General features: G+C 46.7%; 9 protein-coding genes and 2 non-coding genes across 15 annotated transcripts in view; 7 read left to right on the top strand and 4 right to left on the bottom strand.

Moving 5' to 3' along the window:
- Positions 1–2,134, top strand: part of LOC144107988 (uncharacterized) — a 4,125-nt gene extending 1,991 nt beyond the window's left edge. The window contains exon 3 of the mRNA XM_077641243.1: positions 1,838–2,134. Coding sequence (XP_077497369.1) covers positions 1,838–1,977 — 140 coding nt within the window. The 3' untranslated portion in view covers positions 1,978–2,134. The remainder of the gene's footprint in view (positions 1–1,837) is intronic.
- A 12,812-nt stretch (positions 2,135–14,946) lies between these two features.
- Positions 14,947–28,349, top strand: LOC144108831 (uncharacterized). 3 transcript variants are annotated; one of them, XM_077642018.1, is made up of 8 exons: positions 14,950–15,115; positions 17,942–18,157; positions 19,202–19,347; positions 20,651–20,753; positions 21,510–21,667; positions 23,250–23,299; positions 25,892–25,930; positions 27,881–28,349. In XM_077642018.1, the coding sequence occupies exons 1-7, from the start codon at positions 15,058–15,060 to the stop codon at positions 25,902–25,904; spliced, it is 744 nt and encodes a 247-aa protein (XP_077498144.1). In that variant the 5' UTR covers positions 14,950–15,057; the 3' UTR covers positions 25,905–25,930; positions 27,881–28,349. The 3 variants fall into 3 exon arrangements, with proteins under 3 accessions (XP_077498142.1, XP_077498144.1, XP_077498143.1); XM_077642017.1 differs by having other exon boundaries at positions 14,952–15,115; positions 27,549–28,349; XM_077642016.1 differs by lacking the exon at positions 25,892–25,930 and having other exon boundaries at positions 14,947–15,115; positions 27,549–28,349.
- A 3,275-nt stretch (positions 28,350–31,624) lies between these two features.
- Positions 31,625–55,899, bottom strand: LOC144107619 (uncharacterized). The gene is made up of 8 exons (XM_077640720.1): positions 55,628–55,899; positions 51,371–51,571; positions 49,744–49,886; positions 48,034–48,127; positions 46,396–46,550; positions 43,842–43,893; positions 42,347–42,383; positions 31,625–39,808 (listed from the first exon to the last, which is right to left on the bottom strand). The coding sequence occupies exons 1-8, from the start codon at positions 55,728–55,730 to the stop codon at positions 39,658–39,660; spliced, it is 936 nt and encodes a 311-aa protein (XP_077496846.1). The 5' UTR covers positions 55,731–55,899; the 3' UTR covers positions 31,625–39,657.
- A 15,733-nt stretch (positions 55,900–71,632) lies between these two features.
- LOC144108025 (uncharacterized) lies at positions 71,633–93,652 on the top strand. Its single transcript, XM_077641294.1, has 8 exons — positions 71,633–71,781; positions 76,760–76,975; positions 78,758–78,903; positions 82,706–82,811; positions 83,626–83,783; positions 86,079–86,136; positions 88,268–88,306; positions 90,128–93,652. The coding sequence occupies exons 1-8, from the start codon at positions 71,706–71,708 to the stop codon at positions 90,946–90,948; spliced, it is 1,620 nt and encodes a 539-aa protein (XP_077497420.1). The 5' UTR covers positions 71,633–71,705; the 3' UTR covers positions 90,949–93,652.
- An 8,817-nt stretch (positions 93,653–102,469) lies between these two features.
- Positions 102,470–132,286, top strand: LOC144107169 (uncharacterized). The gene is made up of 17 exons (XM_077640164.1): positions 102,470–102,671; positions 112,122–112,337; positions 113,038–113,183; positions 114,377–114,482; positions 116,586–116,743; positions 117,590–117,709; positions 117,869–117,966; positions 119,281–119,416; positions 122,177–122,275; positions 123,536–123,595; positions 126,191–126,317; positions 127,862–127,977; positions 129,182–129,254; positions 129,895–129,995; positions 131,060–131,102; positions 131,471–131,506; positions 131,991–132,286. The coding sequence occupies exons 1-17, from the start codon at positions 102,614–102,616 to the stop codon at positions 132,134–132,136; spliced, it is 1,839 nt and encodes a 612-aa protein (XP_077496290.1). The 5' UTR covers positions 102,470–102,613; the 3' UTR covers positions 132,137–132,286.
- A 2,675-nt stretch (positions 132,287–134,961) lies between these two features.
- Positions 134,962–195,088, bottom strand: LOC144107168 (sodium-dependent proline transporter-like). Of its 3 annotated transcripts, none has more exons than XM_077640162.1 (15): positions 193,997–195,088; positions 156,152–156,310; positions 154,677–154,808; positions 153,269–153,444; positions 152,096–152,307; positions 150,292–150,424; positions 146,275–146,409; positions 144,766–144,869; positions 143,903–144,027; positions 142,838–142,950; positions 141,725–141,853; positions 140,494–140,593; positions 139,574–139,674; positions 138,921–139,079; positions 134,962–137,761 (listed from the first exon to the last, which is right to left on the bottom strand). In XM_077640162.1, the coding sequence occupies exons 1-15, from the start codon at positions 194,031–194,033 to the stop codon at positions 137,615–137,617; spliced, it is 1,962 nt and encodes a 653-aa protein (XP_077496288.1). In that variant the 5' UTR covers positions 194,034–195,088; the 3' UTR covers positions 134,962–137,614. The 3 variants fall into 3 exon arrangements, with proteins under 3 accessions (XP_077496288.1, XP_077496287.1, XP_077496289.1); XM_077640161.1 differs by lacking the exon at positions 193,997–195,088 and adding an exon at positions 175,682–176,007; XM_077640163.1 differs by lacking the exon at positions 193,997–195,088 and adding an exon at positions 162,458–162,497.
- A 3,479-nt stretch (positions 195,089–198,567) lies between these two features.
- On the top strand, positions 198,568–198,640 carry TRNAA-AGC (transfer RNA alanine (anticodon AGC)). The gene has a single exon. It is a non-coding gene; the product is annotated as a tRNA-Ala (tRNA).
- A 427-nt stretch (positions 198,641–199,067) lies between these two features.
- On the bottom strand, positions 199,068–199,139 carry TRNAD-GUC (transfer RNA aspartic acid (anticodon GUC)). The gene has a single exon. It is a non-coding gene; the product is annotated as a tRNA-Asp (tRNA).
- A 7,293-nt stretch (positions 199,140–206,432) lies between these two features.
- LOC144108048 (uncharacterized) lies at positions 206,433–210,645 on the bottom strand. Its single transcript, XM_077641328.1, has 5 exons — positions 210,612–210,645; positions 209,623–209,791; positions 208,772–208,833; positions 208,201–208,418; positions 206,433–207,927 (listed from the first exon to the last, which is right to left on the bottom strand). The coding sequence occupies exons 1-5, from the start codon at positions 210,643–210,645 to the stop codon at positions 207,805–207,807; spliced, it is 606 nt and encodes a 201-aa protein (XP_077497454.1). The 3' UTR covers positions 206,433–207,804.
- A 772-nt stretch (positions 210,646–211,417) lies between these two features.
- On the top strand, positions 211,418–234,349 carry LOC144107898 (salivary peroxidase/catechol oxidase-like). The gene is made up of 15 exons (XM_077641130.1): positions 211,418–211,505; positions 213,136–213,321; positions 215,771–215,984; positions 217,247–217,482; positions 220,194–220,388; positions 220,456–220,590; positions 222,657–222,758; positions 223,357–223,467; positions 225,593–225,728; positions 228,094–228,303; positions 228,686–228,823; positions 230,364–230,588; positions 231,123–231,292; positions 231,722–231,818; positions 234,210–234,349. The coding sequence occupies exons 2-15, from the start codon at positions 213,138–213,140 to the stop codon at positions 234,280–234,282; spliced, it is 2,226 nt and encodes a 741-aa protein (XP_077497256.1). The 5' UTR covers positions 211,418–211,505; positions 213,136–213,137; the 3' UTR covers positions 234,283–234,349.
- Positions 234,350–237,556: 3,207 nt separating this feature from the next.
- Positions 237,557–238,225, top strand: part of LOC144106604 (salivary peroxidase/catechol oxidase-like) — a 24,506-nt gene continuing 23,837 nt past the window's right edge. Inside the window, exon 1 of the mRNA XM_077639451.1 lies at positions 237,557–237,606. The gene's annotated coding sequence lies outside the window, so the exon portion shown is untranslated. The remainder of the gene's footprint in view (positions 237,607–238,225) is intronic.

Below are 238,225 nucleotides of genomic sequence, written 5' to 3'. Positions count from 1 at the left end.
AACATAGACCCTCCCGTGAATGGGTGGGTACTGTTACGGATTTACAGAAATGCATGACACATATCTCTAAAACATCCAAAGCATGCTTCGACTAACATCCTGAGAAAGCTTCTGGGTTTACAATATTGACCAGATGGCAACATAACGTACTGTTGCCAGCTAATACCGGTGAAGTCTGCGTGGCTCGTGTCTGTGTTAAAGTCCGTAACATTTCCTTTTTTAAAAACGCAAGGAAACTTCAGACTTTTACACTTGCATTTTCTCACAAGAAATTTGCACAGAAATGAATGAGTTTTGCGTAAATACAGTTAAGTGTTTTTATTCGCAGTACTGGTTTTGTACGTGTACAATGGTTGGAGTTTGCTGACCAGGTTTCCGCGTGTTGCACACACAAGTTCGTCAATTTTTGGGAGTGTGAAGTTATATACAACATGCGTATGACCAAAGCGGCATCGCAATGGGGCAATCAGGGCCTGTAAGTCAAATAGGCTTCTAGCGATTGGAATCCTGCTCTTACCCAATAGTCATTCCCTATTTCTGAACTTAAGACTACAATTTAAAAACCCAGTGAGAAAAATGTGTCGCACTTCTGTAGCCTGAATATGCCGGGCAAGGGCCCAAGGCGGCCCTCTCCTCTCCCTCAACGAGATCCCTTCTCACAAAATTTGGTTTGGTTTCGTTTGGTTTCTGGGGGTTTAACGTCCCGAAGCGACTCAGGCCATGAGGGACACCGTAGTGAAGGGCTCCGTAAATGTCGGCCGCCTGGGGTTCTTTAACGTGCACTGACAGCGCCACAGTACACGGGTCTCTAGTATTTCGCCTCCATCGAAATTCGAACGCCGCGGCCGGGATCGAACCCGCGTCTTTTAGGTCAGCAGGCGGAGCGTCATAACCACTGAGCCACCGCGGCGGCCCTTCTCACAAGGCTCGGAAGTAAGGGCGACTGTTTGAAAATGATGAAACGTGTACATAATGTCCATCTAAAGGATGGAGAAATATTTTGCTCTACTCTAGACGACAGGGCATAGGCGATAACTTTACGCGCGTTTTGTCGAGGTTAAGCAAGCAAACGTAGGCAAAGCTAAACAATGCCTATGTGGCGAGGCGCCATCAAACAATACTGCAGCCGGTGAATTCATGGCCTTGTTTGCGTTCGCACTAATATGCCATAGTTGGCTTTTTGCAGCTCAGAGTTTCAGACGAAAACTGTGCTACCTTTCTGCCTTACCAGCCATTTGCTGTGGTGGCTCAGTGGCTATGGCGTTGCTCTGCTGAGCATGAGTTGGGCGAGATCGAGTCGCTGCCGAGGGGGCGCAGTTTGATGAAGGGGAATTCAAGATACGCTTGTGTGCTGTAAGGTGCCAGTGGCCGGTAAAGAACCCCAGGTTATTTGAATTAATGTAGAGCTGTCCACTATGACGATTCAATTTCTTTGTTTGTCTTTAATTCCTTCCATTCAAGAGGGTTCTTGTGTCCATTCTGATTGGGTTTATTTTCTGGGCTTTTTCTCTCCTCACCACGGATTAATGTTTTTATTATTATCACCGCTGGTTGGTATTCTTAAACATTTACTTCACAATGACGCGCTAACACGCAGCCCCGTCAGCCCTTAAAGATGGAGTGCACAAAAAACTAGAAATGCATATTTAAAGTCACGGTTTGATTACAATATAAACAACCCGTATTTGGAAGCCATTGTATGCAAGGCCGACATGTGTATTGTGTGTGATTTTGGTGCACTGGATTGGCTACTATATGCACCACCTATAGCGAAGCGCTGAATTCGACTTATTCCCCAGTATTCCCTGTCGTTCGCACGCACATCTATTCATTCCAGGTGACGAAGGACCCGTCAAGGTGACCAAGGAAATACCGGAGTCAGAGAAGCACGACCCGTGCATCCCACTGTCATTTCACAGGGTTGATGGACGCGTGCACTTCGATCCGCACTCGATCATCGGCTTCAAAAGGGGATAAGACGCACGTGCCTTGCTCTGTGTGCGTCGCAAGGGCAATTTTAGCGCATATTGAATTAAAGGCCATTCGACTCAATGGAGTTCACCCGACGGCACCTTTAAAACGAACAGTCGCGTTTGTCGTAATGCCGTGTACTATGTCTCTCTCTCTCTCTCTCTCTCTCTCTCTCTCTCTCTATATATATATATATATATATATATATATATATATATATATATATATATATATATATATATATATATATATATATATATATATATATATATATATATATATATATCAAAAGTGATTTCTGGCAGCTGATTTGGTCAATATAATATAAAATCACCAAAAATTGAAGAAACATAACAGGATTTAATTCACGATGTTTCGGCTGGAGGACCAGCCTTTTTCGAGTGTAGTGCTGGTCCTCCAGCCGAAACGTCGTGAATTAAATCCTGTTATGTTTCTTCAATTTCTGGTGATTTTATATATATATATATATATATATATATATATATATATATATATATATATATATATATATATATATATATATATATATATATATATATATATATATATGTCCACCACAATGGACGAGGGTGGCGCTGGTGAACACTCTCAAGGTTCGCTTACACGCAAAACATAAATACCCACGAAAGCCGCAGATTGGACAGCCGTCGCCGTACCTCAGTTGGTAAGAGCACCGGACGCGATATTCGGAGGTCCTGGTTTCGGATCCCACCGGCGGCGTGGTTGTTTTTTCTGCTGCTTTATAAGTAATTTTCTTTAAAAAAAGAGCTAATTGATTGGCACTAGATACGAAAAAAATAGAAACATTCCCCTATGCACCTCGGTTTCGGTGACTGTTGGCTTCCTTAATATGTTTGTCAGAAACGAGCCCCTCACTTCATTTGCCTTGTATATATGCACAATAAACCTTTAAAACGAACAGTCGCGTTTGTCGTAATACTGTACTTACACTTGTAAACTGGCGCATTGGAACCCCTACAGAATACTATATATATATATATATATATATATATATATATATATATATATATATATATATATATATATATATATATATATATATATATATATATATATATATATATATATATATATATATATATATATATATATATATATATATACAACGCGCGAGCGCTCGTTTTGTCCAGTCCTTCTTTGTCCCTGTTTTTTGCGCTTGTACATGATCGATTAATATGTCGCTCAAAGAAACTTCCTTAGCAAGCAGCAGAAAAAACAACCATGCCTCCGGTGGGATCCGAAACCACGGCATCCGAATATCGCGGACGGCCGTCGCCGTAGCTCAGTTGGTAGAGCACTGGACCCGATATTCGGAGGTCGTGAGTTCGGATCCCACCGGTGGCATGGTTGTTTTTCGGCTGCTTGCTAAGGAAGTTTGTTTAACGGACAGATTAATCGAAGTATTATTCTCGCACTGATCAGCAAAAATTTTAAAAACTTAAACATTCCCCTAGACACCTTGGTTTCGGTGACCTAAGTAAACTTTACTGTGTACTGACTTCTACTACTGCTACAATTTAATCATGCAGTCTAATTCAGGTTGCGATTACTACAGCTGTGATGATTTGAATTCCGGGATGAGGTCAACTGAAACTTTTTTTTCGGCTATGCATGTAAATGTTCGGAGCATGCGTAACAAGGGTGACTCCATTACCCTCCTTCTTTCGTCACTGCGCACAAAGTTAGATGTTTTGTTTTCTGAAACCTGGCTCTCCGCACAGGATGAGTCTATCTTGATGGTTATAAGTACAATGGTTTGACGAGGCCCCATGGAAGATGCGGCGGTCTTGCAATTTATGTGAAAGACTGCTACACGCCTACTGTAATTGAAGAGTTTTGATCATAACTCCCCATTATGGGTGCCTTCCTATATCCTTGTCACACGTTATTATTGTTGCAATGTACCGACCACCCACTTAAGCAGACTTTTTTCAATTTCTGGAGTGCCTGCTTGATATCTAGCTTCTATTAATCTTCCTTTCATACTTATGGGCGATGTGAATAAAAATTTAATGGCTACAGATTCCATTGCATGCGAATTTAAGAGCATCTTGTCATGTTATGCTTGCTTCAACTATATTGCTTTGCCTACAAGGATGACTACGGAGACAGCCACTCTGCTAGATGTATGCATAAGCAATAAGATGTCCTTAGAGCCCCTATCTGGTGCGCTAGCTGCCGATATTAGCGACCACCTGCCTGTATTGTTTTATTCCTGTTAAACTAAACAAGAGAACTCTAAAAAAAGCTATACACAATTGCAGAGACATCAATAACTCCAGCCTTCTTAGATTTAAAACTCTAATTGATAGTACAACTTGGGATATCAGCACAACTTATGATGAAAATGAGGCCAATGCCGCATTCCTCAAGCTCCTTCTCGTGTGTTATAACCATGCCTTCCCTCTTCGTGCAAGAAAGTTTAATCGAAAGAAGTATAGAAAGCCCTGGATGACAAAATCACTTTACCAACGCATTCGGATGCGGAATAACATGTACCATGCTTTTATTAAGAGCCGTGACATAGCTCTACTAAAAGAATTTAAGAAGTTTAGAAATACACTTAATACCGATCTTAAGGCCGCCAAGACTAACTACTACATCGAGTGGTTTTCAGAAGTCAAAAATGATCAGGAAAAAGTCTGGAAAGAAATAAATAATCTATTCAATAAAAACGTGGTTCGCGAGTTGAATGAAATCATAACTTCAGATGGTACGCTCAGTGGTTCGAGCTTGGCAAAAGCAATGAACGAGTTTTTCGTGACAGTAGGCACCCCAACAACAGATAAATCCGAACTTAGCAGTGACTACCAGATTCCTATTACACCATTACTTAATTCTGTAGTGTTTGCGCCAACAACTACAAATTAAGTGGAAGCAATAATCAATAACATTAGGAATAACGTATCGCCTGGGTATGACCACGTAGCAGCTGTTCCGTGAAAGTACGTCTCTTCATCTATATCTGGCGTGTTGGCTCACATTATAAATCTTATGTTTGAAACGGGAGTGTTCCCAGACGACTTAAAGATTGCTCTTGTGTGTCGAATCTATAAAGGCGGTGACAGGAATGAAATCGGCAACTATAGGCCTATTTCTGTATTACCTGTATTATCAAAAGTATTTGAGGGTGCGATTAACAGCAGACTGCAGAACTTCGACAAACATAACGTTATAGCTTCTACACAGTACGGCTTCTTAAGGAAGAGGTCCACTGAACAAGCACTGCTCAAAATTAAAGACAAAATTATCGATACTGTTGAGGAGCAAAGATACAGCTTGTGGTGTTTGACTTGGGGAGATAAGTACGTTCTCCCCACTCAATCTCGGCTGACACGGTTCAAAGCCGCCCGGACCCCACCCCGTGGTCGCGTACGCTACCGAGCGCTCGCCGACCACGGCGGGCCTTGCTCTGGGGGAGCAAAGGAACGACACATTGGCTGACACAAACAGGCATTTATTGCTAGAGAAACAATAACGCCAGCTAGCAACAAGGTACGCTAATGAATCGAGGACGTCCGGCTCACCAGCAAGGTTCCGAGCGAATGTTCGCCCGCGCTAGGGCAAGGGATATATCCTCCGAAGGCCGGACGGGACGAGTACGGGAGCCTGTCTCCCCGTCGCTTCCTCGCCCCGCCGGCGAAGAGCGGAGCCGCGAGCGACACGTCCGCCCGCGCCGACGATCCCAGCCGAAGCCCCCATCTCCCGCGGGCAGGCTTCAGCAGTCTCCCGCGCAGCGACGCTGGCGCCCTCTCTTTCCAGTTAATGTAACTGACAAGGGAATGCGTTCATCCTCTGGGTGAGACTGCTGCTGCACGGTGCCTCGCGCGAAAGCGAACACAGGGGGCTGCAGGGCAGGTCCTCACAAGCTTGGGTTTGTTTCTTGATTTTCGCAATGCATTTTACTGCGTACAGCATACCATTCTGCTCAATAAATTACATGTCTACGGTATGCGCGGAATAACCCTGGATCTCCTCACAAGCTATTTAGAAAACCCCTTAGAGTATGTTTGAATAAATGAGAATTGCTCCGACAGGCTAGCCATAACCCAAGGTGTTCCGCGAGGTTCCATATTAGGACCTTTGTTATTCTTAGTTTAGATTAATGATATATCCCAAATATTAAATTCACTTGATCTTGTAATGTACGCAGACGACACGAACCTTTTTTTCACTGCCCCTTCATTGCCTGCCCTGGAAAGTATGACCAACATTTCCCTAACTAGATTACATATGTAGTTGCATGCAAATAGTCTGACCCTAAACCTGAAGAAAACTACCTATATTATATTTAGGCCCATTAACGTTGCTGAACGCTATTCAGTCAATATTCATTACGGGAACACAATAATTGATAGAGTCAGCAGTCTCATATTCCTCGGTGTCTGGTTTTCCGAAACTCTTTCTTGAAATATTCACGTTACTAATCTTATATCTGATCTATATGAAACAGTTGGTCGCCTTTAAAAAATCTCCCGTCTCCTACCAAAATGGTTGAAGTTTTCTATGTAATATGCACTTTTTTATTCCAAATTATCTTACTGTTGTGTCGTCTGGGGCACTACGACTAAAAGCAATTACAATAAACTGATACTTGTACAAAGGAAGGCATTACGAGCAATCGAAGGGTATCACGGTCATCCTCAATATTTGGCTACAGCACCACTCTTTCTCAAACACAGCTTGCACAAAGCGGATCAGGTATATTTTTATTGTTTGTTGCAACACATCAACAAAAACCGGTTGTATAATAGCATTCCAGAAAGTTGCTCATCACAGTATAGCCTCCGAGCACATAGGAAACTAGTCCCTAGGACCCGTACCAACTACGGGAAATAGCAAATGATCTATCAAGCACCTACCGCCCTAAATAATTTTTCGGGTGGTCTTGATTCTAGTGTTTCTCTCAAACATTTTAACGCAATAATAAAGCGCTTCTTAATGCAAAATTACATGTTAAATCCTTAAACTTTTGTGCAGCGACGTTCTGACACAATCTTAGCTTACCTATTAAATACAGCCCCTTTTTTGTGCCTGAACAGTACTATTACAATTGAAAAGTCCTGTGTATTTCACCTATTTGTTTTCTGTGCGCACGCGAATCCTGGTTTTATGTCATATTTGTTGTTCCGCCATGATCACGTTTCATGCAATGTGCGAGCCTGCTTCTCTTTGCTCTGTTCTGTAAAACGTTGAATGTTTGTTTGATTTGTAACATGTTCATTTTTTTAATCTCTGCACTGTACTGCAAACTGTACAAGGAAGCTGAGGCCTCGTGAGGCACTCACTACAGGCCTTTTGTCTTAGCTTGCTTGTTCTTCGTAAGGAAGAAATAAAGTTTTTGAAGTTTGATATATGCATATAAAAGGAGATTTCTTGGCAGCTGATTATCAATATGAGAAAAAGTCACCAGAAATTTAAGAAAAAAACATAAGCGAATTGAATCCTGTTATGGTTTTCAATTTGTGGTAATTTCTACATATATATATATAGCTATTAGCCTATATATATATATATATATATATATATATATATATATATATATATATATATATATATATATATATATATATATAGCTATTAGCAGACAAGGCAAATGAAATCAGGTGCTCGTTTGACAAACATATTAAGGAAGCCAACAGTCACCGAAACCAAGGTGCAGAGGGGAATGTTTTCTTTTTTTATTTTCTAATTCCAATCAATTGGTTTCAAAGACAATTATTTATAAACCAGCAGAAAGAACAACCATGCCGCCGGTGTATATATATATATATATATATATATATATATATATATATATATATATATATATATATATATATATATATATATATATATATATATATATATATATATATATATATATATATATATATATATATATATATATATATATTGTTGCCGCGTACGCCGGGGCAGAGCGCTGCGCCCAAAGTCGAGGAAGCGCAGGGCGAGCGCCGAGAAGGGGAGGGAGCAAAGAATCGTCACCGCTGGTCGGGGCTTCTTCATGTCTCCTGAGGCCCCGTGTGGTTCTCGGTAGGCGCGCCCGTTTGCCTTTAATATATACATAGAACATGAGCCTTTACTGGCGCTTCCATTTAGCACCAGGCTTCATCAGAGTTGTAGATGATTCTTCAAGCCCAGTATTTAAGGGATTGGAGTCGTCTGCAGTGCAGCGTAGTTAAAACAATAAAAGAACATTGAAAAAGAGAAAAAGAAAGTGGTGCAAAAATGGCACTTATGCGTGGGCGGTGGGCGATGACTCATAGCCCAGAAGTGCCCGCACTCGGAGCACAGCACTGAACAATGTGTGCGTGCGTGCGTTCCGACATTTCGTCGAAAAAGAAATAACGATTAAAAAGCTTGGACGATGCTTAGCCTACCTTTAGGAGCAGAATACATCAATTGGCGGTTGTTCAAACGCAGCCACCAGTATCGCTGCAAACAAGACAGCTCTGCCACGCTTGCCGCTCGTGCCATAGCGGCTGCGGCAGCAGGCATTTTTTTTCAGATAAACAGCAGCGCAAGATTCATGAAACATCCTTGGACGGAAATTAGCGAGAGGGATGCCCTGAGCAAGACATCACGAAGATGAACGATAAGAATGGCGGACTTTGAACCCGACTACCTCGACATGGAACCAGCGCGTTTGAGGCGCGTGAGGACTCGAGCGCGGCGAACAACATGCATTGAGAGGACATGAGTCACAAGACTACCCACATGAATGCCGAATAATACGAAACAATGCCCCACAACAGTTTCTCAACACAGCATTTTCTATAGTCTGCCTCATCCCAATAAAGTTTGAGCGTCATCACACAGGTCCTGCTGTACAAACTGCTTATTTCAAAAGCACCTCCCCAACCGGATGTCAGAGCATAGTTGCAGCCGTTCTTCGCAGCACGCTTAGAAAAGTCGTCCTGTGCAGTTTTTTTTTTAATGGAATGAATACCACAGTCACTCGTGTTCTCTTTCTCTGTGTTGGCAATCGATTGCACGATAGAAAGGAAAAGGTCATTTGTCTGGCTATTTCGGTCTTATCGATATTCTACAAGTGCTGGCCGTTCAAAACATTGTGACCGCTTTAACGCAAGCTGATCCGTACCCTCTGCACGTGTAGCTTGTACGTCGTTCTGCTTCAACTACAGAATTTGGCGTCCCTTTGCGCGTGGAGTGATCCGTGACCATTTTATTTAGGACTATAAATTATGTTTTAAGCTTTGCAGACTCTCTCAAGGTTGCCTCATGTATCCGAGCTTCCACTGTGCACGTATGCCCATCGTGGACATGCCGGCGCAACTCCGACATGTTGTCCTCCTTCTGCACGCAGCGTTGACGCCCACGCCTCTTACATTTGCGGCATTGTAAAAGTTATACATAGCAAATATGGGAGGACACGATGCCTCACGAGTTCTACCTTTACATGCGGGAGAATTTCTCCCCTTCAGACATGACCTTCACACACCTCGACCGTCCAAAGTGGTGAATGCTATAGTTATGCGCACACTAGATTACAGCAACTTCGGTAAGTCACCATTTAATGTCCTGGTCGACGTAGGAGATCGCTGCTGGCATTGTACTTCCACCGGCGAAAAATGGGCCTCTCATATACTGCCGAAACTCGATAGGAACCTCAGGGTGTCAAAGGTTGCCCAGTTCGACACATCAACAGAAAGGACATTATCCATGCGGTGGATGCGGACCTCCTTGACTTGCCCAGGAACCATCTATTCAGGAGAGGCTGCAAGTTTGTCTGTCGAAGGAATCCAAGTCTGATGCTGTCGCGACACCCTCAATAGGTGTACGAAAATTCTCGCCCACTGGAACTAGTATATGCTGGAACGCTCGGTGACTTCAGGCCTGCATACGCGCTGTGGAACATCTCTTTTTGGGAGTCGTTTCACGACCTTGGTGTGTCCACTATCGTACTCCACGTCTTCCGAGACGGAGAAGGTGTAGATGTCCCCGCGAGCTCAGAGGGGAGAGATTGTTTTTCTCCTCTCCGGCTTGAAGTTCTGGGACTGCTACCCGTTCCAGACATCCGAGGCAAAAGGAGCCACCCGCCGTCGTATCAGACGATGAGCAAGGAAATCAAGGACAAAGCAGTCGAGCAAGGAAACGAGAGGAACGCACGGAGGGCTAACAACGCCGCCAGTCTAGAGCCACTAAAGGCGAAATCAGAAAAATCGAGCGTATAAAACTTTTCACTGTTTACACCTTGATTGAGCGCGAGTGAGCCTTGGAGTGTGAAGCGCATGCGCAGAAGATGCCTCTATGAAATCCGCAAATCAGAACGCTGCTGGCATAGCACAGAGGAAATATGACTGTGCTCAAAAAGGCAAATGTGACAATATCTATAGTGTCTCGTCGTTTGGATGCATTATGCACAATTGTCTCCTATGGGCACTGAAGACGCTTCCTTCCCACTGCGGATATTATAACCCATTATGTTTTTTGAATTAACAAGAAGGAATGCGAAAATTATTCCTCTCCTTTTAGTCCGCTTATTTAAAGTGCAGGTAATCAGAGGAACACTGAAAATGTCGCCCGAGCAGTCAAGCATGCGCATGCATGGCGAAATTTGCGCGACCAAAGCGAAGTGCACATGTCACTGTTCCCCTGCCTCTGCACCAGGGAGAAATTTTTTATCGCTGATAAGTGCGACAGCGCAAATCGCCCGATCGCCTTTTGAAAGTCCCGTAGCCAACAGTAACGCGCATGCGCAAGCAGATAACCCGCGGGGAAAAATGCAACCGTCAGACCACCGTTCTTCTTTCGTTGGTGCTAGCCGCGAAAATTATTTTCGCCGCAGTGCAAGCGGCAGTGCTCCTTGAAAAGACTTTGTGCCCATTGCCGTTGGTTTGGTGCCGCCTTCACCTTCGAGCGGAGACTCGTAGAAGCCGTTGCACTCACGACCGACAGACGTCTGCCGAGGAATACACCTCCGAGACAGGCCGTCGGCATCGGAGGTGAGTGCGGGGCAAAGCCTCGCGGCGAGGGTGACGTGTCCGTGAAACCTGCTCTGGGCTGTTAGAGTAAATTGAAGGTCCACTCGCGCGGTTTTCTGGGAACATTGAATAATAATCAGCAAGCAACATGCTGCGCATAGAGGCGAGGTTTCATGGACCATCGCCATTGGGTTTCTGGTCCGTGTCGGAAGCACGGTGAGCTATAGGATTCGCGACGCATATAGCTTTAGGCTTAGCTCACAATAGGCAGGTCAGCTGTAGGTATTCAGCCAACGAGGAAACTGCATATATGCACCGCTTTGCTCTCTGCCTCTAGGGGGTTTCGACGGGCGAGCCCACTGCCGTTTGCGCCACTGAACAAAAACCCATTCCGGACGGTGTTGCGACGAATCCACCATGTCGTCCCGGACCCTAACTCTCGGGGGCTGATATGCTCTTGAGTGACATGTGGTTTGTGGCCGTACACGGCGCTCGGAAATTCTCGCCAGCCTCGACCAGCAACTTCGAAGAACGGACGTTGCCTACGGTCTGCAGCACATTGTGTTTACGCGCCAGCCAATGTCGCCAGCCAAGAAGCAGAGTTAAACATAGCAGCGCACTCAGAATCAGTGAAAACTGTGCCTGACTCATCTGTGACGGTTATTTCTGGTGCGTGATGCGGATTGATAACTTGCCAGAACTTTCTGGGGTTATTAGTTAGCATATTCGGCAAGTCCGAGTGAAAAAAGGTATGCTTGGCATTAGAAATAGCGGCGAGATACGATCTTCCAGCTTCGCGATATTTTACCCATGCGCTACGCGTCCCCTGAGTCTTGGCAAGGGAATTGGCAAGGAAAGGTCGTCCCCGAGGAAGCATACGATTGACTATTACTACGGGCACGACGAACAGAGCTGCATTCCAAAGCATAATCACAATGTGCTCGGAGCCTACGCAAACAGCCCTCGCCTGCTTAACCCTTCCATGGTGTGGCGCTCCAGTGCGCTATGTTCTATAATTATCTCTATCCTCCCCTCGCTCTCTGTCTGCATTTGATGCGATGCAACTGCTCTAAGCATTTGATGAGATGGAACAAACTGTGCTTAGCAAGCAGGCGATAAGGAGGTGAAGCATCTAGGTCGTCAGAGGCGTGTAAACTAGAGGCGCAATACCTCAAATCGCCCAACGGCACTGCTTATCCAACACCATACTTGCATCATGGCCCTGGTTTCCTGCTTACTTACTTTTCAACCTTTGAGTGTAAGTTGCATGCAAGAGCCGCCTATCTATGCTTTGCATGCCAAGAAAAGTGGCCTATTTAGGTGCGAACCGAATTGCGAAAACTGAATTCCACTTACTTTTATCGTTTTTTTTTTCGGTTTAAACCGAAATGTCCAATCCCTACTTATAATTTTCCAATTTTCAAAATTTTTTGCCCGAGAATGTTGCACATGGAACTTCGTCGGCATGCCCTTATCATAATCATCAGCTGTTAGTAGTGAATTATGCATATAAAACTGCGAAGGCTTTCTTGCGAGCCATTCAGTGAGTGTTTCGAGTTCAGAAGAGATAGGCAATGAAAATCATAATTGAACTAAGCTAAGAGGCAATAACTTTCTCCTCTGTAGATTATCCATTTCATTAACACTGCTGTTTAATAGATAGAGCGTATATTCAACATTCCCATCGACTGTATGCCCGTGGCGGTTTGCAGTACACTGGAAAGTTTCAATAAAATATTACAACACATTTAATGTCATCATTCTCTAGCAACTTTGGCTGGACAATTTCGGTGAATCCAAATATGATTCTCGGCTGAGCGTTGCTAATATCAAATCCTCCACTGGTCTAACCCCCCTGTCATCACGACGTAAGATAGCAAGACTTTGCCTTTTTCACAAACTTTATAATTTCCCGCAATTACGCGAGAGCCTTATTCTGCCCCCCTTGAGATCCTCCCGACGTTTGTTTAATTGCAGCAGTGTTCAGCGTATTCATGGTACCACTAAAGCTTTCAATAATTCATTTCTGCCAACTGTTATATCCGGGTGGAATGTACTCCCTGACGATATTGTCAAAGAAACCAACTCAGTAAAATTTAAACACTTATTGACTGCCTATTTCTCTCCTCAATTCTTGTAGAATGCCTTTTATTTACCTATTTATTGTCTTGGTAAATTCAATGCGTTTACTGTGTTTATTTGTGCTTGCCATTTATATTTGTGTTCTATCTTTGTGACCCGTTATACCATTTGTCGCCCCCCTTATGTAATGCCCCATTGGGGCCTTGAAGAGAAAATAAATGATGATGATGATGAATATGAAAAAAAAACTACGCAGCAATCAACAGCTGAATGCAGATTGGTTATTAAAATACGATACAATACAATAGGCAAAATTAAAAACAACGAATGACTTTCTCGGCTAATGCATTCTGTCTACGGCAGCTTTGCAGCGGAAGTCCGCCGCTCCCCGCACTGTCGCTAAGAGAAACATTGAAAATGCGTTTCGTCATATGCTGCCGACGTGAGGGGGCTTGTGACGCATCCGGTTTCCATCTCGAAGGTTTTTCCTAGTCCCCAACTAAGGGCTTGCTGCAAGGCTTGTCTGCTCCGCCGAGCGAAGCACTTCGGGTGTGGCGGCCGCTGATTGTGGGACGGCAGTGTGTACACACGGGCGTACTCTCGCTTGGACATGATTTCGAAGACAGTCCTCGTGAAATTGCGAGAGGCGTTGCAACGGCAGAAGGTGATCGCAAATCAGTGTTTGTGGGCAATGCAGAAGAGCATGGACGTAGAATGTGCCAAAACTTTTCTATGTACCTGTGGTAGTAAAAGTTGGAATGAAGTCAGAGCAAACCAAAACTACGTTGCCTCTGTTTTGTAGTGCTTGTGACGTTTAATTTGCCTGTGATATCTGGCGCGTAGAGCTGCTAGACTTATCACAAGCTTTCACTGCGGTTGCCATTAAACGGTGGTAAGGGAGAACGGTCATCACGACGGATGCATCACTACGGTTTTCAGTTTCGCATCAGAGCAGTGTTCTCATGCTTAAGCGCTATGAAATTTTTATGTTTTTAATCTTAAGACATTTACTTGAACGCAGCAGATATTACAACGCCATCTTTCATCTGGTAATTCTTCTAGCTTGTCCATATTCTTCCTTATGTCACCTAATTATTGTGCTATTTCCTGTACTTCCTGTTATTAAGTAGGCAGCATTAGATCAGTTTAAGGCATAAATTTCTCTCCAGACACGATCAAGCAACCTGAATGCCAACGTTGTCATATACTCCTGCTATGATAAACGCTCTAAAGTAACAGTAACCAAAATGACATCTGTGTCATCTGGGAGAAGATGATTGGAATCAGGCCCAAGTAAAGAACGTGCTGCATCAACAAAAACCGTCTGACGCAAATATAGACACATGTTTATACAAATTACAAAGAGCGTTACTGAGCAGGTGTCTCTATAGCCCGCCACCCTGTTGCTAAGGGTGTACCAACCGCCCAACAAGACGTTCAAGCATTGCATAACTTTTGGCGCTGAGTCTCCCCACTGTGTGAGTCATCCTCCTCGAGAGCAATATCGATAAGAAATATCTGCGTCGTTGAACGACAGCGCAACGAAGGCTTTTTTTTTTTTGGTCGTCGGGTGCCTACTGGACACAAAGTATAGAACGCAACGGAGTGAGGACTGATGTTCTAACTTGACGCTTTAACATTCTGAAATAGTATCACTCTTTTTGGCCCCCAGTTCTTCTGATTAAAAAAAACAGTAAACAAAATTTCAAGCGGCCCATATACTTTTGCAAGTGTCACGGTCTGACAATCTTCGCGGAGAGTACACAGTTCAGTGATAAGGAAAGCATGAATGAAGAGCTACAATAATATGTGCAAGAGTTCTAGTTGACGTGGCCAGCTTACGAGGAAAAGCGATAATCTCTGCGGCAACTATATCTTTCTGCCCACTCTCCTCAGGCGTTTGTCGGGCATACAAAAAAGAAAGGCCTCTTTTTTCCTAGTCGCTGGCTGAGTTGTCTCAGTTCGCCGAAGTGCAACATTCACTGGAAATCGCCGAAGGCGAGAGGACCGCAAAATGTACGCTGGCGTGGCTGTCAGCCTTGTTCTCGCCTGCCAGTACCTCACCGTGAGCGGTAAGTACAGGCTACTGTTAGGTTAGGTTAGACTGGTTCATTTGTTGCTGTCTCCAGCAAGCAATGGCGAAGAAGTTTGTTGCCATCTCTCACCGGCATGTCATGCTTTCTGAACAAACTATAAATGCCGCCTATCGGTGCCATTGCCGAACCTGCCGCGGTGGCTCAGTGACTGTGACGTTTGTGTGCAAAGCATAAAGTCACTGGCCCTATCCCGGCTGCGGTGGGCACTATGCGCGACGGAGTATAAATGCGAACAAGCAGAGCGCTAAGCTTTGTTCGGGCGGACTTAGTGCAGCATGTGTCGAGATTAATCGGGATAACCCCGCTCTAGCCATGTCCCATAGCCCGCAGCATGGCTTAGGCACGTAAAACTCCATACCCCACGCTCTTCGAAACGTGTTTTCAGCACTATTGCATGAATATCGCCTACATCGAAATTCGACCACCACGGCCGAGATCGAACCCGCGTCTTTCCGGTTTGCAGCTGAGCGCCGGAACCTTGAAGCTGAAACGTGCTGCTAATAAACAGCGCTTTACAAGCGGAACTGGCCCAATAATTTGAGCGATTTTCTTTCGCGATTCACGCAACCACCTCAATTGTCGACCTAATTTAATTCGGTAAAAAAAAATAAAATTCCGTGGCGTTGCACAAGAAAGCTGCAGAAGTTGCCTGGTAATGGCTGTGCTAATAAATTGATGCATGACTCCCTGCAAATGATAGTCTGGTGCGGAAGTGCTCAAAAAGCTGGTATTTCCAACAACATAGCCACAATATCGATACGCATATCGTATCGGTAATTCCTGTCTGTTAAAGAAATCTTCGCAGAGTTGTCGTGAGTGCATTGTGTGTTGTTTCCATTGTTCCATATGCCGAGCCACGCTTCTGCTGTTCCCATGCATTTTTCCTTTTGGTACCATTCTCTTTGTCGCGGGAACAACAAAATAGAAACACACGAAGACTCATCGTGTAAGACAAAAACCAGCTTAAGTCACAATAACAACTAGAATAGCCTTCCGGGAGCCAGAATATTGGTCAGCTGTTGAGGAATTCGTGGACTATTCAAGGAAAAAGTAAAAATAATGCAGAACATTTGCGGCTCAATACCGAAAGAACTGGTACGTGTCTCGGCGTAGTTTGCTTTTCCGGTTTTATTGAGGCCACCTAGAATTCTTTAACTAGCGCCGAAATCTTAGTACATAAGCTTACCTGTTAACCCGCTGCAGTGGCTGAGTGGTTAGAGCACTCGGCTACTGTTCCGGAGCACCCGGGTTCGAACCCGACCGCGGCGGCCGCGTCTCGATGGAGGCTAAACGCAAAAGGCGCCCGTGTGTTGTGCGATGCCAGTTCACGTTAAATATCCCCAGGCGGGCGAAATTATTCTGGAGCCCTCCACTACGGCACCTCTTTCTTCCTTTCTCCTTTCACTCTCTCCTTTATCTCTTCCCTTACAGCGAGATTTGGGTGTCCACCGAGATATGTGAGACAGATACTGCGTTATTTTCTTCCCCCCCCCCAAAAAAAAAAAAACATTTTTTATTTTCCAAACAGCGGCATGCATCCCTGGCACAAAAACACTCTGAACGAAGAACCCCTGCAAAAATCTTGTCGGCAGTATAGAGAAGTGCCGATTTATCTCATGTTGACGCGGCCGCGTGTCTTTCGAACATCAGGACTGCAATTTTGCTTGTTGTTAAAAAAAAACGAAACATTCCAGGGCGCTTTAAGACTGGCTTGCTCACTAAGTGTCGCATAGCAACTGTGTGTGAAAAGCTTCCTTGCTTGCGTGTAAGGGCCGTGTACGGTGTTTCGTACAGTCAGTGGAACATACACTGTCATTTTCCAATTTAAGGAACAAGCAGTGTTCATGCGAACAAGCTCATTCTTCTTCCAAGAATGGACGAAGCAGAAGAAATCTTTTTTTTAACGAAAAATATGGGGGAGCAGTTAATGCCACTGTAAATGACCTGCAGGATGAATTGTTCACCATACTGTTTCAAGCAGGTCTACTGCCTTATCTAATACGTCTCAATTCAAATGCTGTTCTCCTTTGCCGAACAAAAGCGGCTTTTCAGCCATCGTGTACTGCAGTAAAAGAAACCATTCTCTTCGATATTCTCTGGCATTTTTCGCAGCCTCAGTGAATGCGCTTAGTCGCTGAGACGAGTGACTAGGATATACACGAAAACTGCGAGCACATCCTTGAGATAGCAGCCGCTGCTTAAAACGTATACTTTGTTATGAAGCGGAATCGATGAATAAACTCCACGGGCTTATTGAAGCGAAAAGCCTCACTATGCTACGTAAAGCATTCTTCGGGTAGGCAGCACAACGACCTTGAAGGACCTTCAGCCCAACGAAGGGTAGCTGTGTATGACCATATGTGGTACATTTATGGTGTCGAGCCCTTGACCCCTGATCATGATCCATGGCCATTAGTGCACCTATGACATATGGTGACCTACGGGTTGACCTTTGACCTTAAGACCATTCGATGGGGTGATGTGAAGCCGAGTGATGACATCCGATGGGGGTTTCGCAAGGCCATGTGATACCACGTCATAGCCATGTGGTCGTGTGGACATATATAGGACGGCTGTAGCGAGCGTGTAGCGGAGGTGTCATGGACGAGCCTCAGACGCTTAGCAAGCGTGCTTGCTTTTTGCTGAATTCCAAGGCTGGCCAAGTTAAACCACTGCCAATTTTTTTAAACGCAAAATTCATGAGTTTGACAACAACCATGCAACAGCTACTTCACATCATACGCTTGAGAAGCAGCAAACTCCGCTGTACCCTCTGTGACAAGGCGTGTATCTTTTGCGCAGGTCTGCGTATACCGGCTACGCCGTCTCTGAGTTCCTACTTCAAGATGAATGTGATGTACAAGCCGTGGTTTGACGAGGGCCTTAGCTCATGCACGGTGGCGTACTCCAGCGAGAGCCATGCTCCGGGCAACCACTTGTATGTGTCCTGCCGGTTGCATGGCGTCAACACCACCAAACATTACGACTTCGGCAGAGACGTCCTTCACGTGTCTCAGGGTGAGCTATGAGCCAACCAGTTCTGTAGACGCGGAGCCGCGGCAGAGCAGAGGAAAAGGACACACCCAGAATTCAAACCCTCAAACAGAGCAGAGAAGAGAAATTGGCTGCGCCACGCTACTACATATGGCATATTCTTCGGAGTGATAATTTTTTGCCCACCATGGTTACTTTATGTGTCTTCCTCTGCGGCCCGCAACGTCCAGCATGAACTATCTGGATGCAATCATCACACTAGACAGATCTGATTAAAAGAACTTAGCTGGATTAGGTGCATTCGTGCGAAGTTAGGTGCAAAAAAATGCAGCTGTATTTGAGACAACTGATTGTTCACGATCTCTGAAATTGACTAGCATTCGCCTGCATTAGTGAACTAGTTTTGTCTGCTCGCTAATCAGCGAGAATTTGCAAGAGTACTCAATGTGCGGTGGTGCACCGAATAGAATTAAAGAAGGGTTCCTGGATGGGGACGAATTCGAACTTTACAGTCTCATTTGTTAATTTATTTACATATACTTCAGCCCCGGTGGTGCTACTGTAGGACTGGGAGGAAAAAAAGAGAGGGACAACATATTCAATAGTCAACAGCATTAAAATACAGGACAATAACTCAACAGACTAATTACCGATTTGTAACAATACTGAAGAATAAGTTTGATTCCAGCGAGCGTACATCACCGGGTAAAGAATTTCACCATTCGATAACACTAAAAAAAAAAAAAAACTCAATTTGAACACGTTCGTGCGTGCGTGAATAGGTGATACATACAATGGGTGGTAGCTCCTTGTAAATCTAGGTTTTGAAAATTGAGAATACTCAGGCAGTCAACCAAAGTGGATGAATGAACAATGCCATGAAAATGGTTTTGTTCAATCCTTGTCGCGGTGAGTACAAAGGAGGGAAAGACCTTCGCCGACAAACACGAACTGAGCACGATGAAAACTTTTTTTTCTATACTTCCCAGCAAATAACACTGCGATTGATGCAAGTTTTTTGTGGTTATCGCATTGATGCGACTCTGATGCTTTCCTGGTTGTCCGCAGGAGGCACAGCGCAGCCTCGGGTTACCAGAGGGATACCGGAAGCTGAGAAAGACGACCCGTATTTCCCTGTGACCTTTCGCACAGCTAGCGGGCGGAAGGTGTTTGACCAGCCTGATTCGCTGATCCGATTCACTGGAGACAACAAGGTGGGCTTAACTTCTTTTATCTTCCCAGCCTTTCATAACGCTGAGACAGAACATGTTATCCTTTTTTTTTGCCTTGTTCTGAGTCTGTTTCCTTTCTTGGTTTGGTTTGGTTTACGGGTGTTTAACGTCTCAAAGCGACTGAGGCTATGAGGGACGCCGTAGTGAAGGGCTCCGGAAATCTCGACTACCTTGGGTACTTTAACGTGCACTGAAATCGCACAGTACACGGGCCTCTATAATTTCGCCTCCATCGAAATTCGACCATCGCGGCCGGGTTCGAATCCGCATCTTACGGGTCAGCAGCCGTGTGCCATGACCACTGAGCCACCGCGGCGGCATGTGTTTTCTTCCTGTAAACACGCAAGGCTTCGCTGTATTTGAGGTATTTCTCATCATTTGTTTGTTTCTTGATGATTCCCGTTTATAATTTCCGTGATTACGTGGCCTGACAGGGCCCCTCTTAAATTCTGCACCGCCTCGTTTTCCAAATCAAAGTTGATAGTTCAGCGCTCGGTCCTTTCCTCATTCTTGGTCTTGTGCTTCGTTTTCGCGCTTAGTCCTGCAATCTTGGAAAATTCATGTCAGTCTCCTGAAGTTCATCCCAAGAAGTGTTCTCGCAGAGAAGCTAAATTTGCGGACTTTATAAAGGAAGTGACACCCTATACAGAGTTTCCTTTTTGTGTTCCTCGAATGCAGAACAAAGGAAGTGCACATGTAAGAGAAAAGAAAAAGGGCCCAGGCAAATCAAGCTTCTCGGAGCTTTTTCTTTTTCCGTCCTCTGCCTAGTGTCGTTTGAAATAAGAATTCGTTAGCACATTATGCGTACACCGACGCCAGTATTGTATATTGCGGAGTTGATGACCATGGCTATCATGCAGCTGCAAGCAGTTCATTAGTAGATGGTGTGCTAGTGGCAAAATTACTAACAGCGTACTCAGGCTTTCCTCAAAACTACACAGGTTTCGTGTAGTCGGAAATCTCCGTTTTTAGCCATGAGAAAAAAAAAACACTGCGAAGAGGCGGGAAGCTTCGGAAAGAAAGGCATTCGATGCACCATCTGGTCAATCAGTTCCGTTGCTATGCTAATATTTTGCATATGTATTGAAGGCAACTTTTTCGTAACCAGCATACATTTGCTTGAGAGCTCTGGTGATGAGTAAAGTAGCCAAAAGTAGGAAAATAAGTGTATTTTAAACGACGTCATGTTACATAACTACTTGACACTCAAAGAACTGAAGGGCAGTAGCCGGTTGCCGTATTCATCGCGGACTTGAAGCCCTCAATGCACATCCTTTTCGAACAGAGGCTGACGCAAAGAACCGGCAACGAAGAGGAATGGGAGACTGACGTGATTGTCGTTGCCAACGGAGAGACTTACCAGTGCACCAACAGCATCACCTGGAGCAGTGAGTACCAATGCGACATGTGGTTTGTGTGACGTCGGATTGGCCAGACATCAAAGTCTTTCTCCCTTTTTTTATGGATTATCTCTTCAAACGTTAGGTATCGAGAATTTGAATAAAATGTCGAAAACATGTAAGAAGCGATTTTACCTATGTTGTAGCATGGACAGCAGTGCGTAAGGAAAGTTAAGCAAATGAGTGACATCGATGCTCAACAACGTTTAAAAGTAACGATTCATACTGATGCTGTTTGGTGTAGCTTCGGGCTTTATGTTATAAGCATTACAATAGTTGCATTGCACACAACTATTTAAAAAAAGCAAGCGTAAAGTTTTGCTTTGTAGTTGATTTTCTGTACTGTTCTTAGACGAAACAAATGGTTTTCTAATTTCTTGTTTTCATGCAACTCTGCGTTTTAGCGCATGCTGCCCTACTTGACATGAGGGTTGGAAAACGTTGTTTGCGTTGTGGTAACTTTAAAGGCACTTTAAAGGGAAGATTCTGTTTCCTATTCTCTATATGATGCACGACGAACTTCAATTTACTTCCTGTTGCATTCAAGTACTTCAGTGCTTAAAACGCATGAATACACGGAATTGCCTGGCTGCATTCAAGCTCTGAAATGCTTTAGCGCCTATGAATGTAGGGGTTGCGCTGGCTGCATTCAAGCACTGAAGCGTGTAAGCAGCCCATCAGCATACGTACTAAAAGTGGTTCTATAAACAGATACAGCAACCTCACAGAGCTACACCCGTGCAGGAAACAGCGCAGTCTCTCCGTACTGTGACGACCAGCCTGCAAGCCGCGGTCCCTGTCCGCTCGTGCCTCTGGTCGGCCTGGTGTCGTGTGGGGAAGAAAAGATCATCCGCTACTCGGTTATCGACTACGTGGAGGAGTACGACCCCGCCATCTTCGAGGTCCGTGGGGGGGGGGGGGGGGGGGGGGGGTATACCAGTTGCAGTCAACCAGGACGTAAGGACCGTGGCTAGGCCGACGTTCTTGTGATTGCGACAAGCGCATTTACTGTTACCAATTATTATTATTATTATTATATTAAAGGAAATGGCGCAGTATCTGTCTCGTATATCGTTGGACACCTGAACCGTGCCGTAAGGGAAGAGATGAAGGAGGAAGTGAAAGAAGAAAGTAAGAAAGAGGTGCCGTAGTGGAGGGCTCCGGAATAATTTCGACCACCTGGTGATCTTTAACGTGCACTGACATCGCACAGCACATGGGCGCCTTTGCGTTTTTCCTCCATAAAAACGCAGCCGCCGCGGTCGGGTTCGAACCCGGGAACTCCGGATCAGTAGCCCGGCACCTTAACCACTGAGCCACCGCGGCGGGTAGGAACTGGCTTTTAGGTCACATTCCTGACTTGTTTTGGTAGCACGCGTTCCTGGATAGATCATGAAGACGGCTTTGGTTATATTGCCTCAATTAAGGCCGTATGAAAGGATTTGGCTTCTGCCAAATTCTGACGCGAAACTTAGCATACATTATTTTTTATCAAACATGAGTAGAACCTTCGGTGTTTACAAAGGCAAGAGAGGGACGACTAGTATAAAGTCTCTGTCATCGTCGATTATCCTTTGCATTCACTTTTGACAAGAACTGCAGATGTGCAGAATTATCGTGTCGGTGACCTCATTGCGAATGCTATTGCTTTCGGTCCGGACAAACATGAAACAATATCAGTGTTACATTTAAACCATTTTAGGACACATAGTTACAGGACACATAACAAATAATTTTCACTGAGATTAATGCCCTGCGTACAATGAATGATTGGATGTCTCTCTACGGCATAGGAAATTGTTCCAAATATGGAGTTTACTATTTGCATTGATTGTTGGAGGCTCCCCGAAGGAAATTTCATGAAATCTTCTATTTTCTTCACACAATCTCTTACAGATTGGGTACGCTGCGTCAAACTGCCACTTTACGGAGGTGTATATTATTTGCAGCACTTATAGATAATAGTAAAGCACGGCACTTTTAACACTACAGTGTGTTTTATACAGGGTTGTCGTGAGAAGTACGTCGGAGCACATGGTACGTTTGCGAAAGAGTTAAAGCAAGGAAAATATGTTAAAACTAGAAGGCCTTCACAAAATGTCTGACAAATGCAGCCACCTTATCAGCGAGTAACCGGGGTACAAATGTTCGTGGGGACCATGGCTGCACTGCGTCTCATAAGCGAGCCGTACTGTAAGATTTACAGTTGATTTCCACCATTTGTGATAATAATAAATTCACAAGTGTTATTACGCTACAGTGTATTTCGTCATTACTAGCAATTAATTGCAGCCGAAGAAGCTTAAGCTTCGTTGAAATCTCACCTTTTTTTGTGCTTACAAGCAAAACATCTCGATCGCCGAACCATCGTCGCGAGAGCACAGGTTTCAGATTCCACGCTTGGCTTTGTTCTTGAAATTCGCGCGAATATTTTCATATTAGATGATGTGGTGTTCTTAACCTTTTCATTTATTCTTGTTCTAGTACGGGCAACCAGACAACACGCAGAACGCAACTGGTGGTGTCTCAGCAAGGTAAGAAAATTTAGTACCTGCAAATTTTCTCAAAAAATGAAAAAAAATGAAATTAATATATATCTGCTTATCTGATGGGTGTGTGCCTGCTCCAATGTACCTTACTTTGCTGTTTAATATTTCCGCCTATCTTTAAGAAAATGATGTGTGGATATCTCCGGGCTCCTTCCTGCCAATTTCGGGGTTTTCCAAGATTGGCATTAAATACAGTTGGCCTAGGCATATATGGAAATGTACGCCACGCACTTCCCATTTCCGAAATTTATCGACAATACCATTTGTTGGGCGAGTTGGTGCTGACGATAATCCATAACAGCGCGATAGACGGGACACAGAAGAGAGGACACAACACAGAGCGCTCACTCACAACTAAAACGCTTATTGGCCGCCAGCCTGTATAAATACTGCCCTGGTGGCCGGGAAGAAAACAAGCACGCTTGACTTGCGTGACAATCAAAATCGCCAGTACATCAATCACGTGTCAACAGGTAAGAGATACGTGGGAGATATCACCGCTACAGCAGGCACAAAATTTGCATTCACAAGTTAGCATTCACAATCAAGGTAACGGTGTTCCTTATCTGACAGTGCTACAGAGGGAGTACTGATACATTGGTCTGAGGTCCTAGCTATCAGGTGGGCTTCTAATATTTCTCTAGCCAGCGATTCGCGGTTCTTTGCTATCACAGAGCATTCATTGTAGAGTGGAGTACAGGCTTCAGAGTCGTCATTGTCTTCCTCGTCTTCGTCATCTTCGCACTGTCTGCAATGTTTTGCTACGTGGCCTGTGGGGGCGACACGAGAGACATTGTATTCGTGCTCCTTCAATCTTTCGTTAACACATCGGCCAGTTTGGCCGATGTAACACTTACCACATGACGAAGGCAGATAATAATCAACTCCTTCCTGGCAAGGCACGAATTGTTTCGCGTGCCTTATCAAGCAGCTGTCTGGTATTCTTTCGACTGCATTTACTTTTCTGGCCAGACTAGACAGTCGCTTAGGCGCCGAGGAGACCACTTCAACGCCACCATGTTTCCCAATTCTTTTTAAGTTGTGCGAGACTTGCTGCAGATATGGTACCACGGCAATCCTTTTCTTTTCCTCTTGTCTTGCTTCACCTATCCTTTCAAATCCGAGCTTTATAATATATATAATTGGTCTTTTTGGGAAAGGAAATGGCGCAGTATCTGTCTCATATATCGTTGGACACCTGAACCGCGCCGTATGGGAAGGGATAAGGGAGGGAGTGAAAGAAGGAAGAAAGGTACCGTAGTGGAGGGCTCCGGAATAATTTCGACCACCTGGTGATCTTTAACGTGCACTGACATCGCACAGCACATGGGCGCCTTTGCGTTTTTCCTCCATAAAAACGCAGCCGCCGCGGTCGGGTTCGAACCCGGGAGCTCCGGATCTGTAGTCGAGCGCCCTAACCACTGAGCCACCGCGGCGGGTCAAAAAAGAAAAGGATTGCCCTGGTACCATATCTGCACCAAGTCTCGCGCAACTTGAAAAGAATTGAGAAACATGGTGGCGTTCAAGTGGTCTTCTCGGCGCCTAAGCGACTGTCTAGTCTGGCCAGAAAAGTAAATGCAGTCGAAAGAATACCAGACAGCTGCTTGATAAGGCACGCGAAACAATTCGTGCCTTGCCAGGAAGGAGTTGATTATTATCTGCCTTCGTCATGGGGCAAGTGTTACATCGGCCAAACTAGCCGATGTGTTAACGAAAGATTGAAGGAGCACGAATACAATGTCTCTCGTGTCGCCCCCACAGGCCACGTAGCAAAACATTGCAGACAGTGCGAAGATGACGAAGACGAGGAAGACAATGACGACTCTGAAGCCTGTACTCCACTCTACAATGAATGCTCTGTGATAGCAAAGAACCGCGAATCGCTGGCTAGAGAAATATTAGAAGCCCACCTGATAGCTAGCACCTCAGACCAATGTATCAGTACTCCCTCTGTAGCACTGTCAGGTAAGGAACACCGTTGCCTTGATTGTGAATGCTAACTTGTGAATGCAAATTTTGTGCCTGCTGTAGCGGTGATATCTCCCACGTATCTCTTACCTGTTGACATGTGATTGATGTACTGGCGATTTTGATTGCCACGCAAGTCAAGCGTGCTTGTTTTCTTCCCGGCCACCAGGGCAGTATTTATACTGGCTGGCGGCCAATAAACGTTTTAGTTGTGAGTTAGCGCTCTGTTTTGTGTCCTCTCTTCTCTGGCCCGTCTGTCGCGCTGTTATGGATTACCGAAATATAGCTTGCACTCACAGCGATGACCTAGCGATTTCAGCCTCCGCCTCGCATGCAGAAGGTTCGGGGTTCAATCTCCAGTGCCGCCGGATGCACACCGGTGATAGAATTTATACAAGATTTCCCTTTCCTTGGTAATTGGCTTCTCTTCGGTAAAAATGTTTGAAAATTTTGTCAACGACTCCGTCTTACGCAGTCAAAAAAAAATGCGTTTTTCCATGGCGCTGTGAGGTCAAAGCTGCCAGAAAAACTCATAACATCAAACGTACCTTGACGTCTTTTAGGCGAGTGTCTTAAATGTCACTAATTGGTTTGTTCAATCTTTCACAGCATTCTCTCATGAAGAGTAACGCCCGTGGGACTCTACACGTGAGTAAGGTTGCTTTAATATTTACCTTAAACGGCAATAAAAACAATTAATCGAAGCAAGTAACTACGCTAGACAAATAGGTATGTATTCGGGAACACTTACCGGGTTTATTTTGTACTAAAAGATGACTTCCTAGATATTGGAAAACAAGTTTGGGCATTTTTCCCAGGTGGTCGAAATTATTCCGGAGCCCTCCACTACGGCACCTCGTCTTCCTTTCTTCTTTCACTCCCTCCTTTATCCCTTCCCTTACGGCGTGGTTCAGGTGTCCAACGATATATGAGACAGATACTGCGCCATTTCCTTTCCCCAAAACCAATTAATATTATTATTATTTTTCCCAGATTCATAGCGTCTAGAAACAACGCAGCTCTTACGGAATTTCTACGAATTTATGCTCTTGGTAAACCGCGTGGAACTGCGAATGTCTCGACCAATTACAGGAGCCGATTGAAAACGATGCCAATCTTCCCGTTTCTCATTGGGCCGTTTATAACATTATCAGTAAGTACATGGCGCCGCCATATGATTAGCCATCAAGCTTAGTTTCTCAGCTTCCGTGCTTACGATGAGCTCACAGTTCTGAAAAGAGCACGAACTACTCTGATACACTGTGCTTGGCTTGAACTTTTGAATTTACTGGACACGAGAGATTCCCGCATCCTGGCGCAGTTACCGGAATTCCAAAGCGCGACGCTACACTTGCTAACTTTTGCGCAACTTTCTGGCTTATCCAATTTGTCTTCTCTTTTAAAAAAGGCATAGGTGCAGTCTTGGAACGCCACTCTCTTAATATAGTGGGCATCACAGTCACGTTCAGCGTGCCTTTACCACACTAACCAGCAAACAGAACACTCCGGCGAGGGTCTGAGCATTGTAGCGGTGAAATAACGATCTTTTACTTCTATACAGACCAGCATGGTGCAGAGAGCAGGTAGTAATTAACAATGTACTATCATGTGTTTTATCTTCTGGACACTTTCATATCACGACACTAATTAACTGGTTGAAGAGAAAACAAAAGCTTCCCTCACACTGCCAACGGTAATGAATTTTTTAACCCATGACAGCCTACGAGATTAGGACCTGACAAATGTGTTAATGAGGCTTCCATACACCGGTACCGCAAGGAGTTGGAGTTTCTTGGATTGACGAGATGATTATGGCTTTTGTCTTTGTGGTTGGTGCGCATGCGCTTTGTTGTCGAAAGAAGGAGGCGTTGGTGCAGTAAACCAGTTGTTAGTCAGCGCTTGTCTGGTGTGATTCTTCTCTCTTGTCCCGTCCTTTTTGCGCAGTTATTCATTGTTTCCAAAATGTTGTAGCAGCTAGCCCCTCAGAGCTGTCTTCTAGACAGCCGAAGGTTTGCTCGCCGCACTTAATTCTGCGAGTTCATGACAGCACGAAACTTGATGTTTTATACGAAAGCTTTTGTTAGAAAAGAAGTTTGGAGGTCGCTTAATCTTTTACCAGAACGAGAGCAGCCATGCCGGAGTAAGAACGAGAAGAGTAGCTTACGATAAAGTGTCCTTCCTCCGATGTGCAGCTCTATCGCGTTCATGAAACGTTTTTGTTCTTATAATACCGCTGCTCACTGCAGCACCATTTTTTCTATTGCAGCACGCTGTTCCTCGGACTCTGATTCTAATGGTGGGCCGGGCCCTCGTACAACGGTGGCGGTGGAACGGAGTTCCCGGGTTCGAACCCGACCGCGGCGGCCTCGTTTCGGTGGAGGCGAAACGCTAAGGCGCCCGTGTGCTGTGCGATGTCAGTGCACGTTACAGATCCCCAGGTGGTGGAAATTATTCCGGAGCCCTACGCTACGGCACCCCTTTCTTCTTTCGCTCCCTCTATCCCTTCCCTTACGGCGCGGTTCGGGTGTCCGCCGATACAGTGAGACAGATACTGCGCCATTTCCTTTCCTCAACACCAATTTTCAATTTATTTTCAAGGTGGCGGTGGAAGCGGAACATGAGCCAAGCTTTAATTCTGGTTGGGGCAAAAGACGTCGATGGCTACGAGCTCCAGCGAACAAGATTTTCTGTTCGACGCCCGCACTAGTAACAAGGCTAGTAATACCAATGCCATGCGCATCAGACAAAATGAAAGGCGTGCAGGCCTCGCCCCTTAGTTCCCGCTGTATGGCTGCGCATTCATCACAAATACTTTTTGTAATTTAATTTCCTCCAGTCTTTCTGGCCTAAGATATTTTGCACAGTTTCTTTTTACTTCATATTTTGTCTTGCTTCATTTTGTCTCGCATATTTTGTCTCGCTTCAGAAATGCAAACCGCAAGCTACCTCGCACACCGGCAGGGTTTTGTAAACAACATTTTCCCCATTTAGTGCTTTGCATTTTCGTGATTGGTGAATGCTGAATTTTCTACTGCATTGCGCCCCACGGCAATAAATTCGTTGAAATGATGTGTTTCTTTTCGTATTCTTGCTATAATTCATGCAAGTAAGTGTGTGGTGCTCGGTGAGCTATAAAATTTACAGAACAAGTTTTGTAAATTTGTCCGAAAAACTAAAGCCACATTTCGACAGTTTGGGTGAACGCTTCGCACTGACAGCGTATTTTTTTTAGAAAACCCAGCTGACCACACTTGTGTTCGCTTGATTCACATCCGAAACTTGGGAATCCAAAATAAGTAAGGAGGCAAGGCGCACAGAGAAAGATTGGAGGAAAAACATAAGAAACGAGTGAAAACACAGTTTGAGTGGAGCAGGCATTGAGTAGTGCTCATGATGCAGAGAGAGAGAGAGAGTGAAAGATAAGCACAAAACGCTGCCACAAAAACAAGGGTGCAGGTACAAGTGTTGAAGCGGAGTTACTCGCCAGTCTAATGTGTCAACCTCTGTGCTTCTGTGATCAGCTTTAATGAAGAAACAAACCTTCATTCATCCCACGTGTGCCGTAGAGCGTCTTTATATTTAACTTCTTTTATTAACATTTCTTGCAGTGGTAAGGAAGCTGCAAATAAAAATTGTGCTTTTGAGAAAAAAAACGCTTGAACCAAGAAATTGATATCTTTTTTTGTGGCATAGTTCAAGTTTTCCGTGAAAAGAGATTAGTCTAACACCGTTCCTTATTTGTGCTTTTGATCAATACAACAATGCTAGTACAGCCCGCGTCACCCTTGTGTACAGCGCTCGACCAGTGCGTGCGTGGTAAACAAAAACAAATTACAAAGCAGCCCCTGATTTCTGGGAGAAGTGCTCGTGTCTACTACGTTTGCGGGTCTATCTGGCTCTACTTCCGCACAGGTGTTGCCTCTGGACACTAGCGGCTGCTACAAGATCTGGATCTGTTCGTACGGAAGTGCACCTTCCGAGTGCTCTACACAGGGGTGACAAGATAGCTCGGAGGACAAGTGCATCAGCGCGCCGTACGTTATCTCTCGTCAGAAATATGAATTCCTGAAAGGAATGATTTTATTTTGACCTTTCCTTCTGATGCCTTTTTTTGCGCGAATAAATATCGTGCCAATTTGTGCCCAATCATGCGTACGGAATTTTTGTTTTCATTTTGTGTACGTGTGCTCTTGTCGTCCCCCTGCGATCGTTCCTTCATCTCGTTTGTGGCGTGTACTAAATATTTTATGGCGAAAACCTTACGTGGCCTATTAACAGCGAAACCCGGTGCCGTTGTTGGCGCCGAGGAAAAGTAGTCCACAAAATCAACAATGACGTCATCAGAAAAGAAAAAAATTGTGAAGGTGTGGGGAATTCTATCAACGACCTTCGGATTACAAGGCGAGCACGCAATCAATAGCCCGCAATTTTTTTTTTTCAAAATGCCACAAAACCACATTGGTTCTGGGCGAAATAAAGCTGATTATGGCTATGTTAATGAGGTGTGTCATGCAAGTAGTCTCAAGTGCTTTCCGTAATTTTTTCTGTGTGTTCAGACAGCGAGGTTACTCAGTGTTCATCAATTTGACATTGCCGAACCAACTACTATCGTCCCGGTTATAAATTAGTCGGCCCAGCAACTAAGCCACAAAGGAAGTAGCTCAGAACCAGGATGAATTCTACGCCTTTAGCTGTTCTAAGAGAGCAATTACTCTGATTACAAATTCGCTCCACCTTGGAGGATTCCCCAGACCATTTGACCAACACTGTTCCCACTTCGAGTTTTTGATCAATTCTCTCTCGCCCTACCATAAGCTTGTCGTCCCGGTAAATTCAGTTGGCAGCGCGACTGCTCCGGTGAAGCGGTGGTCCCGGGTTCGAACCCCGGACTAGGGCGCATTTTTATTTGAACTACGAAGTTTCTGAGAAAGCTGTATAGCTTTCCTCTGTAGCCGTACGGCTGGGCTTTGGTGGATGCCAATGAGTCATTACTCCCTTATTACAAATTTAGTCCACCTTGGGAGATTCCCCCAAACATTTGACCAACGCCTTTGACTGTTATAGCGATGTTCTACGCCTATGCATCAAGCGACCTCCATCAACATTGTGCGCCCTCATCGTACCCTGCAGGCTACATTCGTCGGCCAACTTCCTCGATCGCAATCACGTGATCGACCATTGCACATTGCCCGTACCTCGAGCTCCTCTATTTAGTTCGTCATCAGGTGGGGCGGACGGTCGCAATTGGACACCGTGCAATGTTGTGAAACATCTCGCAAGATGACAGTTTGAAACGACTGGATTGCATGACATCCAGCGCATCTGGGCATGCGCAATAGCAGCCAGTGCAGTTTTAAACACGCCTGCGGCGAAGCGGCAAACAGGTCCAGTTGTGGTAGGGCCATGGATTCAGAGGAAGAGCGGAGCGTCGTTCTGCCAGCGCCACAAACGTGTGGCGGCTTGCACAGAAGACGAAAGCTCTCGGGACGTTAGCTGCAATTGTACTGCATGACTAAATACTCAAATCCATGCCGACACATTTGTGGGATCATAAAGCCCTCGTTAGAACATTCCCAAAACAGGGAGACAATCGTTACGTCCATACGTGGCTACAGTATTCCAAGGAAATCCAGAAGCTGCCATGGTGTCCCAGCTAGTTACGATGCTCGGCTGGGGACTAGACGGGCTTGATGTTCTGTCTGTTCTCGGCCAGGTAGTTACGCGCAGTGACCGAACGCTCCGCCTCTGCTACCTTGGGCGATTAACAGCTGGACGCCACACTCTAGCTGTAGTCAGCATAGTGCTGTGCGCGTGTGTTTTTATCTTTTTATCATGAACTAATCACGTGCGCAACGTGTATATATTTATTATTGTGCAAATAGTTTTTGCGTACATTACCTCTCCCCCCTATCCTTTCTTCCTCTCTCCTCACCTCTTTCATTTCATTTCTCCATTCTCCCTGCTATCCTTTATTTGCACTACTTCAGCTCAGGTGCTTCGGTATCGATGACAGATGCCGAGAACATAAGAAATCTTTTCCTTACTTATTATTATTTTAATAAAACCACTTACTACTAGTGACCTGAAACACTCGGGTTCGATCCCGGCCGCGGCGGTCGAATTTCGACGGAAGCAACATTCTAGAGGCCCGTGAACTGTGCGATGTCAGTGCATGTTAAAGAACCCCAGGTGGTCAAAATTTCCGGAGCCCTTCACTACGGCGTCCCTGAGAGCCTGAGTCGCTTTGGGACGTTACATCCCCATAAATCAACAAAGCAATAAAGATTTGAATGCCGCTGTCTCCATTTGCCGATACGACCGCAGGAATCAAGAGTAACAGCGTCTAATGAAAATTGCGTGCACACATGCACCTTTATTGCTCGAAAGTACAGGTGGCCGTACAAGAACACTGCTACAAAAGTACAGGTAGTCTGCTCGCGGAAGCATAACAATACAAGCTACTTTCGGGGCCGATGGCCCCTACGCATAGTTTTGATGCTCACAAACCTTTTCAGAGCATGAAATTTACACAAAAAATTGATTTCCCTGCTTCCAGGAGACGGGGCCTTAATTTCAGGAGTCCACCGTTCCAGTTGCGTTTTTTTTTGCGATGTTTTTCTCGTGGGTTTAGTGCTATAGAAACTACCGTAGGCACCAGTAGTGTATTAATAACAAAGTGACGTACGTATACCGATTCACATAAAAAAAGTAAAATTATGTTAAACATCCCCAGGTGGTCGAAATTATTCCGGAGCCCTCCACTACGGCACCTCTTTCTTCCTTCCTTCTTTCGCTCCCTCTTTTATCCCTTCCCTTAGGGCGCGGTTCAGGTGTCCAACGATATATGAGACACATACTGCGCCATTTCGGTTCCCCAAAAACCATTTATGCGCATCATATAACTCAGTGAGGACAAGTGTCTGCAAAGATCTTCATTGCAACAGGAAACAGTATATTTGTATGATGACAAAATGAAACCATGGTTTTAAACACAATCTCGCTTCCTTGAAATAACAACCCTTTTTTATTTGGCATGGCACGCAGGCAGAACTTTTAACGTGCTTACATGAGACATTTCGTACGCAGTCCACTGGTGTGTTAGAAAGCCGGAAAGAGCATTTTTTTTCAATCTCACCTTTCTTCACAAGGTACAGTGCACAGAATAGACAGCAAAAAACCGTTTTAAAATTTCTACCAAGCACAGTAATATTATCGAGATTCTACATCATAGCCGCGCGGTGATTCCCCCTTTGATGACTGGCCCACGCGGAGAATTTGGAGATTTTCTTCTCGGATAAATGAGAACCGAAGTAAAATATGCCAGGGTCATTTTTACGCCGCAACGTTTCCGTATTAAACTGTATATAACTTATCGCGGTCGGTATTTTGTCCTTACATTTTCTTTCCTTCGCGGCCATATTACACGCAGCTCATTTCGAATGAGCTTGTTACGATACGCACACTTTCACAGTGTTAATTAACTGCTAAACTTTCCATGGAGATTATAGATTTCTCTTCTGTCGCCTGTTTAGTCCTGACACGTTAAATGAGCTTTCTTTGAAGTCTCCGAGATGACGGAAGCAAAAAAGGACTGCGTTTTTGGCGGTTCATGAAGGCTGGATTTATTGACAGATGGCAAATTGTCTCTCGAACAGCGACGCTTACGCGCGCCTTTTAACGTAAGCCGCGGCAAGGACACCGCCGGTGAAATGCAATGCTACTCATAAAATTCAGACAAAAAAATGATGCTTTTGTAAAGCATCCATAACGGGCCGGCCAGCAACGTAGAAAACGGTGCTACACTGTGGCAGAATGTTCTTCCATTCCAAGTTTACTTTATTCTGAAGTGTTTGGACTAGAAATGTATAAAATTCAATACGAGATGCGCTTCATAAATGCGAAGAGCAGTATTCATACCTAGGGAATGTAAAATTTTCCTATTGCTATGTTTCCGACTTCTCTTATGCCGTAAGCAAAAAAAAAATTGTTTATACGGCCTCTGGCCACATTTCTCATTCAACGACCATCAGGTTTCGCCCGTAAGCCTGTATAATATTGAACGGGACCTGCGATTACATTTACGAATGCATGTTACTAGTTCAGTTTGGGCATCTTCATTTAATTGTCGCGTTCATGCTGCCCCCGTATCAGAGAATGCTGCCTGAGTTTTGACGGAAAACATTTTCACAGGGGTCGCGCGTCAGTTTAATAGAAAAATGCACTGGTGGAAACACGGCTTGTTTGAACCACACATTCGGAGTTTCGCCGTCGAGGTGCAAGAGCACTCAGTATTTAACCGGGGTACTGGACAGGCATCATCAAAAGCGCCAAGTCGACAGGAGCTGCCAGCTTCATGTATTTTTTCTTTCCAGATACCCTCTCATTTCAGCAGCAAACTACGGAACACGACTCACAGGAAACCGTGTGAAGCATACAGTCCTCTACAGGTAAAATGGCCGACAACGTGACATACAAAGCAGACGTCGTATTGAAGAAGCTCTGGCAGCCCTTACAAAAAAATTTTTAGACGGTCTATAGACTGGCCATAACTTCTGTTGAAAAAGTCTACAGACGCTCTATAGACAAGCCCTAGAGAACAGTCAATAGGCAATACAAATCCTATAGACAGTTTGTAGACAGTCTATAAATTTATGGCCGTACACTTTTAGTAAAATTTTGTTTATGGACAGTCTATAAACTATGAATAGATAAAAAGAAATATCCATAGGAAGGCAATAGAGTCTATAGACAGTCTGTAGACTTCTTATAGACTACATTTATAAGAAACCAGAGCCGATGCTCACAATTTAAATGCCATTTCTGGTTGGAAAAAAATAATTGTCGAATATTTGGACCCTCATTCCCTTGAACCGCGTCGTCTCTTAAGTCGTATTGTTGCATTTCTGATCTTAATACAACAATGCGTCGTAATCTGCAACAAGTGTTTAGCTAAACCAATGTGCTTCGCAACCTGGTCACAGCAGTCGAACGAAAGCGTGACCATGTTTATCGAAGATATGGCGCGTCTCTTCAGTCGGGCTGACCCTGCCATGCCCGAGGCTACGAAGGTGCGCCACCTCATGCGTGGTGAGTGGTCCAGCCACCACCGGCACCACAGCCGGAGCCGTACACCATGAGCTACAGCGAAGCCCTGCGCAGACCTGCGCCAGTGCCACATGCATTCCGCCCTGCTGCCGAACCAACGCCGGGATACCTTCCACCCGTCGAGCTGCGTGACCCGCGCCCTGTTAGAAAAGCGGACGTGTGGCGCACACCCAACAACCGGCCACTATGCTACCACTGCGGGGAGCCTGGTCATGTCCTCCGCAACTGCCCATACCGGCGGATGGGATTAAAAGGATTTCCACCGAGCGCACCTCGACCACGCTATGGTGAGAGACCGCGAGACATTGAGCAGTACCTGGCCGATCATGTGCTGCCCTCACCGCCTCCACGACGTCAATCTAGGTCGCCGTCTCCAAGACGGGTTCCCAGTCATGCATCATCCGCTGGGCAACTCAGACGCACGCCCCCCCCGGCGGGAAAACTGAAGACGGCGGCCTCCGCGGGTAGGACCACCGCTGCCGCAGAGAGTGAACAGCCTCCATCCGACGGTTGTATGCGACGACCCGAACGCCGACGACCCCAGCCGCCGACCTCAAAGACGATCTCACCGCTGACCCCACTGACGACCGCGTCGACGGCCACACCGATGACCTCACCGACGACCCCATCGACGACGGCACCAAACACCTCACCGACGAGTTGTCAAAGAATTGTTTCCGCCGCCGAAATTCTTGTTGCCGCCGATGGCTAAGACGTGTCAGCACTCTTGGATACCGGAGCCGACTTTTCAGTCATGAGCAGCCACCTAGCCACGACCGTCAGAAAGGTTCTAACACCTTGGCATGGGTCGCAGATACGCACAGCTGGTTGCCATGTGGTGACGCCGGTTGGCGTCTGCACCTGCCGTATAAAGATCCGAGGTGCAACTTTCATTGGCTCCTTCGCCGTGCTACGAGAGTGTTCCAAAGAACTGATTCTCGGCGTGGACTTCCTTAAAGAGTATGGCGCGGTGGTCAACCTGCATGAGCAATTGGTGTCGTTTTCGACACAGCGAGCCGTTGCCACAGACCCCGAGCCGCACAGAGCAGCACTACGCATCTCTGACGACCACACAACGATACCGCCGAGAGCAAGCAAGTTTGTCGCAGTCAAGTGTGATACCAGCTTCGGTACTCGGGGCATTGCCGAAGCGAACATGTCGCTGCTACTGTCTCGGCAAGTTTGCGTTGCTCGCGCCCTTGTCGACCTTGTTCACGCGCGTACCGAGCTCTTAGTGACCAACTTTAGTAGCAAACTCCAACATTTGACGAAAAACATAGTAATTGCCCATTTTGAAGAACTTGGCGAGCATGCCGTACAATGTGCCTTATCCACAACGGACCCCGGAACAGCGGAACAGGACACGGCACCAGCCATTACGATCGACGTGAACCCTGACCTTCTGACCAATCAGAAACGCCGCGTGGAAAGCCTCATTGACTCTTTCCGCGACTGTTTTGCGTCAACCTCTAAGGTTCTTCAGACGCCAATAACTAAGCACCGCATTATCATCGATAGTGACCAGAAGCCACTATGTCAGCGTCCTTATCGTGTTTCGTCGAATGAACGTGATGCCATCTGCCGTCAAGTTGCCGAAATGCTCAGCGACGACGTCATACAACCATCGACGAGTCCCTGGGCATCACCTGTTGTTCTCGTCTCAAAGAAAGATGGCAGCCTACGGTTCTGCGTGGATTATGGACGTCTCAACAACGTTACCAAAAAGGATGTATATCCACTGCCGCGCACTGATGACTCATTAGATCCCCTCCGCCATGCTACCTACTTTTCGTCACTCGACCTGCGTAGCGGTTATTGGCAAATCGACGTCGATGAACGTGACCGAGAAAAGACCGCCTTCGTTACTCCTGACGGATTGTACGAATTTAAGGTGCTTCCTTTCGGCTTGTGTTCGGCCCCTGCAACGTTCCAACGTATGATGGACACCGTACTAACTGACCTGAAGTGGCAGTCCTGCTTTGTGTATCTCGACGACGTCGTGATTTTCTCCGACACGTTAGAGGAGCACCTGAAACGTTTGCGTACTGTTTTCGAGGCCATTAGTTCCGCAGGTTTGTCTCTGAAACCTGGAAAGTGCCACTTCGCATTTAGGGAGCTCAAGTTTCTTGGCCATATTGTGAGCGCTCAGGGCGTTAGCACTGACCCAGAAAAGACGGCCGCCGTTGCTGCATTTTCCCAGCCAACAGATAAACGAAGCTTGCGGCGTTTTCCGGGGCTTTGCGCCTATTATCGGAGGTTCGTTGAAAACTTCTCCAAGCTCGCAGAGCCGCTGACTCGCCTGACGAAAGACTCCGAACCCTTCTTCTGGGGCCAGAATCAGGAAACAGCTTTCACAGAACTTAAGGCCCGCTTACAATCTACGCCCATCCTTGGCTACGTCGACGAGAAAGCCGCCACGGAACTGCAAACAGATGCCAGCAATGTTGGCCTCGGTGCGGTGCTTGTGCAGTGGCAAGACGGTGTGGAACGCGTGCTCGCATACGCAAGTCGCACTTAGTCCCGTGCCGAAATGAATTATTCCACCACGGAAAAGGAGTGTCTCGCTGTTCTGTGGGCAATCACCAAATTTCGTCCCTACCCCTACGGCCACCCGTTTCGAGTCGTCAGCGATCATCACTCCTTGTGTTGGCTTGCGAACCCCAAAGATCCATCGGGGCGCCTTGCACGGTGGGGCCTTCGGTTGCAAGAGTTCGACGTCACTATAGTGTATAAATCGGGACAGCAACATAGCGATGCAGACTGTCTCTCCCGAGCTCCTCTTCCGTGCCCACCAGATGAGCCCGACGGCGATTCCGCTTTCCTCGGCTCTGTCACCACATCCGACCTTGCCCGCCACCAGAGGGCCGACTGCGAACTGCTGCCTCTAATCGAGTACCTCGAAGGAACCGCTCCGTCTCCGCCCAGACTCTTCTCTCGCGGACTTTCGTCGTTTTGCTTAATCGATGAAGTCCTCTAGAAGAAAAACTACGGCCCGACCGAAACTGCGTATCTCCTCGTTGCCCCAACCGCGCTTCGGCAGGAAGTTCTCGCTGCATGCCACGACGACCTTTCTTCTGGCCACCTTGGTTTTTCCAGAACATTGGGACGCCTCCGCCACAGGTACTACTGGCCTCGGCTTGCTGCGGTCGTCCAACGCTACGTTAGAACCTGTCGTGAGTGTCAACGACGGAAGATACCGCCGACAAAACCGGCCGGCCTTCTGAAGCCAATTGATGCACCGCAAATCCAATTTCAGCAAGTCGGCATGGACTTACTGGGCCCATTCCCAGTGTCCTCCATGGGTGACCGTTATGTCATTGTTGCCACGGACTACCTCAGCCGCTACTGTGAAACCAAGGCTCTTCCCCGTGGCACCGCGGCTGAAAGTTCACAGTTCTTTGTTTGCCACATTGTGCTTCGCCACGGCGCCTCCGCGGTTGTATTAACTGACCGGGAAACCGCGTTTACCTCGCCTCTTACACATGAGGTCCTGCGCCTCAGTGGCACCAGTCATAGAAAAACGACTGCTTACCATCCTCAAACGAATGGTCTGACTGAGAGGCTGAACAAGACCATTGCAGATATGTCTTACGTATGTCGACACTGACCATCGCAACTGGGACGAAATACTCCCTTACGTCACGTTTGTGTACAACACCGCCCTCCAAGAAACGACGCGCTTCACTCCCTTCCGCTTGGTGTATGGCCGGGACGCCCTGACCATGCTGGACGCCATGCTGCTCCCAGATTGTGCCCCTTCGTCTGTCACCGGCGCTGACCAATTCATTCGTCATGCAGAAGCTGCTCGCCAATTTGCTAGACAACGGATTCGACACCAGCAGCAAACTGACGCCCGGCGTTACAACCTCCGCCACAGGCAGGTGATTTACCAACCCGGCGAGCACGTCTGGGTATGCAGCCCTATACGTTTGCGCGGGCGCTTTGAAAAGCTTCTGCGCCGCTACTTCGGCCCCTGCGAAGTGATACGTCAACTCAGCGAGGTGAACTATGAAGTGGTCCCGCAAGGAGTCGTCCGCTCTTCTCGACCGCCCAAGTCTGAAGTCGTCCACGTGTCCCGCATGAAACCGTATTACGCCCGTTAGCCATTGTCGGAGTTCACATTCAATGCCGCCGCTACGCGCACCTTCGCACCTTCAGTGCCTCAATTCTGTTATTCCCCCTTGCCGGAGGCATCGAGGCGATGCCTCTTGAAAGGAGGGGGGCAATGCCACACTGCTCACATTCTGCGAGCGCCGCCATGCGGCCGAACGGCATGGTAGGGCTCGTGTGGAAGTGAAGAAGACGACGTTCCCGCTCGGACGAGCGCTGCTGGTCTTCTTGGCCTTCGGATTAAAAGCCCCCTTTTGTGCCGCCCTACGTTTGTCGGCGACAATATCTTGTAAGATTTCGCTACAATCAATACATCCACACATCTCCCATCGGCAGACTTGCATTGTTTTGCCATTACCGTTTTTGCTATCGACAAAAATTTCCCCATTGGTTTTCTAAGGCACTCTTAACTCCTTGATGAGAGCGATGGAAAACTTTAAAAGGAGGTTTTTCTTACACATCGAAATATAGACAATTACCGTCAGTGACTCTAGAACAGTACCTCACAATACTCCAGTATTCAAAATTTCCGTCTAAAAATGCTGGACATGATAAAAAATTGAAATGCGCTTAATTGTGTGCGCTGCTCCTCAATTGAAATAAAATTCGTTTTTTTAAATAAGCAGCGGTTTGTAAGACAGGGCATAGTAGCGACAAAATAATTCTGTAGTTCCACAAGCAGTCAGAACTTCTGACGATTTTGGCGCACCAAAAATAACTGGCGCTTTTGAGCAACTTACAGAGTACTCAAGTAACTCTTGTTGCTGGGCTAGTTGGTGCACAGTTCTATGTACCAACGTTAGTGCAAAATAAGAGACAATCACAAGAAAGGTGGATAGGAAAGGTGGACAAGAGTACTGGTGCCCAGGTAAAATTTCTTTAGGCGAAAATTCAAAATGGGGAGAAGGGCAGTGAATATTATGCGAGTATATTGGAAGCCTAGGGACAGTACCCCGATGACCATTCGCTTAGAATTTCCTATACGTCAGTACGACTTAAGGAGGTCATTGGAGAACGTACAGAAATATGTCACTCAAGCAGCGGGAACAATGCTCTTTGAGGCGGCGTTTCGTGAAGTGTTGACAGCACGCCCCGGGCCGGAACAGATGTGCAGAGTGTGACTCCGGTGAGCTAATCCGCTGTCGATGCTACTGGGGTCGTTACAGTAGGCGTTGCTGCAAGGCTTCTAGGAGCCGGTTTCGTTCCCTTGCCGCCGCAAGCTGGCGCCGCTGCGTGCAGCAGACCACAGCTAGCGTGAAAGCTACGGCGAAGAGGAACCCGCACACGATGGAGAGTCCTATCACAGTACCTGCACATGTGAAGTTCATTAATTCAGTGAGGGCAGGGACAACCTAACCAAGAGCAGTCGCGGGTTTCGTTCACCTCCACGGAGGAGTAAAAACTCAAGGAAGAGGGAGAAGACTATTTCAAAACATATTTTAATAAAATAGACTAAGCCCTACGTTACAGTCCGCGGCGCGCCTTATTGCCCCAGGTCGGGTATCGCTTTTAAGGTAGGTTCGACATTAGCGTGCACGGAGAAAGAGGAGCTCTGCTTCATGAGAGGTTAGCTTGTCGAGGCCAGCCATTTGACGTAACGCTTCCTGCTTAGTTTTCTTTCTTGCATACGGACATCTATCCCAATGGACATTAAACCTACCATGAACGTCCTTTGGACGTTTAGGACGTCCACAAGACGTCCAAGAGAGGTCCAGTGCCCATTGGGTACGATCCGACTTTCTTGAACAAGCAGAATTGGCACTGTCTACAGCAGTGGGGCGGTAGCGTTAATATCCTCTCTTTGTACGCTGGTTGCCAGTTCCACTCTTTGCCACCTTCTCTGCAAAAGTTATTTTGCATTTAATTGAAGCTCTTTTGCGTCAGTTTCATTCCTTTGTATTGTGTAACCTGGAAACCGCCGTTGCATTAACTGAAATGAACCTGTCGAATTACTAGATTGTTGAATTTTGAAGGCATTCCAAGCGTCAACTCCTTCAAAACTTCTGACGCGTATCACGCTTGAAATTTAACTTTACACAGTATACATAGAAACTTCATACAGTTACTACTTAACACGTGTGAAATATGGTCTAGTTTATGAAATTCTTTAAAATATACAGTTTATGATCATCACTTAAGTGTTGCGAATGTATATGCACCGAGCGGTAGTCTGTGGAAAGGAAATATATCTTTCAAAACAGGGTCTCCTAGTAAATCTTGAATCAGTGAATGTCGTGGTTGGGTGAGAGTAACCTGATATACTCTTTGCTATTTAATTCATCTAGCGAGACATCCCAGTTAATTGCACAGGCAACCTCCATGGACCCTAAGGACACGGTAGGCGATGCTATCCCACAAAGTCTTTTCATATCTATTGGCTGCGATTCGGGTAAATTGGTACTCACTCAACAGTGGCGACACATACGACAAGTCAAATAGTACGCAATGCAAGCGCTGCCAATAGAATGCTTTTCATTTTTATTGAAGTTGGCTGTTTTGCCCCGTTAAAGAAAACTCTTTGAGATAAATACTGCCGAGTAGTATGCAGTGTTACTCAAGCCACTCGTTAATTTTGTCTTTGTACGGCGCTTGCCCGCCTTTCCCTTGATAAATTTATACTTGCAGTACTAAAGTCCTTGAAACTATACTAGTTGGCGTTCGGCCATAAACGCTAAAAGCTGTCAGAACGTGCAGCCTGTGGAATGTGGAGCTTTGGCCAAAAGTGTACAGCCCAGAGGGTTTGCTTATAAGCTGTGTAGCGGTGCTCTATAGCACATTGACAATCTTAAGCCTGGTGGGGTCCACGACGCCAGTTATTGATGTCTTCGAGATTATTGACGCTGAGGATGCAAACCAACCACGCTGCAGGGCTCAGGAGGAAAACCCTTGGAATGCATGTTTTGACAAAGGGCATGAAGCTTTAATAGTACCCTAAGAGACCTGCACTATACGTAGGCGGCTCTGAAATTGTTCTACTGGGCACCTAAAAAGTGCTGCCGTCAGCAGCTTGTGCCGCTGCAAACGCGAGACCAGATTTTGAAGCATTACAGGCTCGCGTTTGGCTGACAACATTTCTCACCTAGCTGCTGTCGAAGTGGCCCAGATAGCTGCCTGATGCCTTGTGTAGGGCTTGGAGAGAACGCAGAATCTCATGCTGATAAGCGCAGACGGGCGGCATGCGAGAACTCTATAGATGCTCCAAAAACTGCTTGCCGCTCTCGCTGCTTGGTGTTAAGGCACTGCGATCGACACAGCAAACTACCGCACATGTTGTCTATGGTTTTATAGCTTCATGGAACTAAAGCTGACGACTGTACCCTTTTTCTGACCAGATGCCCCGTTCGCCCACTTCATACTGTGCACTATAATCTCCTGTAAGATTACGCGGGACTTTCCCGACTAGCACTAAAATAGAAAGTTATTTTTTTATCATACGCTGCCGCTTATGATGGCAGGTGGCGCCACTTATTCGTTACATATCATGTCATTTACCATTTTCCAGAACACTGCACCCAAATCATATTTATCAAAATACATATTCTTCATGAGATTAGCCTCCTTTCTCCATGAGCCAGTTCCTAGAAATTTACCTACTGCAAAAAAATTTAAATGAAGTACCGGCGATCCTCCAGACCCCCTTTTCAAGAAAATTGTAGTATTTGAAGGACCTGGATATTCGTAAGAATTTCTGCGAATAACAACTAGAAACGTGGTCTTCAAGCTGCAGCTGCGCATGATTCGCAGTAATATCTACACCGTATAAATCTTCCGTGAATTCTGAGAATTCCCGCCAGCGCGCGCGGTGCACTGAGCACTCATGCGTGCGTTGCACGGGCTGTATACTTAACTTCACTGTAGCAGTGGGCCCGGGGATCCTGGACAGGTTCTGCAAGAGAGTAAAGCGCACCCTAATAAACGTGCAAAGAACTTGTCACGAGAGTACTGGAAGGCGAAATATATTAACGAGTCATTAAAGAAGGCGTAAGGAGGCACTCCTATTAGCGTGGTTTTGATGAAAAGCGCACAAGAGAATTGACCCAGCGTGTGGACACATCTTACGAGAGCGTTTCATGCAACGCGTTCGCAAAACACAAATTTAAGTTTCGGGGAAATCGTTTCCCTAAAAATCAGCGCATTTCATCACGTGGTAGATAATTTCTGAGATATCTCAGTGCGGCGCGCCGCGGTGGCTCGGTGGTTAGGGCGCTCGACTACTTATCCGGAGTTCCCGGGTTCGAACCCGACCATGGCGGCTGCGTTTTTATGGAGGAAAAACGCTAAGGCACCCGTGTGCTGTGCGATGTCAGTGCAAGTTAAAGATCCCCAGGTGGTCGAAATTATTCCGGAGCCCTCCACTACGGCACCTCTTCTTCCTTTCTTCTTTCACTCCCCTCCTTTATCCCTTCCCTTACGGCGCGGTTCAGGTGTCCAACGATATATGAGACAGGTACTGCGCCATTTCCTTTCCCCCAAAAAACGAATTATTTATTATTATTATCTCAGTGCACCTGCACCCACGTTCACGATACACCAGAAAAGTTCTGAGTGAGGGGGTAATAGTACACCTCAAGCTTGTTGACTCTAAGGAGAGTGCCTCTTTGTTTTTACTGCAGTTAAACAACAAAATGATGGTTTAGTTTAAATCTGACTGGTTTAGAGGAGTAACAAAGCACCCTGCACGGAATGGGCACTCATTGCCGATTGCTGTTTTTGTTTAAGTGGTGTTCTACTCTAAGCAGTTTTATATTTCCTTATGTAGCATGCAACATCCTTTGTGCGAATTATTTCCGCTTTAGGGGAGGGGGAAAGCGTCAACTTTTGGAGGATATTCGTGACTCCTGGAGGATATCGTTATTTAGCACTTTTAGAAATAAACGTTGCATGGCGCCACCTCTGACTTACTGCTCTGCTGATAAGAAACACGTCCATCTACAAACTACCAAAAACTACCAACGGGGATAAAGCGGATTATGATTTGTGCATTTCTAAAAAAAAAAGGGGGCAAACATGATTTTATCCTCAAATTGATTTTCGCGTATGAATGTGTGGAGAGCTTTAGCAACAATTCGATTTCATTGAGAAGAGAGATGTGCACTCTATTTATTACTACAGTAACATAAAAAGCTCCAAACTTTCTGCGAGATTTAGGGCCAAATAACCCATCACTATAAGTGCACTTTCTCAATATCCAGCCAATAATCCTTGAGTGGCAGAAAGAATTGGATTACAAGGAAATTTTCTAGTGCAGTACGACATAGCCTGTAATTAAGGGACAGAACCTAATAGTAAATGATGTAGTAGTAACTGTCTCTCCACAATGTGAATGCGAAATAGAACAACTTACTTGAGGTTTCGTGTGGCTTCGTAGTTACGACGTCTTCAAGTTTCTGCGGCAGCTGAGGAGCCGGAAACCAAAAGAGTACATTCAGTTAGGGTGCAAAATGCTCGTAACTGACCCGTTTGAACTGTCGTCAAATTCAATGCCGGCAATACTGCGCCATTTCCTTTCCTCAAAAACCAATTATTATTATTATTATTATTATTATTATTATTATTATTATTATTATTATTATTATTATTATTATTATTATTATTATTATTATTATTATTATTTACTCACTATCACAAGAAAGATTAAAGGTACGACACTTAAAGCTGCGTTCGGTGTTTCCTTTTCAGGCATTGACCTTTTATGGACTATTTCTCATAATTCGAATAGGTGAAAATTAGCCTTTTCTTGAGACGTTTACCTTTCGGTCGATCGCTACGGACTCTATTAGAAGTGACAGCCGTTCTGTCACCTTCCATAAATTTTACTTTTATCGCCCTTCTCTGGGTGCTTTTAACTATATCAGACTTAAACGTTGTTAACCGCTGCATTTCTCTTCGTGACTTATCACTTTCTCTCTCACGAGATTGCGCGTGCTCGCAAAAAACTTCGATAAGTGTGTGTTTTATGATGTAGAAGACCCACCACTTTGCTATTTATTAATACAGTTGCCCCTTCTCCAGAAAGTGTTGTAAGCGTTACCAAAAAAAGTATCTAAATACGTTGTTCATTACACTAAAAAAGAAACACGTTACCGCCCCACGTTAGGTACAAAAAAAATAGTAACGCGTAATCGTTACCGAAAAAAAAGTACCGCACATTAATTTGCTGGTACTACATGGCCATAAATATTAATCAGTGCGTCTACACTGCAAGAACTCGGGATAACAATTCTATAAAGCTCATATTTGACATCAAACCTCTAGCCCAAACAACGATTTTTGCCCGGAATCCTGATTTAACGAGAACAATTTGCACAAATGCGCAGGAGCTTAGCAATGTTGCAGTGGCTTGAAGTTGCCTGTAGAGTTGTTACATGTGGTGGCTTCTAATTCTGTGGCGCAGGGTGAAGGCATTTTCTGAATGTGACATTAAACACAAAATGTGGCTTCATCATCAATTTTAACTTCACAAAGAAAACATCGCTGAACTCTCAACAAATTTACACTGATTCTGAGAAATGTGATGTTCCAAAATGCTGGGCATGCTTTTACTCTTTAGAGAGTTGTGTGTGTGAGTGGTTTGGGAAGGGGAAGTAGGTGAAGGCAAGTGTGAATGCGTGTTCGTGCATGTGTTTCGTGCTTTATGGCTATTCTGTCTCGTTTCTTTAGTTGGGTGCATTGTCAAGGGCAGGTGTTTTCAGGAATGCATGCGAGCCACAACGAGGGTCGTTCAAAGTACTTGTACATTTTGTTTATTTGAACATCCCTTAAGGTGCTCTGCGCTTTTTTTTCTAAAAAGGGGGCGGTGAAGAGAAAATTGTAATAAAAATTAACTAGTAACGTGATGCCTCACGTGGCCAAAAAATGTTAACGTAACCACGTTATTTGTTAAAGTTCCGAAATGGCAACGAGTATGTTACTAAGTTACCGAAATAAGTAACGCGTTACCGGTAACGCCGTTACTTGTAACGCGTTACCTCCGGCATTGCCTTCAACACAATGAGACATTTTAGAAGGTTAAACGGAACCTGCTTACCGTACATCCGCTACGTTTGTGCCAGTAGCTGCCCACGTTCACACAACAGAGTTTATCGGTTTCACCTGGTGCACAACAATACCAGATTCGTCGTGCATTTTAAGGCGAAAACCTTTGCAGGCTCCTGACTCGCCAGCGTGGATGTTCGGAGAAATGCGTCACACTGTAACTGTGAATCAAACGTGGTTGAGGTGTCCACCGTGATTTAGAGATCTGAGTTATTATTATTATTATTATTATTATTATTATTATTATTATTATTATTATTATTATTATTATTATTATTATTATTATTATTATTATTATTATTATTGTTGTTGTTGTTATTGTTATTATTATTATTATTGTTGTTGTTGTTGTTGTTATTGTTGTTGTTATTGTTGTTGTTGTTATTGTTATTGTTGTTGTTATTATTATTGTTATTGTTATTGTTGTTGTTATTGTTATTGTTGTTATTGTTATTGCTGTTGTTATTGTTGTTGTTGTTATTATTATTGTTGTTGTTATTGTTGTTATTGTTGTTGTTATTGTTATTGTTGTTATTATTATTATTATTATTGTTGTTGTTGTTGTTGTTGTTGTTGTTGTTGTTGTTGTTGTTGTTGTTGTTGTTGTTGTTGTTGTTGTTGTTGTTGTTGTTGTTAACAAAACGCACCCCTTGCTCTGTTTTGCGCCTCCTACACTCACTGACAGTTGGAAGCCGACTTAAATTTTGAGACACTAGAACGGAATGGACACGTTAAGAACAATGGAGAAACCAGCCGCGCTTTCAATAAGTTTTTGCATTAGATATTTAGTCACCTAAACTTTAGACAAAGTTTTGCATGGGCGTTTCATTAGCCACTGTTTAAAGCCTGCGCATTAAGCATACCTGGATGGCGCTCTGGTTGAACTTCTGCGTGTAATTTTCGAAGGAGTAACGGATGAGTCTGTTGCTTCCACACGTGATCCAGGCGGTATGAGGCACAAGCGGGCAGTCTATCCTCTGAGTGTCGTCCTCGCAGTACGGAGACAAGGCGGTCCTTCCTGCATAGTTCATTGTGTGCCTCGAAAGGGCCGCCGAAAAACTACAGAACACAAAGACCAGGCGTGTTGAAACTTAAAGCCCGCATTGTGAAGAGAGACATCAAATATTCGCCAATTGGAGGTCGTTTGATCAATATTTGCTCTAAAGTTTTTTCACAATACTGTTGCTTTAAAAACTAACATGTTACCAGGCGCCTTTCTTTTTCATAGCCTTCGGAAAATTCATTCTGACGTAGTTCTTGTTCTTCCTAATTAATTTGAGGGTTAACTCCGGTTGAATAATATCTAAGCATTTGATTTGAAGCACAATACAAAGATTTGTCAAGAAATGGACACTCACTGTGTTTTTAACAACTTGGAAAATTTTGATGTTTTGCTGAATTATGGCCGACCGGATCGCTGAGGAGTCGGGATCGCTGCACAGGCTTTTCAAAAGCCGATATTTTTGCGAGCTTCTTCTTGTGAGCTTTTAGCTCAAGAACGCCATTTTCAGACATTCCCCTCGACCAAATGGTTATCTTGTAAGCGGGACGCCTACTTAAGCACATGGGCAATGATGATGACCTGCGCATGAAGCCACTGCTGGCATATCGATGCCAAGCTTAAAAAAAATCATACTGCCCCCCCCCCCCTCCAAAAAAAAAAATCCTGTCCTTTTGTGAAGTATACCGCAGTCTTAACGCTGCTCTAAGAATTCTACGTCGTTATGACCTTGTTAAACTTAGCCCCTTTAGGTAAACATAAAGAATTGATAGAAGCTAGCACCCCGACGCTAGCCATAACCAGAGTAGAAGCTGCCGGGGGTTGCAGACAAACTAAGATAATACTCGGGGTCGTGCACGGAAACCAATTTTTGACGTGATAGTGTCTTTTTCCTGGTTGTGAAACTGGGCGAGTCCGCTATTATCGACATCGGTTAACGTTCAATACTCCCCCGCTATTTTGATACTCACATGTTCGTACTGACGGCTGCGTTCGAACACGAGACCCTTACAACCTCACTGCTTTGGGAAGATGTTACAGAGAATGCATGTGCTTAGTAAAGGACAGACGACAGAAAGAAATTAAAGTGGGAAGGTTACATGGGCATAATCATCTTTGCAAAACTGTACGCTGTCAGGGGAGAAAAAGTAATCAAATTAAAATTTGTGAGAGAGGACATGATTAGCCACTTGTGTCATGTGGCCGCCATTGGCTTCAATCCATTGTCACTACTAAAGAAGTCACAATGCCTTAGAGGTGACCGCTCACTACTTGCTTTGAAAAATTGCGGAAGCGATATTGTTATTTTACACGACCGAGAACAAATCACTGTGAAATGTTTTAGTCCGAAACATACCTAGTAGTAAAAGCAGTTAGACACCACAGTTCGCAACGCAATGCAATGTGTATTCTGTACATAACACTATTCAAGGACATTTATTCGTGTTCAAAACTCAGGAGTAAATAAAAAACAGAAGCGCTATCCACTCAATCCACTTACTGGTCACTGTTGTGGTCATGGTGCACAGGTAAGCCTGTCTTTCCAGAAAAACAGTGACATCTGTTTTCCATTCTTTTTCTTCGACGTTTAAGACCTGCAGTATTCGAAAATAACGCACGCGGTTTGAATATATAGATCAAAGTGCATTGTCAGGCAGGCTCAGTAAAGCACTTCAAGCATTTGAAAAGAAGGCAGCATGCGTACTTTTATGGGCCTGGTTTACTTGCATTCCTATACATTTTATGTGTACTCGATATTTCAGCCAGAGACTGTGAGAACACGTACGCATAGCGAGACGAAGAAAGTTACTGCATGATACACTGCACAGTAGCACTGCATTTCGATTCCATCAACGTGTGTCCACCATGCCCAACAATCCATGCTACGACCACGGATTCAGAAGCCAAACTATAGCCTCTTAATCTGCAAGGCGGACGCTGCAAAATCAAGAACTTGCTCATTACGGACCCGTGTGCTGTGCGATGTCAGTGCACGTTAAAGATCCCCTGGTGGTCGTCATTATTCGCGAGCCCTCTACTTATCTAGATGAAAATAAGAGAGAGGAGAGTATTTAGGAGGTCCCCTAGGGTCATGAGCAACAACTTATATCCCTGAAGTGTGAATAAAGAAAATTATATAATTTGCCGCCTTGCCAATTGGACAAAAGTTTGTGGCTAAATAAAGACGAAATCAATCTGAGAACAGCGCAACGACTTACGGAGAGAATACTCAGAGCTCTAGGTAAGTTTGAGGCCAGGAAAAACGAAACAGGGCTGAGGTAATGATATCCTGGTTGAAATAAGGAGTTCTAAATAAATACGGAGGGCCATTTATTGCGGAGAGCATATGACCGCTCATCCGTTAAGGCAACGAGGAGCATTGCATAACTGGCGCCGGACATGCTTTCCATGGAGATGGACGTTTCCTGTAGATTAGTACCTTCGCGTGGGCCAGTCGGTGAGACATCCTGGAGAGGTGCAGCGCAATGGAAACAAGGATGACATAGACACAAAGCACTCGTCCGGTATCCTTTGCGTCTATGTCGTCCTTTCTTCCGTTGCGCCGCACTTGTCCATGTTTCCTGTGGTATCACCAGTATACAAATGAAGTCGGATTTCTTCCGACATGAGTGGCCATTGTTGGTCTGCCACTCCTTCTCTCTATTGAACCGCCATAGTCATGATGACTATGACTAGTCATGGTGATGACCGCCATCGTCACCACCGCCACAGAGGTGACCGCGATCAACCACCGAAGGCCTCGATAACCCTCCATTAGCAACGCACACCTCGATCATCCGGAATTGTGGATGAATACTTCTGTCACGACATACTGTGTAACGAATCATAGATTGTATTTCAGCGCGCTGTGCAACGACCATAACGTCGTAGAATAGGTGCCAGAAGCCAAGCTTCGCTATTCCCTAAGTTCCCGGTCCTGGTTCAACGGCCGCCGAAAAGCATCCACTCCTGTCGTGTGTTTTCTAGCACCTGTACAATTATGGTGAGGTATGAATACTCCGAAAGGTGGCCATGATCCTCCTCAAGCGGGTTTTTAATTTTTCTTTCACTTTTACTGCTTCGTCTTCGAAGAGATAAAAATTGACTAATGGGCTAGACAATAATAATTTTCTCTGTCCGATGTCAGTTCAGAGCTCAGACTCAGGTGTCATGGAGCGAAGATTTGCACATATATCCACGAGTATCTTACCTTGTTTTCTTCCAAAGATGAGATCCAAGACTCCAGCTCTGAGATCTTGTGGTTCCCTTGAACGCAGAATGCCGCTAAGAAGACTGGCTCGCCCTTTTGCGACTCTGGAATTGGCTTCGTCACAGTCCACATGCCGTTGTCGCCTGCACGAAGCCCCCAAAGAGCAGCATCGGTATGAAAAATGCGGCCGAACGTGAATACAACGAAACGGCCTGCACAGGAATAATTGGTGTAACGAAAGAAAGGGGTATAATCTAAAAGCTGATTTGGAGCACATGCTTTCAAGCCGCTTTTATGCGGATAAGATTTCGCAACCAGTAATTAAAAAAACTATTATATATATATATATATATATATATATATATATATATATATATATATATATATATATATATATATATATATATATATATATATATATATATATATATATATATATGTGTAAACACTGTTTACCCATTTCAAAGCTTTGCATTTTCACTAAAATATTTTTCGTTGTTCGATCCATGCGGCAATCAAGCTCTCATTTCTCGAAGTCCTATAGCATACCGGACATTGCACATTGGTTAGGGAACTGGTGCTGGCTCCAGAATGCAAGACAGCTGCATCATAAAGCAGCAGAGGCGGTTTTATAAACCAGCCGCTGCTGAAAACAGCATGCTGCTGTTCAAAAAGAATTATTGAAGATCTGATCAGCACTGTTAGAGCTAAAATGTTACCAATGATCACCGTGCAACAAATTCGCTGGATTGATAGGCCAGCGTTAGCTCTCTTTTGCATCGCCGCAAGTGCTGATACACTTTTGAGAATGTGCAGTGTTTAGTAGCGAGTGAGGAGGTGAAGAGGGTTCACCAAATTACGCTTCGTTCGTCCACCTGATTTCACGAAATGGTACGAAAAAGGATGCCATAATCTGAATCACTGCCTATAGTAAAGGTATGTGACGCTACAATGTTGCACGGAGAGTTCCTGAAACTGCAGAATAAATTCGCATTAGACTCCTTCTCGCGTGTTACGGTACAGACTGATGATTCATTTGCTGCTGCGTTTCCTCTAAATAGTTCACAATGAAAGGTTAAATCATTGCGAAAAACACCACCAGAACACAATGATGCCAACAATCTCTCCTCAGCATAAATGAAAAGAAGTGCTCCTTTTGCGGTGAAATAAAACGATTCGATTTCATTTGTGAATGAGCATGATAACTGTCTAATGCTTGTTCAAGGCGGACGCAAAACTGAAAACGAAAGTTGTTAAGGCGTCCGTGTGCTGTGCGTTTTCAGTGCACGTTAAAGATCCCCAGGTGGTCGAAATTATGCCGGAGCCCTCCACTACGGCACCTATTCTTCCTTTCTTCTTTCACTCCCTCCTTTATCCCATCCCTTACGGCGCGGTTCAGGTGTCCAAAGATATATGAGACAGATACTGCGCCATTTCCTTTCCCCCAATACCAATTATAAATCTTTTGTAACTACGAGGAAGTGGTGTGTTTTACACTCTTCGCATTTGTCCATTGCTCTGGAGCAGACTTGACGTGCCATTTTATTATATCTTCTACCTTTCTCAGCGCAAAACACTGTGAAAGCTTGGCATCTGCAAGTATGCCAAAAGAAGCTGCATAGCTCACTGCTGAGTTTGTAAGCGGTGTCATTGTCGAAGTCGTAGATGTTGGTCATCACCACACCCCGTGATCGACAGGACGTGTACAGCCTGTGGCCGAGCTCGTGGCCCGTGCCGGTGCAAGCCCGAGTGCAGGAGACGTAGCCGATGTCAAGCCATGACTTGTACGCTATGTCCATTGACGAGGCCGCAGAGAAGAACTGCTCGCCTGCACACAGAGAATAGAGAAAAAGGCATGTTACATAATTTAAAAGCAATGGCGGCCACATCTCCACATCTACAGCAGTGAGCGGTACAAACTCCATTCCCCCTTTCTCGCTTGTAACTGAATTCGAACCCTCAAGTAACAGATTTGTTATTGACTTTTGGCGATGAGGATGCTACATAAGAAAACAACATGGCAAACAAACAACAAGAGATTCAAAAAGTGTACCATTATCAAAGCTGAAATAAGAAAGAAGAATTCATATACATGTGTGGGAGAGTTATGAATTTTTTCTGGAGGCAGTGCATAATTTGCCAGTGTGCGTGTAATTTTTGTCTGCTAAATCTCACGAAGGCGTCCCAATCTTCTCTCTTCCCGAAAAAAATGACAATCGAACTAAAGAGTCATCACAATGACACGAGCAATGCATAGGCCATAACTTCAGATTCTCGTGCGTCAGCTGTGAGTCAGTGCACTAAAATGTGAGTTCTTGGTGTGCAGCACAAATTCGATAGGCATTGTATTCAGTCGTGGAACCGAAAAAAATGGGTGGGGGGGGGGGGGGGCACTTTGACGATCTAAACTGCGTGAGGCGAAAGCCTTTCCACGCGACCTTGGCTGCTACTGTTGCTGCCTCTGTGAATTATCATTAATTACTAATTAGTAACTCCGGCGTTTTTTCAATCTATTGTTTTTTTCACTGTGCCGTGAAGTCTTCTGGTGGATTTGACGTCACGCCGTTTTTTCGACACAATATTTTTACATTTTTGAATATAAATAATTACCCAATTATTATACAGTCATCCAACTTTGTTTCTAAATTTATTTTTTCCTGCTCTATTTGATGCAACCATTCTTTTTCTTCTATCTTTATTAGTTCCCGAGTTATTTCACTATGCCGTGACGACTTCTGGTGGATGTGACGTCTCACCGTTCCTGTGCCTATATCGGCGGCCGCGCTATTTCGACACAATTTTGACATTTTCGGCAATAATTGTCAGCGCACGTTAAAGATCCCCAGGTGGTCGAAATTATTCCGGAGCCCTCCACTACGGCACCTATTTCTTCCTTTCTTCTTTCACTGCCTCCTTTATCCCTCCCCTTACGGCGCGGTTCAGGTGTCCAAAGATATATGAGACAGATACTGCGCCATTTCCTTTCCCCAAAAAACCAATTATTATTATTATTCACTGCCTCATTCATCCCTTCCCTTACGGCGCGGTTCAGGTGTCCGCCGATATGTGAGACACATACTGCGCCATTTCCTTTCCCCCAAAACCAATTTTCAATTATCATTTTTTCATGGTCGGCCACTGTGTGGTGCAGCTATTTACACTCGGCCATAATACTCCAGACACAGCCTAGATACATTCGCCTAAAGCACCGGTGGCTGGGTAACAATGCTTGAAGTGCAAAAGCTACATCATCGTCAAGCTTTTGACGACCAACTTCAAAGTTTATGCGGTGTTTTGCAGAACTCTGTCAAAAACGTCCTTATTATTATGGCGAAAACAGAGGGCCAACGATATAATGCCCCGTACTGCTAAATACCGCCTTCTGAGACCAATACATGAGCACACTATGCACTGCGGCCAGCCGCCGCTACGAGTCGGAGAAATATATACGAATGTTATACACTTCACACATCGTGAAGAGAAATCACTGCTCTTCAGCAAGGCCTTTCAGCTCGAGATGTGCACTGATGCCGAAACAATTTCTCACGGAATATATCCTATCGATGTCACGCTTTTATTTGCACGCGAATTCTCCGTGCGTAACTCTACTTTATGAAGCGCATTCGAATTTGTTGGGATTTAATGCGCACAATAGAGAGTCTAAGAAAGCGACAAAATAAGTACCAAATAAAAAATTATGCAGCTGATTCATTATAGGGATTTAGAAGGCAGATAAAATTCTGTTTTTTTTTTATAGCATGCAGTAAGAAAGTATGTTGTCAGTACCTTCGCTCGCAGCATAATGTCTTTATAACTCAGCCCTAGCCCAATTTTTGACACAAAAACTTGGAATGCAGCGGGTATCGTTGTATAACCAACTTTGACGAAAAATCCTGCGACAGGTAAATACACGACCGCCCTCCTCGCAGTCCACACGAGCGCAAATCCTACACATCAGGAAACGAGACCGTAGCTAAGCGGCGAACAATAGCTGGCACGCGAGCGCGCACAGCGCACAGCTTGAGTCATAGCTGATATAAACTTCTTTCTTGAGACCTCCAGCAGCAATCAATCCGCCCACGAAGCCAAAAAACCAGAATTACTACTTCCTTTCTTTTTGACGCGTACATTCCGCAACTTTTCTCTTTAGCTGGAAAAACATTCTCTGCGAAATTTACCGCCTCATTGCGCTAAAATGTTTCCCACAGTGTTGCATTTTACGATTTAGCTTTGATATGTATTTAGCATTTATATTTTCCTGGTCTGTTCACAGATATTTAAACACCTCTATCTACTACGACTACGTTTTGCAAAAAAATCGAGCCGAGGAGTTGACCCGACAGATGGCGTCACCTATCGGACAGTGGAGCTTCAGATGCAAAAGAGCATCCAAAACGGTGAATGAGCAAATTTAGTTGCTACTTTTCTGAGGAAAAAATGAAGCCAGTTGCATTCGCTGCTACGCCCCCTTCGTCAACGAGAGTAGTAGTCAACAGCAGCTTCTTCGACCACTCGAGATAGTCCAAGCAACAGATTACATTAATCTGGCTTTCAAACAACGCAGAACATATTATTCTCCTGATTGCCCGATGGTTGGCTTCAATGGGCAAGCAATTTGCACAGAGGTACTGTTTTTTTTAAAGTCCTCCTGCCAAGAACACATGGTTCTCGATTAGTCTGGGGCAAAGTGACAGATGGAGGATGGCTTGATTTCCGAGTTGGTATTCCTCTAGGGGAAGATCTCACCGGTTTCTTGGTTAGCACATTCACCGCCACTGTTAGATACCTCATCCCTTTGCTTCTCATGAACCGTGATTCGTGGGCTGCGCACCTTCGGTTGATGTTGATGTAACAACTAGTGGGATAGACAGAGTGAGAGAGATTTCAGAAAGAAAGGTGGGAGAGGTTAGCCCAAAAAGCGTTCTTGTACGTGCATGGCGATTGGGAACTACTACCGCAGAGAGACCACTGCAGGGTCACCTACGCCCACGTAGACAATTATAATTGAGTGTGCCCGGCCAAATCAGTCGCCTGTGTTTCAATACATCACTGAGTTGCCCTCAACTTCTGGAAGGCTGCAGCCGGATGTGCGCGTATACCGCGGTTCTCCAGCAATACGCGGCGCTCAAGGACAACTCATCCCGGAGCTACGTTGCCGGCGTGGTCCGAACAACTCGTGTTTACGTAATGCTTGTGGCTTTCCATAGAATCGTGGACATGACGTGCTTTCTGCCTGACGAAGAAGAATGTTTTGCGAAAAGCGGGAGCGTTGTGACAGCGACCAACGGCGCGCAAGAGTAATCAAGAATTCTCCAGCTATACACACATACAGACGAGAGAGGAGATTCTGGTGAAAAAGCCATTACAAGGTGGTCGCACCACGAACAAGGCATTGCACGCTGCAAAGTGGTGTGTACCTACACCAGTTTGTCAAAAAACATACACTCGCCAAAGATGTAGAAAAAGCAAAAGTGGATTGACGTTTCACGCCCGTACGGGTGCCTTGATCACAATGAAGCGAAGGAAGGGAAGATAGGTGTGTATGGGCGATTTTTCGAAAATAACGGAGGTATATCTCTGGGAGATTCCCACGGGTCCGGTTAATCGTATGTTGTGTTGATTGAATGTACAGTGATTCCACGAGCAAGCGTTTCGGCAATGATTATTACTTATCAATCACGCGTGCATCGACTGGGACGCGGCGGATTCTTCAGTGCCATGGGGTGGTTCAAAAATCTCCTGCACTCGCTTCATTCCGTTTCTGTGGCGCGCGTGGTTTGTTGTAAAATCACTATAGGCTCTTATAATACATTATGTTAGGCACAGGCTCAATGTGAAAAAACAATTGCAATATATGGGCGCTCGGAAACGTGACCGTACTTACAATTAGCAACTTGGAGGCACCCGGTGATGAAGAGAAGCGGCCAGGAGAAGACGATCCAGATCTGCACTCCAACTTTCATCTTGCCTAATTTATTTGAATTCATCCGCAAGATGTGAGGAGCCAAGAACCAAAGACGGCGACTCTAGGTGCACTTTTTTCGACGGCAGATGAAGGTTCATCGAGTAGTTGGACCCTGGAGATATAACTGCGTAGATGCCCCTTGCGGCCACTCCTTAAAATGGCGCTTGCACTGTCTCGTCTCGCGCACCGAGAAACCGAGGGCAGTCCATGCACTCCGATACGGAACAGGTGCTGCCACCTGTGACACATCGGGCGCCGGAGCGTTTATCTTTCACCGCGCCGCCGCCAACACGAGGCTAGATAAATCTGCACTGGCGCATTTATTTGAACCTAGGCCGATAGTTTTTTTTTTTAAAAAACACGAGATATGAAACATTTAAGTCGGCTTAGATTCGTGGACTTTGTCGTTGTATTCATGAAATACGACGATAAGGCATAAAAACGAAAAAAAGCAGCACGTAGGTGGCGGCACCACGGAGCGCCAACTGAAGGAGCACTGAAGCTGTTATCTATCCGTAGCCGATCCCGATAAAAGCACACTCGAGCATTGGCTGCCTCGTCGCCATTTTTTCTCTGTGTGGTGGCATATGGGCTCACGACAGTGTAAGTTTTCCACTCGTGGTTTCCACTCCAGTGACCACAGAAGTGTTACAGGCCAAAACGAAAGAGCTGGCAAGGGGGCGAGGCATTGCACGGGGCCAGTGAGATGCGTGAGATAACTACGACGGGCTGCATAAATCACGCGCGCTAGGTGGTGGTGGTGGTGGTTACAACCTCCAGTGGGGGGCGACCTCTTAAGCTCGCCTGATGAGGCCAGCTGCGTTGTTTTACTTGAACTGGCCAAGAGCTTGTCCCATTCCTCCGCCGAGAGAGCTGGCAAGAGTGTCGTCATAGGGGGTTTGCTGGCGCATTCCCATAATGCATGGTCTTGGGTGGTGTGCGTACCGTCACCACAGTGCGGTCATGCAGGGTAGTATTCACCGTTTGTGGTGAAACAACCGGTAGGGACTAAGAATATCTCTTCAATATCTATATAAATGACCTCACAGAAGCTCTCGAACCCTTTGTGTCCGTAAAGTTGTTTGCGGATGATTGTAATATATTTAATACTATCAAATCTGTGTCGGACCAGCTTACTTTGAACGCAAATCTTCAGTTATTAGCTAAATGGTGTAACGAATGGGAAATGGTTATTAACTTTGACAAAACAGTTTCTCTCTGCATCAGTAAAAAGACTACGCCCCTTAATTTTAGATACAACATAAATAACAATGCCACCAGAGATGTAAAAGAATATAAGCATCTAGGTGTCACGATAACGTCACGGCTCAAATGGACGAAACACATCGATAATATATGTTCCTCCGCCAGCAAAAAGTTGGGATTTCTTAAGTTTCGAATGGGTGGTTGCCCTAGTGCCCTAAGACTGAAGGCATATAAATCCATTGTAAGGCCAACTCTCGAATATGCCTGCATTGTGTGGGATCCCTACACTACAGATGACACCCAAAAACTTGAAAAAATACAACGTCTTGCGGCTCGCTTTATTTTCAACCGTTACCGGCGCCTAGACTCTCCTTCCGCTATGCTCAAACTTGCAGACTTAGAACCACTTGCAGATAGAAGAAAGAAAGCCCGTCTCAATTTCCTTCATGCATTATACTTTTCTCGACTTGGTATTCGACCCGAAAATCACATCGCTAGAGATTCTAGTCGAGCCTCGCGCCACAAGCATGCCCTTAGCCTGGAACCTATTTTTGCACGCACAAATACGTACAAGTTTTCTTTCTTTCCAAGAACAGTTTCTGAATGGAATTCCCTACCACAGACCTCTCCGTTGCTTGCTAATCATTCTTGATATTTTCACTGCTGTATTGTAACTGCATTTTTATGTGTGTTTTTGCATTGTCTATTTTGTGGCATATATATTGTTCGGTACTTGCTTTTCTTTCCCCTGTATGTATTTCCCTCTCCTGCTTGGACATACAGCATGTCCGCAGTATTCAATAAATAAATAAATAAATGACCTTTGTTTGTAGGTGTCTCAGTGTCGTGGCTTGCGGCCTGTCCAGGTCGGGGTGAGGGGCGGGATATGTACATCTTAGCTCGCTATAAAAATTTGTTATCTCCGCGTAACAGTGAGACGCCTCGGCGGGGGTGGCCGTTCCGGAGAGGTCTCCCGTCCCCTGGTTGGTTAAACCTCGGTCTACACGGTCGACCCCCTCGTTTCCGGAGTTACCCACGTGAACCGGAACCCATACGAGAAAAAGGCCGGCTTGCACGCTCGCTAGGGTCTGTGGCTAGCTGCTATCGCTGCATCGTTGGATGACATCCCGGAAATCTTAGCTGCGCGCTTGTTCCGAAAGTGTCGCATTTCCAACCCACTTTATGACACAGAAAATATTGTGCACTTTAGCAAAAAGACAGCGATCAGGAGGTCACTGGAGCAGGTTCATTCAAATATATGCCGTTTGCGTGATCTCCCTGCTGTCTTTATTGTCCTTTCGGCCGGCTTACATTCAAGCAAATTTTTTTTTATTTGGCTTCCAACTTTCGGTTGTCGGCTTAGAATCGAGACCGCACTAAATTCGAGTAAACACGCTATTGGCGCAGTTTTTGAAACTTATTGGTGTCGTATTTGAAATTGGGATAAATAAATTTAGGCGGCGATGTTATTTACTCCTGAATTCCTCTTTCTAAATTTAGGTACCGGTTTGCATCGTTACATTTCTTACGCATTTTTTCCTATGCTCTTAATTTATATTATTTTAATTTCTGTGACGTTCCTGCAGTTTTCTCATTGCGCTTTTACACCAACGATACTATTGTCTACCCTTGCTGTCCTTCGAGGCCTGATTTTCCAGGATTAGCTGTTCCCAGATCGTTCCCAAAACATGTGGGGTCGGCGGCGCCGTCCACATAGCTATCCGGTGATCCTGCGGAACCGGAAGTGTTCTTCGTATTGCCTACCTAGCCGTGCCATCTTCCCATTAAGGCTGCAATTGCTCTTGTGAGGGCATGACTGTTTCAGAGCAGCGCTCATACAGTTCCTTACTGTGCCTCTTTTAAGGAATTTTGAGTGGGATGGATGGTGGGGTAAAATTTCTTCTTTGGATGTCAGCCGATACATCCAGCACATCCGATACATCCGGGTTTCAACAGGAAAGGACATTAATCCGGTAATTGCAACCTGGCATCAATGCGAGGCTTATAAGTGAAATTCAGCCCCACAGCCTCCTCGAGGAACATATTGAGAACTATCTCTACTGTTCCACCTTAGTTTCTTCTCTAGTCGAGTTATACATTATTAGAAAATCTACAACGTATCTAAATACACACCTTGACGAGTAACTCCTTGTTCCTCTCTTAAGCCCGTAGCAATGCGCTTACCACACTGAGCTAAAATACTTAGGAGGCCACTGCATAGACTGCACAGGAGAAATGCGAAAGCATTCGCGTTTGCCGCGACGTTGGTGGCTCCTAGTCGACGCCTTTCTACACCTATACTAGCCCACTCCGTTACGATCCGACCACCACTCTTCGATCTTCGATGCTACCACTCGACGACGTGTACTTTTTTGTTGCTATATACTCTGATTGGTTGTAGGCTTGACGTCATCAGACGTATGGATGACGTCACCCTTTTATGACGCTATATGGCGTCATTAATTAAGCAGTTAATTAAACAATTTAACTGTCTCCGTTAATCATCGTCATTCAGTAGTGTCGTTATTCAGCGACATTAATTAGTGTCAATAATTATGTTCGCTCGATGCGATCATTAACTATAAGTGTTAATTGGAGCGTTAATGAGCGTTAATTTGGTAATTCAGATACATAAATCAGGGGACCAGCCAATGTTTCCAACTACCGCCCTATTTCTCTTATATCTACGGTCTGTAAAATCCTACAACATTTAATTTTGAAGCACATTACAACGTTTGTTGAAGACCACGAATTAATTATTCCCAATCAACATAGCTTCCGAAAAGGTTTGTCTACGACGACACAATTACTAGAAACGGTCCATGACTTAGCTATGACAATCAATAAAGAGGGCCAAACAGATATGATTTTCCTTGATTTGTCAAAAGCCTTCGACCGGGTATCTCATCCTAAGCTTCACTATAAGCTAGTTCACTTCCTTGGTAATGGTACAGTAGCTAATTGGTTAAAAGCCTATTTAAATGGTCGTCACCAGTTTGTCTTCTTTGAAAACAGCGAGTCCGACTTGGCGGAAGTATTCTCTGGCGTGCCACAGGGGTCAGTGCTTGCACCACTTATTTTCCTTCTTTTTATCAATGATTTGAGCAAGAATATAGATGCAACATTACGCATGTTCGCGGATGACTGCGTCATCTACAAAGAAATCAATAGCCCTGCCGACCAAATTGCCCTAAACAACTCACTGCACTCTGTATCAAAATGGTGTGACAACTGGCAGATGGCCCTCAATATGGAAAAAACTGTATGCATGACAGTCACTAGAAAGAAACAGCCATTAAATTACAATTTGAAATCGAACAGAAGACACTCTCAAAGGTAGAGCAGTTCAAGTATCTTGGCGTTATTATTGCCCCGGACCTACGATGGAACGAGCATGTGACACACATTACCACAAAGGCGCATTCTGCTCTTTACATGATAAGACGTTCCCTTCGACTTGCTTGACCGGAAACAAAACCTTTAGCATACATTTCACTTGTTCGTTCTGTGCTAGAATACAGCATTATTACTTGGCTGCCATACACTAAACAATATATTGATAGATTAGAAAGTGTCCAGAGAAAAGCTGTCCGATTTATTTTCAACAAATACAGTCGTCATGAATCCCTCACACTGCTTCTGCAAAAAGTCGGCCTCTCTACAACCCACACACGAGCCAGACTGCTGCGGCTTAAGTTTATGTTCCTCCTTTTGAATGATCGCAAAAAACTTGTTAAGACTAGTAACTGTTTGAGCCTAACACACGTGTCACAAGAACAAAACATGAAAAACACCTATCCGAATACAGATACCGTAGGGATACATTCAAATTTTCATTTTTCCCACATGTGATTCATGAGTGGAATATGTTGCCTCCAGAAATTGTAAACCAGAAATTGTGAACCAGAACTGAGGCCCTCGATGATGGTTTGCAAATATGGGTCGTTGCGCTGCTCCTAGGCGATGTTGTGTAGATCAGAAATGCCAAACAGGGAAGGCATATCGTCAGTGTCACAGATCAGGTGGCTCGACAGGGTACCGAGACAGGTAGTCAGCGTCTTGATGAAGACGTCCAGACTTGTACACAACAGTGTACGAATACTCCTGGAGGCGTAGCGCCCAGCGGCCAAGACGCCCGGAGGGGTCTTTCAGCGAGGACAGCCAGCAAACGGCATAGTGGTCCGTGACAACAGAAAAAGCAAGCCCGAACAAGTATGGCCGGAATTTCGCTACAGCCCAAACCAGGGCGAGGCACTCCCGTTCGGTAATCGAGTAATTTCGCTCGGTAGGTGAAAGCAGGCGGCTAGCATACGCAACCACGCGGTCTGGACCCCGGGAGCGTTGTGCGAGCACTGCTCCGATCCCGTAGCCGCAGGAGTCTGTGCGGAGTTCAGTAGGGGCCGCGGGATCAAAATGTGCCAGAATCGGTGATGACGTCAGCAGGTGGACAAGCGTGGAAAACGCATTTTGTTGATCAGGGCCCCAGGTAAACTCGGTGTTGGTCTTCAGTAGGTCAGTGAGGGGACGAGCGATAAGGGCAAAATCATGAATAAAACGGCGAAAGTAGGAACACAGCCCAAGAAAACTGCGCACGTCCTTCTGGGACTGTGGACGAGGAAAGTGTTGCACCGCTTCAATTTTAGCGGGGTCAGGACGTACGCCGGAGGCGTCGACGAGATGGCCAAGAATGGTGAGTTGCCGGCGGCCGAGTCGGCATTTGGACGACTTGAGCTGTAGCCCATCCGTACGAAATACAGTCAGGATACTGCTGAGACGTTAAAGGAGAAAGGTGGGCGAGAAGATAACATCGTCGAGGTAGCACATATACGTAGTCCACTTAAATCCGCGAAGGAGCAAGTCCATCATCCTTTCGAAGGTAGCTGGTGCATTACAACGTCCTAACGGCATGACTTTGAACTGGTATAAACCGTCAGGTGTGAAAAAAACTGTTTTTTCGCGGTCCTGCGCATCATCGGCGATTTGACAATAACCGGAACGAAGATCAATGGAAGAAAAGTATTGACATCCGTGGAGGCAGTCGAGAGCGTCATGATCCTTAGGAGTGGGTACACGTCTCTTCTTGTGATGTGGTTCAGGTGGCGATAATCAACGCAGAAACGCCAACTGCCGTCTTTCTTTTTAACAAAGACGACGGGAGAGGTCCAAGGACTGGAGGACGGTTCGATGATGTCCTTAGCAAGGATCTTTTCGACTTCCTTTTGTATCACTTGGCGTTCGAACTGGACACCCTGTAAGGCCGGCGGTGCAGAGGAGCGGGTTCACCGGTTTTGATACGGTGCTGCACAATAGTTGTACGCGCTAAAGGGCGGTCATTGAAATCAAATATGTTCTGAAAGGATGCCAGTAAATGGGTAAGCGCCTGTGCTTCGTCTGCGGAGAGATCGGAAGCGGTCATATTGGCATAATGGTCAGGTCTCGAAATAGCTGTGGAATGACCGTCCGAAGAGGGCGATACACAGTTTGTGACTGCGGAGATCACGTACTCGTCTGTCGGGGACAGCGTGGCGAGACACATGCCTTGAGGAAGCGTCTGGACGCGCGAACTGAAGTTGAGAACAGGTAGACATGCGCTGTTTGCCGATACTGTGACAACTGTGTGTGCAAGGGCAGCATTCTTTGTGACGGGCAAATCAAGGTCAGGAGTGATGACATATTGGCCGTTGGGAAGAGGTGGAACAGATTTAAACAAAACGTAAGTAGCTGCTGCAGGTGGTCAGCGGGTGAACTCGGCAGTACAGAGACGATGCATAACTGGGGCAGGTGGTTCTAATAAGAACGGTAGGTCCAACTCAACAACACTTGTAGCACAGTCAATAAGGGCTGCGTGCTCAGTAAGGAGATCAAGGCCGAGTATGATTTCTTGAGGGCAGTGGTTGAGAACGGTAAAGAGCACGGTGGTTTGGCGATCAGAAATCGTCACACGAGCAGCACACAGGCCGAGGACTGGGGACGTTGTGCCATCGGCAACTCGAGCAACGGCTGTAGGAGCAGGCGTCAGTACTTTGCGGAGGCGGCGACGTAGGTCGGAACTCATCACGGAAATGTGGGCGCCCTTGTCAACCAGAGAAGAGACGACAACTCCATCGACTTGAATGATCAGTAAATTCCGCGGGGCACGAAGAACTAAACGAGGATTTTGGGGCCGGGTTGTCACTGCAGCATCACCTCTAGACGCTGCAGAGGCTAGTTTTCCGCCTGTGATCGTCCGTAAGGGCTAGGAGAGGTAGCCCGTGGTCGTTGCGGCGAACGGGACTGGCGGCGCTGTGGGGATGGTGAGCGGCTGAAGCGGGGCGGCGAGACGACGGTGGTGGGGCTTGATGGGTCCAAGGATCGCGAGAAAGAGCTTGAGCGGGCAGCGTCGGGGCGATAAGGGGGAGTCGAGGAACGAGTCCGCTGGGAGGAGTACCATCGACTACGGCAATGACGGGCGATGTGGCCTACACGGGAGCAATTGAAACATATGGGCCTGTCGTCAGGCGTGCGCCACTCAGAGGGATTGCGTGGTCGAGGAGTGGCGTAACAGGCCGGACAGGATAAAGAGGAGGGACTTCGGGTACTTGGGGGGGGGGGGTGAATAGCGGCGACTGAGTTGAAACCCAAGTTAGCAATTTCCTGTCGCACGACGGCTTGAATAAGAGGAAGGGTCAACGGCTGGTCGGCCCCAGGAGTTGCTAAGGGAGCCGGACCAATTGCTTCAAGCTCACGGCACACAGTACGGGTCACGTTCTCAGGTGAGGTCGGCTGGTTCCGAGAACAAAGATCTTGGCAGGAGGAAGACGCAGCCGTGTTGGGCAGGCATGCGATATGCTGGGTGATCCGCCGGCTTTTGGCGTCCTCGAAGCGGCGGCATTCTTTTATGATGTCGGCGTTCTTGTCGCAGTTTTTGTAGATGAGCAGATTGAAGGCGTCGTCTGCGATGCCATTGAGCACATGTCCGACTTTGTCAGCCTCGCTCATCTTAGTATCCACTGTGTAGCACAGAGACAACACATCTTGAATATAAGAGACGTAGGACTCCGTGGATGACAGGGCGTGACTGGCAAGATCTTTTTAGCGGAAAGCTGCCGGCCGAGTGGTTTTCTGAAAAGGTCGATAAGCTTCTGCTTGCAGTCAGCCCAACTGGTCTGTGTCTCTTCGTTGGTATCATACCTCTGAACGCCGTGCCCTTAAGGTAAAAAAACTATGTTCGCAAACATGAAAGTTTGGTCCCAGCGGTTGTTAGCGCTGCACCGTTCATACCTGCGAAGCCAAGTCTCGACGTCACCGTCATCGTCCCCAGAGAAGGGTCCAGGATCCCGAGGGTGAGTGAGGACGACGGAGGACACCGATGCTGCCGAATCTTGGGGGGGGGGGGGGGCTTCCTTCGTTGTCGCCGTGGTAGGTGTCGCCCGCTACGTAGTTCCGTCTTGCGCACCTCCACCAATGATGTTACGGGGAAATACTATTTACATTTATTTACAAGTGTTGGGGGTTAGAATAAAGACTTCCTAGCAGGGAGCACCAACACGAACAGGGAGCAGCGTTAACCTCCTCTTCTTCGTTCGTCCTCTCACGCGAGAGGCCACTTCGTCTTCCACTGCCACTTCGTCGTAACAATATTTTGTAAGCACCGCACAGTACGCTGATCGGTCTGTAATTTTTCAAGTCCTTGGAATCACCTTGAACATGAACTCAGATAATGTTACCATCCTTCCAAGAGTACGGCGCACTCGATGTTATGAGGCATTGCTTGTACGGGGTGGCCAATTTTTCTAGCACAATCTCCCCCCGGCCTCGAACCGATCTGCAGTTACGTGATCCTCACCAGCTGCTTTCCCCCTTTGCATTGCCTCTAATGTTTTCCTTACCCCTTCTCTCCTTACTGCCGCTGTGGGGACCTGCCCTGCAGCCCCCTGAGTTTGCTTTCCCGCGAGGCACCGTGCAGCAGCAGTCACCCCGAGGATGAGCGCGTTCCCTTGCCAGTTACATTAACTGGCAAGAGAGGGCGCCAGCGTCGCTGCGCGGGAGACTGCTGAAGCCTGCCCGCGGGAGATGGGGTCTCTTGGGCTGGGATAAGCGCCGCGATCGGACGCGTCGCTGGCGGCTCCACTCTTCGCCGGCGGGGCGAAGAAGCGACGGGGAGACAGGCTCCCGTACTCGTCCCGTACGGCCTGCGGAGTTTATATCCCTTGCCCTAGCGCGGGCGAACATTCGCTCGGAACCTTGCTGGTGAGTCGGACGTCCTTGATTCATTAGCGTACCTTGTTGCTAGCTGGCGTTATTGTTTCTGTAGCAATAAATGCCTGTTTGTGTCAGCCAATGTGTCGTTCCTTTGTTCCCCCAGAGCAAGGCCCGCCGTGGTCGGCGAGCGCTCGGTAGCGTACGCGATCACGGGGTGGGGTCCGGGCGGCTTTGAACCGTGTCAGCCGCGATTGAGTGGGGAGAAAGTACTTATCTCCCCAATTCAACCCCACATCTCGGCCAGCAGCAGTCACCCCGAGGATGAGCGCGTTCCCTTGCCAGTTACATTAACTGGCAAGAGAGGGCGCCAGCGTCGCTGCGCGGGAGACTGCTGAAGCCTGCCCGCGGGAGATGGGGTCTCTTCGACCGGGATAATCGGGGGTCCGGGCGGCTTTGAACCGTGTCAGCCGCGATTGAGTGGGGAGAAAGTACTTATCTCCCCAATTCAACCCCACATCTGGCAGCCCAACGTGGGGCCTGCTCTTGGAACATTGGACGACTGTCGGTTCGGTTCGAGGAACGCTCTTTGTCCGGACTTGACAAGTGCTAGGCCTAGAGTGAATTTTGATCGCTAGGACCTGCGGCATGCTTTCTTGAGTGCGAGGTGTATTGCGCTGCAGCATGTTTGAACTTTTCGACATGCTCAGCACATTTTTTTTTCCCTGGAGTTTCTTCGTGAGAATGACTTGGTCCGCATCGAGGGAGTTCGAGGCCTAGCGCCCGCGGAGTCGCCGAGCCCGAAGCGAGTGAGTACGGAAGCCGCGTGGGTGGTCCGAGTTTCTGTATATATTTTCTCTACTATCTCTTTTTCGACTCTGGGAGTCGCGGCTCCGGGAGCCGGGTGGCCTGGGGCCACGGGTGCCGCTACGAGCTCGCTGGTATTGCAGCTCGGCACCGGGCGCTCCGACACCGTCCGATACGGTGGGCGCCGACCGCTCAGAAGCTGCTTTGTGCAGTGAGCGGGGTAGGACCACCCCACAAAGCTGATGTCTCCTCGCGGCTGCGCGCACAAAACCCGTTTCGGGTCTTTCTTGTGGTCACGGTCGTTGTCGGAGTGGTCGTTAGGCCTGAGGCTTTTCGGAGCTGCCTGCACCACATTAAAAGAGACATGACCACCGGACCGTGACGTTGAGAGGGGGCGCACTTTGCTGCCCGTCCGTTTTTTTTTGTAACCTCGCACGAACTGAGCAGTCTCGTTCAACTCAAGAAAGGGCTTTGTTCACTCGAACTTTGCGTTTGCACAGCCGCCGACACGTTTTGCTAGCGAGTTAGGCATTGTGCCACGAGGCCCTTGCGGATGCCGTTTCCCCTCCCGTGACCTACGTTAAAGGCACGCCGAGAGCGTTTCGACAATTTTGCAGATCCGGTGGAGCCACCCAGGCTTGCTGACCGGTGCACATCGTCTCGCTGCCACCTGCTGCGACGGAGCGGCCTGTATCCTGTTCGCCGCATCCATCCGGGGCAGCTGTGGCGAGACCAGTCAGCAGTCACCTCCGGCTGCTGCTGCCCTGGCGACTACTGCAGGATCCTGGCCTGCAGTTTTCCCACCGGCCTTCGATTCGCGGGCCTGCGGACACGGTAGTCCGCGGGCCATACGAGTCATCCCAGCGGAGACCGTCACGCCGCCTTCGGAATACCGCGGAAGTCTGCGTGGACGCTGTCGGCGTGACCTCCGCTGCAAGACGTGCCTCAAAGACATGAAGACCAGGAGACTCCTCCATAGCATGTACTTTCAGGCGCGTGGGTCTATTTAAGGTTGGGGGGATGTGGGGACCTGCCCTGCAGCCCCCTGAGTTTGCTTTCCCGCGAGGCACCGTGCAGCAGCAGTCACCCCGAGGATGAGCGCGTTCCCTTGCCAGTTACATTAACTGGCAAGAGAGGGCGCCAGCGTCGCTGCGCGGGAGACTGCTGAAGCCTGCCCGCGGGAGATGGGGTCTCTTGGGCTGGGATAAGCGCCGCGATCGGACGCGTCGCTGGCGGCTCCGCTCTTCGCCGGCGGGGCGAAGAAGCGACGGGGAGACAGGCTCCCGTACTCGTCCCGTCCGGCCTGCGGAGTTTATATCCCTTGCCCTAGCGCGGGCGAACATTCGCTCGGAACCTTGCTGGTGAGTCGGACGTCCTTGATTCATTAGCGTACCTTGTTGCTAGCTGGCGTTATTGTTTCTGTAGCAATAAATGCCTGTTTGTGTCAGCCAATGTGTCGTTCCTTTGTTCCCCCAGAGCAAGGCCCGCCGTGGTCGGCGTGCGCTCGGTAGCGTACGCGATCACGGGGTGGGGTCCGGGCGGCTTTGAACCGTGTCAGCCGCGATTGAGTGGGGAGAAAGTACTTATCTCCCCAATTCAACCCCACACCGCATATCCTATTCCTGTGTGCCACTGTCTCACCATTAGAGTCTTTATTATTCCGGCTAAGAAAAATTGAGGTTCGATAAAAAAAATAAAGTTCTCATTTTTAATGCTTAAAAGCTGCAATATTGTGAAAGTGACTTTTTTGTAAATTGAGTGCTACTCGATTTTTCTTTTCTAGAAAAACTAGGTCGTTTCTTAGAAAACTTAGTTTCAGATTATTGGGTCGAAGCAATTTGCAATTAGATGTAACGTTTCATTGAAAATATGGTCGGTATACCTGCATATAAATGGCGTTTCATCTATGACTACTGCAATATTGGAAAATAGATTTATTTAAATAAAACAGCCTTTCTTTGAGTATAATATACTCACCGGTTATGGACACCCCCAAACAAATTAGATGTGTCAGTTGCCCAGGTAATCAACTAAAGTTTAATGACTAGCCTTTCAACTATTAGAATGACGCTCCTCAGTTACCTTGAGATTTGTAGCGCGCCATTACTGGCACAAAGTTGAACCTCGTTATAAGTAGGTTGAATGGGCCCGACGATTACTTCGTTACGGCCCCTGCTGATTGGGCTTCTAAGAGGAATCTGCATTCCATCGCTATATCTATTATTTCGTTATAACAGGGTTACACTGACAGCAGTTTTAGGTTTCGAAAACGCGATCCTCGCCGCAGCTACAGTGCAAAGATATACAGGTTGTTTTCCCGACCTCAGCCAAATCCGAGGAGTAGAGCAAGAGATTGAAGCCGCGCCTACTGGCCTACGTGACTCGGCGGCCAGCGTATCAGGAGCTCCTTTTGGTTGCACAGGCCGCCGCTGCACGTTGTCCAGTCTTAAAGCGTCAGCATAACAGGTGATCGTCTTTTCCTGCTACTAAACGGCAAGCATCCTATCAAAGAAAGATACCGTCATTGCTCCCACAGAACGTGTAAACATGCGGTGTCAGCCTTATCTGGCGGAGGAAGCGAATGTCATGCAGTAGATGTCAATAGACATTGCGTATCAGCATTATGGTACTATCTGTCCTCTACTAAATGCGGGTGTGCATTCTAATAGAGTCAGGCGTGGCCTAAAGCTTTCTTGCGCTACAAAGAGCTGCGAACTCCGGTGTCGCGCCACAGATGGCGTTAGTGGTGTAGACGTTTCTATCGCTTTGCAGTGAAACATTTGCGCCTGTTTGCGCCTCCTAGTGCTTTATTCTCTATCTGAAGTGTCTTCTCCACAAGTTTTCTGATCCTCACTTTCGTAGTGCGATTTTTTGAACTAACAATTGAGTTTCGAGCAGATTGACCTAAGAGGAAAGATGGGCTAGCTGTTATCAGGGTGCAGTCATCACCTCATCTGGGGCTACAACTAGTGGGCACATGCCGAAGTGAACGCGGCTTGTTAGCAGTCATTTCCAGAATACGGCCCTAATTAGAACCGCCTTCGGGCTGCCCTAGCCCGCCCTGGCCGCAAAAACAAACGGCTGGAAGGGCTAAGGTCGGTGACACGAGAAACCCGAGAAAAACAACTGCTATCGCTGACCGTACGCTCCATTTGTCGGTAATCGCAGAAGCTCTCTATCTAACGTCACACTCGTCCAACAATAGCGTGACACAGAAATCGGGCGATACTCGTTTGTTGTCAGATAAGGGGAAGAAACCGACCACTTTTACTAGAGCGATGTATGTGGACTGAGCAATATTTTTCGGCTCTATCTCTCTTTCTCTATCATTATCTGTCTGCCTCGAAAAGGGTGCCAAGCAGCGATTCGTAAACTAGTGCTAGTCAGCAGCAGCGAAACCTGCCTCAGTCGAGAGGCCGTTTTAAAGCTGTCGAGGTTCGTTCTTACAGAGAGATTGTTCACGTTACTTCTTTCACACTTAGCTTCTCAACCTCACCCATCTTTCTCCCCTCTACTGTTTTTAACCTCCTCTTTCGTTCCTTCATTCAAGACAACGTTAAACTCCAGTGGGAGAAAGTGCCAACAGCAAAATGAAAAAGAGAAAATGCGGGCAAGTTGCCCTGCACGAACGCGGCCCTTCTGCACTTCTGCGAGCAGATAGGGGTAGGAGGAGGAGGATTAAACTTCATTAGGCCTTTATTTGCCGTCGTTAGTCCACTTTCGCCTCAGGTGGCCTCCAGGAAGGGACGACCTCGAGAATCCAATCTGCTATGTTCGCTTGTACTTCTTTGCCTTCGTTGCGTACAATCTTTCCCAGCTGTCAGCTGAGGGATATGGCAAGAGCTTTCTGGGGACAGGATTTCCCTCGCATCCCCAGAGATTATGGTCATCATTTGCGTTAAGGCTTTGTACCAGATTTGGCAAATAGGATTAACTTCACCTTTTGTAATTAATTAAGGTCAATCGGTATGGGCTCGTAACACATTTTGTCTGAGCTCTTCTAAGAGCCGTGCCTTGTGCCCTGGTAAGGTCTTGGTGAGGGCGTGGGTAAAGGTGTCTGTTTTCCTTATATATGTTTGTAGCCTCGTTGTATGAGGTTGGTGGCTCCGCCGGCGGCTTATTCGTGCAGACGGCCCGGTTGGTTAGCCCTCCGGCGTATATTCGTCCACCTTCTCGTTTGCTGAGCTGCCGGAGTGGGCCGGCACCCATACAGGGTTGATGGTGGATGGAGGTGTGTAATTTTTGAGTATGGACGCCGTGAGTTTACCTACTCTGCCCCTCTGATAGCCGGTGATCGCGTATTTTGAGTCACTAACGACCGTCTCCGTGCGGTGATCCCTAATGGTCAGTGCTATATGGCTGCCTCATCTGCGTTTTTGATGGAGGGGGCAATAATTGTCGCCACGTTGATAATTTTGAAATGAGGCGTAATCACACAGACTGTGCACCTGCCAGAGCCTTGCTTAACCGCGTCCACATGCTCGGCATAGAAGTCGTCCGCATACTGTCTGACTATAGCCTCCTCCCGGGTAATTGGTCTGTCATGATGTCGTCCCGGTAGCATGTTTTTGGCTAAAGTTTTGACCTTGGACTTAAAACGAGGGCCTGCGGGAAGGAGTGTGAGTTCATTGCCGTGTCAAAGGGCCGAAGGCCCACCTCGCCTAGGGTGTATCTCCCTGCGTCCGTCCTTGGCAGCCGTTCTCTCTGCGCGGTTTTATCTGCCTCAGCTCTTCGAGGGTATTGTGCATCCCAAGTTCTAGTAGCTTGTTGTTACTGCCAAAACTGGGTATACCCAGTGCCGCCCGGTAGGCACCACGAATGGCGCTATCAATTGCCTCCCTGAGGAAGGAAAGATATCTTATACCTCTGTCAAACGGGCACCGCAAAGGCCTTTGAGAATCAAGTCCTTATATCAAAAGGCGTAAGGAGTGCAGCTACGCGGCACAAATGTTGCGCCTTTGCCGCTAAGGCCTTGGATGCGAAGGTGCTCGTCAAAGACCTTTGGAGCCTAAAGGCGCGGCCTTCGATTACCTGCGATCGCAGTGCCATCCAACGTCAAAAAGTAAAAGCAGTAAAAAAATAGATGCAGTCAACGATGTTTGAAAACATTTTTTTTAAATACTAAAGGTGTGTCTAGGTTTGGTTTTTGTACGGGTGTTTATATTTTGTGCCCTGCTTTCGAGACAATGAAAGTGTTGCAGCAACACCGAGTGTCCCTGGTGGACAAGGTAATACACAAAACCGGCTGCTGCTGATGAGAGTAGCTTTTGCAGTACTTTTAAGGATGCAATATGAATTTTAAAAAATTGTATGAGCTCAACGAATAAACAGAATACCCCAGTTTAATTTTAAAACACTCACTGCAGCCGCCTCGAGCACAGCAGCGGGTGCAAAGCCTGTACAACTGTTTCACCTTTGGGATGCACCGTGTAACTGCGTCACTTCTCCTTTAAGCCTTCGCTCCTTTGGTGAAAAAGGTGCCTTTGCTGGAAAGGCCTTCGAGGAATGCCGTGTAACAGGGCTATTACCTGCCTCCAACTGGACTGACACTTCAGCGCACTCTGTAGGAAGCACTGGGAACTACCCCACCGATAGGTGTATAAAGAATGGAAAGTAAAAAGAGGAGAAAGCGCTTGACGACTATCGTAGTGAACAATATAATCAGCTACCTCCCAGTGCTTCTTATAGAGGGCTCTGTCGGTCTGGTTGAGGGAGGTACGATATCTTTCGTTCCTCGCAACCCCCTCCTTTTCTTTCTGCTCCTTGCGTCAGTCTGCGAGAAAAGGTCGCTAAGTTCGGGCGATCGATGGACGGATACAATATGGACGGATACATTTTGCTTGCTTGCTTTGTGCTCTCGGAGCTGCTGAAGTTCTCCTCAAGTGAGTACCGACAGCGACTTCTACTCGCCTTCGGTTCGATGTTCATTGTGACCACACTCCTAGCACCAGACAAGGGACGTTTGAGGTTGCGTCTGTCGTTGGAAGGCCTCTTTTATACGTGTATGAGCGAACAGAACCAACGGAATGCGGCGGTTGGTTTTTCTTAACAGCTAGTCGTTGTTTCAGAAACTATTAACAGTGTGAACAAATGACCTTGCTGAATTTCATCCTACTAAATCCTGGGAGCCTAATCAGAAGGGCCCTCTACTTGCAACAGAAATTCTCCCGGCAGAATTTTCATAAGTCGTCACTTAGAGACTGTTCTGAATGGTTGCTCCACTGCTTCAGTGAAAATTTTCATATCTCTGCTAACGAAAAGGCACCCTCCGACCTAAGCCTAAGCACTCCAGGGACCTCTTGACAAACAACGTTGATGGAGGTACCCACAGAGAAACAGGGAAAAAAATGTGCGTGCTGTTGCTGGGCGGTGGCGGCGTTCGCGACCGCAACCGCTGCCCACTCTCGTCGGTGACGAGGAATAGGCGGGCGAAACCTTGCTGTGATCATTTTGGCGGAAAATTCGGAGCGGAGGAACGAAAGACACTGCAAGGGGCACAAAACAAGCGTTGTCTCATCATCATCACTGGTTTTCGCCTTTCAGACTTGTTATGGGAGACGGCATGCTAAAACGCCTGCTGGCGTTCTGCAGCACTAACCCGTAAATCTGGCGTGCGTTTACACAGTAAACGGTACCCTAACAACGCCAATGTTATGCTATAACTCTCTATCGTTTGTCAAAGTCACAGGATATTTGCCGTCCAAAGCCGTGGCGGCATAGTGACCCTGTATATGCTCGCGCAGGGAGCAGAGTTGCGCGAAATTCTGCCATTTTGTTCCAAGCTCTGCGGAAAAGCCGCTTCTCGTGTGGAAGGATCTCCAGGAGCACCCCTCCTGCTCCTGGTGGGGGTTTCACAATACCCGCTCAGTCGGATAACAAAGCAGACAGAACTCAAGATGGGGAGCCTCTGGCCCCCTTAGGCTCATATGTTGGGTATGAGCCAACGCGAATTCCAACATTTGACGTCAGTGTAATTCATTGATCGCCGGTCCGCGAATAGCGCTACGAGCGGCACGGGGAAAACAGTCGCGCAGCTTTGCCCCCTCTGAATAGGCATACTGAGACGCCAGTGCAATGAGCGCCCCTGGCGGAGGGGAGAGCGCCTTTATTCCGCGAAAGCGTTTCGTGGTAATGAAGGAACGGTTGAAGAGCCCGCAACTGCGTCATTCTGCCGGAAAGTTACGCTGCACTATGGTGCAGCCAGTTGCTGTGCCTGGTTACTACCTGCACGGTAGCTTCCATCCGTGATACTCTGACGCCAAAATTGCGACCGCAGTGGCTGGAGTGCATACGTTCTGGTGTTCTTCACGACTTCCCAGGAGACAGGCTTACTTGGCGCAACAGGAAGATTCGAGCGAAGTATTGCATAGTATAGCATAGCATAGAAGTAACTTATTGAGTTCAGATCAAGTGTCAGAAGGGCCGACTTGCCCTCCCATCCTTGAAAGTACCTTCTCGTCCAACCGTCCACCTGCCTGCTTCTGTGCACGCCGAGAGAGGGCGGGTGAGTCTGTACTTGTGTGAAGAGCCTCTATACAGTTGTGCAGGAACCACGGCCCCTCCTTGTTCGCCCGCACACAGCATTTCTACGACCAGCAGACGTTCGCTGGTCTAAGAATTTGTTTACGTATGAAGCAGCGCCCCTGAAGGAAATGTACAGTGCCAAGAAAAAAAAAGATTAGCACTATTGAAGTGCCACCGCAGGCAGCGGCCGATAGACACTTTCGACGCTACTGTTACAAACACGCCGATAGCAAAAGTGCAAGGTTCGCTCGCAAAGCATGGCGTCACGACAGCCGCGCGTTGAGATTTTCACCACTCCGGTGACGACATTGTGCGAATCCTTTTTTACTCGCGACTGTAGATGCTCGGGTAAAAGTGAGCACGCAATGTCAGCTCTGCCGTAGTGGTTACGGCGCTCGACTGATGAGCGAGGCTGGTTCCATTCAAGCCACGACGACCGAGTTTCGAGAGGCAAAACGCAAGGCATCCGTGCGGTGTGCAACGCCAATGCATCTTAGAGAACACTAGGGGATACTATACCACGCTGAGTAAGTATGTGGTACACCAAGTTGTGTGCTGCTGAGCCCGTTCTTTACTCTGTAGCTGGTACCGAAGACGCTGTTGCACCGCTCGAGTAGCTTGCCGGGCTGCTGCCATGGCTTCCACGTTATCTTGAGCAGGAACTGTAGACAAGTGCGCGCGAGATAACAGCGAGCATGCCTGCAGCAACTGGGAGGGCATCTGCCAGCGCTGTTTGCGCGCACCTATCTCTATCTCACGGGAAGGGTAAAGGCGTGCGCTGTTAATGTAGACTTTGCGTATCGCCTTGTGTGATCGTTATAGCCTAACTGTGCGAGCCAGCTTTGTCCCTGCCACGAGAGGAGGAAATGAAGTCAGCACCCCATGACTCACTTTGCGACATCGCCATTGACGGCACAGCTACTTATTATCGTCCCCTAAAGTCATTGGTACATAGACCGCATCACCAGCGCTGTGTATTCTACGGTTATGTGATCTACCTCCCCCTCCTCAGGGTTTTGCTTATTGGATATGCAATGAACTACCCTCCTGTCGTAGCCCCCTAAATATCGTACTCTCTCACGTGTAAAACCTTCCGCCGGCAGCTTCTCAGAAGTGGAAGGCTGTGTGTGTAATAACCCTGTCACACGGCCATTTCAAAGGCTCTCGAACCGATAGCATATCGGCTCAAAGGCGATCGAGCGCTGCCACATGGGCAGTTTCAATGGTCACCGATTCAATAGTCTATCGCGTCAACGGAGCAGCGCGGAACTCCATCGAGATTTCGAGGGCCTTCGAGCGCTGCCCAAGGTTGCTAGCGTTGCTGCGAGTGGCGCCAAGCGCACTTTCGTACACGACACATTCGCGGTACAAAAGCATGAACAAACATTATTCGCCTAAAAATTAATGCAAGCAGTCTGTACAATAATTTTAAAATTGTATCAGACTGGTTTTAAGTGCATTAAGCGCATAAATTTTGCGTTGTGGTATTTGCGTTGCTTGCGTACTTAGCGTTTACAACATGGCGGCCCCCTGCCCGCCCGCTTCACAGCGATAACAGCTTCGTCGCTAATCCCTCAAAGCAATATCGTATTCTAAGCTGTTGTGCTCGCCTTCGATTTGCCCATTCTTACCCTCGCATAAAGTTTCAAGAGACAAATAGCTCTTGTTTTTCAGATATCAAGGCGATTTCCCAGGTCCTAAGCCTAACGAAGCAGCGCTCCGACGCAGTTGGACTGGCTTGGTTTTGGCTCGTCTTGTATTAGAGTGGCTACAGCAGTGTTTGCATCTGTCCGTCGCGTACGTGCGGCTATATACGGCATGCGCGTATGCTTGTTTTAAAAGGGCTTTAAGCAACATGTGCTTATGCGTGTATTTCAGCATTTAGTATACATTTACAAAATATTTTTGCTTTTTTTGCAAAACACAAAGTAGCGATTGTGGCGCCGCACAAGCTTGGCGTAAGACACGAGAACCAATTCAATGTCCATTGAGATTTGCCGTGTAGCAGCGACACAACTCCTTCGAGTTCGTCGGTGATTGAAAATTTCAAAGGCCCTCGACTCGATGGCTATTGAAAATCGCCGTGTGGCAGGGGTATTAGAATAGTTGCTTAACCCACACGCCGCGGTGGCTCTGTGATACGGCGTTCGGCTGCTGAACCCGAGCCTTTATATATCGTCAACAGCCTTGCTACGCTCATTGCACTACAAAGACCTCTCCCATATCGCTCCTAGCCCCCTGTCTTGTGTAACCTACGATCATCTTATTCCGGCAAACTTCTTATCTCATACATCCTTTAATGAATTTATGTCTTAAGAATGGTGACCTCTGTCCGATAACACTTTTCAATTTATTAATATATGATCCCTTTTCGTGGAAGACCTGTGTGTGTTGTTTTACATGGTGAACTATGTCTGCTTTGTTCATTAGTTCTAGTACTGTTTTGTTGAAGTGTAATGTGTTTGTTGTAATGCTCCTTTATTAATTATGCATGTTATGTTATTTTAGTGCTGCATTTGTAGTTGCGGCATTTTAACTCCCTAGGTTCGAAATTTGTGTTTTTTGTTCTGAAAACTTGCACTTTCTGAACAAAGTAAGGGTTTAAGGAGGGCCCATGTTCACAAACTGGCATGATCATTTAGCTTTTTGTACACAGTAAACTCAGAATCATTGAAATAAAAAATTAAATAAAAAAAGACGGCAGCGCGACAAACGAAGAAAAAAGAGGCACACAAAACGACAGGACAGGCACCACACAGATAATGACAGCTTCAGTGTGGAAGCTTCGAAAAGCTAAGTCTCATGATCCGAGTAGCTCGTACAAGAGTTCAACTCTAAAACGTTTCCTATCTCATCCGTCCACCACCCCCGGCTACGCTTGCCTTCTCTTGGCCTCCACTCCGTTACCCTAGGATGTTCAATGCTTAGGAGACCACGCAGCAAGTGCTCAGGATTAAAAAATTAATTTCAGCTCAATTAATTTCAGCTAAAGTTTTTTTTTACATTTCCGTTTGGACTGTTATAGTTTGACACTAGTATTGCAAGCGGGGGGGGGGGGGGGGGGGGGAGGGGGGGCCAGCTTGAGCGCATGCTTGCTCCTACCAATTCTCCCGAATAAAAACCTCCGCTTTTGAAGTCCCTCTGTTGCCAAGAGAATTTACGCCCATTTGCCAATCATCACGCATCACTGGTATTGCACATTGTTGATGAGCTCTTAGTTTCATGTTGATGATCTTATTATAAGTACGTGACGCACGCTCACCTACATGTCTTTACAAGTGCCGTCATCCTCTAAACACGCCCCGTGGTTTACTGCTTTTCGTTTTCTGCTTGCAGGCCATATTATTCCGGCCCCAAGACCTCTACCCGCTGGTTTCAAGATGAACGTCAAGTACAAGTCCTGGCTGATCAAAGACACGTGGTCATGCACCCTAACTGGCGACCTTCGGACCCATGACCAAGAAAATCAGCTGTATATAAATTGCCACTCTTCTGACATCTCCCGCACCAAATTCTACGACTTCGTCAAGGATGTTCTTCTCCAGGAGGATGGTGAGCAGTATCATTAAAGGTCCCTGCTGCGCAAGCACTCGTTCTCTTTATTGCATTCATATATTGCGAGAGAGCCCCCAGACCACTCCTGGGGCCGTGGAGCAGCGGTTAAGCGATGCGCCAGCAAGAGGCTCTTTCAAGCACATGTGTTTGAAAGACGCCACCGAGAGGGCTTGTAAGACCCAGGTTGCTCTGCTCGAGCTCCGGTAAGACTGATTTTTGCACAGATAATTCGGGAGGCTGTGTGTTTCTCAACCATTGAGCTGATGCGCAGTTCCACAGTGGGAGGTGGTAATTGCGTTCAGTTTATTTCGATTAATTCTATTGTTACCGCGGACATGTTAGCCACAGTGAACAGGTGGGCCAGCTGCTTTTTCGTGACACGGACGGACAGACGCCAGCTTAGCTCCTGAAAGGTAACTCTAATGCAATTGCACTAAAAGCGCCGCACACAGGACTGATGTGCCGGCTCAAGCAAAACACTAGCTTTAAATGCCCGTATGTCTTCGCCTTTTCTAAGAAACAAGAAAAAATTTCGTAGCGCAGGAAAATTGCAGCAGGAATGTCTCGTGGCACGGTTAAGGAAAGTGCATTGCGTTTTTCAAGGAACAGTTTATGCAAGCAGATGCATATGTTCACGTTCATGAAAGGAAACCTCTGTAGACACCATAAAGTTGCTTCTAATAGAATGCTTTCTTAGTTCACAACTTTTGCCTCAATTGATCTGCATTTATTGAAGAGTGCGAGCTCTAATTTGGCTGCGGTCAGTAAATAAAACGATACGGGGGCTGAATTTTAGAAGATTCTTACAGCGAAATCTTCACTGCGAAATCATACGCGTAGCCAGCATATCTATTTGAAATTGACAGCGACTGTTGCAGTTCCGTGGAAACGGCTTCACTATAACGACTCTGATATGTGCTTATAATTTGTTTTTCAAATGGCAATAAAAAAAGAAACAGCAGCAGTAACAGCTAATGTGTTCAAAATAATAATATTTGGTTTTGGGGGAAAGGAAATGGCGCAGTATCTGTCTTATATATCGTTGGACACCCGAACCGCGCCGTAAGGGAAGGGATAAAGGAGGAAGTGAAAGAAGAAAGGAAGAGCTGCCGTATAGTGGAGGGCTCCAGAATAATTTCGACCACCTGGGGATCTTTAATGTGCACTGACATCGCACAGCACACGGACGCCTTAGCGTTTTTCCTCTATAAAAACGCAGCCGCCGCGGTCGGGTCCAAACCCGGTAACTCCGGATCAGTAGCCGAGCGCTACTGATCCGGAGTTCCCGGGTTCGAACTCGATCACTCAATCAAATTTTCAAATTTTCAGGGCTTGTATTTCCTTCTCGCCCACTGTATATTTTTTCATGTTTGTAATTGAAAAAAAAAAATTCCTCTGTATAGAGTACGTTACGGCATATACTCACTCTGCGTTGGCACTGGATTTTGCAACAACAGATATGCATCGCGGCAGTAAAAAAAACAAATTGCAATACTGGAAAAGCAGTTCAGTGCCCCACCATGCGTTAATCAAGCGCAGCTTTGGCTCCATTACCACCGCCATGAGATCCAGTCGCCTACAATTTGTTGAGCCTGTCTGGCATCCATCATTAACTTCAGCTGCCTCTACTGTGTCTGTCTTGTTTCCACCAAACCCACTATAACTTCCATTACCCGTTGTCACCGGCGTGTTCAAACACACAACGCATTCACAATGTCCACGAAAGATCGCAACACAGACAATGCCAAAATTTTTCTCATACAAATTTTTCTCACGCAGGAAAAACTGGAGAGTTGAAGTTGGTAAAGGGCATTCCTGAAGCGGAGAAGCAAGATCCGGATTTCCCGGTTGCATTCACCAAGGAGGGAAACCACAAAGTCTTCCAGAAACACTTCTCTCTTCTTCGGCTGGCAGAGAACTCAGAAGTGAGATGTATCGCCACTAAATTATTAATATCAACCCCCTGTATCACGGAACAGGTGTCTTGCGACGCAAAAATCGTTTTGACGCAGTAGAGGTGGAGAAGGAGCAGGAATTCTTTATTAGCCCCCCGAAAAAAAAGAAAAGCGGGACTTAGATCAACGCTAGGTGATCACATGACATTGCTTCGTGATGCCCTCTGGCTGGCCCGCTCGAGGGCCCGGCGTTGGACATCCAGGTTCGAGCTGAGCAGCGCGGCCTCCCACTGCTCAAAAGTACCAAGTTGTAGCTGTGGCTTAGGAAGATCAGCTGAGAAAGTTCATATGATGTGGGTTCTATCGGTCGTTTGACCGCAAAAGGCGTAGCCGGGGCTGTAGCTATACTGGTAAGCATGGCAGCACAGGGGGCCGGCGTAGGGAGAGAGTTCGAAGCTGTCGACAAAGGACTGTTTCAGATGTTGTGAGCCTTATGACGCTGTGAAAAATGGAGTCGTTAGAGTTGATAATGCATTGTGATGGCGTGGTGCTAGACCAACAGGTCCTTCGCAGAAACTAGCGCGTGGAAATGGATCAGTGGTTAGGGCGCTCGGCTACTGATCCGGAGTTCCCGGGTTCGAGCCCGACCGCGGCGGCTGCGTTTTTATGGAGGAACAAGGCTAAGGCACCCGTGTGCTGTGCGATGTCAGTGCACGTTAAATATCCCCAGGCGGTCGAAATTATTCCGGAGCCCTCCACTACGGCACCTCTTTCTTCCTTTCTTCTTTCACTCCCTCCTTTATTTCTTCCCTTACGGCGCTGTCCAGGTGTCCGCCGATAAGTGAGACAGATACTGCGCCATTTCCTTTCCCCCAAAATCAATTATTATTATTAATTGGCCAACAGCCCTGGTCTAAGGGTGACACCTCGAGCAGTGCCATGTTCGACCCTGTTTTCCTGTGCGTGTGCAGTGTGAGCGCGTATAATAATAATAATTGTTTTTTTGGGGGGGAAAGGAAATGGCGCAGTATCTGTCTCATATATCGTTGGACACCTGAACCGCGCCGTAAGGAAAGGGATAAAGGAGGGAGTGAAAGAAGAAAGGAAGAAAGAGGTGCCGTAGTGGAGGGCTCCGGAATAATTTCGACCACTTGGGGATCTTTAATGTGCACTGACATCGTACAGCACACGGGCGCCCTGGCGCGTATCCAGATGATCAAAAGGATGCAGCGACCGATTGGGACTTCCCAAAGGACGGAAAAGTCAGTGGGGAAACCTGACCTTTGGAAAAATAAAGCTACGCACTGCTGACGGCGAATCGCTAAGAACCGTACTACATGATGTGTACAGGTCTGACGGAGTAGAAAATATGTGCAAAAATGGCAGGCTTTATCATGGGACACTTGGCAAGAAAAAGCATAGTTTATTTATCACTATAAATGTATAGACCCAAGGAAGAACACAAGAGAATCATTTAACGCTAGTCCTGTGTGCCTCTGTCTTGTGTTCGTCTTGGTCGCGCCACAGTTCTTTTGTTACAATCATATACATCCATAGGCAAAATATAAAATACGTGGGAATAAAAAGTGCAGCAAACCACCGCCAGCGGAACAGCCTTCAGTGACTGCCTGGGCATTAGCGGCGAAAAAAATGGGATTCCATGGGCTCTAGGTTAATAGGAAATCCTTCGAGCTGAAGACGTCATGTTAATTTGGAAGGGTAGCAGTACTCAGAATGAAACGGCGATAGGCTGCTGGCAAAGCATCCTCCTTTTATGTCGGCGTTGGTGAATTTCACTTCCTACGCGGCCGGCATTTAACAAGCACAGGCGTTTCATATCGGCTGCTCGGCTTTCCCACGCACGGATGCAGCATTTCGAGAAATTCATATGGATTTTTTATTATATTATTTATAAGTAACGCGACCGCATTAGTGGCTTTGATGCCTTTACACCGAGTTTTGTGTCATTCGTGCACGGGTGTGTTTGTGGACCCGCACGCGGCTGTCTCTGTACACAGCCAGACATCTATTCAGGTCGTCTAGCTATAGTTTATGTATCCCCGCATGTGTCGCGAGGTGGCGACACGGGTGTCTAGTGCCCACTTCCGGTCTTATGACGTCATTTCCCTCCTGCTAGTCACCGAATTTTATTACCGACTACATGTTTTTTTCTCGATCAGGCTTCTAATAATATCACATTAAAACTTGTGAGTCAATTTTTATGACGGCTCCTTTATGCGTGTAGTCATACAACAGCGATTCTAGCGTTCAATGTCGGGAAGAAAGGACTGAACCGCAGAAATTTACTAGTTTTAGTCGCCTGTGTTGCCGCGGATGCGATAGTTTCAGGGTGATGCATAGACGTCTTTCGGGGACGTAGTGATAATGAGAGTGGTGCTGTGAAGACCAGCATAGAGTTCTCTACTATTAACTGGAGGGAAGGCTGGCGGTGCTGCACCTCAACCAACATGGACCCTCAAATCATCATGGGCCGATTTTCTGTTTTCCGAAATGTCATTAAAAAAACCTCTTAAATTGTTTAAGCAACAGCATTTTTTAAAAACACATTTCGTTTTCACAGTGCGCCTGTGAAGCACGAAATATTGGCTTTTGTGGTCTGCAATAGTTGTCCAATAGGAGAGCAAACCATCGCTTATTTTGGGAAGAAATTGCATTGCATTTACATGATTTTCTGCTTGTTTGTTGCAATTTATAGGCAGTATATTGAATGCTAGGACATTCTTGATTATCGGACAACGTTTGTTTTTTATAATTTTTGGCCAAAAGTTGTGGTTCTGCAGTCGGTAGCTCTGCGTCCCATGATGCTTCGAGCGGCCATGGCGGCTGCGGGGGTCTCGAGGAAGCTCCATGCAAACTCCCATAGACGAGGCGCCAGCTTTCCCTCTAGTTAATAGTAAGGAACTCTATAGTTACTAGTGGAGCTTTATAAAATAAGGTGTTGCGACCACTGTTGAAATGAAATACTGAACTATGTTCCGTGTAATGCTAGATAGGTAGACGGTGGCATAGCAAAGAGTTTTGTAGGCCTTGCAATGCACTTTCGGGAGTATTCGTGCTTTAGCATGCATCGTTCACTGGCATGCGCAGCTTGAAGAAAAAGAAACCGTCTGCTTGTCTTAACTGCACTCGTATCAGGAAACAAGAAGACATCCACAGGCGTGTTTTCAAATGAGTTGAGAAAATAACGTCAGAACCCATCACTAATGTTGCGACCAATGACAAGGTTTACCACGTCGGCGAGCAAGTGGGTCCTCTCGAGGATATTTTGTTCTCTGGCGGTGTGATTCAAGAAGATAATACTACTGAAAACCAGGGATTGAATGCCGTAAAGCCGGAAGGCCGTAAAGCTACCGTTCTTACTTCTTTGCCAAGAACGATCGCAGAAGCTAACCTTTTCAAAAACTTGTTTAGACAGCCTATAGATTGTCCATAGACTTCTGTCTATAAAATCTATAGACTCCTAAGAGACGAATCCTAAATAACAGTCTATAGGCAATACAAATCCTATAGTCTATAGACAATCTATAGATTTATGGCCATACACTTTTAGTAGACTTTTTTTATGTAGGCAGTCTACAGAGTATGAGTATAGGCAAAAAGAAATATCTATAGGACGGCAATAGAGTCTATAAGAGGTCTATAGACTGTCTATTGACAATTTTTATAAAGGAAAGAGCTTTTGACTCTCGGTGTGTCTGTGTTCTATACTATAACATTCTGTAAAGTGTTCAGCCCTATATCCACTTCCCCGCCAGCATGGCTGCGTCTTCGTTGCTAATTTGAGGCATATACTTCGCGCTGTTCTTCTCAGGAACCAGTGAAAGAATCTTCCATAGGAGCTACGAATGAGGAAGCTGCGGAAACAGTCAATATCCAAGGAGAAAGCTATCAGTGCACAAAACAAGTCATCTACACCGGTGAGTACTTCCATTACCTCCGTTCCTATCGGCACAGTTTGTGTTCCAGACATATACTCAAATCAGGAATGGTTACTTCGGTGAAGTATTGCCTCACTACAGCTTCGCTATATATAGGCGCCAAATTTAAAGCAGTGTTTTGGACTTCCAGTTTTTCAGCGCGAAAATAAAAGAAGGTAGTAAAAAATATGCCACGTCTAAAGAGCAATAATCAATGCATGCAGTACACAATGAAGAGAAACAAACAATTTGCAAATCTAGGCTTACTGGCTTAGTGTATGAACTACCGAAAGCTGTTATAGCTTTGATGCAGGCACTTAGCGTTGAATTTCACATTGAACCACTCTCAGGCTGCACATTACAACGTCATAACCTCCTCCCTCCATGGTAGCCACCCTCTGGCTTCTTTCTGTGTATATTTTCTCACTGTTGGTCGTCGATGAATGCAGTTTCTTTGTACAGGAGTTGTTTGTAGTGACAGGGACACGTTATCTTAGGGCTTGGTTAGTCGAGTGATTCGTATCGAATTGAGATAACACTCTTCGTCCATTTTTACCATCATCTGCTATTTGCACAGCGTCCTTGCTATAAGTTCTCATCAATCATGTGGAGCGTGTTGTTTTGATGATCTGTACTGCTCTGTTTCGCGCTTATTATTTTGCACAGTTGTCAGGGACACTTCTAGCGACTGTCTGGCGTTTCATCTTTCTATATCGTAAGCGAATTTGGCTGCTATTTACCCCTAAAGTAGACTGCAGCAATGAGTACCTCTGAAGCCAACCTGCGGGCTAACATCATTTCACTTATTATGCAGATAAGAGCGCAGTATCTCACTACTGCGATGGACGAAAGCAGACCAGGGTCCCTTGTCCGGTCATCCCCGAGGACGTCAGGTTGGACTGCGGACCTAAGAAGACCATCCACTATTATATTACGCACTACGAGGAGCAATGTGACCGCAGTATTATCCAGGTACGCGCAACTCCCCGGTGAGAAACGATGGAGCAGGTGCTTCAATTTTGACAGCGTTTTCTTGGTTATGAAATTTCATATCTTATCATCGATTATAAACATCAACGCAAAATCCTAGAAAAGCAGGATGCAGTGTTTTTATGCTACGGTAATTACTCTAGTTTAGGAACTACCGAGCGCATTGCGTTCGACTAGTTCTTGATGAGGATCAGGTGACGAACACTAATTACGTGTACAGATTTCTGGTGCCATGCATGTTGACCACATAAGTGGCCGCAGGGGAAACTAAACTTTATTACAGTCCTGATTGCGGTCAGCTGAAAAATCATCATGGCATGTGCCCGCACTTTTCATTGCTTTTGTACTTTCTAAATGCATCGGGTTAGATGTCATTGTTACTCTGTCGGCAACAGCATTTCATTACAACAGGAAAAATTATACTCTGTTAATTACGCAGTTGAAAGTAGTCTGCGGCATAACACGGCTGTTTTAGGCTATCACTTGGTTGAAATGTCATAGAAGCCACTACCTTTCCAAAAGTGGTGTTGAGCAACAGCTCTTGTCTTTTGCCAGCCTTGAAGCTCCCAATAGGCGCCCATGTATCAAATTTCTGTCGCTTTTATCGGTTCTGAATTTAGGCAAACTCTTTCGTCGCATCATCTATGACCCGAAATATTGTCTTCTGAACGGAATGTTCATTTGGCTCAAGGCCAGCCGGCCTAGCTCTTGACATCGAACATTAGATATGTGCTACCAAATCGTCGAATCGAGTGCCGAGTGCGACTGATCGTCGTCTAACCTCGCGAAAATTTCACAATAATCCGCTTTTTTTAGGTTTATATCTAAGGGGAAGCTGATTTCTCACTTTTAATTATTTTTAGTAATTTTAATTTAACTACTCATTAACGCCCACCATCTGCAGCTATACGGTTGCAAAAGCAATCTCAGCCGCTTTCCCAGAAAGTTCTTAGTTGAAGAAAAATTTGTCATGGTTTGGGACTCAAAACTAGGACCACCGCATGTCTGGAGCAGTCGCTCTAGTAACTCAGCTAACTAGTAACTAGTAACACAGCTAACGGCTGGCACATGGCAGTGCGAGACCCAATTGCTCAACAGCTCGAAGTAGGAACGATGTTAGTGTCATGCTTTAGATGAATTCCCGAGATAGGCGTAGGTTTGTAATAAAGGAGTAATTCTTGATTAGCATTCACCCAAACGCAGCCGTAGAATCACAGAAAAGAGCTATGCAGCTTTCATGGAAACATCGCAGTTGGAAGAAAAAATCGTTCGCTTCAGGGAATTGAGCCCTTGCCCACAAGCTGTCCGGGGAGCCGCAAGGCTGCTCATGCATGGGTGGCAGTGAGTAAATACTTCATTTGTGCAAATCTGCTCTTAAAACATTGAACTAACATCGTTCTCACCTCAACCTGCTGTTCACTTCGGTCTCGGCAAGAGTTGTGGTTAGCTCAGCTGGCAGAGCCACTGCGCCGGACTGGAAGTGGGCCCTGGTTCAACTCTCCGACCGGGACATATTTTCGTTGAACTGCGAATTTTCCGTGAAAGCTGTGTAGTTCTTTTATTTTTTGCAGCCATATAGCTATGCTTGAGTGGGTGCTCGTAAGCAATAGCACGATTATAGCAAAAATGGCTTAAGTGTGGCCGAAATGCGATTAACTGGAATGCTTGGTCAAACGAAGAAACACGCGGAATAAAGTGTCACACATGATAACCGCTGCAAACGATTGTTTTCAATTGAAATGTCTGTTGGGGAAAGGAAATGGCGCAGTATCTGTCTCACATATCGGCGGACACCTGAACCGCGCCATTTGTTTTAAAAAAATGTTTATGGTTTATGGGGGTTTAACGTCCCAAAGCAACTCATGCTATTAGGAATGCCGTAGTGGAGGGCTCAGGATAATTTCGACCACTTAGCGTCCTATAGCGTGCACCGGCACCGTCCAGTACACGTGAATTAAGAATTTCGCCTCCATCGAAATGAGACCGCCGCGGCAGGGATTGAACCCGCGTCTTTCAGGACAGCAGCCTAGCTCCATTACCACTGAGTCGCCGCGGCGGCTCGAACTGAAGAGAGATCTTGTTTGGTGGTCCAACTGCGTCGCAGTGCTTTAATGAAATGGAAAGAAAACACCGCTGGAAATTTTCGTGTTGCTTCTGGCGGGTGTTCTTTTTATTTTTTATTGATGACATATAACAGCGTGAGCGCCAAACTATGAAACTAGTGTGGGTATAGTGTGGGTATAGTTTTTGAAAACAATGACCGAACCTTTTTTTCAGCCTTACCTGGAGAAGCTGAAAATGAAGAACCTCACATTGGAGCCTATCCCCCCATTAGGTCAGTATTTTTAGGCTCTACATTTCGGCATAGCAAACCATCTGCATGCTCAATCATCGGGCCTATCATGCTTCCGTTTTATGTCACTTCACCTCTAATACTGTGAGTGGCTAAAAGTTTGATTTATTGTCCAAATTGCTTACTATTTTCCACTTTTTCATCATGGAGTGACGTGACGTTCTCTTTGCACAAAATGAATTGCATCCCATGTGAACTCCATCTAGTGCCAATGCTACTTGCGTTACAGCTGTACTTTTGTATGCGTACGTTAAACTACAACGAATGATGGCGCATGCACTGTAACGTCTCGTAAAATGCTAACGCAGCAACTGTTGCAGCGAAAAGTCACAAAATTCCTTAATATAGGGAGTTCGAAATAGAAATGAAATCTTTTCAGCAACAAACTCTTAGCCGAGGTGAGCATCAGTTGCAATAGAATAAATTCTATTTCGGCAGCTTATTAAATAAATTTCACTAATTGCTCTAAAAACCGTTAGTGAGTCCGATTCAGTATAAAATTGAGTAGAGCAATTTTTCCTTAGTTTTCCCAGCTTCGCACAAGAGAATAAAATGTGATTAAAGCCATAAAGAAGGCGATGAATTTTTGAAATAAAGAAAATGTTTCTGAAACTGTACAACGCGACGAAATCCGGCGATGTTTTCCGCACAAAACCCAAACTGAGCCAATGAGGTGTGTAGGAAATGTAACGTCTGCTTATTACTAGTTGCCTACTGCTTGTTGTTAGTTGCCTACTGTCGCCCAATTAGATCTATATGCTTTGGTGTACACCGCCATGCAAACAAAACGACAGTCATTACTGGTTACGTGAACCCTATTTTTGAGAGCCATGGACACAAAAGAAAGTGCATGCCATGGTGCAGACGATCGTGCAGTTCAAAGTTGCCGCCGAAATTATTGTCACACGTTGAGCAATAACGCTGCACTTTCACCCAGCTTTCACCCAGGTGCTGTGCGTTAAAAACCACGATATTTCTTCGCGCTTCTCAGTTTTGCAAAATAGCTTCTTATTTGCTTCCCGATTTCACATGGTGTCGTGTTGTCCCTTGCTTCGCACTCCCTTTTAGCAGGCGGTGTAAAATTAAAGAGTAGTTAGTAAGATTTACTCATCACTTTCCTAAACATGGTGCTTTTTATTGTAAGTGACTTCCGGCGCGGCTGACAGTTGGCTGCTGAGATTATTTTATTTCGATTTCTAACTCCCAATTTTTGAATATTTGAAAGCGTTCAGTCAGCAGACATATCACACGCAAGCGTGTATACTCTATTCAAAATAAACAAATGTTGCACGCTTTCAGGGTCAAAATATACGCTCTACGATCACTGATGGTGGGAGATTCAACTAGTGCAGAAAGTTAACTGTATGCAGAATATGACTAGCAGACCGACGTGACGTGGTTGTAAAAACAAGCTCCGTGTGTTTGAGTTTTTCGTGAGGGTTTGTATGGCCAACTCGGCCGTCGCCTCCAGTATTATTCCTGTGTGCAAAAAAAAAAAGCGTGGTGACCAGCCTGTGGTCCCCACGTCGATTTGTTTTTCTTCTGTATGCTCGTTTTCTCTGTACATTTTCTGTCGTCCGCACAACTGCTTGCAACCCATGCCACACCGTGCATGAAAAGGCGTTACGTGTCCACCTGTCCACCTATAAATTACGTACGAAGAGCTAAAGAGAAGCGAAAACATACGTGTTTCACTTACAGTAATATCAAGAACATAAGCAGAAGTGCGCAAATGTAATCAAGATCGTAAGCAGCAGTGTGCAACTGTAATTGGAAACGCATTGATTGAAATGCGTCTTTTTTTTCCCCCAAGAGTGCGCTATAATTGTTATTAACCGCAACAGCCTCCATAACTCTTCCGTAACTCTTCCATAACTCTTCCATAGCACGTGCCATTCAGCCAGAGACCATCATCATCATCATCATCATCATCATCAACTCTTCCTCTCTGTCTTGTACCATGGGGGTGGTGGATTGCTATACCAGTGCACTTCACGATGCGCCCACCTCTACACAGGTGCCGCTGTCATGCTAAGTAGAGGCGCGACAGCAGTGATAACTACCTTGCAATCTCTCTCAGCGGTTACTAAGCAGCTCCCTCTTAATTTTTCAGTACCCGGCCCCGTCCCGCCAAGTGCAGGCTTATCGCCAGGTGAGTGGCTTAAGGAAACATATGGGCATGCGGCGTTTCACAACTGTAATTAGCATCGCACTCAAAGTAAGAAAAAAGCTGGTGATAGGCAAAAAGAACAATGGCAGGATGTTGCTATGAGGCAGCTGGTTACAGACAACGCTACGGGCGTTTACGGACTACTGACGAATTGCTGTGAACTGGAGACGGCCGCAGTTAACGTCGGTGACGACACTGCAGAGTTTCACGTTAGCATTTGCTGAACTGCGTTACTGGCACGCCCCCAGAACAACACCTGCGCTGCCGAGACGCGCGCATGGGCGGCACCGTTTCTTGACGCTTGACGCTAACTTTGTAGATCGTGAAGCCCGATTCATCTCCATGTGTTCTCGTGCGGTACCTTGCAATTGAGCGCAGACATCAGCACGTCTCTAAGGCTCTGATATTCCAGAGCGGTCACATGCCTAAAAAAATTTGCGGCTAGCAACCCCGGGCCCGCTATGTCACATATGTCTTGAAAAATATCAAGGCGAAGTTAAGTTTTATCGCGGAAAACTTCCAACTGGCATAATGAGGATTGGTCAGCGGCACAAAAAAAGATGCAACGAACTGAGCTGACTTGAAAAAGCCTTCTTTTTTTCTTCAAGACCGAACCGCTAACTTCGTGCAGTGGGTTGAATTGGACGCCATGTCGCGTCATTTGAATTTTTGTTCGCGCCTCCATTGTGCTGTTCTTTGGTTTCTGTTTTCTTTGGCTAGTGCGCATAAATGGGATAAATAAAGGTTAGCGTAGCGTTTTGTAATGGCAAACGCAAAAGCAAGGAAGATTTTCCAAGCATTACTGCTTCGTTTCATTACTTTTGCATTATTCTAAACCCCTCCGCGAAATAGAACATGGCTATAAACCTCCCCCACGGTGGTTCAGCGGCTTTGACGTTCGGCTGCTGATTCCAAGGTGACGACAACAGTGTTAACGCGGCAGCGTTAAAGGCCCCGTTACACACAGAACCCGGCGTCGGCGTTCTGCGCGAAAAAAATCATGGGCATGGCTCTGGCAGGTGGTGCCCAGAGAGCAACATAGCAGGCAGGTGGTCACCTAGGTCACGTGACTTTGCTGCGGCATCAAAACCTGTCCACTGGATAGTGAGCAAACTGCCCATTGTGGCTGGTGGCAGTTAAATTATTTATTGGTCGCTCGGAAAGAGCGACCTGGGCTACAAAAGGCCCACCGTTGGGAGCACCTGCCATCGCAGGACAGTGGCGCATCGCTTAACCTCTGCATTAATATGCCAGGTGGGGTATGAGGACTCCCATGGGTCTATGAATGAAGAGTAGAGAATGGCCTTCTGCATAAATGGGAATTAATCCACTGCGCTATCGCGTCATAACCTTAAGGCGGAGCCTAAGTGTCTCCTCCAAATTTAGTTTATTTTTTTTATGGAGGCGATGTACAAAAAGCCCTCTCTGCAACGGGATGTTGGTGAAGGTTAACGAACCCAAGGGGGTATAAATTATTCCGGAGCACTCCCCACTACGACGTCCCTCGTAGCCTGAGTCGTTTCGGAACGTTCAAGCCCATAAAGCAATATGCAAGACAAATATAACTTTTAATCATATGTACCAACACTCTGTGAAGTGAGCGTCGGCCTGGAGGTGCATTTAGATCTTGGGCTGAAATAGAAAATCTTCAACATAGTTTAAGTACAAAATGGGGAAAGTAAGTGGGAACGTGTGGAATTCAGTGCCACTCCTGATTGTAATCGAACCCGACGCCCGAACTTCGGGCTGTCCATCAGCTTCTACCCAGACCTATCTCTTCACTTTTTAATTCCGTTTGTGCAGGCACTATGGTACCCATAATGATCGCCTCGGCCCTCATCATTGGCCTGAGCTTGAACTACTTGGTGAAGTGGTGGAAGTCAAGAAGTACTAAGAAAATACCTCCAAGCAGCCCGGCTGCAGGCGATGTAGACCACCCAGCGTCACCGGCAACATCTAACTTCTCGGACGCTTCAGACTGCGATCCCCCCGGGCCTGTCCAGGTGTGCCCTGCAGAGAATGGTGACATTGCAGTGAGATTCCATCCTCAGTTGTTGCACCGTCATCAAGACCGCATAGGCAGTTCAGGCGATGACATTGAAAGCCGAGAAAACAGCCAACGGGAAGAATTTCTTCTCGGGCCGGGAAACTGTGAGGAAAGGCCGCAGCTTGACGACCAAACATCCAATGTCTCCTCAGGTCGCCACCTAGCCCGCGTACAATGTGCAGAAAGCTTAAATGTTAGGGGAGGTGAGCAAATGCAGCCAACCAAGAAATTTTCGGACCGCACTGCTCGCATTCACAGCCGACGAGGTCCGGTGAGTGGCCAAGCTTTATTAGGCAACGTCTCCACTCCAACTGAAAGAGCACATTACTCAAGGTCCAAGCTCCGCAAGAGCCAGGGCCAACATCCAGGAGCCAGGAACCAGGGCCAGGAGGAGGAAGAGCCAGGGTCCTTTAGAGACAAACCTGTCGAAGAGTCCCCTAAAAAGCGTACGATGGGTTACAAAGAACAAGACTCCTCCTCAGCCGATATTGGCGCCCAGATGCCTCTCTTGGGGAAGGATCTCATGGACGTGCCATGTCTCAGTGAAGCTAGGACCGGCCAAGGGGGCCAACCGTAGCACCAACCTGCGCAGAAAAGACACGGGCAGAAGGCGACAGGAGGACAGCGTTAAACTTCCTACAAAACATTATTCGACTGAAACACACTTGTACACATTTCCAACTTCGTCGGACAGAAAAATTTGAAAATTGAATAATCGGACGATACTGTTATGAAAGTATTGAATGGTAATGGTCCATTCTTGTGGTATGTAGCAAATTCTTTGTTTTAAAGGGTTTCCATCGATCGCATCTAACCGCTAAGACTGCCATAAATAAACCAATGGGGAACGCTTTTGACGATAGCAAAAACGTTAATAGAATAAAAAGTGCAAGACTGCCGTCGGGTGATGTGCGGATATATTGATTGTCATAGTGAAATCTTACATTATATGAAAAAATTACGCTTGTAAACGGTTTTCCGCTCGAAAATGCTTTTGTCCAGGATTGTTGGGTATGGAACAAGACAAAGCACTGAGCCTTTTGCTCAAGTGGGCTGTTCCGTAACATCCAATAGGAGCAGAAATGACAAGTGTTCAAAGGTCGGTCAGGTATGCCTGACGCCTTTCTGTCGGTGCTTCTCCTGCGCTGAGAACTGGTAAAAAAAAGCCTCTACTGTGAAAAAGTGGGTTCATCTGACGCCAGAACTCATTCGTTCGACCATAGCGGTTTGTGTACGAGGAAAATATACAGCTGCAGTCCATCACATAAGAGAGATGATATCATTGGTACGCAAAGAACGAGAGCACACCTCAATACTCACCAAAACATGCTCGACTATTTGTGCAGCCTTTGTCAGTCTATGTGCAACTGAAGTGGTTTGCTTGTAATCCATTTATCGCGGCTCTCTAGCTGTCCTGGACATGTGTTAGCCTCGGAGTAGTGATGACCAAACTCCCTTTCATTCGAATGGTTCCCATTGCTGACTCTGCAAAATGAGCCACGTCTCCGTGGCTTAGAAGCGAATCCGACAGGACGTACATTATTGCAATGTGTCCCTCTCCACCATGTGAGTGCTGCAGTGCACCGAACAGTTTTTTACCCCATAAGAAATAATTCAGCTTCTGTTACATCAACTACAGTTGATGGCATTTTAGTTATCATGAATGAGTTTGCTTTATACTTTATTGTTGTGGGATATTTAGCAAAGTGCATACTTGCCTGTAAACTGTGTCCTTTGTCTATCTTGCGTATTTGTATAACTTGCTTTATTTCACAGCTTTTCGTAGTTTTTCTTTATGTATGATTAATACGACTGCGTCATTATATCCTTCAATAGTACTTATCATTATATTATGTGTTATTGCGTTTAACATTCTTCCAGTTGTATCAATTTCCTTGTATGCCCATATTTCTTGATGTTCTATATTGGCGAATGAATCTGTTAAAATAAGTTGCTGCGGTTTGTGCAGAAAATATAGCACCATCAACAATATTATAGAATAGGGAAATATTAAGATGTCAGCATAAACACCGATTGTTAAAAATAATGTTAAACTGAGCAAAATGGAAGCAACGAAACTAAAACAGAGAATGCCAACAAGAATCTAATAGTTCGACCAGAATAATAACTTTGGCAGTTTGTGCCGCCTGAAATACCAACCTACTGGCACGTGAAATTAATTCACGTTCTATGCGATCGCTTACGCCAAGGCAAAGGCTTTGGTCTAGTGACAAAAAAAAAACGTGCATGCTTTGTTGTCGATAACGTTCTTTGTTAAATTACAATACGCAATTTCAAAGGCTTTCACTCATATTATCTAGCTAAGCCAGTGATTTAAGAAAACCATCATATTTGCGTTGCTCGATCTTCTCACAGGTCTGGCCTTTCTGTGTTTGATTTATTGCTTATCTGTTGTTTTGTATCCGCACTAGGTTATTGTGACGAATAGTGTTATCCTGAGTTATGTGGGCGGCGTTATCTTGAGTTATATTTGTAAACACAGATTCCACTTCTTTGCGAAGGATTCTGCTATGCCCAAGTGCAGTTATTAGCTAGTACTGTACAGTGTGCATTTCGAGAGTGTTCAGCGTCTTGCCGCTTCCAAGAAGCTATCACTGTTACTTTGTTACTGGACATTTAGTTTTTTCTTGCCGGTTGTTGCCATGCGTTTAATTCTTTATACTGATTAACTTCAACCAAACTATTGTAATGCAAACAATATTAATTTTAGCTTTTAAATTTTGCCGCTGCGGTGGCACAGTGGTTATGGTGCTCGGCTGCTGATCCGAAAGACCTGGGTTCGATCTCGACCGCGGCGCTGGAATTTCGACGGAGGCGAAATTCTATAGGCCCGTGGGCTGTGCGATGTCAGTGCACGTTAACGAACCCCAGGTAATCAAAATTTCCGGGGCCTTGCATTAAGAGTCCCTCATAGGCTGAGTCGCTATGGGACGTTAAACCCCCATAAACCAAACCAAACCAAACCAAACCATTCAAATTTTATTGGGTTCTTTGCAGTGTTCTTCATTGTAAAACATGTACGCATTTCTTAATTCCCGACTTTTTTATACTGGACCTCTTTATTAGCATTCATTGTCTGATGCACACTGATATTCGCCTACTGCACTGCTGGTGGTTTCCAGGCCCCTTCAAGCTGTCAAAAAAAAAAAAAAAAACGTTCCTGTCTTGAAACCCGTCCACTTTTGTCAAAAATAAATTGACCGGAACTTAAAAAGATATGATTATGTGGCTTAGATTGAATAAAACTCAAGTGTCGCTCACCAGGTCTCAATTTCTTCCGCGTTCCAACGCATTTTTATTCCAGCGCTTTTGAACGCCGTTAATACGGCCGATATTTGGCACTATGTTTTTCTATGTGGCAAACGACTACAACAGTAAGCATATAAATTTTACGTTTCCTTCTGCACCGATCAACTGCGTGCATCGAGTGATCGAACGAAGTAACAATCCTTAAGAGAGGTCGTGTGACTATTTCAAACACAGAGGAATGGACAGCATGCAGCTTAAGGACAACGCAGCGAGCTATGGAAAGAGAAATTAGATATAATGTTAAGAGAGCGGAGTGTGGGTTGGGGAACAAACGCGGGTTAAGGACATCCTGGTCCGACCGCGGCGGCCGCATTTCGATAGAGGCGAAACGCAAAAGGTCCAGTGTGCTGTGCATGTCAGTGCACGTTAAAGATACCCAGGTGGTCGAAATTATTCCGGAGACCTCCACTACGGCACTCCTTCTTCCTTTCTTCTTTCACTCCCTCCTTTATCCCTTCCCTTTCGGTGCGGTTCAGGTGTCCACCGATATGTGAGGCAGATACTGCGCCATTTCCTTTCCCTGAAAACCAATTTTCATTTTCATGGCATCCTTGTCGAAATCAAGAGGAAGAAATTTTTTTAAGAAATGGGCTCGGGCAGGGCATCTAATGCGAAAGCAAGACAGCCGCTGGTCCGTAAGGGTAAAGGAGTGGACTCTAAGAGAAGGGAAGCGTAGCCGGGGGAGGCAGAAAGTTAGGTGGGCGGATGAGATTAAGAAGCTTGCGGGCATACGGTGGCCGCAGCTGGCAAAGGACAGGGTTGATTGGAGAGACATGGGAGAGGCCTTTGCCCTGCAGTGGGCGTAGTCAGGCTGATGATAATGATGAGACACCAGGTTTTCTCGCACCTTTTTCTAGGGGAAAGATAATATATGCAGTCACCGGCACAGCAGCATGGCTTCGCACGTGACGCGGAAGGAGCGCTGGACGCGTACTTAAAGTCGGCAACAAGGATGAACCAATTAGTTGATGGCATAACTTCATTTCGTCTCTTTCGTTTCTTCTCGTGCTAAGATCCAAAGTGGCGTTGTTCCAAACCCACCACTATGAAAACATCCCGTTACAGGACGCAGATAATAGAACATAAGCGAATGCGTATTTCTTTAGGACCCTTTATAATTATCGTTGTTTAAAGGGACACAGAGGAGAAATTGAAGTTGACTTGTATCGATAGAATAGCAGCTCCTGATCACAAAAACGTCACTCTTACTGAAAACAAAGCTCTTGTAATGTAGAAAATAGCAAGAACCAAAATACAGGTATCGCCGCCACAGGCCAATCTCGCAAGTACAAGCGTGATGACTTCCTAGGACAAGAGGCGCCACCTTGGAGGATTTTCCTTACTTCATTGATTCGCGAATCTCTGAGGCTTGCAAAGCAAGGTTGCGCACCGCACCGCTAGCCGTCAGAAATCACGGAGTCTGCGTTTACGTCACGTGTCACGTCACTCCGTTCTGAGACGTCATAAGAGTTGCCGTGGCGTCATAAGAGTTCCCTGAGTTTGAATCAGAGCGGCGGGAAAAACTTTTTCATCTTCGAATCCAAATTTCTTTGAAATAAATGCATCTTTTGCGCACGGGTAAGCGGCAACGAAGCCATGAAATGCCGAACTATCAGATTTTGCAAACAAAAAAAATTCATAGAGTTCTCCTCAGTCTCCCTTTAAATGTTCAATGGTTGCTAAATATTCATTGCAGGCGCCATTTATATTTTACATATACTACACCGCGCCCTGACTGCGCACATTTTGTTTTCGCTGTAGGTGAGAGCTATATATATGGGTTTATTATATTCACCGCCTTTCTCCCGTATTAGATTTGTGAAAGGAAGGTCGTTTCGTGTCGCGTACAGTATACGACAGCATGTATCTTCCAATGTTAGACTGCTGCCTTACACTGCTCTCCTTACCCGTCGCGGTGGCTTAGTGGTTAGGGCGCTCGGCTACTGATCCGGAGTTCCCGGTTTCGAACCCGATCACGGCGGCCAGGTTTCGATGGAGGCGAAACGCAAGGCGCCCGTGTGCTGTGCGATGTCAGTGCACGTTAAAGATCCCCACGTGGTGGAAATTATCCCGAGGCCTCCTTTCTCAATATCTAGTTCGTCCTAGTAAACCGTCTGAATACTTCTCATAGTGTCAAGCAAACAAGAAAATCAGAGAATGAACCTCTCTTCCAGAAACCCTTGACAAATGTATTTATTTTAATCGTTCTATCTACGTCCACGCCCGCACTGCAGTGCCTAAAAAGATTGTCAGCAAGCAAAAAATAAATATATACCTACTGTGTACAAATAAGACTGAAAATACATATGCTTTCACCTGTCGTGGGTTGCAGAACGCCTAGATGACTGCTGCTTTCACTGCATTAAATGTTTTGTTGCAATGTATCGCGCCTATAAAAGATGGGAGGAGAGATAACCGATAGTCTCTTAAGGTAAGAGATAGTAATTTAAAAAAAGCACGTTGTTGGTTAAGTCGGTCATTCATTATCACATAGCTAACTGAGCACATACAAACAAGGACATGAAGGGAACACATCAAGAGCATTTTTTTTGTGTGTGGGTATGCGCTTGTGTGGGTTAGACTCTCGTCTCGTGTCCCGTTCTTGTTGCGCTGTGAGCAAAAATGATGAACACTTTCCAACTCGCCCAAATTTGCGCCTTACATCAAGAGCAGTCTACGCTTGTTGTGCTGCATTCACGTCCCTGTTTGTTGTTTATGCGCAATAAGCTAAGCAAAAGATCGGTCTCCAATGCAGGCAAACAAACTATAAAGCAGCTGAAAGTCATTTTAGCCTTTGAGATTAGACAATTTGAGAGGGATGTCGCTACACCAACTGGCCCAACGTTCAACCCTATTAAGAATTAGCAACTTTCACAGATCACCTGAGTTTCTGGCCTACCATGGTCCCACTGAGCATAGTGCTTCTGACAAATCCCCAGAAAATCTACAGTGGGCCAAAATATCTTGCTTATACATGAGCTCTCTAGCATCAGTTATTAGCCTGCATTAAGACGTTTTTCACTAGACGTCTAGGCAACTTTTTACGAGACCTGTAAGGTGGAATGCTGCTCCGTGACTGCTGATAAACTTATTTTTTGTTTTCTGTTTTTTGTTTGGCGCTCAGGCAGCGATCAAATTTTTCAAGGGCACATGACATGCAAACCTCGTTAATTGTACTGCGTATAAATTAAAAAGGCACAATGATAATTTATATATTTGTTGACCGGCGGTGTTTCCGCTGCACAGATATATGGCCACCGTTGTGTAGCAGTGTGTATGGTTGGGCGAAGGTCCATCAAGTTTACCACCCCCACCACCACCCCCACAACGGGGTGGGGGTGGTGGTGGGAAACATTAATTTGCGGCTATTTTCAGGAGTGAGTGGGAACTGGCCTTAAGGGCCGTCCCCTTACAATTTCTAGGTGGGGTCCTTTGTCCGGGACCCCTGTGGCTTCCGCGGCAGCTCGTGCCCTATATAGCCACGAGAGCTCGTTGGCTTTCTAATGTAGAGCAGCCGAGCAGGGCAGCCTCCCAGCTCTCTCGGGTAGGTGAGGGGAATGCAGTAAATGGTAGTTCTTGCTTGTGAACAGACCTTTGTACTTTTTATTGTTTAGTTCTCTTCTGAAAGCATTTGTTTTGCTTCTTTCAGCGAAAAAATTTTAACCGAAAATGCCAATCGCTCAATCATACTAACACCTCCAAGTCCAAGACGAGAACGCAGAAAACTACAGTCACAAGAAAACGTTACACCGCATTCGTGCGTTTGGCAGGCTAACCGCCAACCTGCCCTGTTTTGATTCTTAATGAGCTGGCTCTAATGCGCTCTGAGAGTGGGAACACAGCTAGGGAGTGCACTGTTTAATGAAAACCTAAATATAGCGTCTGAATACCTATAACATGAAGATAATAATAATAATAATTGGTTTTGGAGGGAAAGGAAATGGCGCAGTACCTGTCTCATATATCGTTGGACACCTGAACCGCGCCGTAAGGGAAGGGTAAAGGAGGGAGTGAAAGAAGAAAGGAAGAGAGAGGTGCCGTAGTGGAGGGCTCCGGAATAATTTCGACCACCTGGGGATCTTTAACGTGCACTGACATCGCACAGCACACGGGCGCCTTAGCGTTTTTCCTCCATAAAAACGCAGCCGCCGCGGTCGGGTTCGAACCCGGGAACTCCGGATCAGTAGTCGAGCGCCCTAACCACTGAGCCACCGCGGCGGGTATAACATGAAGATACCGAAATTATTCCGGAGTCCTCCATTACGGCACCTCTTCTTCCTTTCTTCTTTCACTCCCTCCTTTATACCTTACGGCGCGGTTCAGGTGTCCAACGATATATGAGACATACTGCGCCATTTCCTTTCCCCCAAAACCAATTATTATTATTATTATTATTATTATTATTATTATTATTATTATTATTATTATTATTATTATTATTATTATTATTATGAAGATACCGCTTTTACTTCCATTATTAGTGCAATTCCTTTGCATCGTAGGAAACGCAAACCACATAATTTCATAATGAATTATTTTGTGCTGCCACCTTCCGTAAGAAAACGTTACTTTTTAACAATGGCAGCCAAAATATCCGCTTAATGGTGAGACGCTCAGCTCGGAGGCACTAATGTTTAGCCGTTGTTCACTGGATGGCGTTGGTTGTCCGTGCGTGCACTTGGTTAGCACAGAGCTCAGTGTCGCATCGTTATGTAGTGCGCTGATTCTTACTTCTTATCGTAGTGGTCGCTACGACGAACTGCTAAATCTTATCGCGCTTCTCCCTCCACTACCATTATCACCTGGTTTATCTTAACGCCATGGTGGCAGTGGCCATTTTGATGACTGCCGGCCAGTCCGAGCTATTTCCTTTTCATTTTCCTCCAGCTGCATACTTCTACTGTTCCTACCGCTTATTTATAGACAGGGGTTCGGGGAGGATAGGGAGCAGGAGTCATTGTCTATTCTCTGCGACAAGCCCAGTAGAGCTGCTAGAGCCTCTTGGCTTGACTGCGGGTTCTGCACAAGCTTTCATTGCGTCATAAATGCACGGGCACTGCCAGGGTGGTCCGCAAAAAACAAACTCAGTCGAGCCAGCCTATAAGGGCCATAATAATATCCAATGCCCTGTTAATAAAAATAAAGGCCGTGCTACCACCAAAAAATAAAAGCTCTTCAGGCGCGTAAGCCACCGTACGAGCGGAATGCGAGAGCATTAAATTTCGCTTTTTTTTCCCCTCAGCTGCTGTTGCAACTGCTGTGTGTTTTGCGTCAATACCTTTGCAATTGCCGGTCTACCAGCCTCATACTCGGACTGCTAGCGCAGAAGCAGGTATCCGCTATGCTGGGAGGCTGCCGCCATTTGCATTTATATTCTTTTCTGACTTTTGACTTCGATTCTGTAGGTTGCTGTTACAAAACTAGGTTGCTCAGAATCCGGTGGGATGTTGTGATGACGTCACAAGGTTACATGACCCCTCTCGATAAGTCATTAATTTCATTTTGTTTGGTTTATGGGGGTTCAACGTCCCAAAGTGAATCAGGCTATGAGAGACGCCGTAGTGAAGGGCTCCGGAAATTTCGACCACCTGGGGTTCTTAACGTGCACTCACATCGCACAGCACACGGGCCTCTAGAATTTCGCCTCCATCGGAATTCGACCGCCGCGGCCGGGATCGAATAATTTAATTTCGATCTGCCATGGTGGGCAGGTCAATCACAATCCGAAGTCCAGGTTGCCACCTGCCACAGTCGCAGAGCTCCATTTCCCGCATGCATAGCTGAAGGCCAAATCACGCTTAGACTTGACCTCTAACTGGAGGCTCGCCGCAGGTGTTGCTGTGACGTCATACCACGCGACTTGTCGCAGCCGTTACCGCTCGTTCCAACCACTCGCTCTCGCCAGTTGTGTCACGTGACTAACACGTCATTCGTTCTTGCTGAATAAAGGCCAGCGCTCACCGTCAAGTTCTGGTTGGCTCTGACTTAATATCTGCTACGGGTCCTATTTGGACCCAAGATATTAAATTTATTTTTTGGAAATATGCCGGAGTGCTGTAAGCACTCCGGCACGCGTCGGCTCGGTATTGCACTGCCTCCGGGATCGGCCAGGGGCCTATGGGCCTATTAACGCACGCGCGTCTTTCCTTATCTTTCCCCTCTTATCTTTCGGCTCTCCTACTTTCAGCACGTGGCAGCGGTTGTGACTCAGCATGAGCCAGTGGGCAGGTCCGTGCACTTTCTTTTTCATTCTTCTTGACAGCAGCAGCAGCAGTAGCAGCCTAGACACCGCAGAGACATGGAACCGGAACCGGTCAACAGGACAAATTCTTCGACGGAGCATTGGAGGCGCCGGGCTACTTCTAGTGTTCCCTACGAAAGACAGGGTCACGAAGTCGAGTTCTCTAGAGATAAGTCTCGAAAGCGGGCTCGTCGAGTAGATGAAACCGATGAAGAGCGGGAGGTCCGTCTTTAGAAGCAGCGGCACAGGCAGCAAAAGTATTTCAAGCAGAAAAGGGCAGCAGAGGCTGCCAAGTTCTCCGCGTCGACATGAGCCACTTTTCCGTTGCCTTTCGCTCCGTATAACCTGGTTCAGCCGAGTTGAGCAGCAGCCATTTTTTTTTTTAGGAAAGGAAGCGGCGCAGTAATTGTTTCACTAGTGCAAACTGCTGGGCTAGTTGGTTCATATTGCATAGAAAAGGAACCAGCGAAAATAGACGCAAGACAAGAACAAAGGAGGCACACACCACAGCGTTGTGGTGTGTGCCTCCTTTGTTCTTGTCTTGCGTCTATTTTCGCTGGTTCCTTTTCTATGTAATTGTTTCACATCTCGGTGGACACCCAATGCAGGTGGGAGTGAAAGAAGAAAGAGAGAATGAAGTGGCGCAATGGAGAGCTTCGGAATAATTTCTACCACCGCGAATCTTTTACGTGCACTGATATCGCACTGCACTTGGGCGCCTTTGCGTTTCGCCTCCATCGAAACACGGCCGTCGGAGGCGATACGCAAAGGGGCCTATCGGCTTTCGACATTCTGCGCTAATACTGCCCGCAGGCACCTGACTACGTGTACGATGTGTTCGGCGCGCATGCGCACGGTGCTAGCCTTGTCGAAGCCTCGTCCTCGCAGCTTTGTCGAAGATAGAACGCCCCTGACCTTCGTCTCATTGCAAGAACAACCTTCCAGTTTTCCAATTCAGCGCCGATCGTTGATGACGGCCTGTGATGTCGTCTATTCGACATGAACAACCAATATGTCTGGCATGCTCGATATTATTCCTCAGCAGATTGCGTTATCTAAGCTCGAGCACGACTCATACATCTGGGCGTTGAATAACCCACCTTTATCTGTATACAAACAGTGACATACTCTGTTCGGACGTAACACAACGGTATATAGAACAAATGACAATGGACAACACGGTCAGATGAGAGTGAAATAGAATAATGTTACATGTATGAAGAGGTTGCATTGAATGAACTTTTTATTTCATTCATACCGTACCGCTACAGCCTTGAAGGCAGTTCTGTGGCAATCTGTAACCTTCACGAGGCCATGGATGTATGAAATTTTCGCATGCCAAAGCATGATACCTGAGCGTATTAAGCACACCCTTGGAGAGCTCTAGAACGCTTTGCACTACGCGAGGTGCTTTCGCGGGTGCCTAAATCTCTCATACGCAGGGGGTTCACAGCGATAACTATTTATATGCTCGGCTGCTGCCGCCCTACCCAGCAGTCTCTCCTCAGCTAATGGAATACAACTGCTCAAGAAAACAAGAACACTCATTAGACAGGACAGGCGCCAACTACCAGCAGAATTATTATCTCGAAAAACCTCTTGTAACCACATAAGAGTACATATAAAAAACAACAACAAACACAAGAAGGTTACAAAAGGGGCAAAGAGATTAAAACGCATGTACTGAACCGTTCAATAAGGCAATCTCTTCATCTGTTAGTGACACTGACAGCTTGCTCACGCACGAGGGGCCCCGTTGTTTAATCAGGTATGCCTCGATCCATTATCTCTCTTACAAGCTTATCCTTCGACCGACCGATGAATCTTGCGTTTTCATATGCAGGACAGCAATGACAACTTTTACAGCGTGTCACCATGTGGATACGATAACTATTCTTCACCTGCGTTTTATGCTGTCTCGCCCTAGCAATAAAGCGTTGGCCAGTCTGTCGTATGTGTTCAACGCCGCAGCTAAGATGAATGACATAAGCAACATCAGCGGTGAACTCTGAACACAGTATCGTGTTCCAGAAGAGCGGCGATCTGGGTCATTTGGTGCATGGTCTTGAACAAATAAACCAATTAAACGACGAATGACAGAGCAGAGACAAGGCATAGAATGCATGTCTCGTCTCTCCTTTGTCCTTCTTCGTTTGACCGGCGTATTTGTTCAAGTTTCCTTTCTTTATTAGTTGACATGTTTTTCTTGCCTCTCTTTCTTCACCAACTATTTTAAACCAGTCTTGCTGTATTCATCCTGGAGGTCGCCATTACCACTGAGCCAGCGCCGCGGTTTCCGCCACACTTTTCGTAAAGAGCAAAGTTAAATTATCTATGTGGAGGTGTAACCGCGTTAGCGAGTCTCTGGAAAACCGGAAATCCGAGGTAGTGGGGCAGGGCGGGATTCCAGGCAACGCTTGCCCAAGAACAATGCCGGTGTTGCGATATCTTTGCTGGCGGGGCGTTCGCTCTTCGATCTCGTTGTGAGGTCAGATAAGGTCCGTTAGCGCTTCTTGTCACTCATTTGCCCCTCGGACATTGTCTGGTGGGCGGATCTCCGCCGAGACAGTCTCTCGACCAGAAGAGGAGAGCGCATAGTAGCGAGTGTTCTCCCGTCGCCAGCTACCGACACGCCGACCGCATCAGGGAGGAGTGGAACGGAGTCTCCACCATGGCATCCGGCCCCAGCCTCTGTCTTGTTCTCTTAGGTCTGCTTCAACTCGCGCCATGTGAGTAAATTGCTGCTCCAGTGGCGGTCGTCTCGTTCGTGTTCAATTAGGTGTATTCCTTCAAGGCCCGAGTCTGATGCCATGTTTCAACCCGATTTAAGAGCTTGTGCCTTCGCTCCTGACCGGCATTGACGCTGGCTGCGGTTGAAGCTGAAATAGATTTATCCTATAACAGCAATGCAAATAGTTTGACTTAATTTAGTCCACTGGATTTGTGTCTTTCCCGCTATAGCCTTGTGCACATCTTCCCTTCGATCCGTAAACCGATGGAGCCTTCTCACCTTCAGGTTCCCCGTTCCAGACCCCCTCCGCACCCCTTTGAACTATTCAAACCTGCACTCCGCACTGCCCGCTTTCACTCGTGAACAAAGAACTGAGGCGATTCAGAAACGTCCGATATTCAGCTGCACTCTTGGCTGGAGACAACACCTCCTTTCAGCCTTCAAGGTCTACACTTTGTGTAGCTCATAAGCTCTTCCGTCGACGGCATTAAGGCGCGTAACTACAATATCGAACTTCGTAAGCTCAATTAAATGCTTAATAATGAAAAAAAGAGAAAGGAAGCTATCAATATTTTGCGTTTTTCACACTTTTTAATTTCTCTTGAGACTACACTGGATGCCTAAGCCGTTCAAATTTAAAATAGACCTAAAATTAAAATTAAAAATTTGAAATGGACCTAAAATTTGTCCAGTAGAAAAGTCTATCATTACAGGCTCGAGCTTGTGACATCAAGGATCACAGTTGACTTTGACCGCAGCGGCGGCCGAGTGGTTGAGCATCCGCCTCGCATGCGGGAGGTGCGGGGTTCGATCCCCAGTGCCGCCGGTTACCCACCGGTTATACAATGGGTAAAAACTTTCCCCTGGTCTGGTGCTCTTTCATTCAGGGTGAGGTGCTTGGGAAATGGGTCTCTGCCCGCACCTTGAGCAAACGAAAAATACCTTGTGCCACGGCACTCTCTAGCCGCAGATGCCCTCGTGCCATAAAAATTCACTATCATCGTCACCAAAGATGACTTCAAAGGCGCTTTTATTGCGTGCTAAAGCACACCTCATTCCACCCAGTCGTTGCATTCCTGGGAAAGCGTGTAAGCTGATTGCTGAGCGGGGTGTCGTATCGCGAGGCCGGGAGCCGATTAAGCCTTATCTGCCGGGCACAAAGTAAAGAAAAAAAGAATCCAAGAAGCGGCAGAGCTGCCGTCCCGCAATGTCGGTCAGCTCGAGGACGGCCGAACTGGAGGGCGATGCACTTTCGATTGCGCAGTAGGGCTGATTCGGCGCTACTGCGCATTTACTCTGCCGGCAGATACTGGGGAGCGTATGGTCCTGCCGACATTCTTTTTTGTTAATTAGATTCTTTAACTCCTGCTGCCTGATACAGTTCAGCTTTCACGTGCACTTTCAGTATCGTGCTTTGTAACGTGATAGATTAAGATTTCATAATGTTGCCTGTTGAACGAGTTGATCCTCTGCATTTACAGTCATGTTCGTGGCTGTAGGCAAACAGCTGGATTTTTTCTTTTGCCCTTTTATTTCTTGCATTTTAAAACTAACTGAAGAACGCAATAAACGTTTGGCCCTGGGTAAAGCATCCTGTTCCGTGTTCTGTTTATTTCGCTTTTCCGCTGCGCCGCCGTGACAACGGCCGCTTGTGGTGTGCGATACCGGGAGCTCGGAGTTCGCGGCCGAGACCTCAAACGAGGCTCGACGGCCGGTAAGAACCCCCACAGTTGTTCGGACCGAACATCTTCTTTCCGACTTTACGTACATTGGGACTGCGGGATCAAGCAAGCTTTTCAGAAAGCCGCGGTCAACGGCTTGATGATTACGTTACTTTTTAAATTATAGGTGTGCAATTAAGCGCAGCCACGCCAGCCTGCTGCAGCGGCCCCAGACCAAAGTCTGGTGTCGGTTTCCTACTATGGAATCTCTACCTGATTGGCCATGCATATTCTGCAAACTTTCACACTCTGGACCATATTATCGTGATTTGCGCCTTATACGAGTGCGAAAGGCAGGTGTTTGGCCTGGCCGCTGCTTGGCACCTTTCGACAGCAGGCCACTGTCGCAGGACCTCATACTTGGATTGTGGTCTGGGGCTCGGAAGTTTTTCCAAGCAAACTGAACATTGCTTCACTCTGCACTCTTCGCGCGTCTCAACTCACCACTCTCATGCGAAGTATAGGTCACGTGTTCTTTACATGTTCCAATTCCTTTAATTCCTGTCCGCACTGTAACCAATCACAACCCTCTTTCTGCTGCCGCGGCATTTAAGATGAAGTTGTACTCCGCATGATGTCTCGGAGTCGAATCCAAGGCGATGCGGCCGTTTTTCGATGATGGACAACTAGGCTTAGGTGCCTGGGGATTGAACTTAGTACAGAGCCTCCAGTACTGCGTCTCTCGCAACGCACGTGCATGTCGGGACATACAACACAACGACTACATCGGACTGTGACGTTCTGTTCAGTGAACAAGGCATCGGTACCGAATCTGGAACATGTAAAAAACCTTTCAGTGAACAAGGCTTCCGAAAGGAAGCGACACCGTCCAACAATCTGTCAGTGAGCAAAGCTTGCGTACGAACGCCGGAATATCTAAAATTTTCATTCAGTGAACAAGGCTTCCCTATACGTAAGCTGAAACGTATAACATTTTTAACAACAACCTTCGGCCTGCATGCCTTTCCTTTTCTGACATGAATATACTATCCTACCAGACAAGATGTCCTCAACACTTATATTAACGCGACAGCGTTAAGGAGCTCTTTAAGAAGATCGTTCTATGTTAAGGAGCTCGTGTCGGAGAAAAGCCGGCGTCGACGTTGCAAACCGATAACCTCCAAATAAAAAAAAAGTTTATGAAGATACGAGGAATCGAACCTAGGTCTTTCAGACTGTGAGGCGAGCACGTGCAGAATACGCTACAATGGCTGTTCTATTTCTGTGTTGCGTAGTAATGGTGCCCTGGTTCTAGCTGAATAAAAGTGCACCTATTGAATGCATTGTAGACTTCGTGAAGTGTGTTTGTGTACTGATGCGTACATGAGTAATACCTTGCCAGCGCTGCAACACGTTGTCCCGTTCCGCTCTTAAAGAAAAAGCTTAAGCGTCCTACAATTTTTTCTCGTACCTGACCACGTTGACAATTTCCTCTTGTGGGGTTTTATTTAGGGGATAAATACGTTCTCCCCGCTTAATCGCGGCAGACACAGTTCAAAACCGCCAGACCGCAACCCGTGATCGCGTATGCTGCCGAGCGCACGCCGACCACGGTGGGCCTTGCTCGGAGGGAACAAAGGAACGACGCACTGGCTGACACAAACAAGGCATTTATTGCTACATCGACAATAACGCCAGCCAGCAACAAAACACGCTAATGAATCGAGGTCGTAGGGCTCACCAGCAAGGTTACGAGCGAATGTTCGCCCACGCTATGTCAAGGGATACTCCAAGGCCGGGCGGGACGAGATACGGGAGCAAGTCTCCCCGCCACTCCTTTGTCCCGCTGGCGAAGAGCGACACGTCCGCTCGCGCCGATGATCCCAGCCGAAGAAAGTGCGATCTCCAGCGCACGCAGCAATAACGCCCTCTGTCGCGCCCGTGGCGCCCTGAATCGAGCCGATACTGTGGGACGGTGCACCGCGGGAAAGCTAACCACAAGGGGAAACTGCGGGGCAGGTCCCCACGCTCTATACTAGGATAGGATGCTCCTGACATTGTATAATTAATACTAGTGTTTATCTCCCTGTTCTGAAGTCCAAAAAGTAAAGGTTTATGGCGGTTTAACATCCCATAGCGACTCAGGCTATGAGGAACGCCGTAGTGAAGGGCTCCGTAAATTTCGACCACCTGGGGTTCTCTTTAACGTGCACTGACATCGCAGAGTACACTGGCCTCTAGCATTTCGCCTTCATCGAAATTCGGCCGGTGTGGCCGGGATCGAACCCGCGTCCCTCAGGTCAGCAGCCGAGCGTCATTACCGCTGAGCCAACGTGGCGGGGCCCAAAGGAAGAGAAGGTGTACGCCACAGCGCATTCGAAAACTCCAAACAATAGTTTGCATTTCTTCATACGCGGTACTCATTTTCGAGCTTCAGCCCGACTGAAAGCGCATTCGTGTTAAAAAGAAGAAAGTGAGATTACCGAATTTTGTACAAGTCCATTCAGAGATGACGCTGTAAAAAGCGCGCAGCGCTGAACCAGCGCTCTGCCCTACGCAGTCATCGGTTGCCGATTATCCATCGATTATTATGGTGCAGCGACTTCGACGGTGTTGTGATAATCATGATGAATTTTTAAGGTGCAAGAGAGTCTGTAGCCAAACAGCGCCATCGCACAGCGTTGTTTCTTCTACACAAGGTGGGATTAAAAACCCATTTCTCAAGCGTTTCACAAACTTTAGAAGCCGAGCAATGGGCAGGGGAAAGCTTGTATCACCGGTGGGTACCCGGCGGCACTGAGGATCGAACCCCGCACCTGCCGCATGCGAGGCGGATGCTCAACCACTTGACCACCGCTGCTGTCATCGACGGTGTTGTGCTCCGCACCAAAAGGCCGCACGTGTTTCAGAATGCCGGGATTACCAGGGAGTTAAGCGTTGCTCGAAAGCAAGCAACGATATGATAATGCGCCCATTGTTTTCATCTTGACCCGTCACACGCGTTTCGCTATCATGCGTTGCTCGAGCCTGTTGACCAGCCCCGACGAAAGCGCATTCACGGCGAAGTGAACTCCGACCCGTGATTCCCAGATAGATAGGGGCTCGAACGTTCTGCGGCGCGAATTCCACAGAACGGAGGCTCTGCGAACTCTGGATGCCTGCTCATGTAGTACCAGCATCGAGGGCTTCTTAGAGGTCGTCCTCATGTGTCTCTTTGAAACTCTCTGCCGATCTGTCTTTCCTGATATAACAAAACGACCCAGACTAGGCTGTACAGAAAACACATACGTTATCGTGGCGTTATCAGCCCCATCTGTTGAGCGTATACAGCACAGAAGGTATTCCGGGCTTTCAATAGGCGCTAAAAATGGTGCAGCTGCATGTCTACAGCAGATCGCCTCGGCGTAAATTATGCTGCCGCGGGCACCGTGCCGTATATGCAGGGTGTATCGCTTAAGATTTTACGCAGTTTTTTAAGATAGGTTTTCTCAGCTGGAAGAGCGCTTTTTTAGGCATTTAATTTTCAGCTTTGTAGTACAGCAGAATACAGCTAAGATATGCTAACTAGCAAGCTGGTTAACTTATACTGGATAGTTAACTTTTTACCTATTACTGTTAAGCTTCTTACCTATTTTGAGACATGTATAGCAGACCCTAAGTAACATCCATATTAGTTTTTAGAATTTCGAAAACGTGGTTACCCGCGGCGCTGTGACCCAACAAATTTTAGCTACACAGCGCCAAAATACATGCATGCTTTCGGGAAGCTTGCAGGCAAAGCAACCTCTCCAGTGCACGCAATTCGTCGAAATAGACAAAATTTGTTCAGCCGCAGCGCCGAGCGTAAGTAGCAGTAGTAAGTGTATAATTTAAAATAAAATCAAAAAGGGAGGGAGATAGAAGATTTTGGCTAACCCCGGCATCTGCCGTCACTACGGCGGCGGCACATGACCTGGGGTAGCGAAAATAAAGGATGGCAGGCAGTTTGAAGAAGTGAAATGAAAGGAGTGAGGGGACAGTAAGAAAGAACAGGGGGAGTGTTGATGAATACGCTATTTACGTAGCAATACATATGTACAAGATGCGCGCGTGCAGAGTCAATAAATAAAAGAAAAACAAATGCGCACAATACTGCACACAACATCTGGGGTAGAGCGCCCAGCTGTTAATCGTCCGAGGTAGCACACGCGGAGCGTTCGGTTACTGCGCGACACTACGTGGCACAAAACAGACGAGACGTCAAACCCGTCTGTTCGAGAAATGCACTGAGGCTCACCAAGGTTCGCTCACAGGTGCGCGCACTGCCCTGCGGCCACAATAGCGTCTTGAGCAAGAGTGGAAGTATGCCCAGCGCCCTATAGGCCGCAAGCATATCGCGACGAGCATCGGCGAACGCGGCACAGTGAAAGAGCAGGTGTTCTAGTGTTTCCACTGCACCGCATCCGTCACACACATCACTCGTCGCGATTCCGTGAGGCTCCCGTCGTTCCCCGGGCCGCATGCAGCCAATGCGCGCGCGGTGGATCGTTGCACGTTGCGACCGCGTAAGTGCGCGGCAGCCGGTGATGCTGTCGATGCGCTCACCTCCTGCGATGCGTGGGTCGGGGTGCTGCTTTCGGAGATGGTCGTGGATGGCCGCACGCACGTCCTCCAGCGCAAGGGGCAGATCGCTGGCAGGTAGTTGGCGTGCAGCGGTCGCGAGGTCGTCAGCTTCTTCGTTGCCGGCGATGCCGCATGCTGTGACCGGGCACCCACTGTGCACGCACGGCGCATCCTCTCTGGGCGAGGCGCTCGATGCGCGAGCAATGTCCCGCACTAGTGGGGTACCGCGGCCGTTGCACTGCAGGCGGGTGAGGGCGGTGCGGGAGTCGCACAGCAGAGCACTCCTCGGCGGCGGTGGACAGAGGGTGAGCAGCAGGTCCAGCCCGAGCTGGATCCCCATCAGCTCCGCCTTGGTGGAGCAGACCAGGAAGGTGGCGTGTGTCTGGCTGTGCAGACGCAGGACCGAGCGTAACTTCGTTTTCGAAATTCTCAAAACTGATATGAATATTAATTATGGCGGGCTATACCCCTCTCTGTGTTATTATAAAAGATGCTGGCATTAATATTTAAAAAGTAAACTATTCAATATTAGTTAACCATCCTGCTAACTGGCGCATCCTAGCTGTATTCTCATGCATTACATCACTGATGTTGCTATGCCGCAAAAAGCGCTCTTCTAAGAAACCCTACTTTCAAAAATTGTGTAAAGTCTTAGGTGAAACACCCTTTATATCCCATTAGCACAAAAGGCGGCGTGTGGTACAAAAACTTTCTAACTTACCTTAAGGACAAGGGTTTCATCCACGGGTTTAAGGACATACTCTTCAAAATCCTGTTTGTTCGCAATTAATATTCTTTCCAGCTTTTTTTCTTTAACCTTATCTGGAGCAGCATGCCAGGTTAGCTACCGGGCACACCTCTCCTATAAGCATTAATATGTCTCTCTCTCTCTCTCATTCAAGGCTGTGCAAAATTTAAGAAACCTTAGGAAAATTAGGAAACCCTTTCAAGAGAGTCGGTTAATGTTAATGCACTCGCTATCCAGAACGTGCAGATGCACATCGACCTAACCCTTCCGATAGCCGCTATCACCAGCCTGAAAGAGTTCGCACCACAGACCCGCCTCCACCAACTTCTGGTGGCTCCAATATTAACGAGAACAGTAGCTTGCTCAAAAGGAAGAATTATGTGAATTTTAACTTCACTGAACTTAAAAATTTGTGATCGTTATTTCGATCCCCGAGGAAAAAGTATTTAAAATTTAACGAAAAAAGGATGCTTTAAAGACGTACTTATGGAATATTCATTGGTTGAATGCGGATAATGTGTTATCGTTCTCATATGAGCTTGCTGTGCATTAGACAGATTATGATGAACTCTTATGCAATAACAGGGTTTTTCCTCTCTCCTCCCCTCCTCCCCACCCTTTATCATTTTTATGTAGAAATGGAAAGCACCCCAGTATTGTGATCGCAAACCGAAGTTGCGGGAGCGTTTTGTGTGTAACCCAACTCTGTTATGGAAGTGCTGAAAAGGGCAAGAAAAGCGACTTTAATGGTCCCTGTACTAATCCACTGACGGGGGCTGCGGAGTAATTTTTTCTGCCTACCAGCTGTGTGCAGTGCCAAACACCCCTCAGCGCTGAAGAACCGCCTTTAAATTTAAAAAATAAAAATTGAATTTATTTTTAATTTCTATTTCGTCTAATTTTTAAATTCGAAATTTAAAAGCTCAAAACTCGACCCTTTAAAATATTGGATCAGGAGCCGGCATAGCCTTTCATTGCTAAATCGGTGCAATACCAAATCGGTGCAATACCATCGCCAAGCAGGACAAGCTTTCAATTTAACACAAGTACATTCCCAAAGTGACGAAGCCATGGGGGGGGGGGCTCGTAGCATGCCATTCCGTCAGGTGTCGATTGACAGAGGTTCACTACATTGCAGTTATTAATGCGGAACCATTACTTGGTTCTTCAGTGGCGTCACCGGGAACTGTGGGCAGGCGCTGCGGGCGGAAGTTGTAGACAGAGTGTGTCCGCGAGAACTGAATAAAACTAATAGAAATTAATAAAAAGGAAACGGCGGAGTAGGTGATAATCGAATCCGGGTATCCAGCCCGTGAGACGGGAACGCTTCCCCTTAGCCACGACGCTTCTTTCTTTCCTGTTTATTGCTTCAACGTTTGAAGTTGAATAAAGGCGAATCTAGTGAATGCACAGATGTCTCAGAAACGTATCTCCGAGATATGTACTGAGGCGTACATGAGTATTTATGCGCATCTTATTTACAGACGTACGTTTCCGGTAAATTTCCTCCGTGCTTGTAGTGCAGTCGTAGCTCCATCATGCGGCACCCACTGAAACCCCTTTGCAATGTATGGCGCTGGTGCAGCAGATGGCGCCCGTATAAGTGCGTAGGCGAAATGCCGGAGGCGAGATGGCGGACGCGCATGAGGCAGGAAGGACGGGCAGTAAGAGAAGTGCTTTCGCATTACTGCACCCAAGTAGACTCAAGTGCACCCTTGGAATTTTTTCCTCCCCCCGTTAGATCTCACGCTGTGAACAATCTGCATTTCTACCCGGCGTTGACTAACTATATCGCACGCCTGCCGCTGAATGCTACAGAACCACGAATCTTACTTTGCGCCACGTGAGCCGTCGCGGTGGCTGAGTGGTTATGGCGCTCGGCTGCTGGCCCGAAAGACGCGGGTTTGATCCCGGCCGCGGCGGTCGAATTTCGATGGAGGCGAAATTTTAGAGGCACGTGTACTGTGCGATGTCAGTGCACGTTAAAGAACCCCAGGTGGTAGAAATTTCCGGAGCCCTTCACTACGGCGTCTCTTATAGCCTGAGTCGCTTTGGGACGTTAAACCCCCATAAACCAAACCAAACCTTTTATGCCACATTCAGTGTGTCACCAGACAGCACGCATGTTCTCTTGAAATTTCTATATAAACCCAACATCTAGGTACTGCTTACACCCGTGCTGGACAGACAACAAGCGTACGACTTTGAGCAGTGGCTGACGAGCTCCTCCGCTCCCCCCTCCCCTGCCACCATGTTGTGCACGGTGAACCTGATACCCTGAGCGGATGACCAGAGTAGTACACTTGGAACGGTGCCCCGTTAACTGCTGACCAGAGGGTACTTCGTGTGCTTGTCCATATTTTCACTAATCTTCATGTTTCATTCACTGCGCACTAATGTGGCTCATCTGTTCCTCCTTGGTCCGTCTATCTTGCAGGCCAGGGACAACCGAGGGCGCCGTTCCTCCCCTCAGACTTCAAAATGAATGTGATGTACAAGTCGTGGTTCGACGACAACCTCTACGCCTTCACGGTGGCCTACACCCGCCGGGGTCTTGGCTTGGGCAACCGCCTGTACGTGTCGCGCCTGTCGCAAGGTGTCAGCTACACCAAGTTGTACGACTTCGAAAACGACATCCTCTATGAGGCCAAAGGTGAGAACAGTCACCCGAGCACGCTGGTGTGAAGTTAGAAACGAGAAACGCGTAAAGCGTAAATTGGTCTCGTGGCCGTAGACGGCCAACTACACCGCGAAGCAACAAGAGCGAAAGATGGATGGCCGAAACCGCCGCAACAAGCCTAAGAACCGTTGATGTCACAAGTTATGTGGTTGTAGATTCCCCGTTGCTTACAGCCGCACTGATTGATTGATTGATTGATTGATTGATTGATTGATTGATTGATTGATTGATTGATTGATTGATTGATTGATTGATTGATGGATGGATGGATGGATGGATGGATGGATGGATGGATGGATGGATGGATGGATGGATGGATGGATGGACGGACGGACGGACGGACGGACGGACGGACGGATGGATGGATGGATGGATGGATGGATGGATGGATGGATGGATGGATGGATGGATGGATGGATGGATGGATGGACTGACTGACTGACTGACTGACTGACTGACTGACTGACTGACTGACTGACTGACCCACCGACGCACAGACGGTCGGATGGACGGACAGATGGCTGGATTGTTTGCTGGCTGGCTGGCTGACTGGGTGGAGACGCTTCAGTAATGCTATTATACTAGCGGTACTAGGAAGAACCCACGAAATCAGTGTCAGTCACAATACACTGGTCTTGATAGCAACACGTTAAACGCGGTCGACGGCTCGCAGGCGATACGAGGCAGTGCACGACTACGCACGGGATCCCGGAGGCCGAGAAGGAGGACCCGTACTTCCCAGTGGCATTTCGCTCGGCCAACGGACGCAAGGTCTTCGACACGCCAGACTCACTCATCCGGTTCGACGGTGGCGAAAAGGTATTCTGTGCACTGCCCTCTACGTACGACTAGCATTAGGATGACGAAACCAAATTTACAGCGGGAACTTTAGTGCTTTGTCCATAACAGCAGTGATTCTGGCCCAAAAAGAGGGCACATTTTGTGAACCAATGACGCCATGGACGTCCTGTGCAGAATACATAAACATAATAGGGCACCCCACCAAAATGCTTTCTTAATACTGTGAAGCTAAGGCTACGTACGTGCAGTGCCAGCTGCAAGTCAGCGTTGCCAGCCACACGTGGAAACAAGGCATATGGGACACCTAAGCACTATTTGCTGTCCTAAAGAGAATGCGCTGTGCTACTGCCTCGTGAACAAAAGCGCGTCTGTTCTTGATTCTCCAGTTTTAGAAATCGTTAATCTCTACAGCTGCACAAACCTTCTGGTGAGACAAGGCTCTGAGCAAGTTAACCCCGTAATCGAGCTGAAAATGCAAGGGTGCACAGAAGGGTTCGTAGTTGATGAAAAATTCGCCTGGTCCGAGCTTCACTCTTTATCTTGCCGTCATGTGTTCGGTAGCCCTTTTAAATTCCGAGGTACACTCCTCTTAGCCCTCACAACAGTTTGGAAAGGAAACACAAAATTCAGGCTGTACAAGCCATGGAATGTCTTTAAGCGTAATGCTATGTATTGTATACATCTTTTATGCTATGTATTGTATACATCTTTTATTACAACTCATAATCCTAGCAGAGGCGCTTTGCATCTGCCTAATCCGGAGATAGCGGGGTGTAGAGCGTAGATGTGAGAGTCCCATTTGAAACGCTATCAAGCTGGGCTGTTTTTACTTGACACATTTCATGCTGGTTGAGTCTGTGCGTGATAAGGGTGTAATATACATATGTTCTGCTGTGAAATTTTCGGTGCCTTCATATATGTTTCTTACTTATTTGTTTAAGAACACTCTAAGCCTGATTGTCAGGCTCGTACAGACAGAGATGTAAATTATATAAACATTATCGCCTACTTAAAGCTTCAGTCGATGATTCCCGTAATATCTTATGCTTTCTTCCTTGTCATCTGTGTTCCCACAAGCTCTGAAAGTACGTTCTCACTCTATGCAACCGAACTAGAGCAAATTTACGCCTTCACTGTGTAGTCGGCTAGCTTGGATGCGACGACATGCTGATGACGGTCTTGGCGCATATACCTTCCTTCAATCACAACAGAAACAGATTCAGAACATACCCGGAGGAGCGGACGAGTGGCAAACTGACGTCACCGTCACAGTCCGAGGACAGGTGCACCACTGCCAAAACACCATCGTCTGGAGCAGTGAGTACAGCAAGCGAGAGAAATGATATACCTGCGTACACACTTCCGATAGTTGGACCATTCTCCTTTAAACCCTGCCAAAATTGTCTTGCATTTAGTCTTCAGGCGTACCATGCTCATTATTCTCCTGTGAAATCCCCGAATACCTTGCTATAATCTGGATAAGCGAGCAGGCAACGAAGATTTAAATGTTATATGCTTATAAAGTAATGCCGAAAGTTGGACGAGTTGTTTCAAGTTCATGATGAAAAACAGCGCGAAGGGAACACGAAATACGCACAGTATAATGCAGACAGGCAAAGCGGTGTCATGCGGAGTGGTGTCATGTGGAGCGGTGTCATGTGATGCGGTGTCATGTATAGCGGTGTATATGGGGGCAGACGGGCTGGGGAAAGACCTAAATTTGCTCAAGGACCAGCATAGTGATCTTTCTGAGCACTTCCACGCATGTAAAGAAGTAAATGTAGAGAAAAAGAAAAAGTTTACACCTGTGTTTTCAGAACGACCGTGCTTTTTAGACATCGCAACCTGCTGGTCCGAGAAATCGTGGAGGCATATCACATGCGAAACTGTTATATTCATGTATCGGCCAACACTCAGTTGCCATGTGAGATTGTAAATTTGATTTCCTAGCTTCCGCTTTGCACTGAAGCCGATGAACGTTTCTTTGTTATGTTAATTCATCCTTTTCCCATGCGATAAGTGACAAGTGCTGCGCTGCAATGCATTTCACCATTCAACAACGGCTTCCGAGGGAAGCTTGCTTTTTTTGTGTTTCAAGAAGAGTGATGTATAAATTACGGAGTTCCCGGGTTCGAACCCGACCGCGGCGGCTGCGTTTTTATGGAGGAAAAACGCTAAGGCGCCCGTGTGCTGTGCGATGTCAGTGCACGTTAAAGATCCCCAGGTGGTCGAAATTATTCCGGAGCCCTCCACTACGGCACCTCTCTCTTCCTTTCTTCTTTTACTCCCTCCTTTACCCTTCCCTTACGGCGCGGTTCAGGTGTCCAACGATATATGAGACAGATACTGCGCCATTTCCTTTCCCCAAAAAAACCAATTATTATTATTATTATTATTATTATTATTATTATTATTATTATTATTATTATTATTATTATTATTATTATTATTATTATTATTATTATTATTATTATAAATTACGTGTTTTCCGCAATGAATCATAGCTGTGAGTTAGCGCTTGTCTGCGTCGTTCTCTTAGTCTTTCGTCTTTCTTTCGCGCTATCTTTCATGGTAGCGTGAAGGTACGTTACAGTGTGCTGAGTATATAAACACAGATGTAGCTAAAAAGAGGCAGATCGAGATGAGCGTTATTGCCATTGAGTTGATTCTGGCGCCAACGTATATGTCGTAATGAAAGAAAGAACAATTTTCTGATTGTCTACAGTACACGACACGGTCCAAGCTTCTAAGCGCTGAATGGCTTTTAGAGCGTCAGTGATGACTTTCACTTTGGCGAGGGTTTTTTTCTGGTGCTAGACAGTGCTGTAGGTCAATTGTATAGCTAACTGCTCAGGTAGACATCAGTATCCCTCTTACGGCGCTTTGCGTAATTCGCTACTCGGCTGAGTGGTTTCCAGTCGCAGTGAAGTGTGGGAGCTTGAAGCCTAGCTTATCAGAAAAGCAGCTCTCAAAAAATGTGTTACCCATCTTCAATTTATGTTCAAGTTTATTCGTCGGTTAAGATTGGCACATCGTAAGAAATAATTATACGAAGAGGAACCATTGTGCAGCACATTATTGGGAACTCGTGGACTAAGGCAAATAGGTGCAAGATGGCATCAGCAATAAAGTAGCATCTGCACACGGTAAGGATCGAAATGAAATGCTTCAATGGATAATAAAAAGAAGATGGATAATAGAAAACAATAGCGTGCGAATAAAGCTAGCTCTAATAAAAATAAGCTTAACCGAAGGAATTATTATTAGAAACATAACAAAAATAAAACAATCGCTCGTGAATAAAGGAAATACAAGAAGAAACTAAAAAATGCACTGTACTAATAGAAATACGAAAGTGCACTGCGCTAAAATGTGCTGGTTACGCGTAATTTCTGAGCGTGTTTTAACAAAACAACGCAGAAAACGGCACCGGCACTCCTTACTGCGACCGCAAGTCGGAGAACTACGGCAGGTGCCCTCCCGTGCCCTTGGACGCCCTGGTTGGGTGCGAGGGTGGAAATGCCATCCGCTACAGTTTCGCCGACTTCGTCGAGATCTTCGACTCAACCATCTTTGAGGTACGTGTGAGACAGCGATCAGAAAATGAGCGCAGTCCAAAGTACTGCTTCGCGCCAGAGGCGTTTTTTTTGGATACAAATGCTGGCTATCGACATTCTATAGCAACAACCCAATCCCAACAACTAGCGTCGCCTGCTGGCAGCAGGTAGAAAACGCCGCGTAACTCAGCGGGGATATTGTTGCGGAATAGGAATACCACGAAGCAGGAAATGGCGCGGGCATAATCATCATCATCATAAATGCACTCGGGTAAGGACAGCAGCCATGAAGTCGTCTCATAGCCATCTGGCATCATGTCTCGTCCTTCCGCCATCTGCACGAGTCAATATTTTAAACTTGTAGTTTTGAGAAAACTGCAAGGTCCCCAAAATATTCTGCGCAAACATGGTGATTATCATGGCCGACTCTTGCTTCTCGCTGCAAAATCTGACCTTGCCTGCACCGAGCCTGCGCTTGCACCAGCTTCTGACGGTCATAGCAAATCTAAGTGATATACCAAGCTCTTGGCCAGTTCAAGAAAAACAACGCAGCAGGCCCTCATCAGGAGAGCTCAAGAGGTCGCCCCAGACTGGAGGCCACCCTGGACTTTGCTGTATAATCCAGCGGATATCTGAGCTGTTGTTGCTGAGCACGCGTTAGCGGCTGTTATTCGCATCATGCAAACAGCGGATTTAGATGGAGGCGAAAAAAAAAAACTGCCAAGGTTACGTGCATTTCTCTCAGAATTGAAGAAACTCAAAGTTTTCAAGCAGAGGCCTAAGCCCTCCGAATTTTGTGACTCTAGGCTAGTGGTTTGAATTTTTAGTGCAAATAGTCATTCTTTTTTGCATGCTGGCCCTTTGCAGGAGCCCGTCGGCTTCTTCTGCGAGGGAGTGGATCGCGCCACGCTTCCTACACTTCCATCAGTCTTCACATTCTCTGCCGAGACGAAGACGGCCGACAACCAGGACGTGCAGAAGAGCAAGGTTAGTCAGTTAGCCGGCAGAATGTGCAAGAACGAAACGAATCCAACTGAGGGGTCAAAAACTCGTGCCAATTACTGATTCCTGCGCCCTCTGGAACGTGCTTCGAGTATCCTTACCCTACGCGGAAGGATCTCAAGTAACGGCCCTGCATATCCGCAGGTCTGGGTTAATCTTCCAAGCTTCCTGGTGGCTCGAGAGGCCTACTATTCAGACGCGGACACGCCGATGATGAGGAGCGTCTTCGACTACGCCACCGGTAAGTGTTCCAGCGCACAATGAAGGAAGGTTGTCAAGAAGGAATTACAGTTGAACCTTGTTATGTCGCAGTTGAAGGGGCCCGATGGTTACTTCGTTATAGCCGTAGATTCGTTATAACCCGTTTTGACCGAGATTTCAAGGGGAATCGCCATTCCTTCGATACAAACCGTTTTGTTATAACGAGGCTCGACTGTCTTATGTCTTCGCAGCTGAAACTTGAACAAAGTATATTTTTTATAAAATAATATTTCCGACGCTATCTGCCCGCAATTTTGCTTTGTGTGTTTGCCCCGTATGCATCCCGTGGAGTATACATGACATTGCGGCCGCTGCGGTGGCTGAGTGGTTATGGCGCTCAGCTGCTAACCCGAAAGACCCGAGTTCAATCCCGGCCGCGTTGATCGAACTCCGATGGAGGCGAAATTCTCGAGGCCCGCGTACTGTGTGTCAGTGCAGGTTAAAAAAAAAACAGGTGGCCGAATTTCCTCGGAGCCCTTCAGTACGGCGTCCCTCATAAACCTGTGTCGCTTTGGGACGTTAAACCTCCAATAAACCAAAAACATGACAGTGTGTAGATACGGTTTCCCGCTCTGCGTGTGACGTCATTTCGTGGCGTTCGTTTGGTGCCCACCGAAAGCGTTGCTAGGTTACAGGGGCGCTTGCGGCGTTCTTTCTGATTTCTTTTTCCATTTTTTAGCATATGATCCAAGGTCTACAATATTTTCCCGAAAGCCGCAAAGCGCTCTTCGGTTAAGGTGCGCACACACGCGCAAAGCATTATTGGGCATATGTTTATTGGCTGCAACGTCATGAAGGTCCTAGTATTCCGTGTCGCATACGTCTCCTTCGCGTCCTAGGCTACCTATAGTTCTTTCACTGCATTAATGGGCGCACAGAAAAATTTCTGTAACAAGAGACAATAGTCACGAACAATGTTTAAACACACTTAGAGAGTACAGGTACCAAAAACTCATTGTATACGCAAACAGCCACTGAAACACTGAGTCAGGAAGACTCAGGTTTCTCGAACTCCGCCCTGGTCGGACGCTGGTCTGTCACGTATTCATCCCACTGGCAACAGTAAGCAGTAACTTTCTCCTCTCGGTAGAAGCAAATGACAGGGTGTAACCGGAAAAATATTCCCCTCGTTGTAACTTCTTTTTTCTTGCTGTAGATCATGACTGAACCTCGGTTTGCTCAATGTTTCCTGATGTCGAATGACCAGATTGATTGATTCATGATTGGATTGATTGTTGGTTGTTGGTTGGTTGAATTAATTAATTAATTAATTATTGCTATTGTTCTTCCCGTAGCATGAAGTACTTCGTTACTCCTGACACGGGAAGTTGCCAGGCGGCGGTCATGGCGAAAGAAGAGCTGACCATACCTCAACCAGATGCGCTTGTTTGGGGAGCCGGGCGTGACTACTCCTACCAGAAAACAGGAGAGGTACGGCCATGATGTATGCATATGGGACTTTCCTTGAGCGGGCAGACTGGCCTTCGGAGTGGTACGTTGAAATCAAGAACTCCGTTTTCACTTGCCTGCCAATCAGACGCATTCAGGTATGAAAGGCAGGAGCTGATTACCTCGATAAAGCGTGCCACGTGATACAGGAGGCCGTCGAAGTGGGCTCTCATCAGAGGGTAGTGGTGTAGCTATTACAGCCGCGTCTTGATATTAAAGGGCCTCTGCAGACGAATTGTAGATGACCCGTATTTATAGATTACCGCCATAGTAAAGGGCGAAGTCGCTACTTTCACTAGAAGCTGAGTTTTTAAAATTTAGAAAGGGACAAACTATGAAACACGGGTGTGGCTGTCACCAGAAAAACTGGTGAGGCAAGAAAACTTCGATGCGTCAAAAACAATTAAAATTTTGGTCATTGATCACAGAGGTTAGGCTCAGCCGCCACTCAGTTCAAAACGTGGTCGCAGAATTCTTTTAAGTGTACACTTCACGAGATTGAGAACGGTTGGCGGGGAAATTTTTAAATTCAATTTTCTGAGCTATAAATGTGTTTTTTTTTCCTGCAGGAATAACACCTGCATGCCTAGAAACAGCCGTAGAATCGATTTTTAGAAAGAACACAACTGATTGAAGTGGTCCTCACTGTCGCTTTAAATGAGGGCAGAAGTGTTTACGGATGTTGTGGCGCGCCAGCCATTATATGCTCGTTAATACGGAGTCTCTTCGTTCGCACGAAATGACGCCATCGACACGTAGCCAAGGTCAGGTGATAACCTGCTGATGCGTTCACACACAACCGATCGCGTGACCCACATGACGCGAATGACCATTGGTGGGTCACACAGCCAACACCCCTTACACATCACCATGACCCATGACATCCTCACAAAAAATGACCACCTCTGGCCCGCGGAATATATGAATCACAGTTGGCCGGGTTATTCTCATTGTATCTCGTAGCCATTAAGGTCTCCTAGTACTACTACTTGCACACGCAATCCGGCTCACAGGTACCACTAAATGGCGCCTCAGTGTGGTACTTATCAGCGACAGCGTTTTAGCGCCACATCGTTAAGGGTCCCCTGTCGCTAAAAAGCTGGTTTCGTCGTCGTCAGCGTGTTAGGTCGTGTGCGAAAAATCCCCCTGCAAGCAAAGGATTAATAAATTGACCTGAAAAGAAAATTTGGTCAACTTAAGAGTCAAAGGGAATCGAACCCAGAGCCTCCGGTTGCGACGCGTGCAATGTATTAATAAGCGACAAAAGCTCGTTCGCTCAAGCTGAATAAAGTGGACCTAGTGAATGCGTTGTGATCGCTGACATGGTGAAGTGTCTTAGAGAGATGTACTGACGCGCATGTTAGTAAATCTGACTACGGTAATTAGAAATTAGGCAAATAATTAAGCAGTGCGAAAGGGACCCGATAGCGTTATCGCATTATACTTCTAGCTTTACTTCTACTTTACTCCTAGCATTATACTTATAGCTTTTGCTTCCATCAATTCTTTTCGCCTAAGCAGTGGCAGCGAAGGGGAATGGGGTTTCGTTCATGTAGCATCGACAACGATAGCAATCATAGCAACGACACAATGATACTAAACAGCATAACACTATCGCTATCATCGGCTATTGACACACGTTTTCTACTTACCTCACGGAACACGGCGGTCCGCACAGATCGATATCCCCCCCCCCCTTTTTTTTTTCTGAAGCATATATGCGTGGCTCGAACTGTCATTTTGAGTGCTGCAGAAACTATTGATCGAGAAGCGCACATTTATTTTTTTAATCGTCTAAGGAATGCATTGCGAGATGGGCGCCTTTATCCATCATTCCGTTCGATTTCAGCTTTAATCTACTGCGGATAATCAACATTCATTCTAGGGGTTTTTACTGAACATTCCCTGGTCGCCATACAAAGATGCTCCAATTGCCGTGTGAATCTTATGCCAGCGTAACAACGTTAAAATGTTCGGCTTTTTGAAAGCGCAATAAGGACAACTCTATCGATAATTGTTCTGAGTAAAAGTCTATTATATGGCTTTTCTTGGGTATGCTGTCTTCTTCGGCAGCAAAAGGCGCACGTATTGAAAAAAAAAAATAATTTAACATTTTCCCCCCACGCGATACAAACCCGTGACGTCTACCAACGGCTCCTTACTTTCAGTGCAGGCCACATCAGCCGGCTTTGGTAAATAAAGCTTTTTCCTTAAACTCTTTATGCTCGCTTTCCAGATTTGTACGGACTATGAGAAAGAAGAGCACCCCGTCACTAGCACAGTATGAAGGGAAACGCCCGAACAAAGTTTTGTTTCCTTTTCCTTCTCGAGACAGAGCTTCACAATGAAGCATTTCCCAGCCATGACAGCCGCTCGCGCAGTGCCTTAAGCGACCGCTCCCTATTAGTGGCGCCACATTACGACGAGCAAACTAATACACACGTTTAAAAAGGTCCCAATGCGAAGCAATTGATGCTGCTGGCAGTGAACTACAGGGGGCGTTCGTAGTACACGCTTAAATATGTTCAATCGGCGGCACTGCTATCGAAATAATTTTTGATTGAGAACAGTAACTTGAGTAACTTAAGAACAGTAACAGAACAGCCCCGCGGGGGGCATAAGACCGGCCCTAATCGGTACTCGCTTGCGTGTTCCCTTTCGTACTGCTCGCGCTGGTAAAGTGACATATTAGAACTCTGAGAACTGAATGGTACTGTGAAATATTCCTACACTCTCCCGCAGCGGCCATGCCGGTCCTGGAACTGTGCTGTGTACGCTGGCATGGATAATAGCGCCGGATCTCCGGACAAGTCGCAAGTGGCCAACCTGTACTACGCTTACGTGAGTGACCCAACCTAACTAACCTACACGCGATGTCGCGTCGAATTCGCGGCGTTGCTGCGGAGCACGGCCGCGAATCGATTTTAAAGTTTTAGCACGGCTTAGGACGCATCGAGAACAGGAAGTACTGTCTGTAGGTAAAGTAATGTACACCATTAGTGCTTCGGTTATACTCCATTCTCCTGCAAGCTTCCGGAAGTGCCTGCTGTCGAGGCTGGCAAGGGAGTGGTTGTTTTTATCTAGAGGCAAATCAGTTTCTCCGTTTCGATCCGCGGTGTTCCTGGAAAACGTCGCTAGGTGTCGCAACAGTACCCAGGCGGGTGACGCCGCGTGGTATACATAACTTCTGTTCTCGACAATACGTGGGAATAGAGTCAGTGGTCCTGAATGTTAACAAAAACTACAAGGACAAAATTGGCTCGGGCTAGGCGCTTAATGACAGGAACAAATAAGCAATGGTCAGTTGGGGTAACAAGACATATGAAAGCAGGTAATAGGATGACGAAATTGGATAGCCAGGCCTAGAGTTCGGCTTGGTCTCGACGACCATAGAAGACAACTCAACCTCTGAACACAACAGGATTTGGCCTCCCTGATTTATTACTTGGGCACAACCTACTAAATAAACAAAATTCTTGCAGACGTTTCACCGAAGCAACCGGTTAAAATTACAGACACTTCATCTAACATCTAATTGACTTCGGCCGACAGTTACAGCTTCCATTCGGTAACTGAGCAATAACAAAAAAAATTTACAAACTTGCTATTACGCATACTCAATTCTGGGCAAAAGCATTTTTGAGCGGAAAACCGTTTGTGAACGTAAATTTTTCATGTAAAGTAAGATTTCACTATAAGAATCTATATATCCGGAAGTCACTCGAGAGCAGTCCTGCATTTTTTTTTCTATTAACGTTTTTCCTATCGTCAAAAGCGTTCCCCGTTGATTTTCTTTATCAGTATTAACTGCTGGATATGCGATCGATGGAAACACTTTAAAAGAAAGATTTTGTTACACGTCAGAAGAATGGACCATTACTTTCAATATTTCTCTAACAGCATTTTACAATTTTTTAATATTAAAAATTTTTGCCGGAAAATCTTGGACATGCGGCCATTAATAGTCGCATTTATTGACTGCGTATCAGTCAATAAAAAGGTTATGAAAACATTAAGAACTGTTCTAAGAATGTTAACACTGCACACCACGACAAGGTGCTATGAAATCGTGTTTCGCTGAAGAAGCGCCCTCTCTTGCAGGAGAACGAGATGAAGGGGGCTTCGCTACCAGTCTTCATGGAAGTCTACGATGAGGCCAAGGCAAGTTCAGCTGCTTCCGTGTCAGTCCGACGGCTACAAAGAAATTTTATTGATCGTTTTTTTTTGTTCTACTATTCCTGAAATTATCGCGCCAGTAAAATTCAAGTAGTTCCATTCTGTACGTTGCGTCAGATTCCGGGCAGCGCTCTGCCCCATTTGGATTTCTGAACCTTGCGTTAGTGTACCGATCAAAGCGAAAGTTAGTTAGAGTTGAACCTTGTTATAGCGAAGTAAAAGAGACCCCACCAGGTTCTTCGTTACAGCTGCTTCTTCGTTACACCCGCCGGTGACCTTGGTCGCGAATTTCGCATGCGAACAGTCTGGCGACCTAGGCAGGCCTAGTTAGACTTTACTCAGCCACCTTTGTATGTTCAGGGATCCTTCAATAGATGCGCTACCCCCTCCCCCGTTCCCCCTCCCGACAGGCCCAAATTTAGGTGCACAAAATAATCTCCCCCTCATCTGCGCTCACAAGCTCTGTTTTTCCAAGGCCCGCATCAGACTATGCGCTTAGAAAACGGGTATTGGAGGAATGATGTCGCTGATGACATGGAGTGGCCTGTTCAGAATATTTAGCCCGCCTTCCTGCCGCTGAGTATGAAATGGCTGCTTTGAAAAAAGGCCTATGGCGGAGATTTGGGCGAGGGTACCTGTTTTTGTTCGCTTCCCTGCGTGACGCTAGAGCCCGTTTCCAGCAACACTTCACTGCAGTGTCTTGAGGAGAATGTGTACGCAAGATCAGAGACTAAATACCACTGAAAAATTAAGAGCTATCAGAGGCTTCGAGAACAAGGGACCTCAACTTATTCTTAGTATATTCGTACCAAGGGCTATGACATTACTGATTGCTTCTTTGTTACCGAATATTGCAGACAAGACGTCCCCTCAGCCCCTCAAATTAATGCATAATGATATCGTTGTTTACACCGCGTATAGCCTTCTTAAATAAATATGCGATAGCATGAGCACGTCAGCGCGTGCCAAAGGCAACCGCTACTCGTCAAGGCTACGGCAAAACACACAACTAAATTAACAGCACCAATGTTGAGTTCATTAAAACTCAAATTTATCAATATGTAAAGCCAGCTACACTAACACCACCCACCTCATGTAAAGCTCGCTTACAACGTCACAATAGTGCATGCCCCAACCATAGCAGACACACGCCCTCTCCCAATCCAGAATACGCGCAGGGAAGTGATGTAGTTAAATGATGGACAGGGCGGACAGTAAATTGTGATAACAAGGAAATGATAACAGTCCCTGACAGTATGCATAGGAAAATATAGCCCCCTGTATAGGAGGCTATGATGACATTATGCAATGGAGTCACCGGTGTTTTTTTTTTTTCCTGAAACTACGTTACTCGGTACGCCGAACTTCATAAGGTAGTATGTAGTACGAGGGCACGTGAAATTGCACGTTGCGAAGCGATATCTAAACTGCTTATCGCGCTACGAGCTGTTGGAGATAAGGAAAACGCTTAACGAGGGTGGCTAAATTGGCAGATTGGCGAATTTTCACTGTTTACCGAATAAAGGGTTCAAAACGAGAAGAAATGGAACACTTAATCAAATGCTAAACAAGTGAGGAGAATTTCTAGCAAAAAGAAATGTTAGAATTATAAGCCATGTCGCTATTTCTGCTTTCTCGCTCCTGGTCATTCACTAAAAACCTAATGTGGTCCACAGCAGCACCGCATAAAAATTCGATTCAAGTTTACTACATTCGTACTAGTTCTAAGAGAGGCATAAATATTGAAACTCTGGCATCAAGCAGTATCCCTCAAATTTACGAGCTCAAAGTGAGGACCAAGATGTTGCCTCCATATCTGACTACGCATCATTCTTCAAATCTCTGGAGAGAATACAATGCTAAGCTGTTTCGATTGCTTTGTTATTGCTTTAGCGTTTCTGACTGCTTGATGTACAGGACTGTATTCTTTTTTGTATCGCTTTCCCTGCCCGGTATTGCGCGTGTATATAGCTAATTCTTTCATAGCTTTGTGAAATCACTTAAAAGTGTATCTATTGTATAAATACTCAGGTTTCAAAAATTCTTTGAAGTTCTTCCTACATTTTTTTTTCCTGTTATCTATTCTATAGGTACCTTGTAAACGCGATTTTTTGCTCATGTGCATGTACAACAAAAGTTGTTTAGTTGCATCCCCCCCCCCCCCCAAGTAATGCCCGAAGGGGCCCTTAGGGTAAATAAATGAAATGAAATTAAGATTACCTACACTCTAAATTCAATTATGCCTATATGGGAGTAAAAAGAGGGTAAGTTGTTCTCTAGCGCACTCTCTTTTATAAACGGGAGTGCTCTAAAGGACAGCTTATACCCCCTTTCTACTCCTTTCTGTTTAGAGTGTAGCAGGCCCCGTGCAACTTTGAGTTCTACACTCTAAATTCGATTATGCCTACACAGGGGTAAAAAGAGGGCAAGTTGTCCTCTAGCGCACAGTATTTTATAAATACAAGTGCGTATAGAGGACAAATTACTCCATTTCTACTCCCTCCTCTTTAGAGTGTAGGAGGCCCAGTGCAATTTTGAGCTTTGGCGCAACCTGCGTCGTCGCCTTTCTGACGCACGCAGAGGGGCGATGTGATCGAGCGCCGGGAGATCTTTGACTTCGAGACGGATCTCAGGGACTGGTCGCCATTCGACATCAGCATCTGTTTCCATGCACACGAGGCCAGGACCCTGCTGATCAACGTCCAAGGCAAGTTCACGAACGTCACCGCATTTAGGCGCGTTCACCGTTACACGCTGTTCCTGAAACGCTGACGTGTTATCATTATGAGGAACGATGGATGTTACTGATCTATTCATGTGGAAATAAACTGCATTTGTGTTTCTGCAGTGGCAGTCTGTGAACTGACCTATTCGAAAATGTTCCGATTGTCTGCTAGATAATTCTAGATACCACAGACAACTCAAGATAATTCTATTCACTGATAATATACAATAAAAGATAATTCTACGCAACGCTAGATAATTACCGAATACAACCGAGAGCAAACTGCAACTTAAGAGAATTAATAGCAATTTCATCCAAGAAACGTTCGGCTGGGAAAAAAGTAATAAAAGTAAGATATTTAGTTCAAGTATATATGAGGCAAACGTGTATCATATAATCCTAAAATTTCTATCAAGTATGATAAAGTAGCCACCAAGTAAATACTGGCGTAATTTAATCGCTTTCTAAATCTAGGGAAGTGATTTGTATTTACACTTTGTGCTTGTGATATGTGACGCAATTTAGGTAAACTTGAATCTTACCAGTAATGTAACTGATCACCACCTGATGCCGATGATGATGACCGTTTTTAGCCGCCGCCTAACTACATCCATTGCAAAATAAATTTCGCTCATTTATTTCCAATACTTCCTGCATACCAAAGTAATGTTCAACAGTCTAACAAGAGAACAGCAGTTTACGATTGGTAGCGAGCGGCAGGAAGTGGTAAGGGTATACGTCTACTCAATGCAGGTAGCGACAGCTGATCCGTGTCATGAGAGTAAATTAACTAGAAGTATAAGAATGGGGTGGAGCGCATTTGGACGGTTCTCTTAGATCAGGTACGGCAGTTTACCAATATGCCTCAAGAGAAATGTATATGAAAGCTGCATCTTACCGGTACTCACCTACGGGGCAGAAACGTGGAGGCCAACGAAAAGGGTTCAGCTTAACTTAATGACAACCCAGCGAGCTATGGAAAGGAAAATGACAGGTGTAACGTTAAGAGACCGGAAGTGGGCAGAGTGGGTGAGGCAACAAACGCGGGTTAATGACATCTTAGTCGAAATAAAATGTGCTTGGACAGGGCATGCCACGCGAAGGCAGAATCGTCAGAAAGTTATAAGGGCAGGACAGCGGCGGCTGGCGCCGGACAGGGTTAATTGGAGAGATATGGAAGAGCACTTTGCCCTGCAATTGGCGCAGTCAGGCTGATGATGATGATGACTGCGCCAGCTCCTGCCGCCCTATCATCACAATCTTCCTAATCCTCAGCCACTTTCTCTAACGTTTACTTTCTCGTTGAATCCGCTGTGTTACCCAGAAGGGCCATCGGTTATCGTTTCTGTTCACCTGAACAAGCAGTACATGGGGTAAACTGGAGATCGAATAGGAGGTGCCTTTGTCATGCAGCGGGCAGAGCTGGGCGGATAACAGCAATGATGAGCTGTAAATGACACCCAGGTCCACTTCTCTCGGGTGGGTAGGTCTTTCTCTCAATCTCTTGCCGTTCTGTTCATCCGCAGGAAACGCGGACTTCGGGCCCGGTCGCGGAACCCGGGACGCACTTGCCAAGGCATTCAGGGCTCAACTCAAGAACGTGATGGGCATCGCGCAGGACATACGCCTCAGCCGCGTCTCTGTGAGTACGGAGACACTGTTGCCCCCGTCCTAAGTGATTTTCATTGAATTACAGATCAGACACTGTCGGTTGCAAACTATCATATTCTCTAACATTTGTATGTCCGCGACGGCTGCGTCGGATGCTGCGAGCGGGTTTCAGTGTTTAACTACATGGCTGAAAACGGCTGGAGCATTACATATACAGTATATACCAGGTGTTAGAGGGAAGACTGTAATTTTCAAAAATAGGATTTTGGAGGTAAAAATATGGCTTTTGCGGCATGGCATTGCCAGGGTTGGCGTAGGCCGGGAAACCTGCGAATCATATTATCTAGTAAGCTGGTTAACTACATCACAATAATTAACTTTCTAACTATATAAGCGTTAGGCGTTTAGTTGCAATTAGAGATTTGTAGCCGGCCGTTTGTAATTGCCATATCAGTTTTTGGAATTTCAAAAGAGCGATTGCCCTCGCCGCTGTGGCTCGACAAAATTTGGCTGCATCGTGTGAAAATACATGCGCTTTCGAAATGATGCAGGCTAAGCAACTCCTCCAATGCACGTAACTAGTCGAAAAAGATAAATTTTGTCGAGCCGCAGGGGCAAGGGTAATCACGTTTTACTAATTCTAAAAACTGATATGGCGGTTACTAACGACCGGCCACAAATCTCTAATTGTAACCAGGCGCCTAACTCTAATAGTTAAAGGTTCATTATATAAAATTAGTTAACCAACTTACTAGTTAAGATGATTCACCGGTTTTCTGATGTCTGCCAAAGCTGGTAATATGACGTGAAAGCCATATTTGTACCTCAAAATTCCTATTTTTGATAATTACTTGAAGTCTTCCCTGTAACACCCAGTGTAGCACGCTCTCTCCTGCGCTCTTTACTGAACTACGCGAGTCTCACAGTTTTTGAAGTCATCGTTGCAAGTCGCTGCGGCGTTGTTGAAGTAACAGCAAGCAAGATACGTTCTGAATAGAATGATGGAGCAGATACACGTTGAACATCCGTGTTGCGCCGCTGACAACTATCTCGCCATTAGATCTGTTCATGTATAGAGCAACCCAGCAGTGGCAGCTTTTCACGGAACACAGTTCTGATCTCTGCGCACATGCGAAGTAACTCTCGCTCTAAGCTGTCCAGTCTTAGATTTCGCACTTCTGCTTAGAGTGAATTGCACAGCCACTATGATAGCGTTTTTTTCTTTGTTATTTCAGGTGTTTCCACGTGGAGACAACCGTGTGGTCGTCCTTGTGCGCCTATTGCCTGCAGCCAGCACTGATCACTTAGGTGCGTATTCCTAAACGGTCCAAGCATTTTTTGTATTCTACATGCGATCATATTGTCTTTAAAATTACCATTCTGCGAATTTTGTTACCCTTTCATTGTTCCACAACAGGCTTTACAAGACCCTACGATAGCACTCCTCAGTGACACAGAGCTTCCTTTCTAAAGCTCGGTAAAGTGGAATGAAGTTCAAGAAGAGCTTTGTTTATAAAGGATAGCAATAGAAAACTTCCTTGCGCCACCATCAATGCTTGCGTTAAGTGCTAGCGTGATGTAGCAATCGATACCATGTCCTTACGTCACGATAACAACAGGAGCCACTGAGGTGATCGGACGATCCGTCCTTGCATTCACGCCGCTTGGTTTGTTCCTGTAGCCACGGTGGCCTAGTGGCTATAATGGTCTGGCTGCAGCGCTAAATGTCGCAGGATCGGGTCCTGGCCCCGCAGTACTCGCATTTATACGGAGGCGAAATGCAAAAGCACCCGTGTGCTGTGCGATGTCAGAGGTCGTTAAAGAACCCCAGAGGGTCGGTATTAATCCGGAGACCTCCACCAGGATGCCTCTCGTAACCCTAGAGCAGCTTTCGGATGTCGAATCCGACATAATATGCGTAGCGTACCTTCGCTTCCTTTGTTTTCAGTGGTGGCGGACCCCACCGTTGATGAAGCTACCCAGAAGTTGAATGAGACGGTCATCGCCGGGAAATTAAAAGTTGTCCTGAACATCACTGGCGCCGCGCAGGTAAGTGCAGGCGAATATGGGTACTAGTGGCTCCAGCAGCTTATTTTGCGCTCTTCTGTCATATCAGCTACTACATAAACGATTCGTCTGTCACTTTCCTTCTGTAAACTAAAAATTTGCGTTTCCTCTTTTTCTTGTTTTCAAACACTGTAGGGTTTTTCTTGAGACCCCTGCACAAGGCACATCCTTAAACGCTCCCACTCCCTGGATTACCTGAATGACATCGTTTTGTCCCTTATCTTTACAATATAAACGGCACTGTAATAGTCAGTTATTGTCAGTCACGATTCTGCCAGAACATTGTCACTGACATCACATGGTGAATTCATCAGCAGCACACAACCCTCCATGCGGGACATGTGACCATTGCACGCCGACAAACCCTACCTAACATGACGCCTGTCCTTTGAGTTCCAGTTTAACACCACCATCCTCAGCCGAGGCCGGTGATGTCCGACTTGCGAATAGCGTCGGCAGAGATCAAGTATACGACGAAAGGGCATCGTTGTCGCCTCACCTCCCAGCTTCCCTTTAACTGGGGCTAGACAAAGGAAACTCTCAGCTTCTGCAGAAAGAGGTAGATGTGCTGAGAAGAGATTTACGTCGGGAACGCCATAGCGTAGCGAATATGCTTAGCAGCATGTGTTTTCTTGCGCCATTTCATGTTATGTTTTCATTTACACGTGACTGATAGAAGTCACTCGCCCAAATAAATGTTAGTCTTTCTTTTCTGTGACAGCAGGAAGTGTGCATCGACATATTCTTCAAGGTGTTGAACCTGGAGAAATTACGCCCATATGGTGTAGAAAAGGTTAGGGGTTCAAGCATGCACTTGTCAGATAATCACAATATAATTTTATTGGAACTACGTCTAATACAGGACATCATTTTCCCGTGATTATAGAGGGTTGCGCGGCGAACGCTATCAGGACATCCTCGCTATATATAGGCTGTTGCATATGCTAGCACTCCTGGAATAGGGGGACCGACAACCAATTTTGATTCCAATTAAAAATTTTTATCATCATGTCATCTAATGACCTATTTCTTATCATGTACCGCAGCAACCCGAGTACGTCGCCACGGAACTGACATCTCGCCAACAAGGTAACGAGTTTCGAACTCTCCCCGCTTGCTGAGCTTGCAGATGAGTGATCCATGCAGATCCGCCTTTCATTTCTCCTATCCCAGTGGCATACTTAATTACTGCTGGCTACATTTCAGAACGACCTCATTCACAGATGTGCTGAGCCTTACAATGCCGTTTCAGGACAAATGTTCGCTGGATACATGGCTTTGATTTATACCATGCACGCACTGCGCATTCCCACTCTGACTAGTTCTAGGCCAGACGATTTTTTTTTACTAATAAATAGCTGAGCCCGCTTAAAAGAATGTGTGTGTCTTGTGCTTCTCGCTTACAAGTTCTGCATTTCGCTTATCAAGTTTTTAAACCAATTTATTCATTTTCGCAGCACCACCTCCTGATTCGTCCGTAGGCTACTCTCCAGGTGAGTTGAATGTGCGGAGAACAGAGTCCCACAGTTCTTGATCCTATATTTCATTATATGCCTTTTATTCTTCATTGCTGAGACCACTTCTGAGACTACCAGCTGGTAGGCGTAAATTATGAGCGGTTCTAACTGCGTTCGTTTTAAAAGTTAGTGTCATGCCATTAGCATTCTAAACGCTTGTTTGAACTAAAAAAACACTGAATAGTCCCACAGATATTACCATGAATTTCAGCCATTTTCTCAGTGGTGAGACTTCTACAAGACCATCCAAATTTTCCTTTCTTAAACCACACGACTTATTCCTGAAAATAAATAAAACTTTCAGTAGTCCTCAGCACAGAAAAAACAATGACTGCGTCTTCGGGATAAGCCGATGAACGTACACAAAGCAGTCTTATTTTCCCGATTCATTTTTAATATACTAGGTAATGTAGTGCTTCAGCTTACTGGTCTAACTTCTGAACGCTTTCCACTCGTGCAGAGAGCATGGCAGCGCTGGGAATCATGATGCTCCTCATCGGCATCGCCATCGCTCTGGGCGTGGTCTACTTCGCGGCGAGGAAGTACCCCCAAAGCAGCATGACCACCATCTTGCTGCAACCCCGCAGTAGCGGCAGTGGGGAGTAGCCGGCCAGCTGGGCACGCCGACCCGTGGCACGACCGAGGACGCCTGCAGCGAAGCTCGACATAGGTCCACAGTTTTGTACATACGCGTTTACTGAGGACCTTACTTCGCGCAAGCTAGCTCGCAACGCATTAAAGAAAAAATGAGCTGTGCATGTGTGTGAACAGATGGAACCAAACGCACACATTCAAGACCACATTCAAGAAAATAAGATTGGCGCTGTATATTTTATCCCTGCAGTTTCCGCTCGTCTTTCTTCCATTCTCATCGAAGGTATCCGTTACCGTGTCACCTTGTACCAGCGTATCGCATCAAATGCCTCCTTCATTGTTGAGTTCGCATGCGTGTTGCTTTCTGTATGGGTATTTGTCAATTTTGGTGCGGCGCTGTCTCGAATGTCACTCTTTTTTATGCCGCGCACTAATGCTTGTTCAGCCCTGGAATGTCATTCGAACGTGTCTCCGAAGCTTACTGATAGGTGACTGGTGCATCACACATAGATTCCTATCCTGCAAGAAGCACCACTGAGACATGTTTCCCAAGGACGGGTTTGGTAATACTGGCTGGTCGTCATGCCATTCTCGAAGATATAAAATTAAGCCCATTTTTCCGCACTGTGACTTTTCTCCCTTTCGAGCTTCGCTAAGAATAAAATAATTCCCTAGTAGAGAAAATCGTTTTAAGCCATTTGCGGTGCGGCAGTACCGCCTGGTACAACGCTTCGGTAACGGGCGTAATCTATAAGCACGTGACCACACACACTTGCACGAATGGGCGTCCAGCGCTGATAAACGGCAAGAGATTAAAAAAAAAACAGCAACTGTTGAGAGAGGGAGGACAGTGTAATTAAAGTCTCCGCTGGTACAAAGAAGCTTTCAGGAAATGTTTCTCAATACACCCCTTCGGTCGCGAAAAAAAATGAGATCTCGCATAAATTCGGCAACTGCTTCGGCACCTCTTGACAGCAGCCCAAGAATTCGCGAGATTATTTGGCATACACGTCTCACACAATGATGTAATTAATGCATGCGTCACACTTGTAAATCAAACAGAAAAATTATGCAGTTTGCACTATCGCTACGCAGACCGCTGAGCTGTGCGAAAGACGGGTATACAGATCGCCAGCCCTCATTTACCCCATAGTGCTTACAATGCCTCACACTGCTCCTTACATTCTTCTTGCGACTTTACTATACTATCCACCCCACTTAGTTCATGAAGTGCACCGTAGCGGTTGCGCAAATGTTTGAACATCCGTCTCGTGTGCGGGAGGTGTAGGGTTCAATCTCCATTGCCACCGCGTACCAACCGGTGATACAACGGGTCGAGGCTTTCCCTGGAATGTAGGGCTCGGCTTATGCGGAGTGAAGTGCTTGGAGAATAGGTTTTTTTTTAAGCGCTGTTTCTGAAAACGAAAAATACCATGTTCCATGACGCTCTTTGGCTAGAGCTGCCCGTTTGTCATTAAAATCCACCATCATCATCAGTTCATCAAGCGTAAACTAGCGCCTGTACACGCGAACACGAAAATTCTTTCGGGCCTTTTACTTGAATGCATGGCGTCGGTATAACGTGGAGGCCGGTGTGCGCAGTCTGCTACACAGTGCTGGTGCATACGCTGTCCTCATAAAGTTAAGTTGAATGGCGCAATGGAACGAACGCAGGAAGACACAGAGAAAGAAAGATCGTCTACTGCCATCTGAGTTTATTGCAGAAAGCACCACCTTTATACGCCAGTACATTATCACCGTCAGTGCGTTATCATAGCCAGGACAAGCTAACAAGAAAATGAAATGATCCGATGCTTTATGCAGTAGGTAAAGATCCTAGCATGACAAGTGGAAACTGCGATAAGGTTCGTGCAAGAGATCACAGGCGTATGCAAGAGGGGTGAGCACAGAAAAGAGGCCAGAGTAGAAGAAATACGCGTTGCAGAAGTACGTGGTGTTGGGCTAGTTGGTTCAACGTACGATAATCTTTAGGATGAACCAACTAGCCCAGCAGCAAGTACTTCTGCAACGCTGTCCTCACTGCCTCTCCACCTTAGTACTCTGAACGCAAGCGAGGCGCAAACCAAGCTCATTACGCCCTCGATTATGCGTCCCTTCTCCTCGTCCTCTCGCTTGGCTACACATGCCTTAGAGCGATCATCAAAGGCATGGTCCCTTTAATGTCCATACGACTACAGCGGACTGCTTCATTAACTGTGACGGACGTAACTACACAAAACAAGTCACAGCAGGTGCGTAATTCAACTTTGTACGAATGCTTTGTTAATTTTTAAAATCAACTCCGTGTATAAGTGCTACCTTGCACAGTGTGCCACTTCCGCGGGTTTTTAATTCGAACTCGGCGGAAACTGCGTACTACCGCCAATAAATTGAGTGCACTCTGTTTTCCAGCCAGACTCGGGACAGGGTGCCTCTATAATAGCTGGTACCAGCCATTGCATTGGAGACATTCAGCTAGGACAGAGATTACAGAAAGAAAGCTTCGCACGTTTACTAACGACAGGGCACAATTGTTCACAAACGTTATATCCTTAAGCAGATTTTACAAGAAATTCACAATAACCGTGGTGAAGAAATGTTGCAAAGCGCCACCTGTTACCTTCTTGGATCCTATGTGTTGAGCTTGACGTGTTATGCAGCCGGTATAAGAGAGCAATATAAGAGCTAACCACTTGGCATTTAACCTTATCGCTATACTTACATGGCAGTTGAACATCATGAGGGTACTTATATTTCCACTTCTTTTGGACTCCATAAATTCACGAGGAGCTCTCGTTGAGCGCAGGCCGTCGATGAAGCGAGATGAAACAGAAAATATATCGACACTTGTTTTCTTTATTTATGCTTGTATTTGTTTCACAGCATTATTTCTTGGCAACTGAAGTCTCGCTAATTAATACGCAGACACCAGTTGTCGCGGAGGCATCCCCATTCCGTCAGCATCAGATAACGACCAGAGCTCGAAAATCATGGTACGCTTGCTGGCCTATCATGTGAAGGTATGCACACTACCAAGTCAGCAATGGCAGAAGCACGACTCGCTCACGGGTCCTAAAAAGTTCGCAGAGCGCCTCAGATCGCTATCATCAGAGATCACAGGTGGCAGGTTCGGCCTGCTGTTTTCCAAACCTGCACGTAGGAAATGCCCGAACTACAGACCAGTTATACCGCTTATATAAGAAAGAACACTTATATCAGAGGTAAGGGTTCTTTCAGCATTGTTGGGGAGCGTTGCCGTTACCCTAACGATGTCACCACTTCGACAAGGTCCCCAAAGCCACAGCGCCGAGGCAACCTGTGCAGTTATGTTTCTTACATGTGGCTCTATGACAAAATAGATGTGATTTATCTTTATATAAAAGTGAGCTCATGAAGACTCATGTGAAACCTTCTGCAAAATATTAAGCAAGTTACAGAAGAACATAGCGCTGTAATGTCTACCAAATCTTGATTGAACACTGCTGCACAAGGCTACGAAACGGCGCTGCGGCTTCGGTGTGAAAAGGTTTTGCCAAGGCTAAAGCCGTCATTTGGTTACAGAGAACAGGGACACTGTACCGTCAGAGTAAGGGACAAAGAGCTTGGCTCCACTGGTCATACGCAAAGCGGCATTCAAAACCTTGCGTACATGGTGCACTGGTGCCGAATCTTTACCACAGATCGTACCGGGAACGGGTTACTAGTCAGAAGTGTTCACGCCTATCTCCCTCGCGACGTGTCGTTAACAGCCAAACCCACGACCCAAGCGGCCTGCCAACTCTTACTGTACCCTTACGCCTGCAAACAAAGATGCCCGAATTATTTCTGTATAAGGGCATAAAGCCTCATCGTATGGCACATGCAGTTGGTAGTCAGTATTTCCCGTGTAATGGCTTACTATCAACCTTTCCTCTCCCTGTTGCCGATACCGTGTCTTTCCAAACGCGAAACTCGGTGACACCGTGAGTTTGATTGCTGCCTGACCATAGACTGCCTGACTGTAAACCTCGCACTACACTCTTGATCGCAAAGGCAGGTTTATGCAGGTCTAGAGATCATAGCATTTTTTAGTAAAGAGTTGGTACCTAGTGGTAGTAGGTCATCGTTGAGGAAGCGTCATCCAGGTGAACAGACAATGCAACAGGTCATTGGTCGCCCCCATGTGTGACAACCGTATAAAAAAAAATTGTTGCAGAAAACGCTAACAGAATATGCACAATTATAATGGAAAATTCAACAACGTTATACATGTCTTTAAAAAAAACAAATGCTAGAAAGTATGTAACACAGGAGAATATCGCTGTCCTGTAGAAACAAAAATACAAACATTCACAGAATGTTTTGGAAACAAGGTCCGAGCTCGAGAAGCTTGCAGTAAAAACTTACAAAAAGGAACTGCGTGTACAATGAGATTAAACACCTCAAGAATGAGGCCTCTAAATACGTTAACGCAGCAGAAAAGCGGCTCTTTTTGCGGTCATCCTCGACATGAAAGCACCTAAACTTCCTTGTAGCAATGTTTTGTAAACAGAGGCAGTATTGTTTAAGTGACTCCCGAAGTTCTCTGAAGGATTGTTTCTAGTTTTTCATTTCGAAGTCGCAGATGGGATGCCCGGTGTCGCGGAGAAATGTAAAGCGGCGCTGATACTTCTGTCCGCAACGATGTTCCTGCGTCGGGATCAATAATATCCTTCCACTTCGTGGGTCACTGTATACTCCTCTCGGCGTCTCAGACTGTGCAGCTCGTTCGCAGACCCCAGGAACATATACGTGAATAAAAATCTCTCGCTCCAGGGTCCGTTTTCCCGGTCTCCTCCGGGCAGGACTGGTGCAGCTTCATCTGATTCCACTGTGCCAAGATAGCGGGGTAGACATGTATAGTAGAATTGCAGATAACGACTTGATAGTGCGGCATGTATCCGCACGAGCCAATAAGGGCTCGCCGACCGAAGAACCAATCAGCGCTCGTTCACGGACCAGCAAATCAGGGCTCGTTCGCGGACCAACCAATCAGGGCTCGTTCGCGGAACAACCAATCAGGGCTCGTTCGCGGACCAATCAATCAGGGCTCGTTCACGGACCAACCAATCAAGGCTCGTCCACCAGCGATCCAATCGCAGCTCGTGCACGAACGAAGCAATCAGGGTTCGTGCTCGGACGATCCAATCAGGTATCATCCAAGTAGAGTGCACGGTACTTAAGCATAAAGTTTGCTAAAAAGGTTTCCGCCATCAATAAATTGCAGGCTCCTATAGCCGATGTAGCAGTTGATCCAAGACCTAATTCTCTTTGGGCGGTTCCTGTAATCCTCATTTGCCTGGAAAAAGTACAGGAGCCTATGTTCGACTGTGGCCGCAGCAGTCTGCAATCCATTGTGCGACCCTCGTAAAATGGGGTACTCATGTCACGCGAAGAACAGAGGCATCCACACTAGTCGTGACCGGAGAAGCTTGAACGAACGGACCCGGCGTTGCGCTAGGACAGAATAAGTTAGGCCGCTCCGTTTGCGGTCACAGTCCGTAGAGAGACATTGCACGTCCTGTCACTGGTGTTGGCCAATGTGGCTCGGTACTCCTGGAGAAGCTTCTTCTCTGCGGGACCCCACGTGTCCGTCGGCTCGAACGCAGAGCGGATGTTCTGCACAACGAACAAATAATATGGTGAGATAGCTTCTGGAATATTACAGCACGTCAGAAAAAAAAAACAGTTAATTTGGACGCCCCTTTCCTATACGCCAGTAGGAGGAAGGGTTCCAGGTTAAAACATGGTACTGATGCGGACCTCGAACGTGAATCGAAACCGTAGAACACAGTGAACAGTATTTAATTTCGCTTCGATGGAAGGAAACACGGCAGCCAAAGTCGGGAAACGCGCCCGCGGTCACATTATCATGCCAGGGTTCATTGGTCAAAAAGGCTGTGAAAATCTCTGTAGGGTGTAAGTGTTCCAAAATACGGATATTAGCAGACTGCAACGCCATCTATGACATTTAAATGAAGTGCACAGAGCTGTGATGCAAATGTAGGAGAAAGGAAAGCTACCACTCAGCAACAACAGCTCACCGCCTAACTTCCACAATCTGACCATTGTGCACACGCAGAGTTTTGCAAATACAATGACAAATAATTTTAGAAGAGGGCTAACATGGGCTAGTTGATACACCTTAACGGCAAGCGCAAGTGCATCTCCCGTGGGAATTTGGTCGGGGTATTACAGTTTTCTCTAACTGTTTATCTCTTTCTTTTTGTCCTGTCTTAACGCTGTTACACACTTTCCGTTAAAACAATAATATTGTTCCCAGAAGCAGTAGTGTGGGCTACTGCGATTACGTCCTTAGCTTTGTAACTCGGAGCAACGTCAAGAAACACCTCAGCCGTAAATTATCAAGTTTACATCTGGTTGCTGCGAGCTGTCCATGGAAACGGGAGAACTATTAATCATTTCAGGATGTACAAGTGTTCGTGATAGCAACTAGGGCCAGTAAGTCAGTGGCCACTATAAGCTGCAGCCCTAAAGAAAATCAACACTTCTGCACTGAAACTGAAGGATAAGCGACAGCCAGGGGTTGTGCATACAAGCCAGCAAAGATGACTATCTTCGCTGTGCTTGCACTAGTGGGTGTCGCTAGGGCGCTGATTGCAGTAGGCCCCAGTGTTGACTACAAACACATATAGACGAGCTGGTTTCAGACCTAGATATAACTCGTAGACGTTTCACTGTAATCCATAAATTAGCTGACTTGGCACTCTGTACGACTTTACAGCCTGACAGAAAGTTATGAAAGTGCACAACATACCTTTCTTGACCTGAAGAGCGCCACGGCAGCCCACAGAGGGATCTGTACCATAGAGAGCGAGGCGAAGAGCCAACCGACCTTGTTGGCCCACGCTGGGTACGGCTCGACGTTGTTGTACATGACTGGCGCGGCCATGGCCAGGCCATACACCACGAGAACCTGCGTGGCCAGCGACAATGTGACGGAGCATTTAGTCCTCCAATAAACGACACGAAGTAGAAAAGCTGATGTAGAATTCTGTATGGATGATGGTCGACAAACTGGTACTTCATTACAGTTAAGAGTAGCAATTACGACACTAGATAAAGCTTACAGTGGCGGCAAAGGAAAGATTACAACGAAAACTTACAAGTATTTTTTTTCTACTTTTGTGAGCGGGTTCAGAGAAGAACCCATCAGTTAAACGTAGATTGAAATACTTCACAGGCTGGGGATTTGCCTCATTGTCTTCTGAAAACCACTTCAACGTCACTGCATTTTTAAGCTGGAAAATCATAGTTGAGGTGATAAACACAAGGAAAATGTCTTCAGGGTCAAGGACAGCGAATCTCGTCAAGTATATAATCTAAGGCCAAAAGTTAGAAAAGGCGGCACTTTAGTCAACATGCGTGCTGATAAACACAGGCTGAAATACAAAAGAATCAGATACGTACGCATAGAATGAGAGGCGACAAGAAGGCCCAGCTGAAGCGGAAGATCCAGGGCGGCATCTTTCCCAGCATGAACTTGATATCATTCGAGAAGCGACGCACTCCTGCGCAAGTAATCGGAGCCATACGGCTGCTCCAACTGACGCCCGAAGTATGCATAGGTTACCGCTCGCTACAATACAACCCTACTCACAAAACAAGAAGCGTACTTGCACAAGCAGACATGTGTGGTAGCGTGCAGTAACCAAGATGCAGAATCAACTGACCCTTTGCTCAGCACTGCAAGCTAACGCAAGCGCTGCAATGCAAGATGAGGGCTAGTTACAATACTTTGCCTCCCTTTGGTGGGACTGTGCCCACCTTAATATTTTCCTTGCAGTATGCACACATAGAGCCACATATAAATCCACAGATAACACCAAAGGGTATACCTACTAAGTTTCTATTCCTATAAACCTTGTGCACGCAGTTCTTCGGACAGAAGTCTTGATAAGCACATCAATAAATTCTATGCGATTTTTTCTGTGCTTAATTTGATGATATTGCCCGTTAATATTAGATAGACTTCACCCACCGAGACTTCTCGGTAGCGGTGCGCAGACATTCCGAAAAGGTTAATGTCAGCGTATCTATCAGTACACCGAAATATTCTAAAGCTTGAGTGCTGGTCGAAGTAGCTCTCAGGCTTCAGAACTCTCCAAAGCGCCGGTAACTGTCCTCATTAATGGAATTCCTTACTTACGTTACAGACATCGTCGCGGTTCACACTTAACGACATCGGATTTTCATTTCAGCCATGCAGTCACCAAGAAGTAGTAACTTTCCTTCCTTCTATCACGACCACACTCATAAAATATTTCTGAAACCCGTCCAAGAATCGAAAGACTGATGCGCTTCGCAATAATCGCATCCCGTCTACTCACCGTAGAGCCACATAAGAGCCATGACCTCGCACATGGCGATGAATAGCGCCGACACGCCAGCGCAGTATGTGTCCAGTAGGTTCAGCACGTACTGGCCACCCTGCGTAAGCGCGAGAAAAAGTGACGTCAAAGAAAGAAACACCACACCTGCACTTCCAGGCCTTAGCCCACTTAAAAGGCAACGAGAATACTTTAGAACTTTTCAACCTTAAAAAAGTCGAATATGTGAAACATTTGCGCCTGCGTTTCAAGTAGTGACGTAATCGCCGAATCATGCGGGTACCGCGTTTGGGCATTTCCGCAGCGCCGAATAGGAAGCTTCATGATGGCGTCATCTAAGGCGGCCGAAGAAAAATCTAGCGGAGCGTTTTTTTGCGGAACCCAACGACGAACGGCAGGGTGCAGGCGAAGGAAGCAGAAATTTGAAATCTGATCGTTAAGAACTTCATCACTGAGCTTCTCCGCGGTTCGTTGGTGCTATGAGGTGAAGCATAAGCTCTATATTGCGGCTTTAATCGGTGATTACATCACCACTTTGAATGTTAGCGCAAAAATCGAACCCTAGGCTTCACCTACGCTACTTCCTCGGCCCTCCGCGACTGTGTTTTGCAAGTGCAGACAAAAATGGCCAATGAAGGGAACAGAATATCTATTTTAAATGCTTCGGTACAGTGGCGAGCTGCACCCGACGTCCCTCTACGCACAGTGAACTGGCACCAATGACATCAGCGCCCTTTCAATGACACAGTCTAGACCAAACCTAGTTAGCTCCTTCAGCTCAATGCAAAACAGTGTTCACGAACGGTTGCCAAATATGAGGACAGATTCAAGCTTGCTACCTATCTTAAAAACTTGATTACATATTTTTAATCCGACTGCCCGCTGAGATGGATCTATGTTAAAGGCCATAATGAGAGCAATTATGAAGAAAAGAAAAACTCCTATAAGAAGCTAACCTGAAATTAGGAGTGCTGGTGCTTTAATTAGGCACAATGACCCATGAACCGCATGGCACTTTGAATCGCAGGGCGTACAATAGCACCCAAGCGGCCAGATTTAAAAGAGCACCCGATTTCTGCAACTCTGCAATCCTCTACCATGCAAAAACAAAACTAGTTCCAGAAGCCAGCCGGAAAGCCTACCGCAAAATCGCGCGCTTATGGCCATGGGAATAAACTATTGATGTGAGAGAACTTCGCAACGAACACGTAGGGAGCCACTAGCCCTTCACCTGAGTGACGCAGGACAGTCCGATGATGAAGCACGTGCTGCAGGCAACCAGGGCGGTGATGCTGCGATGTTTGCGCAGCACCGGAAACGTGTCCGAGAGTACAGTCAATGTCGTCTGCAGTAGCGGGAACTAGAAAAAGGCGAAAAGAGGCAGCGTAACTTTATAGTAGCTTCTGGATTCAGACAGTTCATTTGCAGATGTACTTATTCCATGTGGGCACTTATCAAAGAACCGCCCTCTGTAGTTGAATTTCCCCACACGACCATCCTACAATGCCCGCCGTCCTCCTAGCCGGGCAAGCGCCATGGTCGGCGCGAGCATGACGTACCCCGGTCAAAAAATACGAGACAGCCCCAACATACGACAAAAAATTTTGTCCTGTCGTTACGACAGGTTTTTCTGTAGTATAGGAACTTGTCTCTTGTTGCGACAGAGCTGCCTGTCGTTACGACAGGGCTCTGCGCAGTACTACAGAAAATGATTTTACTGCAAGAAATTTCGTTGTGAGGTCCCAAAATACGATAAAATCTGTTATGACAACAGAAAGGTTTTGGTTGTCTTCTTCGATAGGCTGGTAACTTGATGGGCTCATAACTCGACGCGCTCAGGACCGCTTTTCTCCAGCGGTATTAGCTCCGCTGGAATTCAGATCTCACGAGCTCGATCAGTCCCTGTTCGCAGCAGCGTCCAACCGTTGCTGGGTAGGACGTCCTTGACTGCGCAGCGTAACCGGTCAGAAGAATATCGCCCGTGTCCATCGCTAGCCCGCTTTGTTGTCTCCAGCTGCAATAAATGGCGCCTGTGTGCTAGCACTTCGTCGCAATGCTTTGTTCCCAAGAGCACGGGCCGCTGTGGTACGCTTGCGCGATTTTGCACTCGCGATCACGGGGTGGCGTGACGGTCAGGAGCGAAGAAAGGGAGAATACGTATTCCTCCCTCATTTATATCCCCTCCCTCCCAACTACAATACCTAAGCGATTAAGCGGTGATGAGTAGAGTGGTGCACATGTCATGACTAGCAAAAGTGTCTTACATAAAAAGCGCGGGTAAGGGTGAAAATACGCTCCAGGATTGCGCAGCTGTTCTCGATAATTGTTAATAACAGCGGCTCACCTCGCTGTCAATTCCCAGCAAGTACAGCATGAAGAAGAAGATGAAAGACCAGAGTTGTGGGCACCAGAAGGTGGTCAGTGCTTCCGGGTAAATGACGAAGGCCAGGCCCTGGCCTGAGACCCGAGAGAAAAAAAGAGGAAAGTACGTTTATAAACAAACTATGAGAACGCAACATTCCAAGCAGTAGAAACGTGCAAAGAAAGAAGCAAGAATGAAGTCTTCCGATGCTACTTGTTAAAGAATTTAGTTTTCTCGGTGCTTCCACTAAATCAGGATTACATTTAAGCAGCACTCTATCTAGATCGAGAGTAGCAATCAATGGCGAGAAAATATAGCTGAAATAACACAGTTCCGGTCCGTCCGTCCAAAGCGCCTTTGACAAGATAGTAAGCGCAAATACCGTAATTTAAGGACTGTAGTCCACACCCGTTGTACAGTGCGATGTGCTTAATTGTCCAATTTTTTACTATATAGTCCGCAAGGGTCAGGTGTAGACTTCGTGAATCAGCACGGGGGTCGAAATGTCAAGGTCTTTTTTTTTCGCTTTCTTTGGTGTTTGTATTTTCGTTTGCTGAAAAAAATTATACCGTAAAAGAATCCATCATGATCCAGATTATCCAGGCTCATAAAGCAAATAAGGTCGTTTATATCAACCAAAGATTCGTTGTCTTCTTGGTCCCGCTTTCATCCCTCTCCTAGAGAGTAGACGGCTCTAGCCCTGAATTCACAGCGTTTCTGCGTGCAAGGCGAAATTATACACGCAGAATCTCAAGTATATGCCGGTTGCGATACTATCGAGGTTATATGCACGTCTGGTAAAATCAGGCAACGATCATCAAACCCGTGTTTTATTTTCATTGTAGGTAGCGGGGAGCAGCCGCATGATAGCAGTCACATGAAGACAATTGCTAGCGCCGGTAGATCATGCAAAGGACCAGCGAACTGCGCGATGGCAAGAAACATAAGCGAAGAGCAAGTTCCAGAAAATAAAACAAAACTCGTTACAGTGAAAATTGCGTTCGGCATGGCACGTTGTATTCGGAGATTTTGAAAGCAAGAACTCACCGGCCTTGGCGACTTCCTCGATGGGCACCTGCAGTTCGAGGGACATGTGGCCCAGCACGGCGAATATGGCGATGCCACCGATCAGGCTCGTGATGAGGTCAGCAACGACCACAATCGAGGCGTCACTGCGACAGCGAACACGTCATTCAGAAACGTACTGTTAATAAGCTTGGGAGAAAGTTCGGGCTCGCACCTCAAAGTGAGCAGCGGACGCATTCTGCAAGCTCTGTGAAGTCCCCTCCCCGAGCTTCGGGGCGCCATTGCGTTCATTGGGTGGTGACCAACCTCTCGCGATGAACCATGAATTTAACTTCCTCCTGCTAGGGTGGCAGTTAGTGTTAACGAGGCATCTAGCTTTAAGAAGTACAGTCTGAAGATAGACTAGGACGAGACTAAGCATCAATTCGTCATCCCCCCCCCCCCCCCCCTCCTCGACCGCAGCGGCTGCCTAAAGTCGTTTGAGCACCCGCCTCGCTTTCGAGAGGTGCGGGGTTCGATCCCCAGTGCCGCCGGGTACCCACCGGTGATACAATGGGTAAAAGCTTTCCCCTGGTCTGGTGTTCGGCTTATTCAGGGTGAAATGCTTGGGAAATGGGTCTTTGACACCACCTTGAGCAAACGAAAATACCTTGTGCCATGGCGCTCTTTGGCCGCAGATGCCGTTGCGCCATAAAAAATCAATCATCGTCATTTCCGTCCTTGATAGCTGACAAAAATATTGGCTTCATATCTTACGTAAATCAGCTAAATCTTAACAGATCTGTTAAAAAGACAGATCCAATCGATGCTCTGTGTTGTTAAGCGAGTTGGATGCAAAACACATTCGCAGCAAAATGGGCGAAAAATGAATTCCCATCTCTCACATGTGAATGGCGTAGCGGAAAGGGTTGTAGCTTCCGGACATGATGAGGCCTCCCCAGGAGATAGCCAGCGAGTAGAAGACCTGCTCCGTTGCTCGCCGCCATATCTGCAGCAGCAGTAGAAAGTACATGGAGCAGGTGACGGATTCCCTGACAGGATACGCCTCGGGACATTCAGAAAACACTCCCCTACCTGGCTAGATAATGTGTTTTGGCTTGAGACTGACAGGGCATGGTGCGAATAAGCGTACATATGATTACAGCGATTTCTTCCCATTTGCAAGCGCTAAACGCGTGCTCTGTGATGCCTCTACAAAGCAGAATCCGCACATTTACACCACGAATTTTCAAACAGGGAATGTTATCACATCGCAGTGGCACATAAATACATAACACAAGGACACATATCGCAAGGAAAAAATTAAGAAAAAATTACCGAGTAGGAGAGGGTCCAAAATCTAGTAGGGCGATTATGCTCACAGAGGAAAAGATCAGTAGAGTTTAGCTCCATCAAGAGCGTTTTGTGCAACATTTGCGGAGAAGAAAACAAAAACAAAAAGTCAACGTCAGCCTCAAAGGTTTGGCTTTGGTTTTTTTTTGGGGGGGGGGGGGGGAAGGAAATCGCGCAGTATCTGTCTCGCATATCGTTGGACACCTGAACCGCGCCGTAAGGGAAGGAATAAAGGAGGGAGTGAAAGAAGAAAGGAAGAAAGAGGTGCAGTAGTGGAGGGCTTTGGAATAATTTCTACCACCTGGGGATCTTTAACGTGCACTAACATCGCACAGCACACGGGCGCCTTAGCGTTTTTCCTCCACAAAAACGCAGCCGCCGCGGTCGGGTCCGAATCCGGGCCTCAAAGGGTACAGATACATTTCCGTTCAGTGGAAACAATCAGGGCAATACCCATGCGACACGAAAGCTTCTCTTCAAAACAGATGCATAACAAATCCGTATAGTTATTGGCCTATATGGACCTTTCCCGTGTAGAGAAGATTGGCTATAAGGATCATTTTAATGGCGTGTAAGGGCAGCATGTCGAAACAGCGGCGTGGATACTGGTTTGATAAATTCGTGACAAAGAATTTCGTCAGTAGCGCTTGGGATGAAGTTCCAGGAAAGTCCATTACCTTTATACAGCATCAAATATTGAGCGCATGTAAGTGCATGTCAGTAGAAAGTGGGCCTGAAGCTCTCTTTATCACTTTTGTGATAGGCCGAGATTGCAGTATCTTCAAAAAGTGGTTATGGTATACAGGAATGGGGAAAGGAGGGGCTCGTTATGATATACATCGGAATGAGGGAATGAGGCCAACAGCCTTTCAAACTCAGGAAAGTTTAGATTTTTTTAATGTTGTTGAACAAATTGCATAATTAGTAGCGTAATTCCTTTTGGTATGCATAAATAGAACAAAAAGTACAAGAAGAGGCAACTTATAGTAGTTTGTAGTCCTGAAATACTGAGTGCTACCAAACAAAGAACACAGCGGGTGCTGCAGGAGGCCGCCACTCACATTGAGGTCGGTCAGCTTGGAGAAGTCCGGCACGAGGAAGTAGGCGATTCCCTGTCCAGCCCCGCTGAGGGTCACCCCCTTGACCAGGAGTATGAGGAGCACCACGTAGGGGAAGGTCGCCGTGAAGTAGACCACCTGTTTCATTGGGCAGAGCACGCAAGGGGGGCCACCTCTCTACATGAGCACCTCTCTCTCTGGGGCATCATCTTGCTCTGCGAACGAACCACACCCCAAACCACCCTGTTTCTGGCGTTCCCTGCTTAGAGCACAGAGCGTGCCCTCCAGTAAGGGGAACGGGTTGAGTAGGGCGACAGAATTCATCAGTATCCTGGGGATGCTTCACAATCGATGCTATGCGCCGCACGCTAAAGTACCACTTAGAACTAGTAGTTGTTTGGATTACAAGTTGTGGTGAGCGGCAGGACTGCCAGATGGCGCCACATGCGCGCGCAGCGGGAGCGTGCATCAGACTCGACCAACGCCGTTACGCAGAAGACTTATGTCGCGGTGGCTGCGATGTGAAGGCGCGTTCACACTTGCGGGAAAACGCGCAACGCAGAACGTTTTCGCGCGCCGCTTCCCGCACAAACCCGTTTTTTCTCCCGCAGACAGCCTGCTGTGCCGTCCCGCAGAACGATGGGTCCGGTAAAGGCGCGCTCACACTAACGGGAAACTTCCCGCAGCGGCACAACGTCCACGTCGACGCTGCGTCGCAGCTCCTCGGAATGACGCTCACACTGCGCGCGTTTTCTCGCTGCGGTTGTCTTGGAATGTGGAGAGAGGACGCGTTGAGGGAGGACCCGAATGAGCAGGACGAGAAGGGGATATAGTCACGTGACATTAGAGAAGACGAAAGCGCGCTCTTTTCCCGCGTCGTCGTCTTGGTCGTCTGCTAGTTCTCCTCCCGTCGCCCTTTGTGTCACGAGGACGGCTGGTTCGAACGATGGCTGGTTCTCTACATTCCAAGACGGCGCCATGCGACGTCACGAGCCGACGAGTCACGCGACGATGATGACGTCACACAATCAATAAATGCTAATTAATATAAATAAGTAACGCTAAAACTAATTAGTATAATTAGTAATGGCATAATATGAGTGTGACGTCATACCAGGTCGCGTGGCAGCGATGGAATGTGCCATCAAACTCAGTCGCGTGACGACGCTGTAATATGGAACCACACCTAACCACGTGACAACGATGTAGTTTCTCGTCATGCCAGGCCCCCATCTACCCCCATTTCCTTATGGATCCCACATTATTACAAGTACACATCCGCGCATGACACATTACAAGGAGTGCCCACAACCCGGTCCACATTAATGACATTCGGATTGTCCAGCAGCTAGGTAAATGTGCCAGTGTCATGTATGACGTACTGCAAATATCAAGCAACGAGACATGCTTTTGACTCTCGAGATGATGGCGATGATGATGCTAACAGTGTATCCTAATGAGCCAGGGAAGTCTGATATAACGCTACCAAATTAAAAGTTGCCAGAATATTGATTAAATATTGTACACTACCCGGCAACCGAAAACAATTATTGTGCGGGAAAATAGGAATACCTGCAGCTAATAATTAAGTATGATGATGTTGATCATCCTGGGAGATCAAGACCCTCCCCCGTTTCCGCCACTTCCCTCCAGGTGGCGGTGGTAATGATTTCGAAATCCTGGGAATTCACCGATGACTCGGTGAACCCGCGGCATTTTGAAAGAAAGGGCTAAATTACGTCTTCGAACACTGTACCAACTATTAAAATCACACGGGTCAAAACAAGTAGCCTAGAGTGGGCAGCGTGAACCGCTCTCTCTGTCAAGACCACCATGGCTCTCCGCTCAAATTTCCTCGCAGCGAAATCTTTTTCCGAGCCGCCCCGCCCCGGGAAAAAAAATCCGCCTGACGACTAATACGCCTCAACAGAATTCTGGGTACCATTTCGTCAACCAGTCTGAGACAAGCTGCTTTAAGTCAATCACTTGTTTTCCTTCAAAACTGAATCAATGTTACGCCAGCATCCTCGACGTTTTTTACCCACGAGCACCGCGCGAGCATTCTGCGAAGCCGTTTAAGGTGAACGATGGGTCTCGGCAAAACAGTTAAAGGAATGATAACTTGTAGTGCCTCGTCGTTTGCAAAGCAGCTCCGCCAACCTAACTGATCTCATACGAGAAAAAAAAAACAGAATGATTAGAAACATACAAACAAAAATCGCACATTAAGAACAGAAGTGAACGACAGTGCGCCCCATTAAACGTCATATTAGAAGGTTTGAAACAGTTCCATTCACACATCTTCGTTTAAAAAAATGAAAAAGGAATCAGCTACCACATCAATATATACATTCATTATAGTTTTGAATATTTTACCGCTGTAACACCGCTAAGCTAGCTGGTACATTCGCCCCGTGCTCCGGTATTTCGGCATAATATGTGACTTTCCGAGAAGGAACCGGAGACCAAAAGAGAGGTTATGTGGGAGGATAAAAAGTTAACTTATATTCGCATCTGCTTGCATTACGGAACGGGAATATACAGAAGTAGTGTGAGATTCGAAAGGGTAAGTCACCGGTCAAAAGCTTCGAAGGTGGTATGCAGGTTTTTCTAGCTTCGTGCTTTTTTAATCAAATCAACAGGTGTCATTGTTAGGAACCACCTGAATCACATTCTCTCGCCTGTGCCGACTACTCCAGTTTCTGTTAAGTCAGCTTGTAATGTACAGCAGGATCTCATTTATTCGACTGCAAAGCGTGGAGCCATGACATAAGCGCCGGCAACGAGCATGGACACGAAGCATGTCTTGCTTCGGGCCATCCCCGCTGCGACGAATTTATTGCGTGCTTGGACTGAACTAATTTGTTTGCGGCATCAAACAAGCTACCGCGGGTCGACGTGAGTTACGTGCTTCGCGCGCTCCCGGGGGTTAGAGCCGACCGACAGGCAGCCGGGTGCTACTCCAGCGGGGCAAGGGGGAGCGAGAGTGGCGTGCTGTGACAGTAACACCCCTTCCGGGAAGACCAGAGGGGTGCGTCTTCCTGTAGGCTCGGGCTGAACGGACATTACGGCGCAGCACCGGAAGCTAAGAGGGAACTGTGGCATCCGGTTGTCCAAACAGGGGAAACCGAACACCAAGCGTCATTGCATGAACACTGAGGTGATGGGATGCAACTCCGCTTCGGAAGCGGCACTCGTCGGGCAACTGAAAAGACGTGGCAACTGAAAAAAGTCTCGACCTCAAAATTTCGACCTCACTAAATGACGACCTCACTCAACCCCAAACTCACGAGTGAGGTTGAGGTCTTATTTGCTGACCTCACAAAATTTCGAGCCGTCGCCGACCTCACCTCAACCTCACCTCACGACGTGAGGTTGAGGTCGACCTCACGAGGTCGAAACCTCATGAAGTTGCCCGCCTCTGGTTCCAGTATTAAAAGTTTTGCAGAACCAGAGACCGAGAGACGGAACGGCAGGACATGTATTGTTAGAAACCAACACCACCACATCATCACGACCGGTTCTGCTGTCATTTCTTCGCTCTCTGCAGGTATGTGTCGTCTTGAAAATTGATCAAGACCAACTAAAACCTAGTTACCAACTGTAAACCTAGTTAGTTCGACATGGATGGCTTTTCTATGTTTGTTATCGAACCTCAATTTTTTTTAGATAATATTGAGCATGTTGAGCGCTATCATTATTTCTCTCAAAAACACCAATATCTTTGTATGCACATGCTGAGGTGGCAAGATTCGCCCTAAACTGGGGCTTCCCAAGCTATGCGCGCACCGTTCATTCTATGCATCATTGTACCAACTACAGCTTGACTCGTGAAAAGTAGCCGGTTAAAAGGGTTACTTGCAAGAATAATCAATGTTATATATACCATGACTGCTGGAAACAAATACAGAAACCTCGGGCCAATGCATCAGACAAACAAGTCGAAGTGCCATTATCTCGAACGTGGTGCATTTCGACTACGGACTAGCACACCCATACTGTGGCCTTCTCTTGACCCACCTTTCCGGACGAGGAGACGCCGCGGATGAGGCAGAAGAACACGATCAGCCAGCTGACGAATAGGCACAGGCAGAGGTCCCACTTGATGTAGCCCACCTCCTCAATGTTGCCGGACAAGTCGAGCACGTACTTCCTGCGAGGTGCGCAAACACTGTCAGCCAGCGTCTGTAACGAAACGCGTATGAGCCACACCGCACGTCAATCATGCGCGCGAAGTGTGTGAAAGTAAATTAGCTATTTAACAAGTGCAATTCCCAAGTTGTCGTCTGCGACGATAAGCTCAGCAGGTGCAGCGATCCTCGGATTCACTTTCACACACGAAAGTTTTAAAACTAACCAAATTCTGGGGATCAAAATACCGTCAACAAGACAAGAGTTCTACGGGCAAGCCGAACAAGTAAACATGAAAAGCTGGTCATCATCATCACCTCCATCACAACACAGAAAATTGGGTTGGCTTTACGCTGTCGCGTTACGCTGTCGCGTTACGAGCGGAGCCGATGTCATTAGCGCAACATTGTCACGTCTGTGTGCTGAAATCACAATGTTATGCTAAGTACATCACCCTGTTTATAATATATGCGTTGATTGACAGTGCAGAAAGCTAGCACACTGCGTGTTACTATAAGATGGCGGCGATAACTTCCATTAAAGGTGCGAAGCAGACGAAAAGAAAACGCCGCACGCCTAACGTGAATTTGAGCCCATAAGTGCAGCAAGATGAAAATTCTAAGTTTTTTTCCATTCTTTAATTTTTGTCACGTAAGCTATAACCTCGTATGAAACGTGTGGAGCGGTACTTTCAAAGCTTTAAATGTACGCTGTGTACCAACCGAAGTTCGCTTGTATTCCCACACTCTCAACACTAATACGCCTATATGGGAGTAAAAATGGAGGAAGCTGTCGTCTAGAACACTTTTTTATAAGAGGGAATGCCCCAGAGGACAGCTTACTCTTTTTTTTACTCCTTTCTGTTCAGAGTGTAGATTGCCGTATTCTGACGACAGAGACGCTAGTTGCACGGCAGTTGGAGCCTTTGTAGGCTCGAAAAGGCAAAATAAAAATGAAATACAGGTATTTCCACCACCGGAAAATTTCGCAAGAAAAATGCGGTACGCCGACGCAGTTTCTTTGACGTCGATTTTTGGGGCTAGGCTCCACATCTATTCACTCCAAGAGGGTCATCGCGGAGTTCTTTTGCTGTAGACGTCGCCAGTTCTAACCGAGTAGTAGGAAAACTTATATGTAAGTCAGATAAATGCGTCAGTTTATGCTCCCGGGGAAACATTAACACACTCGGAGAAAGCCGCACAATCGATTTTCGCTAGAAACAACAACTAACTGGAGCTGCAATTGGTGTCTCTTTAATATAACGGCGATATATTGTTCCAGTTAGTAGCATGTAGATAGGTTTATACGAAACCTAGGCCCTAGTACGTAGCATGAGTACTTAAAAATACTGCAATCGGCGTTTGGGTGCCGATGGCTGATAGGCCCCAAGGTGCAATTTTATAGTGCGATCGACGTTGCGTCAAGACCAATGACAGCTATTTGGCTGCATTGGCTGCTCTCGATTAATAGAAACGATTAAAACAGCGATGCTCATCTCGCGCTGTTCGAGTCTATGCGTTGAGTCCCTGAAGCTAGCATGTTTCTTGAGCGTAAAGGTGCATTTTTTAAAAAGCCAAGCTGCATACGGTAATAAACCTGGTCTCATGACCCGCCTGCGAAAGCAAGTCTGTTACCTGTGACTTTGACCATGCTTCTTTTTTGTTTAGTCAAAGTAACGACGCGAAAAACTCACTCCCAGAATTGTTCGGCAGCCGTTTGGGTAGCGTTGGAGCAGTTGGCCATGATGCTGTAGAAGGCATCAGCAGGAACGGAGAAGTTGGTCCCGTGCACAGCCGACGAGACCCAAACCACGTCGTTCAAAGGTCCCAGAAGGCCACTGCTACTGCTGCTATTAGGATTGCCGTAAGTCGGCCATAGTAGTTCTGGTACATCTCTGCACTTGGTCTGCAAGGAAAACGGGTAAATTCTACTGATGCTTAACCACGTAATTAAGTTTCTAGACCGATATTTGGACTGATTTGCCTGAAGCGTTACTCTGCAATAAAATTAGATATGCGGACTTTTGAAACCTTGCCGCTTGCTGCGTTCATGAAACTGCGGACCACGTAGTCTCGGTTCGCCCACACACATTCGCGATAAAGACACGCGTTGGCCTCCTCAATGCTGCGCTTCAACGGCAGGTCTCTATCTGATACTTCGTATCAGGCAGAGCTCTTATATCGCGCCGGTTGAGAAACTCCACTGCAGAAAAGTGATTAGCCTCACTAGCCACTTTTCGGGGGCTTAGGGATGGCGGCGAAGCGACCAGTAAAAGCTATGACTGTGTCTGTCGCCTCTTCCGTCCCGTCCGTCAGCGCTGTTTCATCGCACCGTCCACCATGTACATGAGGAGTACAGTTCATTTCGCTCCAGCTACGAAGGACGCATTTTCGTAATCACTTCTTGCAGCTTTCACAGGTCCAGAGTTGAAAACCACCAAGCGCCCGGGCCTGCACTCACCCAGACGACTACTCCTCTGTGGCAGTAAGAGAAGGACCAGGCGTCAGCAGCACCACCGTCAATTACAAATTCTCGGCGCCCTATTCTCAAGTGTCATGATCTTGGAAATGGAACCTTTGTTCCCGCGTCTTCGCTAACAGAAAACTCGCAGATGCACAAAATTGACACAGTGTACAAGAATCAGGGACAGACTGTTGTAAAGACTGGCAATCCCGACAGGTCGCACCAGAAATTGCTAATGGATACATAAAGCTTCTTGCCACCGCCCTTCATATAAGCTGCGGCACTGCCATCGACAAAGTATTCCTCAAATATTCCCCGGGGCACGTTAAGCACATCAGCCTGACCTTGAAGACGAGGAACCCAAAGACCACCGTACAGGAACCAAACAGCGGAGCCTGCTTACGTGGTTGCTGTATCTGTTGTAGCACGTTTCGGGGTCCGCGCCCCACCACTCGTAGCAGTCGGCCCAGGGCAGCACGGACCGGAAGGACTGCGCCAGGTAGTAGAGCGTGTAGCACAGGATGACGTTGTAGTAGATGGCCACCAGCAGGGACATCACCACCATGGCCACGCCGATGCCTGCGCACCAATTTGCGAATGTCTAGACGATGGCCGAAAGGAGCACTCGACGGGGTGTCCCTTATTCCCCCAGCAGCACCCGCAGGTAATCGGCCCAATACTGGAAAGGGATGGTTTCAGACTGGTCCTTTGTATGACCAGTCTTGGCCAATATACGTCCAATATTGGGCCGATTACCTGTGCTGCTAGGGTCCTTGTGCGTACTTTGACATCTTTCCTCAGCACAGTGCACCTGGAGTTCGGCTAGATCGCTTCTGAACACTGAGCAACAATTTTCTGAGGATTTGTTGAAGCACATGTAGCACGCGTTGAGAACATGGATGTTGGCTCACTGTTATGACGGTGTGGGCATAAGCTAACAGTACCCAATCAAGGAAATAGACAAGCAGTTGGGAACATCGAACAAGGCGAGAAGGCTGGGGAGAGACCCACGCCCTATATAGTTGGTGAGAGCTGCAAGCCGCTAGATATACACGATGAGACATATAGACGACGTTAGTGAGTTTTTTTTTTTTGCGATAGTGACGTGTATGGGAGGGAGCTGTGAAGTTGGATATTTCCCGAAACTGAGAAAGTTTTCCGATGGTATTTTGTTAGTGGCGGCAATTTCAGGCGGCTTCGTAATGGGTACAACCCATATTACGTTTAAATTACCATAATTAAAAGGCACAAAACATCTCTCGACCTAATCGCAATACCCGAGCATAGACAAAAACGCAAATTGATGCGTCGATAGGAAGCAACTGACTTTTTGTTTTGTAGCCGAACATTTGCGTTCAGATGAATGCCAATCGTAATTACTTCGCTTCTAATATGTTGGAATCTCGGTCCACCTGCAAATGTCTTAAACATTGAACTGACATCGCACCCGCTTTGATGGTTTATTCAATGCAGCGTCATCCAGTTAAATAAACGTTGGTCGTTCTCATTAGCTTCGATGATACAACAGCTGCTTTGGTATGGCCGTGGCCGTTGTAGTTAATTTGGGCTCAAGGAAAAAGACTAGTGTACCTATATGCGAAGGTTCGAAAAACTATGGAGCATTGCTGTAGCCGTATGACTCCTCTCGTGCAAGCTAACGGCAACTTTTGCCCTGCCAGGCGTTAAAGTACGGAAAGAAGTTACCTATACCGTCTGCTGTATATTGTGTGCTTTCTTTTTGCCATCACTAATAAGTAAATGCAAATCAAGAGAACGCTGGTAGCACTGACGCATGTAGCACGCCAACTCACCCTGTGCCACTGGTAGGCACTTCCACACGGCGATCGGTCCCAGGCTGGAGAACTGGCCCAACGCGAGTTCCATGGTGAACAGTGGAATGGCCACGAGAATCATGACGATGACGTAGGCGGCGAAGAAGGCGCCTGAAAACCAGAATGAATAGGGGCAGATGTGAGCTCTAACTGTAGTGCTGTTCAAACCAGAGCAAACAGTTTTGCTGTAACATACGGGCAACATGTATCGAAATCAATTCACAAGTCGGCAGGTTGTCGCGCCGCCTCAAGCACACATGTGAACTGCTCAGGGCTTCTGTAAGCATGGAAAATGACGGAGAAAAAACTGCAGGGCGCCTCAAGTTCTTAACTTCCCAACTCACAGGCGGCGCCACTATTTGCCAACATCCAGAACGTGAATCATGCCCGGATTCTGGTTCAAAGTTTCGACGCTGTCAGTCTTAAATAACTAAATGAAAAAGCACGTACACATTACAGGCAACAAACTCTTGACAGAGAAATAAACTAAAGACTGCAATTCGTGTTCGAGGCTTGTAATGGCCAACGAGGTAGAATCGCACTGGTTTCGAATTCATAGCAGCTCGGGTCGGGCAGTTCCAGTATGTAGCGCGACACCAATAACTAACCTCTCAATGAGCAAGCAGTTCCATGCATGTAGTTCCACGTAGTAACAACCACGCTGGCTTCTCATCGCTGCTAAAGGAATAAGGGCGAATTATTGCAATGTGCTCGTACTGTGTTTGCAGCCGGTGTACGCGGTCGACTGCCACAAGGTAATAATACCCACAGGCGGTCGTCGGCATGTGCTCTTGCTGACGACGTGGAAACGCTGCATTCCAACGGGAGCGCATATATTAGCTCTATAAGGATGACGATGTATGGGCAACAGCGTGCGCATGTTTCGACGCGTTGCTATTGTTGCTTCTCTTTGACGATGACATAGGCGGCGAAGAAGGCGCTTGAAAGCAGAAAGTGGAACAGCAGATGTGAGAGCTAACTTTAGTGCTGTTCAAACCAGGGCGACCAGTTTCGCTGTAACATACGGGCAACATGTATCAAAATCAATTCACAAGTCGGCAGATTGTCGCGCCACCTCAAGCACACATGTGAACTGCTCAGAGCTTCTCTAAGCATTGAAAATGATCGAGAAAAACAGTGCAGGGCGCCACCAAATTCCATGTGACATTGCTTGCATTTAAGAAAATTAACGCAGTCACTCGAAACCAAAACGATCAGCATCCGCGGTAGACACTGGGAGTACACAGCGTGTGATTCCGCGTGTGTATATATATATATATATATATATATATATATATATATATATATATATATATATATATATATATATATATATATATATATATATATATATATATATATATATATATATATATATATATATATATATATATATATATATATATATATATATATATATATATATATATATATATATATAAACACACACCCACCTCCTCCGTTCTGGTAGACGAGGATGGGGAACCTCCAGACGTCTCCGATGCCAACGGCGAAGCCGATGCAGTACAGCAGCGACTCCATGCGGCTGCCGAACTTGCCGCGCTGGTCCTCGCTGCTGGCGCTGGAGCTCTTGCGGCCCGCATCGCCGTCCGCTGCACACGGGGGAGAGGAGGTGAAAAGAGATGCATGCAAATAATTACAGAATTATCAATTCTCCGGGAAAAAAGTGGTAGGGTTTTGAGACGGGTAAAAAGAGTAGACGTGCGGAAAGCATATGTTCAGTCTGTTTGGCTCACGGCTTTGCTTTGGTGGGTCGTCGGCACGTCTGGCGACGATATTAGTTCGATAGTGGTATTAGTTGATGAAGACGACGGTGTGCAGTGTACACAGCACGAGAGTGAGTTGCAGTTTAACACGAGGCGTGATCGGCTGCAGCGATATCATAGTACTCTCGTGTAGTGGCCAGCAAAGCTGATCTGTTCGAAACTCAAGTCAAAACGATATTTATTTATTCAAGGTCAGGCTTACAAATAAAACGGCTTTCGAAGCTTTGGTCGTGAAAACGTGAATAACGCAAGTGCGAAGTGACAGCTTCATATCACACCCTCCTCCCCGACCCGGAACGATAGTTATGACAACCAGCGCTTTCGCCACAGGTGTTTTGCTGAATGCTACAGAAGATGGAAATAAATTATGAATAAAGTAATGATGCTGCACTAACTGTCATAATCGTCACAGGTTTCTTTTGCTTCCAGTACGAATACCTGAGAAAGCTCTATAGCGTCTAGAAAGTACGAAAAAACTCGACGTGGACAGGCGATATAAAACTACGCACGCTCTATTCAGCGCCTCCTCTATTTTTACTGTTTCTAGCTTTATGGTTTATGGGGGTTGAACGTCGCCGAGCGACTCGAGCCATGATGGACACTGTAGTGAAGGACTCCGGAAATTTCGACCACCTGGGGCTCTTAAAGTGCACTGATATCGCACAGTACACGGGGCTATAGAATTTCGCCTCCAACAGAAATGAAAAGAATAAAAAAAAAATAGTACACCTGTAGCCAACGCGGGTAAAAATTTCTCTTATCAAAGTTGTTTTCCGTGAAAAGAAAGCGTAGAAGCATATGGCAAACAGATGGCTGTGGCTCTATGGTATTAATTTCCGAATAATGCACGCGATGACGCAGTAGCCGCGGGAAGCAGCGGCGACAGAAGCAAAACATCACTAGAGGCAATCACTCGTAGCGCGGCCGATACACTACGTGATGCGAAAATATAAAGACCCGACTGTTGGCGCCTGGCCGAACGCCTGGACACGAGATAATTGACCAAGCGTCTTCTTCCGCTCTCCAGGAGAGTGCCGGCTCTCGCACGAGACACCGTCGTCGCACGACCTTTGAGATGTTTTCGTGAGGGTCATTTAGGAGCCCGGAGATAATAAGGAAGCCGACGTGAGAAGAGGCGCACGCCAGCGGGCCACGATTACGCGTCGAACAGCGCCGGGCGCGTCATTTGCACGCCTCCACACAGGCAACGTGACAAGGCCAGCGAGACCAGAAAAAAGGAACAAGGATTCAGAAGGGTGTGGCTTGAGCATAGTATATGTACCCCTTTTGCCAAAAGTGATGATGCTGGATTTTTATGGCGCAAGGGCAGCTGTGGCCAAAGAGCGCCATGACACAAGGTGTTTTTGTTCTACTCAAGGTGGGGTCCGAGACCCATTTCCCAAGCATTTCACCCCAAATAAGCCGAGCACCAGGCCGCAGGGGAAAGCTTGTACCCACTGTATCACCGGTGGGTACCCGGCAGCACTGGGGATCGAACCCCGCACCTCCCGCATGCGAGGCGAATGCTCAACCACTTGGCACCGTTGCGGTCTTTACCAAAAGTAACCGAGCGAAAGGTTTTTGCTTCTCAACCGTATAGTGGAGCCTTCACTGCACCCCTAAAGACCGAAGGATGTCAGAACGCGCGGACAAGGGTTCGTCTTACTTTACTCGGATTCAGAGCTTAAGGGCTGCCGTAAGTGCTTCGCTACGCGCCTAAGAAACAAACCGGCGTTGTCCGGCTTACTTCTGGCAGAGACGGTATGTGCTAATTACTTGGCGTCGATAGCGCCTACAGATCTATCTAAAAAAAAAAAAAACATTCGGGGACACTCAAGCTCCGCCTTAAGGGTTATGACGTGGTATCGTTAACGCGCCGTTCAGCGGCCTCGGGCCTGTTTGCTTATCCCTTCGCAGACGCGGACACTGGTCTTTACTTTGTTCTATTTTATTTTGAAAATATTTCATCATTTAATTTTTAATTCTTTATTTACCACCACATACACAAGGCCTCCATTTAACGAACTCTAAGAAAACGCTCCTCAGTGGTAGACGGGTAGCACACCCGGCTCACAACCCAAGTGGCAGTATTTCTAGTCCTGGCTCGACCATTCTTCTTTTGAACTCTTTTTTAATGACGACAAAAGCCTGTAGACAATTGATGAATTGTGTAGCAGCATCATCACTCTTGTACTGTGTGGTCTTTGTGGGGCGTTTAAATTACCCGCGCAAAGTAATATAGTTATGACGTCACGACCGTCTCAACCAATCCGGATCTTCTCCACACAGCACCAACTACAACGCCGCCTCTTTGGCAACATGGAACACTTAACGCTTTCGCGTTAAAATAAGGATAAATGGCTCCACGGAATATGCCACACTTGTCTGCAATAGCGAGATTGTACCCCTGTACAGCGTCGGAGATATCAAAACGGAAGAGCTTAGGAGAATGTGAAGCACTTCGGAAGAACTGCCACACGAGCGGGCCCATCCCCTCTCCCTTATCTATTTTCGGCTTGTTCGTTGTAATCGCTACTCATCGCTCGCATTCTTTCGCTAGCGGATTTATCGCTAACCCTCGGTGGAGAAGGTATGGGAGGCGCTCCTATTTGCACAATGAATTTCTTAATAATAATAATTCGTTTTGGGGGGAAAGGAAATGGCGCAGTATCTGTCTCATATATCGTTGGACACCTGAACCGCGCCGTATGGGAAGGGCTAAAGGAGGGAGTGAAAGAAGGAAGAAAGAGGTGCCGTAGTGGAGGGCTCCGAAATAATTTCGACCACCTGGGGATCTTTAACATGGACTGACATCGCAAAGCACACGGGCGTCTTAGCGTTTTTTTTTTGTTTCCATAAAAACGCGACCGCCGCGGTCGGGTTCAAACCCGGGAACTCCGGATCAGTAGTCGAGCGCCCTAACCACTGAGACACCGCGGCGGGTCAGTGATTTTCTTGAAACTTGTTTTCCGGAAATATGGAGCCAACGCAGTTTTTTCTTTTGTCGGTCACGCGAGGAGCAATCGAGCTGCAGGCCGAAACTGATGTCCGCACGGTGTCAGCCCTTTATCGACATTTGTCTGAGTAGTTATTTCGCGAAGGACAAACACTCAGTTTCTTCAGCAATGCCCACAAAGCACAGGTGTGGATGACACGTAGCTACTGTGTCCACCACTGAAAGAAGCCGACGGCATTGAAGCGGTGCGTGCGATACGCGGCTGTACTGCCCAAAGCCCTGCAAGAAGCACAGGGCGCTGAAGAGGTGCGCGTGATAAGGAGCCACTGTCCAGAGCCCTGAAAGAAGCAGAGGGCCTTGAAGAGGAATGACACCTATTATTCGTTCATGAGGACCCTAGCGATTAGCTTTTCACAATCCGTGAGAAAAACAAAAACAATTGCGACGTGCACGATGACACCAAGATAAACTTGTTTTCTCGTGTAGACAGCGAGGAAGACTGGCGTCGCGACATCTCCAAAGCGGAACCCCTAAGACTCATCTTACCAGCCTTAGACGTTAGATACAGACAACAAGGAAGTCCGCGAAACGTGTTTAGAGCGGACCCAAGCTGATGCGCTGCCGGATCCCTGCATCATGGCGCAGCCATTCTTAAAGGATTATAGACTCCAAATTTTTGCTTGCCTGTTTTCTTCGTTCAAACGATGCGTGAGACATTTGTATACATGGAGCACCCTGTGGTATTGGCGTACGACTGCTTAATATTTTATAATTGAATTTCTTCTTGACGGCGTTTCGGTTTCATCGACCGAACGAAAACTGTGACGTCAAGTTGATGTTTTGGTCACGTGGTCGACTATAAAAACTAATATAATTGCTGATAGGTCATTTTTTAAATTACAGAGTTTGAAGAGGCTGGATTAAATGTTGTAGTGAATTAAATCTACATATCAGCGATTATATTATTTTTGCTAGTCGACCACGTGACCAAAACATCATCTTGACGTTGTCGTTCGGTCGACGAAACAGAAACAGCGTCAAGAAGAAATTCAATTATAAATTATTTAGCGGTTGTAGGCAAATACCACCCGGTAATCCATGTATTCTAATGTCCAACGCATAGTTTGACAGACAAAAATGCGAAATAAAATTAGGTGTCTATAGTCCATTAAATTGATTAGAGAAGAAATCGTTCAAACAGCTTATTCTTTATATTCACTGCAATGTTCGCGTAAATGCGCATTTGATTTCTATAATTACTGGGCTCCCCGTCACAATAACTATCTTGAAACTCCAGTCTTCCGTGGTACTGATTTAGTGTGTGTTAATTTATGGCCCTAAATTCCTATATTCATGAAGCACTGTTTGGCTCCAGTCTAACACATACGAATCTGATTAGCAAAAATGAGCATGACACAGATGGTGCATATAAGCAGCTACCAATCGCGCTCGATGTTAGATGTTTTTGGTAATGAAAACAAGTCAGCTTAATTCCAGCAAAGCTCTTCTGCGTGCAATCACACAAAACTCATCCGCAATAATTCCTACTGGATTTCATAAACTTGTGCAAAAATCGACTGAAATTATACTGGCTGCCAACATACAACTATGAAAAGGAATACGCACGCAATAACTCCAGGGAACAGCAGCGCGTTGTTAAAGAGTTTTAGAGACAAAAAAATGTTAACCTGTTTTTTTCTTTCATATTCGCATGCCTGTGAAGTTTAAAGCTGCACGAACTGAACCATCCCGACTGGCTATAGGACGTGGCGGTTGAACTCAAGATGATTTCCGATTCTGCGCAACAAACAGTAACCCACCGTGGTGGCTCAGTGGTTAGGGCGCTCAGCTACTGATCCGGAGTTCCCGGGTTCGAACCCGACCGCTGCGGCTGCATTTTTATGGAAGCAAAACGCTAAGGCGTCCGTGTGCTGTGCGATGTCAGTGCACGTTAAAGATCCCCAGGCGATCGAAATTATCCCGGAGCCCACCACTACGGCACCTTTCTTCTTTCGCTCCCTCCCATCTCCCTTCCCTTACGGCGCGGTTCAGGTGTCCGCCGATATATGAGACAGATACTGCGCCATTTCCTTTCCCCAAAAACCAATTATTATTATTATTATTATTATTATTATTATTATTATTATTATTATTATTATTATTATTAACAAACAGTGTAAATGGATCAGTCCATAAAACGACGTATAAACTGCGATTCCAGCAGTGATGACTTTTCTGTCTTCTAAGGTTGCAGAAAAATATCCTCAAAATACCGTGAAAGTCGGACTCTGAGGACATGAACGTGCGCTGTCTTGAAGACTGGCCAAATCGTGCAAGAAGATGTACATGTCCAGCAATTTTGGAAAAAAAAACTGAAAATTGAAAACTGTACGCTTCTTTCACGGTAATATTGAAGGTAATGGTTCATTCTTGTAATATGTAGCAAAATCCTTCTTTTAAAGTGTCTCCATCGGTTGCATCGCACAGTTAAAACTCCCATAAAGAACCAACGGTGAATGCTTTTGACGATACCAAAAACATTAATAGAAAAGAAATTCAAGACTGCCGTCGAGTGATTTCCAGATATGCTGATTGTTTTGGTGAAATCTTGCGTTATATGAAAGAATTGCGTTCATAACTGGTTTCCCGTTCAAAAATGCTCTTGTCCAGAATTGCTGGGTGCGCATCGCTACGAAACAGCCAAAAAAAACGTGAGCCCGCCCGACGCTGTACAAACTGGTGGTTTAATGATCCATGTTTGTGACATTCTCTTTCTAGAGCACTACAATGCATGCCTGTACTTTTTCTGTTCTAAGTCATTCGGAGAAAGCGTATAGGTTTCCTCTACCTGTCAGTGATTTCACTTTGCACATCTTACTACCTTCGAGCCACGAACGATCATATCCTATACGCGAAAGACTAACTCCACCAAATCATGATCTGGAAGAGCCACTTACAATACGATCAAAAAAACAAAAAGGAAACTGCCGACCATCAAAGATGCTGAAAGTTGTTACCTTCGACTGGCTTCGGTTCATCCATCCCTGACATAGTGAAGAGCGACTGTCGGACTGTACGCTCACGGATCGCCGTTGATTGAAGAGCCGCGGCACAACTGTCTTTTTAAGCACGCGACAGAAAAGGAGCAAAAAGAAAACATTAAGAGAGGATGCCTAAGATACAAGCGAGGTGAACATAGACGGATAGCGGGCGAATCGCGCCGACATGTGTACCTTGCACTATAGCGACGATTAGCACGGCATAGAAACGCCCATTGCAAAAAGAACAACGATACACATTACAAAAGACTCGCCCTTTGCGAATGCTGCTGAGGCTGTTTTATAGTGCGCAGGTCGATGCTACTAGAGATTATGCCGAAAGTCTCAAATCTCCTTATCGAGTTTTTCCTCTGTCCGGTGAAAGATCATTTGAGGCCCAGACCAGCAACACACCCCATGGTTATCGCAGGGTTTTCAATCCTTACAACGGACTATATACCGTCTATTTAGATCAGGGGATCAAGCGAGCTGTGGGGAGGTTAAATGGTTAATCCGCCCACACTCTACATCTGCACATATCTTGCGTATCCAACCTTCTCCACCCCTTGATAGCCCCCTCCAATCTCAGTTTTTAATACAGATTTCTTCTGTCTCACTCTATACTGTGTACAATAGCACTGATACACCTTCTAGCCGAACGCCGTGAAACCGCCGCCGAGACAGCCAGCGCTCTAAAACACGACACACACTCATTGATACTGAATTAATCAAGCGAATCCACCTGTTTCGCAAGACCCCTCAGCGCACTGCGCGCCTGTCCTCCTCGAGTCCAACTGGTTGAAAACAAGCAGTTCATGTTAACGACAGGAGCAAGCGACAGATGGCAGCAGCTGTGAAGAACACGCTTGCAATTTCGCAGGCGCAGTTGGCGCCACATAGACCCGGATCGCGCCTCCGTCGCTCGTTTTCAACCAGTTTTCCTTTACAGCAGACGAATTTTTGCGCGCTCCCTAGATGGCGCCACATCTTCTGACAGAAAAGGCGTATTGAACGGCTCCTCGCGTATGCTACACGAGCGCTTTTGTAGAAGTGAGCCGCATGACACCATTGTAGTGCGGGCAGCGATGTTAGCGACGGACACCGAAAAACCACTGCATGACGCAATACCTGCCAAGCGCCGCATCACAGCAGCGATAAATTCCGCTCCCGTTAGCTCCAGAGGACATGCACCTCCGAGACGGCGGTGTACGTGCTGGGCTTTCGTAACCACCGGCGCTCAGTGAAAGCGGGTCAAGTTCAACAGACTCGTGCTCAATTGGCTTGCAACGCGAAGGCAGCAGTTATGGGCGGCGGCATATTAATACTGGTCGTTTCCTTCCAAGGTCGTACGTTCTGCTGCCGCCTAGAGGCAGCAATGCAGTATGGCTTGCTGAGGCAGTGCAGTGCGACTGGTTTCTCGACCGACCATAAAGAACAACGCGCTAGAACCGGTCTGAAGGGGCCTCCACCTCAGTGAAAAGGCATTGAAAGCCGCCGGTCATACAAGAGTCGCGGCTAGCGAAGCGGCGTGCTTTTAAAAGTGGAACGAGAATTCTCGATCATATGATAACGAGCAGAATATATGCTGTCACACGCTATAACCTAGCCTTTAGTGTATTGCTATTTGCTTGCGAAGCCTAAAAATAATCACTCAACGTTTAAAAATTATTTTCTCCACATGGTGAATGCAAAGCGCAAGCTATACGTCAGGGGTGTAAAAATACGTCCGTAGCTAACGGCCCACAGCGCGCCTACAATGCATGCCAGGATGTCAGCTCCCTGAAAAATGTTTAGAATTATTTAAAATAAATCTCAGAGACACATGGTTTCACGTGAAAGGCGTGACAAGACCGTTAAGTTTCCTTTATCTTCATGTTAGTGAGCCACTACCCTGATACTAACGGCAGCGATAGTATCAAGCATGATGATAGACCATGTGACGATGCAAACAGTGACGCTACCCACAGTGACGCTGGCAAAAGTTACACTGCCAAAAGTGGCGCTATACAAAAAGTTACTAAGAAGTGACGCTGCAAGGCATGACGCTGTCACAAGGATTGAGACCAGGCGGCATCCTAACCGACATATCAGCTTTCGCGCGGGCGCAATGCCTTCGGCGAGTTACATTAGGCAACGATTTCCTAGAAACCAGAGCTTAGTAATTCCAAGAACGATAGTGCCACTTGTCTTGCAGGCCCCTTCTTCAAACACAGATGCCAAGGCCGAATTCCGTAACAATTTATTCTTTTCCTCCGGGCAACACCCTTCTTTTCTCGCGGCGTGGCACGTGCCACAGCGCCAAGATAAGCAACGGGAAGTGAAGCGAGCATCGAGTGCTTCCTACCCCCACTGGCACACAAGCGATAAACGGGCCATCACACGGCGGCATCGGAGGCTGCTTTCACACCGTCTCTTGCAGGCGGCCAGAATCGCCTTTGAATGGAGCCCCGCCGCGGTGGCTCAGTGGTTAGGGCGCTCGACTACTGATCCGGAGCTCCCGGGTTCGAACCCGACCGCGGCGGCTGCGTTTTTATGGAGGAAAAACGCTAAGGCGTCCGTGTGCTGTGCGATGTCAGTGCACGTTAAAGATCCCCAGGTGGTCGAAATTATTCCGGAGCCCTCCACTACGGCACCTCCTTCTTCCTTTCTTCTTTCGCTCCCTTCCTTATCCCTTCCCTTACCTTACGGCGCGGTTCAGGTGTACAACGATATATGAGACAGATACTGCGCCATTTCCTTTCCCCAAAAACCAATTATTAAGGAGCCGAGACATCAGGAGGATCAGTCTGTCTGCGAAGCACTAAGCAAACCAGGGCCCTTTCGAAGCGAACTTGACGCTGTCACACTACTTAGCCTCCAAGCACTGGTCACGCAGTAGAAAACAAATGTAACGGATACGAAGAAAGATGGAAGGCGAAAAGAAAAAACGAAGCGAAGAGGTAGACGCGGCACGAAGGAACGAAGGAACAAAAATGAAGGAAAGAAAGATGATTTGTGGGGGTTTAACGTCCCAAAGCGACTCAGGCTATGAGGGACGCCGTAGTGAAGGGCTCCGGAAATTTCTACCACCCGGGGTTCTTTAACGTGCACTGACATCGCACAGCACACGGGTCTCTAGAAATTCGCCTCTATCGGGATTCGACCGATGCGGCCGGGTTCGAACCCGCATCTTTAGTTGAGTTGAGTTGTATGGTACAGGTGGGACTAGCCTTGCTTGAAATTGCTCCACCGTAGCGTCACTTATATGCTAATAACGACCTAAAACCTGTCGGATCTGCCCCGCTATGCGCACAGTCACGTATAATAGTACATATTCCACTCTCGCAGTCACCATCTATGCACACATTCACTCACAGCAGGACAAAGTGCACTCCAGAAGTCACCATCTATGCGCATATTCACTCACAGTAGAACATAGTCCATGTCAGCAGCCGAGAGCCATAACCACTGAGCCACCGCGGCGACGAAGGAACGAAAGACTGATAAAAAGAGCCCTGAACATACGAAGGAAAAAGAAGGGAGGGACGAGAATGAAAGGTCGAGCGAAAGAAGGAATCGAATGAAGAAAGTGAACGCGTGGTCAGAAGAATCAACGAGCAAAGAAAGAAGAAAGAACGGTGCTAAATAGATAAATGTAAAAGAAGGAAGAGGTAAACAACCAAGGCTACACAGTGGGACGTTATATAAGAAGAAATGGGCCGGCGCTGTTCGGAAGAGGAGGAGGAAGATCGTCTACAGCGACAACGCTCTCCCGTTGCGCTTGCCGGTCAAGGATATGGTGTCGGTGGCACTGCCGCCCGCGCGTCGACGAGCCGGTTTCATCCGGTTCCTGCGTCTTCGCTTCGTAACGCACAGAACCGCTCGCTCACTGCACTACGCGGCGACTCCTCCTCTCTCCGCAGCCACCCTTTTCGATCCTTCACGCAAGGAGGGATCGCCGGGCTCTCATCGCAGGCGGGTACGCAGCAGGCGTGTACTACGGTCGCGCTCCGCCGGTGAAAATAGATGGCGCGCCACTTCCCAGGGAGCTCGGGTATCTCTTCCCAGAAGAGCACGTAGCAGTCAGAAGTCACGTGCTGTTTTGGCGCGAAGATGTTGTTCAACGGCTTCGTAGCAAACGGCACTGACAGACACAGATGTAGCTATGACGGCAACACCAAGACCGGCTTTCAATGAAAGAACTCTCGTGAAATTCTATTCCAAGCTCATACTTTCGCAATTTTCGCTGCAGGCTAACAATCCCGAAGCCTCTGCTATGTGAGGCCTCTCTGAATTAACAATTCTTATCCGAATTCACTCGACAGAGAAGTGTTGCGGGGATGGCGGCTAGAGCAGCACCTGATACTGTAATTAAACTCATTAAAATTTATTCTTTCATTGGTTTCATTCCCGGTGTGAACCAGTCGACAAAGCAGACGATAACAGTATGAAAATAAAAGCAAAACAAGTTTACAATACGGTGGCCGACCACAGCAGTCGTCCTTTCTATTAATAGCGACCGTGTGATACAGCCGAAGCTTTTGCTGACTAACGAACCTTTTTCTAAAAGCTGGAAAGCCGGCAGGTTAGGCTTAACGAAACGCACTGCCATCGTCCTGTTATAAAATTATTGGGGCGTGCCTTTTGCCAGCGACCCCGAAACTGAAGCGAGCCAAGCAAAATGCCGCTTCCGGTTAATCTCGCACATCTGTGCGCAGCAAAAACAAGTCATTGCTCGGGCGCGACGTGCAGCATTAGAGCAACTAAAGAGAACCTGACTTCCGGTGTCGAAAGCTTGTCACACCAGATTCCTTCTTCGTAAACCGAGTCGCAACAGGTGAAGGACAAAATCTGCCCCATGTTTCCTTTAGCGAGATTTGCGTGGATTATATCAGGCCTCCCGGATGTGTTCGACGGGCACTGAAGCCGTTGCTTGTAATTCGAGCATTACCATCACTCTCCTTAGAACTAAACCGGCAACAGTCGACCTGTTTGGCTAACTCGCTTAACCAGTTTATAACCCCCTCCTGCCTCCCAATACTTTCCCCAGTGAAGCATGTGTTCTAATGTAATCATTGTACCATGCCGAATATATAATAAAGTGGCACGTAAACTACAAGAAAGTGACATGTAATCTATCTTTACCAATCAGTTTATGAGATGGCTGGTCACGTTACTTATAAATTGCAGCTAGCTTACACCTAAGCACCTCTGTTATTTGTTGTCGGCGTTAGATAAATTCCTTTCCGACAAGCAGACGCAGAAATATGGCAGATGTCCTGGTGAAAAAAAATAGAGGCAAAAAAGTAGTATCCTTCTTCGGAGAGGACAGAGGAGTTTGGAGCATGGCCAACATCTAATATATCGACAGCTAACCTTCCGTGACCAATTTAGGCTAATCGGGCGGCTGTCTGGCCGTTATGCAAGCGTGGAAGTAGTCGACATTTCCGAATTTTATTTTGTGTGCCTCAGCGATGAACGGCTATTCGACGAGTAACCACGCCATAAAGGGTAGGTTTAAAATAAGCACAAAAAGTAAATCGAAGTCCGAGCCAAAATGAGAACAAAAAATTGGCCGTTCTAGACGCCTAGAAGCTTTCGAGATAGCCCGCATATCGAAAGCCGCGACCAATCTAAACATGCATCGCAGAAGCTGTCACGTGTGATCGCGATTGTTGGAGGAGAAATTCTAGTAGCGTCCTACGGCCACGACAACTCGTGTCGAAAGCGATAAGACCCCGCGCCGTGAGCGATAAACAAACTGAAGCATCGAGAAACGAACACAAGAAAGCTTCGAGGCAGCGCCATGGCGCAGGATGCCTCTCTCGTGAGAGTTCTTCCGATGTTCAGCTTTCGCTCGACTAATACATCCGTGCCGTAGTTGCTTTTTGTGACGGTAGCGAAACCGGAGATTGCTTGCCTCGTTCGACGTCGGACCAATATCTTTCCAAGTTCGAACGACAACATGTAGTGGCGACAGTTGGAGGGAAAAAATAAAAATCGACCCTAAACAAGAAATATTTCGCTGCAGCAGGTCTCAACCTTATTGCACGTTGTTCGCATTGGTTGTTTGAATCTGACCTGTCATTTTTTGTTCACTGCGTCCGGCGATTCACTCCGGGGCAAAAAAACCTGAATCGAGCGCATTTTTCTTTGTTTATTTCATTCCTGCGCGCAATTTCGCCCCGTACGCACCACCAGCGTTAGGTGGATGAGAATTGAGAAAAACGATTCCCGTGTGTCTCCACGTAGGGCAGAGACGTTGTATGCCAATGAAATTAATCTGGCGAAGACGAAACTTCGAGAGGAAACACGAAAGAATAAAATGGTTGCCATAGACACGTGGCACCTCTGCAAGCAGCACACGTGGAATCCGTCTCGGCGTCCATATTGGAGCGTAGTATACAACGCCGCGGAGAGTACGAAGTGCACGTTGTTGACTTGCCTTAGGGATGAAATTTTCCGTGCTGCTGCTGCGACCGATGCCAGAGCTGTATAAGGTAGTCCGTATATAGTGGAAGGCTTCGGATTAAGTTCGATCACTTGGGCTTCATTACAGTTTACTTGAAATGAGTAAACAAGCTGTTTTTTTTTCTTTCCATTTTCTTCGACATTTTAACGCGGCACTCAGTATGAAACTCACCGCATCCTGCTACCGGTGGTCTTTTCTGCGGGGTACATAGGTACATATATCGGGGTTGCACATATTCTGACAGGTTGAAGTAGTTCTGTTCGCTCGGATTTGATATGAGTTTACTACTTCTAAACCAATATTGTATTGAAAGGCGGTGAACTATTCATTGAGGGTTAGCTCTGAAACATGTTCAAACCCACGCATGCCGAAAAACGAAAACCGAACGCTAGTTTGACCACCTGGATCTCGGCGACGCACAGGTTAAAGGTTGCGCACGAACTGTTTTTGTTATTTATGAACGTCGAATGCACCTGAAAGCTTCCACGAGTGTTTTGCAATGCCCGTACTGCGGATAAACACATTTAATAATAATAATAATAATAATAATAATAATAATAATAATAATAATAATAATAATAATAATAATAATAATAATAATAATAATAATAATAATAATAATAATAATAATAATAATAATAATGTTTTTTGGAAAGAAAATGGCGCAATACCTGTCTCATATATGGTTGGACACCTGAACCGAGCCGTAAGGGAAGGGATAAAGGAGCGAGTGAAGGAAGAAAGGAAGAATTAGGTGCCGTAGTGGAGGGCTCCGGAATAATTTCTACCACCTGGGGATCATTAACGTGCACTGACATCGCACAGCACACGGGCGCCTTAGCGTTAAACAGATTTCAAATGCGGTAACACTGCCAGAATCTCTAGAGCAAACGGAGAAGGAACAGTTTTTAATGAAAAGTCAAACCTAGAATTTAAGAATTAAGGCCGCAGCATAGGATATCATGAAGCAAGCAACTGACACTTCTTCGATGTAGGGGGCGTTGTTTATAAGCAGAAGCAACCTATTTTACATAGACCTAAATGTTTACAGACGCCAGATTTGAGACAATAAGTGGAAAACAAAATATGATTATTCAGCGCAACACGTGTCCTGCCTGCCCCTTAAGCACACCACCAGCAATAGGCAGAGAAAGTCGATTAGACTAGGGGGGGGGGGGGGGGGGGGGAACTTACACTAAAAACCAAAAACTGAGTATAAAGGGACTAAGTGTACCACTGAGTCCTTGCGACGAACGGGCAACCGTGTGCCACTTTGCAGTTCGTCTTTAAGCAACGGTTATTGTCACCGTAATGTTACTTATTGCCTAGCAGCGGTTAATCTTAATAAGGGCTGGTCTCCATGCAGGTAACCGAGCAACGGTTGAGCTTTCAGGGAATGATGGATCTTGCAACGCAGTCACTTCGCAAAGGGTCAGCGCTTGCTCGCTTGTAGCACATTTAGTACCTTCCGACTTCTATAGGGCACAGTAAAGAATTTACAGAAAGGCGCGTACACTCCTACTCCAAGGGACTGTTTGTACGACGTTAAGAACCATGATATGATGGTCAATTTTAATTCCGAAAGGGCAGTTTTGCACAAATAGCGTCATAAAGGTGTTTTCTACACACAAAGTGGATTCAGAGATACATTTTAAAAGCATTTTCTAGAGAAACCTACCCCCAGGTCAAGCGAAAATTTGTACCAAATAGAAGCCGGTCGGTACCGGACGGCACTGAAAACCGAACACCGAACCTCCCGCATGCGAGGCGGGTGTTCAAACCACTACAGTCGGTGGTAAAGAATCCCTCCCGGACGCTCGAAACCGATTACGTCCAATAGACGCGCTTCAAATGAAACTAAGCAGTTATAGCTAAGAGGACTTAGAGCTACCGAGCTTTCTTTAAGCACGCTACGCAGGTAAAGGGGGGGGGGGGGGGGTAGTGTCCGCTGTCGACAGCTCAAGTGTTTGGCAGCAGTTCGACAGACAGAGCAGCAGTCTTTTTTTAAACGCAAGGTCTTCTCTACTTTTCTGATTTCGCAATAGAAGAAAGTGTCTTTCACCCGGTGGTGCTAACTTCGTCATCTCTGTTTGTATTGCTGTTTTTCATCGCGTGGCAACGTCAACAGCAATACTGGCACGAAACAACAAAAAGAGCACTCCGAAAGTGAAAAAGACGATAAGGTTTGGTTAGCGTCGTATACAAAGACCAGAATTCTTGGCCTCGAAAACCATGCTCTGAAGGGATTCATCACTCCTGCTCGCACTGGTGCCAAGCAGGTCCGAGAGCCAACGGCGCCACTGGCATATATTACGGCATCTGAGAGTCCCAAGCAGGCAGAAAGGCGAAACACGTGTCCTTCGTATTTCTTTTTTTTTTTTTTCACATGTCCTGCACTGTCTTCGGTGCAGTGGACGCGCCAAGAATGTAGGACGGCAGAGTCGTTTGCGCAGTGAGGGTTTTACGGCCCGTATTTATGAGACAAGCGTTTTGAACTAAGAGACATCCGCAAAAGACAAAAAAAAAAAATCAGCAGCGCAGAGCTGCCTGCCCTCAACTGAAAAGAAGTGTCGGTTAAGAAAACAGATTCAAGGGACGGCAAACAAGGACTTTTGAAAAATGTGTTATTCTGCAACAATAGCGAGAAAATACTCTGCGTAGAGTAGTGTAGCGCGGAATGGCGCCGGAAAGAGGGCAGTTAAGTATTAGCAACAGGAAGAAAACTGACAACAGGGGGATGAAGGAGTGAGAGCACGACACAAGGAAGGATTAGGAAAGAACAAAAATTAACCAGCCAAATAAAACACAGAAGGTCAAACAAATAAGAAAGGACGATAGGAAGAAAAAATAAAAAGGACAGAGAGAGAGAAAGAAAGAAAGGAACGAATAAAGAAAAAAGAAAGAGGGAGAGAAAGAAAGAAAGAAGGAAATAAAGAAAAGGCAAGAAAGAAAGATTAAGAAAATAAGAAGTAAGCAATAATTAAGGAAGAAACAACGAAATAAAGAAAACCAAAAATATGCAAAGAGCAGCACGAAATAAAAAGAGCGAGAGAAAGGCGAAAAAGGCCTAACCTGCTAGCGTTCACCGCGCACGTGCGGAGATGTCTGCAGACATCTCCCCGAGCGATAGCCAGTAACAGACGGGAGAGGTTGAGGTGTTGAACGCTACAGGTGGGGTTAGCTTTGCTTTGTCTGCCGGCAATTGCTCCACCTCAGCGTCCCGTCGATATTAACAATGCCGCATCTACACCGCTAAGCGCACAGTCTCTTATAATAGCACACATTCTATCCCGCAGTCACCACCTATGCACACAATCAATCCACACAGTTCACATCACAGTACACTCCAGAAGTCACCATCTATGCACATATTCAGTCACACTAGAACATAGGCTATTGTAGTGTCACACTCCATACACACATTCACTCCCAGTATAAAGTAGTCCACTCCGGAAGACACCATCTACGCACACATTCAATCTCAGTAGGCCATAGTCCGTTCCTGCTGTCACCATTTAAAAACAAGATCCGTGTTCTGCAGAAATGTTAAAAGCAGGCGTGCAGCCTCCCTTCTGCATGTCTGGTTTCCACTCGGGTAGACTCCTACGCGTGCAGTGCAGTTGCACAGCTCAAGCTGCACAGCTACACGAGGTGCTGTGGTAGACACAAAACGTGTCCGGCGAAGGAGAAGAAAGTGGCCACCCGAGCGTAGAAGTCCTTCCGCGTTCACTACTTCGGGGGTTGTTCTTCCGAGTGACCGCAAGGACCGAGTGAAATTGACAAAACCTTCAAAGGCGCTCCCTTCGCTCGGTCAAAATGACTGAGCTTTTTTCCAATTATTATTAGCACTCAGTTATTTCAATTTTATGACTGGTATTAGCATGTTCGGATTACATTACGGAAACGGCTGCGCTTTTTCGTACGAATTCAAGCTACTCTGAAAAGAAAAGAGTAGAACCGTAGGGAAGGCTGGGTAAACATGCTATCGAAAGAAATTCAAGTCCAGGCCGGTTCTTGCCATATTCAAAGATGGAGAGGGAGAGAGGGCAGAGGGGAGGAGGCATGGGCTATGAGAGAGGCGCCGCAGTGCAGGGTTCCTGGTTAACACGTCTCTTGACATCCGATTAACACGACGTGCCTATAAATCTAACATTACGTGGCTGCTTTCGCATTTCGTCCCCACAGAGATCCTGCCGACGCAACCGAGATTCGAACCCGCGACTCTTGGCTCAGCAGCCGAACGCCGATGTGACCGACCCACCGAGGTTGATCACATGTCGGAATCTACGAGAAATTCTAAAAAACCGACAAAAAAGTTCGTGTACAGCGCAAGCTTGGACCCACTCTACACACGCGCATAAGAGAAATCCAAGTCACGATACTATCTAAACACTGACAAAAAGCACGCGTTTAAATATATGTGTCAAGAAATAAATACTTAATACTGTTCGAAAATATCCAACGCATCAATTACCACAAGCCACTCGATTTCCACGATTGACCGGCCAGCGCTGTCGTTTTAATCCAGGCAGCGTCAAATATGATCACGTGAGGAACGTTCTCAACAGATTTTATACATGGGACAATGAAGCTCAGCCCTGGAAGAATGGCCTAATACGTCACCCGCGGCACGTTAATATGACGCGAGTTGACGGTCTCGGTAGCCTTGAAGCACGAATCGAAAGATTTATGATGCCCCTGCCACTCAGTGATAAATGGAGAGGGCACTTGGAGTTCACTTTTTTGCGTCGAATAGCTGTCGCGCGACTTTAGGTAAAGGCAGAGCAGAAAGCTGATGGGGGGCAAGACTTAATTTCATCATACATACAACACATGACGCGCGTCTTAGCGTAGCCTGCTCTGTTTTTACAGAGGACGTCACGGTATAAAAAATATAGAATAAGATATTGTATGCGCCGGACCTTTGTTTGCTGTGATGCTGCATTTAACTCTCTCCCTCACGGTTGACTTAAAACGAGTAAAATAAACGAAACCCCTTTGCTACTCTTTTTATTATGGCGAAGCTTGTGAGAATTTTCCTTCCGAGACGAAAATAACTTTTTCCTCCTCGTTTTTTTTTTTTTGTGCACGTGGTCGAAGGGGGAATGGCACTCAAGAGTGCGAAACAACCTCAGCTCCATGTCCGAAACCGTGCAGTTCCGTAATCGGTGTAAAGCAGCGTCACACAACAAACCACGGCTAAGGACAGCATTCGCATAGCGCAATTTTTTTCGCCCAACTTGTTATCGCTGAAGCCCGGTTTTCTCAAAAACCTAAAGGTCAGACTGAACTAGTGCTTTGCATACACTGAATTCTCCAATGCCTTGCCACAGTCCTTGCGAGGGGCGACAGCAAGGCCTCTCCTTGTTGTCGTCGATGTCTGTAGCGATACCCCGCGTAAACCGGAAGCTCAAAGGCGACACCTCCACAGCTGCTACTACGGCGGCACTGCCGTGGCGGTAGCGACACTTACTTGGACACAGGTCGTCCGGTCAGACGATCAAAACGATAATTCAAATGATCAGAGGGATAATTAGCATCAAGGTCCACCATTTGCGCAGCCAGAGGCTACCAAGAATATCTAAGGCAGCTTTCTACCTTTTTTCTGTCGTTAAACCTTACTCCCTTCCCTTCATAGCGGAGTACGCAAGACACTGCGCCTCACGTGACCATAACTAGCTCCAGCCAGTCAGCGCCCCCCCGGTGTCCACGCGATCTACACATAAGGCAATGTGTAAAAAAAGCGCTCGTAAAGTGCCCTTACGGTCACTTCTAGATAGAAGTATGAGGCGCCCGTCTGCAGATATTACTAGGGAAAACAAAACAAGAAAAACACGAGAAGCGCTGGGAGAGCAAGAAAGGGTCGTTGAGCGTTAAGTGGAAATGCTTTCACGCTGGTAAGTCTAGTGTCGCCAGCAAACTGATTGATTTAGGAGTCTACCCCGTGCTGGGGTACCAAGAACTCATGCTACTCCTAGTGCTGTGGCAGTTCTGCCATCATGGGTCTGCCGTTATGCATAGAAGGTGCTTTCAAGCCACATGAAAATTTTATTTTATGGGGGTTAAACGTCCTAAATAGACTCAGAGTATGAAGGACGCCGTAGTGAAGGTCTCCGGAAATTTCGACCATGCTCCTGGGGTTCTTTAACGTGCACTAACATCACAGAGTAGACGAGCCTCTAGAATTTCGCCTCCATCGCAATGCGACCGCCGCGGACTGGATCGACCAAATCTTAGCTCTATTCTGAAGCGCTACACCGTTGACAATGCTATAGCGGGAAAAAAATTTTCTTCAACTCAAATAGTCCATTTTTAAAAATTGGGGAAATATCACGTGAAACACCCGGTACTCGGTGCAATTTGACGCGTACAGAGCGTCGCACTTTTTCATTTGGCCACAGCAAAATGTGCCACCAACACGAAAACCATTTTTTCCTGATCTGAGAACGCCGAAGCCACGAACAAATCCGGTTTCCATCCCATAGTCATGCTTTAGCTCGTTACACGCGCAACCAACGGTGCAACGAATGAAAGGTCACAGAAGATTTCGGCATTAGTATACGAGCGTTCTACGGCGTGCACTGACACATTCCGAACTGTGTATAAACAACACAGGCGCGCGAAAAAGAGGGGAACATGATAAAGACAACAAAGCAGGAGACCACAAGACAGATGGTGTATGTGCTACCACAGCAGGCTGCGCACTGGAAACGGGACCAGATAACGCGGCTTCGTACTGCGTCGCTTCTCACCGAAAATACCCGGCCCTGCAGCGGCTCCTTCCCAAGAAGCAGCCCTGAACTCTTCGCTGACCGTGGTCAAGGTCATGATGACCCTCCCGCCGGCGCTGTTCGCACCCTGCGGTGAGACGACGGTGGCACCGTTGGGAAAGCCTGGTCTGCCTCACGACGCCCACATTCACGGGAGCGACCTGGGTGCCCGACGTTGCCGAAACGACGACACGATATCCACTGGCTGAAGAGAACCACCAGGCACAACGACAACAGGAAACTAAAGCTACCGGGGGCCAGGAATGAGTTGATGAATGTGCGTTCAACGCCCCAGGGGCAATATCAGTGGTGGTGCGAAACAACTAAAAAGCAAAAAAGATATTTCATACTCTCGCTCTCTGCCGGCGTCATACACACGTGCGGAACCACAGTGAGTAGACGTAAAGGCTGCGCTCTATACAAAGCTTAGCTGAAAGCACAGAACGCCCACAACTGGCGCATGACAGATAGCCTTGGCTCCTAACGGCAAGCCAGGATGTATACGAGCACGTGCACTGTTGTTTTTGTCAGCGACCGATGACGTTGCTGAAAAAAAGTTAAAAAAAAACAAAACGGGTGCATAATTTTTCCTCGAAAAGAAAGGATACGCAGTTTGCGATGCTAGAACGGAAAACGTGCTCGAAACGGGGCCAGCTGATAAAACGAAAGTGTTGTGACTGTCTATATTTGTCTTGTTCACAAATGTTTTACTCTTATGTTGTTTTTTCGTTGTTGTTTTTGTAGTTTTTGCAGTTTCCGGTTGTTCTCTTGAGACCATCTTATCAGTACGGCTGCGCACGTGCCTTTTCATTGTCATGCTGAGTTGTGCACCAATTCCTGCTTATAATTGTGTTTCTGATCGCGTTTTTGAACCCGACCGCGGCGGCTGCGTTTTTATGGAGGAAAAACGCTAAGGCGCCCGTGTGCTGTGCGATGTCAGTGCACGTTAAAGATCCCCAGGTGGTCGAAATTATTCCGGAGCCCTCCACTACGGACCTATTTGTTCCTCTCTTCTTTCACTCCCTCCTCTATCCCTTCCCTTACGGCGCGGTTCAGGTGTCCAACGATATATGAGACAGATACTGCGCCATTCCCTTTCCACCAAAAACCAATTATTATTATTGCTCTATACCTTCCTGTGCTTCTTGGAATAAAAATCCGCCAGTTGTCAGCGCTTGTTTTGTCTCATTCTTTTGTCGCGTCTTTCGCGCTGTTTTAAGTACGGACCTTCACCAACAAGCCCAGTTCGCCACACTTGTACGAGGTGCTTGCTATGCATTATGCTATCTTGGCGGACACCTGAACCCCGCCGTAAGGGAAGGGATAAAGGAGGGAGTGAAAGAAGAAAGCTGCTGTAGTGGAGGGCTCCGGAATAATTTCGATCACCTGGGGATCTTTAACGTGCACCGACATCGCACAGCACACGGGCGCCTTAGCGTTCTGCCTCCATAAAAACGCAGCCGCCGCGGTCGGGTTCGAACTCGGGAACTCCGGGTCAGTAGCCGAGCGCTCTAACCACTGAGCCACCGCGTCGGGTCGTTGAAGATCCCCAGATGGTCGAAATTATTCCGCCGCCGCGGTGGCTGAGTGGTTATGGCGCTCAGCTGCTGGCCCAAAGACGCGGGTTCGATCCCGGCCGCGGCGGTAGAATTTCGATGGAGGCGAAATTCCAGACGACCGAGTGCTATGCGACGTCAGTGCACGTTAAAGAACCCCGGGTGGTCGAAATTTCCTGAGCCCTTCGCTACGGCGTCTCTCATAGCCTGAGTCACTTTGGGACGTTAAAGCCCTATAAACCAAACCGAAATTATTCCGGAGCCGTCCACTACGGGAGGGCTCCGGGAGGACTCTTTCTTCTTTCACTCCCTCCTTTATCCCTTCACTTACGGTGGGGTTCAGGTATCCGCCAAGATATGAGACAAATACTGCGCCATTTCCTTTCACCAAAAATAATAATAATAATTGGTTTTTGGGCGGGAAAGGAATTGGCGCAGTATCTGTCTCATATATCGTTGGACACCTGAACCAACGATATATGAGACAGATACTGCGCCAATTACAAAAACCAATTTTCATTTTTTTAAACAATTTCAGAACACTTGCTGCGCCTTGTTATCGTGCATGCGCGGGCAAGACAACAGTCGTATCGGTGTGGTTGTGATTGTGAACGTAGAAAAGATGCAATAACTGTGTCACACCTCGGTGGACACCCGAAACGCGCCGTTAGGGAAGGAAGGAAGGTGGGAGTGAAATAAAGAAGGGAGAGAGAGGGTGCATAGTGGAGTGCTCTGGAATAAGTTCCACCACATGGGGATCTTTAACGTGCACTGACATCACACAGCACACGGGCACCTTTTGCGTTTCACCTCCATCGAAACGCAGTCGCCGCGGCCGGGTTCGAACCCGGGTACTCAGGCTCAGTATCCGAATGCCTTACCCATTGAGCCACTGCGACGCTTGCGCATCGCAGCCGATAACCTAGTGGTCTGAGCATCCACCTCTGATGCGGTAGGTGCGGGGTTCGATCCCCAGTGCCGCCGGGTACCCACCGGTAATACAATAGGTACAAGCTTTCCCCTGGTCTGGTGCTCAGCTTATTTGGGGTGAAATGTTTAAGAAATGGGTCTTTGACTCCACCTTGAGTAGAAAAAAAAACCTTTACCGTGGCGCTCATTGGCCATATAGGTGCCCTTGCGCCATAAAAAAACCCCATCATCCTCAGCGACGGGTGCACCGTGATGGAAGGAATGAAGGAGAGAGTGAAAGAGAGAATAGAGAAAGAGGAACCCTCAGTGGAGGGCTACGTATTAGTTTCTACAGCCTGTGGTTCATTAGCGTCCACAAATTCAGTAGCATATGCCCCACCGACGCTTTATGCATTTCACCTCCGTTAAAACGCGGCCGCCGTGCACGAGATTCGATCCCAAGGCCTTCGGTTCAGCAGCGCAACCAACTTTTGTTCGGGACTGCTGTGTCCTAAGCATACGTAAGTCAGCACACTGTATACAGGAGCACTGCACGCGCTTCTGCCGTCGCTCGCCCCCACGGGAGTCCCCGGAATGCAAAACAACGTCGTAACTCTCGTCCACTCAAAATGGCAGCGATAAGACCTGGAGAGTTATGATAAGCTGTTCGTCTACTGCAAACTTGCGCTGTGTACACAGGAACATTTCCGTGGCCCTTGAGCTCATGGCTCGTGCTTGGTACGCTTTCAATACTGTGACTATTTTTGTAGCGATAGCTACATTACGGTAGCATTTCGAGCCTTCAGCGTGGCGGCGCCGCCACGCGGTTGGTCGCGTGGTGCAGAGCAGCTGCTGGCGGCGCGGCACCGTGGCTGATCCCGTGGTTCGTCACGTGGATGGTCACGTGAGCAAGTTCCACTCGGACAGCTGTAGCTACCGCGTCACTCCAGGTTTAACCAGGGCTAAACCACCACCAATTTTCGTAGCGATAACTACATTATTGTAGCGTTCCGAGTCTTTGATGTAGCGGCGCATTGGCGGTGGCGGCGCCGCCAACCTGTGGCGCCCTGCCACCCTGTGGCGGTGCTGCCACCCTGTGGCGGCGCTGCCACCCTGTGGCGCCCTGCCGCGCTGTCACGTGGTTGGTCACGTGATGCGGAGCAGCTGCCGGCGGCGCGGCTGATCACGTGGTTCGTCACCTGGTTGGTGACGTGACCAATTTCCACTCGGCTAGCTGTAGCTATCGCGTCACTACAGGTTTAACCAGGGCTAAACCACCGACATTTTTTTTTCCTATCATCGTGATTTGTTCATGTGTTTTCTTCAATACCTTCATCGATTTTGTGGCGTCAAGAAAGATAGGGAGAGTCTTTGCTTGGAGATGGAATTCGCTACCAAGTATTCCTTCATTGTGTGTACTCAGTCATGTCAGGTGAAGGCACAGCTGCACCTGCGTTATATAATGGGAAAGGTATGCACGTCGCATAGGGTGACCGCCCATCGCTGATTGGAAAAGACGACAGTGTCAATCAATCGCCATGACGGCGTCACAATTACAAAAACTTGCGAGAGAATCACAAATCGGTAAGAACGCGAATACAATTGAAAACGGTAATTGTACACGCAGCTCATAGGGGGCGAGGGCCGTGAGGTAATCAAAGAAGGAGAGGTTGCAACAACCCGTAGAATCCACAAGAAAGCTAGATGCAAGCTCTGCGAATAGCGTTCTGAATGCTTCCTTGCGCCGTTCCAAATGCATGAGTGGTCACAACATGTTCGTAATTTTTTTCGCGACGTAAAAGTCCCCGATGTTTGCTACCGTAAACCCTTTACGACGAGACAAGCAGTTGTCTTTGTGAGTGCGCTCCGCGGCGTGTTTGTACAAGGAAAGCAGCGCACGCCAGCGCTGCTGAATCCTCGGCGACGCGATACAGGATCATCCGCCTCCGCATGCACGGCCGACCATGGCTGGATTACGACCAAGGCCGCTCGCGAAACGCTACCCACGAATGTGACCTAGTATACAGGAACCGTAAAACCCGCCCACGCGTGCCATATATTCCATCTTATACTTTCGCTCGGGGTCATTGACCCCCGTCATAGGAAAACAAAAATACATGAATCGCCGACCAAAGGCTTGTGTGAATAAACGACGTTTCGGCTTCCTTACGGAAGCCTTGTTCACTGAAGGCTTTACTAAAAAACCCGGCTCTTAAATACGTTTCAATAATCGTCCGAGGAATCGAGACCCCCGGTTCTTGAGACTCGACTCCCGTTCAAAGTGGCACCTCTCGGACGAAGATTTTTCGCTCACCTGTTGAGCTTAACCGACCTTTTTTGTACGGAGTCTCTTCTATGTTGAAGGAATACCATGCAGTGCCGAGTAATTTCGCCGCTTTTGGATGTGACCTAAATTGAATCGGTCCGGTCCGCTAAGAAGAGAAAAAAAATGTTTAGGTATTGAAGAGGGCGGGTTCTCTGAAGTCAGTTCTGAATGTTGTCAGCCAATAAACCACGAAGTAACTTTTATTTCCATGGGACATAAAAAGGTGGTACCAGCGAAATCTTGCTGCCGTAAATTTGACGGCGGCTGCAGCACTTTTCTGCGTTCTAAATAGACTAATCAAATGGAATGAAATATAATCTAGTGCAGCGTGAAATGTGTCAGCACTTCTGTGTGTTGTAAAGCGACTAATCAGATGGCGGGATATATAACTTACTGGGGCGTAAAATGATTCACTGGCTTTTAAGGGGTCTCTTAGTGCGCGTCCTTTGCGCTTCTTAAGATATGAACAACCAGCTAGCCCGCACTTCTACCATTTCAATCCTTGACGGCTTAAGCGCCAATATTGAAGGGAAAACCAGCGACAGCTGAAAGTAGGCAGTTTCCAGCAAATTGTACACAGGCAACCGTGTGCTTTGACCTACGGGCTTACCAACAAACTCGAGCCTGCCTAGATTTCCTGGGCTTGAAACGCGACACTGCGGGGGCGCTGGCCCGATGTCGGCAGCAGTGAAGCCCGCGAAGTCGTATCGGAGGCGTGTTGGACAAAACACGCACAACAATCAACAGCGCCAAAGGAAAGGCTACTCGCCATCCTTCTATTTGGAATTCCTCACAGACACTTTCGACAAGCAGCTTTGTGAAAGTTGAATCGAATTACTGCGGGCCGAAGGGGAGCTGATTAGTCTTTCAGGCCGCTGTGTACCGAATTTCTCAGCTTCCAAGAGGCCACGCCTTTTATTTTAATATGTTCGTACGTTGCACAGACATTTAGCACAAACTAGTGGCAGTCTAAAAGTAACGCAGTAATTGAGCCTGCAACATCACAAAACGATGCCGTCTTTCCGCAGGCGATTTTCTTGTTACGTGCTCAGTCGGCTGTTACTTCCATCTCTGAGACAGCAGCCCCCACGTGAGCTCAGTGGTTATGGTGCCCGGCTGCTGACCCGAAATCTTCGGGTTCGATTCCGGCCGCATCGTATTTCGATGGAGGCGAAAATGCTAGAGGCCCTTGTACTGTTTGACGCCAGCGCGCATTGAAGAATCCCAGGTGCTCGAAATTATCCGCAGCCCTTTAATACGGCGTCCCTCATAGCCTGAGTAGCTTCGTGAAGTTAAACCCCATAAACCAAACAAAACGAAACTTTCACAGATAGTATACCAGCTGTCAGGACCTGTTGCCACTTAAGCACAAAGTTCTGGCATTCTGAGCTCCTGTAACTCTGATTCGATACCACGCCAACTACTTTGCTTTTCGGCACCTCTTACAAGCCATGGCCTCGCTATTTAACAGCTCCCTAAATGGCGGCGCCAGAATCTGCAGTGTAGACCAGCTGCGAAGGGTCTGGAGCCCTGTGCAGCATTCCTCGGCAGACGCGCATCTGCGCTCAGGCTGATTATGACAACTAATTGCTCTCTCACTATAAACCTACTCTACCTTCGGTCATTCCCCTAAATGCGTTGCATGGCGTCAAATTTATCTTTTATGACATCCTTGTTGCTACGCCTGATGACACATGATGCGATCGTGAGGCCTCGGGGAACGGATTATAAGTTGCAGCAAAGCATTTCGTCTTGTCCTAACCAATACCACTTATTCATCTACCTTGTGGGGACGCGCCCTGCGTCCCCTTTAGTTTTGCTTTCCCGCGATGCACCCTGCAGCAACAGTATCGCCTCAAGAGTGTGCGCATTCTCTGGTTAATTACAGTAACTACCAAGAGAGGGCGCCACAGACAGACAGCTGGCTGCGCGCGCGCGGGACACAGCCCATAGCATCACTCTTCGGCTGGGATCGTCGGCGCGAGCGGACGTGTCGCCCACGGCTCCGCTCTTCGCCAACGGGGCGAGGAAGTGGCGGGGAGACGTACTTCCGCATGTCGTCCCGTCGGGCCTCGGAGTATCCCTTGTCCATGTGTGTTCGAACATTCGCTCGTAACCTAGCTGGTGAGTCGGACAATCTCGGTTTCTTAGCGCGTTTTGTTGCTAGCTGGCGTTACTGTTGCTGTAGCAATAAATGCCTGTTTGTGTCAGCCAGTGTGTCGTTCCTTTGTTCCCTTAGAGCAAGGCCCGCTGTGGTCGGCGAGCGCTCGGTAGCGTACGCGATCACGGGGTGGGGTCCGGGCGGCTTTGAACTGTGTCAGCCGCGGTTAAGCGGGGAGAATATAGTTATCTCCCTTATTAATACCTCACAACGTTTTCCGCAAGCATAGCTTGCCACACATTCATATGCATTCATACATTCAAGAACACTACCATTCCTGCAATCATTCCAGGTCGTCAAAAGAAACAAGGTTGATCGACGTTGCACGCAGTCTTGCCTGCGAAATGCGATGGCGCGCTGTTTACATTCACTAATGAGTTCACAATCTCAAGTACGAAGAGATCGGTGACATATCAAATGCGACATAAAAAACAATGAACAATAGCCCTTCGACATTCGGAGCCCGTATATGTGCTCTGGTCGGACGAACGTCGCTGTAAGGGCACAGAACAGCTGCTGGCTTGACGCGTGCTTCGCAGAAAAGTACACGCGTTGATGTCTGGGGACAGTACAAGGGAGAACCGGGCTTTGTACGCATGTCTTGAATGTCGTGCGTCGTTAAACAACGGCAGCGCTATCAGAGCTAGAAGAGGCGTCAGCGGATCATGACTCAAAACTCATAGCAGTGCGTGAAACGGCTCTGGATTGGCTGGCGCCTGGGATTCGCTTGGATACTGTCTGATTTGATACGCGCGTAGAATTCGAAGAAAAAGCGTGTCTTCCTATGTCCACAGCGGAAAGGTGACAGTAAAGGAAAGATGCAGCGACACTGTAAGAAGTTAAGCGGTGCGGAATGAACTAAAGAAAAAGGCGACCGCTTGAGCAGATAACACTAACAAGAAAGTTTCGTAAAAGTAAAGGGCAAGGCCGTAACAACGCACGCCTTTGCTGGCGGACAGTTCCCTTCCTTTAAAGAGGTTTTGTGGATTCGCAATTGTGGCCTCGGTATCTTGAGTGACGATAGCCGACTCGAAGGAGTTGTTATCAGCGGGACTATATGACGAAATGAGCCAGAGCTGAACCTCAAATGAGATCTGCTGTTACGCTTGATCCTTAGCTATTGATAATGTCATTATCTTACAAAATAATCTTGCGCAGTCTTTGGCTTCGCAGCAGAAAGGGTTTCTCGAACCTTACATTTTCAACTGAGGCCTCAACGGCCGGCGAATGCACCTGCCCTGGACGATCGCGAAATGCTCTGCCAAGCGAACAGTTCCATGTATCCTGCCCCTGACTACATGCGACTGTAGCGCGAACTTGAAAGCGATGCACAGTTGTTGGGGAGAGAAGGGGTGTAGCGCATCTGCGGCACCTTTCTGGCGTCAAGTGGGTGTGTTGTAACACAGCGACCTCGTTCCTTTGTTTCTGTGTGCGCGTGTCACACGCCCCCAGACAAGCACACAATAAAGGGCGGTTCTGTGCTCGGAGAACAATTACCTGTTACCGTGAAAGGAAAGCTCTACACAGCGTCACGGCGCTTGTTTATTTGTTTATTTCTTCAGTCTTACACTCTTTCTTTCTTTTCATGTTTCGTTTCTCTCCGTGGTTGTATGTTCCTGGGTCCTAAATTTGTTTGTTTCTTTCCCTTTCTTCCCTCCTCTTTTTTTTCTTTCTTTCTCTTTCTTTCTTTCTAACGGCTGAGCAACAGTGAAAATCTGTAACCATGATTGCGTTTCTCCTGCTCTCCGACTTTCCGAGCATGTTGTTTATGTGTTTATCTCCCATCGGAGGTTCCTAGATGGAGCCTCCGATGATGGTCCGGGCACGTTGAAGAGGGCATTTATAGCACGGATGCTTCCCCTATACGCTTTCGATACTCCCGAGCATAATGATGCATTCATCCGGAGAAGACATTCGGTTTGACCGCGAAGCGTTCTGTGTCAAGTACGGTTGATTTTTATATCTATGAGGTCCTTGTCGCGCCCACGAGCTCGCCGCATGTCGGCTGCTGACTGCGGCTGATCCGACGGTGGATCGCCAATGGGCTCCCATAAATGATGAACAAGGCGGAAGACATTCGTGCAGTTAATACTTACGTACAAGAATCTGGGGCCGGATCGATTTTCCCAAACAATTAGTGGCAACTAAAGAAAGGTTCGCAATAATTGAGATAACGATAATCCAAGAAATGCCGTGCGAAGCGTCAGTTCAGCATGAACCATTCTTAGGAGCGTTAAGAATTTTAAGTTATTTGAAAAGAGGCTAAATGAGTACCATTGTAACTAGATTTCTAACCTGTATTTTATTCCGACATATGCTAGATCTCTACATAGATATAAGATCCCCAAGTTTCAAGCGAACTCGAGACTGTGAGGACAATGCATTCGGTTAAAAATGTATAAGAAATATGTTAAATCTGTTTATTAGATACCAACAGATGTTCAACTATGCAGATAGAATATTATAATTCCGTTTTATGGCATCAGCAGAGTTCGAACTCCCACGTCCTCCTCTCCCAGCATTCCATAAATTCCCAGGAAAAAGCTAGCGGGACAGAATGCAAGGGAAGGGCTTGGCACGGAAACACGGCACCTGCCCTATGCTGCACACTGAGAGCCCCCTGTTCGCTCTTCCCGCCGTGGCAGCTGTGTTCCCAGAACAGTGAAATGCAGCTGCGATAGTTTAGCACAGTGCTGTGTTCGGGTCTGTTGGCAGGAAATCTCTCAAACAATGCAAAGAAGGCCCGTGTACATATCATATGTAGGCGACGTATACATGGAGCGAACAGCCAGCCTTGGTACATGGCTGCAATTCCGTTTGTGCGTGTTATATGAACATAATGCGGTAAACATGTTTATGCGATGGCATTTGCAGGCCTATATAATCTCTACTTCAGGCGACAAATTTGGGGGTGGAGGGGAAAAGGGGGCAGAATTCTCACCTGTGGAGGGTGAAAGGAGAGGGAGTGTTCCCGTAACGCACAAGCTGCGCTTCGACAGTTTTCTGTCGTGCGTTGTATTGCTGCACAATATCTGGTCAACTCGGTGTACGAAGTGGAGACAGTTAGTTGCGCCTCGATTATTACCGTTATTTCACGGGTGTTGGCACAGCCGAAAAGTGACCTCCAGCATGGAAGGCCCGTCGGAGGATTAAAGCGTAGGCCGCTCGGCTCTGTCTCACATATCGTTGGACACCTGAACCGCGCCGTAAGGGAAGGGATAAAGGAGGGAGTGAAAGAATAAAGGAAGAGAGAAGTGCCGTAGTGGAGGGCTCCGGAATAATTTCGACCACCTGGGGATCTTTAACGTGCACTGACATCGCACAGCACACGGGCGCCTTAGTGTTTTTCCTCCATAAAAACGCAGCCGCCACGGTCGGGTTCGAACCCGGGAACTCCGGGTCAGTAGTCGAGCTCCCTAACCACTGAGCCACCGCGGCGGGTCAGCAATTCTGGGCAAAAGTATTTTTGAGCGGGAAATCGTTTATTAAAGCATGTTTTCCCATATAATGTATGATTTCACTATGACAATCAATATATCCGCAGATCACTCGACGGCAGTCGTGTATTTTTTTATATTCACGTTTTTACTATCTTTAAAAGCGTGCAAAAAAAGTGAATATAAAAAAATACACGACTGCCGTCGTATATTCACGTTTTTACTATCTTTAAAAGCGTGCCTCATTGGTTTTTTATGGCAGTCTTAGCTGCTCGATGCGATCGCTGGAAACACTTCAAAAGAAATATTTTGCTATATATCAGAAGAATGGACCATTACCTTCAATACTTCCATATCAGTCCCTTATAGCTTTCCAATATTTATTTTTTTTTCCGAGAAAGCTGGACTTGCTGGGGTTCTTAACGTGCACTGACATCGCACAGTACACGGACATGTAGAATTTAGCCTCCATCGAAATTCGACCGCCGCGCCCGGGATCGAACCCGCGTCCTTAGCCATGCTCTGTCACTCAATAGACACGTTAAAACTACTTTCTAGCGGCGGAATGAGCGTTCCATAATCTCACCAAGATGCTTAGCTCGGTCAATGCCTCGCACATGTCTCGTTTATTGGAACACGCGCTCGTTAATTTCCGGAACGTATACACAAAGGCGCGCGACTCACAACCACTCAAGCGCCGCGAACACAGAATTACGTCATTCTGCAAAGCAAGAAAGCTATCGCGTGCGGAAATAATAGCACACTAAGAATAAAAAGGCAAAGAACACACAGGGGCATCGTAAGAGGAACGCGACAATATTGCATAATCGGACGTCCGCTGTATGCAACTCGGCCAGGGTCGTAAAGTACACTTTCGCAATGTCAACATATCGTACGAGGTACGGCGCCCTCCCTTGAACCCCAGAAGGCGCAGCGAAGGCGTTTGAAAGCAGAGACTGCAGGAAGGCGTCGTCGCCAGATAGCGGAATCTCTCAAAAGGACGCGGCTCCCACCCACGGGCCCTGCCGGACAGACGCTATACTGAGTTCGCGCGAGTTCTCGGGGCGTAAGAATTATCGGGCATGGCTGCGGCCGCGGAGCTTATCAGAGCCGTCTCGCGGGATGGTCATTTTTTTTTTCTTTGGCTTACTTTTCAGAGATTACGCCCCTCGCGATTCGGGCGTGCTTCGGGGAAGCCGCGACTGCAAACCTCTCCGATGCGCCCGACGCGGTGGCTTAGCATCCTGTGTGCATTCCTGCTGTGCTAAACACGAAGTCATGGGTTCGATTCCCTGCCACGGTGATCGAGTTTCAACGCAGGGGAAGTTCACGAGCGCTTGCGTACTGAAATAATAATAGTATAATATTATTATTAATATCAATAATAATAATAAAAATAATCAATTCTTATTTCAAGTGCCCAGGAACTACCCTAGGAACTTTGTACAGGTACATCATGCACAAAACAAAGTACAAACATTTTGCAACGGCAATGTGCAGTGCAGGAAGCACGGCACCCGAGCTGTGCTTGATTCACGGCGGGAGGAAAAAGTAGAGAAAAAAAAATTGACCATGTGCACGTGTGAAAGGCAGCTGAGATACTACAGTCATCAATCGGTTCCGGAACAACGACAAAGAGCTTTCAAGTATATGTCCAGGGTGCCGTAGTAAATATCATGGGAAGACTAATCTGTCAGTTAGGAGAGCGACTACGGCGAAAGGCATAAATGTTTTGAAAGGGTAAATTGACCTAACAGCTTTGTTGGGCAGGCGAATGTTAACAAACGTAAACAGGCATAATCACGCAGAATACCACTAGGAACTAGTTTTCTAAAGGAAGACAGCATCTGCCCGCATTTGTCGACACCGCAGAATGGGAAAACGTATCACCCTTTATGTTGTGTGTACATGCCCAGCAATTTAGGAATAAAAATTTTGAAATTTGAGAAATTTTATGATACATTGAGAGCAATACTGAAAGTAATGGTGGCAGTCTTCTGATGTGTAGCAAAATATTTCTTTTAAGGTGTTTCCATCGGTCGTATCGAACAGTTAGGACTCCCATAGAAAACCAATGAGGAACGCTTTTGACGATAACAAGCAAAAAGGTTCATAGAAAAAAAAATCAATATAGCCGTCGGGTGATCTGCAGGTATGTTGATTGTTATAGTGAAATCTTACATTATATAAAAAAGCTGCCATCATAAATGGTCTGCATTTCAAAAATGCTTTTGTCCAAATTGCTGGCTATGCAGTGACGGAAACTGTGCCTGTAGATGGGCAGCTAGCTTATTCTGAACACTTTTGATGTGGTCTTTGGTGAACTTATAGGTCCCGCTGTTCCTAAAAATTGATCTGTATTCGAGAAGAGGTTAGCTGAGAGAAGTATACAACTTCAATCAATCAATAAATCAATCAATCAATAAATCAATCAATCAATCAGTCAGTCAGTCAGTCAGTCAGTCAGTCAGTCAGTCAGTCAGTCTTTCAGTCATTCAGCCAGTCAGTCAGTCAGTCAGTCAGTCAGTCAGTCCTGGGCGCGCTCTGGATTTAAAAAAAAATTGATGTCAAGACAACCCTTCACGTAAACGCGTTTTTCCTGAAACTCCATCTTCTTACAATATTTTCTTAGCCTTATTAACTCTGCACTATATCTGAAAAATGTTGTTTTGCAGAGTGCACAATAAACCACTCTTTGCGACGCATCATTCATTATTGCTCGTATCATTCCTGGTTTTTCTCGCACGGCTTACACGCTATCATACTGCCTTGTTTCGTCCTGTTAAGACCAGAAAACAAAAATTCGAAATAATAGTTTTGAACTAGAAGCGTTTTATAATTTCACATACCGTACATCACACAAATGTAAGACGCAAAAACGATATTTCCTGAAAACTCGTGTACGATCAATGACAAGTTAATTAGGCTAATTTCCCAACGTCCTAAGCAAAACATCTTCTGGACCACACTAGAGCACCGCAATCAAATTAACCGCGCAATTAAAACCAGTTCCTTCTCCTGTTGACGTAACGTTAAGCCCGTTGGATTTTTAGCATGTTTCGCAGCGAAACAAACCTTTTCCAGCGGGTGATATTACAGCATGTCTTCCACATCTCTGGAAGTTAAATAAACAAATTTTAAATGGTGGGGCTTAAGGACTCGAATCGACATATGGTCTATGAGGGAAGCCGGTGGGATGGGCTCCGGATGAATTTATGCCTCCTGGGATTTTTTTTTAACGAGCACTGACATCGTACTGTACACGTGAGGTTTATGCATTTCGCCCCCGGCGAAATACGACAGCTGCGGCCGTGATCGAACCCGCGACCTTGGGATCAGCAGCCAAACGCCAAAGCCACTGAACCACCACTGAGGGTCACATTTTTGGAAACTGATCATTTGCTTTGAGAAATCTGTATTGCAATGCGCGTTTTGGTAATGCTGTGAGATTTTGATATTCTTCTATACGCAAAGATGAAGACCAATAACATTAGCACAGTTTTTATCCAACGTGACATTCACAGAATTTCTGCTGAGCTGGACATGTGTACAAGGTGTCTTGTGTACACTATACAAGCTTAATGCTAACCCTATGCTGCACACTAAAATTATAAGAGAGCATTTACTATTTAGCAGCCAACCAAGCGCCGCCAAACAAAAACTATACCTCTTTATTTTTATTCGATAAGTATGTCATAAGGCAGAGAGAGAAAGGGGGAAGGGAATGCAGATTTAGAAGCTTCTGAGCCGAAGAAAAATTCTTCCTGGTCCAGGGTTCGACCCTGGAGCCACCACCCATCCGAGGCAGTCATTTTACCAACTAAGCTAAGAAGCTACGAGAGCTAACCAACTAAGCTAGTAGGAACTTTCTTTAAACCGGAAAATTTATGTTAAAGCTGCACAGCTTTCCTCAGTTACCGTACGCCTGCGCATGTGTGGATGCTAATGAACAGGCACTTATCCCAAACCTATAGTCCCACCTGACGGATTGAACTAAACCCACTGGACACTAGCCATATACGCTGTCCAATTGTAACCGCGTGCTGTACACTAACCCTACGATGCGCGCTTCAATCCCGAATCTCCGTCGTCTTCATCGCGAGGCACATACCGCCGCTCAAGAAAGCGGCGCTCGGTCAATGAACCCCTGGCAAAAGAGACCGCGACAAGCACTGGACAAGTAGGGCGCGTCTAGACGAGCGGATTTCGCAAACACGCGGTACTGAATGCGACACTGCTTGAAAAGCCGCTGCGCCGTCAGCTTACTTCTCTTCGACTGTCCACTCCGCGACGAGTCCTCTCAAGATGTCGCTAATGGACGTCAAACGGAGATAAAAAAAAAGTGCGCACCGGCGGTCTAGGCTCTCTATAGCCTTCGCCGCTTTCTTCCGTGCCAGCTTGTTGTATACACAAAGAGCTTGTTGGGTTCTCCGAATGTGTTATACCACTCCGCGTCCGCGAATGGCGTTCTATATGCGGGCATACTGTTGTCACCAGCGTGTGTATAGAGAAACCCTTACAAAAGTGGTCCATAGATAGTCTATAGACTTCTTATAGACCCTATTGCCTTACTATAGATATTTATTTTTGTCTATTCATAGTCTATAGACAAAAGTCTACTAAAACGTATGGCCATAAATTTATAGACTGTTCTCTGAGGTTTGCCTATAGGGAGCTTATGGACATTATAGACAGAAATGCATAGGCAGCCTACAGACTGCCTAGAGAAATTTTTGGAACGGAGGTATTCACCCGCCGAGCATGCGACGAAATTCACTACCGGCCTGCTCGTCGACTTAGACCTACAACCAGAGAAGAGTTTACGAACGCAATTTTTTTCATATACTGTAAGATTTCATTATAACAATCAAAACACCCGCAGATCTCCCGTCTGCAGGCTTGATTTTTTTGTTTGTTGCTATTAACGTTTTTGCTATCGTCAAAATCGTCCCCCGTTGGTTTTCTGTGGCAGTCTTAACTGTTCGGTGCGATCGCTGGAAACACTTTAAAAGAAATATTTTGCTACATATCGGATGAATGACGCCTTATCTTCAATACTTCCATATCAGTACCTTACAGTTTTCCAATACTTCAAATTTTTCTCCAAAAATGTTGCACATGTTACGGACGGACGTTTACCAATGATTTCGCCTAAACAAGAAAGTAACAACTTTACTATGAGTCAGTGATAATTCCCGGGATATAATTTGACATTCGCAGAATTATACGCCAGAATATTCAAATATAATAATTAGACTTGGGTCTAATGATACGTTACAGGGCACTTGTTCAGTACTCTGCGGCAAGAGCTAGACAACTGCGTTTCTATTGAAGCGTATTACAAACTCGCATTGCGCTTCTATCGAAACATAAAAAAGAAAGGCTATTGCAAAGCGCATGTTGCCTAGACACAAAGGCGGCTGCCAGCACGTCGGGGCTGAAATGTGCGTTAATCGTTCCCGAACTCCGAAACACTATCGGTCATCCTGTCGCATTTAAGGTCAGATGTCAAGCGACACTTCGTGTCAAATAGTCCCACACTCTCGGCGGTAGGCTGGACAGATGGTCGAGAACACGGATATAGAAGAAAAAAAAACAGCAAAAGGCACAGAAACACCTGCGAAATGAACACGTGTGGCGCGATCGAGCTGTAGGCTTACCTCCCACTCTGGAGTGCGGCGGTAAGCTAGAATATAAGTAAATGCAATTTAAACTTTGATGCGTGTTATAACTGGAGCGTTATTTGCAGAACACTTAAAACGATCTGCATTTTAATGTGCTTCTTGCGGTTCTACCAGAATAGGGGGAAAGCCTGCCATGAATTGCATGTGTCAGGAATACCGATGAGCTGCAATCTTTTCATAGCTCGGAGAGAAGGAACCATATATTTGCGGCAAACATGTCCCAAACCGTCAAGTGTGCCCATTAAAAGGAGGGTGAACCAATTGGTGACTTTTTTAACGTGTGCGTTCAAAATAAAAAGAAAGATCAAAGATTATTCCGTGTCGTCTGCATGCGCGAATTGTTAGGGATATTCGTATAGCATTCATACTAAAAGCGAGAACCTCCACGTTCACACTAGCGGGGATTTTAAAACTGTTTCTGCAAGAACGCTTTCGTTGTTGATGGCCGTTTTGCCCTAAACGGTCTTGGTAAACACCGGAAGATATTCAGACAGCAAGCCACCGCTGGGCACTTCGACATTGTGGCAATGCGCAGCTGCTTTGCTCGTCGTCAAAAATTTCTGATACGAAAAGACACCAATTTTATTTCTTTTTCTTTTCGTTTTGCAGAAGTCTATCGCGCAATTCGTCATCCAGAGTCATCAAATACGTCGTAACCTCTGTGGGATGAACGCTACCGAGGGCGCACAAAACAATCAGCTCAGCAGAAATTGACTTGAATACATTTTCGATCATTTAATTACGCGGTGGGGCGGATGACAGTATATTTTTATATTATCTCAGTTGCCGACGCGCCCTCTTAAGAATACTTAATTGTCATGTTCTTCACGAAAATCAGGGCCCAAAATTTCGTTTGGGACTCACCGCAAGAGGAATACCAGAATTGATGCACGGTGCGTTTTCAACTGATCAAGCATGTTACATTACGGTGCATTGAAACTACAGTATCTGGAAGAACCTTACAGCCAAGAGAGTATTGCAGCGAGTATCCTTCTCGTTTCCTCTGTAATTCTTTGGATGCCAATTATAGAGAAACGCTGTGGGCAGTGAAACATACAAAAAAAATAACCTCATTAAGGACGCAGCACGATTTATTATCCTCACTCGACGCATGCTTGATATTGCCTGCATGTAACGAGTAAAGTTGAAAATATTAGCACGCCTGCCCTTTGTATGTCGTATACATTAAAACCACGGTACCCACCCTAGCTGCTGATACCTCCGGCACAAAATCATAGTTTTAATTACTGATAAAAGCTGCGTCCCAGCTTCCTACTTTTTCGGCTACTGTCACAGCAAAACTGCCGCTGCTACATCCTCCATGCATACGTCCACAGACGCGGATTGCGTCAATCCAAACGTTGCTCCCCAAGATGCTTGACCCAGTACGCGCCGACAATAATAGGTTTTCTTTCTCTTATATAACGCGTGCGTCACATTTCGCCAAGCCCGCTTTGACTAACAAATCGTGCGACAGAACTTCGCACAACGGCGCCGCGGGGGTTCACCTGCTGTGTTGTTACCACGTGAAGAAGCGAGACACAAAGGCGCGAAGGCAGTCGTGCATGCCTCCTATGCGTAGCGACCTTCGCAGCGCAGGAGGAAAGCCCCAGCTGCTGTTTGCAAATCCCGCGTCAACATCTATGACGTCACAAGCGCTCACGACATGGCGCGAAATTTCGAACACGTAAACAACGTCAACATGGGTGTAGCCTATCATCCCTTCATATTAGTACGGATCAACTTCACGGTAAATCAAGTGTTGGAAGCAGATTCGTAGTTAGCTGTATCCTGATTATGGTGATAAAGCACACACGTAATCAAATGACCAGTCGAAGCACCTAGGTTAAACTGCCAGGAACAGCTGCCAACTCTCTGTTGTAACTTGAGGATATGGACGACACAAAAACGAACAAAATTGGCCCTTGAGTCAGAGTTGCTTTAATAGTGACTTTCCCTTCGACCGACAGAAGCCTCAGTGCTGTCACTCACCCTAACCTTTGTAGTACCTTGACACTTTGGTTTTCCTTAACGACTAGCGAATTGCTATTTGTGCCCTGCGATTGTTGTCGTAATTCTCAGCACCACAAAGATGAGCTCTCAGAAGATGGCAATCCATTTCCAGTATTTTACAACGTGTCCATCCAGCGACATATGTTACACTAGCGGCGCACACGGCAGGCGGAAAATCGTCTAGCGACGTGGGCAGAATAGCTTCACTCACCTGTTTTGTTGAGCGAAGTGTAGCTGCCGTTTTGCATCGTCGTCTGTAAAGGTAGCCGAGCTATCGCCCGGCCTCTCTACTATGTGCTACACGGCTTCCGCACCGACGCGACGACACACGCGGGAGTAAATAGAGTGGCGACAAGAGAGAGGCCGGCGAAGACCCCGAGGAGAGCGCGGCCGTTCTTGGCCCTCAGTGAATGGGGAAAGAGAGCAGTGAGGAGAAACAAGAGGGGGGGGGGGGGGGGGGGGGGTGCTACGCGAGAACAGCAGCGCCGCTCTCCGCGAGCAACAGGAGGCTGATGCAACTCCGGCGACCAAGTCACAAGCCGACGTTGCCGGTTTCAGGAGAGCAGCTGCTGTTCCGGCCGACGCGGCGGCTGCTGCTGTGACGGCACCAACCAACGGAACGAAGGGAGAAAGAAGCCAGCGCGTGCCGGAGTGAAATAGCAAGAGAGGAGAGGGGAGCGCGATGCGGGGGCTGGATAAAATTTGAACCAGTTCGAAGGACACCACCGTTCGCGTATAACGCGATCAGAGAAACGAGGCGGCTCGAAGGAGTGCGATTCTAGGGAGAAAGAGGGATGTTTATGTGAAAGGCCGGGAAACAGCTACAAATACGGCGAGCTGTACTATTCTTGTAATATATCTGCTATGAGACGAGCCGACAATGAAACCAGCCGGTTAGATATGAGTGATACTGAATGTCGAATAAGCGACCCACGTAAGCGTTGTCAACACGTTGAATGTACCGGTCAACGAGCTCAGGCAGGCTGAAGTTCTTCCTAAGGACTGAGCTTTCCAATAGGAACAATTAAAAACCGTAGCAAGGCTTTCCCACGGAACGCCCGCGACGGTGCCAAACGCTGTCACTGAATGAACTGGGCTTTGGCGGGAAGACCGACAGACAGGGAAGCGACGTGCTGACGTCGGTGACACTTTGTAGATGGTGCGATGGAGCGACGGGCGGGCGAGGCGTGAGTAAGCTGGGTCGGCTCACTAGGTCACCACAGTCAGAATCGTTCCAGAGCGATGGCGCATATGCCCAAGCCGGGTCAGTGACGACGCAGGGCCCAGCGCCCCGTGGGCGCGTATTTTTGGGATGAGGAGAGGAGAGGAGCTGGGCTGCGAGCGCGCATGCACGTTGCCGCTGACAACGCGCCGACAAACGAAGCAGCAAGCTCCGGCGCGTGTCTAGAGCCGCGCCGATGTGGCGGTGAGCTTTCGGCAGGGAAACCCCCCTTTGACCCCGGTCGATATAACTAAATGGCCCAGCAAGGCAATGTAACAGCGTGTGTCAGCGCCACCAGCATTTGCGGGCCATAGCGCCGTTTATGAGGGAAAGCGCGCTCAGGGTACGCAGTGCTTGATAACGGCTCGAGGTAAAAACTTGTTGCGCCATCTGGTGAAAATATTATTAAACCCAGTGCCGTCTTGCGATAACCTTGAGTGGTGCTAAAAGAAGGTGACGTATGCAAAGATAAAACAATGCAAACACAGAACTGCGTCCATGTTTCTGCTTTTCTGTTAACTTCACGAGTTTGGGTGCTTTGGGATGCGGTACAGCAAAGCTGCTCTCACACTGCCAGTCTTTCGAAAGCTGTCACAAGAGGACGCTAGCAGTCGTTTCGTTCTTTTCTTCTTGAGCAGACGACGCAGTGCAGACACTCATCCAAAACTTTCATAACTTCATATCTTCGCCTAAGCTTTATGTATTCTTTCGAAACTAGAATAGCAGTCATGAACCTATCTGAACCAGAAGGTGACTTGAGCGGGGTTCTGTGCAGAAAGAACGCTTCATTGCTTCCACGGACCGCGTGTAACCGGAGAGGCGAAACGGGTAGACGGCGTTGCTGACACGACACCACGAGGCTTCCCGCGCATGCTGCGTGCGGACTTCTGTTCGGGCTTCGCTTATTCCGCATCGCACGATGCGCGGTATACTGCGTGGGGTCACGCACACTGGTGGGACACAGTAAGATAGGTAGGCAACGAACTATGCTGCGCGTGTCGCGCGGTAGTGCGAGGTCGGTGCTGCCATCTGTCGCGGGATTTGGAATGCAGGAATGGACGCGGGTTCTTTTACACCACCGTGTTCTTTGTTTCTATGAACGCCGTATTGTTTTGCCTGTCATTGTCGATGTACAGAGTGCTACCTAATTACAGGCGAAATAAAAGAGTGTGGCAACCGCAGCAAAAGTTTGTTACATGGTTAGTACTCACAAAGTGAACAAGGGAGGGGTAAACCCGAAAGGGAACGTTTTGTAGGTCAACCGGCTAATCCTCTTCAGCACCTGTCATGTCTGGACAAGTTTCATGCTTTCCATTTCACGCCCTCCTCTCCTTCATCGCGCCTTCCTTCTCGGAGTGAAGGCCCTATTTAAACCCCGCCAACGATGAACGCTTTGCCCAGACAGACGAAGACTTGTCGAAACGTTGCAAGCACCCTGAGTCTTTCCATTCCCTTGCTCACTTTGTGAGCGTCGAGGAAACATCTGTCTGCCCTCTCTCCACCATATATTACAACGTTAGTGTAAGACATAGATTCGCTTCGAGTTTTCCGTCAAGTGCTGGTTTACTCTGCGCGAAGTAACTGCAAGTAGCGGGATCATTGAATAGCATACAAAAGTGAAAAGGGGAGAAAGATTGGAGGGGTTGGACGATGACTTTCTGTACTCCGCGTTGAACGTCGTGCTAACAAGGAGGTAAGTCTTGGAACTTCGGCAATAGTACGAATTCCGCTCACCTCGAGAAAGTTCTCTTAAAACTGCTAAGCACTGAACAAGCATCAAACAGACATTCTTGCCACTGAAATGTTCGTGACGCATAGCCAAAATTGTAAAGGTATCGATAAGGCCCAGTTCGGCCCTGTTTCAAGCTGCATGCAGCATTTCAAGCTGTGGGAAACCAAATACACCACTCCTTCCTTAGAGGAGCCTTCATCTTGAGCACATATCCTGTATTCCAGCCTAAAACTGGCGGGGAAATGGTTCCAGATAAAAAGTGGAAATTTGATTACCGTTCGAGGAGCGCCGAGTTCTTACAGTCGAACGTCGTTATAACGAGGCGCTTTATAAACAAGTAATAAATATAACGAAGGAATGCCAATTACCCCTGAGAGCTGCCACAAAACAGGCTACAACGAAGCAATCTCGATTTTATCTCGATTGCACAAGTACATATAAAATGTGCGGAGTGTTTGCTTTCGGGTCCCCGAAAAGTGAGTGCTCAGGGGGCAGGAGCTTCAAACATCCCGCAAGGAACTCATTGCTATCACATTCGAGAGAGGGCGCCACACTTTGCAAGCTGTGTGGTGAAACCATTTCCTCCTCCTCCTAACTGTTGTGAGTAGAGGCGTGTGGCTTTAGATATTCTGTATCCGTAAATGCAAGCATAAACAATACTTTAGTGGAGAAATGATTGCTTTATTCGCCGCTTGCTCGTCGTGGAAACAAAATCTTCTATAAAAGAAGCACGCAATCCAAGTACAGGGCGTTCCTTCCTTATTGGTCTGGGTTGTAAAAATTATCTTACTTCAAATACTGCCCTCCTCTTCGCGCTCAAACGCCGACCACGAGGTAGCTTATGATGGTCGATTTTTGTGTTTATAAGTGCTGTATAATCGGGAATTCCTTGGATTGTTTGGAATTTTCGAAAAACTGCAGTCGACTGCGGCAGAATTTTCGTCGAGTAGAGCGGAGCAGATGATGGTGATGATAGTGTGTTCTTCATTTTGAAACAGGCGGACGCCCAAAAAAGTTCCCTGGCCGGACACAGATAGAAAAAAGGGAAAAAAAATATCGAGAGCGAAACGGCAAACACTCGAATAGAAACGAAACTATCAATGAAAACAGATGTCTAGTGTCGCACTAGAATCCGCCAAGCTCAGTCAAGCGGCGCTTCGTCGCTGCGACTGCCACTTTGTTTGTAGCGCCCGTTATGAGGTCCGTGTCAGGCGAACAGAAACCCAACGCTCCTGCTAGCTTCTGCGGGAACGTAGCGCTGAACTGTGGTGGTGCTGGTAGCTTCTCGCAGCACCAGCACCGCACAATGAATAGATGAATGAATGAAAGATGTTTAGAGTCTGCGCCATCTGGCGAACTGCAAACCAACCAATATTCCGGCTTAGAGCAGGGGTTTGTTTTAAAGTTCGCCAGATGGCGAAGCCTGCAAAATAGCTGCTCCGCTTGCCGATTGTGTTCATTACAGACGTCGTTAAGAAGCACTGCCACCATGCAGTACCTCCTTTAGCCAAGGTGGAGAAAGCACTCGTTATAGTAGTGAAGCATACTGACATACCGATATACTTCTAATACTTAAAGCCGCGCCACCGGCCGTGCGCCGATTGCCGGACGGCAGTGGATGCTGTTTATGCAAGGTGTAGTTTCGGTGAGGCTAAATATGGATTACCTTGTGGGTAACAGAGCACTGACGTAGACTAAAGTGCTCCCCGGGTTTCTGCTAGTTAATTCCCACAAAAATACCCAAACAATGCCACACCATTGACTACACTTAACACCCTATTCTAGATAACTCTCACTACTAGTATTGCAATGACCGCGTGTGCTGTCTGGGGGTGTAGCTCAGATGGTAGAGCGCTCGCTTAGCATGCGAGAGGTACGGGGATCGATACCCCGCACCTCCACTTTTTGTTTTGTTTTTATTAATGCAGCAAGAAACTGGTTTGGATTGCTTCTTTAGTGTTCCGTAAAAAGTCCGTAAACAAAGTTTTCTTGTTCATTTACTCTTCTTTCCTCCCTGGGGTTTTTTGAGACTTAGAAGACCTCTCTGTGTACGCAAAAGGGAATTTGATGTCCATATAAAAGTGCCTACCATTTTTTTAATTTTGAATATATTTATATTATTTTAATTGTAATGCTTTCGTATGTATTATCTATCACGATCGAGCTCATTCGTAGGAAGACATTCACTATAGCGTTATAGGCTGCGAAAAGCTGTGCCCTCTTAATGAATGGATGGCGTTTTTAAATCTTAACGCAGAGGAGTTGACCCTGCACAACCATACTGAGTTGTCAATGAAATAACCGGGAAAAAAAAAAATAAAAAAATTGCTCCCCGTCGGGGAATCGAACCCCGGTCTCCCGCGTGACAGGCGGGGATACTGACCACTATACTAACGAGGAGAGATGAGGTTCGTTTATTATGACGGCTATACTAACGCGGCAAGAAGATTAGCGGTGCTCTTTCTGGGTGGTTTTCTATGCACGGGAATCTACACGGAGAGGAAGGTTCTTTCACTAGACCGGAAAGCCGCAGTGCGTGATATGATCTCTTTAGACAGGTCTGTGAACTGCGCGAGGGTGAGCTGACATATAGCAAGCGGGGTGCCCTCTGTTGATACCCTTATCGTCAAACTGCTTTGCGGTGACTTCTCCACTGAGCATTCAGGTCTACATGTGTGACTGGTTCGAAAGCAGTCAATTTTCTGCTGGTGTTATGTTAATGTATAGTCGAACTTTATCACGCTCACAGTCGCACATCTGCTTCTTGTTGGACTCCCCTCTCCCGAAGAGAGATATTTTGCGTCGGAAAATCCGCGCGATAGCTGTTAAAAGCCCGACCGCTGGCCTTCGGCTGGGTGCACTGAACGAAGGAGAGTTGCGAAGACCTCATACTACAACCCTGCAACCCAGAGACGCGTCCGAACCAGAGACGTCAGATACGTCAGTGCCCTCACGTGTGATCCCACTGCTGTAAGAACCTCCTGAAACACATGCGTAGATCCCGTCAGGCATTGGCACAGCACGCCCCGAACACATCTCCTGCCACTTCTCAGATGACAAGGCTTCCTTCAAGATTATCAACGGCTGGGAGAGAAGTGCCAGCCGAAGTGAAAAGTCTGGGAAAATAAATGGAGCAGTCTACAACTCTACATGTCTGCATCAGACTTTCGAATGTTGTTCCTCAGTATATAAAAAAAAATGCAACTGCCCCTCAGCTGTCGCTGAATCTCGCGTTACACACTGTATAACCATCGTGTGAGTTTTTTTCGTTGAAGAAAGTTCAAGAAGTGTATGGTGAGAGTGAAGCGCACCCCACAGGGGTTGCTCATAAATCCGGCCTCTTCTCACTAGGCATTGCACCGCTGCTTTAGGCGTACACCCTAAGTAGGCCTATGGACCTCCTTCACCCCGCGACGTCACGAAGATGCGGTGGCGCTGATGTCAGCAGCGACTTTCGCATGGTAGGCAAAACAGGTTCCGCTTGCCCGTGCCTACCGCAGTTACCGGCGGCTGCTTCAAGCCTGTGCACTGCAGAAGCAGCATATATTGACCAGCTGCGTCACTGCTGGATCCGCGTAGTAGCATAAAAAATATTAAATTAGCCTCGATAGATTTCTCGCGCATCAATTCCGCATTCGGAAACTGGCTAACACGCATTGGGCCACGGTAGTAAAGCGCGAAGTCTGGAAGTCGATAGGCACTGCCACTCAATGCACTTAATGCATGCAAGTTACTGCGTTCATTCACCTGAACTTCAGGATAGTAGGCTGATAATTGCTCAAGGAAAAAAAAAGACGTAGCTGCACACGTACTTATCACCTTGAGCCGGAGTGCACGGGGCGCCGACAGGTTCACTCGCCCCCCAAGGAATGCGTTTTTTTGTTAATAGCACACCATGATTAAATGGCGCGTTTTGTGACATTTAATAGTTACTTGAAACTGTTTCTTGATATGACGACGTAATTATTTCATTCGAGTAGAAAGAAGTCTGGTAAGTTGTGTCAATCTTGCGCGGTCGCGTTGGTGTGCTTAGAATAGCGTACCTTAAGTGTGCTAAACGCCATATGCTTTTTCATTGCATCATGCATGTGTCATGTTTCATGAGGTAATACATGATCGCGAAGCTTGTTTGGAAAGAAGCAGCCGCAGGCGTGCTACTAACAGACACGTGGCGAGATTGAGAGGGGACGCGGCATGAAAAGTGTTTTCGTTGTAACTAAACTTGGTGCAAATATGAAATTCCTACGCTAGTTTCAGTCATTCCTTTTATTTATAGCTATACCTGGCGCAGTTCTGGGTAATTATAATTAACACCGTCGTCAAGTCCCCCCAAGCTAGGTCTCTAATTGAGTAGATAGTGCGCAGTTTTTTTTTATGCCAGCATGTGCATAAAGCCCTGTTCTGTATGATGACGCGATTAGTTGTTTTTCTATATGATCAGTACTTATGCATGCATAGTTACATGAAAACGTTTCTTACAAAAAATAACTAACACAATACTGCACGCGTAGGGAAAAAAATCGAGAGATTTGTTACGCTCCTCAACGTCTCAGGAATAGTTTGCGACAAATGGAATCATTTGATTTTCATGCGAATTACGAAGGTGAGTGATCCAGTCGCAGAAAATGTGAGAGGTCAGAAAACGAACCTTAAAGTTTATTCCCTCGTTTATGGCATCTTCGCTTTCGCTTTGGTCAAAGAAATGCGGCACTGAAATCAAAGAAATTACCTCACAATTTTTGACGACCACACTCCTAAAAAGCGTAATTTATAAATTTGTACTCAATATTTTGCTATAATTTTTCGTCACGAAACTAGACTTCAGGGCTAGGAAAGGAAATAATTCTAGAAATCAAAAATTTTCACCAAATCGACCAGCTTAACAAGAGGACAAGTCGGCCTGGCTGGTGCGTGGTCATGCGGCTAAAAACAGAGCTAAGCGAGTCAGGAGATCGGGGACACGACTCTGTCCCCACTTTTCGCGCAGCGCGACACGTACGTATGTCAGCAGACGATGAGCGCATGTCTGCTCCGGCGAAACAACGCCAGCACTTCCCCTCACTACTGTCCCGAAGTAAAATCATTCCGGCTAGTGCAGTGTGTCAAAACTTGTTTTATTCAATGCCTAGCGCATAAATAAACGGCAGGAACGCTTTCTACATGTTTACTACTAACCATATATACAATACACAGTGGCAAACTATTTCTCTTTATAGGCCGCACGTGGACAACGCGAGCTCGTGTACTTCGACAAATTACTAAGTTGGAAGCATCGACCATTGCTGTGATTCGCAGAAACTGGAAACGCGCCTACAAGCCTTGAAAACCCGCGCACAACACCTATCCGCGACGCCACTCCCCGATCTTTTGCCTACCACGAGCTCGCTAGCGACTGCAGCGCCACCTCGTTTGTTTACAAACATGCAGGAGGTCCATAGTGCAGCTGGGCTTCTCAACATCACTCCATTCTGGGTGAGCTCAACTTTTTAGTTAGAGCAAAAAAAAAAAAAACAGTAACCGCAGAGTGCGCCTCATTGTCGTTTCCCCTCATTCAAATTGCTCAACAAACCCCGTAGAGCCACAGGAAAGGGCATTCGAGCTTGGCTTTAAAATTATGCATTGTGTAGAGTGCAGGCCACTGAGTTTTCATACCGCGCACGAGACCTCAAAAGCAAGCGGGAAATTTACAACACAAATTTGAAAATTCCCATTTTCGCACCTCGTGGCGACGTGCGGTGCCAGGATTTCGCGCTAAACATGGCATACGACGTCTTGTTGTGCAAGTGACATCAGCAGCCAGTAGTTATCATTGGTTCGCCGCGCCGAATTCTTTCAGACGTCACGCAGCTATCATACCGCGGCTACTCCGCGCGCTCGGTCAAAGCCCAACAGGCTTGGCAGCCGGCGTAGGTAGGGCGGGGCCGAGTGGGCGGGGCCGGCGCAGGAGCGCCACCGTTTTGGCGTGCGAAAAATTGACCAGAGGAGATGGAAAGGCGTGAAGACGCGGAAGTTCAAATTTGTCCGCATATAAATCGGATTCCACAAAACCCATTTAAAAATTCTTTAGAATCCTAGCTAAACCACAACTTTATTGAGAGCCCCTTTCTGAGGCCCTTCTACTATACTTAGCCAAGAGGATCAATTAAAGCCTGCGTTGCTGGATACAATTTTGTGCACACTTTCCTTGCATTTTACAGCGCTGCATTTTCTATATTAATTACTATAATGAGATCACTCTATTCCGATGGGTGTAAACCACGAGCAAGGTCTCGGGATATTTGTATGCTTGCGGTGTGTGTGGGATTGTGCCATGTAAATCAATAAAAATAAATCAAATAAACATGCGCGACTGGGACTCGAAGCCGCAACGGCGTGAACCGATCAGTTTGGCTGGCCAATGCGCGAGAGCACTAGGCTCGTGTTAAACAGCAACACACCATCGTGGAGTGCATTGCCAATCGTCCTTTTCGCCAACTAATACTACTGTCAAACTAATATTCGCGCTCTGAGCTATGTGGCGGTAGTGGCAGAGAGATGTGCGGTGCATGAGTTGGCGATGACAATATTGCTGGAGAAACGCGGGACTGGAGCATAGGCCATCGGCGTACTTGGAGTAAATTGGCATTGACGATGAAAAAGTTGAACACGCGCATAACTGACTCTCGTGATGAGTGCACACCTCAATCACTCTGTCAGGCACGTGGTTGGGGTGGTGTCCACCTGCAAAAAAAAAATGTGCTTTCACACAATATTCCGTGCTTAGCATTGCCATACCGCCGCCAGCCATTTTTTGTGCATAACCCTTCTGTGCATGCGCACGCAAAACAGCCAGCCTATGCCGGCATTTTAACCACGACAGAACCTTCGTACCTTTCGCGATTGTCAATTCGTGCGCTAAGGACAAGCGCATGCACAGCACGTGCTTAACTTACGATGATGCTGCGCAATTAGCGATGCGGCATCACAAATAAATTAGTGAATTAACAATGCCAGTATGCATGGGGACTGCAATGCGATAGGCAGTGTGTGCGGGAAACTTGGAACCGGAAGTATCTGCAGACGAGTTTCCGATGATACTTCGCGTTCTCTTCGAAAACGCTCCTCACCTATTCACCAAGCAGGTAGCCAGCATGAGAGGTAGGATCACCAATCACAAACACGGGTGCAATGAAAAGGATACGATCAGGTTTGCACAGCTAGGCGTTTATAATTACCGGGATAACGTATACGCTGCACTGTACTTAACGCTGAAAAAGAACGAAACCTAGAAGATTAATGCAGTGATTCGGAAGTCATACAAAAGGGCAATCAGGGCCCGGATTACGGAACTCGCTCCGACCGCTCTACAATTGAGAGCGCTCTAAAATGCCCGCTCCTATTGGTCGCGGGCGCCATTTTGAAAAGTTGCGTCACGGGAAGCTGCAATGGCGTCACGGACAAGAAAAAACGCATGACGTTGAACACCTAATTATGCCCGCGGTTTTAGACTGTTTTTTGCGACCGCGAAGAGTCGGTCTACAGAGTTTTAGAGGGAAAATGGCGGCGGCGTCGTCTGCTGTTTATTGGTGGCGGAGGCGGCAACGTCGGCGCCAGCAACGACGAAGGACGGTGTACGAGGACGAGCTGTTCCGTCGGTTATTTCGACTCGATAAGGAGAAAGTGGAGTGGTTGTGCGGCGAACTTGCAGACGAACTGCGAGGCGTACGGACGAGCGTTTTGTCGGTGCGGCGGCAGGTGCTGTGCGCTCCGTTTTTTTTTGCCTCCGGGGGCTTTCAAGTGTGCGTCGGCAACGAGCAGACCGTCGGCCTCGCACAACCGACGGTGAGCAAGTGCGTGCGGCGTGTGGCTGAGGCCATCTGCAAAGTCGGCGCACAGAAGGGATGGGTGCGTTTCCCGGCGCACCCCCGAGGAAAAAGCGGCAGCGAAGGCGACCTTCCTTCCCCGCGGCACCATCCCAGGCGTCGTCGGCTGCGTCGACGGCCCGCTGATTGCCATAAAAGCGCCGCGGGGAGACCCAGCAAACCGGGCAGCATTCTGGAGCCGCAAAGGATACTATGCGATGAACACCATGATCGTGAGTAGACTGGCTTTCTGACCGCATGGGTTCGAAAGCCGCGACCTCGACAGTGGAAGTTCACGTCCAAGATTGTCTGCCTGTGTTTCTCGCAGATCTGCGACGCAGACATGAAGATCCTTGCGGTCGACCCTCGCTGCCCGGGGTCTTGTCACGATGCCTTTTCTTGGCGCTACTCACGGCTGCGTCGGAAGGTGGAGCACGGGCTGCTGGAGGATGGAGAGTTTCTTCTGGGTAAGCAGCACTTCGACAGCACGTATTAAGCTACAGCAGTGGCTCATACCTAAAAGAGGCGGGTTATAACATGGATGACATGCAACAATATGATGTATCGTATTTATTTTTGTGTATTTACTGTTACTGCTGGTGCAGAGGCACAAGAAACATTGTTATAAAATGAATCGTATTTCAAGCGTAAAACATCAAGGCAGAAGAGGTGTGCACATCGTTATTGTCGTGTAAGATATCACAGTACATCATTAACCTAGAAGGCTGTGCTTACAGAGGTACCCCTTAGTCATGAATATTCTGCATGCCTATGAATTCTGGTTCAGCATACTGGCTTTGAGCTGCTTGATATGAATCATTTATTACATAGGCAACAACACACTTCACTGCAAATTTTGGTCGTGCAGGAGACAGTGGATATCCACTGGAGCCGTGGCTGCTCACACCAATGTCAGGGCATCCTGGTGCAAACACTGCAGAAGGGCAGTACAACGCAGCACACGCCTCAATGCGATGTGTTGTGGAACGCTGCATTGGTGTTCTCAAAAGCCGCTTCCGGTGCCTTCAAAGGTACCGGACACTCCACTACGAGCCGGAGCGGGCGGTGGTCATCATTGCAGCGTGTGCTGCGTTGCACAACATCTGTCTTGAAGAAGCCCTGGCTGCAGACGAAGACGACACTACTGATGACCCTGACAACAATGGACCACCTCTGCTTGCCGGGTACTTGGCGGGGACAGGATCCCGCATGACCTACCTGCGTGGTAGAGCCATGCGAGACCGTATAATTGGCCTCTTTGGCACAACCCGTCCGCAGAGGCAAGCACACCTGCAGATGGTGCGGCGACAGCAGCAGCGGCAGCAGCAGCAGCAACAGCAGCACCACCGGCAGTAAGCCCTAGACCATCTGGCAGCTGTGGCTGCAATGACTCGCCGTGCTGGCGTGGCGAGTTGTCGTAGCCACTCTTGCTACGGGCAGTGCCATTGCCCTCTGTTAGTGCGCGAGCCCCTGTGTGATATGATGCCCTTGGCCACTGGTAGCCACATTCCAGCATTTGTAAATTACTTTTTCTTACGTGTGCTTGAAAGCCTCCAGTGTCAAGATATGAAGTGCACACACCAACTGCTGCTCCACCGGCAGTGGTCACCAGTACGCCTCTCAGTGCATCAGCAAGCTTGCCGCACAGCTACTGCACTTTCTCCTTCTCAAGTCGAAATACACGCCGAAACAGCTCGTCCAACAAGTGAAATGCATCCTTGTACACCGTCTTTCGCCGTTGCTTACGTCGACCTGCCCACTTAGGCAAACAGTTGCTTGCTGTAACTATGTGTTTGATGAATGTGCACGAGGGAAAAGTGTGGTGTGGAGACTGCTAGGAACCAGTAAAGCGTTTCTTTTTGCACCACGTTTATTCATTGGTCACAATAATTTTTTTCGCCACAGCTGTTCATACTAGTTTGCCAACTGTAACACACAGCAGGGAAACAAAAGCATGCAGCATCAACAGTGATTTGCATATGCCTTGTCGAGTGCTGCGCAGAGATTGCACAATAACAGTTGTATCTTACACTCTGGCCAAACGGGCGAGTTGGCTGTACATTTTTAAGGCGAACAGTGCGAAAGACATAGCCGGAAAGCACAGGAAACACAGGATGAGCACTCGTCCTATGTTTTCTTTGCTTTCCGTCTAAGTCTTACACGCTGTTTGCCCCTTAAAAAAAAAGCTTCATCTTGACTGCCAGCTTGAATGCTAGTAATCACAGGTTTGGCATGTTGTGCAGACTTGTAGGCTCGATGCAGCCCTGGTTTGTAGTTTTCTGAAACACATTGCATAACTGGTGGAATGCACAGCAAGTGCTACGCAAGACATTGCTCTTCGTAGATTTTACTGGACTAAAAAATCATGTTACGTGTAAAAGACACACGAGTATCACAGACGATGATGCCAACATGGCTGCGTTCGAAGTTGTAAAGGGATCCACAAACGAGAGATATTAACATTGTTGCATCATACCTTTAAAGGCGGAGCTCAAGCATCCGCCAAATTTTTTTTTGCCTGCATTCAACACTAGTTCAGAAGCGACTTTGGACGAATGCTGGCAAGCCTCATTTTTCCTCGGGTCTACTGAGGATAGAACATGTTACAATGCACACAATGGACACTTTACGGAAAAGCAGGAAAAGTAATGCGAAAAAAAAACGACTCAGGAACATGCAAACAACCTTAACAGACACAAAATCGAAGTGTTCAAAATTTATCCAGAATCCCCATATTATGGTGCCCTTCATAACTACAGTCACTTCAGAACAACTTTGCCCCACATATTGCAATGAAAGAAAACAAGCACTAGAAATTGCACCTTGTGCACCTGCCACAGCTGCAGGTAAACATTTGAAAGGAATGGAAAATAAAAGAGTATAGGAGGCTTTCACACCTGGCAGAGCTTAAATTACATAACTGGAAGAAAATAAACAGTGTGAAGCATCCGGGCCTGCAGAGCTTACAAGAAATAAAAAAAATGATGCTATGGTACATGACAGAGATGATCTTGAATAAATACAAAAACAGAAACCTGACAGAGAAGCAGACAATGTAAATAAACAAACACATAAAACAGAAATTTTAACAAGCAAACTAAAAATAGTTCAATGAGTCTGCACCTGGCAGAGAAGTAAATAATGTTCTTGAATAAATATAAACATATGAAGAGGTTCTTTCATAAAAATAAAAACAAGCAAATAATGACATAAATATGAACAATTCAATGTGGTGCAGGTGGCTCAAGCTGCTTTTGTAAGATTAGCGTCAGTAGGTTCACATTCTGGATGAGCAGCTCTTGCTGACCATTTGACGCCTGCACAGCATCTGTCACCTCCCATATGGCCTGCATGTAAAAATACTTCCAATTACAAATTATTACTGACAACCAATTTTGAGATCTCGCTTAAGCTTTATGTAAAATTTCAGGTGCTGAGATATTTTGGACAAAGTATGGCTGTAGAAGACTCGTGTCAGTTTCATAAACTCAGCTGTCCCAACCACCTCCCACAAGAGGCGTCAAAACAGAAGTAGAGGTGCTCAAAAGAGAGCACTGATATTTATGCTTCAGGTGACGGCTTCGACTCTTCAAAGTGCAGTGTGCGCAGCGAGTACACACCTCCAGCATGCTTTGCTGAAAAGCAGCGTCCTGGCGGTTCCGGGCGTCAGTAAGGGAATCCAAACGATGCGATTCATACAGCATCTGGCGCAGCACCTTATTGGCCCCATCGTCTCGCCGTCGCTTCCCAAGAAGGCTAGGCGTGGCACGTGTTGAGGGCTGCAGTGGGGGCTCTGGTGTGTGCTGCTGTGAGGGCTGCGGCGAGGGCACCGGTGTAGCTGTCGGGAAAGAAAATGTGCTCATCACGTGGTGGAATACGCAAAACATTTGGTACAATGTGTTAGAGGGCTTGACATAAATATACAGGACAGCAATCTTGGGCAGCATTGTAGTAGCATATTTCATGTGCACATTTGCTAGACTGCTAGGAGATGTCACAGCCTCACTGCAAGAGAAATAAACATTCTGCACTGCGTGGCAAAGCCAGAGAGAGATAGTTTTGTGTGTACTGTAGAATCTCTGCAGTATTTTGGCTACTGCTGCAAATGCTGCCAGAGAGTATAGTGCTATTACTTTCAATCAGCTGCCAGAAAGGGTAGTATGGAGCTTGAATAATGGAAAGCCAACTCACGGTCTGTGGGGCTCCGTGTGTCTTGTCGACAACTTGCTGAGGCTCCCCGTTCATCTCCTCTGCTGTAACAGGGTAAAAGGTGCGGCTGATTGGTACTGGCAAACCATGAAACTAAAAGAGCACTAGCAAAAGAGAAGCAATCAATAATGCTCAACCACTTGTCTATGCATTCCTGCACCTCCTCCGAGACTAAAATACACCACAGATGGAATAAACAGTGCTAGCAAGGCGCAAGGCAAAGACATCATGTTTTTAAACGGCCGACCCCTTGTTGTTGAGAATCGACGCAAGCTGGATCCACAGCTCGCGCTTTTCAACAGCTGTGTATGAGTTTGTTAGGTCGGCAGAAGCCCGAGCCAAGAGCGGATGGCTCTTCATAGACTCTATTACGATTAGCTCTTGCTCGCTCGGCATTCTTCGTGTTGGCGCCATTTCGAGACTATAATTCCCGCTTAGAGAATTGCAGCAGCGAACACAGCGGGGAAAACAAACAGGGAATAGTTTCTGTTCCGCTTTTCGAAAGCAGGGAATAACAGGGAAAAACCTTTGCTCTGAGTTCGGGCTAATATGTTTTTACAGGAACATATGCGTGTGCTGCGCTGCAGCAACTTATAACACAGCCAAGAACGACCGAAAACGAGCAAGGTTGTTAGCGTGCGCCCAACCGCCTTGCTTGGTTCTTGCTCCTTCCCAACTGAATCATTTGTGCCAGACGTTTATGAAGCCAAAAAAGTTGATTTTATCCAACAAGCCGTGCTTCGTGGACGCCTTGTATTTGCTAAAGTGAAAGAAACAGAACCCAAATCATATGCTTGGCATGTGGCATCTTTAAACCAATAACACAGGCTTACCTCAAGTTGTCTTCGTCGATTTTCGGGCCCGACGTTTCGTGCAGGTTCCTTTCTGGAGGCCCGTGACCTTCACTGGCTTCGATAATTGTTATCCGCTCACTTTGGACAACCAAATGGAACCTTGATTTCAGACGACGCGTAAAAAAGCAGGAACTAGCCGTGGGATCAGCTGTTTTTTAGAAGGCCGCCATGTTCAGTGTTTACATCTGCCAGCGCGCCCTCATGGCAACAAAACTTACCCACGAAAGCAGTTATTTGCAAAAGTGAATGTCCTTCTTGTTTTACTTCATGGCAGTGAGAGTGAAATACACTTTTATGAAAGAATAAAACAATGTTTATTTTATTCACTGCGTATTCTTATAAAAAAGTTAGCATACGGCCCCTTGCCGTGCAAATTGGCCTCTTGTCGTTCAAATAAGCGCTTCCGGGGCGGCACCCTACTAGCCATTGGTTGATTCCGCGTTCCGTCACGCGTTGACGTCTAGCCTTGTCGTCATGCTGTCGTCATTTTGACGTAACGCTCTACAACTTTAGAGCGAGTTCCGTAATTCGGGCCCAGGATACTGATACGCGCATCAACGTAGAGGCTACAAGTGTCACAGATTCTTGACTCAGTAGAGAAACAAATCAAGGCGCATAATTTAGCGCCCAAAGGTCAAGCTGACAGGAACCAAAGCAGGAAGGTCTCCACCGGACAGGCTAGTACTTTCTTACATAATATGCATAGAAGATAAGGATGATATACTAGAGGGCCTAAGGGGAAAAGCTTCTATCAGACCAATACCGATGAAAAAAAGGACCTGAATATCAGAGGGAAAGAAGTGAATCAAGAGCCATAGCAATCAATGCGGGGTGGCAAGATACCCGGGCACAATACCCGGGCATATCTGAGTGCCAGGGCGAGTTATCCGGGCACTCAGATATACCGGCGGCTTTCAAGCGTCTGTGGAAAGCGCCTAGGCCACTGGGTGGTTATGAACGGACCTCACCCATTGGCTGCATATTGCAGCCAATGGCAGCCATGGGTCAGGTCCGGTCAGCTGCTGTTGACAGCGCTGACCGCTGCAGGTCTAACCGCTGCGATGCATCTCGCCATTCGCTACATATCGCAGCCAGCCAATGGCAACCAATGGTGAGGTCCGTTGGCCAGCCATTCAATGGCCGGGTCGCTTGCCACAGACGCTTGAAAGCCGCGGGTTTGTGTGAGTGGACAATGCCAGAGGACCAAATGGACGCGAAATGGACAACGGGAAATGGACAGCTTATAGAATACGGCCCCAGGTATTCCCGTAATATCCGCCCTCTATATGGACACATGCAGCTTGTCGAGTGAGGGAAAGACTGAAGAGAGTGTTTGGGAATAGTAATCATGGAACATGGCTTGCTTCCTGCTCGTGTAGTGAGGCCCTTCCAATATCCAAATATATTAATTATTAAAATATATTAATATCCAAAGGTATTAAAATGTGAGGGCAGGGGTTCTCCTTACCTTACAGGGATTAGAGCTTGCAGTGGGGCATACGTACACCACTATTGGACTCAGAAAGGCGGTACGTACTATTCATGGTGAAATACGTGTCTCTTATGTTTAGACCGGTGCTTTCGCAACTCAACATACGTCTCTACACTGCTATCGACCCTGGCAAGTGCCGCGGGAAAATGGAGAAAACTGGACTTGTGAGCGTTTCTGACAGCTGCGTACCCTTACGCTTAGAATTCCGCGTCCTTGCGCTGTCACAAAAAGAGAGTGACCGCGTCGACAAAGGGATGTCAAGGCACTGCATCTCTTCCCGAACATCTGGGGGGATTTTTTGTAAAAAAGCGTTTATCTGCATAAGCAGCCCTCCATTCAAAGAAGCAGAACGTATCTCGGTGCCTCAAAGGTAAGCATTCTATGGTTTAGCCATACGTCAGTGAAATGAGTTTTCGGAAACTGTAGCTCCTCACATTCTTGATGTGCAGAGGTTGAAATATTGCCCTTATTTGTATCATAAATCCAGTATGAATAGAAATGTTGTCTTCATTAAGGAAGAATTATGGTAACTTCACTTGGCCTAAACACGTTTTAAACCAAATATGCTACGCATACACAGCTTGTAACCTCGTTTAGGCGGATCACTTTTGTACCTTAAACACTTTACCTGATCAATGCTTACATAACTCCAACCTCGGTATTCTTGGGAGTCCTAAAGTTCGGACAGCATGCTTCACAAGAATGCTGTCTTCTGAAATTTTGGTCGTTAAAAGGTTTGCCGCTAGGCAAGAAGATTGTTAACAAGGAAAACATTTTAATAGCATTAAATGATAGTCATCTATGGTGAAACCTTGCCTCAGCATGTTGAAATGTAGTTGGTATTCGGGTAACTTCGCAGGGACACTGAAACACGTTCCTGGAACGCTGGCATTTTTTATGTCCGGCGGATTATTCTTTTCTCAGCGACACACAAGAAAACCGAGGGAAATCTTTCATGGCCTCTTTCAATACGTCTCCTACACGGGGAAATTTCAAAATTGAGTGCAAGTGACACAGGCGAAAAAAAAGGAAGAAGAGTGAAATAACTCCAATAAATAAGTGAAGTCTCATTTCACTAAGTTGCAATGGAAATGCAAGGCCCCTGAGGCTTGAACTAAGCTTACACTGACATATGCAGTTTCACCTGTATTACACATATATTAAGCATTAAGTTTTGAGTGAATGTTGTTAGGCCTAAAATGGGCTTGCCAGCGTGTACTCTTAGATTATGTTATATCTGAGCTCTTTAAGTAGCATTGTTTATACTGAACCTCAATGTCCGAAACATGGGATGCCAGCCCAGGAAATCATTAAAACCATATCCTTTCCAGTTTTCGCGCGAGTAATATCAGTGTATAGGCATTGTAATTTACGTTAGTTGCTTTAAACACTCTGAAGTTCTGCTAAAACTAGTGTTGCAAACATGCGCGAACAGTTTTCATCACGCTTCATTATGGAAGAGCGCCAAACAATAACCTTTAGCAAAACTTTGAATAATTAAACTTGATAACTGTGAAATTGAGAATTAAGATTGAAAATTAGTTTACGAAACGAAGAGCACCGGAGTAGCCAAGTGGAGGGTGCTTAAGTAGAACTCTTGGAAAGTACCCTTAGAAAAATTTATTTGAACTGTCCATAGACTTCTGTCTAAAAGTCTATAAACTCTCTGTAGAAAAATCCTAAAGAACAATCTATAGCCAATTCAAACCGTATATACAGTCTATAGACAATCTATGATTCATGGCCATACACTTTTAGTAGACTTTTGTCTATATACAGTATATATGCTATGAATAGACGAAAAGAAATGTCTACAGGAAGGCATCAGAGTCTATAGAAGTCTACAGACCATTTTTGTAAGGGCAGTGTTCGCTGAAATTGACCCAAAACGCTCAAGATGTACATTTTGACAACTTGGCATGGTAGCATTTTTCTCTATCGAATTCAATATCGCTGCCTAAGATGACATCACGCATTATTCCCTGCCCCCTCTTCCTCAGAAATGTCCGGACCTTCCTGGCTGCTTCTGGGAATCCTGCTGTGCTTGGTGGTATCCGCCGATGCATCGCATGGCGCAAAAATTTCAGGAGAGCAGCTGAATTTCCTGGTCCAGGAAATCACTAGGAGGGTTGAAAGTAGATTAGCTGCTCTCGGCAATGGACAGAGCGTCGGTGGCCATCACCATGGTACGTCTAAAGCAGCAACACATCGATGCTATGTTCACAGTGTCGTGACACCTATGATGTCTCGACAGCAAACAAACCCCACAAGATTAACAAGGATACGCTGAGAAATACTGCAATTCACTTCCCAAGCGAGAAGCTGGAGCTTTTGAGTACAGCTTAAGATGCACATAGCGCCGACTACATCTTTTCTAAAAAATGGGCTTGCCTACATCAATGTATGGTAGCCATCTAATTTTGCTACTCTCAGACGCAAGACGTTGTCAACGCTCATGTTCACTATATACTCCCCGAGTTTGGCCAGCCCTTCCAGATAACTGTCGTTGGTTTTCCCCTTTCAAGCATTTAGACCGGATTTGATTCTGTTTATGAAGGCGGTGAGCATAAAATCGATCTCTGGCCAAGCTCTTGTGTCAACGCCTAATGGAGTCCGGAAAGTACGTAAAGTAATGTGTAGCGAGGTCTTCAGCTATTAAAAAAACCTGCCCTGGCGCTGCGGGAGAAATATTTCACTCAGGTGTCTCTGTCGGATTGCTGTCGAAATTTCTGCGACAAATTTCGCCATCGGCCCGCGAGTAAGCCCACCCACTTAAGATGACAGTGCATATTTGCAACTGACATTTTATTTTTTTTCTTCTGAACGCTGCAACAAAGTACTTTTTCTTTTCAACCTGTGTTAACTGAGGTTCTGGACAAGCCTTTCTTTTTTTTTGCTACGAATTTTCATTTGAACAACCGCCATAAAAACAATGAATCCAGGTGGGTTGGCTTTGTTTTGATGTCATATCCTCTTCAAATGTACGCAACCTGCGTTCAGTAACCGCATTTCTTCATATCTTTTCCTTTGGCACAATGGAACGTCCATGTCAGCCTTCAAAGACGTTTCGTCTCTCAGTGTCTGCCTTGAGACTAGTGCGATTTCGGCATTGCTGTCGGCTACTGCTAAAAATTTATAGAGCGACATTGGTCTCTTCTTTTCAAAACCCTCTAGCAACAGGACGTAGCAGAGCGGCCATGTTCATCGTAATTTTTCAATAAAAACCTTTGGACGAGATTGTGGTAGGCGTTTTCGGTAATTAATTAGCCCGATTATATTTCACACTCTTTATTCAAGGCTATAAACTTTCAGTGTGTGCCGTGTGTACCCTGTTAGTAATGATCTACGGACACGTGAAAAGTGATATCCCTTTTCTCTCTCCCTTTTCTATTTCTCCCTCCGTTCCCCTCCCACGTGTAGGCACTGGGCGTCGCCTGTTAACTTGTTAAAAAAACGTTTTTCTACGGCCACGTTCACATTTTCGGCCTACTTATAGTGAAGCTAGATACTAAGTTTACACCTTCCGGTATTGTTTTGCTGGGTGAACCATCGCACCACCGTATTTTCCTCTTAGTAGCTGCGTGAATGTGTACTCGTAGGAGCTACTACGGTGGGTAAGAAGGCGCTGCTTGGCTACGCGTTTTCAGAGTGCTGCCATTGAGCGGTGCGAGTAAAGGTGCAGCAGACGATAAGCGTTGAATGTGGCCGTTGTATTGCGGTACCCTCCAAGTTTACAGCTTGCTATGTTCAATTAGACCCACTTACCGACACAGGGAAACGCCAGCTGGCGCTCAGGCTGCCATCATGAGGATAGGAACCCTGATGGGATAAGCTGTTCTCGCCAGGCGCAAAACACGGAAAGTTTCTGCTAGAATGAATTTCCCCCAATATATTAATTATGACCACTCTCAACTGCTTAGGCTGGGAATTCCTAGCTCGAGCCAGTGTTAAAAAAGCTTTGCTAGATTCCCGGAGTTCGCCGCGAACGTAACCGAAGAAGAGCTGACATCACAATGTTGTGAAATCCGGCATGACGCGGTACACCGACCTCACTGTTCAATGGCACCCGTATGACATCACACCCATCCACAGCCACTGCCATTGGCCAATACGACGTCACTCAATGACTAGGATCAGTAAGCACAAACATTTCACTCTTAATTTTTTTGCCGTAGATCATACTTATATCGCCATGACTTTCCACATGTTAAAGGCATGGTAATAAATGAAGCCAACATTGACATATCTTGAATATCTTCAAAAGAACTTCGTGCAATGTTTGTGTAATGGTGCGATACAGTCACTTTTTTTTTCGTTTCCGTTATATTTCCTTTTCGAGCGATGATGCATAACTCATGCATGTGTTCGTCCTAGTATATTGCACTCCTTAGCCGCACGCTTCTACGCTGCCCTGTGTGCTGGGGAGTCAGTGTTCCTCAAGCTCCTCTTATAACATTTACCTGTCCTCCTCGCAAATCTTTGCTGCGGAATAAAATTGATTGATTGATTGATTGATTGATTGATTTATTTATTTATTTATTCACCATTATAATCTCTTTTCATCAAAGTGTACATGTATCCAAATGCCATGCGATGAGAAAATGCGTTCAATTAACAGCCTAATTCAACTTTCAGGGATACCGGACTTGAGTGTTTCGGGTTCAACAGCGCGATGTCCATTCGCAAGACGCCACGGCCAAGGGATGCCGGACTTCTCAGTCACGACCCCAGCAACGCTGTGCCCATTCGCTGGAGGGCACAGCCCAACCCAGCAATCTTTGAGGGACGATAGGCGCAGCTCGAGGATCGCGGCCATTTGCGAAGAGAGCACTCGACGACTGCTCGCGAGGTGAGCCGTGACACGTTCCTGCATGGCTCACGTGAAGCATATAAGGCCAAACCTTCATCCTCTCCCCATTTTTTGGTGACGTCATATCATAAGATGTGACTCAGGCTCCTACGGCACCTGACGGGTGCCTGTACGTGTGAAGGCATAAGAAATAACGCGACGTGATGCATTCTCCGCATAATAATAATAATAATAATAATAATAATAATAATAATAATAATAATAATAATAATAATAATAATAATAATAATAATAATAATAATAATAATAATTGGTTTTGGGGGAAAGGAAACGGCGCAGTATCTGTCTCGTATATCCGCGAACACCTGAACCGCGCCTAAGGGAAGGGATAAAGGAGGGAGTGAAAGAAGGAAGGAGGAGGCGCCGTAGTGGAGGGCTCCGGAATAATTTCGACCACCTGGTGATCTTTAACGTGCACTGACATCGCACAGCACACGGGCGCCTTAGCGTTTTTCCTCCATAAAAACGCAGTCGCCGCGGTCGGGTTCGAACCCGGGAACTCCGGATCAGTAGCCGAGCGCCGTAACCACTGAGCCACCGCGGCGGGTGCATATTCCGCATATTAAACATGAAAATGTGTACTCTGTACGAGTGCGAGTTGGATAAATTTTATAAATCTACAGGAGGAGTGCAGCCAATGGCAAATGGAAGAAATAGACAATGCAGAATACCCAGTGGTGTGTGTCATACTGACCCTATACATTGAAATGGAAGGGTCAAACGAGTATCCATAGGCGCGTGCATACGCTCACGCTGGTGTCTCCTCCATGAACTCAGCTGTGTGGATATGACAGAGTGGCGTAACATCAACGGGTATATTAGGATGGCTGTGAAGCATAGTAGACACCAGGGCACGCTGCACTCTAGCGCTCTGTTTACCATGGTTTCGCTCAATTTAACCATTAATGCAGCGCAGTCGTAACCGTCGCGTAATATCTTACTTCCTTTAACACCGTAGCACACGAGTGGTGCACTGAGCAAGCGTTCAAAACCATCAAGGCCGAATCGTAGCTTTACGTAAAAAGGGACGTTGTAATGTATGGTGTCAGTACACGTTACACACCTGCAGGACATTGAAATTAACCCTGAGCTCTATACTATACGGTGTCTCATTCCTTCTTCTTTTTTTCCATGTGCCCCTTGATTCTTTCTTTCACTCAGCTCTGGAGGTGTCCACCGAGAGAGGGACAGTCGCAGAGCCTTTGCATTATTCGTGAACAATTTACTCTATCTTGATTCAGCCTGGGCAAAGAGGTGTCTGCGAGTGGCCCGGTCCTGGAGCACGTCAACCAGGGGCTGAGTAGCGGGCAGGCGAGTCGCTTCTGCCGCGCCTTCTGCCCTTCTCTCGCACCGACTTCCTGCGACGCGACTAGGCCATTCCGGGAACTAGACGGCAGGTGCAACAACCTGGCCCACCCGCACTGGGGACAGGCGTACTCCTGCGAGCGGAGGCTCCTGCCCCCTGCTTACAAAGATGGTATGATAGTCAATGGCGTCTTCCTCGGCAGCGCAGCCATAGGCCGCAGCAACCATTTTAAGGCGAAAACCGCTTTCCTCATCAGTGTGCACAAGACCTCTTCGCATGAAACGTGTACAAGAAGTGTCCGCTCCACCTGTCAACCAAACCGAATTGCATCCAAGATCATCAATAGTGATCAATAATTGACATAATCAATTGATCATTAATTAATGTCAGGTAATCCCTATATCATAATTATAATTAATGAATCAATGATGATTTACTCATTGTAATGACTGATGATGATAATAACGTGGTGTAGCATGTCGTAACTTTAAACCGGATATAGCGAACACATCGGATATAACGAAGGCGCAGTATTTCGTAACTTGAAACCGAAATTAATTCCAGAAGCGTGAGGCGATCGTGTTCAGCTAGAGAGCACAACAGGACGACACAAAGGCTTTCGCTTTGATGCATGTAAGATGACTTAAGTTCTCCCCTGAATTTTTATTTCTATCTTACAAAACTCGTATGCGTACAAACATTTCGAGCCGAAACGCCTTCGTCGGTTATCACTGACGTGCGAAAGTGCCAGTGAGTTCATCGAGGGTAATGACGGTGGTGCATTATGGATTCGAGGGTTAAAGGGGCTCTGAAACACCTTCCCAGGAGAGCACATCAACTCGGTCAATCCCTACACTGTGTTGTCGTGAACACCTGAGACAAGCAATACACGTCTACACGCAACAGAGGACCCACAATCACGCGCGAAAGTTGGCGAGCCCTTCCCGGCGACTTTTTCATGCTCGCACCCTCCTCCGTCGCTCCCATCTGCGTAAAGTTGAGAGGTGGCTATTGGTTAGATTATTTCAGACGTCAGGCAGCTACCAAGGCCGCGGCCAATAAGCGGCGTAGCTCCAGCGGGTCAGGAAGCTCTCACTCGGAGGTGGTGCCGGCGGAGAAGCGCCTACCTTCCAGCGTGCATAAAGTGACGAGGGGAGAGGGAAAAGCGCGAAGACGCTGAAATTCAAATTTTGACTGCAAATAACTCAGCTTCTACAATGCGCATTATAAAATTTCTTGCTGGACAGTATCCGTGAAGAGGCGTGTTTTAACATCCCAGGCATACTGGGACTTTATCAGAGCCCCTTAGAACCCCTTTAGGAGCACATGGGCTGAGTGGTTATGGCGCTTGGCTGCTGACCCGAAAGATTCGGGTTTGACCGCGGCCGCGGCGGTCACAAATCGATGGAGGCAATATGCTAGAGGCCCATGTACTGCTCGCCATATTTTGTTGAAGTATGGGCTCAAAATGACATTTAATGGCTCATGTAGGGCCAGGCGGTCGAACTTTAAGCTTTGTTGACAGTTTCCTCATAAGAGAAGTTCTCTCCACTTTCCAACCAAAAAAAAAAAAAATGGAAATGTATAATTATTATGGTCAAACTACTTAAACCTGCTCAATGCCTATTTACCTATATAGCATTGTTCTTCCTATTTTCACACCACCTAGAGCAGTATGACTGGATCTCACTCAACAAACCAGAAAAACTACCTTGGGCACCATTCCAGAAATCGCAGCTACGTGGGGTCTTTGTATTAGAGAAGAATAAAATGAAAGGCAGTATTATGATACTAATAAAAAATTCAACTGCTTTCATTTCCCTTTCAGCAAGATACGTATCCCGTGACTATCTCCATCTAGTGTTTAATGCAATAGCAATAGCCTCTCCATAGCAATGCAATAGCAACAGTCGCACCAGTAATGGTATGACGATTCCCCACCATCTATGAATCTATGAAAGAGTAGCAGTACTTGCCTGGGAAGGACCGTTAATGCTATCGCATTGTATGAGATCTTAACGTAAGGCAAAGCGTCATCCAATTTTTTTTAAGCGCTACCGCAAGGTGTATGTAGTTGCTTGGAGGTGGAAGTTTCATCACAAGCGCCTTGATTCGACTGGCTTAGCCGTAACTGCGCCATCAACGAATACCGAGATGATGTGAACGGTTGGGTTTTCGCGAAGCGAAGCAAGAAAACACTGAGATCAGTGTACTCCGTAAGTACTCGTGGAATTCAGCCACAGACTTGTACGAAAAGCAATTGCAACTGCACCGCAGCTCCTTGACAGCTAGACATAATGGTCCGGCAGTCAACTGCTTTGCTCAATGAGTAAACGTCAGCCCGAGGTCGGCTAGGTTGTGTGTAGCACAACACCGAGGCTGTCTACGCCGCTCTGCACACATACACGCACAACACAGAATATTACCAGACACAAAGAACAGCAATGCTACCACCACATCCTACTTTGACCAAGGCCGAAGATGTGGCATGGTGCCAACTTCAGACTCACCCGTATCCTAGTCTACACCCCATAAACACTTGCTCTTCCCCAATTTATACCCAGACAAATTTCAGAGCTGCCAAGAACACCGACCCACATTGTATCATTCACTTTGGGCCTGCACAGCACCACCCGGCGGCGTCCCACCCATAACCCTCCCCACCCCTTCCCCTTGGGAAGATGTTCTGCCAAGCACGGAGCCGACAGACAAGCGCCGGCTCATCGAGAGTGCTGAGAGGAGATAGCGGTGGTTAAAGGGGCTTTGGACTGAGAGCCCTTCTTAAAACCGCTCTGACCAGCACATATTCGCATAATATAAGTTTTCCTCCTCCTCCTCCTCCTCCTCCTCCTCCTCCTCCTCCTCCTCCTCCTCCTTCGCAGGTGTCAGTGCGCCGAGAGCGGGTCACAGTGGAAAACCGTTGCCCTCTGCACGACTTATCTCCCATAAGTTACACCCTCAAGGCTGCCACCTGGACCGGCGACTCAATCTCCTGGCCATGTCGTTCGGACAGTTCCTTTCCCACGACATCACTTTCGTGCCTCCCAGTCCCATACCACGCATGGAGACCTTCCTCGGTGCGTATCATGCTGCCGTGGGTAACTGCGCGGTTCATGACGCTTTTGCTTTGCTTTCCCGTCTCAGGTCCCGACGATAGATTTCCAGAGGGTGGTGAACACTTCGACATAGAGGTGCCTCCACGCGACCCATTCTTCAGGAAGTTCAAGCTTAACGCCCTGCCGTTCAGGCGCTCCTTGGCCTGCTGCAGGTGTCGAGTGGGTGAGGAGTTTTCGCTGGCCCATTGCAGCTTTTATAATCGAGAAACAAATTTGACAGTGGCTTAACTTGGCTAAGCCTGGAATTCAGCGAGAAGCAAGAATGCTTCCTAAGCGTCTGAGGCTCGTCCATGGCAGCTCCGCTACACGCTCGCGACAGCCGTTCTATACATACCCACACGACCATGTGGCTATGACGTGGTATCACATGGCCTTGCGACACCCCTACCGGATGTCATCACGTGTCTTCACATCACCCCATCGGATGTTCTTAAGGTCAAAGGTCAACCCGAAGGTCACCCAATGTCAAAGGTCAGAGGCCAACTAAATGTCATGGGTAAAGGGTTCGACACCATAAATTTACCACATATGGTCATACACGGCTAACGTGGTTGGGCTGAAGGTAGTTCAAGGTCGTTCTCCGGCCTACGCGACGACTGCTTTACCTAGCGTAGTGAACCTTTCCGCTTCAAAAGGAAGAAATGTTACAGCTTGGGTATACTGCATCCGCTGCTGTTACCAGCGCCGTTGGTGTTTCCATTTCATCACCGTAACCAGCACGCAGCGAATTGAGTTCAGTGCACGACTTTCACTTGAAGCAATTATAAGAGAGATGCTGTTTTGAAGATTAAAGGAAAGCTGAAAGCCTTTTTAGAGAATTCGAGGCGATTGACTGGCTCGAAAGAATGAAGCATCTGGGTGATGCGTGCCGGTTAATTTTGCTCTGTCATTAAAAATGGTGACGAAATCGCCGTTTATAACAGCCACGAATTTCAGGCTTCTCCTCAATTCTCAAGAGAAATGCGGAGAAACTCGTGATGACGTGCACGTTACCGACATTTGAAATTTCAGCTGTGCTTGCTCTCATGTTGTCATGCGTCGTCCGACGCCGCTAAACAACGTTTTGTGCTCTTCACCTTAGGTGGCGTTGGTTTTCTCCCTTTAAGCAACCGTTTCTTCGCTGTAAACGCGCACTGCCGTACATGACGTCATCACTGTGGCCCCCTACCCGGCGTTGTGCGCTGCGGAGAAGCCTGAACGCCTACGCGGCTTCATTCAGCCAGCACGTCACCATTTCAAATGATGGCACAAAAAGTATTCGTATCTTAACCTGCAAGTCTCACACATTGGACTCCTTTAAGGTCATCGAATTATATCCCTTTTCAGCTGCCCTTTTAGTAAACTGCAATGAACACTTATTAAGGCGGAAACTTGGGATAGTTAGAAAGCGTTTGAAATCATTTTTGCTAGCGCTTAGTGAACACAGGGGACGAATAACACAAATACACAGGACAGACGCTAGCGTCTGTATTGTGTATTTGTGTTCTTTGTCTTGTGTGTTCACTAAGCGCTAGCAAAAATGATTTCAAATGCAGTGAAAGCCTTCCCATTGCGGGCAATGTTGCAAAGAACTCCAGTTTAATGTTTGCATGGACACACGGGAATAGGGAGTCAATTAATAAGGTCTTAGTGGTTTATAATTATCATAAACCACTAGCTTTTCCTATTGGCCTTGTGATGCGCTAAGTTTAGAACTTGCAGACGCCCAAATTAGCAAATTTCACGAGGATATCTCCGTCAGAGCACTATTGACAATAATATGGTTAGAATAGCAATACTGACTAAAACATAATTTCTTATGGAGAAAGAAAGCGCGCCGGAATTGAGTTTAGTTATACACTACCTTGTCTTTTGCGAGAGGCTAAGAGACACGGACAAATAGCAAGACCGTATTACTCACCGCGGTCCGTGTTGGTCCGGTGTACACGCTCTACACTAGTATATGTCACTCAGCACCAAGAGGTAGCGGGCTATGCACGTCTGAAGGCGTCGCGAGTTCGCTGCGCTGATATCTGCCTTTAAGACACACCGCTACTTCCACAGTATAGTTTAGCGATTTGGCTGCTCTCCGGCGTCAGGATTAACTCTAATCATTGATGTAAATGTGGTTCAACGAGCATTGCGCTGTGAAGGTTTTCCAATGGGCTTCGCTTTAAAAACATGCAAAACTGAGTAGGTAGAATTTCGGTACCGAATTCAGCAAAACATGACCGGTTGCTTTTTCACTAGGTCCCAGGGAACAAACAAATTCGAGGACATCTTTCATCGACGCTTCACATATCTATGGCACCAGCAAAGAGATTTCGGACAGCCTAAGGGTGTTCAGGGGTGGTAAGTATTTTGTGTGCTCCTCATGCTTCTCACTTCTTGGGCTCTGCTCCGTATGAGCATAGCCAGTCTTAGCAGATATGCCTCTTTCATTCGGCAAGTGTGGTAGTCCGCCTTTTTTACAGGATGCGGCGCCCTCTGGTGAGTTTCGAAAATTCGTCTCTTACCGTTTTAAAACAAACACAGGTGGGAACGCTGGCGCCGCGCCATCTGGTTTCACGAGGAGTCAGTCGCGACTGCGAAGTGGCAAGTGCGTGTTTGACAGCTGCCGCCATCTGTCGCCATCTGTCGCATGCGCCTGTCACTAACACGAATTTCGCATGCGCAGAGCAGCCTTACGAAAAAGGTGGATTATGGCACACTGGCAACTAAAAGAAAAAATGAAGGACTACAAAAAGGCTTGCTGTATTCTTTACAAGGCTTTGTCTTGTGGGCGTAGTGGCCAAAGAAGTTTCTCCGAGGAAAGAACACTTGCATGTTGCAGATACTTCTCGTAGTTATGTGCGGCGGAAAGCGCAGCGCAGATCGAAGTGCCCTTGCGGATTCGTTATTTGCGGATTTTCAGCACTGTTAGACCTCATGCTGACCTCCGTATGCGCAGGACTGCTGAAAAGCCAAGCTGCTAGAGGCTCTCCTCTCCTTCCGCAAAGCATGCATCCCAACAACGACAGCTGTAGCGCACCTGGAAGAGGAAAGATCTGTTTCAGATCGGGTAAGCTGCCGCGGCTCTTAAGAAAAGGAAGCCAAGGGGGCGGCGCTTTCCTAGTTCTTCAGGCTTTTAAAATATAGGCTAGAAATCCAGAAGTATTGTTTTCACTCGAGAGCGTTAGTACCCCCACGTTGAAAAAAAAAAAAAGCCCGGTGTCGGCGTTGGTGACCGTTTCAAGCCTCGCAGCCGGATCGGCCTGAGCAACTTAGATGGGCCACCTAAGTCATGTAGCCTTGTGTCGTCATCACAACCTGCCCACTGGATTTTGAGCAAGCTGACCACCGTGGCAAGTGGCGGTTAAATTAATGACTGGCCGCGAGAGGTTGTTCAAGAAGAGCAACCTGTGTTGCACAAGCCCCACCGGTGGCAGCACCTGCCATCGCAGGGCAGTGGCGCATCGCTTAACCGCTGCACCACTGCGCCAAGAGTGGTATGAGGACTCCCACGGATCTATGAATATTGGTTTACTGTGGTTTAACGTCCCAAAGCGACCCAGGCTATGGTGGACGCCGTAGTGAAGGGCTCCGGAAATTTCGACCACCCGAGGTACTTTAACGCGCACTGACATCGCACAGTACGCGGGCCACTAGAATTTCGCCTCCATCGAAATTCCTTCGCCGCGGCCGGGATCGAACCCGCGTCTTTCGGGTCAGCAGCCAAGCTCCATAACTACTGAGACACCACGGCGGTCGGATCTAATGATATGAAGTCGAGCATTACCATTTCCTAGCTATCGCGTCATTCCCCTTGAGGTACAGCTAAAGTGTTCCCTCCAGTCTCTGTTTAAAATAAACAGCGTGTTTTTGCGCTCTGGTCATAAAAGCCGCTTGAACACTAAATGAGCCGGTAATAGCTTTTGTGAAGCTCATATTAGACAGATATTATTAGTATTCTTGCCTCGTGCAGTTCGCGTGTATGTTGATATTGACAACTTAGTTTCTGTGTTTGACATAATTATTGTAGCACGCTCACAAAGCAGTAAGTGTGTGCTCTGAGAATTATCCTATCGAAAAAAAGCACCTTTTACCATTTCACTTTTTCCATTTCGTTCAAGAGAGCTATTGCCAGTCATGTAGTGCTTCAAAACCTCGCTTCGAAAATGCTGCTCTCATATTCCATGGCAGCTAGTTTGCTGCAGCCTATAGGCTACGCCTTGTGTCAGCAGGCAACCCAATATGCCTCTGGCGTCCATAGCCAAAGGGGTTCTTCGAATAGCAAAACAAAAAAAGAGATGGTTCTAGAATTAAAGTGCCAACCGAACATATGTTATTCCGTATTCGCGTAGCACGTAGCATGCACTACCTAAGAAACATAGCAAAACACATTAACATCGCAGTCTTTCCGCGCCAGATAAGCAGGGTATGTTTTGAAAAATGACGGTCACATTCCCAAGAGGTAAGAAATCTTGCGGTGAAGGAGAGCGTATAGCAGGAGGCGTGAAAGAGTCAGGTGCGTGAATGAGATTAGGAAGTTTTCGGCGATAAGATGTCGACAGGGGGCACAGGAGATTATTAGTTGAAGGGGCAAGAGAGAGGCCTTTGTCCTGCAGTGGACGTAGTAAGGCTAATGACGATGATGATGACAGGCACGCGTCGCTAGGAAACGCGCGTGTCACGTGCTACCTCTCTGCTCTCCGCGTCCGTACGGGTGACGTAATAAGGGTCCTTGACACGCGCTGCACCGGGTGACGGGGACTTCTAATTTTGACTGCGTTCCTGACGCCCGAGGGTTCATTTTAAGCGTATGTAGGATCAAATTTCTTGCGCTGCATCACCGACGATAATTACGTATTACAAAATCTAAAAACGGACTGCAACCATATATTTGCAATGAGGCGCCTAACTGCTGTAGTATAAAAATATTTCTCTTATGTTATAGTATGACAGCAGGATAGGAACGTGTGATTTCTGTCTTCTGCTACCGGCGATAGTAATGCGGTAACGAAAACGTCCTTCTAAATCAATGCTATTTTTAAGAAATGCAGTGTTGAGCGAATTGACTTGCGCATGTTCTTAATGGAAAAAAAGAGGTGTTACGGTAGATAAGCCAGCCATGATGCTTAAAGCCTTACCAAGGTCTATGTAAGAACCGCCCTACTTTCAACAAAGTGTGCGGTCATCACTCGCAGGTGACTTTAGGGTGAACCAGAACCCAGGACTCACAACCCTGCATACGATCTTCCTGAGGGACCACAACCGCATCGCCCGCAAGCTGGCTGCTATCAACCCAATGTGGGACGACGAACGCCTTTTTCAGGTCACCAAGTGGGTCAGAATTTTGAGAATCCGTAGGGAAAAAAAAATCTGACAACCGATCTTGTCATCGAGCGTAGAAATGCAAGCGTGAAATTTGTTGCAGGAAAGGCGTATCGTGTTCCAGGGAGTCTCATAGCTGGTGGTAGCTGCACTCGTGTTTTGAGGAGCCATCAGCCGCTTTTCTAAGTTGAACACCATGCTCGACCTCCTTCGTCCCTTTTGGTGTGCAGCGCTAGAACACTGAACACCGATTTCTAGGACCTTGGCCTCTTACAAAAGTTTCTTCAGACAGTCTATAGACTGTCCATAGACTCCTGTCCATAAAATCTATAGACTTTTATAGACAAATCCTAGAAAACAGTCTATAGGCAATGCAAATACTATAGACAGTCTAATAATAATAATAATTGGTTTTTGGGGAAAGGAAATGGCGCAGTATCTGTCTCATATATCTTTGGACACCTGAACCGCGCCGTAAGGGAAGGGATAAAGGAGGGAGTGAAAGAAGAAAGGAAGAATAGGTGCCGTAGTGGAGGGCTCCGGAATAATTTCGACCACCTGGGGATCTTTAACGTGCACTGACATCGCACAGCACACGGGCGCCTTAGCGTTTTTCCTCCATAAAAACGCAGCCGCCGTGGTCGGGTTCGAACCCGGGAACTCCGGATCAGTAGTCGAGCGCCCTAACCACTGAGCCACCGCGGCGGGGCACAGTCTATAGACAATTTAGAGATTTATGGCCCTACACTTATAGTAGACTTTTGTCTATAGACAGTCTACAGACTATGAACCGAAAAAAAGAAAGATCTGTAGGAAGTCAATAGAGTCTGTAAGAAGTCTATAGACTCTCTATAGACCATTTATATAAGGGCCGAGCAACACGCGCTGGCGCCATCTTCTTTTATTCCGCCTTGTTCCTTTCCTCTCTCACGGCGCGCTTGAAGTGTCCACCGAGAAGTAAGATAGTTGCACACTGCACAAAGGCTTATGTTTGGCCAAGATGGTGGATAATCATGGTAAAACGGACCGCAGACTCGCGAGTCAGCGTTTGCGGTGACTTGTTTCTGTTGTCCCGTCTAGTTTGCGCTGTTTTTCACCATTAGTTACACACAACACCTTTATTTTTCTCAAAATAAATTTTTCACAATGCACTATCAGCGAATCAAAAATGCAAACTAAAAAAAATTGGGTGACACTTAAGCGATAAAGCCACGTGCCGGCACCTTTCAAGTATGAACAAACAAACAGTACAAAGATTTGCAGCAGTATGACGCGACAGCATTAACGAGTCGCTTCTGGAGCCTGGGCTACTCTTTTTACAGCTATATAACATTGCAGATTTTCTTTCTCGAACATATAATGCTTTATCACTGACCCTATCTAAGCACCACTCATTCTTAGTCTTCTGCTTCACATTCTTGCTAATCAAAGCGCAGCCCTTAAGCCCAATCTCTTGCCCCTCTAGGGTACTTCGCCATGCTTGTAATTCCGGTAGACGCCGTATCTCGGCGGCACCACGACCCGTCAAGCGGCTTGCGGTTGCTCGTACGCATAGGGTTTGGTAACTGGCGACACCAATTGGTGGCGCTAATTACAAGTCGTAATTAACTTATTGTTACCGTCTGTACTGTAGCCTACTCTGAGGTGTGAGGCGTTCGGAAAAAACCTCTTTTTATCGCCCTCAACCAAAGCTCCTCCGTTATCGAGGGGTAGCACGCCCGGCTCACGACCCAATGGGCTGGTAGTTCGAATTCCATTTTTCTTTGTAGTGCAATTGCTTTTCTTTCTTCAGAGGCACTAGGTAATGCTGTCGGATTGACGTCGTGACTCTGTAGGCCAATGAAGAGTTTCTTGGTGACCAGGGAATTCGTTGTAAACCAATGAGGAATTTCGTTGTGACCCCAGGTCTTCACTCAACGTTCGCTCTAACGCTATCGAGTTAAATAAAATCAGTGACAGCTGTGAGTTTGCCTCGCCAGGGGTGTCTTTTTATAGTTCTTTGCAATTGCCCTTGTGCTCCGCTGCATGCTAACTTACAGCCAGTTTTTAGCAATTCTCTTGTGGTTATTGCCTCGCTTATTGCAAGCTAACTACATCCATACTGCGCAAAAAGAAACGAAAGTGTATGAGAAAATAAGCAGCATAAGTTAGTAATAACATATTGCAAACGTAAACGTCAAAGAACCTGTAGGTATACGTGTATTATTAGTGCACTGATTTCTCAATAGATTTTTGGATGCGAAAACCAATGCAACAAGGGGCGGAATAGGTAAACAACATACAAATAAAAACTCGGCTTTAATGCTGTGATCGATTCTAGAGCAAAGCAAACAGATAAAGGGAAGGCCTTTCCGCTAATGCTTGTCTTGTCCAGGAGGATTGTGGAGGCCCGCCTGCAGCATGTGACCTTCAACGAGTGGCTGCCCTTGTTCATTGGCTCCAAGGCCATGGCCAAGTACGATCTGCGCCCGCTCAAGGCCGGCTTCACAAGCTACAAACCGAATGTGGACCCGACGACATTCAACGAGTTCGCAGCAGCTGCCATGCGCTTCGGACACTCGAACATCTACAAACGGTTCTACCTGTGAGAAACCTCCTAGAGTTTTACTAATAGCGGTGTCGAACACTTCCATCAGTGTTGAAGTCGAGCGCTTACGCAAATTCTGCCTAGATCCAGAAAGAAGGGTTTGCTGGGTATCTTGGCACCACTTGAAAGGGTGCCTAAACGTGCTGGAAAATTGACTGGGTCTTGGGACTCATTCCATAAACGAACGCAGTAAACTTCGCAGCATTTCCTTTCAGACCCTTGGTCGAAAAACACATTCTTGAGTTATTTAGGGCCGTATCAAACTAACATCCTTACTTGTGACCACATTATAAGCCCTGAGAATTTGGTCCCTGGAGGGTTTTACACTGCTCAATGCGCCGCAGATACCAACACACATATTGCTATCATCGATGTGCAGAGTTGGGCCCAGAGGAAGCCACCATGCGTGCGTCTTGCATCTCAAGGACAGTTACTTCCGGCCCTTCCCCCTCTACGACGGGGTTCTCGACAGCGTTATCCGTGGAATGCTCAAGCAGCGAATGCCGTCGACTGGAAGGTACCTACACTTTCTATGCTTTACGTTACAGAGAGGTGTCACCCACTCTGGTTATATCATACTACTATCTCAGCGTCACGCTTCTGATCTCAGCCTTCATGGAGCAATGTCTTCCTCTACTGACAACCTTCCTTAAATGTGCGCCACACTGCGGCGGCGCTAGACGGATCAGTGCACGCGCCACGTCGTTTGCTCTGTTAATTGGATGAGTCGTTCGCAGATTTTTAACGCTAGAACGTTAATGCTCACCCTGTGCAAAAAACCGGCATTGTCGTCGTCAGCGTTGTGACCGAAAAATTCTGGATAAGCCTGCTAGGCGGGCCGCTTAGGTTACGTGACCTTAGGGCGTCATCAAAACCTGCCCACCGGATTGTGACCAAATTGACCACTGTGGCAGGCAGCAGTTAAATTAACAATTTGGTCACGAGAGGTTGCTCGTGAAGAGGAACCTGGGTTTCGCAAGCCCCACCGGTCGCGGCATCTGCCATCGCAGGGCAGTGGCGCATCGCTTAACCGCTTAGGCGGTGAAAATTGGCAATATCCAATGGTATTTTGTGTAAACATGAACATAAACTGCAACGTGGATGCTAATTATAGCAGAACTACTGAGCTTCCATCGTTTCTCAGCCGAGTAGCCTTATCCTCACATGTAGTGCGTAATAATTGTTTTCCTGCTTTGCACTCCTATCTCGGTTCTGCTTGTGCCGTTGGTATGATTCAGTGTAAATGAATTAGCTGAATACCAACATTGGAAGGTTTCCGTGACCACTAAGCATTGTAATTTTTACAAATACAAAAAGATGAATACAAAGTCAGAGGGTCAGTCAGTCAGTCGGCCTTGGTCGGTCGGTCGGTCGGTCGGTCGGTCGGTCGGTCGGTCGGTCGGTCGGTCGGTCGGTCGGTCGGTCGGTCGGTCGGTCGGTCGGTCGGTCGGTCGGTCGGTCGGTCGGTCGGTCGGTCGGTCGGTCGGTCGGTCGGTCGGTCGGTCGGTCGGTCGGTCGGTCGGTCGGTCGGTCGGTCGGTCGGTCGGTCGGTCGGTCGGACGGACGGACGGGCGGACGGACGGACGGCCACACACAGACATGGACGGATGGATGAATGCATTGATTAGCAGCATCCGCTGTATATCAGGGTACTGAGAATTGCCGCCTAGTTAAAAATTCCTAACGGGCCTTGTTCAAATCTGTAACGACAGTTATTTCTCCCAAAACTAAACTTCTCTTTCGCTATTCACCTCTCATTTTTAATGCTGTATTATTTCTTTTCAAAATTCCGCACAGCAAGTTGATTTTAAAATGTTGAGCCTATGAGAACTCTGTGAGAGCTTACATTCAACATAACGGTGGCCCCACCTAGCAGCGCCCTCACCATGCTTTAAATGGCGTCACATACTTAAGGAATAAATGCCGGCTTGGAGGGTGCTGGAGGCGCGCTGTCCGCTATACATGCTTCGTATTAGAAAGGCCTCAAAACAACTCAGCTGTATACTTTGCTTACATTGACTACATTCATACAAATTTAATCCATAACCTGCCCGCAGGTTCACCGACTTTGCGATAACAAGGTTTCTCTATCGCGAGCCGGGAAGACCGTACGGCAGCGACCTGGTGTCCAGAGACATACAGAGAGGCCGCGACCATGGCATCAGACCGTACGTCGACTACGTGCGGCTCTGCAGGAAATGCAACATTAAGACCTTCGACGACCTCCACCGCTACCGGCTTATTCCGAAGCACACAGTTCGTCAGCTCTCACGGATTTACGAGTAAGGGTTCCAGTTAAGCAAACCTAACAAAACTTGGTGCTTTTTTGTTTACAACATAAGCTGTGCGACGTTTGTGCAGAGATCGTTTCTACCGTACAAAAATCATCATCATCAGGCTGTCTACACCAACTGCAGGGCAAAGGCCTCTCCCATGTCTCTCCAATTAACCCTGTCCTCTGCCAGCTGCGCCCACCGTATGTCCGCAAACTTCTTAATCGCATCCGCTCACCTAACTTTCTGCCGTCCCCTGCTACGCTTGCTTTCTCTTGGAATCCACTCCGTTACCCTTAAGGACCAGCGGTTATCTTTGCTTTGGGATTGCATGCCCTGCCCAAGCCCATTTCTTCCTCCTGCGTAGCAAGCTGCTGTGGTGAATAGGTAACATGGGACCTGTGCGCCAAATCAGTAAAAGTCTCAGGGAAAGTAAAAGTGACCCGTATATTAGGGTTCTAATCATAGAAGGCACTATGAAGCAAAGTATTTTTCATGAGCACTTCTGTGTGTTAAAACCTGAACTTGCCAAAATCCTTCCAGCGACGTGCGTGACATCGACTTGTACACGGGGGGCCTGAGCGAGATCCCGGTGCCCGGTGCCGCCATCGGGCCTACGTTCCAGTGTATCGTGGCCGACATGTTCCATCGGCTCAAATGGGGAGACCGGTTCTACTACGAGCACGGTGGGCAGGCCGGGTCGTTCACGCAAGGCAAGTGACGTCGTCGGATAATGTCTCTGGATAGTGAGGGATGTTAAGAGGGACCTTAAAGGAAGAAAACTTCGATGCTTAGTAGAGGCACGATTTGAAGCCCCATGCTTGCGGTCTTTCTGCAATAGTTTTAATTGCGCTGTAGTTTCAGCGATTCTTTTATTAACTGGTGTCCTAAAGTGGCAGTTCGAGCGAACCACTCGGGTTCGAAGGCAAGAAGAGAGTTTTGTTTCCGTTTGTCCGAGGCCAAACATGGACTTAAGAATTTTGGGCTTAAGAAGCGTTTCACAATTTGTCAGGTTTGTTGTGGCACTGACGAGTTTACGTTGTTCAAAGGAATTAAAATTTTTTATTCGACTCTTTGAAACTGCGATTGTCGGCTTTGTTTCTTATTGTCTGCCATCGCCTCGACTTTCTTGCCCTGCGCAGGACAACTGGACACGATAAGACAGACAACCTTGGCCAAGATCATCTGCGAGAATTCAAGAATTCGCTCGCACTTTCCACGAAATATACTGCTTCATGCGTAAGTATCATTTAGGTCTGCAAACTGACTATGTACAGGGAAAAGAGGACCCTACAGAAAGCATAAGTAGACCTGCCGTCATTAATTATAAAAGGGGGACTCTGAAAGAAGTGTAATAAAAAAGGCCTAAAAGTACATAGATACAGAAACAAAAAATTAATTACGTTAGCTAAGGTTAGACCGTCACTAATTTTGGAGCCTTAAATAGAAAGCCGAGGAAAAAAAAAACGCGGCTACAATGCAAACACTGCAGTTTCCATCAAGTATTAGTAGCTGTTTTACGGCACACATGCCTCATTAAGTGCAGGAGAGGAGACAAACACCCTTGAAAAGTTGCTTTTGAAGTAGAGAAGTGGGTTGGGGAGGGTTGGGGGTGGGGGCAAACGCGACACAAATTCTCAAAACAATGGCCTCCTTTTTATACTTTGTGAATATCAACAAACATTATTAGAGGATTATTTGCTACCTTCACGACATCCTTGGAAGTTCTACCGTCGGGCTTTAAGTGCAGCCTGACTACGCGCTCCTTCTGACTTTTTTGAGAGCCTCCGCAACTTTTCTACTTTACAGTAACAGCCGTAACTCTTCTAATTTGTTTTTGTACAATGTATATAGGGTGTTTCAGCGAACAATTCCAATAATTTTCAAAAAAAGTTTTTTTTTGGGTAAAAATATGGCTTTTGAGACATAGTATACCAGTGCTGGCAGACACCAGAAAACTGGTGAATTGCCCCAAGCAGTAAGCTGGCTAATTTTTAATAATTAACTTTTTAACTATTAGACTTAGGCGCCTAAATGCAATTAGACAAAGATTTGTAGCCGGTCGTTAGTAATAGCCATATCGCTTTCTAGAATATCGAAATCGCGATTACCCTTGGAACTGTGGCTCGACAATTTTTTTTTTTTACTAGTTACGTACACTGGAAGGAAGGGTTGCTTTGCCATCATGATTTCGAAGCGCATGCGTTTTTGCACGATGCAGACAACAAACAAAGAGCAAAACGCTGCAGTTACTGCTCTCCGCCTTCCTTCATTTGTTTTTTTATTGGGAGGCAGTCCTCCACACAAAAACACCTACAGGCAGTCGCTGTTCGCCTGTTTTCTTTCTGAATCACCGGGAACGAGCGCAAAGCTTTAGAAGAAGAAAAAAAATAATTATATTTACTTTAAATCCTGAAGAACGCCATGATGTCATGTTTTGGCCGACATGTAGCTGGCTACTAAAATGATCTTCTCTTAAGTTAGGACGAATAACTAACAGTAATTAATAATAAATGCACAAGTTTTTATAGAATCCTTTCTCAGGGGCGCTGCACGGTAAAGGCGGTCTACAGAAATTCGCTCCTTGTTGACTGTTTTCTCATTCACATAGCCTCACTCCGTAGTGTGTCCTCGTCTTGCAGGAGACCAGTCTCGTTAGCGAGAAGTGGACTTTCAGTGCACGGGCACTGGGTCCTTTCAGCTGAATATTCCGTTTAATAATTTGCACTTTTGTAAGTTATGTGGTTCAAAGTAACAAAGTGTGGCGTTTTACTTATTTCGCGTTTAGCCCCACTATCCAGAGCATATGGGTTAAGCGAACGCATTGTTTTTTTCGCGATCACCACTCCTAAATCACCACAGACGGTTTTTCTGCTTGATTTGTTTCAGATGCCCGCCTGTCACCCAAGATTTCTTCGCCTTTCTAGAACGTTTTAGTGTTCTAAATGGGAAGCGTGCTGTATACACTCTCGTAAATATTTATATGAACTTGGAGTATGCTTCGTCATCTTATGTTTCCTCAAACACAGGGATCCAGTCACACGTACTAATACTGTTTTTAAACGACTCGAGCGAGTTGTTCGAGATATGCTGAAAACTGAATGATTCTGCGAGTTTTTGGCTTAAGTTTGTGATTTTGACATAGTGTTGTATTATGACAACCTACCGATGCGGCAGGGGACGTTTTAACGGCTATTAGTAAACGTGCTGCGGCTGGCTTGGATTTGTAGCGGATCTGAACAAAATGAGCAATTCTGCCATCGTGCTTAAGTAAAAAATGCGGCCCGCGGGTTATGTGGGAGGTCGGCAAAGCTGCGGTACGAGCTGCCCTGGAATACTTTTGTTTATGCCAACAGTGTGTTAACTCTTGTTATTCATGACGTCGACAATACTCTTTGAAAAAAGAAACATTGACCAAAAAGCTTTAGTTAATTTGGTTTGTGCAAATTGGTTGTTAACGCTCAGCTTGAAAATCACTTTTTACCTCGTTGCTCTGCACTGTATGCTTTTAGAAACCTTGTTCTGTAACTTTGCGTTTTAGTGACGTCACAACATGAGGAGCCTGATAATTCTGGTGAGATTTGTTCTGAGAAAACACAACTTATAACCCCCTTTCATCCATTCTTGCAGCGTTTGCGGGAGCCCTAAGGCAAGGTGCAAAGACCTGCCGGACATTGACCTCAGCTTTTGGCGGGCGAATTGAGTCGGAAACAACAGCAGGGCGCAACGCTAATATTTTGGCTGAAAATAAAGTATGGGGGGCATGCGTGCTTTCTGGTCGCTAGTGAAATGGGATCGCAACGAAATTTTCAAGAGAAAGAAGAATATAACAACAACGAAAAGCTACTGCGAGCTACATCTACACAAGATTCGAACGCTGGCAACACACCAATGGCAATTTCATGCATTCGCCGCCCATCCGTGCAAGCAATATTTAGAGGGACACCCAATTCCGTTGTGTATCGGCAGTGTGATAGCTTTAGCAGCTGTTGATGCCTATACCGGAAGTGACGGCACTTAACGCCTGCCTGATGACGTCACTTCTACTCAGCCAATGAGAGTGCTGGGATCTGGCGACGTCACTTTCCTCCAGCCATTGGGAATGTTCCGGTCTAATGAGGTCACTTGTCGGGAACGAATGCTCAATGCTGCAAAAACGCGTCGACGAAAAGATATAAATTTTCCAAAGGTAAGGTCAAAAGTAAAGAAATTGTGCAAGACCTAGGATTTCACTCGTTCAGCTCACTTCATCATCGAAAAAATAAGGCAGTGGTGTGGACCTAGAAATGTTCTTTTTAGCTAAAACCGATAAGATTGATTGCCCCCTAAAGTAATCGTTTCGGAAACAGGTAAATGGCAAGAACCAGAAGTAAACTTCCTGCGCAGAAGCCTAAATAAATTAGTTGTTAATGACCCATTCTTCAAAAGGAAAAATCAAGAATATGTCATTTCCTTTCTAAAGTGACATGAATGAAAAATATAGTCGCTTTCGCGATCGACATGAGATACCTTTATTATTTTCTGCCTCCGAATAGTATGCTCTAGTGCATAGAAACATATAATGAGAACGCTGGTCCCTTGCCTTCCGGAATTGAATGAGTGCGAGGATCGAGGTTTAACTTCACATTAGTTAGGTAGGCCCATGACCTGATTAAAAAAAAATTTCGTTGTGGTTTAGCTCTGGTTAAACATGGAGTGACGCGATAGCTACAGCTGGCCGAGTGGAACTTGGTCACGTGTCCGACCACGTGACGAACCACGTGATCAGCCACGGCGCCACGCCGCCGGCAGCTGCTCCGCACCACGTGACCAACCACGTGACAGCGTGGCGGCTCAGCCATAGGGTGTACCGCCACGGCGCCGCCCCGCTGAAGGCTCGAAATGCGACCGTAATGTAGCTATCGCTTCAAAAAATCAAGGAATATAAACAGGGTCCAGTGTAGGTCTAATTTTACGAGATCTCTTTTAGAGCGAACGCTCTGATATGGATGTTCAGAGCCCAGCAAAACCGTCTCTTGCCTGTATGCGCCTAGCGCGCACGCTATGTCTCGCGGCATAGCCCGCGCACCGTCGACTTCTACGCCGCACTAATCCGGTGGTTCTGACCCAAGAAAAATCGTCTTTTGTGAGTGCGCTAAAAAAGAAAGACAGAAAATTGAATCAGTCATAATGTGTGTGCCTCAATTCAGCCATTCATGCATGAAAAATTATTACAATCAGCTGGCAAAAAAAAAAAAGCCCGTGCTTTCACTCTGAATCGAATTTTGAAACCACACTCTGTCATTTCAAGGAGAATGCGACGGAGGGCGTTTTAAAAGTGTCTCCTTTTGTTGAATATATTTTAGAGCGAGAGCTCCTCGGGGAACAACCGATTTCGATGTGGATGACACAATGACCGTCAGTGCCTCACAAGGTCAAACCGAACTTAACTGAGTGGTGGTATGGCCCAAGCTATGGTAGCATATGGCCACGTGATCATATTACTATGGCCATTGGGTACCTGACCTTGACCTTTTATCTTGACCCTTGACCTTGACGATTGGTTTGATACAGCGGAGACCATGTTTATCAGAACTTTCGCTCGCATAACTAGGTTGAAGCCCCGTTGAACACCAGAATTTTTTTTTTTTTCAGAGAACTCATCCATCAGCGTTTTAAAGAAGTTTACGGACCGTTTATCCACACTAGTCGTCATGCATGAGCTTTCAGAAGATAGCATCGGTTGATATCAGTTTAAAATTCTCAAAAGACCACGCATGTTGCATCGTTCATCCCAGGGATAGAAAAATTCCTTTACACTTCTGTTGTGCACATTCTAATCTTATCAATCGAAACGTAGTTCAATTAGGCTTCATGGATCCTTGGAAAGCCTTGAACCCATGCTGCTGAAGAAAGTCTATCATTGCGGTCAAATATATTTCAGGACTCATGTTATACGCTGCACATTCTGATATCAGTAACCGAAAGACTTCTTAAGAAAAAAGCACTGTTGCAACAAAAACACAGAAAGACCAAAGACAGAAGGAAAGGTGGAGCCATGCCAAAGAAGCACAAGTTTTCGCATATCCTTAGAAATATTAGTAATACGGTCAAAACAGGCGTGTTGTTTTCCTCATTGAGTAAGTTGAGCGTGCTATGCAGACGAAGCATTTCAGGGAGCTTGAGGAAGGCCGGTTGGACAATCAGGCACCTGAAGCCGTTTCTGAGATGCACAGACGAAGTTTTCTAAACAGTGCCTTTCACCAGTGCTAAATGTTTTATTGGAAAAGCAAGGAAACGTTGAAATGAAATCTTAGGCTAGCATGACTCCAGTCTGAATAACATGAAAGGAGGGCACATAAGCTGTTATTAGCCTAAGTGAAAGTGTGCTTGCTGTACTGATATTCAGGAATGTGAAGCGCTTTTGCAGAGTACATGAAAAATTTCGTAAGAAATTGTAAAAGGGGTGAAAACTGCACGAGCTGGCGCAGACTGCGTAAGTGCTCCTTCAGTACTGCTTTCGAGAAAAGAAATGCTTTATCTTTCTTCAGGTTTAGGGGGGTGCTAGATAAAAAGAAGGACATGAAGGAAAAGAAGTCACCGTTCGCTGTTAAAGCGTAATAAGCACGAACAAGACAAAGCAAAGAGCATAATAACCCCATCCTGGCATGAGTAATAAAGGTCGTAGTCAAATAAAAGTGTACATTCCAATAATGATCCTATAAAAGTCTAACATTCAACGTAAAGCAGCCCTATCGCCTCTCTCGCATGCTTTTCAAAGCAGGCTATTGAGCAGTAAGAAGAGCTGCTTGGCCAAAGTAGTTGCTTGTCGAATGTGACGTCACGCTTACGAAGACAATAATCGCGCAGGCTGTTTCAGTAAGCGCGTGGGGATGTCGCAGAATTACCTATTGTCCGCGTCGACAAAGGGGTGTCTAAGGGTCTGTTTCGGTCACTGCACAGCTGCGTCTAGTTTCATAAAGCAAGCTTTGTCTGCCCTGGAGCTTTGACTAAAGAGACAAGCAGAACAAGTCACGGTGACCCACAGGTGAGTGTGCCTGGCTGTGCTGAGGGCAGCAAAATTATTTCTCTGGTTCTAGCTTCTTAAATTTTTGGGGACATAATGTAAATTATGAAATGAATAATTATGAAGAAAAAAATCTTCGTCACTATCAGATAGACGGACAACTGCAGTATATTTTTTGAAGAAAAAGCCAGCATACGCCGGGCTTAAAAAAGCGGATGCCCACCTAAGTGGACTGCGCGCAATTAAACAAAAGAACGGAAGGATTAAGGAAAGACAGCGCATGCACTTCTTTCTTTTAACCAAGGCCATTCTTTTTGCTGGACTGCTTTTTCGTTATAACATGCGTCATCACGGGCTAGCCCTAATGTTGACCTTGCTGTAGCCACTGCAGGAGCTGGGACATTAGTACGGGTAGAGCTCATAAGTTCCAGTTGTAATACTCTTCTGGTGGTAAAATTTTTGACTGCAGTCCGCGCGAGAAGTTTCTTCTTCAAAACACTTTTTCCTATCGTTTGGAAGATAACGTCAATTCAACCCACGGCAACCAAAGAGAAAGGAAACTATTAAAAGAACGTAATATTGTGTCTTGCATAGCAATATTCGCCTTACATAAGCCGAAAAAGTTGCTGAAATAAACATA

Source organism: Amblyomma americanum, chromosome 10 (genome assembly GCF_052857255.1).
Source record: "Amblyomma americanum isolate KBUSLIRL-KWMA chromosome 10, ASM5285725v1, whole genome shotgun sequence".
In the NCBI taxonomy this organism is placed as follows: Eukaryota; Metazoa; Arthropoda; class Arachnida; order Ixodida; family Ixodidae; genus Amblyomma; species Amblyomma americanum.
Note: the sequence above shows the minus strand (reverse complement) of the source record. Positions and strands in the feature narration are given on the sequence as shown.

Excerpts from the sequence above, each read along its gene's own strand:
- LOC144108025 (XM_077641294.1), top strand. The coding sequence starts at position 71,706 with ATGGACGGATACAATATGGACGGATACATTTTGCTTGCTTGCTTTGTG. Across the intron at positions 71,782-76,759 it reads GCTGCTGAAGTTCTCCTCAA|GCCATATTATTCCGGCCCCA; the intron begins GTGAGTACCGAC and ends TTCTGCTTGCAG. Across the intron at positions 78,904-82,705 it reads GGCTGGCAGAGAACTCAGAA|GAACCAGTGAAAGAATCTTC; the intron begins GTGAGATGTATC and ends TGTTCTTCTCAG.
- LOC144107619 (XM_077640720.1), bottom strand. The coding sequence starts at position 55,730 with ATGAATTCAAATAAATTAGGCAAGATGAAAGTTGGAGTGCAGATCTGG. Across the intron at positions 46,551-48,033 it reads CATGACCACAACAGTGACCA|GAAGGACCGCCTTGTCTCCG; the intron begins GTAAGTGGATTG and ends TGAACTATGCAG. Across the intron at positions 39,809-42,346 it reads CGGGCCCACTGCTACAGTGA|AGGTACTGTGATAGGACTCT; the intron begins AGTTAAGTATAC and ends CTTCACATGTGC.
- LOC144107169 (XM_077640164.1), top strand. The coding sequence starts at position 102,614 with ATGGCATCCGGCCCCAGCCTCTGTCTTGTTCTCTTAGGTCTGCTTCAA. Across the intron at positions 117,967-119,280 it reads GTCTTCGACTACGCCACCGG|CATGAAGTACTTCGTTACTC; the intron begins TAAGTGTTCCAG and ends TTCTTCCCGTAG. Across the intron at positions 127,978-129,181 it reads TACGCCTCAGCCGCGTCTCT|GTGTTTCCACGTGGAGACAA; the intron begins GTGAGTACGGAG and ends TTGTTATTTCAG.
- LOC144107898 (XM_077641130.1), top strand. The coding sequence starts at position 213,138 with ATGTCCGGACCTTCCTGGCTGCTTCTGGGAATCCTGCTGTGCTTGGTG. Across the intron at positions 213,322-215,770 it reads CGTCGGTGGCCATCACCATG|GGATACCGGACTTGAGTGTT; the intron begins GTACGTCTAAAG and ends TTCAACTTTCAG. Across the intron at positions 220,591-222,656 it reads CTGCTGCAGGTGTCGAGTGG|GTCCCAGGGAACAAACAAAT; the intron begins GTGAGGAGTTTT and ends CTTTTTCACTAG.
- LOC144107168 (XM_077640161.1), bottom strand. The coding sequence starts at position 175,757 with ATGACCTTGACCACGGTCAGCGAAGAGTTCAGGGCTGCTTCTTGGGAA. Across the intron at positions 156,311-175,681 it reads TGCAGGGCCGGGTATTTTCG|CGGACGGCGATGCGGGCCGC; the intron begins GTGAGAAGCGAC and ends CCCCGTGTGCAG. Across the intron at positions 144,028-144,765 it reads TTCCGCTACGCCATTCACAT|TGACGCCTCGATTGTGGTCG; the intron begins GTGAGAGATGGG and ends TCGCTGTCGCAG.
- LOC144108831 (XM_077642016.1), top strand. The coding sequence starts at position 15,058 with ATGTACGCTGGCGTGGCTGTCAGCCTTGTTCTCGCCTGCCAGTACCTC. Across the intron at positions 18,158-19,201 it reads CGTCCTTCACGTGTCTCAGG|GAGGCACAGCGCAGCCTCGG; the intron begins GTGAGCTATGAG and ends GGTTGTCCGCAG. Across the intron at positions 20,754-21,509 it reads CAACAGCATCACCTGGAGCA|GAAACAGCGCAGTCTCTCCG; the intron begins GTGAGTACCAAT and ends ACACCCGTGCAG.
- LOC144108048 (XM_077641328.1), bottom strand. The coding sequence starts at position 210,645 with ATGGCTGCCATTGGCTGCAATATGCAGCCAATGG. Across the intron at positions 209,792-210,611 it reads CTGCAATATGCAGCCAATGG|CTGATCCCACGGCTAGTTCC; the intron begins GTGAGGTCCGTT and ends TCTAAAAAACAG. Across the intron at positions 207,928-208,200 it reads TTCAGCAAAGCATGCTGGAG|GCCATATGGGAGGTGACAGA; the intron begins GTGTGTACTCGC and ends TTTTACATGCAG.